This window comes from Rhinoderma darwinii, chromosome 1, assembly GCF_050947455.1.
Source record: "Rhinoderma darwinii isolate aRhiDar2 chromosome 1, aRhiDar2.hap1, whole genome shotgun sequence".
Taxonomy (NCBI): Eukaryota; Metazoa; Chordata; class Amphibia; order Anura; family Rhinodermatidae; genus Rhinoderma; species Rhinoderma darwinii.
In genome coordinates this window covers 301,383,952-301,672,309 of record NC_134687.1, presented here as the reverse complement: position 1 = coordinate 301,672,309, position 288,358 = coordinate 301,383,952, and the positions used below count along the sequence as shown (strand labels likewise).

The window sequence follows — 288,358 nt, the reverse complement described above, 5'->3', positions numbered from 1 at the left end:
TCTGTCAGGTAGTTTTAACCCCTTGAAACGCCTCCATGCAGTAATACATGACCTGACAATATTTCCAAACATTCCCTTGTATGTTTTTATCAGATGCCGCAAAATCCTTAAAATCCACTTTTAAAATGGTGCACACTATATGCTAATTACTCATTAGAGGGTCATGGTGCGGTGCCGCTATCCTGAAGAGTCACATAGTCCGGCCTCCAAACCCACCTTTCTATGTTTGAGTGACATCTCCCTGGCTGATACAACTTTCTCGGATGCGCCATTGCCTTGTGGCAGTATACACAAAGGGGGGCTGTGTGGCACTATACACAAGGGGGAACTGTATGGCACTATTTACAAGGGGGAGGGCTGTGGCTCTATCTACAGGGGGCTGAGTGTGGCGCAATCTACAGGGGTCTGTGTGCTGCACTTTCTACTAAGGGTGGGGCTGTGAGCACTGTATACAAGGGAGTGGGGCTGTGTGGCACTATATACAGTGGGAGCTGTACAGCGCTATATACAGTGGGGGCTTTATGGCGATATCTACAGGAGGGCTGTATGGCACTATCTACAAGGGGAAGGTGGAGGCACTATCTTCAAATGGGGTGTTACACTGTCTGTAGGCGGGGCTATATAGCACTGTCTACAGGGGGCTGTAAGGCACATTCTACAGGGGGCACTATTTATAGGGGGGGCTGCTTGTGGCACCCGGGGGGGGGGGCCTCAGTCAAGAGTTTGCTATGGGGCTCAGTCTTTCCTAGTTACGCCACTGTCTGAATGTAATTATTTGCAATATGTATGTGTAATACTGATGACACATGCGTTATCGCTTGGGGTTTGCCATGGCATATGCCTATTGTGGGGATATATAGCCCCACAATGATACGTGATTTCCGACACGGCAAGCCCTTCCCTCTACTAGGTACTGAATTGGACAGCTCTCAGCTGTGTATACACACGTTAGAGTGCAGCACGTGCATGCGCACCTGTCAGCACTCTGCTGAACCCTGGGGTGCGCCGCAAGCAGCTACTACTTCCAGCTGCCCTCTCTGTCAGCTGGTAGTGATCAAACCACTTAGCGTCCACACAAACTGATTGGTGCCTGGGACACACATAACTCCTCTTCCGACCCCCTGATACCGCCCCCCGGACGAAGGCTTCTCTCGCCGAAACGCATGTCGGGTGTGATGCCAAACAGTGCTACACAATATGGGTAAGCTATTTACATCAAGCATCATGTGTCCTTTCTATTAGTGACCCATGTTAGGTAGGTGCCAAGTGGCACCAATAGTCATAACTTTCCAAACATGACCTGGGACCTTTTATAGCTCTGTGAACAAATACATACTTTTTGATGGTCTTCCAGGTTTTAGTGATTTACTTGCTTATTCATTCATGTACTTTTGTACTATCGACCTCATGAATATGCCATTACATAAGCCCATCATATACAGGTGTCTGGCCTCCATTTATTCCACACTGTGGTAGTCATCCTTGATTTTAATATGTGAGTATTTATATCTATTGTTGTTTTTTCATGTATCAATAGAAATTTTCAATTTTATCCATAATATCTTGGTTTTGACTCTATTTTTAGGTTCTAGGTCCGTAATAAAGTCCATAGCTATATGCTACTAGGGAGCATTGGGCACAGGCAATGGCTGGAGCAGACCAGCAGGTCTGGAGTGAGCGGCCTTGTTGGCTGCACATACAGAACAGGAAGAAACTAAGTCCATAATGTCCTTGGGCAGCGTGGGCCACCAGAAATGATGAGCAATCAAATCCCGGGTCTTACGGCCCGCGTGACCGGCCAGTCTAGAGGAGTGTCCCCAGCAGAGGATTCTTCCCGATCAGCCAGGCGCACAAAAGTCCTCCCTGGAGGAATGTCCCCAACTTGCAGGGGATTGACAGAGATAATGCAAGACGCATCAATAATATTCTGTGGACTCTCCACAGTGTCTTCGGTCTCAAAAGACCTGGACAAGGCATCGGCCCTCACATTCTTGTCAGCCGGGCGATAATGGAGCTCAAACTGGAACCTTGTAAAGAACAGTGACCACCTGGCCTAACCAGGGTTCAGCCGTTGGGCCGTCTGGAGGTAGGTCAGATTCTTGTGGTCTGTAAAAATTAGGATCGGATGAGCTCAGCCCTCTAGTAGATGTCTCCACTCTTCCAGGGCCAATTTGATGGCCAGTAACTCCCGATCCCCAATCGAGTAGTTGCGTTCTGCGGAATAGAAGAGCTTAGAGAAATATCCACATACCCTTGACTTGCCCTTGGGACCTCTCTGGAACAGGAGTGCACCAACACCGACAGAGGATGCGTCCACCTCCAACGAGAACTGCAGAGAGACATCCGGATGATGGAGGATAAAGGCTGACGTGAAGGCACTCTTCAGGCTATTGAATGCGGACTCTGCCTCGGGAGTCCACACCTTGGCGTTCATAACCTTCTTAGTGAGGTTAGAGATGGGAGAAGTCAGTAAGGAGAAGTTTGGAATAAACTGCCTGTAAAAATTAGAGAATCCCAAAAAGCGCTGTATGGCCCTCAAGCCCTGAGGATGTGGCCATTCCAGAACAGACTTTACCTTCTCAGGATCCATTTCGAGACCTCGATTCGAGACAATGTAGCCCAGGAAGGGTAGAGCATCTCTGTCAAACACGCACTTCTCGAACTTGGCATACAGACGATTCTCCCTTAACCGTAGCAGAACATGACGGACATGTCTCTGGTGCGTCATAGGATCTGGAGAAAAAAATCAAGATGTCATGAAGGTAGACTACAACACAAACCTAGAGGAGGTCACGAAAAATGTCATTCACAAACTCCTGGAAGACCGCAGGAGCATTACACAGGCCGAAGGGCATTACTAGATACTCATAGTGTCCATCACCCTGGCGAATCCGGATTAGGTTGTAAGCCCCACGCAGGTCCAGCTTAGAAAAAATCTTGGCACCATGTATACGATCAAACAGTTCAGAGATCAGTGGCAACGGATATTTATTCTTCACCATGATCTGGTTGAGACCTCGGTGGTCGATACAAGGACGAAGAGAGCCATCTTTCTTTTTGACAAAGAAGAACCCGGCTCCTGCCGGGGAGGAAGACTTTCGTATGAAGCCCCTCTCCAAGTTCTCTTTCACATAGGCGAACATGGACATAGTCTCTGGCAGGGAGAGAGGACATACCCTACCACGGGGAAGGGATGCACCAGGAATAAGCTCTATAGGGCCGTCATACGCCCCATGTGGAGGCAAAGTCTCCGCCTCCCTCTTGCTGAAGAAGTCCGACAATGCAGCATAATTACTCGGCAATCCTGCCAATGACCGAGGCAACGAAGGCTGAGCCAAACGAATCTGCACCAAGCAACGGCCTTGACACTCAGGGCCCCACTTGAGAACCTCTCCAGAATTCCAGTCCAGGACTGGGGCATGCAGTCGGAGCCAAAGCAGGCCCAGCAACACAGGGTTAACAGCTTTGGATAGCACATAGAAAGGTAGAAGTTCAGAGTGAAGGGCTCCCACTTGAAGCCTCAGCGGCTTGGTCACAGCTATAACTGGGTCTAGCAGAAGTAGTCCATTTACTGAAGCAACTGTAAACGGGTTCTCCAGAGGGGTGATGGGTTATTGCAGAAGGTCCACCAGGTCTCTACGGATGAAATTAGCAGCGGATTCAGAGTCCAGATATGCAGAGACCTAATGCGTTCTTTCACCGGACACTATGGTCACAGGTATGGACAATCTAGAATAGTAAGATAACTTACACTGGTCCATTATCACCGACTCATTAGGAGGATCGACACCTGAGGACAGCAGGGGTTGCTTCAAAGTATGAGCCAGACTGGGAAGGGCTCCCTCCCGTCAAACCTCTTGGAGGTGTTCTCGGATCCGTATATCAATCCGGGCAGACAGAAGGATGGGGTCATCCAGGGTAGACGGCAGATCCCGAGCGGCAAGTTCGTCCTTAATTTTAGGAGCCAGTCCATGCCAGAATGCAGCCACCAGAGCCTCATTGTACCATAACAGCTCTCCCGCCAGGGTGCGGAAGTGGATGGCGTACTCACTCACGGAGGTGTCTCCTTGGCGTAGGTTAATCAAAGAGGCCGCTGCAGATGAGACCCGTCCAGGCTCCTCAAACACCATGCGAAAAGTCCGGAGGAAGGCTGGGAAGTCACGGGTCTCTGGTCCTTATCTCTCCCAGATAGGGTTCGCCCATGCAAGAGCCTTGCCAGTGAGCAGAGAGATGATAAATGCAACCCTTGCGCCATCAGACGAAAATGTCCTAGCATACAGGCTGAAGTGGATTTGGCACTGATTCAGAAATCCACGACAGGTACTTGCTTCTCCATCATATCGGTCAGGAAGTGGCAAAGAAACACGCGGGTCAACACTGCCAAGTGGTGTAGTCTGAGGATCAACATTGCCAGGAGGTGTAGTAGGAGGAACAGCAGCTTGTGCCTCCTACCGACGTGCAAGAATGTTCCACACCCGGAGGTGTTGGTCCTGTCGAGACCGGAGATCTAGCATATCCGCTCGCATCTCTTGAGACGTCGTCGTATTCTTGAATCGACCAGCGGGGTCCATGGCCTGAGCTTACTATCACGAAGGGTCTGTGGACCCACTGGGCCGTACCACCTTGGCGGTAAGGCAGCTGGCCAACATGGCACAGGTCAATGTCTATAGTTTGTATAGGTACCTGTGGCAGCTCAGACAGCAGCAGGGCAGGCTCGGCTTGGACTAGTCAGCAGGTAGATATCAGGCAAGGTGAAGCAGGTCAGACATGGAATACAGCACGACACGACTTTGGCACAGCACAGTGCTCGACCAGTATGATATGGAATGCAAGGAACAGGAACAGGAACTGGAACAGGTACAGGTACAGGAACAGGAAACAGGAACACACAAGGAGGCCATCACATAGACAAACTAGGAAACATCAACAAGGCTCAGGCATAGAAGCAGGGGGCTGAACCCTTCTTATAGTCCAGGGTACTCATGGCTCAAAGTTCATGAAAGTCCGGTACGCACGCTGCCCCTTTAAGAGCGGGCATGAGCGTGCGCGCGCACCCTACGGGATCCGGCTGAGGTGAGTGGAAGCGGGCGCTGGTGTCTAATGAGGAGGAGGCTGGGGCCAGCGCTTGCCGACTCGTGGCTGCGGCTGTCAGGAGGGGATTGGACATTACATTACAATTGTTGAGACCCCAAGTTATTAACCTTAGAGCTAATGGGGGCTACAGCGTCCTCTAGGTCAGAGATATGATGCTCTGATTCCATGGCTCTTTCTTGGAGGGAATGGACATCCGCTCTAAGAAGGCCCGAGTCCATCTGGAGAGCATCTATTTTTTAGTGAGCATAGTGCGAGGTTCAGTAATAGCCCTAGGACATCCAGCATTGATGGTTCTGCAGATGAGTCTGCAGATGTGGAAGGTGGAGGCGTAGAAGTCTCAAGGGGTCTGGCAGCGTGGGGTCCTGTTGCACCCTCAGACTGTTTGTCCATTTTGTCAGTGACATTGGGCTGTTTGGAGGGAGCCATTGTAATGTTACCAAAAAAAAGGACCGCTGGATACAAAAGCGAAAAATAAGGCTCAGGTCAGTGCAAACAAAAATATATTCAAAGAATCAACATATGAGGAAGTGTGTGTGTGTGTGTGGGGGGGGGGGGGTCCCCCAGCTATCACTTCATAATCCAAGGGCTCAAATTGGAGTACTCAGGGACTCAGATGTTAGAGATCAAGGCCACGACTTCTAAGACCCAGAGGGCTACAGCAGTGGTCACAGGACACAGATATACCCTCAGCAGCCCAGGGCACAGCCACGGGAGTATGTGTGCGTGTGGTGTATCCTTCCCCCGTTTCAACACTACTGCCGAAAAGGGCAATATGGCCTCCAGTATCAGCGGTAATTGTAGATGCAGCAGCCCAGGGATGTCAGGAGTCGAATGGTTGGTCTCCGTACAGAACAGTGTGCAGAAAGAAGGCTAGGGGTCATAAGCCTCGATGGGGGTTCTACCCCTTCTATGGGAGCGCAGGGTTGTCGCTCCGACACACCGCCACCAAATTGAGGCCAGGGTATTCCGGCCGGCGTTATAGGCCGCAACTGACCAGCCCCTCCGATCCGAACAAGGAGGGCACAAAAATGTTCCACAGGAGGCAAGGGGGGCATAGCTGCAATAAGGATGGTGCCTTGGAAGGTACGATGAGGAAGGATGGCTGGGGATTCCTGTTGCAGCCGGAGGAGCTCTCCAATCAGGCGTCCGTCCGTGTGCGTCTTGGCCATGCCCCCCCCTTCAAAGACTTAAATGCAGCATGTCGGGGTGCTTTTTCTTCTTTCATCCTTTGTAAAAATGAAAAAAGTCCATGTTTTGATTGAAAAAAAATATATTTTATTTTCAGGGTCCAATTGAATTCAGAAAAAACCCTGGGGGCTCAAAATGTTCACTATACACCTAGAAGAATTCCATGTGTGGTGTAGTTTCGTAAATGGAGTCACTTTTGGGATGTTTCTACCGTTTTGGTCCCTCAGGGGCATTGAAATAGAGACATGGCACCCAAAAACCATTCCAATTTGAGCTCCAAAAGCTAAATTGCGCTGTAATGAAGGGGTAGGGAGACAGACAGGTGAGCCCTAATCTACCCACCACTCAGTCCCTGCTTACTTGCATGGCCCGTCCTAGGCGACGGCGTACAACTGGGCGACGGTCCCTACGCTCAATATGTGCACGACGGACAAACAGACAAGGGTACACAGAAGCTAAGGGAAATGGGGCAGTTGCCCACGGCAACACCGTGAGCAACAAGAGTAGTGAATGAGCCGAGTCAAACCAGGAGTGTACGAGGTACCAAACGCAGAGCAGGATAGTAGTCAGAAAAGCCAGGGTTAATATGAAGCAGAGGACAATAGTACAAGCAGCAGCAACAGAGCCAGGAAACAGGCAGAATCACAGGCAAAGGAGGAGCAGGTATAAATAGACAGAGGGCGGGAGCTAGCTCCGTCTGGCCAGGCTGTGATAGGCTCTCCCACTCCTCAGCCTCCCAGCCTGAGTGGTAGCAGATCGAGTCACTCTATCAGACTTAGGAGCAGGTGCAGACTGATTAACCACGGGCGTCGACACAGAAGCTGTGTCTGGCAGATCCTTTACAGTACCCCCCCCCTTTTATGGGGGGCCACTGGACCCTTTCTAGGTGGACCTGGCTTATTGGGGAACCGAAGATGGAACCTCCTGAGCAATACCCCAGCGTGAACATCCCGGGCGGGTACCCAAGTCCTCTCCTCAGGCCCGTATCCTCTCCAATGGACCAGGTACTGGAGGGAGCCTTGGACCATCCTGCTGTCCACAATCTTGGCCACCTCGAAATTTACCCCTTCAGGGGTGAGAACAGGGACCGGAGGTTTCCTCGAGGTAGCCAAGGACGGGGAGCAGCATTTCAGGAGAGAGGCATGAAACATGTCGTGTATTCGAAAAGACAGGGGTAACTCCAGTCGGAAGGAGACAGGGTTAAGGACTTCAATGACCTTTTACGGCCCTATATACCAGGGAGCTAAGTTTTTGGATGGGACTTTAAGGCGCAAATATTTTGAAGACAGCCACACCAGATCCCCGACCACAAACAAGGGGTTAGCAGAACGTCTTCTATCTGCCTGAGTCTTTTGTATGCTCTGGGACGCCTCTAGGTTCTTCTGAACCTGGGCCCAGACTGTGCACAGTTCCCGATGAACGACATCTACCTCGGGATTGTTGGAACCACCAGGTGAAACGGAGGAGAACCGTGGATTAAACCCAAAATTACAGAAAAAGAGGGAGACCCCTGACGAGTTACTGACCCGGTTATTAAGGGAAAATTTGGCGAGGGAAATGAAGGAGACCCAATCATATTGACAGTCAGAGATAAAACACCTTAAATATTGATCTAGACTGATTAGTCCTCTCGGTTTGGCCATTAGTTTCAGGATGGAAGGCCGAGGAGAAGGACAGATCAATCTCCAACTTTTTACAGAAAGCTCTCCAAAACAATGAAACAAATTGTACCCCTCTGTCAAAAACAATATTGACAGGAACCCCATGGAGACGCAGGATGTGTTTGACAAACAAGGTAGCTAACGTCTTAGCATTGTGTAGTTTCTTGAGGGGCACAAAGTGGCACATCTTACTGAAGCGGTCTACTACAACCCACACCACCGACTTGCCTTGAGATGGAGGCAGATCGGTGATAAAATCCATAGAGATATGGGTCCAAGGTCTCTGGGGAATGGGCAAAGAACATAGTAAGCCCGCTGGTCGGGACCTTGGAGTCTTGGACCTAGCACAAATTTCACAAGCGGCGACGTAGGCCTTAACGTCTTTAGGCAACCCAGGCCACCAATAGTTTCTGGCAATGAGGTGCTTGGTACCCAGGATGCCTGGATGATCAGATAGTGCAGAGTCATGATTTTCCCTGAGTACCCTTAGCCGGAATTGCAGGGGAACAAACAGCTTGTTCTCAGGAAGATTTCCGGGAGCTGAACCTTGATCAGCCGCAACTTCGGAAACTAAGTCAGAATCAACAGAGGAAATTATTATACCTGGGGACAAAACACAAGCAGGATCTTCCTCCGAAGGACGGCTGGCCATGAAGCTACGCGACAGCGCATCAGCTTTAATATTTTTAGACCCAGCCCTATAGGTGATCAAAAAGTTGAATCTAGTAAAAAACAACACCCATCGAGCTTGTCTCGGGTTTAGCCTCCGCGCAGATTCTAGGAAAACCAGATTCTTGTGGTCGGTAAGGACCATTACCTGGTGCCTAGCCCCCTTCAGGAAGTGGCGCCAGTCATTAAATGCCCATTTAATGGCTAAGAGTTCACGGTCGCCAATGTCATACATAGTTACTCTCAGTGGGCGAGAACTTCCTGGAGAAGTAGGCACAGGGACGGAGATGGGTGAGGGACCTGGTACCCTGGGACAAGACAGCACCCACTCCCACCTCGGAGGCGTCAACCTCCACGATGAATGGCTCCATTTGGTTAGGCTGAATCAGCACTGGGGCCGAGATAAAGAACTTCTTAAGGACCTCAAAAGCCTGGACCGCATCTGGAGGCCAGTGTAGGAGATCAGCACCTTTGCGAGTAAGATCCGTAAGAGGCTTAGCGATGACCGAGAAGTTAGCAATAAATCTCCTGTAATAATTAAAAAACCCCAGGAAGCACTGTAACGCCTTCAGGGAGGAAGGTTGGACCCTTTCAGCCACAGCCTGAACCTTGGCAGGGTCCATGCGGAATTCATGAGGAGTGAGGATTTGACCCAAAAATGGTATCTCCTGCACCCCAAACACAGTTTGTTTTCCCAAAGGGCCTGGAGCACCTTCCTGTTATGCTCAATGTGGGAGGACCAGTCCTTGGAAAACACAAGTATGTCATCAAGGTACACTACAAGAAATACCCCCAGGTAGTCTCTTAAAATCTCATTTATGAAATTCTTGAAGACCACGGGAGCATTACACAATCCAAAGGGCATAATAAGGTATTCGAAATGACCTTCGGGTGTGTTAAACGCAGTCTTCCACTCATCCCCTTCTCTGATGCGGATAAGGTTATAAGCCCCTCGTAGATCAAACTTAGAGAACCATTGGGCCCCCTGAACCTGATTGAAGAGATCAGGAATCAAAGGTAGGGGATACTGGTTCCTTACAGTGACCTTATTCAAGTTTCGGTAATCGATGCACGGCCTAAGACCACCATCCTTCTTCCCTATGAAGAAGAAGCCAGCACCTACTGGAGAAGTAGAGGGGCGAATGTAACACTTGGCCAGGCATTCCTGGATATACTCTCTCATGGCTTCACGTTCGGGACAAGAGAGATTAAATATCCTACCCTTAGGGAGCTTAGCTCCTGGTACCAAATCGATTGCGCAATCGTATTCTCTATGAGGAGGTAACACTTCGGAGGCCTTTTTAGAAAAAACATCAGCGAAGTCCTGAATAAACTCAGGTAGAGTGTTCACCTCCTCAGGGAGAGAAATAAAATTAACAGAAAAACATGACGTCATGCATTCATTACCCCATTTGGTAAGATCCCCAGTATTCCAGTTAAACGTGGGATTATGCATCTGCAACCAGGGAAGGCCTAAAACCAAATCGGACGATAATCCCTGCATCACCAGTACAGAGCACTGCTCCAAATGCATGGAGCCAACAAGGAGTTCAAAAACAGGGGTATGCTGCGTAAAATAACCATTAGCAAGTGGAGTGGAGTCAATACCCACTACCGGGACAGGTTTAGGCAAATCAATCAATGGCATAGCTAGAGACATAGCAAATTCCACAGACATAATATTAGCAGAAGACCCTGAATCCACGAAGGCACTGCCGGTAGCAGACTTACCACCAAAAGAGACCTGAAAGGGAAGCAAGATCTTATTAAGTTTCATATTTACGGGAAATACCTGTGCGCCCAAGTGACCTCCCTGATGGTCACTTAAGCGTGGAATTTCTTCCGGCTGCTTATTCTTACACCTAGGACAGTTGTTCACTTGATGCTTGTCATCCCCACAGTAGAAGCAGAGACCATTCTTCCTGCGGAGCTCTCTACGTTGTTGGGGAGACACGGAGGCCCCGAGTTGCATTGGTTCATCCGAGTTTTCTGTGGAAGAACGAAGCAACGGAACCTCGGGAGCCATCATGGGAGAGCCAGAGGAGAAAGCACAAAAACGTTCAAGTCGTCGTTACCTGAGACGTCGGTCAAGACGTACCGCTAAAGCCATAACCTGATCTAGAGAGTCAGAAGAGGGATAGCTAACTAACAGGTCTTTCAGGGCGTTCGACAGACCCAATCTAAACTTGCACCTCAAGGCAGGGTCATTCCACCGAGAAGCTACACACCACTTCCTAAAGTCAGAACAGTACTCCTCAACGGGTCTCTTACCCTGACGTAAGGTCATCAGCTGACTCTCGGCAAAGGCAGTCTTGTCAGTCTCGTCATATATGAGCCCGAGAGCAGAAAAAAAAATATCAACAGAGGAAAGTTCAGGGGCGTCAGTAGCCAAGGAGAAGGCCCATTCTTGGGGCCCGTCCCGGAGCCGGGACATAATTATACCCACTCGCTGGCTCTCAGAACCTGAGGAGTGGGGCCTTAGACGGAAATAGAGCCTACAACTCTCCCGAAAGGAGAAAAAAGTCTTCCGGTTCCCTGAGAACCGGTCAGGCAACTTGAGGTAGGGTTCAAGAGGTGAGGTGGGGGGCACTACCAGGGTAGCATCATGCTGGTTGTCCCTCTGAGCCAGGGCTTGGACCTGTAGGGAGAGGCCCTGCATTTGCTGAGCCAGGGTCTCAAGGGGGTCCATTGTTGTGTCAGGGACCAGGGTAGAAAAGTTATATGGGCCTGTGATTATGTAATGACGGGGTAGGGAGACAGACAGGTGAGCCCTAATCTACCCGCCACTCAGTCCCTGCCTACTTGCACTGCCTGTCCTAGGTGACAGCGTACAACTGGGCGACGGTCCCTACACTCAATATGTGCATGACGGACAAGCAGACAAGAGTACACAGAAGCTAAGGGAAATGGGGCAGTTGCCCACGGCAAAGCCGTGAGCAACAAGAGTAGTGTTACGAGCCGAGTCAAACCAGGAGTGTACGAGGTACCAAACGCAGAGCAGGACAGTAGTCAGAAAAGCCAGGGTCAATATGAAGCAGAGGACAATAGTACAAGCAGCAGCAGCAGAGCCAGGAAACAGGCAGAATCACAGGCAAAGGAGGAGCAGGTATAAATAAACAGAGGGCGGGAGCTAGCTCCATCTGGCCAGTCTGTGATAGGCTCTCCCACTCCTCAGCCTCCCAGCCTGAGTGGTAGCAGATCGTGTCACTCTATCAGACTTAGGAGCAGGTGCAGACTGATTAACCACGGGCGTCGACACAGACGCTGTGTCTGGCAGATCCTTTACATGCGCTCCTTCCTTTCTAAACCTTGCCGTGCGTCCAAACACACTCGGGAGAAATCGCATTAAAGAGAACCTTTTACCTCCCCAAACATGTGCAGCTTAGTGCAGTATGTTATAGGAAAGGCTTCACAAACCCTGTCTCACGTAAAATTATTTTTCTAACTCCCTTTGTTACTTACATATCGGTGCTATTATATTTGGCGCCCGATATGTAAATAAGCCCCTGAACTGTCAATGGGGCGTTTCTAACTAACTAAAAGGCAAGGGGGCGTGATGTCTTCGCTCTGACACTGATCAGCTGCGGACAGTGTCGGGGCGGCTTGCGCTGTGGCACCAGAAAAACATTCCTTCCATGGAGTGCTTTTTCGCTTTTATTCCTTGTAAAAATAAAAATCAGAAATATTAAGATTTTCATTTTCACTGCCTAATTTAAAAAAATTCAGCAATAGACATGTGGGGTTAAAATGCTCACTATACCCCTAGCTAAATTCTTTGAGGGGTGTAGTTTCCTAAATAGGGTCACTTTTTGGGGTTTCCACTGTTTTGGCACCACAAGACCTCTAAAACCTGACGGTGCGTAAAATACATTCTAATAAAAAGGAGGCCCCAAAATCCACTTGCTCCTTCATTTCTGAGGCTTCAGTCCATTACCACACTGGGGCCACATGTGGGATATTTCTAAGAAACTGAAGCTTTTTGACCCCACAGTTTTTTTGCGGAATTTGGTGGGATTGGATCGTGAAAATGAATATCAAAAATGTTTCCACTAAAATTTTGAATTCTTTCATTTTCACAAAGGATAAATAAGAAAAAGCACCCCAACATTTGTAAAACAATTTATCCTGATTACGGCAATACCCCACATGTTGTCATAAATGTTTTTTCATTAGAAATTAATGAACCCTTTCAGGACTGATCCTTTTTTGCTTTTCCATCTTAGTTTTTTACTGCCCGCCTTCGAAGAGCCGTCACTTTTTTAGTTTTCCGTCAATATGTGTGGGAGCTTATTTTTTGCGGGAGGAGTTGTAGGTTCTACTGACACCATTTAAAGTACAACTTAATGTACTGGGAAACGGAAAATAAAATTCCTTGTGGGCTAAAATTGGAAAAAACTATGATTCCTTCATTGTTTTTTGTTTTTAAGTCTTGCACCATGCGGTAAAAACAACTTATTCTGTGTCTCAATACGATTATGGTGATATCAAATTTATATAGGTTTTATTTATATTTCACTACTTTTACAAAAGAAAAACTATGTGTTAAAACAAAAATATTGTTTTATTTCACCATATTTTGAGAGCCATAACTTTCTATTTTTTGGTCAATTGAGGGCTTATTTTTGGAGGGACAAGCTGTATTTTTATTGATTCCATTTTTGGTGCATACAACTCTTTGATCACTTTTTATAAAAAAAATTTGATAAGATGACCAAAAAACAGCATTTTGGCCTTTATTTTTTCCGGGGTTCACCATGCGCTATAAATTACAATTTTACTTTATTCTGCAGGTCGAAATGATCACGGCGATACCATATATATATATAGTTTTATTATGTTTTGCAGCGATTACTCAATAAAAGCACATTTTTTTATCTAATTATTTATTTTTTGTGTCTTCATATTCTGAGAGCCATTATATTTTGCAGCCAAAAAAGCTGTGTAAGGGCTTGTATTATTTTGGGGTACATATGACTTTTTGATTACTTTCTATTCGATATTTCGGGTGGGGGGGGGTGACTAAAAAAAAATAGAAATTATGGCATGGTCTTTTTCATGTGTTGTTTTGCGGTGTTCACTGTGCGGGAAAAATAACATTATAGTTTTATAGTTTGGGTCGTTACGAACATGGTGATACTAAATATGTGTACTTTTTTTATTTAAAGTTTTCATTTTTTCCCTATAATTAAAGAAGTATAGGAAAAAAGCAGTTTTTGTTTTTGTAACTTGTAACTTTTATTTTGACACTTTTTTTTAAAACATTTTTATTTACCTTTTTTTTGTCCCACTAGGGGACTTGAAGACCCGCAGCTCTGATCGCTGCTAGAATACATTACACTACCTACGTAGTGTAATGTATTCCAACTGTCAGTTTGACACTGACAGTGACGTAATAGGAAGCCTATGAGGACCAGCCGGAGGCTGGAGCAATTCCCAAAATTGCAGCATTGGCATGTAGTAAAGCAACCTCATTGCTTTATGCTGCAAAATTGGAGAAGACACACTCGCTCCTCAAACAATCCCCCCTCCTTTATCCTGGCTAGTGCCAGGAGAAAGGAGGGGGTTGAATGTCCAAACCTCCTACACTGTGTGCTGCCGTTTTTTGAGCGAATGCACAGTGTAGGAGGATTAGATACAGTGGTAATCACAAAGTATAACACGAACATACACACACATCACAAACACAAACATAACTTACATGCTCCTGCCGCCGCCGCTCCTAGCCCTTGCGTCTGACCATATGGCCAAAAGCCGCGACCGGAAGTAGTCATCTTACTGTCTGGCCGCGGCTTCCGGTCCACATGAAAATGGCGCAGGAGTTACTTCCTGGAACTTAACTTCCTCATGGATGGGTATATCCTCTCTCCCTACCCAAAACCCAAGCCATGTCAGCATACATCAAGGAGAACCTAGAGAGGGGGTTTATTAGGAAGTCAACTTCTCTGACCGGAGTCGGATTTTTCTTTGTGGAGAAAAAAGATGGATCCCTCCGGCCTTGAATAGACTATCGTGGTTTGAATAAAATCACAATCAAAGGCAAGTACCCCTTTCCGCTGATCTCTGAGCTTATCGACCGGATTCGCTGAGCCAAGATATTAACTCAGCTGGATCTTTGTGGGGCTTATAACTTGATACGTATCTGTAAAGGTAACGATTGGAAGACTGCATTCAACACCAGAGACGGTCACTATGAGTATGGTGTGATGTCCATCAGGTTATGTAATGATCCAGCTGTGTTCCAGGAATTCGTGAATGATATATTCTAGGATCTATTGTATGTTTGCGTAGTGGTTTGTCTGGATGACATCTTTATCTACTCACCCGATCTGATGACAGAACAGAAGCATGTTCGCCAAGTCCTATCGCGGTTAAGGGGGAACAACCTTTTTGCCAAATTAGAAAAATACACCTTTCAAAATAAATCCTTACTCTTCCTGGGTTATATTGTTTCGGATCATTGACTCCAGATGGATCTAGAAAAAGTAAAGTTCGTTCTTGATTGGCTGCATCATCAAGGTCTCCGTGCTATACAGAGGTTTCTGGGCTTTGCAAATTTCATCCCTAATTTTTCTTCGCTTACTGCTCCCATCTCTGCCCTCACCAAAAAGCGGGCGAATGCAAAGAATTGGACCCCAGAAGCCAAGTCTGCATACACAGAGCTAAAAAGATCCTTCACTTCTGCCTCAATTCTACGTCATCCAGATGTCTCCCGGCAGTTCTCGTTGAAGATTGACTCTAAGGGTAAAGCTGTCCCCTGTGTTTTTTTTCTCCAAACTCTTCTCTCCTGCGGAAAGGAACTATTCCATTGGTGATCGTGAGCTCCCAGCCATCAAGCTGGCTCTAGTAGAGTGGAGACATCTGTTGGAGGTTTCCGTACATCCAGTTATCATTTACACTGACCACAAGAACCTCACCTACTTACAGTCGGCACAGCGTCTGATTTCACGTAAAGCCAGGTGGTCTCTGTTCTTTTCCAGATTAAATTTTCAACTACATTTTCGCCCAGCTGACAAAAATGTCAAGGCAGACACTTTATCCCGTTCATTTGAAACAACCGACCATGAAGAGGATCCTCAGCATATTATTGACCCCTCATGCATAATAGCAGTTCCTCCTCTACAGATCAGAGACATTCCTCCAGGGAAAACTTATGTCCCTCCTGCTGACAGGAAGAAGATTCTCTTCTGGGGCCACAACTGCAAATTGGCAGGCCATTCTGGCATTCGTAAGAGTAGGGACTTCATCACGCGCCACTTTTGGTGGCCCACACTACCCAAAGATGTTCAAGACTATGTCTCTGCATGTATCAAGTGTGCCCAAAACAAAACTGCTCATTCCAAACCTATGGGCCTACTCCAGCCACTGCCGGTCCCTGAAGGTCCTTAGAAGCATGTCGCTATGGATTTTATTACAGATTTTCCTTCCTCTGATGGCTGCACCCCTGTGTGGGTACTTGTTGATCATTTCTCCAAAATGGCACATTTCATTCCTCTGTCTGGCCTTCCCTCAGCTCCTCGCCTGGCAAGTCTTTTTATTCAACATGTGTTTCGTCTGCATGGATTACCTCTCCACATTGTTTCTGACCGTGGTGCCCAGTTCATATCCAAAATTTGGAAAGCTCTGTGCTAACTCCTGGACATAAAACTGGACTTCTAATCTGCGTACCATCTGCAGTCCAATGATCAAGTTGAACTAATTAACCAAGTACTCGAATACTATCTCCGCCATTTTGTATCGGCTCAACATGACTACTGGGCACGTCTACTCCCATGGGCCGAATTTTCATACAATAATAATATGAGTGAATCCACGGCTACTTCACCATTTTTATAGTTTACAGCCAACAACCTTGTGTGCCTATCCCGGTGCCTGCTCCCTCTGAAGCTCCTGCAGCTAATATATGACCGAGAGGAGAAGAAATGCCAACAAACAAGAACATATAGGAAAATAGAAAAATTATTTTAATGAAAATGACACATGAATACATAATAATAAAAAGAATCCATAAACCAACAGGTTAAAAAAGACTAACACGCCATGCAATATACAAGAAAGATAACGTCTGAAATAGACGAGCAATGGTAACAACCAAAATGGTATAATCTAGTGATCAGGGTACGTAAATACATAAATACAAGTAAATATAACTGACTGCAAATGTGTGTCAGATGAAGTAGTTAGAGAGTAGGTATATACTCCAAGGTACAGAGCATAATACCAGAAATAAGTACCATTAGTAAATAAATACAAAACATTGTATAGGAATGAAACACATACCCATTGATCAGCCAGATAAATGCACGGCGATATGTCTGCCCCAACGCGCGTTTCGGCGCAACTGCCTTCGTCTGGGGGTAGCATTTGAATGATGTGTATACCACTATATATAGGGATGGGCCAGCCAATCAAAGAATAATGGGGAAAGAAAACCTGGTATAAACATGTAATAATACATGTATCGCTACATGTTTACTGGTCGCTTACCTCGTGGTGGAGGTGGTGGCCGCACCTACCAGAAACGCCAATCACGAGAGGCCAGGACCGGATGCACGTCATCGCGTCAGAAGACGCGGTCACGTGGGTCCGGAACCCGGCGCGTCATGAGGGCGGAACGGAGGCCGGGCACCCATTCACCAATCAAAGGGAGCGACGTAGCGAGGAGGTAAGTAACCCAGGATACGCCAGTGTATACAAAGTTGGCCGTGAAGTCAGATGATTCAAAGCATCAGTGAATACCATATATGTCAATATAAAACACATGTGAACAGATAAATTTAGATAAAATATAATGCTGTAACAAGAGACAGCATAAGGAAGCATAAGTATAGTGAAGTAATAGTATAATCAGAAAGATTATGCTGAATAGATTGTAATAAATCGTGAGAGAGAACAGATGCACTGAACAACAGTGCCTGAATAATGAAAACAAAAAAAGTAAATGCTGCATGAGTGAAAGAACAATGAAGGTGAAGTGAAATAAATTGAGAATAAGTGAAAATAATGAAACTGAAGAATATGAATAAAGAAATATGTGTGTGTGGATGTGTAAATAAATGATTGAATGTGAAGTGAGTGAGAAAAAGTGACTGTGAATAGAGTGAGTGATACATCCAATAAGTGAACGGTGTACAGTAAAAAAAAGAAAAAAGAAATAAATATAAAATATGTATATGTATACACAACTGAGGATAAGTAATATAAAAAGTGACATGATAAAGTTTAATTTAATTTAACATCTTTTGACAAAATTAGTTAACATTACACTAATTATTGTGTTGACAAAAAAATATATATATAATAGTAATAAATAGTAAACGTGAAATCGAAATGACACACACAAATATAGATGGAGATTGTATGTTGGCTGGTCACTGCGCATCACAAGTGAACGAAATCGATGGAAAAAATATACTGGCATCCCAACAGGTGGAAAACAAGGAATCCGAATAGTGAAAAACAGAATCACATCAAAGATCTAATCTGTAAATAAAATAAAAGATGTTAAAATCATATAAACACACAGGATCCTATATGAAAAATAACAAAAGAACTCCAACACCATTTAAAAGCTGCTGACAGTCAGAGAAATGATGAATAACCTGCGGTCTCATTGAGACCTGCAGGGTACATAGTTTGAAGTCTCCATATCCATTTACACTCACGCTGTAGTAATCGTTTTTTAAGATCACCCCCACGCATACCAAGGTTAATATGGTCGATGCCCCTGATTTTAAGCATCTTGGAATTACAAGCATGGTGTGATCGGAAATGCCTAGGGATTGTCTTGAGCTGTTCGATGTTATCAGCCGTTTTTGCATTCTCGATGTCCCGTACATGTTCTCTTACCCTCAACCGTAGCTCACGGGTAGTCATACCTACATATATCTTCGGACAGGGGCAAAGGGCATAGTATATAACACCCTTAGTTCCACAAGATATAGGCCAACAGATTTTAAAATCATGTTTTCCGCTGGAATCTGTGAATTTTCCTATTCGTTCGATATTAGGACAACTGATACAGTCGCCGCATGGTTTGCAACCCCATTTTGGTCCCTTGGTACCAAACACCTTGCCAGGTTGAGTTGGTGAGAGATAGCTACGTACCATGGCATCACGCAGATTGGGAGCTCTGCGGGGTGCCATGGCAGGATAATGAGGAAGAACCTTCAACAAGATGGGATCAGTCAGCAATATAGGCCAGAATTTGTTCAAGACACTGCGCATTTCTGTCCACCGAGAGTTAAAGGTGGTAATAAATCTCACCTTTGATTCTGTGTCAGACTTCGGAGTAATTTGCAAAAGTTGTTGTCGGTTGATCTTTGACGCTCGGTCCCGAGCTTTACGTATACTGCGTTGACTATAACCCCTCTGAGTGAACCTGTCGCCTAGTTCTTTAAAGCGAAATTTAAGATCTTCATTGGTGGAGCAAATCTTCTTAACACGTAAGAATTGACCCACTGGAATGGCGTCAATGGTATGACGAGGGTGCGATGAAGTGGCATGCAAAAGTGAGTTGGTAGAAGTTTCCTTACGGTATAAGTCCGTCTGTAAAAAACCATTAACATCTTTCTTGATTAATATTTCCAAAAAATCGACACTAGAATAGCTCCATTTATATGTAAGTTTGATGTTAAGCTGGTTACAATTCAGAACTTTAATGAAAGCCGAAAGGTCTTCAGGAGTGCCCTGCCAGATCATGAAAATGTCATCAATGAACCGTGCCCAAAAGGGGACACGACTCATTGATGGCTCATGATCTGACAGAAAGAGATCCCTCTCCCAAAGCCCCAGGAACAAATTGGCATATGAGGGTGCGCATGCCGCCCCCATCGCCGTCCCCTGGAGCTGTAGGAAAAACGATCCATTGAAGGTGAAAAAATTGTGTTTGAGTGTGAAATCCAACAACACCAAAATAAGTTGAGAAATTTCACCCTCAATGTCACTCATGGACAAAAAGCTCTTGACTGCATGTAAGCCATCACTGTGCTGGATGCTGGTGTAAAGAGATTCGACATCACATGTAACTAGTAGATGGTCTGAATCAATGTGAATCCCCTCGATCTTTAATAACAGGTCAGCTGAGTCACGCAAATAAGATGGTAAACACTCAACAAGGGGCTTCAGATGAAAGTCAATCCACCTACATGCTTTTTCCATGAGGCCCCCAGTGCCCGAAATAATAGGCCTACCTGGCGGGTTCTTTGCATCTTTATGAATTTTGGGCAATAAATACATCGTTGGTATAGTGGGTTCTGGTACGAATAAAGACTCGCTCAAAGATTTTGTAATTGTGCCTTTTGCCACAGCGTTTTGCAAAATTCCATGAAATTGTGATCTAAAGGAAGACAAGGGGTTGAAGGTAAGCTTTTGGTAGCAAGTTGTATTCCTTAGTTGGCGGTTGGCTTCATGAATGTACAATTGGCGTGGCCAAAGTACCACATTGCCCCCCTTGTCCGCCGGTTTCACTATAACATCATCCCAAGATTTTATTTTGTTGAGACTTGCTCGCTCAGACCGGTTCAGGTTGTCATGGTCGATACCACTAGGTATGGTACCCCATTCCTTAGAGACGAGTTTGACAAATAAGTCAACTGCTGGACAAATGGACAGAGGGGGAAATTTGGTTGACTTGTTCTTAATGCATGTTGGTATCTTACCTCTAGGTATGCTCTCATCTTGATCAAGTAGTTCCTCCAAAATGCGCAGTGTCTCTTTTTCTTGTACTGTCGTAAAGATGTTATCCTCCTCTCTGAAGTACCATTTTTTAAAAATCAGAGATCTGCCAAAGAGTTGCAGATCCTTCACTGCTGAAAAATGGTCAAAAGAAGAGGCGGGAGAAAAAGTTAACCCCCTTTCCAGAAGAGACATGTCACTGGATGTGAGTGAATGTTGAGACAGGTTAATTACCTTAAGATGTGGAGGACCCAAATTGAGAGTCGGAGTTGAAGTGGGGTGCATTTGTCTGGAGTTGTAATCAGTTCCTCTGTTAGCTCTTCTTTTCGGATATACTGAATTATTATAATTGACTTTGCGTTTTTGTCTGGTATTAATACGTCCCGGGCCTGCATTGCGTGTACTCATATCATATTGATCACTAAGAGATGATACAGATGAAACAGACGGAGAACGACTGGTGTTCAAAATGGGTGTACGGCGATTCCATCTGTACATCCGCTTTTGAGTAAAATCCTCGTGATCACGAATCAGTTTTTTGGTTTTAATTGATTCGATTTCCTTCTCCCAAATGGTGCATTGTTGTTCCAAATGGACGTTAAAAGTCTCAAGACTTTCCCTGGACATTTCCGATTTAAAGCGTGACTGAATGGATTCTAGCTCAACGTCCATTGTATTAATGGATTTGGTGTTAAGATCAATGAGCAAATCCATCATCTTACGGGAACAGGCGTTACAATTGTTTTCCCACGAGGATGTGAAAGACTCATCCTCAATGGGAAACGATGGGAACACCTGGACCCGTAAACCCCTCGGTATAAGATTATACTGCAAATAATTCTGAAGGAAGGCACGATTCCACCATATCTTCATTCTTTTATGCATGAGATTTTTGAAATAATTTTGAGACTCCCTAACATCTCTCTGACTGCCAGCACCTGTGGCCATGGATCCATCTTTAAAAACATTGGAAATTTGAGAAAGCCAGGATTGTTCCCTGGCCCGAAAGTCCATAGTTGGATTGCTGGAAGTATCTGTAAAAAACAGAAGCAAAGCAAATAATATGACCGAAAAGCACAGCATGGATCTAAAATGGTTCACAATTAAGTAAAAAATGCGGCTGTCAGCAAACATATATTCAAATGAGAACCAGATCCGGGGGTGTATACCCCTAAGGCATCCAAAGCATTAAATATGACCGAGAGGAGAAGAAATGCCAACAAACAAGAACATATAGGAAAATAGAAAAATTATTTTAATGAAAATGACACATGAATACATAATAATAAAAAGAATCCATAAACCAACAGGTTAAAAAAGACTAACACGCCATGCAATATACAAGAAAGATAACGTCTGAAATAGACGAGCAATGGTAACAACCAAAATGGTATAATCTAGTGATCAGGGTACGTAAATACATAAATACAAGTAGATTCGCGCAACTGCCTTCGTCTGGGGGTAGCATTTGAATGATGTGTATACCACTATATATAGGGATGGGCCAGCCCTATATATAGTGGTATACACATCATTCAAATGCTACCCCCAGACGAAGGCAGTTGCGCCGAAACGCGCGTTGGGGCAGACATATCGCCGTGCATTTATCTGGCTGATCAATGGGTATGTGTTTCATTCCTATACAATGTTTTGTATTTATTTACTAATGGTACTTATTTCTGGTATTATGCTCTGTACCTTGGAGTATATACCTACTCTCTAACTACTTCATCTGACACACATTTGCAGTCAGTTATATTTACTTGTATTTATGTATTTACGTACCCTGATCACTAGATTATACCATTTTGACCATTTTTCAGCAGTGAAGGATCTGCAACTCTTTGGCAGATCTCTGATTTTTAAAAAATGGTACTTCAGAGAGGAGGATAACATCTTTACGACAGTACAAGAAAAAGAGACACTGCGCATTTTGGAGGAACTACTTGATCAAGATGAGAGCATACCTAGAGGTAAGATACCAACATGCATTAAGAACAAGTCAACCAAATTTCCCCCTCTGTCCATTTGTCCAGCAGTTGACTTATTTGTCAAACTCGTCTCTAAGGAATGGGGTACCATACCTAGTGGTATCGACCATGACAACCTGAACCGGTCTGAGCGAGCAAGTCTCAACAAAATAAAATCTTGGGATGATGTTATAGTGAAACCGGCGGACAAGGGGGGCAATGTGGTACTTTGGCCACGCCAATTGTACATTCATGAAGCCAACCGCCAACTAAGGAATACAACTTGCTACCAAAAGCTTACCTTCAACCCCTTGTCTTCCTTTAGATCACAATTTCATGGAATTTTGCAAAACGCTGTGGCAAAAGGCACAATTACAAAATCTTTGAGCGAGTCTTTATTCGTACCAGAACCCACTATACCAACGATGTATTTATTGCCCAAAATTCATAAAGATGCAAAGAACCCGCCAGGTAGGCCTATTATTTCGGGCACTGGGGGCCTCATGGAAAAAGCATGTAGGTGGATTGACTTTCATCTGAAGCCCCTTGTTGAGTGTTTACCATCTTATTTGCGTGACTCAGCTGACCTGTTATTAAAGATCGAGGGGATTCACATTGATTCAGACCATCTACTAGTTACATGTGATGTCGAATCTCTTTACACCAGCATCCAGCACAGTGATGGCTTACATGCAGTCAAGAGCTTTTTGTCCATGAGTGACATTGAGGGTGAAATTTCTCAACTTATTTTGGTGTTGTTGGATTTCACACTCAAACACAATTTTTTCACCTTCAATGGATCGTTTTTCCTACAGCTCCAGGGGACGGAGATGGGGGCGGCATGCGCACCCTCATATGCCAATTTGTTCCTGGGGCTTTGGGAGAGGGATCTCTTTCTGTCAGATCATGAGCCATCAATGAGTCGTGTCCCCTTTTGGGTACGGTTCATTGATGACATTTTCATGATCTGGCAGGGCACTCCTGAAGACCTTTCGGCTTTCATTAAAGTTCTGAATTGTAACCAGCTTAACATCAAACTTACATATAAATGGAGCTATTCTAGTGTCGATTTTTTGGATATATTAATCAAGAAAGATGTTAATGGTTTTTTACAGACGGACTTATACCGTAAGGAAACTTCTACCAACTCACTTTTGCATGCCACTTCATCGCACCCTCGTCATACCATTGACGCCATTCCAGTGGGTCAATTCTTACGTGTTAAGAAGATTTGCTCCACCAATGAAGATCTTAAATTTCGCTTTAAAGAACTAGGCGACAGGTTCACTCAGAGGGGTTATAGTCAACGCAGTATACGTAAAGCTCGGGACCGAGCGTCAAAGATCAACCGACAACAACTTTTGCAAATTACTCCGAAGTCTGACACAGAATCAAAGGTGAGATTTATTACCACCTTTAACTCTCGGTGGACAGAAATGCGCAGTGTCTTGAACAAATTCTGGCCTATATTGCTGACTGATCCCATCTTGTTGAAGGTTCTTCCTCATTATCCTGCCATGGCACCCCGCAGAGCTCCCAATCTGCGTGATGCCATGGTACGTAGCTATCTCTCACCAACTCAACCTGGCAAGGTGTTTGGTACCAAGGGACCAAAATGGGGTTGCAAACCATGCGGCGACTGTATCAGTTGTCCTAATATCGAACGAATAGGAAAATTCACAGATTCCAGCGGAAAACATGATTTTAAAATCTGTTGGCCTATATCTTGTGGAACTAAGGGTGTTATATACTATGCCCTTTGCCCCTGTCCGAAGATATATGTAGGTATGACTACCCGTGAGCTACGGTTGAGGGTAAGAGAACATGTACGGGACATCGAGAATGCAAAAACGGCTGATAACATCGAACAGCTCAAGACAATCCCTAGGCATTTCCGATCACACCATGCTTGTAATTCCAAGATGCTTAAAATCAGGGGCATCGACCATATTAACCTTGGTATGCGTGGGGGTGATCTTAAAAAACGATTACTACAGCGTGAGTGTAAATGGATATGGAGACTTCAAACTATGTACCCTGCAGGTCTCAATGAGACCGCAGGTTATTCATCATTTCTCTGACTGTCAGCAGCTTTTAAATGGTGTTGGAGTTCTTTTGTTATTTTTCATATAGGATCCTGTGTGTTTATATGATTTTAACATCTTTTATTTTATTTACAGATTAGATCTTTGATGTGATTCTGTTTTTCACTATTCGGATTCCTTGTTTTCCACCTGTTGGGATGCCAGTATATTTTTTCCATCGATTTCGTTCACTTGTGATGCGCAGTGACCAGCCAACATACAATCTCCATCTATATTTGTGTGTGTCATTTCGATTTCACGTTTACTATTTATTACTATTATATATATATTTTTTTGTCAACACAATAATTAGTGTAATGTTAACTAATTTTGTCAAAAGATGTTAAATTAAATTAAACTTTATCATGTCACTTTTTATATTACTTATCCTCAGTTGTGTATACATATACATATTTTATATTTATTTCTTTTTTCTTTTTTTACTGTACACCGTTCACTTATTGGATGTATCACTCACTCTATTCACAGTCACTTTTTCTCACTCACTTCACATTCAATCATTTATTTACTTTCACACATCCACACACACATATTTCTTTATTCATATTCTTCAGTTTCATTATTTTCACTTATTCTCAATTTATTTCACTTCACCTTCATTGTTCTTTCACTCATGCAGCATTTACTTTTTTTGTTTTCATTATTCAGGCACTGTTGTTCAGTGCATCTGTTCTCTCTCACGATTTATTACAATCTATTCAGCATAATCTTTCTGATTATACTATTACTTCACTATACTTATGCTTCCTTATGCTGTCTCTTGTTACAGCATTATATTTTATCTAAATTTATCTGTTCACATGTGTTTTATATTGACATATATGGTATTCACTGATGCTTTGAATCATCTGACTTCACGGCCAACTTTGTATACACTGGCGTATCCTGGGTTACTTACCTCCTCGCTACGTCGCTCCCTTTGATTGGTGAATGGGTGCCCGGCCTCCGTTCCGCCCTCATGACGCGCCGGGTTCCGGACCCACGTGACCGCGTCTTCTGACGCGATGACGTGCATCCGGTCCTGGCCTCTCGTGATTGGCGTTTCTGGTAGGTGCGGCCACCACCTCCACCACGAGGTAAGCGACCAGTAAACATGTAGCGATACATGTATTATTACATGTTTATACCAGGTTTTCTTTCCCCATTATTCTTTGATTGGCTGGCCCATCCCTATATATAGTGGTATACACATCATTCAAATGCTACCCCCAGACGAAGGCAGTTGCGCCGAAACGCGCGTTGGGGCAGACATATCGCCGTGCATTTATCTGGCTGATCAATGGGTATGTGTTTCATTCCTATACAATGTTTTGTATTTATTTACTAATGGTACTTATTTCTGGTATTATGCTCTGTACCTTGGAGTATATACCTACTCTCTAACTACTTCATCTGACACACATTTGCAGTCAGTTATATTTACTTGTATTTATGTATTTACGTACCCTGATCACTAGATTATACCATTTTGGTTGTTACCATTGCTCGTCTATTTCAGACGTTATCTTTCTTGTATATTGCATGGCGTGTTAGTCTTTTTTAACCTGTTGGTTTATGGATTCTTTTTATTATTATGTATTCATGTGTAATTTTCATTAAAATAATTTTTCTATTTTCCTATATGTTCTTGTTTGTTGGCATTTCTTCTCCTCTCGGTCATATTTAATGCTTTGGATGCCTTAGGGGTATACACCCCCGGATCTGGTTCTCATTTGAATATATGTTTGCTGACAGCCGCATTTTTTACTTAATTGTGAACCATTTTAGATCCATGCTGTGCTTTTCGGTCATACTCCTGCAGCTAATGTTTCCTATGGAAGTTTCCTTCAGCTCTGGCAGCAAACCTAGTCAGTGATCTTGCAGGTTGTGGCTTGAATGAAGAAATGCGCTGAAAGGAAGAGAAGGCCATTGTTAGGAATATCATCAGCCATTACCATCTCCAGCCACAAGAGGCCATTATAACCCATTGAACTTGCCCTTTTCCAAGATGGCCAGTTTTACCACGGAAGAATCCATCTTGGTTCCTGTTTCCTGTTTGGGCCTATAAATAGGTACTTCCTGAATATAGCCTTTGCTTGAGTATCTGTTTGCTCTGCTCCTGCTGCCTTGCACTTGCACCTGTTGGAACATTTACCTGCTTGTGTGCCGACCCGGCTTCCTCTGACTACCTGCTTGTGTACCGACCCGGCTTCATCTGATGACCTGCTAGATCTGTATGTTTGCTCTTCAGCTAAAAGGACCCAGCTTAGTATCGTGACAGAATACTCAAGCCAAGAATTGGATCCTGCCGAAGACATACCTGTTAAGCGACGTGTAGCAGGTTTAAGCACTATATTAATTGAATGCCAGAGTGAATTAATATCCCTGAAGAATAGTTTTGCTGCCCATGAGGTACATGTGACTCAGGAGGTTCAAGTCTGTTCGCAAAAGATCAGTGATGCACATAATGGTTTTCAGGAATTTATAACTAAATTATCCCAGCAAGAAAGGTGCATTTCCGATTTGGAGAATCGATCAGTTCCACAATCTGCAGCTTCACCGGGTACTCTCCCTCTTCCTCCAGCCGGTTTCGGAGGAGATCCCCAAAAGTTTAGTGGATTCATTAGTCAGTATCGGATGCATTTTGAATTATATGAGTCTCATTTCAGATCTGAAAGATTACGTTGTATCCTTTTGCTTCTCAAAGATGCAGCTTTGGCATGGGCCTCTCCTTATATTGAATCTAGTAGTCCAATACTGGAGAAACTTGATGACTTCCTCACAGCAATGAGACCAACTTTTGATGATCCAAATCGGAGAGATAATGCCGAAAAGACATTATTGAGGCTACGTCAGGGGAGACGCTCAGTAGCAGAATATACTGCAGATTTTCGAAGATGGGTTCTTGACACCACATGGAATTCTGAAGCACACTATCTGTCTATCGTAAGGGACTTTCTAACCCAATCAAAGATGAATTGGCCAGAGCCGAGACTCCCACAGAACTTGAACCTTTTATTAACCATTGTCTTTGTATTGATGCTCGACTGATTGAGAGAAGACGAGAAAAAAAGGCTTCCACTTGGAGTTACTCCAGTTATCGTGAACCCATGATCTACAATTATTCAGGGAGCTCTCAGGTTAAATCAACTAATGAACTGGAGACTGACTCTATGCAAGTAGATGCAGTTCACAAACAGAGTCTTGATGAAAGAAGAGAGCAACGGCGCCAGGAGAACTTGTGTCTGTATTGTGGCAAACCTGGACATTATGTGTCAAACTGTCTTAAAAAAACTCAAAAGACAGTAGCTACATTGGCAGACGCTGACCTTTATGACCAGGAGTCTATCATTTCCAGTACGTCTCATCATGTGTACGCAGTGATCCCTCGTCTTTCCCCATTAGCAGCAACTGAGAACAAAGAAAACAATAGTTCGCACATCTCCATTCCAATTAGATTCCAAGTTGGGTCTCGTTGGATTTCCACTTCCGCGATGCTGGATTCTGGGGCGAATGGCAATTTTATGGACATTACGTTTGCTCAGAAGAACAATCAAATTAAATTCAGAGAAAAGCTAACACCAGTATTGATGGAAACCGTAGATGGTTCACCTTTGAGCTCAGGTCCGGTTACTCATGAAACTGAACAGTTGAACATAGTAATTGAACCAAATCACTATGAGGCTCTTGCTGCTCTTGCTGTTCTAAAGTGGCAGAACAATTACCTCCTCAATATAAAGAATTCTCTGACGTCTGTGATAAGAAAAATGCTGAACAATTACCACCTCACCGGCCATATGAATGCCCGATGGATTTATTACCTGGAGCAGCCATACCCTTTGGACGTACATACCCATTATCCGAACCTGAATTAAAGGTTCTTAAGGAGTACTTAGAAGAAAACTCTTATTCGTGCTTCTACATCTCCAGCAGGGGCACCTATCTTCTTTGTGAAGAAAAAAGACGGTTCCTTAAGACCTTGCATTGATTACAGAGAATTGAATAAAATCACAATCAAGAACCGCTATCCTCTCCCACTTATCTCTGAATTGTTGGAGAGGCTTTCCTCGGCTAAGATCTTCACCAAATTAGACTTACGAGGTGCGTATAATTTAATCAGAATACGACCAGGTGATGAATGGAAGACTGCTTTTTAAACCAGATATGGACACTATGAATGTTTGGTAATGTCTTTCGGACTGTGCAATGCCCCTGCAACGTTCCAACATTTCATTAATGACATTTTTAGGGATTTACTGGACCAATTTGTTGTCATTTATCTTGATGACATATTAATTTTCTCAAATTCCCTAGAAGAGCATCAAGATCAGGTACGAACTGTGCTAGAGCGTCTTCAGAAACATCAACTATGCATTCACTTGGAAAAGTGTGAATTCCATCTGACACAAGTTCTGTTCCTGGGCTATATAATGTCACCTCAAGGTTTACAAATAGATCCCAGCAAGGTTCAGGCTGTAAAAGAATGGGCAATTCCTAGAAACGTTAAGGAGGTTCAGAGGTTCATAGGATTTGCCAACTTCTATAGACGCTTCATTAAAGACTTTTCCAAGATTGCTTCTCCAATCACTCAATTAACTAAGAAGGGACCATCTTTCATTTGGTCCCCAGAAGCTGAGAAGGCTTTTTCTTGATTTATCCTGATCCAAGGCTCCCTTTTATCATTGAAGCAGATGCCTCCGATTCTGCTGTGGGAGAAATATTGTCGCAGAGAGTGGGAGAAATGTTTTTATTACACCCATGTGCTTTCTTCTCTCATCAAATGACTGCCCCAGAAAGGAACTATGAGGTGGGAAATAAAGAACTGGTGGCCATCATAAGTGCCTTTGCTGAGTGGAGACATCTGTTGGAGGGTGCTGAACATCAAATAATTGTACTGACAGACCATCGGAAATTTAGAATTTGTCAGGTCTAAAAAGAGACTCTGACCCCGACAAGCCAGATGGACTATATTTTTAAATAGTTTATTCCCAGTAATGAATCAACGGGCTGGTTACCGTTATACCTCCCAACTTTGTAACAAATATATTGAGGAAGGGTAAATTTCTAAAATATAACTTTTATTTTTTCCCATGAAAATGGAATAACAATATCGTTGTGTGTGATAATGTATTGCATATACAGCCTGCGTATTTGGCTTGATGAGTATAGGATAGATGTTCCCAGAATAAGTACAGCAGGGTAGTTCAAGATCATAGGGTTGCACAGTGGTATTTTGTCAATCCCCAGTCTAAATTTCTGCCCCTCTGTTGTCAGTGGTATCTGGTACTCGTTCTTACAATGACGACCACGTTGTCTCTGAAGCAAATCCTCAGTTAATTTCATAACTGAGAGTGCTTATAACAGGCTTGATCGGGATCATCGGAGTATACAGTGGTATTCTACCTAGTCCACAATTAGATTCTCAGCCCTCACTGTTGACAACGATATCGGGCACTCGTTCTAAAAAGAACAACCCCGTTGTCTCTGGAGCCTACCCCTAAACTGATATATTGGTTATGCTAGAGGTCATACTCCAAAGCGTTTCCCCATATGTTCTTGTTCATCAGGGAATGTGTGAGCCTCACGGCTTGATAAATCATATGGCAATGGCAGCGAGCACTTGAACGCATGCTCTTTTGTATATGTGTTGGCTTCGCCTCTTCCAGGGGCTCGGTCGTCAGACATCCAATAGGAGAGGAATGCTGTTAACTTATCACATTCCACTCAATATCACATCCTCCCTGCCTCCTAAATAGGCTAGATGCATGTTAGTGTTTAGGGAATTAGTTCAGCCATATGCCCCAAAAGGCTACTATACTTTCCAAGTCAAGGTTACATAAGCGTATAAGTTATTATTTCGTTTTATTGACATTGTTGCCTTTATATAGATATTAGTTAAGTGTTGTGCTACAATAATTATGCGTGGATTTGACAGTCTTATATATCCTGAGCTTAGGGCCCTGATCAGACCATACAGATATTAGACCGTGTTTTGCTACTGTCAAATCATCCGTTAAAAAAAAAATATATATTTTTTTTTTACATATTACATTCTTACATCCATGGTTGTTTTTTGTAACAATATATGGATGTCTAATAGCTCTCTGTTGTATTTGTTTGCACTTATGGACTAACTTTAGCATAGGTTTTTAGAAAGAGATTTTAGAGAAAACATGCACATGAAGGAAGCTCTGGGTGAGAGACCTTTAATCACTTTTCGGAAAAATAAGAGTCTGAGAGACAAATTGGTACAAAGCCACTATAAACCAGTACCTGTCAATGACTGCTGGCTCAATAGAAGACCTATAGGGACCTTCGAATGTGGCAAATGCTTGGCCTGTGACTCCGTAATGACATCAAAGGCTGTAGTGAGTACAACAACTGGTAGAGAATACATCACTAGAGAATTCATTAATTGTTTATCAAAAGGGGTCATTTATATGGCCAAATGCACATGCCCAATGGACTATATAGGTAAAACTAAACGCGAATTCAGGAGACGTATTAGGGACCACTATAATGACATACTAAATAAAAAAGATACACTTATTGCGAGACATGTCTGGGCAATGCATGGAGGTAACCCTAAGGTCATTAAATTTCAGGGAATACAGCACTTTGAACCGAATCCAAGAGGTGGAAACTGAGACAGGGACATCTTACAAGTAGAGAGCCGCTGGATTCACAGAATGAGAACTGTGGCTCCAGAAGGGTTGAATGAAAACCTCAACTATGCATGTTTTCTCTAAAATCTCTTTCTAAAAACCTATGCTAAAGTTAGTCCATAAATGCAAACAAATACAACAGAGATGAATACCTATATAATTATAGACCATTGGCATTCGCCAAAAAATAATGCGTCCACACAGATCGCAAAGCAGAACTCAATACCTATAGAAGACTGTGAAGACAGCTAGTATATCCAGAAAAATAAGCGACACATAGCACTAATTACGTACCATGACAATAAAAAATAACCTTTATTATATTGCACATAACAGCATATTGGCCATCACAGAAATAAAAACGATAATACACACAATTTAAAAGGAGAGTGTGGAGAAACAACGTAAATAGTCCCAGCTATATGTTACCATAGTATAAACATCATGTGATGTGGTATAGTACAGAAATCTCTATCCAAAAGGATATATCATAAGCCAAATAATTAAACTCAAGAACAGAGAGAATTCTAGATGTAATGTACACCTGGCCAGAAAGCACAAAATGGGCTAAGAAAACTGCACAAACCCGTGGATTGCATGATGGACCAAAAAACGGAAGATCTCCACACAGACCAACCCCAACGCGCGTTTCGCCGTCAGCTTTCTCAAGGGGTACAACGTAAATAGTCCCAGTTATATGTTACCATAGTATAAACATGATGCATGATGGACCAAAAAACGGAAGATCTCAACACAGACCGCCCCCAACGCGCGTTTCACCGTCAGCTTTCTCAAGGGGTACAACGTAAATAGTCCCAGTTATATGTTACCATAGTATAAACATCATGTGATGTGGTATAGTACAGAAATCTCTATCCAAAAGGATATATCATAAGCCAAATAATTAAACTCAAGAACAGAGAGAATTCTAGATGTAATGTACACCTGGCCAGAAAGCACAAAATGGGCTAAGAAAACTGCACAAACCCGTGGATTGCATGATGGACCAAAAAACGGAAGATCTCCACACAGACCGCCCCCAACGCGCGTTTCGCCGTCAGCTTTCTCAAGGGGTACCCTTGATTAGATGGCTAATTTTGTTCCCTGTCATGGACTTCCTTCTGAAAAGGAGACCACAGAGTTAATGATTAGGGAGATGTTTAGACTGCATGGCGTTCCTGATAATGTAGTGTCTGATCGGGGAGTGCAATTCACTTCACGCTTTTGGAAGCAATATCTCAATATCCATATTAATTTATCGACTGCTTTCCATCCGCAATCCAATGGTCAAACAGAACGTACTAATCAGTCACTGGAACAATATCTTCGTTGACGTTGTACCAACAGCAGAGTTCTCCTACAATAACTCCCAACACTCATCCACAAGACAAAGTCCTTTCTATGCCAATTTGGGCTATTATCCAAGTCTCCTTCCTAATTTCCCAAGAGATTCTTGCATTCCCGCTGTAACTGATAGATTGGAGTTGCTACAAGATAACCTCACAATACTAAAAGAGACATTACATCATGACCAGGACACATAAAAAGACTGCAGACAAGCATCGTAAAGCTGCACCAGTGTTTAAGGTTGGCGACAAGGTCTGGCTCTCTACACAAAATCTGAAAGTGAGTGTGCCTGTTACGTCCATGGCCGGGGATCGCCGTTCTGACTCACCCCCTGACGATCCCTGCCATGGACGCCTCTCTGCTCGGCGTCCTCCTTCCTCTGGCAGTCGCCGGCGCTGTCTTCCGGGTCCTCGCGCCGCTCCCCGCAGGGCGCGCGCGCCCGCGCGTGCACGGCCTTAAAGGGCCAGTACGCGTCCAGCTGCCTGTAATCAGGTATTAGCCCAATGGCTGCTGGACTATAAAAAGGAGCTCTGCCCACTGGTTCCTTGCCTGAGTGTTGTTGTATTCCCTAGTCTGTCTTGCTAAAGGTCTCCCGGTGCTTTCCAGTTCCCAGTGTTGCCCATTCCTGCTGCCTGTACCCTGTATCCCGTACTATCGTTACCAGCTGTGAAAGCCAAGTCGTGTCTTCCGCCACATCCGCGGCGTCACCTGCTGTGAAAGCCAAGTCGTGTCTTCTGCCGCATCCGCGGTATCACCTGCTGTGAAAGCCAAGTCGTGTCTTCCGCCGCATCCGCGGCATCACCTGCTGTGAAAGCCAAGTCGTGTCTTCCGCCGCATCCGCGGCATCACCCGCTTTGAAAGCCAAGTCGTGTCTTCCGCCGCATCCGCGTCATCACCTGCTGTGAAAGCCAAGTCGTGATCCTGCCACTGTCTACTATTGCCTCAGGTACCCGTTTTGAACTATAGACATTGTTTTGTACCTAGTTGGCCAGCTGCTACCCCGCTACGCGGTACGGCCCAGTGGGTCCACACCCCGCCTCGTAACAGTACACTCAGGCCAAGTCAAGAGTCTGTCATCCTCCCAAGCCATGCAGGCCGACCTGCAGGATCTGCAAGCGCGACAGGATCAACTCATTGTGGCAGTAGACTCCATGGCGCAGCATCTTGGTGCACTAGTTTCTTCCGTCATCGCTCCTAGTGAAACTCCTCCGATCAACCCTCCAGCTACACCTCCTGGCAGCTCCAGTTCGGACTCTTGGTTCTCGCTGCCATTGCCACCACGGTTTCATGGAGATGCAAGTTCGTGCAGGGGGTTCCTGAACCAATGCCAAATCCATTTCACTCTGCACGCCCAAGCATTTTCTTCGGACGGAGCCAGGATCGCCTTTATTGTATCCCTACTCGCCAGTAAGGCCCTGGCGTGGGCGAATCCAATCTGGGAACGACAGGGACCCGTGACCAGAGACTTCCTGGGGTTTGTGCGGATGTTCCGTTCCGTATTTGAGGAGCCGGGACGAGCCTCATCGGCTGCTACCGCTATATTTAACCTACGTCTGGAGGACGCCTCCGTGGGCGAATACTCCATCCAGTTCCGGACTCTGGCAGGAGAATTGTCTTGGAATAATGAGGCCTTGGTAGCAACCTTCTGGCATGGCCTATCGCCTGAGATCAAAGACGAACTGGCTGCTCGAGATCTCCCAGCTGCCCTGGATGATCTGATGCAGCTGGCTAGCCGCGTGGACATAAGGCTCAGAGAGAGATCCCAAGAGATTCTTCAGGAGAGACAACCCTGGGCGCTACTGCACTTGATAGAGAATTCTCGTCCAAGCTGTTCATTCCTGTGACCATTGTCGCTGGCGGGAGACCTCATCCAGTCTCTGCCTACCTGGACTCTGGCTCCGCAGCCAATTTCATCTGTCAAGACCTTGTGGATCTCCTTCAGTTGCCCACTGTTTTGCTGGAGAGACCATTGATCGTTGCCTCGGTAGATGGACTGCCTTTGCCTGACCCAGTATTGTCTGTGACCAAGCCGTTGAGACAGCAGGTGGGAGCTCTTCATTCCGAGCTGATCTCTCTGTATGTCCTGTCCAAGGCCGTCAACCCCGTGCTGCTGGGCTTGCCTTGGCTCCGTCTTCACGCCCCAGTCCTGAATTGGAACTCTGGAGAGGTTCTTCAGTGGGGTCCCAAGTGTCTAGACCGCTGTCTGGGTCATGTCCTTCCATCCCAGCCTTCTTCGCCTCAGTCTTTGTCTGGGCTACCTCCTTATTACTCTCAGTTCGCTGATGTCTTAGACAAAAAGGAGGCAGAGATATTGCCACCACATCGAGAATACGACTGTCCTATCGACTTGGTTCCTGACTCTTCTCCTCCTCGCGGTAGAGTATACCCTCTTTCCTTGCCAGAGACACAGTCTATGTCGGCCTACATTAAAGAGAATCTAGAGAGGGGCTTCATACGAAAGTCTTCATCCCCGGCCGGAGCCGGGTTTTTCTTTGTCAAAAAGAAGGATGGATCCCTTCGACCCTGCATTGACTACCGGGGTCTCAATCAGATCACGGTGAAGAACAGGTACCCCTTGCCGTTGATTTCTGAGCTCTTTGATCGTATACGGGGGGCGAAAAAATTTTCCAAGCTTGACCTGCAGGGGGCCTACAATCTAATCCGGATCCGTCAGGGAGACGAGTGGAAGACTGCCTTTAACACACGTGATGGACACTACGAATATTTGGTCATGCCCTTCGGCCTGTGTAACGCTCCCGCAGTATTTCAAGAATTTGTGAATGACATATTTCGTGACCTCCTCTATGTCTGTGTTGTGGTGTACCTCGATGATATCTTGATTTTTTCCCCAGATCTTGTGACTCATCAGGGCCATGTCCGCCAGGTGTTGCTTAGATTAAGAGAGAATCATCTCTACGCCAAGTTGGAGAAGTGTGTGTTCCAAGAAAAGTCTCTTCCCTTCCTGGGCTACATTATCTCTGATCAGGGTCTCAAGATGGATCCTGAGAAGGTCAAGGCTGTCCTGGAGTGGCCACGTCCCCAAGGCTTAAGGGCCATACAACGCTTCCTGGGATTCGCCAACTTCTACAGACTATTCATCCCCAACTTCTCTTCTCTGACAGCTCCCATCTCCACCCTTACTAAAACGGGTATGAATGCCAAAGTATGGACTCCAGAGGCGGAGATCGCATTTGAAACCTTAAAGAAAGCCTTCACGTCTGCCTCCATTCTGCACCATCCTGATGTGTCTCTGCAGTTTTCGTTAGAGGTGGACGCCTCCTCTATTGGTGCCGGGGCTCTATTGTACCAGAGGGGTTCGAAAGGCAAGACGATGGTATGTGGTTACTACTCCAAGCTGTTTTCTTCTGCAGAGCGCAACTACTCGATTGGGGATCGGGAGTTACTGGCCATCAAGATGGCTCTGCAGGAATGGAGACACCTACTGGAAGGCGCAGCTCATCCTATCCTGGTCTTCACGGACCACAAGAACTTGACCTATCTACAGACGGCTCAACGACTGAATCCTCGTCAAGCCAGATGGTCATTGTTTTTTGCACGGTTCCAGTTCGAACTCCACTACCGACCTGCCGATAAGAATGTGAGGGCCGATGCCTTGTCTAGGTCTTTTGAAACAGAGGACACTGTGGAGCCCCCACAGAATATTATCGATCCCTCCTGCATCTACCCTGTTAACCCTCTGCAGGTTAGAGGCATTCCCCCAGGAAAAACTTTAGTACGGCTGGCAGACAGAGGAAGAATCCTTCGCTGGGGTCACTGTTCCAAGCTTGCAGGACATGCGGGTGTCCGTAAGACCCGAGACCTGATTGCCCGTCAGTTCTGGTGGCCCACGCTGCCCAAAGACATCATAGACTTTGTCTCCTCCTGTACGGTGTGTGCAGCCAACAAGGGTTCTCACTCCAGACCAGCCGGCCTGCTCCAACCACTGCCGGTGCCCGAGGCCCCCTGGCGGCATATTGCTATGGATTTTGTTACGGATCTGCCTCCCTCTGCAGGATGCAGTGTGATCTGGGTGGTGGTGGATTGTTTTTCAAAGATGGCTCATTTTGTTCCCCTGACTGGCCTGCCTTCTGCCGCTCGACTGGCTGACCTCTTCATGCAACACATCTTCCGTCTGCATGGATTACCTCTGCATATTGTCTCGGATCGAGGGGTCCAGTTCACCTCTAAGTTCTGGAGAGCACTCTGTGGCCAACTCGGGGTAAAGTTGGACTTCTCCTCAGCTTATCACCCTCAGTCCAATGGGCAAGTTGAGAGGATTAATCAAATTATGGAGAACTACCTACGGCACTTTGTTTCCAGAAGACATGATGACTGGGTGCAGCTGCTTCCGTGGGTGGAGTTCTCTTATAATAACCATACCAGTGAGTCCACCACTTCCAGTCCGTTCTTTATAGTCTATGGCCAACATCCTCGAATACCCCTGCCCGGCTCTACTATGTCTCAGGTGCCTGCAGCCGATTCTACCTTCAGGAACTTTCTGCAAATATGGCAGCAGACACGGTCTTCTATTCTGCTGGCGGTGGACCGCATGAAGAGAAAGGCAGACACTAGAAGACGAGAACCTCCCCAGTTTCTTCCAGGTACAAAGGTCTGGCTGTCTTCCAGGAATATCCGGCTGAGGGTGCCATCTTGCAAGTTTGCCCCCAGGTTCCTTGGACCCTTCGAGATTCTGCTGCAGATCAATCCTGTGTTGTACAAGCTTCGACTGCCTCCTACCCTCAAGATCCCTAATTCCTTCCACGTCTCCTTGGTAAAACCCGTGGTTCTAAACCGCTACTCCAGGACTCCTAGTTCCGCAGTGGCTCCTGGCAGTTCATCCGGAACTTTTGAAGTGAGGGAGATCCTGGCCACCAAGAAAGTAGGAGGCAGGACATTTTACTTTATGGATTGGAGGGGATTTGGTCCAGAGGAGAGGTCTTGGGAGCCAGAGGAGAATATCGATGCCCCGGTCCTCGTGAAGATATTTCTTTCCCGCTCTGGCCCCAAGAGGAGGGGGCATAAGAGGGGGGATACTGTTACGTCCATGGCCGGGGATCGCCGTTCTGACTCACCCCCTGACGATCCCGGCCATGGACGCCTCTCTGCTCGACGTCCTCCTTCCTCTGGCAGTCGCCGGCGCTGTCTTCCGGGTCCTCGCGCTGCTCCCCGCAGGGCGCGCGCGCCCGCGCGTGCACGGCCTTAAAGGGCCAGTACGTGTCCAGCTGCCTGTAATCAGGTATTAGCCCAATGGCTGCTGGACTATAAAAAGGAGCTCTGCCCACTGGTTCCTTGCCTGAGTGTTGTTGTATTCCCTAGTCTGTCTTGCTAAAGGTCTCCCGGTGTTTTCCAGTTCCCAGTGTTGCCCGTTCCTGCTGCCTGTACCCTGTATCCCGTACTATCGTTACCAGCTGTGAAAGCCAAGTCGTGTCTTCCGCCGCATCCGCGGCGTCACCTGCTGTGAAAGCCAAGTCGTGTCTTCCGCCGCATCCGCGGCATCACCTGCTGTGAAAGCCAAGTCGTGTCTTCCGCCGCATCCGCGGCATCACCTGCTGTGAAAGCCAAGTCGTGTCTTCCGCCGCATCCGCGGCGTCACCTGCTGTGAAAGCCAAGTCGTGTCTTCCGCCGCATCCGCGGCATCACCTGCTGTGAAAGCCAAGTCGTGATCCTGCCACTGTCTACTATTGCCTCAGGTACCCGTTTTGAACTATAGACATTGTTTTGTACCTAGTTGGCCAGCTGCTACCCCGCTACGCGGTACGGCCCAGTGGGTCCACACCCCGCCTCGTAACAGTGCCTAATGCTAAACTAGGTAAAAGATTTGTGGGTCCCTTTAAAATTTTGACACAGGTCAGTCCAGTTGCTTTCCGACTTGAGCTTCCAGACTCCATAAAGGTTCACCCAGTATTCCATGTCTCTCTACTTAAACCAATGATTCCAACTTCATTTCCTGGTCGTATTTCATCTCCGCCTGATTCGGTTCAGGTTAATGAACATGAAGAATTCCTTGTGGAGAAGATTCTGGATTCACGTATCTTTCGAAATCGACTTCAATATTTGATACAATGGCAGGGTTATGGCACAGACGACAATTCATGGGAATCAGAAGAAAACATCCATGCTCCTTGGTTGTTGAGAGAATTCCACGAAAGATACCCTGAGAAACCTAGCCAGGTATCGTTCAAAGGATGTCATTGAGAGGGGCAATACTGTTAGGAATATCATCAGCCATTACCACCTCCAGCCACAAGAGGCCACTATAACCCATTGAACTTGCCATTTTCCAAGATGGCCAGTTTTACCTTGGAAGAATCCATCTTGGTTCCTGTTTCCTGTTTGGGCCTATAAATAGGTACTTTCTGAATATAGCCTTTGCTTGAGTATCTTTTTGCTCTGCTTCTGCTGCCTTGCACTTGCTGCTATTGGAACATTTACCTGCTTGTGTACCGACCCGGCTTCCTCTGACTACGTGCTTGTGTACCGACCTGGCTTCATCTGACGACCTGCTATATCTGTATGTTTGCTCTTCAGCTAAAAGGACCCAGCTTAATACACCAGTATCGTGACAGCCATCTCCTCAATTCTCTCCCGGAGTTAAAGTCTGGTTATCCTCTAAAAATATTCCCCTTAAAAATTCCTTCCTACAAATTTGCTTCCATTTTTCTTGGTCCCTTTGAAATCTTACGACAAATCAATCCCGTGTCTTACAAACTACATCTGCCTCCTATTCTCAAGGTTTCCAACTCCTTCGATGTTTGGCTCCTGAAATCTGTGGTCCTCAACCGGTACAGTAAGTGTTCTAATCCTGCGTCTGCACCCAGAGGTTCTTCAGGTGTATTTGAAGTCAAGGAGATTCTGGACTACAAGAAGGTTGGATGGAAAACTCTCTACCTTGTGGACTGGAAGGGTTTTGGTTCTCAGGAGAAATCTTGGGAGCCTGAAGAGAACATTGATGCTCCTGCGCTCATCAAAAAATTCCTCTTACGCTTGGATCTAATAAGAGGGGGCATAAGGAGGGTACTGTAGCGCTGGTGGCCGCGGGTCTCGCTCACCCTAGTGGCCGCAAGCTTGTTTGTGTGCGTAGCTGGCGTCTCCCTGCCCAGTGACGCCGGCACGCTGTGCTCTCTCCTCCGCTTTCAGCCTATGCCCGCAGGGTGTGTGCGCTCGTCCCAGTTCTTAAAGGGCCAACGCGCACCAGGAATATTGCCCCGAGCCTATCCCAGCAGATCCTGGATGATTTAAGGAACTCTGCCCACTTCCTCAGTGCCTGAGCAATGTTAGTTTTAACCCTGTGTTAGGCTGCAAATGTTCTGAATCTAGTTTCCTGAAACCTGTTTCCATGACTAACCAGTATCCGTGTCTTGTCCTGTATCCCATGTCCAAGGTCCGTGTCAAGTCCAGTGTCCGTGACGACTTCATTATACGTGTCCAGTGTCCGTGTCGAGTCCAGTGTTCGTGACGTCTCTAGTATCTGTGTCCAGTGTCCGTGATAACTCCAGTATTCTTGTACGGTGCCCATGTCGTCCAGTTTCCGTGACGACTCCAGTATCCATGTCCAGTATCCGTGTCAAGTCCAGTGTCCGTGATGACTCCAGTATCCCATGTCCAGTTTCCGTGACAAGTCCGATAATCCAGCACAAGCCAGCTTCCGATAATCCAGCAGAAGTCAGCTTCTGATTATCCAGCACAAGCCAGCTTCCAATTATCCAGCACAAGCCAGCTTCCGATTATCCAGCACAAGCCTAATTCCGATTATCCAGCACAAGCCAGCTTCCAGCTATCCTGCACAAGCCTACCTCCTGTAATCCGGCATCAGCCTGCCATCCAGGTACCATCGACCAGTGACTTGTCTGGCCAGCAGCTACTTCGTTACGACAGAGTAGCACAGTGGGTTCACTTCCCCAGAGATGTTACAACGTTTAAGAGAAATAAAAGGACGTACAAAAAATATAAACTAGTAACTATTTTGTGTGGTATTACTATCTATCTTACAAGCAGATACATTACAATTTAGAAAAATGCTAATTTTTGCTAATTTTCTCTAAATTATGGTGTCTTTCGCAAATAAACCCAATGTATTGACCAAATTTTACCACTAACATAAAGTATAATGTGTCATGAGAAAACTATCTCAGAATCGCTTAGATAAATAAAAGCATTCCAAAGTTATTACCACATAAAGTAACACGTCAGATTTGAAAAAAAATACGCTGTGTCCAGAAGGCCAAAACAGGCTGTGTCCTTCAGGGGTTAATGTACACCGCATTCCAAATTATTATGCAAATGTTATTTTTCGCTGATTTTCCTAAATAGTCGATGCAAATGACAGTCAGTATAATCTTCAAGCCATCAACCGTTGGAGTATAATGCAAAATTTATTGAACAAATCTCCTAATGATAACAGATTTTTTTTTAGAAGTAAAAAACTCAAACTGCACTGTTTCAAATTATTATGCACAACAGAGATCAAAACACTTTAAAGGTTGTAAAGAGAACTAAAATGGTAATTTGTTGAATTTGCAGCATCAGGAGGTCATATTTACAGAAATCAAAAGCTCTTTCAATAAAAAAAAAACTTAACAGGCCAAGTTACATGTTAACATAGGACCCCTTCTTTGATATCACCTTCACAATTCTTGCATCCATTGAATTTGTGAGTATTTGGACAGTTTCTGCTTAAATATCTTTGCAGGATGTCAGAATAGCCTCCCAGAGCTTCTGTTTTGATGTGAACTGCCTCCCACCCTCATAGATATTTTGCTTGAGGATGCTCCAAAGGTTCTCAATAGGGTTGAGGTCAGGGGAACATGGGGGCCACACCATGAGTTTCTCTCCTTTTATGCCTATAGCAGCCAATGACACAGAGGTATTCTTTGCAGCATGAGATGGTGCATTGTCATGCATGAAGATAATTTTGCTACGGAAGGCACGGTTCTTCTTTTTGTACCACGGAAGAAAGTGGTCAGTCATAAACTCTACATACATTTCAGAGGTCATTTTCACACCGTGAGGGGCCCTAAAGGGGCCTACCAGCTCTCTCCCTATGATTCCAGCCCAAAACATGACTCCGCCACCTCCTTTCTGACGTCGCAGCCTTGTTGGGACACGGTGGCCATTCACCAACCATCCACTACTCCATCCATCTGGACCATCCAGGGTTGCACGCCACTCATCAGTAAACAACACGGTTTCAAAATTAGTCTTCATGTATTTCTGAGCCCACTGCAACCGTTTCTGCTTGTGAGCTTTGTTTAGAGGTGGCCGAATAATAGCTTTATGCACACTTGCAAACCTCTGGAGGATCCTACACCTTGAGGTTCGCGGGACTCCAGAGGCACCAACGGCTTCAAATACCGGTTTGCTGGTTTGCAATGGCATTTTAGCAGCTGCTCCCCTAATCCTATTAATTTGTCTGGCAGAAACCTTCCTCATTGTGCCTTTATCTGAACGAAACCGTCTGTGCTCTGAATCAGCCACAAATCTTTTCACAGTACGATGATCACGCCTAAGTTTTCTTGAAATATCCAATGTTTTCATACCTTGTCCAAGGTATTGCACTATTTCACGCTTTTCGGCAGCAGAGAGATCCTTTTTCTTTCCCATATTGCTTGAAACCTGTGGCCTGCTTAATAATGTGGAACGTCCTTCTTAAGTAGTTTTCCTTTGATTGGGCACACCTGGCAAACTAATTATCACAGGTGTCTGAGATTGATTCAATAATGGTGTGTAGTAAAGGCGGATCCAGAACTCAAATTTAAAAGTTCCAAGTTTTATTCAGGTCATGTTAAAACAAAAGTAAAACAAAGAATCCCGGGACCACGCTTACACGTTTCAGACCGCTAGGGTCCTTAATCATAGCTCAGAGCTATGATTAAGGACCGTAGTGGTCTGAAACGCGTAAGCGTGGTCCCGGGATTCTTTGTTTTACTTTTGTTTTAACATGACCTGAATAAAACTTGGAACTTTTAAATTTGAGTGCTGGATCCGCCTTTACTACACACCATTATTGCTTTGATTACCTGCGGTCGACACAGGATAAGTTTAGGAGCATCTACAAGCACCTGCAGCGTTCGGATCAACTATACATCCATTTGCATCAGTCAATCACAATGAAAAACGCATTGGAAACACAACCATAGCGTGGTGGTTATGAGGTCAGCGAAACGTTCAGTAAATCTCTTTTCTATTTTTGCACGTCTGAGATTGATTACAATGATCCAAAAAGCCCTAAGACACAATACCATCCATGAGTTTAATTGAAAAACTAATAATTAAATGTGTATGACACTTAAATCCAATGTGCATAATAATTTGGAACACGGTGTATATAAACCCTCTATTTGTCTACTTGTATTACTATGAAGTCAGCCTGGGACCAGATAACAGTCCCCAGGGCTGTCTCTTGTAAAATCCTGTTAGGGCATTCCAGTGGCATATGCCTATGCACAGTTAAAATATACTTGCATACATAAGTATGTCAGTATATTGCATAAAAAGCAATGATGATGATGATAAATGAAATTCCCTTTATAGGATTAAAAATAATAATAATAATAATAATAATAAAATTAAAGGGGTATTCTGATCCCTGACATTTATGGAATATTCACAGTATATGCCATAAAGGTCCTATAGATGCGGGTCCCACCTCTGGACCCACACCTATCTTTAGATTGGACCCCCTGACTCCCATCTTATCTTCTGCCACTGGGTTCCAGCCACTGAGTTACGAAGAGGCCAGATTTGCCGGGAAACAGCCGAGCTGTTTCTGTAACTTGCATAAATGGAAGTTATGGAAATAGCGTAGTACAGAGATTTACGCTGTTTCCGGAAATCGGGAGCTATGGAAATAGCATGGCTTGCTGCGCTACATTGTTTTTGTAACTCTCGTTCACTTCTATGGGAGTTCCGGAAACAGCGTAGCAAATTGCACTTGGATGTTTCCGGGAAAACCCGTGTCATGCCCATGGCCACCAAGCTCACTCACCTCCTGACGGCCGCAGCCATGGATCTGTGAGCGCTGGCCCCATCTCCTCCTCAGGAGACTCCAGTGCTCACTTCCGCTTCTCCCGGCCGGGTTCCATAGGGTGCGCGTGCACGCTCGTGCCCGCTCTTAAAGGGCCAGCGTGCGCACCTGAGTTAAAGTACAAAATTAGCCCATGAGCAGCCTGGACTATAAGAGGGGCCCAGCCCCTTCCTGCCTTGCCTGAGCTTTGTTTTTGTTACCCTAGTTTGTCTGTGCAACTGGTCTCCTAGTGTCTTCCAGTTCCCAGTGTTTCCCGTTCCTGCTACCTGTAACCTGTATAACGTGCTGTCCTGGTCAAGTACCGTATTGAGTTGTTATACCACACTTGGTATCCGCCTGCTGCCAAAGTCCCTTCCGAGCCTGCCTCGCTACTGTCTTAAGCAACCACAGGTACACCTATACGAACTATAGACTGTTACCTGTGTCCTGTTGGCCAGCTGCCATACCGTTAAGGCGGTACGGCCCAGTGGGTCCACGTACCCAACGTGACAACCCGGCCATCTTGTAACCCAGCAGAAAGTAAGATAGGAGTCAGGGAACTCTTTCTAGAGATAGATGCAGGACCGAGAGGTGAGACACACATCTATTAGACATTTATGGCATATCCTGTGGATATGTCATAAATGTCCAATATGGGAATACCTCTTTAACCCCTTATGGACACAGTCAAATTTAGTTTTTCCGCATTTTTTTTACTCCCCCAAGGGAACTTTACCATGTGATCGTTACATCGCTCATGCAATACACTGCAATACTTATGTATTGCACTGTATTGGCTTTTTCTGTGCTCTACTATTAAGCCTTGCCTTGTGTGAACAAGCCCTAAGACAGATAGTTCTAACGCAGATACGTAGTGCAATCTATTAGAATAGCAATCAGATAGGTGGACCTTCAAGTAGGACTAAAAACAAAAGTGAAAAAAAATAAAACCAAAAGTTTCAAGTAATAAAATAAAAAAATTGCCCTTTTTCCCTTCCATGTCCTTTATTATTGAAAAAAATTAATAAAAATAAACTATACATAAATGGTATGGCCGCATTCGTAACAATAAAAATATTATGTTATTTATCCCACGTGGTGAACGCTGTAAAAAAACAAACTAAAAAATTAATACTAGAATTGCTGTTTTTTGGTCACCTTGCCTTCCAAAAATTGGAATAAAAAGTGATTAAAAAGTCGCATGTATCCAAATATGGCACCAATAAAAACGACAGCATGTTTCACAAAAAACAATCCCTACTATAGCTCCGTTGATCAAAAAATGTAAAAGTTATAGTTCTCAAAACATGGCAACAGAAAAAAAACATTATTTTTACAAAAAAGTAATATTAATGTGCAAAAAGATGTAATACATAAAAAAAACTATATAAATTTAGTATAGCCCGAATTGTATTTACAATTATAAAACACGTTGAACGCTGTATAAAAAAAATTTGAAAAACTATGAGTCGGCCAGTGATGTGTTTTCACTGTGCCGAGCCATGTTAGCCAGGGGCGAGCGCCACTCGCCCCCATTTACAAGCGGACCGACAGGGTTTAAATAGCCCTGTGTCGGTACGCTCAGGAGCAGCCTACCTCCCTCTCCTCTCCACTCCACCGACGAGGAGCAGCTGAGTCCTGCCTCCCACACCACCAACGGAGCTCACCTCTCCAGTGGGACAATGAACAAGGAGGTGCCTTAAATACCTGCTATCGACTCAGGACTTCTCTTCGGATATCTACGAGCACCATCACTTTTCATAACGTGGTCTGGACAAAAACATGGAATAACGCAGTAGAAACACGCGGTGAGCGAACCCTTGTACAGTATATCTTTTTTCTATTTTCTCCAGTGGAACCTCACCCTCCACCAACGACCTGCTCCTGTCTCCTGTTCATGCCTCCTACCTACACGCTTAGGGTATGTTCACACGCACTATTTACGGACGGAATTCAGGCGTTTTACGCCTGGAATTACGGCCGAAAATACTGCTTGAAAGCGTTGGCAAACATCTGCCCATTCATTTGAATGGGTTTTACGATGTACTGTGCAGACGGTCATTTTTTTTACGTAAAAAAGTCGCCCGCGTCAAAGAAGTGCATGTCATTTCTTGGGACGTAATTGAAGCCGTTTTCCATTGACTCCATAAAATAACAGCTCCAATTACGTCCGTAATGGACGCTGCGAAAAACTCCTGCATATGCCATTACGTCTGAAATTCAGGAGCTGTTTTCACCGTAATTTCAGCCGTAACAGACGGTCATGTGTGAACATACCCTAAGTATCAAGTGTAGCCAAGTATCAAGAGAGCTTCTCGCTCCCTGTCATCCCCTGAGTACATCTCTAGTTAACCCTTGCTGCCCCTGGTTAACCCTTGCTGCACCTGAGTTAACCCTTGCTACTCGTGTCCCTAATTAACCCTTGCTGCTCCTGGTTAACCCTTGCTGACCCTGAGTAACCCTTGCTGACTCTAGCGTCCATGGCCATGGGCCGTCGGGTTTACTCACCTCCTGACGCCTGCAGCCATGGATCTGTGAGCGCTGGTCCCCATCTCTTTCCTAGGCGACGCCAGCGCTCGCTTCCGCTCCGGTCCGCTGTGTCCTGTAGGGTGCGCATGCATGCTCGTGCCCACTCTTAAAGGGCCAGCTCGCGCACATGGAAAACAATCATCAGCATCAATCCACATGATTTCCTGGTTATAAGAAGGCCCCAGCCCTTCTGATCCTTGCCTGAGCGTTGTTAGTTTATCCCAAATCTGTCTTGCAAATAATCCCTTAGTGTTTCCCGCTACAGTTAATACCCGTGCCCTGTTACCTGTTCCTGTATCCCGTGCTGTGTTCTTGTTCCTGTGCCTACTAGTGCTGGAGTCGTGTCCTACTGCACCTGCTGTCGTTTGCCACATCCAGTGTCTCCTGCCACGTCCTGTGTCTTATGCCACATCCAGTGACTTCTGCCACATCCAGTGTCTTCTGCCACGTCTCGTACTGCCCGCCACGTCTGGCGCAACCTGCTGCACCGACCACCATCTGGACTAGTTCAGGTACCCGTATGTTACGAACTGCCATTAGACTTTTATATAGACTGAGACCTGGTCAGCTGCCTCTCCGCTACGGCGGAGCGGCCTAGTGGGTGACACTGACCTGCACATCCCCTGGTACATATCCCCTGGTTAACCCTTTACCAACTGCCTGCACATTCCCATTGTTAACCCTTTACCTGACTTCCCTGGTAACCCTTTATCCTCCACCTCTCTTGTTAACCCTTAGTGTGCAGGGACAGTTATTTAGGAGGGAGTGGGACAGAAATAGTGATCGTGTGAGAATTACAACGTAACTTATGTGTATGTATTGTAACGCAACGTATATATATGTTTAGGTAACTGGGTGGTGGTATAGATTAGGATTGTGATACCTTGTTTATACTGTGCCGTGTAGTGTCAGTGTATTCAATACATATTAAGTTGTTATGTGTATTGGGATACACTGATACTTTACTGTGATTAGTTACTGTGTTTGGTGTATTTTATATCTAACTGTGATTACTGTTTATATTAGTAAATATTACCTTTATTTACTTACAATCGTTTTCCCTTACTGAGTAGCAAAGCAATTAAACTAAAGTTAATACAAGAAAAAGGTAGGGGAACTAGGCATAACCCTAGTGACCCTGATATAAAGGAGGTAGTAATAGTGGGCGACACTAGTAGGTTATCCCCGCTATTACACCACCCCTTTTTACATTGGCGAGCCAGGTTGGAGCCTATGTATATATATGTGTATATCCATTTCCAACAAATTTGCCCTGGATATTATTTTGCTGAATTTAGAATTTTTACAACAAGAAATACGGACGGTTCAGGACAACATGCAGGAGGTTGATGTTGCACTGAGGGCGGCTCTGGATAACCAGGAATATGAGAAATTTTCTGAGAGTTTGGTCGCACAAGTACAAAGATTAAAAACCGGACAGGAGGAAATAAAGAGAAGGAAGTGGAACAGGGATGCGGATGATTATCAGAAGGGGAAGGTGTACAATTGGCAAAGAGATGACTACAGGGATGGAACCGTGTCCAAGGATAATCGGAGACGCAGAAGATCGTTGGCACCCAATAAGGTTGGGATGGAAGATTCCTTTCCTTTTTTAGGGGAGACCCCGGACACTTCCATAACGGCAGGAAGCGTACCAGGAGAGGGGGTAGAAGGCACGGTTGGCGGTCTAAACCAGAGAGTGAACAGGCCCAGACAACAGATGAGGAGAGGTCCAATGGAGTTGAGGAAACGATAATTGTCAATATCTCCTCCAAGGTATTGACTGATGCTCAATCTTTTCTTTTAAATAAGGGTCTGTCGTTTTGTCCTGCTGCATACACTGATTGGTTTATGATTGAAAAAGATCTGTTTCGCTTTTTTAGGTCCATAAAATTAAAATGGTGGTTCTCTGAGAAGTTTTTGGATATGCCTATTAGGAGCTCTGAATTGAATCTTAAGTCTTTTCAAAGGGAGTAATTTCACACCTTCATCCAGTATGCCGGCTATTGAGGCATTTATCACTGCAGTTAGGAATGATATTGAAGCTATTAAAATAGGTCCTAGCTCTGATAATAGACATGCACACCCTAATTTGACTACAGTAGAATTTGAGGCACTCAATGAGCTGACTAAAGACACGAGTATCACAATCAAACCAGCTGATAAGGGTGGTGCGGTTGTGGTTATGGATACTACCCTGTACTTGAATGAGATACGGAGACAATTGAGTGACCCCGCTGTGTATAAACGGATCTCACAAGATCCTAAATTTGAGATCAGTAGGGAGATTAAGGCGATACTGGACAAGGCTAAATTGGGAGGGATCATTGATGAGAGTTTGAGTGATTATCTGACCATTGAACATCCTAGAACTCTGGTTCTGTATACGCTCCCTAAAATTCACAAGACATTAATTAATCCCCCAGGTCGGCCTATTGTGTCCGGTACAGACTCCATTTTCTGTCATGTTGCTATATTCCTTGACAAGATTCTCAGACCTTATGCTATAGGGGCCAATTCACATATCAGGGATACTTCTGACTTTTTGAAGAAATTGCAGGAAGTCTCTATACCGAGTGATAGAAATATCATACTTGCTTCATTTGATGTTACCAGCTTATATACCGTTATTGATCATGTTAGAGGCCTGAAGGCTGTGGAGGATTTTTTACAATTGTCCGATTTTTCTCCTGATTGTCGTGTGTTTCTTTTACAGTTGTTAAACATTATATTGAGACGCAACTATTTCTTGTTTGGGGACGACTTCTTCCTACAACTGCGGGGTACTGCAATGGGGTCTAATATCACCCCCACTTATGCCAATATTTATATGCGTACCTTGGAGGAAGCTTTCATCTATGTGTCCCATCACTTTGAACACGTTGTCAAGTGGTGGCGTTACATCGATGACATCTTTTTAATTTGGACCGGAGACCTTACAATGTTAACTGATTTTCACACTTTTCTAAACTCAATTGATGAGGGAGTTAAGTTTACGCTGGTACATTCTGAGTCAGAAATTCAATTTCTAGATGTACTGGTTAGGATTAGAGGTGACCACTTCAGTACTGAGCTTTTCGTTAAATCTACTGATTGCAATAATCTACTCCTGTTCTCTAGTAGTCACCCACGCAAGATGGTGGAAAGCTTACCTACCAGTCAGCTGATGCGCGTTAAGAGAGTTGTTAGTGATACAGGTAGCTCTGACAAGACATTGGATTTGATGATGGATCGCTTCAAGAGACGTAGGTACCCGACGAGACTCCTTAACAAACATAGAACTAGAGTAGATGAATTGGACAGGGTGACACTTATAGAATCTAAGGATTCAACAACGGATTTAGGACGCATTCCCTTTGTCTCGACTTACACGGAAAGGAGTAAGGATATTGCTAGTGTGATTAGACGACATTGGCCCATGCTGGGCAATTGTCTTCCCCGTGTTAATGAATTCACTAACCCACCACTTTTCTCGTATCGCAGACCGCCTAGTCTAAAGGATAGGCTAGTGAGAGCTGATATTGGCCCCATCAGAGCTAAGAAACAGATGTTTCTGTCCAAACCCAGGTTGGGCTGTTATCCATGCTTATGCTGTGTTAACTGCAACCTTATGTATAAGGGGCAAACTTTTGAACACCCTGGTACAGGTAAATAATTCCAGATTAGGCACTATTTGACATGTAATAGTGATTTCGTGATTTATGTACTTCAGTGTCCATGTAAACTTTTATATGTATGTGAGACCACCTTGGACCTGAAGACTAGACTCAACCAACATAGGTATACCATTAGGAAGAAGAAGTTGGATCTTCCAGTATCAAAACACTTCTCCGACTTTGGGCATACCGAACAGCAACTAAGATTTTCAATCATAGACCGCATCCCGTTACCCAGAAGGGGCGGTGACAGGACTAAGCTCCTGAAACTTAGAGAGCTTCAATGGATAGGGAGACTTGATACTCTAAAACCAAGGGGTTTAAATGTGGATTTTGCTTTGGGTGGGCTGATGTAGACCCTCCTTACATTGGGTCTCAGTAGTGGTATGTTCAGACCTCCCGTTCCGTATATTTGACATGAGAATCGACTTTCTATTGAATATATACTAATTTTATTTTTTCTATTTTAGATGAAGATACATCTTTTGGGATATCACTCATGTGGATCGATTGGATCATTGTTTTACATTTTATGTATGGCTGATTACCCTGTTATTATGTTTTATGATACTGTTTCCCCATCAGATTTATGCAGTCTAGGTCCGAATGTGACAGGTGGTGGCTATAGGCATATATGGCTCCATGTGACTATGACCCGTCTTTGACACAAGTGCTCTCCAGTTTTGGTATTTATACACGCCTTACTATGCAAGTGGGGAGGTTTGGGACTGCACTATGTCACATGTGTGTGTTATTTACGCATACATGTGACGGTGCTTTCCCTGTATGTGAGTGACACGGATCTGCTGGTTGCGGATCTGTGACCTCCTGCCGTCCCTTTAGCATTGTTTAGACGTTGTTTCCCCCTCACTGGATTAGAGCTATTTAATGTCGGGGTCCGTGGTATTCTTGGGCTTTCATGTCTGCCACCCTGATCTATCCTCAGTCAATTAACGTCTGTTTTCATTGGGGTTACTGTTTATCTATAGGCATAATGCCTGTAATATTTCCCTTACCTCGCTGTAGCCAGTACCCAAGATGGCGTCCGTATACTCAGATGCGCAGTACGCATGCGCCCATTACGTCACACGCCTGGGTGACCTTTGCTCTCAGCCATACGTCCGCGCATGCGCAGTTGTGCCTCGTGGACGGCGCCATTGCGGCTGCATGATCTGACATCCCCAGGTGATATCCGTTTTAAACTTAACACTGTTTTGATTTCACGATTGTATACACATGTGTATGTATTATTATTGATTTATAATTTACACTGACTGGATGATTTAACCTGTAAGTGTATTCTTTAACACTTTTGCATTATTGTACTCTGTATGCACTTGTACTGATATATCACCATTGAAGATATGTTTCACATTGTACTTACAATTCTTTGCATTGTACCTAGATTTGTATTTGATTGCTGTTATTGATCTGTTGATTGGTACCTTGATTTATACCACTGTTGTTTCACTTGTCATTTGCTTGAGAAAGGCTCTAGTGCAGTGGTTCTTAACCTGGGTTCGATCGAACCCCAAGGGTTCGGTGAGTCAGTCTCAGGGGTTCGGCGGAGGTCAAGACACATATCCGACTCATATGATTCGTGATGACACGCCCTGCTTGGCCATCATTGGCTGCAGGTGATCACGCTACATCGCTTGGCCTATCTGTGCTGCAGGGAATTTGGTGCGCTCAGTAGTCGACTTGTGACTGTCGTGATGGTACGTCGTGTGATTTCTTTCTTAATATTTGAATCCCTTCATACTAACTATGTCAAGCAAAAAAAGAAAGTGGTTCGACGAATATGTACAATATGGATTCACATGTATAACGGAACGTGATGGGAGTCAGCGTCCTAACTGCCTTATTTGCAATGCCAAGTTGAGTAATTCTAGTCTAGCACCTGCAAAACTAAGACAACACTTCCTTAAGCTGCATGGAGATGGAAAATACAAGAATACAACGCTCGCTGAATTCAAGGTGAAGAGAACCAAAGTCGATGAAAAGGCTACTCTGCCTGTTCTTGGCTTTGTACCCATCAACAAACCGATCCTCACAGCATCGTACGAAGTTGCTTACCTGATCGCAAAGCAGGGCAAACCACACACTATTGGTGGAACACTCATAAAAGCAGCTGTGTTGAAGATGGCGAATATCATGCTGGGAAAAGAGGCTGAAGTTAAGTTATCCCAAATTCCTTTTTCAAATGACACCATCAGCGACAGAATAGAGGACATGAGCAAAGACATCTTGACTGAAGTAGTTGCATATCTGATTTCAAGCCCGGCAAAATTCAGCCTTCAACTCTATGAGACCAGAGACGTTTCCAATCTAAGCCAGTTTGCTGTATTCGTGCGCTATGTGAAAGACGACGTGATAAAGGAAGATTTTTTATTTTGTAAGCCTCTTACAATAACAACTAAGGCAGCCGATGTGAAGAAACTTGTGGATGACTTTTTCAAAGACAACAATCTTTCGTGGGATATGGTTTCTGCAGTTTGTTCAGACGGAGCTCCAGTCATGCTGGGAAGAAAGTCTGGTTTTGGTGCGCTAGTGAAAGCCGATGCACCACACATCATTGTTACGCATTGTATTCTGCACAGGCATGCGTTGGCAACAAAAACCTTGCCTCCAAAACTGGCTGAAGTATTCAAAATTGTAGTGGAATGTGTGAACTATGTGCGAAATAGTGCTGTGAGGCACCGCATCTTCAGTGAGCTGTGTAAAGAAATGGGCTCTGAATTTGAGGTACTTCTGTACCATTCTAACGTTCGCTGGTTATCCCGGGGACAGGTGCTGAATCGTGTTTTTGCCGTGCGTGTGCAATTAGCCCTGTTTTTGCAAGAGCACCAACATTGTCATGCAGATTGCTTCAAAAATTCTGAGTTCATTCTCATTTTAGCGTACATGGCTGATATCTTCGCAGCTCTCAATTATCTCAATCAACAGATGCAGGGCGGTGGAGTCAACATCATCGAAGCGGAAGAAAACCTGAAGGCTTTTCAAAAAAAGCTACCGCTATGGAAACGACGAACAGAGAGCGATAAATTCGCAAACTTTCCCCTGCTGGACGACTGTGTAAGTAAGATCGAAGATGTATCTGGAATCGGAGACATTTCTGTACCCGCGGAACTGAAGCAAGCAATTGCCACACACTTAGATGAGCTTGCAAAGTCTCTCGACGGATACTTCCCTACAAGAGAGTCATATCCAGCATGGGTGAGACAGCCGTTCACGTTTAGTGTTGAGACAACAGATGTCAATGATGAATACCTCGATGAAATCATTGAAATTCAGCAACTCTTCAGAACAACAACGCTCTCAACGTTTTGGTGTCAATAAATGGTAACGTACCCTGTTATTGCTAAGAAAGCTCTGGACATTTTCATACCGTTTGTTACAACATATCTTTGCGAGCAATCCTTTTCGAGTATGCTGGACATAAAAAAACGAAGAAAAGGAACAGACTTTGTTGCGAAAATGACATGAGAGTGGCACTTGCCAAGGTGAAGCTGCGCATTTTTGAACTGGTCTCTGAAAGGCAACAGCAGAAGTCACACTGATTTGCAGTAAATATTCATTATTATGTTTTTGTGTGAAAATCATGTTTTGATGGTTTTGTTCTTTGAACACAGTGATGTTGATGCACGGTTCATTTTGTGCACCAGTAAAATATATACCTATGTTTTGAATTTGAAAAAAATCATATTTTATTTTTCCAATTAAGAAGGGTTCGGTGAATGCGCATATGAAACTGGTGGGGTTCAGTAGCTCCAATAAGGTTAAGAACCACTACTCTAGTGGATAGAGCTGAAACGTCGCACTTGGGGTTAATAAAGTACCCTCTTTTTCACTGATTTCTATGGTGTGCTGCCTATTTTTTTGGATCTCTGTTGATACTGAGAGCTTGGTCTGCTCCCTGGGGCCTGCACCCACATCCTTTAACCGGTGCTGCTGGATCTTTTCGTTTATATATATATATATATATATATATATATATATATATATATATATATACAGTGGAGGAAATAAGTATTTGATCCCTTGCTGATTTTGTAAGTTTGCCCACTGTCAAAGTCATGAACAGTCTAGAATTTTTAGGCTAGGTTAATTTTACCAATGAGAGATGGATTATATAAAAAAAAAAAAAGAAAATCACATTGTCAAAATTATATATATTTATTTGCATTGTGCACAGAGAAATAAGTATTTGATCCCCTACCAACCATTAAGAGTTCAGCCTCCTCCAGACCAGTTACACGCTCCAAATCAACTTGGCGCCTGCATTAAAGACAGCTGTCTTACATGGTCACCTGTATAAAAGACTCCTGTCCACAGACTCAATTAATCAGTCTGACTCTAACCTCTACAACATGGGCAAGACCAAAGAGCTTTCTAATGATGTCAGGGACAAGATCATAGACCTGCACAAGGCTGGAATGGGCTACAAAACCATAAGTAAGACGCTGGGTGAGAAGGAGACAACTGTTGGTGCAATAGTAAGAAAATGGAAGACATACAAAATGACTGTCAATCGACATCGATCTGGGGCTCCATGCAAAATCTCACCTCGTGAGGTATCCTTGATCCTGAGGAAGGTGAGAGCTCAGCCAAAAACTACACGGGGGGAACTTGTTAATGATCTCAAGGCAGCTGGGACCACAGTCACCAAGAAAACCATTGGTAACACATTACGCCGTAATGGATTAAAATCCTGCAGTGCCCGCAAGGTCCCCCTGCTCAAGAAGGCACATGTACAGGCCCGTCTGAAGTCTGCAAATGAACATCTGGATGATTCTGAGAGTAATTGGGAGAAGGTGCTGTGGTCAGATGAGACTAAAATTGAGCTCTTTGGCATTAACTCAACTCGCCGTTTTTGGAGGAAGATAAATGCTGCCTATGACCCAAAGAACACCGTGCCCACTGTCAAGCATGGAGGTGGAAACATTATGTTTTGGGGGTGTTTCTCTGCTAAGGGCACAGGACTACTTCACCGCATCAATGGGAGAATGGATGGAGCCACGTACCGTCAAATCCTGAGTGACAACCTCCTTCCCTCCACCAGGACATTAAAAATGGCTCGTGGCTGGGTCTTCCAGCACGACAATGACCCGAAACATACAGCCAAGGCAACAAACGAGTGGCTCAAAAAGAAGCACATTAAGGTCATGGAGTGGCCTAGCCAGTCTCCAGACCTTAATCCCATCAAAAACTTATGGAGGGAGCTGAAGATCCGAGTTGCCAAGCGACAGCCTCGAAATCTTAATGATTTACAGATGATCTGCAAAGAGGAGTGGGCCAAAGTTCCATTGTAAAGGATCTGCCAGGCACTACGTCTGTGGATACTCCCAGGATTAATCAGTCGACACCTGAGGCCAGACCTCTTAGACTGACACCGGCTCCCACCAATCAGGGTGGCAGGCTCAGGAGTGGGAGAGCCTATCGCGGCCTGGTCAGTCGGAGTTAGCTCCGCCCCCTGTCCATTTATACCTGCCGTTTTCTCTTCCTCATTGCTTGTTATTCTTCTTGGATTCCTGGCCCCACTGCTGCCTTGCTCCAGCCTGCTTCTGCCGTGCTTCTGCCTTGCTTCAGTTTCCGCTTATCCTGCTTCGCTCTGCCCCTGGCTTGCTTCCTGCTCCGTGCTCTGCGTTTGTATACTCCACTACATCCTGATCCTGACTGGCTCGTTCACCACTCCGTTTCCTCACGGTGTTCCGTGGGCTACTGCCCCTTCCCTTGCTTGTTCCCTGTTTGTATCCCCTTGCACTTAGTCAGCGTAGGGTCCGCAAACCAAGTTGTACCCCGTCGCCTAGGGCGGGTCATTGCAAGTAGGCAGGGACAGGGCGGTGGGTAGATTAGGGCTCACTTGTTCCCTTCACCTCCTTCCTGCCATAACATAATAACAAGCCCATACCTAGTCTACCATTTCTCCTACGCTATCATGGACCCCCTTGAGACCCTGACCCAGCAGATGCAGGGCCTCTCCCTACAGGGCCAGGCCCTGGCTCAGAGGGTCAACCAGTCTGACGCTGCCATAGTAGTACCCCTCACCTCACCTCTAGAACCCGACCTCAAGTTACCTGACCGGTTCTCAGGGGACCGTAAGACTTTTCTCTCCTTCCGGGAGAGTTGCAGACTTTACTTCCGTCTAAAACCTCACTCCTCAGGTTCCGAGAACCAGCGGGTGGGTATCATTATATCCCGACTCCAGGAAGGGCCCCAAGAGTGGGCCTTCTCCTTGGCTCCTGACGCCCCTGAACTTTCCTCCGTCGATCGTTTATTCGCTGCCCTCGGACTCATTTACGACGAGACTGACAGGACTGCCTTAGCCGAGAGTCAGCTGGTGACCTTACGTCAGGGTAGGAGACCTGTTGAGGAATACTGTTCTGATTTTAGAAAGTGGTGCGTAGCTTCTCGGTGGAACGACCCGGCCCTAAGGTGCCAGTTTAGGTTAGGATTATCTGACGCCCTGAAGGATCTGCTTGTTAGCTACCCCTCTTCTGACTCCCTAGACCAGGTTATGGCCCTAGCAGTACGACTTGACCGACGTCTCAGGGAACGCCAGCTTGAACGTTTCAATGTTTTCCCCTCTGACTTCCCTGCGATTCCCCCCGAAGTCCCGTCTCCTCGCTCTTCCACGGAAGACTCGGAGGTACCTATGCAACTCGGGGCCTCCATGTCCCCTCGACAACGTAGAGAGTTCCGCAGGAAGAATGGTCTCTGCTTCTATTGTGGGGGTGACAAGCATCTACTGAACACCTGTCCCAGGCGCAAGAATAAGCAGCCGGAAAACTTCCGCGCCTAAGTGATCGTCGGGGAGGTCACTTGGGCGCACAGGTATTTCCCGTTAATATGAAACGCAATAAAATTTTGCTTCCCTTTCAGGTCTCGTTTGCTGGCCGGTCTGCCACTGGCAGTGCCTTCGTGGATTCTGGCTCATCTGCTAATATCATGTCTGTGGAATTTGCTATGTCTCTAAAAATGCCTTTTATTGATTTGCCTTATCCTGTCCCGGTAGTGGGTATCGACTCCACTCCTCTTGCTAATGGTTATTTTACTCAGCATACTCCTGTTTTTGAACTCCTTGTTGGCTCCATGCATTTGGAGCAGTGCTCTGTACTGGTGATGCAGGGATTATCGTCCGATCTGGTATTAGGTCTTCCCTGGTTGCAGCTGCATAATCCCACGTTTGATTGGAATACTGGGGATCTCACCAAATGGGGTAGTGAATGCTTGACGTCATGTCTTTCGGTTAACTCTATTTCTCCCCGTGAGGAGGTAAACACGCTAGCTGAGTTTGTTCAGGACTTCGCTGATGTGTTTTCTAAGGAGGCCTCCGAGGTGTTGCCCCCTCATAGAGATTACGATTGCGCCATCGATTTGGTACCTGGTGCTAAGCTTCCTAAGGGTAGGATATTTAATCTTTCATGTCCTGAACGTGAAGCTATGAGGGAGTATATCCAAGAATGCCTGGCCAAGGGTTTCATTCGCCCCTCGACTTCTCCTGTAGGTGCTGGCTTCTTCTTCGTGGGGAAGAAGGATGGTGGTCTTAGGCCGTGCATTGACTATCGGAACTTAAATAAGGTCACAGTAAGGAACCAGTATCCAGTTCCTTTGATTCCGGATCTTTTTAATCAGGTTCAGGGGGCCCAATGGTTCTCTAAGTTCGATCTACGGGGGGCATATAACCTTATCCGCATCAAAGAGGGGGATGAGTGGAAGACTGCGTTCAACACGCCCGAAGGTCATTTCGAATACCTGGTCATGCCCTTTGGGTTGTGTAATGCCCCTGCCGTCTTCCAGAATTTTATTAATGAAATTCTGAGAGATTACCTGGGAAATTTTCTTGTAGTGTACCTTGATGACATACTGGTGTTTTCCAAGGACTGGTCCTCCTACGTGGAGCATGTCAGGAAGGTCCTCCAGGTCCTCCGGGAAAATAATCTGTTTGCGAAAACCGAAAAATGTGTGTTTGGGGTACAGGAGATACCATTTTTGGGTCAAATCCTCACTCCTCATGAATTCCGCATGGACCCTGCCAAGGTTCAGGCTGTGGCGGAATGGGTCCAACCTGCCTCCCTGAAGGCGCTACAGTGTTTTTTGGGGTTCGCTAACTATTACAGGAGATTTATTGCCAACTTCTCGGTCGTCGCTAAGCCTCTTACGGACCTCACTCGCAAGGGTGCGGATGTCCTCCACTGGCCTCCTGAGGCCGTCCAGGCTTTTGAGACCCTCAAGAAGTGCTTTATCTCGGCCCCCGTGCTGGTTCAGCCCAACCAAAGGGAGCCATTTATTGTGGAGGTTGACGCGTCCGAGGTGGGAGTGGGGGCCGTCTTGTCCCAGGGTACCAGCTCCCTCACCCATCTCCGCCCCTGTGCTTACTTCTCTAGGAAGTTTTCGCCCACGGAGAGTAACTATGATATTGGCAACCGCGAACTTTTAGCCATTAAATGGGCTTTTGAAGAGTGGCGTCACTTCCTGGAGGGGGCCAGACACCAGGTAACGGTCCTTACTGACCACAAGAATCTGGTTTTCCTAGAATCTGCCCGGAGGCTTAATCCTAGACAAGCTCGATGGGCGCTATTCTTTACCAGATTTAACTTCTTGGTTACCTATAGGGCTGGGTCCAAAAATATTAAGGCTGACGCACTGTCACGTAGTTTCATGGCCAATCCTCCTTCTGAGGAGGATCCTGCTTGTATTTTACCCCCTGGTTTAATCGTTTCTGCCACTGATTCTGATTTAGCCTCTGACATTGCGGCTGATCAAGGTTCAGCTCCCGGGAACCTCCCTGGGGACAAGCTGTTTGTCCCCCTGCAATACCGGCTAAGGGTACTCAGGGAAAACCATGACTCCGCACTATCTGGTCATCCTGGCATCTTGGGTACCAAACACCTCATTACCAGAAACTATTGGTGGCCTGGGTTGCCTAAAGACGTTAGGGCTTACGTCGCCGCTTGTGAGGTTTGTGCTAGGTCCAAGACCCCTAGGTCCCGACCTGCGGGCTTACTACGTTCTTTGCCCATTCCCCAGAGACCTTAGACCCATATCTCCATGGATTTTATCACCGATTTGCCTCCATCTCAGGGCAAGTCGGTGGTGTAGTAGACCGCTTCAGCAAGATGTGCCACTTTGTGCCCCTTAAGAAACTACCTAACGCCAAGACGTTAGCTTCTTTGTTTGTTAAACACATTTTGCGTCTCCATGGGGCCCCAGTCAATATCGTTTCTGACAGAGGGGTACAATTTGTTTCCTTATTTTGGAGAGCTTTTTGTAAAAAGTTGGAGATTGATCTGTCCTTCTCCTCCGCCTTCCATCCCGAAACTAATGGCCAAACGGAAAGGACTAATCAATCCCTGGAACAATATTTACGGTGCTTCATCTCTGACTGTCAATTTGATTGGGTCTCATTCCTTCCCCTCGCCGAATTTTCCCTTAATAACCGGGTCAGTAACTCGTCAGGGGTCTCCCCGTTTTTCTGTAATTTCGGGTTTAATCCAAGGTTCTCCTCCGTTTCTCCTGGTTGTTCCAATAATCCCGAGGTAGAGGACGTTCATCGGGAACTGTGCACTGTCTGGGCCCAGGTTCAGAAGAACCTAGAGGCGTCCCAGAGCGTACAAAAGATTCAGGCGGATAGAAGACGTTCTGCTAACCCCCGGTTTGTCGTCGGGGATCTGGTGTGGTTGTCGTCTAGGAACTTGCGCCTTAAGGTCCCGTCCAGGAAGTTTGCTCCCCGATTTATTGGGCCTTATAAGGTCATTGAAGTCCTCAACCCTGTATCCTTCCGTCTGGAGCTGCCCCCATCCTTCCACATACACAACGTCTTTCATGCCTCCCTCCTTAAACGCTGCTCCCCGTCCTGGTCCCCCTCGAGGAAACCTCCTGTTCCCGTTCTCACCCCTGAGGGGGTGGAATTCGAGGTGGCCAAGATTGTGGACAGTAGGATGATCCAGGGCTCCCTCCAGTACCTGGTCCATTGGAGAGGATACGGGCCGAAGGAGAGGACTTGGGTACCTGCTCGAGATGTTCACGCTGGGGTATTGGTCAGGAGGTTCCACCTTCTCTTCCCCACTAAACCGGGTCCTCTTAGTAAGGGTCCGGTGGCCCTTCATAAAAGGGGGAGTACTGTAAAGGATCTGCCAGGCACTACGTCTGTGGATACTCCCAGGGTTAATCAGTCGACACCTGAGGCCAGACCTCTTAGACTGACAACGGCTTCCACCAATCAGGGTGGCAGGCTCAGGAGTGGGAGAGCCTATCGCGGCCTGGTCAGTCGGAGTTAGCTCCGCCCCCTGTCCATTTATACCTGCCGTTTTCTCTTCCTCATTGCTTGTTATTCTTCTTGGATTCCTGGCCCCACTGCTGCCTTGCTCCAGCCTGCTTCTGCCGTGCTTCTGCCTTGCTTCAGTTCCCGCTTATCCTGCTTCGCTCTGCCCCTGGCTTGCTTCCTGCTCCGTGCTCTGCGTTTGTATACTCCACTACATCCTGATCCTGACTGGCTCGTTCACCACTCCGTTTCCTCACGGTGTTCCGTGGGCTACTGCCCCTTCCCTTGCTTGTTCCCTGTTTGTATCCCCTTGCACTTAGTCAGCGTAGGGACCGCCGCCAAGTTGTACCCCGTCGCCTAGGGCGGGTCGTTGCAAGTAGGCAGGGACAGGGCGGTGGGTAGATTAGGGCTCACTTGTTCCCTTCACCTCCTTCCTGCCATAACATCCATCTAACATGTGTGCAAACCTCATCATCAACTACAAAAAACATTTGACTGCTGTGCTTGCCAACAAGGGTTTTGCCACCAAGTATTAAGTCTTGTTTGCCAAAGGGATCAAATACTTATTTCTCTGTGCACAATGCAAATAAATATATATAATTTTGACAATGTGATTTTCTGTTTTGTTTTTTTATATAATCGATCTCTCACTGGTAAAATTAAGCTAGCCTAAAAATTCTAGACTGTTCATGTCTTTGACAGTGGGCAAACTTACAAAATCAGCAAGGGATCAAATACTTATTTCCTTCACTGTATATATATATATATATATATATATATATAAGAAAGCATAGAACACAGTGACGGCACCAGGCTTCAAGTCAGGTGAAAGCAAAGTGGAACCTTTCTCAAGCCAAGAATATCCGGTTTCTACGCCATTTTGGAGCATGCACAGTGGAGACGCGTGAACACTACACGCTGGCTACATGGAGAGATCATACAATGTTGAGCGGGTTCTCCCGGATATAAAATGTCATATATGTGGACGTAAGCTGGTGTTTGGGCACGCTGTGGGGCTCAGAAGCGAGGGAACACCATTTGGCTTTTGGAGCGCAGATTTTGCTTGGTAACTGTTCTGTTTGGGGTTTTGCTGGTATTTCAGTTTATGATGTGGGGGTATGTGTAAATTGGGCAGAGTACATCAGGGCATAATAAGAGGGTATAATAATGGGGTACATAAATAATAATTCACAGATATGTGGCCGGTGTCGCACTGATAAATGGCGCCCGATCCTATCCGCTTTTGGAACACTCTGCACATTTTGCATCGCCATATTCTGAGAGCCAGAACTTTTTTATTTTTTCTCCAACGGAGCTGTGTGAGGGCTTATTTGTTGCGGGACAATCTGTACTTTTCATTAGTACCATTTTAGCGTACATGTGATTTTTTTTTATCACTTTTTATTAGATTTTTTTGGAAGCAAAGTGACAAAGAAACAAATTCTGACAAAGTTTTTTGTATTTTTTTTTTTACAGTATTCACCGTGCGGTATGAATGACATTTTACTTTATTCTGCGGGTTGGTACGATTACGACGATACCATATGTATATAGGTTTTTTATGTTTTGTGGCGATTGCGCAATAAAATCACTTTGATAAAATTATTTATTTTTTGTGTCGCCATATTCTGAGAGCCATAATTTTATATTTTTCCGTCAAAAAAGTGGTGTAAGGGCTTGTTTTTTGCGGGACGGGTTGTAGTTTTTATTGGTACTATTTTGGGGTACATGCGACTTTTTGATCACTTTTTATTCTATATTTTGGGAGGGTTGATGACCAAAAAAAAGTGATTCTGACATTGTTTTTTAATTATTTTTTTTGCGGTGTTCAGCGTGCGGGAAAAATAATATTATAGTTTTATAGTTTGGGTCGTTACGAACGCGGTGATACCAAATATGTGTACTTTTTTTAACATTTTCATTTTTTTCCTATAATAAATGACTTATTATAGGAAAAAAAGCATTATTTTTTTTGTAACTTTTATAACTTGTTTTTACACTTTTATAAAACTTTTTTATTACTTTATTTTTTACTTTTTACTTGTTTTACTTGAAGCCTGGCAGCACTGATCGCTGCTATAATACATTACACTACCTAGGTAGTGTAACGTATTATAAACTGTCAGTGTGACGCTGAGAGTCACACTGACAGGAAGCTTATGAGAACCAGCATCCGGCTGGTTCTCATAGGCTGCCGTGCATGGCAGACCCGGGGGCTGTTATATGGCCCCCGGTTCTGCCTTATAACCGACTGCAGCACCTGCAATCGGTCCCCGGGAAAGTTTGTTGTAGTAACAAACTTTCTAGTTTGTTATAGCAACAAACTTTCCAGTTCATTGCTACAACACACTTTCCCTGCGATCACATGACCGGGACCTGAACTAATCAGGTCCCGATCATATCTCCGGGAACAGAGGCAGGTGATAACAGCGCGATCCGGGTGTCAGCGCTACTCTGAGACACCCGGATCGCGCTTTTAACACCCACCGTGAATTCACGTCGGCACTGCACAGAGCCCAGCAAGTGCCGACGTGAATATACAGTGGGCGGTCGGGAAGCGGTTAACAATGTATAGAGTGTATTTCTGATTAATTTAATGTTATCTTCATTGAAAAAAAGTGTGCTTTTCTTTCAAAAATAAGGAAATTTCTAAGTGACCCTAAACTTTTGAACAATAGTGTATATATATAGGCCTTTTACATTGGTGAGTCAGGCCTAACAGTTTTTAATTTATTTCTGTGTTTTGTACGATAAAATTGTATTAAAATGTGACCTGCAGATAGGCGGAGAGGCGTGGACAGGTAACGTACGTACATGGTGTAGTGTTGGGTTATACTATGCACCTTGACCTTTTGAAGTTCAGACGAGTAACACAATTTTATTTAAGGCTTAACCCCTTGGTGACCAACAATACGCCTTTTCACGTGAGCCTAGTCTAAGTCCTGCACGGGTCTCCCGTGCAGGCTGGAGCCGGGGCTCAGCTGTCTGATGACAGCTGAGCTCCTGCTCCGACGCCCGCGATCAAAGTTTACTTCGATCGCGGCCGTTTAACCCGTTAAATGCCGCCGTCAATAGCGACCGCGACATTTAACTTGTTTACAGAGGGAGTGAGCTCCCTCTGTCACCCATCGGCGGCCCGCAAATGCAATCGCAGGTCTCCGATGGGTTGTCATGGCAGCCGGAGGCTTGATAAAAGCCCCCAGGTCTGCACTGGACATATGCCTATTAGGACGCGCCGGAGGCACGTCCTAACAGATTGCCTGTCAGATTTACACTGACAGGCAATAATGCTCTGGTATACAAAGTATACCAAAGCATTATAGCAGCGATCTGAAGATCGCACAGTAAAGTCCCCTAGTGGGACTAATGAAATAAATAATAAATGTGAAATAAAGATTATTAATAAAAATTACAGTAAAAAAATAAATAAAACCATTTTTTTCCATAAAAAATGGTTTTATTTAGTAAAAGTGTAAAAAATAAATAAAAGTACACATATATGGTATCGCCGCGACCGTAATGACTCCATTAATAAAGTTAATATGTAATTTAAACCGCAAGGTGAACACCGTAAAACAAAACCGCAAAAAACAATGGCGAAATTGCTATTTTTTTCCATTGCCCCCAAAAAAGTCATAATAAAAATGAATCAATAAGTCCCATGCACCCCAAAACCAATCAAAACTACATCTCGTGCCGCAGAAAACAAGCCCAAAAAATTACTACATTGATGGAAAAATAAAAAAGTTACGGCTCTTGGAAAGCAACGATGCAAAAACAAATAATTTTAGTTTAAAAGTGTTTTTATTGTGCAAAAGTCGTAAAACATAAAAAACCTCTACATATGTGGTATCGCCATAATCGTACCGACCCAAAGAATAAAGGTAACATGTTATTTACGCCGCACAGTGAACGGTGTCAATTTAAAAACGCATAAAACAATGGTGGAATTTCAGTTTTTTTTATAATCCCCCAAAAAAAGTTAATAATAGTTAATAAAAATATTATATGTACCCTAAAATGGTGCTATTAAAAAGTACAACTAATCCCGCAAAAAACAAGTCCTCATACAGCTATGTACACGAAAAAATAAAAAAGTTAGAGCTCTTTGAATGCGACTATAGAAAAACGAATAAAATAGCTTGATCATTAGGGTCTAAAATGGGCTGGTCACGAAGGGGTTAATACAGAATAGAATTGAAAACAGCGAACCTAATACTACTGTTTTTTTCTAAGTTATTAACGTTTTTTTTATTTTGCTTTGCGGTGTGCAGCTCTACTGCGAGGAATCGTCGGGCGATCGAGCAACGCATAAGAGCATTCAGAAGTATCGACATGTGAAGTCCAGCTGGTCAGGAAAAGGCATTCTGGAGTAAAAGGACCTTTTTCATGCAGCAAGGGACCAGGAGGACAACGCAGACTGAGATGGCTTCTGGAACAGTGAGTATGGATTTCTCCACACTTAAACACCTGGCCAAAAACAGTACATTCAATCCAGTAACACCCACTACATATAGGTCAGCAGGAATGCTGTGGTCCACTTTGCTGGACGAGGCTTATGCACATGACAAGATGTGCATTAGCAAGAAGAGCGTTTTTAATAAAACCTCTAAACGGCTCCACATGCTCGCTAAACTGATCTGTGTTTATGAGGAGACGTGGAAGCCTGATAACTCAGAAATGAAGAGTGAATCCCCAAATTTTCCCTGCCAGTGTTGTGTAAACAATGTGAAGCGGGTTTGTGCTTTGCAGAAACAACTGGCAGAGAATGCCTAATGTATAATGTTAGAAATAAGCAGATTTGCATGCGGGAATCGCAGGTGATAGTTTTGAGAAATCATGGTGATGATATTGATGCACGGCTGACTGAGTCCTATGCTGTGATCAATGCATTTAAGGATAAGACGGCATCTACGGATGCGATCATTGTCAAGTTAAATGATGAGCTTGCCACAATTGGTAACCAGTATGCAAAATATCATAAGGGATTTTTAAAAAATGTTATCGGCTTTGTCTCTTTCACAAAAGTCAAGGCCTAATTCCGCTGTAAGTTTTCCCTCTACAGGATAAAAAGGGGGGAGTAGAAAGAGTGATGGACCAGATGTCCCAAATCGTGATACCACCCAGAAACCTGAAGGTAACAATGTTACAAAAGTGTTACGCAAATGTAAGCATACGATATTTAGAAGTGCGTCCCTAGCCATGCAGAACTTTAAAAGATCATGCACTGCTGACTGCCCTAAGTCCAGCAGAGCATGTACTGTTAAATGTTTTGCATGTGCAAGCCCAGGCCATATTGCGAAGTACTGCGGGTCTTTGTGTACTAAGAAATGTGGTCCTGTTAAATGTTTTAAATGTGGTCAGATGAGACATTGCTAGGAACTGCCACAGCATAAGCAACCATGGAAAGACCAGCAAAATGGCAATAGAAAGTGGCCACGTTACAACAAACAGTGGGTTTAGACAAAATGGTTGCATAAGAGTCTCCTTACAGCCTTATGTGCTCCGCCATATACTCAAGGGTCTAAATGACCAACCACAACTGGGGAGGAGTCTAGGAAGTTGGCCATAAATTATATGTTCAGTCAGGTGTTATGTCTGTACTGTTTGTTTATGGTCTGTTGTGTTTGTCCCAAGTTGTCTGTTTGTTTTCATTCGTGTTTTCATTTTGTGGTTCCTTCACAGATTCTATTGTGGTGTATCCCTGGTTATCAGTAATATGTATTTATACTATATAGGTGTTGCCTGTATTTATAATGCATGATTAGAAAACCACTCAAGGAAAACAACTGGAGAATCAACTATTGGATAGTGTGTGCCCAATGTTTTAATTGCTCTCTATTAGGATAACATTGGAATTGTTATTATACCGAGAACTCAGGTAGAGAGGTGCTGGCAGGTAATATAAGTGTATAGGTTCAGATAGCACCAGATACTGGGTGGAAGTGGTTTTGAACGGATAGGGGCCCAACCCAAATGGTGAGTATAAAAGAAAGTATCCGGCAAACCAATTTGAAAAAAAGGTAATTTCTTTATTTTTTGTTTTTAATGCCAGTGGCAGAGTGCAACGTTTCGGTCAATACGACCCTCTTCAGGCACTGAGCCGTGCTGGGAATACTGCATAGACAAGCGCTTGTTGTGTTAATAGCGGCTTGCCGCTTTGTAATGTCGCTTTTCTTTTATACTCGGCAGATAACAGAGGTTCACGGTGTAGTGTTTTATGTTATACTGTGCACCTAGACCTGGGAGGTTCAGACAGGTAACACGATTTCATCTGAGGCCTGATGTGAGTGCAATTAAATACAGCGAATAAATGTATGGCTGATTCTTTTGTGTTTAACTGGAGTGGTCCTTTAGGAAAGTTTGGACAGGGGGAGGTAACCCTTTCATTACACCCATATCTTGATTTTAAGATAATGGGTTTGGTAAGACAGGGATTTAGTTCCACAAACCTGAGAATTGTGAAGAACCACAAAATGGTGCTTCATCCACAGCTCCCCTCGGATATCCTAACCTATGAGGACAGTCATCCATATCTGTCTGCACAGAAATATGTTGGAAGAAGGAGGATGCTATACTCTGCAAAGGTAATTACGACCGGGTGCTTAGACACCAGTGTTGGGATACCGAGGGGGTCCTGTGAAATGAAGGCCAACCCAAAACCCTCTTCGAACTTAAAATACATGGGTCAAGGGTATTGGTATCAGGTGCAGAATGTTTCATATACCATCCACGCGACTAACTGCACCGAAAGAGGCATACTCCTCCCAGGAGCATATTGTACCGTTAATCCCGTACTAGGCATTGATGTGGCGGCTCAGAAGGGAAGAACTCCGGTGACTCCTGAAAAGAGGCTTGACATCTGTCCAGACACTCCTGTAAGACTCCAGACGATTCCTCTGGGGTTTGGCTCCGAACTGAAAAAAGCTCCTGCTAGACTTCAGTGAGGAAGAGGATGTCGTGGAGAAACTGAAGGATTTCCAATATCGAGTCACCATTCAGCTGGAACGTGACACGACAAAGATTACAGGAATTATGAAGAACCTTGAGACTGACTCGGAAGTGTCTTGGTGGGAGGGCTTGTTCGCATATAGTCACAAGGCCACTTCCTTCTTTAACTTGCTCATCCACCCAGTGATAATCCTTCTCATTCTCGTAGTAATCATGTACTTTGGACTGTTCTTCGTGTACAGACCAATGAAAGGACTGATTGAGAAAGTACAACGAGGTCAAACAGAAAGCCATGAATATATTCGTAGACGAGGTTTAAGAACATAATGATACAGTCCTGCGGCCCGGAATTGTTTATTGTATATATGTATATATATATATATGTTTATTATATATATATATATACAGTGAAGGAAAGTATTTGATCCCTTGCTGATTTTGTAAGTTTGCCCACTGTCAAAGTCATGAACAGTCTAGAATTTTTAGGCTAGGTTAATTTTACCAGTGAGAGATAGATTATATTAAAAAAAAGAAAGAAAATCACATAGTCAAAATTATATATATTTATTTGCATTGTGCACAGAGAAATAAGTATTTGATCCCCTACCAACCATTAAGAGTTCAGCCTCCTCCAGACCAGTTACATGCTCCAAATCAACTTGGTGCCTGCATTAAAGACAGCTGTCTTACATGATCACCTGTATAAAAGACTCCTGTCCACAGACTCAATTAATCAGTCTGACTCTAACCTCTACAACATGGGCAAGACCAAAGAGCTTTCTAATGATGTCAGGGACAAGATCATAGACCTGCACAAGGCTGGAATGGGCTACAAAACCATAAGTAAGACGCTGGGTGAGAAGGAGACAACTGTTGGTGCAATAGTAAGAAAATGGAAGACATACAAAATTACTGTCAATCGATATCGATCTGGGGCTCTATGCAAAATCTCACCTCGTGGGGTATCCTTGATCCTAAAGAAGGTGAGAGCTCAGCCGAAAACTACACGGGGGGAACTTGTTAATGATCTCAAGGCAGCTGGGACCACAGTCACCAAGAAAACCATTGATAACACATTACGCCGTAATGGATTAAAATCCTGCAGTGCCCGCAAGGTCCCCCTGCTCAAGAAGGCACATGTACAGGCCCGTCTGAAATTTGCAAATGAACATCTGGATGATTCTGAGAGTGATTGGGAGAAGGTGCTGTGGTCAGATGAGACTAAAATGGAGCTCTTTGGCATTAACTCAACTCGCCGTTTTTGGAGGAAGAGAAATGCTGCCTATGACCCAAAGAACACCGTCCCCACTGTCAAGCATGGAGGTGGAAACATTATGTTTTGGGGGTGTTTCTCTGCTAAGGGCACAGGACTACTTCACCGCATCAATGGGAGAATGGAAGGAGCCATGTACCGTCAAATCCTGAGTGACAACCTCCTTCCCTCCACCAGGACATTAAAAATGGATCGTGGCTGGGTCTTCCAGCACGACAATGACCCGAAACATACAGCCAAGGCAACAAAGGAGTGGCTCAAAAAGAAGCACATTAAGGTCATGGAGTGGCCTAGCCAGTCTCCAGACCTTAATCCCATCGAAAACTTATGGAGGGAGCTGAAGATCCGAGTTGCCAAGCGACAGCCTCGAAATCTTAATGATTTAAAGATGATCTGCAAAGAGGAGTGGGCCAAAATTCCATCTAACATGTGTGCAAACCTGATCATTAACTAAAAAAAACATCTGACTGCTGTGCTTGCCAACAAGGGTTTTGCCACCAAGTATTAAGTCTTGTTTGCCAAAGGGATCAAATACTTATTTCTCTGTGCACTATGCAAATAAATATATATAATTTTGACAATGTGATTTTCTGTTTTTTTTTTTTAATATAATCTATCTCTCACTGGTAAAATTAACCTAGCCTAAAAATTCTAGACTGTTCATGTCTTTGACAGTGGGCAAACGTACAAAATCAGCAAGGGATCAAATACTTATTTCCTTCACTGTATATATATATATATATATATATATATATATATTTGTAAAGTGTAAATCTGATTCAATGGGTCGTACAAATACTTCCAAAGTGCACATATAGACATTCTGGGTGTAGATACAATACCGTTCAAAAGTTTAGGGTCACTAAATTTCCTTATTTTTGCAAGTAAAGCACCTTTTTTTCAATGAAGATAACATTAAATTAATCAGAAATACACTCTATACATTGTTAATGTGCTAAATGACTATTCTAGCTGCAAACATCTGGTTTTTAATGCAATATCTACATAGGTGTATAGAGGCCCATTTCCAGCAACCATCACTCCAGTGTTCTAATGGTACATTGTGTTTGCTAACTGTGTTAGAAGGCTAATGGATGATTAGAAAACACTTGAAAACCCTTGTGCAATTATGTTAGCACCGCTGTAAACAGTTTTGCTGTTTAGAGGAGCTATAAAACTGACCTTCCTTTGAGCTAGTTGAGAATCTGGAGCATTACATTTGTGGGTTCGATTAAACTCTCAAAATAGCTAGAAAAAGAGAGCTTTCATGTGAAACTCGACAGTCTATTCTTGTTCTTAGAAATTAAGGCTATTCCATGCGAGAAATTGCCAAGAAACTGAAAATTTCCTACAACGGTGTGTACTACTCCCTTCAGAGGACAGCATAAACAGTCTCTAACCAGAGTAGAAAGAGAAGTGGGAGGCCCCGCTGCACAACTGAGCAACAAGACAAGTACATTAGAGTCTCTAGTTTGAGAAATAGACGCCTCACAGGTCCTCAACTGGCAGCTTCATTAAATAGTACCCGCAAAACGCCAGTGTCAATGTCTACAGTGAAGAGGGGACTCCGGGATGCTGGCCTTCAGGGCAGAGTGGCAAAGAAAAAGCCATATCTGAGACTGGCTAATAAAAGGAAAAGATTAATATGGGCAAAAGCACACAGACATTGGACAGTGGAAGATTGGAAAAAAGTGTTATGGACAGACGAATCGAAGTTTGAGGTGTTTGGATCACACAGAAGGACATTTGTGAGACGCAGAACAACTCAAAGGATGCTGGAAGAGTGCCTGACACCATCTGTCAAGCATGGTGGAGGTAATGTGATGGTCTGGGGTTGCTTTGGTGCTGGTAAAGTGGGAGATTTGTACAAGGTAAAAGGGATTTTGAATAAGGAAGGCTATCACTCCATTTTGCAACGCCATGCCATACCTTGTGGACAAATCTTGATTGGAGCCAATTTCATCCTACAACAGGACAATGACCCAAAGCACACCTCCAAATTATGCAAGAACTATTTAGGGAAGAAGCAGGCAACTGTTATTCTATCTGTAATGGAGTGACCAGCGCAGTCACCAGATCTCAACCCCATAGAGCTGTTGTGGGAGCAGCTTGACCGTATGGTACGCAAGAAGTGCCCATCAAGCCAATCCAACTTGTGGGAGGGGCTTCTGGAAGCATGGGGTGAAATTTCTCCCGATTAAGTGAGCAAATTAACAGCTAGAATGCCAAAGGTCTGCAATGCTGTAATTGCTGCAAATGAAGCATTCTTTGACGAAACCAAAGTTTGAAGGAGAAAATTATTATTTCAAATAAAAATCATTATTTCTAACCTTGTCAATGTCTTGACTATATTTTCTAGTCATTTTGCAACTCATTTGATAAATATAAGTGTGAGTTTTCATGGAAAACACAACATTGTCTGGGTGACCCCAAACTTTTGAACGGTAATGTATGTGTCCGCAACACAGGCATACTGAGTGAGGATATGCCCATCCCACAGTGAGTGAGTGTATACGTGTAGGCAGGCATATATTTACAGCCTGTAGTCACCCCATTTACATGTGTACCTTTCACATGTTCATGGAGTAGTGAGAGATGCTGTTTGAGTATGAATCTCTATACGTACATATACCTATGGTTTGAGGGGGAACATTTTTGTATGTTTGGTTATTTTACACTTTGTTTGTATGATTGGGTAGTGTGTAGGAACCCTCAGGGACAGGTAAGGTACACACACACACGCACACACACACACACACACACACACACACACACACACCCTTGTAGGTAATTGCCACCTCAACCTTAGAACTGGTATGGTTCATAAGATGATGGATGGAATGTTAGGTAAAGAGGAAATGGAAGGCGATGCGCCACCCCACAATTAGATTCCTAGGTACCAAGACATCACCTCCTCCTCAGGGATGTTAACCTGTCATGATAGAGACCTGGATATCGGCCCACAAAGATTGTTTCGTTTTCAATCAAAATGCTGGAAAGATTTAGAAAAGTAACAGCTTACATACAAAGGTTGTCGAAAGGCGGTCTAAGCCACTCCAAGGCTGACCATGTGAGGGCACAAGTATCCTTACACGGGTCGGCATGCTAAAATTGGATCGGCTGCTGGAAGGACCTGCTGATGCCGCTAAAGAGGAAAAGATCCATAAAGAAAGATCAAGAAGATCCAGGACTTTGAGCTTTGTTACAGACTTTGAGTTTATATGAACTATGAGGTTTAATTTCAACTTCATTCTATGGACTTTGAGGCTTCGTTCTATGGACTATGAGGTTTTGTTTCAACCTTCTCCTATGGACTTTGAGGCTACATTCTATGGACTAAGAGATTTCATTTCAACTTCATTCTATGGCCTAGGAGGTTCTTTGGACACTAGACTCCTGAGTCTGAGGACTGGCGGGAAGGTGTCCTTGAGGAGATAATTGATGTCGAGTACCTAAGTCCAAAGTATACTTCCTTCCATCTCAGACCATTACAAGCAACCAGGGAGGTTGAGGGGGGGCAAATACATGTCGAGTCCCCAACAGGTGGATTGTAAAGAAAAGTGTCCCCTAATATATATATATATATATATATATATATATATATATATATATATATATATAATGTCTCATGAGCCAGAGCTGTAGACACACAGCCTTGGTCATGAGCAACAGCTTCACAACAAAGCAGAACAATTATTCATTGTCCTGCTTTGTTTGGAAGTGATGGAGACAGGAGATACTGCTTTGATCTTCTGTCTCCATTTTAAACTTCCCACGAGTGCGGGAGATCTCTCATGCGCGCTATCACTGGATTTTGCACGGGCGCTCATTAGTCTGCCGGTTTGTGTTATCACCGCGCTGACCCATGTTAGCCGGGGGTGAGCGCCACACCCCCATTTATGTGCGTACCGACAAGGTTTATATAGCCCTGTGTCGGTACGCTCAGCAGCAGTCTACCTCCTTCACCACTCCACCGACGAGGAGCAGCTGAGTCCTGCCTCCCACACCACAAACGGAGCTCACCTCTCCAGTGGGACCTCACCCTCCACCAACGACCTGCTCCTGCCTACACGCTAAGTATCAAGTGTAGCCACAGCTACACTTTAACTCTCTCTCTCCGTCATCCCCTGAGTACATCCCTAGTTAACCCTTGCTGCCCCTGGTTAACCCTTGCTACCCCTGAGTTAATCCTTGCTACCCCTCAGTCCCTAGTTAACCCTTGCTACCCCTGAGTAACCCTTGCTGACATGCACATCCCCTGGTACATATTCCCTGGTTAACCCTTTACCTACCTGCACATCCCCTGGTACACATCCCTTGGTAACCCTTTCCCACCTGCCTGCACATTCCCATTGTTAACACCTTACCTGACTTCACTGGTAACCCTTTTTCCTCCACCTTTCCTGTTAACCCTTAGTGTACAGGGACAGTTATTTAGAAGGGAGTGGGACAGAAATAGTGAGCGTGTGAGAATTACAACGTAACTTATGTGTATGTATTGTAAAGCAACGTGTATATATATGTATGTTTAGGTAAGTGGGTGGTGGTATAGATTAGGATTGTGATACCTTGTTTATACTGTGCCGTGTAGTGTCAGTGTATTCAATACATATTAAGTTGTTATGTGTATTGGGATACACTGATACTATACTGTGATTATTTACTGTGTTTGGTGTATTTTATATCTAAGTGTGATTACTGTTTGTATTAATAAATATTCCCTTTATTTACTTACAATCATTTTCCCTTACTGAGTAGCAAAGAAATTAGACTAAAGTTAATACAAGAAAAAGGTAGAGGAACTAGGCATAACCCTAGTGACCCTGATATAAATGAGGTAGTAATAGTGGGTGACACTAGTAGGTGAACCCCGCTATTACCCCACCCCCTTTTACATTGCCGAGCCAGGTAGGAGCCTATATATATATGTGTATAAAAAAACGTCCGAAAATGCCTCTCATTGATTTCAATGGGAGGCGGAGGCATTTTTTTCCCACGAGCGGAAAAACCGTCTGGCGGGAAAAAGCGACATGCCCTATCTTCGGGCATTTACATCTCTGACCTCCCATTGACATTTGACATTGGGAGGCAGAGAAAGCATAAATATTACCTTTATTTACTTACAATCGTTTTCCCTTACTGAGTAGCAAAGCAATTAGATTGACGTTGGTATAAGAAAAAGGTTGGGGAACTAGGCATAACCCTAGTGGCCCTGATATAAAGGAGGTAGTAATAGTGGGCGACACTAGTAGGTGAACCCCGCTATTACCCCACCCCATTTTACAATTGTCATACTCGGAAGAAATTGCTTTACAAATTTTGGGGTGATTTTTCTCTTTTATTTGGTGTGAAAATGAAAAATTCTTAGCTTAAAGAGGCTCTGTCAACACATTATAAGTGCCCTATCTTGTACATAATGTGATCGGTACTGTAATGTAGGAGTGTTTTTTATTTAGAAAAACTATCATTTTTGACGGAGTTATGACCTATATCAGCTTTAAGCTAATGACTTTCTTGATGGACAACTGGGCGTGTTTTACTTTTTGACCAAGTGGGCATTGTGAAGAGAAGTGTACGACGATGACAGGACACTTGAGTAACGTTAGTGTGTGTGTGTGTGTGTGTGTGTGTGTGTGTGTGTATGTGGCTGCACATAGTGATCTAGTTAAGATTACTATGTGCTGTGTAAATTAATGGGGAGAAGTGTATGATGCTGATTGGTCAGCATCATACACTTCTCTCCACAACGCCCACTTGGTCAAAAAGTTCCCATTGTACTGGTACCTGGTGCAAAAAGCAACATGGCCCCCAGAAACCAGTCCAACAAAATCTGCGCTCCAAAAGTCAAATTGCGCTCCTTCTCGTCTGAGCCCTACCATTTGCCCAAATAGCAGTTTATGACCACATATGGGGATTTTCCATACTCTGAAGAAATTGCTTTACCAATTTTGGGCTTATTTTATCCTTTATTCCTCATGGAATTTTTTTATGTTTTAGCTAGAAGAACATCTTATTGGAAAAAATTACATTTTTCATTTTCACTGACAAATTCAAATAAAATCTACGAAACACCTGCAGGGTCAAAATGTTCACTACACCCATAAATTAATTCCTCAAGTGGTGTAGCTTCCTAAATGGAGTCACTTTTGGAGAGTTTCCACTGTACTAGTACCTTAGGGACTTAGCAAAAGTGGCATGGTGCCGAGAAACGAATCCAGAAAAATTTGCGCTCCAAAAGCCAAATGGCATTACTTCCATTCTGAACCGTACCGTGTGCCCGAATAGCTGTTTATGACCACATATGGGGTATTTCCGTATTTTGAAGAAATTTCTCTCCAAATGTTGGGGAGCTTTTTCTCCTTTATTCCTTGTGGAATTGAATTTTTTTTAAGCAAAACAACATCTTATTGGAAAAAATTAAATTTTTCATTTTGACTGCCAAATTCTAATAAAATCTATGAAACACCTGTAGGGTCAAAATGCTCACTGCACTAATAGATGAATTCCTTGTCGGTATAGTTTCCAAAATTGGGTCTGTTTTGGGGTAACTTCTGTGCTTTGGCACCACAAGACCTCTTCAAACCTGACATCGTGCCTAAAATATATTCTAATAAAAAGATGGCCCCAAAATCCATTAGGTGCTCCTTTGCTTCTGAGGCCTGTGCTTCAGTCCATTAGCACACTAGGGCCACATATGGGATATTAATCTGGGCAATAAACATTGAGTGGTGTTTCTCTAGTAAAACCTTCTGTGATAAAATGGAATGAAGTGAGTAAAATGGAATTTCTGCAAAAAAAATGTAATTTGTAATCTTCACCTCCACTTTGCTTCAATTCCTGTGAAACGCCTAAAGGGTTAAGAAACGTTCTTAATGCTGTTTTGAATACTTTGAGGGGTTGTTTTTAAAATGGGGTGATTTATGGGGGTTTCTAATGTATGGGCCCCACAAAATAAATAGAAATTTTTGGGAAAATGTGAGAAATATCTGCTAAACATATAAGCCTTGTAACATCCTAGAAAAATAAAAGCATGTTTCAAAAACTTTGCCAACATAAAGTAGACATATGGGAAATGTGAATTAGTAACTATTTTGTGTGGTATAACCATCTGTCTTACAAGCATACATTTAAATTTAGAAAAATGAAAATTTTTGCTGACTTTCTCAACATTTTGTGGTGTTTTTCCACAAATAATCAATGAATGAATCGACCAAATTTTACCCCTGACATAAAGTACAATGTGTCATGAGAAAACCATCTCAAAATTGCCTGATGAGGTTAAAGCATTCCAAAGTTATTACCACATAAAGTGACACGTCAGATTTGAAAAATGAGGCTGTCAGGATGGTCAAAAGTGTCTGCAGTGGGAAGGGGTTAAAGGGGTTGTCTCATGAAGACAACCTCAGGCCATATGCCCTATTAGGGAATATGGACATATTAGAGGGGGGTCTCCCTCCCACAACCCTCCTGTAGGAGCCTGAATGGAGAACCGCTCTGGCGGACTCCTAGCTTGTCCATGTATTACACAGACATCCATTCATCTGAGAAAACTTCCCATGGCAAAGTTAGCTGTTAGCCAGGAGCCGGACTGGTGTCACCATATTCTGAGAGCCATGACTTTTTTATTTCTCCGGCGTTTGAGCGGTGTGAGTGCTTATTTTTTTGCGGGACGAGCTGCAGTTTTTTTGGTACATACAACTTTTTTTTGAGAGCTAAGGTAACCAAAAGCCAGCTATTCTGGGAATTCATTTTTTATTTTTATTTTACGCCATTGACCATGCGAGTTAAATAATATTATATTGTAATAATTTGGACTTTTACAGTTTAAATAGAACGTCTATGTGAGCCGTCTTCAGCTTGACAAGGAGCTCTAATCACAACCGAAGGTGCAGGGTGCTCATCTGCTTTGGTGCAAATGAAAGTGACAACAGGAGAACTGGAGAGACATCAGTAAGACAACCCCCAAAAGGGAATGGTTTGGCAGGTGGTGGCCAATGACATTTCCTCTCTCCTTACACTTCCTGACTGATTCATCTCTAGTTTTGCTAGTGTCCTTGTCACTACTGGTTGCATGAGGCAGTACCTGCAGCCCATTCAGGTTGCAGGTAGTCCAGGTCCTTCAGGATGGCACATTCATACATGCCGTCGCAAGGTTTGCTGTGTCTATGTCACGTTGGGTTCGTGGACCCAATTGGCTGTACCGCCTTGACGGTATGGCAGCTGGCCAACAGGTCGCAGTCTATAGTTCGTATAGTGTACCTGTAGTAGCTCGGACAGTAGCAAGGCAGGCTCGGCTGGGACTAGGCAGTAGGTAGACGTCAGGCGTGGAGTAGCAAGACAGGTGTGGAATACAGCACAGCACGATTACAGCTCAGCATGGCACTTGACCAGGATAGCACAGGATACAGGTACGGGGAACACTGGGAACTGGAAAACACTAGGAGACTATTTGCATAGACAAACTTTGGATATGACAAGCAACGCTTAGGCATAGCAGCGAGGGGCACAGCCCTACTTATAGCCCAGGGTGCTCTGGGAGCAATCAGCTCAATCTCCCACCTGCGTGCGCTTTGGCTTCTTAAGTCTGGACTGAGCTCGCGAGCGCAGCCTGGTGGTCACTGTGGAACAGGATGGCCGTATGTGCAGACATCTTTGGAGAGAAGGGCGTCGACTGGATGGAAGGAGTTCGTGGTCAGCGACCATGGACGTTTCAGTCTACTAGCACATTCTCAAGAGAATGAAGCAGATACCAGGACACGGACCCTTACACATCAGGGCTGTGGAAGGACATCAACCTATCAGCAGGACCAGTATCTGCTCCTTTGTGCATTGAGGAACGGGAGGAGCACTGCCAGAGCAGTGCAAAATTACCTCCAGCGGGCTACTGTTGTGCATGTTTCTGACCAAACCGTCAGACACAGACACCATGTGGGTAGTATGAGGGCCTGAAGTCCTGTCGTGGGTCCTGTGCTCATAGCCCAGAACTGTGCAGTTCAATTGGCATTCGCCAGAAAACACTAGAATTGCCAGGTCTGCCATTGGCGCCTCGTTCTCTTTACAGATGCGAGCAAGTCCACACTGAGCATATGTCACAGACGTGAAAGAGTCTGAAGACGCATTGGTGAACGTTATGCTGCCTGCAACATCATCCAGCATTACTGGTTGAGGGGTGGGATTAATGACGGTTTGGGGAGGCATATCCATGGAGGGTGGCACAAACCTCCATGTGATAGCCAATGGTAACCTGACTGTGTCAGGCACCGGGATTAAATCCTCAGCGCCATAGTCAGACCTTACGCTGGTGTACGACAATGTGTGTAGGCAGTTCATTGATGACGAAGGCATTGATACCATTGACTAGTCCTAATGTCCCCAGACCTGAATCCAATTGAGAACTTCTGGGACATTATGAATCAGTGCATCCAATGCCACCAAATAGTGCCACAGACTGTACAGAAGCCCCTGATATAGTTGATACAGTTTATCTCCATTCAAGTGAATTATTGTTACCATGGCCCGTTGGAGTTGGACTCTTCCCATAGTTGGTCTATCCTAAGAATGTTATATTCTAGAAACCCCTTCGAAGTGGGTGTCCAGTTGTTACTTTAGATCCAGGTCTGGGAGGAGATTGTCATACAGGCACGTGGGGACCATACACACTACTGAATCACACTATGAGTTGCTATGATAAAATTCACGAAAATTAGATCCGCCTGTGATTTCAATTTTATACTTTGATTTTCAGGGTGATTTGGAATCCAGCCCTCAATTGGTTGACGATTTTGGTTTCCATTGACCGTTGATCAATCTGGGAAAATGGCAAAAATATTTATAATACTATGTAAGTGACAAAGGCAACAAAGCTAAAGAGCAGCATACACAGTATACATGGGTATTAAAACATATATACATGTCAGGATATACAACACACAGAAGCTTTCTAGCAGGCCATGATAGGTACAGGCATGCAAGTGTGCTGCCGACAAGATGCAAAATGTATGCGAATGAAGGATCGTATTAAGGATAGTACCTCCCCATACATTCCGACCACTGCTCAATGTAAAGGGCGCTAAATGTGCTATAGAGTCGATCGGCGCTCATGCCGTAAGGAAATTTGGCCACGTAAAACCACCCTTACCTGAAAGAAAAGTTATTTCTGCTCTAACGCAATACAACAAATCCTGCACATTTGCTTTCACGTGCTGGCAGGAATGTGGGAAACAGCACAGTAACATCTCCTGTGGAGGACAACTGGCATGTACACTAACTACACTAAGAACATCTTACGATGACTACTAAGCACTGGTAGGAGGCTCCTTACACAGAGCTTTGGGACGTACCTCCTCCAGTTCTTTATCTACAGTCCTGGCGTTCCTTGTCAGTGAGCAGCTACTCAGTGCTGTGCAAGCTTCTTCTTTTGGTGCCAAATGTGCAGAGGTGGAGCCCGCATTCGGTACTTGGATGCCAGTGCCTGCTTCTGCAGTAGTGATACTACAGAGATTGGGTAAACTGCATGGGTAACTGGGTGTGGGGGCATAAAAACTGGATAACTCCTGGGAAATCCGGGTGAGTTAACATGCCTGCAGCTGGTTCAGTTGCCAAAACAACCCTACCAAATCTAATGCCACTCCTGCAAAGGAGTCAAATTCCTGAAGGAATATCTGCAACAAATTAATGTTATATTTCAAAGCAAATCTTTGACTATACACCGCGTTCCAAATTATTATGCAAATGTTATTTTTCGCTGATTTTCCTAAATAGTCGATGCAAATGACAGTCAGTATAATCTTCAAGCCATCAACCGTTGGAGTATAATGCGAATTTTATTGAACAAATCTCCTAATGATAACAGATTTTTTTTTAGAAGTAAAAAACTCAAAATACACTGTTTCAAATTATTATGCACTACAGAGATCAAAACATTTTAAAGGTTGTAAAGAGAACTAAAATGGTAATTTGTTGAATTTGCAGCATCAGGAGGTCATATTTACAGAAATAAAAAGCTCTTTCAATAAAAAAAAAACTGAACAGGCCAAGTTACATGTTAACATAGGACCCCTTCTTTGATATCACCTTCACAATTCTTGCATCCATTGAATTTGTGAGTATTTGGACAGTTTCTGCTTGAATATCTTTGCAGGATGTCAGAATAGCCTCCCAGAGCTTCTGTTTTGATGTGAACTGCCTCCCACCCTCATAGATATTTTGCTTGAGGATGCTCCAAAGGTTCTCAATAGGGTTGAGGTCAGGGGAACATGGGGGCCACACCATGAATTTCTCTCCTTTTATGCCCATAGCAGCCAATGACACAGAGGTATTCTTTGCAGCATGAGATAGTGCATTGTCATACATGAAGATAAGTTTGCTACGGAAGGCACAGTTCTTCTTTTTGTACCACGGAAGAAAGTGGTCAGTCATAAACTCTACGTACTTTGCAGAGGTCATTTTCACACCGTCAGGGACCCTAAAGGGGCCTACCAGCTCTCTCCCCATGATTCCAGCTCAAAACATGACTCCGCCACCTCCTTGTTGATGTCGCAGCCTTGTTGGGACATGGTGGCCATTTACCAACCATCCACTACTCCATCCATCTGGACCATCCAGGGTTGCACGGCACTCATCAGTAAACAACACGGTTTGAAAATTAGTCTTCATGTATTTCTGAGCCCACTGCAACCATTTCTGCTTGTGAGCATTGTTTAGGGGTGGCCGAATAATAGCTTTATGCACACTTGCAAACCTCTGAAGGATCCTACACCTTGAGGTTCGCGGGACTCCACAGGCACCAGCGGCTTCAAATACCTGTTTGCTACTTTGCAATGGCATTTTAGCAGCTGCTCTCCTAATCCTATTAAGTTGTCTGGTAGAAACCTTCCTCATTATGCCTTTATCTGAACGAACCCGTCTGCGCTCTGAATCAGCCACAAATCTTTTCACAGTACGATGATCACGCTTAAGTTTTCTTGAAATATCCAATGTTTTATACCTTGTCCAAGGTATTGCACTGTTTCACACTTTTTGGCAGCAGAGAGATCCTTTTTCTTTCCCATATTGCTTGAAACCTGTGGCCTGCTTAATAATGTGGAACACGGTGTATAAAAAAAGGGTGGGGCAGTAGATCATGTGTTTTGATAGCGCAGGAATTATGTTTTTTGAAGTGTGGGAGGAAATTGGAGTAATCAGAGGAAATCCATGCAAACCCAGGGAGGACATACAAACTCCATGCAGATGTTAGATTCAAATGCAACACCCCAGTGCTGTGAAGCAACAATGCCAACCACTTAGTCATTGTGCTGCCCCTGCCCAGGGCCGGCGTCAGCACCCGGCAAATCCGGGCAAATGCCGGGGCCCACTCCACTTGGGGGGGCCCCACTCGGCCGCCGGGTGCTGATGCTGCCGTCGTTAAGGCATCACTGTCCATATATGGACAGTGATGTAATAAGGAGAGGAGTCCCAGGCAGAGTGCTAGCGGCTCTGCTCCGGCACTCCGTCTCTGGGAAAGCCCCTGACATCGCTGTCCATATATGGACAGTGAATATGGACAGCGATGCCAGGACCAGAGCAGTGTCCTAGCCTGACCGTGCTGGTCCCGTCTCCAAATGAGCCTGCATCCGCAGGACGCAGATTCAGTTGGGTTTAATGCTGGAGCCTCGCTCCAGCATTCACTGTGCCGTGAGCATCTCGGCACAGGCAGGTGCGATGTAGTGATGTCACTACATCGCGCCTGTCTGCGATGAGTCACTCACAGCACAGTGCAGAGGAGGAGAAGGATCCTCCACACGTCGTGGGAACCGGGGTAAGTAATTATGTTGTTATTTTTCTATTAGGTCCAGGCATTATACTGGGTATGGGGGGGGGCTCTATTGTAGCTGCTGAGGGGGAATTATACTGTATGGGGGGCATTATACTGTATGGGACAGCTGTGGGGGGGCATCATACTGTATGGGACAGCTATGGGGGGCATTATACTGTATGGGGCAGCTATGGGAGGCATTATACTGTATGGTGCAGCTATGGGGGGCATTATAATGTATGGTGCAGCTATGAGGGGCATTATACTGTATGGTGGAGTTATGGGGGGCATTATACTGTATGGGGCAGCTATGGAGGGCATTATACTGTGTGGGGCAGCTACGGGGAGCATTATCCTGTGGTGGTCAGCTATGGGGGGCATTATACTGTGGGGAGGGCAGCTATGGGGGCATTATACTGTATGGGGGGCAGCTATGGGGGCATTATACTGTGCGGTGGATTTATACTTTGGCAGCAGCTAGGGGGGCATTATACTGTGGTGGTCAGCTATGGAGGGCATTATACTGTGTGGCGGGCAGCTATGGGGGCATTATACTGTGTGGGGGGCAGCTATGGGGAGCATTATGCTGTGGTGGCCAGCTATGGGGGTCATTATACTGTGGGGGAGGGCAGCTATGGGGGGGGTAAATATACTTTGGGGGCAGCTATGGGGGCATTATACAGTGGGGGCATTCATGGGGTCTGTCGGGGCAAAGCAGCTGGGCATAGGCGTACGCAGAGGTCTGGTGGTGTTGGGTAGGGGGGCCTAAGCTAAATTCTTGCACCAGGGCCCATGAGCCTTTAGCTACGCCACTCCCAGGCAGAGTGCTAGTAGTGCTCTAACCGGGACTATAGATCTGGGGTTGCCCCTGACAACACTATCCATATATATACAGTGACGTCAGGAGCTGTGTGGCACTACCTGGGAGGAGGGGGCTGTGTGGCACTACCTGGGAGGGGGGGCTGTGTGGCACTATTTACAGGGGGCACTAAATTTATTGGGGTACAAACTGGGGGCCTAACTTCTATATGGGGGCATAAACAGGGCCTAACGTCTATATGGGGGCACAAAGTGACGATTTTTGGCATTTTACTGCCGTCGTGAGTTTCCCCGCAAAGGGGCCCACTAAGTCTGTGTCGCCTAATTACCCACATAAACCTGGAGCCGGCCCTGCCCCTGCCTTCTTTTGCTGCATACTGCACAAATACACTTTCATAGGAATCAACCACTACTTCCACGTTATTTGGTTCCATATACATTTACAGACTGTGCTGTATTCATTGATGCAGGCCAGATTACATAATGGCCACTGGCAAGAAATCTGTCTCCATTTGGCAGTGTGCTGCTTACCAGGTTTGCCAACCATCCGTAAATTCCAGGACAGTCCATAAACACAGGGAACTTGATTCCAGTGTCCATAAAAAAAAAAGAAATAAATAATGCCTCCGTAATTTAATTTAAGTTGGAGGAGCTTGTACATATTATCGGGATGGTACAGTAATCGTTTATGCGAATGTATTCCTATGAGTATTCTAAATGTAAAATTTTTTTTTTTACTAATAATCTCTCTGATTCAATATGGTTTTTCAATTTATCAATAAAAAATGTTGTCCGTCCGCTATTTTTTATGATAAACTGTTCCGAAAAAAGAAAAAATCATGTTGGCAACCTTGCTGCTTAGCCATAATTCAACACATATTCGTTTTGCCCAGGGCCACATGTTGTCTAAATTCTGCCTTGACTACTATAGGCCTCCCAATCGTCCGTGTCCTGATGTCCAACTGTACATGCATCTTTAGGACATAGATATAGTTGAATACAATGGTTTTACAATAACAGAACAAAGCTCACGGCTCCCTGCTCCAGCACTCACTCTCTGACCCCTGCCATCGACGTCTGACATCATCACACCTGCCTGCTCCCAGCCACAGGCCAGGAATGTCTCTGCTCAATTTGGATGATCAGCTCCGTTAGTCGTGGGAACGGGGCTAGGCATTCATTTTATTATTTTAAGGGCCACTATTTCTGTTTGGAGGGGGGACTAAGGGGGCAACGTTACTGTGTGGGTGCACTAAAGGGGCATCCTTACTTTGTGGGGGACTAAGGAGGCATCTTTACGGTGTGTGGGCATCCTGGGGGCATAATCATTGTGGGGGGCACTAAAGAGGCATCATCACTGTGTGGGAGCAGTATTACTGTGTGCCACACAAAGAGGCACTAATACTCGGTGGGCGCACTGTTACTTTAAGGGTGAACTAAGGGAGCATTCTTACTGTGTGTGGGGGTACCAATACTGTGTACTGCACAAAGGAGGGCACTTTGACTGCGTGGTGGATCTATTTCTATATGGGTGGCAGTATTACAGTGTGGGGGCACAAATACTGTGCAGTTTACAAATGGTGGTATTAGTGTATGGGGCACTATTACTGTATTGGGTACAAAGGAGAGGCATTATTAGTTGTGTGGGGCACTAGGAGGACTGTGTGTTTATCTCTATTATAAATAAAATAATAAAATTAAAAAAACGCTGCATGCCTTCAATCCTAAAAATAAAGAGGCTGCCGCGCTGTTTTAACGCCGCATCCCTGTCACAGTTTTTCCTGTAGTGACACTAGAATGGGCGGAATTGGGCGTTCACGGACAGGAATTTGGCAGGATTAGAGGCGAGGCTCAACATAAAAAAAATGGAACACAGCAGTGGCGCACTTCCTGTTTCATCTTTTCATTCTTTGAAACTTGGAAGGTGTTCTACTATGAGCATTGTCTTGTGGGCATGACCAGGAGTGGTTTAAAAGGTGTGCCCAGATTACTCAAGGGTGTCGGTTATAGATATGTGAAAGCACTTGACATGGCACACTGTTTGCAGCACCCTCATGCCCATCTCCAATTTGGAATTATGCAAGTCATTTGTGGTCCAGGTGGTTAAGGACGGTGCTCATTCCTGAAAAACATGCCATTTACCTTCTCCCTGAAATAATTTTTGGAAAAGTAAAGAAACATGGATATTAAAGAAAGTCATACTGACCAGTCTAAAACATGGAAATTATACGAGATAGATATGTAGGTAGATTGACATGTTATTGTTCGAACGTGGAGGATATGCAAGGCCAAACTGCTAGGCCATGATTGCTATGGTAACCGTATAAGTACAGCGCCATCCTTACGCTACCCAGAATTCTCCGCACCCACGCCCCAGAATCTACGGGAAGAGAACAACCAACCCTGACGTGCAGGACGTCCCTCCCAGCCAGAGGACGTGTGACAACCGACTCATTGATTGGCCGGCTCAGCTGCCTTTTACGGAGTGGTTTCTGACAGAGAAGTTAGGTTGTGGCTGCTCCGGGGCCTCAGAAAGCGGAAACCCCGGTCACGGCCAGGCAGGGAGGGGAAGTGTTTGGTGTCCGCCCCCTCCCTCCTCCTGTATCCTCGGCTGGATGCTTAGCGCCCTGTGAGGAGGTTCGGAGACCGGGGCGGTGAGTAAGTTTCCCCCCCGGGTGGGAGAGGCCCCCGGTGCGGGCCGTGGTGCCGGGGGAAGGGATGACTCTGGACTCCATGATGGCCTGCTGTCTGAGTGAGGAGGTAAAGGAATCCAAGAGGATCAACGCTGAGATCGAGAAGAAAATCAAGAGGGATAAGAAGGAGTCTCGGCGAGAGCTGAAGCTGCTGCTGCTAGGTATTGGGGCTGGGGGGCTGGCGGGGGAGGCAGGTGACGAGGGTGGGGGGAGAGAAGGTTAATGGTGACATATGCAGCAGGCAGAGCTGGGTTATGGGCCGTACGTGGGAGCGATGTGGTAGATGGCACAGTAAGGACTGGCATTGCGGTGTATGTTGCTCGTGTACACAGCCCAGTATATGTCTGCCCATTGGAATATATGTATATAATTGATGAACCTCCATGATATAGTCCTGTAGTTCCAGGTATTTTAGTGGAGGGAACTATCGGGTCAGGATTGGAGAATTGTTAGAATAAAAATACGTTATCTGTGGATGTTTAATGGCGCAGTAACGGTCTCTAATCCCTATACAACAGTAATGGTTAACCCTTTACCTCAGAAAACATTCCTAAATGAAGCCCCCTCCTAAGGGACCCCTTCAGTCAGTGACAGCCTTTGCTGCTTCCATCTCTGTGGGAACCCCCAAGCAGGTTCTAGGCTTCTATAGTGCGGTGACGGGCACCCCATGCATTCTGGGTCCTCAGCATTGTCCACACATCTGTACTTATAGATTGCTTCTGTCTGACAGGTTTCTCCATTATCTCCCACTGTTCTTGTGAGTGGAGCAGAGATGGGGGGGGGGGGGGTTGTAGTGACGGTCACCGTTCAGGGACCACAGCGGTGTCACTAGATCTGTGCACCCAGCTAAGAACACCGCGTTGTCCGAACAGGGGTGCTTTTGTTGGTGTGACCACATGCTGTTATTAAGCAGCCGATGTCTGCGGGTGGTTTATCAGCGACTGTGTTGGAGATGCCCTCTTATTGAAAGCATTCTGATAATGGTTATTGACGGCATAGCGTAGAGATCACTCAAGATGAAATGTAAACTGTACCTACAGACAGACCCCTTGCACCCACTAAATACCCCACAACTGATTCAGGGCCTTTCATAAAACCACATAGCCCTCTCTCTGATGGTGAGCCAGTCAAATGATCACACTCAGGGATGCACTGTTTTTAAGACTCTGTTCGCACTTGCCTTAGTTCTTTTCCAGCAGGTTTTTTGACAGGATAGCATTTCAATGTTCTATCCAATAATAAAATAAAAAAAACTGTCAGAATCCTAATGGACACATTATAATTTAATGGTTTTGAAAAACTCAAATCCATCACGCCAGTGTGAACAGTCTTGCGTATAAGAGGAAGATTTCTCATAACTGGTGCAAAGGAAAGTTTGAGTAGTTGCCCATCAGTTTTCAGCTTTTATTTTCTAAAGTACCTCTGCAAAATGAAAGGTGGAATTTGATTGGTTGCTGTGGGCAACTCCACTTAACCTTAATGTTTTAATAAATTTCCCCAATAGTTTGTCAGACCCCAGTTGGGGGCTATTGCACCCTATAGCGGAGTTCTATTACAGCCGAACACATGAGGTGGCTTCTCGTTCGGCCAACAGCAGTCATTACTCCCCCCTTAAATGTACACTTTTGTTGAGCCATGGCAGCACTTACAGATCGAGCATGTTGAAATCCATCATAGGCTTCCCACATACACTTTACATTGACTGGCACATTTTGCTAACCTTTATCTTGTGTGTATGGCTAACCGAACATTCCCTAATACGAAGAGGTCTGTCTGGTGAATGATGCTCTGAAAAATTGCTCTCCCCGCAATAAAAACAGTCATAACATTTGTATGCAGTCTATTATTACTTCTAGTTATTACCCATCATCTACATATCTATTGATCTCCTATCGATAGATCTCAACGGAGCTAACGATCTCATTTTCATTTTTTGCATTGACCGTTTCTTTTCAATCTCCCTATGCTTTCCTGTTGTATGCCATTAAAAAAAAAAAAAAAGGTAGCCTGCATGAATAAAGTGAACCATTTTTTATTTTTCGAGCCATGTTGGATGTCTTCAGCGATAACCCATAATGAATAGATCACTGGAAGTGCTTGCTGTAGTTCTTAATAAAGGATCCTTCCGTGAGAAGCCAAAATCAACACAAAGCTGTCATGTTGTGATGCTGAATTAACGCATAATTGTAGAAAGACGGTGAAGAATATAAATGTGCATTCTGACCATAGATGCTGCGATTGGGTTTTGTGTGCGGAACTGTTGAGTACTCCTGTTTAGAAATGATCGTCCACACGCACAAATTTACCCCCGTGGCCTGACATCTTAAACCTCTAGAGAACAAACCGCCTGAATAATCCGACGTGGCTGAGCAACTTTTCAGAAGTTATATGGCCGGTAAATACCGCACAATGATTGGTAAATGCAAACGCAACCATCCATTGAACTAGTTTTAAATTTGATGTACTATATAATGGCAGCCTTACAGTTATCTTATAGTCTGTTTACACCAGTGGTTCCCAACCTTGTGTTTACCACACACCCCTAGGATATGTTTTATTTAATGTCTGTACCCACTACAAAAGTAATATCGCATTTGAAGAAGAAAATCTCTACGTTTTGAACCACGTACAAGGACGATCAATTTGAACATGAAAAATCAAAGCGTTCTACTCCGTGCATAAAAATCATATATAAATGGAGCAATTTGATTCTAATTTATTCTGAAAAAATTTGCCTGCAGGCACCCTAGATTGGGAATTTACCACTTTCCAAACTACAGAAGAAGGAGCACCTGATGATCTGCAGGAGGAGCGTCATTGTTGCTGATCGAGAGCACTGTGCTAAGCGGCAATTCCTAATGTAAATGTCACTATGAGCGACAGCAGTGTCAATAAGCAATAAAAAAAATGTTTTTATTCATTTACATTGCCCAATTATTAATGTGAGCAAGTTCTTAGCATGTGACTACATTTATTTCTATGGATTGTGCCTGCCTCATGACCATTTTCACTTGGAAAGATTTTTTTTTTTACTATGGCCAATTTAAGACCATCATAATTAGGGTTTGTGACCATACCAGAATTTGGACTTCGATACCGATACTTCGTGTAGTATTGCGATATTCTATACCAAAATGATACTTTGCCAACAACCATAATAATAAAAAAAAGTTCTACCATTTTCTGATGTGAGGCACGTGGTGTGATGAATTTTGAAGCTCCATGTGCCTCACATTAAGGGTATGTTCACACAGTGTTTTCGGGCTGTAAACGGACGAAAAATCGGAAGCAGAACGCCTACAAACATCTGCCCATTGAAATCAATGGGAATAACGGCATTCTGTTCCGATGGGCCGTCTTTTACGCGGCCGTCGTCAAAAAACGGCCGCGAAAAAGTGCAGGACACTTCTTGGGACGTTTTTGGAGCCGTTGTTCATAGACTATTGAGAACCTCAAACGCAGTGAAAAACACTGTGAAAGTCACGAGTTGCTTCAAAAACGTCTGACAATCAGGAGCTGTTTTCCCTTGAAAACAGCTCCGTATTTTCAGAGTTTTTTTGACTCCGCGTGTGAACATACCCTAATAGTGATTAACCCCATAATGTTCCTCCGTCATAATGGACAACATTGGGTTAATGTGTGCGGTACATGATGGAGTTAATTACTATTAATGTGAAGCACATGCAGGTTCAAAATTCATAATACCTCGTGCCTCACATTAATAAGTAAAAAAAGCTGTATTTATTTATTTTAAGTCCTCATGCACACGACCGTAGCCATGTTCACGGCTGTGATTTCCGGGTCGGCCGGCCACGGAGTGACAGCCGCGAGCCGCCCGCAAAACGCGGGCTATGCACATGGCCGCGGTCATTATTTTCAATGAGCCCGGATCGCAGCACACGGCCGTAATAAGGCTTGCCCGTTCTTTCTGCGGTCCGAGCTCCGGGGCCATGCACGGACCGTGAAAACTACGGCCGTGTGCATAACCCCATAGGAATGAATGGGGCCGCAATTCTGTGCATTGGGCCTTACTGCGTAAACATCATAAATGACACTATAAATTTCTTATTACGGTCGTGACGATACTGAATATGTGTAGATTTTATGTATTGAGTCTTTTATTTTATGTTTATTGTTTTTGTTTGTTTTTTACATTTTATGTAACTATTTTTATTTTTAAACTTCGATATATGCCAGTACATTAGCCTGTGTACTGAGAATACACAGGCAGTTGTTAGGACAAACCTCAGTATGCCGTAACAGGAAATATGGTCATAAAGTCCTGGAGTCCTTCAATGGACGCTGGGCTGTCTTTCCGTATATGGTATGTCCCTGGATTGCACCAAAGGGATTCCCTGTGACTCGATCCAGGGGCATCCCCCCCCCCCCTTCTCATTTTCCCCTTGAACGCTGTGGTCAGCTTTGATTGCAGCATTCAGGGGAATATGGAGATGAGAGGTTTCCCTGATCTACGCCATTAGTGGGGCTGCATTTGTGTAATACTACCGCTGCCCCGCTCCTGACCATAAGTGCGCATGCACGGTCAGCATGAGGTGATGCGGCCGTTGCTGCACTAATGATTGGCGGCGCCGGCACTAAAGACAGAACATGGGGGTGTTTTGCAGTGAGCCCGCCATGTTGTCTTCAGTGCCGCAATCATTAGTGCAGCGCTGGTCGCGTGACCTCATACTGACCGTGCGTGCACTTGTCAGGACTTGGGACAATGACTATCACACAACCAGAGCCCCGCTCTAACAACATTCATGTGTTTTCTATACTTAGCTGTGCGGCCGCACTGCTTAGTATCAAAATACATGGAATAACGGTATCGCACAGTATTGAAGTTTCGATGAATCGTGCAGCCCTAATCATAATATGGCCTCCTTTTAGAGTTCTATAGTGATCTATGTTTCGTTCCGAAGAACCACAGGGATCAGAGTGTTAACTGTAATGCAGATACTAATACGCGACTATATTAAAGTCATGTAATGGCCATAAAGACGCACACGTGACAGGACTGCGACAACAGTAGGTTTAGTCCCAGCCCAGACCCATAATGGGAGCAAAGTGAGATTTAAATGCTACTATGGAAGCATTCTAGTTTTGCATATAGTTTGTGCCAAGGGCATTTCTGTGGGTAGCAAGAATCCAGTGTGTGTTTGTAGCCCTTTACGTATCTAGACCTTGTCTTCAGGACATAACTTTACAACCTGGGCTAATTCTACATTCCTGTATGACAGCTATCCTATGTTTGGGCGACACCTATTCCCCCCGTGTTATTCTAATAGGTGGAGGGAGACAAGCGGCTGCCAAACACCTCTGGTATTTGGTGGACCGAAGGCTGGACTCACACGAGCATGTTCGGTCCGTAAAGGATGGAACGTATTCCGGCCGCAAGTCCCGGATGGAACACACTGCAAGGAGCCGGGCTCCTAGCATCATAGTTATGTACGACGCTAGGAGTCCCTGCCTCGCTGCGGGACAACTGTCTCGTACTGTAATCATGTTTTCAGTACGGGACAGTAGTTCCACGGAGAAGCAGGGACTCCTAGCGTCGTACATAACTATGATGCTAGGAGCCCGGCTCCTTGCAGTGTGTTCGATCCGGGACTTGCGGCCTGAATACGTTCCGTCCCTTTACGGACCGAACATGCTCGCGTGAATCCAGCCTTAGAGTATATTCACAAAGTGCGGTTTTTGAAGCCATAACCAGGAGTTGATTCAAAGTAGAAGTTTACTATCCACTCCTGGTTTTGGCTTCAAAAACTGCACTGTGTTAAAAAAAAAAAAAAAAAAAAAAAAAAAAAAGGCCTAACAAAGATACATTTCACATTGGTGTCCTTGTAACTGCTAGATGGCATCTAGCGCCAAAGGGGGAATACGTGTTGAACTCTCGCTATATCCTTTTAAAGCTTTTCAGTCAGCGGTTGTTGTAACCTGTGCAGTAGTAAAGTGATGCAATCCGGGCTGTAATACCTGTGCTTGGTACTACCAAGAATGGAATTGCTGTGTTCCTTTGCTTGGCAGGGTTTAAGGACTACTTTTGACTTGTTTCAGCAGAGCTTGTCCTCCACTGTATGCTGCTTGTAATGAGCTAGATGTTCTTTTATGTGGGCCATTTGTATACCTTGTGTAAGACCCCACTGATCCTGAGAATAAATTGGCCGCAGAGCTGATTTAGCGCTGCATCCCATGCCATAAGTTTTCCTGTATATCGACGCCCCAGCTTTGCAGGGATCTACAAATAAATAAGTGCTGTGACCCCTTCATTCTTAGGAACAATGGCGGGCCCCAGAGGTCGGGCCCCCACTGATCTTCGTGATGGCACATGTCATCACCAAAAATTATAGCTTACCACTGGGACACATTTGAAATTTATGGTGCACAGTGAGGCATATTTATAAAAATAACAATTTACAAAGAGAGCATGAAAAGATTAAGGGGGTGCAAAGCCGGACATACTAGGCACTTGCATCACTAAATGGCTGTCTTGTATGTATAGCAAGTCTAGTGGAACCAATGCATTTAGCTACATTGCTTTGATGCATTTCTTCTTAAACTCTCTACGTGTCGCAGCAAAAGACGTAATTCTTAATTGTTCTGACACTTTTATGTTGCGTTTCATTTGATAATTGTGGTACCAATGACTTCTGTAGCCTTACTTGCTTTTACTATAGAGAAGGAAGAAAGGGCTAGACTAATCAAGAAATCCAAACTGGCTGCATTTCTTGCGATTGTTTTTCTGTGGTTACGGCAACTTTTGGTGCAGGCAGCGCTACACGACAATCGGACTGCATTCGGCCGTGTAGCCCTTGTCTAAATAAAACTTTTTATTGCTGCGTCACTGAAAAGGCTACAGAATGTTATCCATAATATGTTCAAATCTCTCCTGTATTGGACGGTTGCTTCCGTGTGTGTGCCTCAGGTTTCATTGTTGCATAGAACAAGCCTGGACAAATATTAGCCCTATCTATGAGCCAGCTCCAACAGCTAGGAGCCAGCAATGACACACACTTATAGGGAACCTGTCATCCACATTAAGCTATCCTCACAGAGGGCAGCATAATGTAATGACAGACATGCAGATTTCAGCGGTCTGTCACTTATGTGCTAATGTAAACCCTTTTTCGAGTACTTGCATTCAGAGCCTGGGTAGTGCCGCCAGTGTTGAGTCTGGTGTATTCATGAGCTGCCTAAAGGTAAGCTTCCTTTCAGCAAGCTCCGCCCACTCCTAAGTGATTGACCGATGTCTTCCTATTACTGTGCATAGGGAGACCTCTGTCAATTGGTGGAGAGTGGTCGGGATTAGCGGCAGCTCATGAATACCCTGGACTCCTCTCTAGTGGCACTGCCCTGGTTTTGAATGTAAGTTCTCAAAAAAGTTTTCACCTCAGCAGAAAAGGGGCAGACCGCTGCAATGAGCATGTCAGTCACTACATTATGTTGCCCTCAGTGAGGACAGCTTATTGCCAATGACCGGTTCCCTTTAAGACACCATAGAACTGGGTTTACATTAAATGAGCAGCATTTCAGGTGAATTTTGTTTGTGTATTCAAGCCAAACCCCCAAATTCCAACAGTGATGTAACCGACTTTGCAGGGTCCCTGCTCTCCCCTCCAGTAGTCGCAACCAGGCCAACTTTCCCTGACAGTGCCTTAGTAGTCTCCTCGGCCTCTCTCCAGTGCTTTTTTCCTCATTCTCATACCAATCTTTATCATGCAGCCTATTACTAGTTTTTCCATGTAACCTTCTACTAACAGTGTCTCTGCTGGAGGAGCACACAGCTATTGTCATCTGACGGATGCTGTGTACTTTCTACCTGGCAGGAGTGGTCTATACCTTCAGCTTCAGGAACATATAGTGATAGCCTGTCTCCCTGCATTGTGGAATATATTCAGCTCTGGAACATTATACTTACATTGTTTAACCTGAGCGAATCCAAAACTCCCTAATATAATAACAAGAACGGTAGCGGGAATTTGTGACGAGTGGATCCTCTTTGTGCTACTGAGGCCTCTGTTTTCCAGCCAGTGACTTGATATTTCTGGTGATGATTGGAATGATGCCTTAAGGGGTTCATTACTTTAAATGGAGTCTCTTACCAATATAGACCCTTTTAAGTTGAAGCATCTATTAGATTATCAAAGTTAAGACCTCATCAGCTGAACATCGTTCCTAACCCCCATTTGGGGTGCCTATTCACTACGCACTTTGTATGTAAATCAGCGGAGATTCACCAAATCACTGCATCTATGGCACCTACAGAATACATGTGTCCTTTTGTCCGATCGTGTGGTTAAAAAAAGGGCAAGAGCTGCTGTAATTTACATATAGCATGCCTAGAGAATAGGTCCCTCTCAGTTTTATATTAGAGCTTCTAATTGATGAGAAGTCCTGGTTGGTGCAACTGCTTCTCCATGGTTACAGACTACAAACAACCCCTGTATGTAGTCGATTCCTGTACTCCTATATTACTCTTCTATCTTGCTTTTTGCTATCCTACTTCTGACTACTGTAAAGGACTGGTAAGAGCAGGATGGTTTTCTACAAACACAGCAGGTTATATGTGTATGGGTATAGAAAGAGACAGACATAAATGCTAGATCATTGACAGAACAGAAGAGAGCGCATGTTTTGCAGGCAACTCCCACTGTGCTTTGAGCATGCAGCTTCACATGTAGGCACGTCATAAAAAGCAGGATATGACAATATAAGGAGCAATATAGAAATTAGCCAACAACTGTGCACTTTACCCCTCCCCGGTACAAAATATCCACGATAGAGGTGCAGATACCCTTTAAGACTACAGAACCCCATTTAGCATGGAACTGCTGATTAGACAGCCTGTTCCCAGGGTGGTGGTGGTTTCCCAATGAGCTAATCTGCAATTTGAGGCAATCCTATTATGTAAGGCGGGATTATCTAATAGCTGGTGGTCATCGAGGTGTGTAAGTAAAGGGCCTTTTATACCGGCCGGTGCAGCGAGCGCCGATCAACAAGACATCGCTGATCGGCGCCTGTTTGCTCCTGTCACGCGGAGCTATGGATAGGGACGAGCAGTCGTTACTCCGATCGCTCGTAATCATCTTTACACAGGGAGATGTGCTGCCGACAATGATATTTCACTTTTTTTAAACAATCTGATCAGCACATCAACAAGCGTTTGCTCGTTCATCTGCTGATCGTTCCCTTGTTTACACTGGGCAATTATCGGCAACGAGTGTTCTATAAACGCTCGTCTGCCCGATAATCGTCCAGTGGAAAACCCACTTAAAGAGAACCTTTTGCCTCCCCCTACATGTGCAGCATGTAATGGGGAGGGCTGCACAAACCCTGGGGCACTTTACATTTTTTTATTTTTTTTCTACCTCCCTCCGTTATTTAGATATCGGTGCCGTTCTATTTGGCGCCCGATATTTAAGTTCGGCAGAAGACTGATCTTCAAGGCTGAAGCGTGGTCTCTCTCCCTCTCCCTCTCCCTCTCCCTCTCCCTCTCCGATTGGTTGAACGATCACTTGTATGAATGCTCGTTCCTCATCATTACCCTGTGTAAACATGGCAGTGATCAGCTGAATTAGAGCAAGCGCTCATTGATCAGCTGAATGCATCTTTTAGGTGGCAAAATGGCCGTTTGTTGGCAGCACATCTCCCAGGGAATTTGCTGCTGACGGATGAGGACGAACGATTGTATTAACGATCGTTCGTCCACACATATTACGATCATTGCTCATGTTTGACTGACTTTGCTTCAGCATACGTTTTTTCTGTTTTTTTTTTTTTAGGGAGGACAGACTACGCTATTTTGTACTTTTATGGAAATTGTGTACTCGACGTATGCAGGGTTTTATTTTTTTATATAATAGTTAACAGGTGATAAATACAAACGTTATTTACGTTTTGTATATGTTAAATGTATACGTTTTTTGTTTTTTTCGTTTCTTTTTGGCAGAAGAAAAGGGGATTTGTTTTTTTAATTGATTTTTAACGTACACAATAAACGCATCCAAAATTGAACGCAAATGTATACATAAACGTTTAGCATATACGACAACAAGAACGAGACCGAAGCATTAGAATTACATACTTTTGAATAAGTTTGCGTATATGCTAAACGTAGACTGACCTGATGTGAACAGGGCCTTATTGGTTTTGTGATTTGTTCTGATTTGCTGTGGAACGCCTGGCCCCCACCCGCCTTCTGTAAACAGAACACCACCCTTTATACCAATAACACACACCATAGAATATTCGCATCTCCTTAAGGCATTTCATGTCACATACTGGGTGCACAGTAACTTCATAAATTGTTGATGCAGCTACGGTGGCAATGTCTGCACGGTTTCAACTTTTACATCCGGTTTGGCAAGTGTATTATGTGAGGGACACCTATACAATACATCCATGTAGACTTGTTGAACAATAAAACGAAGCTTCACCCTTTATACGTCTTTTGACGCAACAAAAAATGCATTGATGAGGGTATCTGCCCTCTGATCCTGGCAGTTTAAAGGCTATGTACACCTTTTGGAAACTTTTTTTTTTTTTTTTTTTTTTTTTTAAATTAAAAACGTGAATCCATATAATTGCTGCAACTTTCTAATTTTTATGAAAAATTATTCTTACGGTTTGAGATACAGCTGCTCTGTATGCTGTATCTTGCGCTGACAGCTGTATCCGTCAGGTCAGTGGCACTGACGGTTTCAGTGTCAGTGGGTCCTGCGTGTTCCTGTTATCCAGTTATGAATTTAGATGGGATCGGTAACCGCTCGATCCTGTGTGTCAGACACGCAGGACCCGCTGTCACTGTACCAGTCCGTCTGGCTGATCTGACAGATTCAGGTCTCGGCACTAGATAAAGCTGCTCTGTATACAGAATACAAATCCGCTGTATCTCAAAGTGAAAATCATTTTTATTAAAAAGTAATTAGAAAGTTGCAGTAATCACACGGATTCACATTTTTTTTTTAAATTAAAAACATATGGTGTATATGGCCTTTAACCCGTTAGTGACCGCTAATACGCCTTTTAACGGCGGCCACTAACGGGCTTTATTCTGATGCATATGCCTTTTTACGGCACTGCGTCAGGATGAGTAAACAGAGCAGGGAGCGTCAAATCTCCCTGCTCTCGGCTGCTAGAGGAAGCTGAGGGCTGGGGGCGTCCCTGCTCTGCCGTGTGAGATCGATATTAGTATTGATCTCACATGTTTAACCCCTCAGATGCGGTGCGCAATAGCGAGCACTGCATCTGAGTGGTTTTGGAGAGAGGGACGGAGCTCCCTCTCTCTCCCACCGACACCCGGCGATACGATCGCCGAGTGTCAGTGTCTTCTATGGCAGCCGGGGGCCTCTGGCATGACCTAGCAGATGCCTGTCCGTTTTAAACATACAGGCAGTAATACACTGCAATACAAAAGTATTGCAGTGTATTATAATAGCGATCGGAGGAGTGGGACTAGTAAAAAAAAAAGTTTAATAAAGTTAATTAAAAAAAAAATGAAAAACCCAGCTTTTCCCCTTACAAAATGGTTTACTATTAAAAAAACAAAATAAATAAAAAACGTACACATATTTGGTATCGCCGCGTCCGTAACGACCCCGACTATAAATGTATTACATTATTTAACCCGCATGGTGAATGCTGTAAAAAATGTAATAAAAAACTATGGAAAAATTGCTGTTTTCTGTGAATACTGGACTTTAAAAAAAATGTTATAAAAAGTGATCAAAAAGTTGCATCTACTCCAAAATGGTACCAATAAAAACGACAAGTCTTCCCGCAAAAAAAAAAAGCCCTCATACAACTGCATTGGCGAAAAAATAAAAATGTTACGGCTCTTCAAATATGGAGACACAAAAACAAATAATTTTGAAAAGAATGCGTTTTTACTGTGTAAAAGTAGTAAAACATACAAAAACTATACAAATTTGGTATCGTTGCAATCGTAACAACCCGCTGAATAAAGTTATTGTGTTATTTATATCACACGGTAAACGGCGTAGATTTAAGACTCGAAAAAGCGTGGCGACATTTCAGGGTTTTTTCTATTCCCCTCCCCCCCCCCCCCCCCAAAAAAAAACGTTAATAAAAGTTAATCAATAAATAATATGTACCTCAAAATGGTGCTATTAAAAAAATACAACTTGTCCCGCAAAAAACAAGACCTTTATACAGCTATGTCGACGCAAAAATAAGAGTTATAGCTCTTGGAATGCGACGATGGAAAAATTAAAAAAATGGCTTGGTCATTAAGGTTTAAAATAGGCTGGTCATTAAGGGGTTAAAGGGTAACTAAACATTGAACAAACTTCTGACATGGCATAGTGACACGTCAGAAGTTTTGATTGGTGGGGGTCCGAGCACTGAGACCCCCACCAATAGCTAAAACGAAGCGGCAGAAGTGCTTATGTGAGCACTCAGCTGCTTCGTGTCTGTTCGGCTTTTTCCGGAAAGCCAATGTATCGGAGTATGGGCTTGTAGACTTTCTATTGAGCCCGTACACCGCTACATCGATTTCATTGCTCGGATCCCTACCAATCAAAACTGACATGTCGGATGTTTTAAGGGTAACTAAATGTTCAGTCTTTTCACACTGCAAACAATATTGCTCATTGTTCCCTCTAATGGAAGGTGCTCTCTGTTGTAAACCCTGATCTGTGCTGGCTAATGTACTGGTATATAGAATTATGGCAGTATAATAAAGTAAAAAAATAGCCAGATGCAGGGAAGCAAAAACTACAAATTCTTTGTCCTTAAAAGACAACTCTTTTTCCATATGCCCTGTTGGGGCATATAAACCTCATGAACCAGAGTGGAGAGCAACTAACAAAGGGATATGGCAGACCTGGCCCATCGATGTATTACATGGTTGGTCATTCCTTTGAATGACCAACAAGTGACTCTTTCCCCTGGCTTCTGGGGGTTTCTGAAGCAGAAACTGCAGATGATCACCAGGCAGGTTCAATCGGAAAAGGGGTTGTTTTCAGGCCAATATTGTCTGTGCCTTGAATGGGTTAATGGGGCTGGATTGGTCCTGCAGGTAGGCTGAGACAATACATGGTGTCTGTGCAGAGGGTTTATTCTAGGTGTCGCTACATATATTGCCAGGAAAGCGTGCATCGCTGTTGAATTTCTCTAGTGTATGGTGTTTACCTGTGCGTTCTGCCTGAGATCTAAGTTTATGTAGGGCAGTGCATTGCCATGTTGCTGGAGAGTTGTCTACTGACACTATAGGCTTTTGTGTGAGGGCCTCTGCCCTCTATTCTTCTTCACCGTTATTAAATATGCTATTGATTTACAGCCAACATTCCAACATGCCAGTAATGTTTCACACCGTTCCCATTCATTTCTCCAAATTAGGTGTCGTCTTTTTGTGTTGGCGTCTATAATGCATTTTTACATAAAAGAAGCTTCTTAATATCTACATTCCGTTTGGTGGAGTCTAGTGTGGCATATGTCAGAATTTTAAATCAAAATTAGAGCCGTGTTCTAGAGTAAAACTGCTACTCATATAGTGTTCTGAAAAGTGCCCCTGTTCCTCACCACAGAGTACCATGGCATGTTGTCCCCTAATATCCCAGTTTTGCATTGTCTAATGGCTTTGGTGCTATAAGACCGTGAGGATTGTTTGCACTCTTCAGAACTGGTTTGTATCTGTAAAGTGCTGTTCACACTCGCGTTGGCTCTTCTGTCAAGGTTTCCATTGGTGTTTTTTTAATTTTTTTTAAATGTACAGTACCACACTGTACTAAAACTGAAACATGGCTGAAGCCTGATGGACCCATGCAGTTCATTTTAAGTCAATGGAAAAAAAAAATCATAACCGATCCACATAAAAATCCTGTAAAAAGGGACACTGTGGACAGAGCATTAAATGTTGTGGGCCCCACGTAAAAAAAAATTGCTTCCGCATCTCTGTATACAATCTTGCCTAACTACTTGTGGTTCAGAAGAACAACACGTCGTGAGTGAGCAAGCCAGCCGCTATGGTCGATGTGCCACTGCAGCAGTCTGTGATTGGCCGGCCCACTCGTGACCTTCGGCACAAATTGTAAATGGAGATGCGGTGGTGAACATGGACAGTGGTACTGAGGGAAAGAAACTATGGATTGAGAGCAAAACGACCCTTTTCTTCTTGGCTGCCATATACAATTTAGCAGATGCTGCTTTGCATCCTAGTTCAGATGCCCTTGATGTTCATGCCTGGTCTGGTACTGTGCATGTCCATGAACCTCAGTCCAGCAATGAAGTTTGGGTGCACATTCATAAGCATGGGGCACGGTTTAAATAAAAAATAACAAAGAAATGGACTGGTAATTTGCACTATATTGTTGAAAGTCTTTCACCTCTCTGTTCTACAACCTGTAGAAGGATTACGCTAAAGTTTACTATGGAACAACACCATGGTCAGCCATGAGATGAAGAAAGATAAAAGATGTCTAATATCCCAAATATATTACATAGCATTTTGCTCTAAGGCCTCATTCACACGAGCGTATCCGATTCATGTGCATCCGTGTGCGGTGCGTGGTTTTCACGCACCCATTGACTTCAATGGGCGCGTAGGTGCGTGATAACGCACCAATATAGGACATGCAGTGAGTTTCACGCAGCGGACTCTCGCTACGTGAAAAATCACACGTGTGAATGGCCCCATTTAAATCAATGTGTCTGTGTGCTTTGCATTGTTTCAACGCACAGCACATGGACGTGATTCACGCTCGTGTGAATGTGGCCTAACATATACTCCAGCATTGTAATGTACTTAGTTTTAAAATCCTCCATCCCACCAGTCCTTTTTGCCCTCCCCGCATTTCAAGAGCCGTATATGCAGGTCAATATGATTACGGCGATGCCAAATTGATATTGTTCTGTTTTTCTTAAATAAAACGATTTAAAAAAAAAAAAGTAATTGTTCTGTCACCATATTCTAAGACCCATAACTTTAATTTACTGTGGATGAAGTGGTGTGAGCTGTCGTTTTTCTTGGGGTACATATGTTTTTGTTTTTTCCCATTTTAACCCCTTAATAACTAGGCCCGAAAAGGTCTTAATGACCTGCTATATTTTCAGTTTTTACCTCTGCATTTCGGCAGCCATAACTTATTTTTTTTCTTTTCATTGACGTGGCCGTATGAGGCCTTGTTTTATGTGGGAGAAATTGTTTTTTTTTTCATAGTTTGGAGGTAGAAAAAAAATAGTTTTACGGCGTGAATAAAAGAAAAAGCAATTCTCTGCTTTAGGTTTTCCTTTTTTTTTTTTTTTTTTTTTTTTATCCCATTCATGTTTCACGCTAAATAACCAGTTCGATAAATTCTCCAGGTTATTACAGACGTTTAGATTCCTAATGTGTAGGGTTTTTGTTTTTATTTAGTGTAGGGGCAATAAAATATATCTTATGCAAAATAATGGCTTTTTTTTTTTTTTTTTTTATGTTTTTGTCAGTTACTGTTTTTAATCCCATTGAGGCCGGATTCACACGAGCGTGTGCGTTTTGCGCATGCTAAAAATGCGGCGTTTTGCATGCGCAAAAGGCACTGAACAGCCCCGTATGATGCGCGGCTGACACTCTGTTTGTAAACAGAAGCACGTGGTGCTTTTCTGTTTTCATTCATAGTTTTCACTGCTGTTGCGCGAATCGCGCGTGTCCCACGGAATTGCTTCCGTGATTTTCACTCATCCATTGACTTCAATGGGTGCGTGATGCGTAAAATACACACACAGAACGGACATGTTGTGAGTTTTTCGCAGCGGACTTGCGCTGCGTAAAAATCACGCAACTGTCTGCACGGCCCCATAGACTAATATCGGTCCATGCGACGTGCGTGAAAATCACGCGCGTTGCACGGACGTATATCCTGTTCGTCTGATTAAGCCCTAAGGGATAACTTTATTACGTTTATTTTTTACTTATGTGTTCGCATACTCCTGTATGCTAATACATTACACTGTGTCACTATGACACAGGCTGCTGTTAGGGCAGCACATAGTGGGCCCGAACAGCAGGCTTACTGAACAGACAGCCCTGGGGTCCTTTTGTAGGTCTCCAGGGCTGACTGCAGAGGGATTCCCCGGTGTTTGATCACGTCACCGGGTTTTGGATGACTAGATCAAAGCGGGAAGTTCCCTTTGATCTTGTAACGGACTGTGGCGATCAAAGGCTTAAACAGCTGGTGTCTGAATGTTTTCCCCCCCAGCTGTATACAGCAGGCTTCTTAAAGATCAGGAGCTGTTCGTTACAGCTCCTGCTCAGAGGCTGAGCTCACAGGAGCGCTCATCAGCCTGATCTACAGCGACGCTAAAAGACGTCACTGTAAACTAAGCACATGCACCGCATGCCGTCAAAAGACGGTGGGCGGTAATTAAGGTGTTAATGGGGAAGTGAGGTGATCCGGAACAAACAACAATTTTGTGTTTTTCCATGGTGTTCACCGTGTGTGGTAAATAACGTTATGTTATAATAGATATTTACAGACGCGATAACAATTATTATTTTTTGTTTACTTTTATTTTACAATAAAAATGGGAAAAGGGCTCCTTTTTATTTTTTTTGCATAAAAACTTTAAAGGGTAACTAAACTTTCAACAAACTTTTGACATGTAATCGTTACATTTAGGAAGTTTTGATCGGTGGGGGTCCGAGCACTGAGACCCCCACCAATCGCTAGAATGAAGCAGCAGAAGCGCTCTGGTGGACGCTGAGCCTCTGAGTTGCTGATTGCCTTTTCACGGAAAGCCGATGTAGCGGTGTACGGACTCAATAGAAAGTCTATGTTGCTACTTCAGCTTTCCGAAAAAAAGCTGAACAGAAGCTGCTCAGCACTCACCTGTCATTGCAGCACCACCACGGGAAACTAGCCATTCTAAATTGTCCAATCATATTAATGGGTTGTCTGTAATGCAAGACCGGTCCTCCAGAGCAAGAGATGCTCTTTGTAACAGCTCTCCACTCTGGCCCAAAGATGCGTATTCTGAACAGTGGACCTCCCTCTTAACTCTGCATTCCCTAATAGAGGATTGGAAAATGGGTTTCCTAATCTAAACAACACTTTAACTGTATTTAATGTTTATTTTCTAGGTACAGGAGAAAGTGGGAAAAGCACTTTCATTAAACAGATGAGAATAATCCATGGATCTGGCTACTCAGAAGAAGACAAAAAAGGCTTCACCAAGCTTGTGTATCAGAATATCTTTACTGCCATGCAATCTATGATTCGTGCCATGGAAACATTGAAAATCCCCTATAAGTGTGAGCAGAACAAGGTAAGATGTGGGTGAGGTCTTAAACATATAATTGCCAACACTTCAGATAGAACAGATATATTGGGTGTTACTGAATATCGTACCTCCTGTATATAAAGGTTGAGTTCTCTATAATCTGTGTTACATAGGTTGAAAAAAGACCCAGGTTAAACTTGATGGACCTTTCTCAGATCAATTCTATTTCATTCAATACTAAATTATTTATTACCCTCTATGCCATTCGTCATTAGATAGGCATCTAGCCTTTTTAGAATGCGGTCATTGTATCTGCCATTACTACCTCTTGGGGTAGGGCATTCCATAGTTTTGAGTTCTCTAACTGTAAAGAACCCTTTCCTATATTGATTTTTGAAACGTCTTTCACACGCATGAATGTCCCCTGGTCCTTTGTAGAGTCCTTGGAAAGAACAAATTATGTGCTAGTTCTCTGTATTGACCACACATATATTTATACATGTTAATAAGATCACCTCTGAGGCGTTTTTTGTTTTTTTCTCCAAGCTGAACAAGCCCAATTTCTGTAGACTTCCATAGTAAGGGACGCCCACCTAGTTTCCCGCCTCTGAACCCTCTACATTTCTCCTATATACTTTTTATAATGTGGTGCCCAAACTGAACTCCATAATCAAGATGTGGTCTCACAAGGGATTTATAGAGGGGTAAAATCACATTTGAATCACTGGTTTTTATCTTTTTATCCACTCTAAAATCCTATATGCTTTTGCAGCTGCTGCTTGACATGGAGTGCTGCTGCTTAGCTTATTTGTTACCAGAATACCCAGGTCCTTCTCTTGTTCCGTTATCTCCCGTTTTATTTCATTTAATGCATATGGATTAATACAGCTACTGTGGCACCCAGAGCATTACTTCTCCTGTATTAACATTACATTTAATCTGCCACCTTCTTGCCAATGTTGCCAGCTTATCTAGGTCTTTCTGTAATATTTCATTACCATGCTGCGTTTTAAGAATCCAGCAAAGTTTTGTATCAGAAAAAACTGACTATCAATCCCATCCATAAGGCCATTAATGTAATGTTCCATGGGGAGGGCAAGTTCAGGTAACGGACTCCATAGGGATTAAGGGATCTTTCCCTAGTTTCCTTGAGCTCTTCTATAAAAACCCAATGGCCACAATATAGTTTCCACTGTAGAAGTGGACGAGACAGGGCTGCCCCCTTTTACCCCTGCTTTTTAATTTCGCATTAGAGCCATTAGCGAGAGTACTTTAACTCGGAAGGGTTTTTTTCAGGGAATAAATGGAGGAAGGACCCATACCCGACTTCATGTAGCACTAGTTCTTTTCATGGTACTTCCTGACCGAGACCTATCAGGGGTGCTGGCGATTAGTGAGGCATTTGGTATATTCTCTGGTTGTATACGGAAAATTTGAAGTTTTAACATTCGGTTGCGCTACCGCACACCGGGAGAGGATAGACAATGCTAGGCATTCCCTTGGCATAACATTCAATAAAATATTTAGGGCCAGGGTGGGTCACACTTCTGACTCGTTATACAAGCTAAATCCCTTCACGACTGCCATGCGGCCGTATATGTTCTAACTGCCGATACCCTGGAACGGGTTTTATGAGTGCAGTACTGCTTCAGTGTGAGCAGCGCTGCACTCAAGTCTGCCGAAGCTTTGAGAGTCCCGGAATGCACACCCCCCCCCCCTCCCCCACTGTAGATAGTGCCCCCACAACACCCTGTAGGCAGCGCAAAACCCTCTGTATATACCTCCACTTTAGCTCCCTCCAACATTGGAGCATTGGATCCCCCGGCCAGCGCTCTTTTTTTTTTTTTTTTTTTTTTCTCTTCCCCCGGAAAGCCGATGTATCGGAGTACGGGCTCATAGACTTTCTATTGAGTCCGTACTCCAATACATTTATTTCCGGAAACCGCCAAAGCGGCTGAGCGCTCACACGAACACTTCAGCTACTTCGTTCTAGCGATTGGTGGGGGTCTCGGTGCTCGGACCCTCAACAATCCACACTTCTGACATGTCGCTATGACTTGTCAGAAGCTTGTCAAACATTTAGCTACACTTTAATGCCAGGGGCTTTATCAATATTTAAAGGGGTATTTCCAAAGTCCTAAATTATCACCTATACCATGGGTCCCAGCAGTGGGGCCCCCAGCAATCAGAAAATTATAATCTATCCTTTTGGATAGGTGATAATTTATGATCTTGGGAATACGCCCTCAATGTGTGCGTTTGTGTAACCCCCCCCCCCCCTATGGGTATCTTTGCTAACTAGATTTAATTTTTACATTTGCTATTGAGATCTTTGTACGTCTGGAATGCTTCTGCTGAGCTCTCACCCATCAATGTTTTGAATATTCTTTGTTTTTGCCTTATTATTGTCAGTAATTCCCCATTCATCCATATTGGTCTCCTTTTATTCCTAGACATTTTGTTACCAGTGGATATAAACTTACTACATGACTCGTGTAATATATCTTTAAAATCTCCCCGTTTAGCGTCCGCAATCCTATCTACCATTACATGATCCCAGTCAACAAGATCAAGTGTTTCCCTCAGTCAATTGAATTTTGCTTGCCTAAAATTCCATGTTTTTGCTCCCCCCTCGTACTGTTTTATGGATTATATTAACCCCTTCCTGACATTTGACGTATCCTTACGCCAAAGTCCGGTAGGGGACGTATGGAACGGGCTCACGGAGTGAATCGGCTCCATATGATGCCGGTGTCGGCTGTATGTTACAGCCGATACTTCAGAGTAACGAGCGGCATCACGCTCGAGCGCGATCCCGCTCGTTTAACTCGTTAAATGCCGCAGTCAATAGTGACCGCAGCCCCCCCGCAACGCGATCGCGGGGGCGCGATGGCTGCCTGGGGGCCTAATGAAGGCCCCCAGGTCCTTCCGGCAGGGCTTAATAGATGAGATCAGAATCACGATATACTGTATTACATCAGTGTTGCAGTATATTGTGCAAGCGATCTAACGATCGCTGGTTTAAGTCCACTAGGGGGACTAATAAAAAAATAAAAAAAATAGACATGTAAAAATGAATAAAATAAATTTTTTTTTTTTTTTTTTTTTTTTTCTTTATGTAAAAAAAAAAAATTTCAAACCCCCCCCATTTCCCATTTTCCACCTAGAGCATAGTAAAATAAATAAATAAACATAATTGGTATCGCCGTGTCCGTAAAAGTCTGAACTATTACACTATATCATTATTTAACCCGCATGGTGAACGCCGTAAAAATTGTAAACACCAGAATCTCAATTTTTTTTGGTCACCTCCTCTCCCACAAAAAATGAAATAAGTGATCAAAATGTCGCATGTACCCCAAAATGGTAACATTAGAAACTACAGCTTATCCCGCAAAAAAATAAGCTCTCATACCACGTAATCAATGGAAAAATAACGTTATGGCTCTCGGAATTTGGCGACACAAAATAAATTTGATTTTTTACACTTCGGTTTTTACTTGTAAAAGATAGAAAAAACAATATATATTTGGCATCGCCGTAATCGTATTGACCCACAGAATAAAGATAACATGTTGTTTTAATTGCACAGTGAATTCCGTAAAAACGAAGTGCAAAAAACAATGGTGGAATCGTTTTGTTTTTTTTTCATGGTCTACCCAACGAATAATTATTTTTTTTCCCCATTTCCTAGTACATTATATGGCACAATAAATGGCGCTACGAAAAACTACAACTTGTCCCACAAAAATCAAGCCCTCCTAGTACTAGATCGACGGAAAAATAAAAAAGTTACGGCTTTTGAAATGTGGGGAGAAAAAACCGAAAATGAAAAAGGGCTGCGGTGGGAAGGGGTTAAAACTTACCTTCTTATGATTACTATTGCCCAAGTGCTGCCAGACCTCCACATCTGATGTTCTATCTGGTCTATTCGATGAGACCACACAGTGAAATACTTGTCTTGAATTGTGGATACAAACTTCCAGCTTTTAGCACATCCAGCGGCCTCTGTGTCAATTAATGTCAGGATAGTTACAATCCCCTATTCTTTGCTGCAGGATTTAAATTCAGTCTGTTCTGCAGTAGTTTACCGTAAGTAACGAAACTTTTGATTTCTCCCAGCTTCTACAAAGGCAGCAATAAGTTCCTTTTGGACAAGACAAACTACTTGTGTATTCCTAACCGTTGTATAGAAGCCGTGCTCATGAGTTAGTGTACCGGTAGAAGCATACTGCGGAGTCCTGGGTGTTCACCTCCTCCACACACTTTCTTTTCTCTCCAGGCTAACGGGCTCATTGTACGAGAAGTGGATGTGGAAAGGGTCTGCACTTTTGAACAGCCATATATCAATGCAATCAAGAGCCTGTGGAATGACCCGGGTATCCAGGAATGCTATGATCGGCGACGGGAATACCAGCTGTCAGATTCAGCCAAATAGTAGGTTCTTGTGGGATTTATCTTTTGAATGTTGACATGCTTCCTTATACCAATTTTGATCTGCGTATTCTACTGGAACATCTATTTCCCAATTTTATCCTTTGCGCGCAGATATTCTTAGGAGTATAAAGGTATATTCTCATTCGACAGATTTGTTGCAGACCCCAAATCTGCAGCATGTACGTGGATTTCTGCAAGCTCCGTTCAGATGGGACAGTCCTAGAAATTTCTGCAATAAATCTACCACCTGTGAATATACCCTTAAGTGTTTTAAATGAAGGTTCCCCACCCCCCTCCTGCTGGTTGTGTTGGACACACAGGCCTGTTGAATGAATGAATGGTTGGTCAAGTTGGTAGTGTAATTCTCATCTGAGGGGATTTGAGTACAAAGTTGCCAGACTACACCTAATCTCTGTTCATTACAGTTTTCATGTAAATGGGTTCTGATTTAAAGACCACAGAAAGGAGATCCCTAAAACTTACTGTCTAATATTTAAACAGCGTAAACTTAGACCAGGCTATTTGAAGATGCGTCAAATTTATCAGTGATGCATGCTTTATGATAAATTTGCCACCTTTTTAGACATTTTAGAAACTTTTTTTCTCATTTTGTCTTGCTTAGTTTACGCAAGATTTTTGCACCCAAACTTTAGTGCAAATATGTTCATTTTTAAGCCATACCCCTTTCCACGAATCCAATCTCCTTTTGTAGACCCTGTCTAGTGACGAGCCAACATCTGTAACTTTTGGCGCAAATTAATAATTTGTCTAAATTGTATTGCGGTCAAAAAAGTCGGTCAGGTTTCTGGCAAGAACAATATTAAATCTGCCCCACTGTGTACATGTGTTAACAATCCATAGATTTCAATGATCGCTGTGGAATGCTGAGTTTTCCCTGCATCCCTGAAGGGAACATGATTATTTGGCAAACCGTTCCCATGTAGATAACAGATCATACTAATGGTCTCCACAGCAGGACACCTTGTCATCTGTTGATCGCCAGGACCTGATGAAAGATCAGAGATTGTCCCAAGTGGGGAACTCCTTCTTACCAAATATCCACATTATTTAGCATTTGTGACTTTGCAAGTATAGTTACAATTTAGTTCAATATGTTTTAGCCAGACCTTGTTCTGATTTGAGGTGTGGTCATGAACATTATAGAAGTTTCACCAGTTCTGTTGCCGTTAAAAGGGAATATACAAGACCCTGAACCGGTGACAGGGTCCTGGGTGCCCGAGACTCTGATGCGTGTCTTGTCCGAACCCACATAACTGCTACCGTAGCACCAATTGCTAAAAAGTTAATTCTGGCTATGGTATAAAGGTGTCAGAACACACAATGCATCACTGCTTTTTGTGTAGCCGCAGAGCAGTCAGTGTGCCTATGCTGACCCCTGTCTACCACTGAAAGCACCTACAATGGGCAGATGAGCAGCAGAACTGGAGCATGGAGCAATGGAAAAAGGTGGCCTGGTCTGATTGATAATTTTTAGTTTTACATCACGTTTGGGTGTGTGTATTGCTTATCTGTGGAAGAGATGGGGCCAGGATGCACTATGGGACACCGTTTGATTCTCCAGGCTATGTTCAGCTGGGAGACCTTGGGTCCTGGCATTCATGTTACCTTGACATGTACCACCTAAACGTTGTAGAGGACCAAGCACACTCTTTTATGGCAACCGTATTCCCTAATCGAGGTGGCCTCTTTTAGCAGGATATTAAGTCCTGCCACACTGAAACTCTCTCCAGAAAGGTTTGAGGAACATGACCGAGTTGAAGATGCTGACTTGGCCTCCAAATTCCCCAGATCTCAATCCAATAGAGAATCTGAGGGATGTGCTGGAAAAACCAGTTCGATTCATGGCCACCCCACCTTGCAACATACAAAATTTAAAGCGTACTCTGTCACCACATTATAAGTGCCCTATCTCCTATATAAGGAGATGGGCGCTGTATGTAGGTGACAGATAGTTTTTTTTAAAATAAAAAGCATTACTATTTTCACAACGTTAGGAGCGATTTTGGTTTATGCTAATGAGCTTTCTTAATGCCCAAGTGGGCGTATTTTTACTTTCGACCAAGTGGGCGTTGTACAGAGGAGTGTATGACGCTGACCAATCAGCATCATGCACTCCTCTCCATTCATTTACACTGCACTAGCGATCTAGTTATATCACTATGTGCAGCCACATACACAAGCCCTAACATTACTAGTGTCCTGATAATGAATACACATGACCATCCAGCCTGGACGTCATGTGTACTCAGAATCCTGACACTTCTGACACTTTTTTTGTGAGATTCCGGCAAGTGAAACGAAATCTCGCGAGACTACGGAGCTAAACAAGATTTCGTTTCACTTGCTGGAATCTCACAAAAAAGAGTCAGAAGTGTCAGGATTCTGAGTACACATGACGTCCAGGCTGGATGGTCATGTGTATTCATTATCAGGACACTAGTAATGTTAGGGCTTGTGTATGTGGCTGCACATAGTGATATAACTATATCGCTAGTGCAGTGTAAATGAATGGAGAGGAGTGCATGATGCTGATTGGTCAGCGTCATACACTCCTCTGTACAACGCCCACTTGGTCGAAAGTAAAAATACGCCCACTTGGGCATTAAGAAAGCTCATTAGCATAAACCAAAATCGCTCCTAATGTTGTGAAAATCAGTTTTTTTAAATAAAAAGCATTACTGTCACCTACATTACAGCGCCGATCTCCTTATATAGGAGACAGGGCACTTATAATGTGGTGACAGAGCCTCTAAGTGTTCAGGTGACTTTTCAGAATAATCTGTCATGTGTACTTTAAGGAATTACCCTATTTCTGGCCATTTAAAGAGGCTCTGTCACCAGATTATAAGTGTCCTTTCTCCTGCATAATGTGATCGGCGCTGTAATGTAGATAACAGTGTTTTTTATTTTGAAAAACGATCATTTTTGAGCAAGTTATGAGCAATTTTAGATTTATGCTAATTCGTTTCTTAATAGACGATTGGACGTGTTTTTACTTTTTACCAAATGGGCATTGTACAGAGGAGTGTATGACGCTGACCAATCAGCGTCGTACACTTCTCGTTGTTCCAGCCCACAATGAGAAGTGTATGACACTGATTAATCACTGATTTGGTCAGCGTCATACACTTCTTTACAACGCCCAGTTGGTAAAAAGTAAAAACACGCCCAGTTGTCTATTAAGAAACTGATTAGCATAAATCTAAAATTGTTCATAACTTAAAATAAAATAAAAACCACTGCTGTTATCTACATTACAGCGCCAATCAGATTATGTAGGAGATAGGGCATTTATAATCTGGTGACAAAGCCTCTTTAAATGCCATTATTTAGCAGTTTTTCCCCTCTGCAGGCGCTAGCTCTAATTCTCCGGGTCCTCTGAGCTAGTTGGCTGAGCCTAATGGCTCATTTCTTCTATACACTGCACAGAGAGAAGAGAATCTTGCTCTCCTATATGTATGTATGTCAGCATCCAGGAAAATATACATCCGTAATAAGCAGTGTAGCTGAGAATCCAGCACCTGTAGGAGATAAAACACTAAAGCTACTGCAGCGTCTGTGTCTCTATGGCTGGGTTCACACGACCTATTTTCAGGCGTAAACGAGGCGTATTATGCCTCGTTTTACGCCTGAAAATAGTGCTACAATACGTCGGCAAACATCTGCCCATTCATTTGAATGGGTTTGCCGACGTACTGTGCAGACGACCTGTAATTTACGCGTCGTCGTTTGACAGCTGTCAAACGACGACGCGTAAATTGACTGCCTCGGCAAAGAAGTGCAGGACACTTCTTTGCCACGTAATTTGAGCTGTTCTTCATTGAAGTCAATGAAGCACAGCTCAAGATTTACGAGCGTCACAGACGCCTCGTAAATTACGAGGAGGAGCATTTACGTGTGAAACGAGGCAGCTGTAAACAGTCTGTCTTTTCACACGTAAATTCCTCTCCGCGTGTGAACATACCCTATCTCTTTCTACCATATACTTCTATGGGCAGCTGTAACCTGATCCCTCCGTCTTGTCCTGGGGGAGACTAATTTAGCAGTAAATTCAGAGTGAGTGAACAGTTAGGAAGGGGGGGGGGGGCTTCATAAGTTGCGAAAGATCGGACTTTATGGTGTGTGTATGTATGTATAATATATATATATATATATATATATATATATATATATCTCTTTTTAGATTTGTTTGTACTATTATCTTATGCAAAATTTTGTTGAAAAGTTAGTGACCATTTAAAGGATCTTTGGTGAATGTCTAGGTGCCAGATGCCACAGGACACCTTCAGAGGTTTTGTGGGGTCCATGCCTCGACGGTTTAGAGTTGTATTAGCGGCACAAGGGGGAGCTGCTCAATAATAGGCAGGTGTTATTAATGTTTTTGCTGAACTGTGTGTGTGTGTGTGTGTGTGTGTGTGTGTGTATATTGTCTGTCGCTCTCTCTATGCCTCGGTCTCTCTTCAAGGGGTTAGTAAAAATATGACCGCACATGGATCTGCTGCAGTGTAGAGAAACACTTAAAATTGGAAAGTCATGCTACAAAGGAATTGGCACTTGGAAATGTTAGTATTTATTTTTTTTAAAAACTTATAGTTCTGTCTTCTTCCAGTTACTTGACAGATGTGGATCGCATTTCCAAGCCAGGCTACCTGCCCACCCAACAAGATGTTCTGCGAGTCAGAGTGCCAACTACTGGTATCATAGAGTACCCTTTTGACTTGGAAAACATTATTTTTAGGTGAGTGCAATATTGCCTTATTGAATATTGAGCTTGTAATTCAAGATACAATTGTGTGTATTAAGTGTCCATTTACAGTATAAACCCACTTCTTAAAAAATCAAATCTACTTGATGGGCCCCATTCAGATGTTTCAGTCAGTTGGATCCACGCCGGATGAGTGTTCTGCACAAATTTTTCTATTGCTGCCTTGTGGATACAGGTGTACAATGAAGTAACTGATACATTCAAACCTAGAAAAATGTATTGCCTAAAATGAATACGTCCTTAGATGAGTAGATATAAAAAATGCAAAAAAAAATTATCTTCTGGCCAAAAATGTTAATTCTTTTGATTTTATGCTGGGTATATGTACACTGAATGTTTTCTGGTCTAGCTTCCTACGGTCTTGACCTTGGCACTATCGGCCCTTTCTATGCTTTTCAGTCTCTTCTTGGTGTTTGCTGTAGATTTATTCACTACTGAAACTGGAGCTGTGCCTGTTAGAATTTCCTGGAGTTTCTGATAGTGTATTTGTACAACATGTTCAAAGCCTCACTCCACCCAAGTCATACAGCAGTCCAGGAAGCTGAGATCTCTTACGCTCTTTGCAGAATTCTTGCACTGCGTGTGTTGATAAGCCTTAGGAACTGATATAGAGACCACTACATGAACATTGGTGATATTTTCTTTTTTTTTTTTTTATCCCTATCAAATGGTGGCTTTTTCTTTGCTACTTAATTAAAATATTCAACCCCTGCATTTTAAGATATCCAATTGGGAAGCTACATCAGTTTTAACCCTTGGCTCTACCGCCATTTTTCATATTTTTTTTTCCTTCCCGCATTCCAAAAGCTATGTTTTCTTATTTTTTTTCCACATCGACAAACCCATATGAGGGCTTATTTTGCGTGCGGTGAGTTGTCGTTTTTCTCACACCTGTTTATGGTGTCTGATAATGCCATAGTGAAATAAAAAGCTTTTTTTGTTGTTGGTGGAATTTGTTTTTTTTCCCCCAATCTTCCATTACTTTTTGGGTTTTGTTGTTACAACATTCATCGTGCGGTAAAGACCACTTATCTTTATTCTGTGGGTCAATACTATTACGACGACTCCATCAGCGAGCCTGAGAAGCTGGCAGCCAATTTTACATAAATTAAGAGGGACAGTGAATGGGACAAACCGCGGCAGCAACATAAAAAAGAATGGCAGCAGATCTGTACGGTCGGCATGTAAAGTGACATTTTTGCTTTAAACAGGAGGGTCACTTTGAAGCCTCTTCTTTTCTGAAATTAACTTTTTTGGTTTCTTAGCCTGACAGCCATATGTTTTTAGTCATCTTTTTTGTTTTTTTTTCCCCCCTCTGATTCCTTGATCAGTAATTCCTGCTTCCGTTTCTTAGTTGGTACTGTAATAAAGGGGTTAATATGGCGGTCCCCTTGCGAGAAGGAGCAGTAAATTATTTCTGATCTCAGAGCTTTAAAGGGATTTTCCAGTTTTGTACAAATAAAACCTTATCTCTATATAAATAAAAGTTCGCCAATTGTTCCCGGGATCCTTGTCTGAACCACTGTTCTAGCCAGCTGTTCATATGACCGGCCAGACAAGGCTTTCCTTGGCAAAATCATTTGCCAGGTTCCCAACCTGGTAATCGGTTGATTGCGCTGCTACTTTCTGAAAGGATAAACCTGTCTTAAAGAGGTGGCGTCCAAAAGTGGGCCTAGCCTAAAGAAACGGCTTTGGATTTTTGCAGATGGGCTGATTATTTTAATTTGTGTAGTACTAGCAGTATTCAAACTTTGTTGAAAATGTCCAGTATTCTTGTAAGTGCTTGAACTTTTTAACCTGATTGATTTTATTTTTGTTAACAGAATGGTGGATGTTGGAGGGCAGAGATCGGAGAGGAGGAAGTGGATACACTGCTTTGAGAATGTCACATCCATCATGTTCCTTGTAGCTCTGAGTGAATATGACCAAGTCCTTGTGGAGTCTGATAATGAGGTATGTATTCCTATACCTCCCCTGCTATTTTATTTGTTTTTGTTTTCTGTATCTAGCAGTGAAACCTGTATCTGACTGGTTCAGTGACAGCGTGTCCTGCATTTCTCGGACACGCAGGATCGAGCGGTTATCGATCACATCTAAGTTCATAACTTCGATGCGATCAATAACCGGGGAATCCTGCGTGTCCGAGAAATGCAGGACCCGCTGTTACTGAAAAAATACCAAAAAAATAAAGTTTGAAATTGATTTGTTTATTGGTTCTCATAGTGGACATGAATCGCACAAATCGCAGAATGTTTACTGCGGAGCAAACGCACACCTTGCTGTGCTCCAGCAGTTTGGGTAGCAAAGCGGAGACTGTCAGAGGCTGAACTTAATTCGGAAAGTGACACAAGTCCTGCTTCTGCCACTGGACCCCCCACCCTACGGTGGTGGACACAGCTGTCACAGTTGAACAGTCAGGCGCAGGGCCTAGTAATGCAGTCCTTCCCGCAAAGTGGGTTCCTGCAGTTCCCCCCCCCAGGTCCTGGAATTTAATTGTCCAGCAGACAAATTTATATGCCAGGCATTTGATAAAATCCCAGGTCTTGTCATGCCAGAGCATGGATCCCCACAACGGTCTCTGAAATAAAAAATTTTTTGGGGGGGAATTACCCTAAACATGGGGTTGGTAACAAAACAAACATCGATCCGGTCCTACTGGGCTACCAGTGCTATCCACAGCACCCCTGTATTTGCAGCTGCTGTGGCCCAAACGTGCTATAAAACCATAATGCGTTTCTGATAACTCACAAATCACCCCCCCCAAAGAAGTGACTCGGGCTATTATCGGCTTAGCAAGTAGAGACCCCTTATCGCCCTCCTAAGAGGGTCATTGTTACATTTATGGACCCCCTTACCAAAATATCTTGGTAAGTTGTTTTTTTTTTTTGTTTTTTTTCTTTGCTATGTACGAAAAGCTCTTATGAAAGTGACAAATTTGAGGAAAAATAAATTGTCATTTAGATTTTTCACACTAGATTTGCATTAATGATTGGGTCCGAATATATACTAGATTCCTAGTGCCTTAAGGGGTGTAGTTTTCAAATTGGGATCACTTATCTGGGGTTTATATCCATCTAACAGCTCAATGCCTTTACCAGTGTGGAATGGGGCCTTGAATTCATTAATTTGTGCACCAAAAGCAAAAGGGTGCTCCCTCTCTCTGCGGCTCAGCCACACGTCTAGTAAGCAGATGAAGGCCACAATGGGGATGTTTCTGAACACAGGAGAAACTGGGTGATGCATTTTAGGGTGTTTTATGTTATCTTTACAAAGAAATCTGTCTTTAAAATGACACATTTGTGGAAAAAGTGAAATGTTATATTTTTTTCACCTGCTTTGATTAAATTAAGCAAAAAAAACAAACTGGGGTCAAAATACTCACTACACTCCTAGATAAATACTTTTTTTTTTTTAAGGTGTGTACTTTTCAAAATGCGGTCATTTATGGGGGGTTTCATCATTCTGACACCTATGAGCCTCTGATAACTTAGCGTGGAGCAGGTAAACAAAATGTACTTCATGTCGTAGGTATAGTTGGTTAGCGCCAGGTAGTTAGGGAAGTTTAGTTTATTTTATATGGTTAAAAAATTAAAAATATCGAACTACCTGGCGCTAACAAACTACCTACGACATGTACAGTCTGGTCACGTTATTATGGCCACCTCCCACTTTCGATGCCAGCAGCGCGCGTAGCCCATAAAGGAAGTCCTGTGTCGTGGGCAGGCTTGGTGGGTATATAAGGTTTGCGATAGGCTGTCTGATCGCCCCTTTTATCCATGTGATATGTGTTCAGAGTTGCAAAAATTATTATTAAGATTATTGGTTTTCGGCCAAGGTTGGCAGTATTTCAAACTGCGCAGTTTGTGAACTGTTCGTGTGCTGCTGTGGTGAAAGTGTATCGTGATTGGACAAATAGCGCCATTGAGAATAATAGACATGGAAACTGTGGAGCACCATGTGCCATTGATGGGAGAGGTGAATGTCAGCTAGGAAGGTGCGCCAGGGCACGCTCCAGTGGAGCAGCTCACAGTGAAAATCAACCAGGGGCTACCAGACGTGTGTCTAAAAAAGTTCAGCGAACCCTACTGCGTATGGGGCTCCGAAGCAGACGGATGGTCACTTCTCCTATGCTAACAATGGTACATCGGAAAAAAAGGCTGTAATTTGCACGGCAGTATGGGAATTAGACCAACGATGATTGGCAAAGGGTTGCCTTTTTTCTGCTTCATTGAACGGATGGACGTTGGCGTGTCAGGCGAGAAACTGAGAAAAAACACCCTGCAACCATTGCTGGAAGAACACAAGCTGGTGGCGGCAGCCTTATGGTCTGGGGAATTATTTATGGGACTCTGGGCCCACTCACCCTTGTGGAAGACAGTCTGAACCGCACACGTGTAATAATAAAAAAAAATAATAGTTGACCCATAGGTTTTATTTGGCAGAGGAGACGAACACCCTCCTTGCCTCCAACACGGACAGTATGGTACCCCATTGCTCCTCTAATCCTTCTTCTCCTCCAGTGAGAAGGGAGGTACCTTGAGAATGCACCCTAGAATGATGGCAGAGGCAGCCCAGAAGATTAGTCACCCCATATAGAACTCACACCCTGAGAATTATGAGCCCCAGATTTGTGCGTTCTCATGAATAGAGTTTGAGATGGCAGGGCTTAGTGAAATTGATAGTTTTTTTTTTTTGTTTTGTTTGTTTTTCTCTGACTTCATTAATTAACCCCTTAGTGACCAGCCCATTTTAGGCCTTAATGACCAAGCTATTTTATTAGTTTTTCTATAGTCGCATTCAAAGAGCTATAACCTTTTTATTTTTTCGTCTACATAGCTGTATGAGGACTTGTTTTTTGCGGGATTAGTTGTGCTTTTTAATAGCACCATTTTTGGGTACATATAATTTTTATATTAACTTTTATTAACCTTTTTGGGGGGGATTATAAAAAAAAAAACAAATTCCGCCATTGTTCTATGCGTTTTTAAATTGACGCCGTTCACTGTGCGACGTAATTAACATGTGACCTTTATTCTATGGGTCGGTACGATTACGGCGATACCACATATGTAGAGTTTTTATGTTTTACGACTTTTGCACAATAAAAACACTTTTGAACTAAAATTATTTGGTTTTTTTCATCGTCGCTTTCCAAGAGCCGTAATTTTTTTATTTTTCCATCAATGTAGTGATTTTTTGGGCTTGTTTTCTGCGGGACGAGACGTAGTTTTGAATGGTACTGTTTTGAGGTGCATGGGACTTATTGATTCATTTTTATTATGACTTTTTTGGGGGGCAATGGAAAAAAATTGCAATTTCGCCATAGTTTTTTGCGTTTTTTTTTACGGTGTTCACTTTGCGGTTTAAATTACATATTAACTTTATTAATGGAGTCATTACGGTCGCGGCGATACCACATGTGTACTTTTTTTTTTTTTTTTACACTTTTACTAAATAAAACCACTTTTTATGGAAAAAAATGGTTTTATTTATTTTTTTACTGTACTTTTTATTAATAATCTTTATTTCACTTTGATGACTTATTTTATTAGTCCCACTAGGGGACTTTACTGTGCGATGTTCCGATCGCTACTATAATGCTTTGGTATACTTCGTATACCAGAGCATTATTGCCTGTCAGTGTAAATCTGACAGGCAATCTGTTAGGACGTGCCTCCGGCGCGTCCTAACAGGCATATGTCCAGGGCAGACCTGGGGGCTTTTATCAGTCCCCCGGCTGCCATGACACCCCATCGGAGACCCGCGATTGCATTCGCGGGCCGCCGATGGGTGACAGAGGGAGCGCACTCCCTCTGTAAACAAAGTTAAATGCCGCGGTCGCTATTGACGGCGGCATTTAACGGGTTAAACGGCCGCGATCGAAGTAAACTTTGATCGCGGGCGTTGGAGCAGGAGCTCAGCTGTCATCAGACAGCAGAGCCCCGGCTCCTGCCTGCACGGGAGACCCGTGCAGGACTTAGACTAGGCTGACGTGAAAAGGCGTCAGCCTAGCCTAAAGCCATTAGTGAATCACGTAAAAAGGCGTATTAGTGGTCACTAAGGGGTTAAATGGTTGTCCAGACTTGTGCTAGGTTCAAACTGCATTTGTGTCCTCAGTGTAACGTAGTAGGGGCTACTTGTATAAAAAATATTGTGAAACACTTGTGTATATAATATGTGCAAAATGTGTGGCCTCATATCTGGTTCCTAGACTCCTACTTTTTGTCTATTTATGAAGTAATAAATTCCCCAATATAGCTAGACTAACTTGCACTTCAGGTTCCTGGAGAAGCTGGGTAACAGCCAGCAGCAATGGTGACCACAGACTGTTACCCTGATGCCATATGATGCACACAATGAATCAGTGCAGTAAAAGCACTACAAAGTTATTACCACGTAATGTGACACCAATTTGAAAAATAGGGACGCACCCCGAAGGCCAAAACAGGCGCTGTGCTTAACGAGGCTCTGTCACCAGATTTTGCAACCCCTATCTGCTATTGCAGCAGATCGGCGCTGCAATGTAGATTACAGTAACTTTTTTTTATTTTTAAAAAAAACGAGCATTTTTGGCCAAGTTATGACCATTTTTGTATTTATGCAAATGAGGCTTGCTAAAGTCCAAGTGGGCGTGTATTATGTGTTACATCGGGGCGTGTTTACTTCTTTTACTAGCTGGGCGTTCTGACGAGAAGTATCCACTTCTCTTCAGAACGCCCAGCTTCTGGCAGTGCAGACACACAGCGTGTTCTCGAGAGATCACGCTGTGTCGTCACTCACTTCCTGCCCCAGGTCCTGCATCGTGTTGGACGAGCGAGGACACATTGGCACCAGAGGCTACAGTTGATTCTGCAGCAGCATCCGCTTTTGCAGGTAAGTCGATGTAGCTACTTACCTGCAAACGCTGATGCTGCTGCAGAATCAACTGTAGCCTCTGATGCCGATGTGGCCGACACGATGCAGGACCTGGGGCAGGAGGTGAGTGACGTCACAGCGTGATCTCTCGAGAACACGCTGTGTCTGCACTGCCAGAAGCTGGGCGTTCTGAAGAGAAGTGGATACTTCTCGTCAGAACGCCCAGCTAGTAAAAGAAGTAAAAACGCCCCGATGTAACACACATAATACACGCCCAGTTGGACTTTAGCAAGCCTCATTTGCATAAATACAAAAATGGTCATAACTTGGCCAAAAATGCTAGTTTTTTTAAAAATAAAAAAAAGTTACTGTAATCTACATTGCAGCGCCGATCTGCTGCAATAGCAGATAGGGGTTGCAAAATCTGGTGACAGCCTCTTTAAAAGGTTAATAAATCCTATGCATTAAGCTCCCCCTAGTGGTGGCTGCAGCCAGCCAGAATTTTAACATTTAACAATATGGACTTGTGAAGAGACACAGAGGTTTGGATCTTTGCAACTAAAAAACACAGATTTGATCCCCAATAAAGATATATTGAATTTATTTATATTATTAAAAGAGCTAATTCTCAGGTACTTCAATTGTTCATTGAATTCCTGTTCTAAACTAGTGTAACCAGAACAATTCTTGGTTATTGACGTGGTGATTTATTTATTTTGGTAGAATCGGATGGAGGAGAGTAAGGCTCTTTTTAGAACTATAATTACCTACCCGTGGTTCCAAAATTCCTCCGTCATCCTTTTTCTAAACAAGAAGGACCTTCTTGAAGACAAGATAATGTACTCTCACCTTGTAGATTACTTCCCGGAGTTTGATGGTAAGTACAGGAGCTGTGGACTAATTCTCAAAAATGATGGTGACATTTCAGACACAACGTTTCTGATGTAAAATATAACGTCCGATCGATTTTATTGTTAGTGTGTTCATCAACTCACTATATGGAAAAAAGAACTTCCCAAGAAATGTTATGCTAACTGCAACCTCCTTTTATTTCTCCCATGGTCTCGTATTAGTCTCCGATCCTTTATTGCATATACATTCCGATGCACTTGCTTTCGATTTCTAACATTTTTTCATAGTAAAATGCAAGTATATTTCCTTACTCCTCCTTTGACAGCCCCTTTTTATAGTGGGGGAGGCCACATGATACTTCATATTCCCGGTAGCGATGCTGCACAGCAAGCCATCAGTTGCCATTGTATAACAGAGGAGTATCAGGGTTTCCGGCATTGGGACCTGCCACCTTTTTGCTGTAATTTAGGGAACCTGTACGTACATAACAGGTACAAAGAACCTTGTTTAGCATAGCATTCTCCTACAGTGATGAAAGCTAGGCAGATTGTCTCCTAATTCCAGGCTCTGTGCTGAAATTCCGCTGTGTTGACCGTAGCAGCAAAGTGGATGAGACTTAGAAATAAAAAATAAAAAAACGCAGCGAAAACGTTAATAAATTGACCTGCGATGCAGAATTTAAATCCACAGAATGTCAATTTATGCTGCGTTTTTGTTGCTTTTCTGTTGCAGGTTTTCCCCATTGAATTCAGTGAGGATGTAAAACCCGCAACAAAGTCAAATGTGACATTTGTGGCAGAATTGCAGCGATTCCGCCCCATTGAACTCCATAGGGAAGAAGAAATTCACAAGCAAAGTTTATTATTGCGGATGCCCTGCGTATCTGTAGCAAAATCCACAAAACCAGCTACGTTTAAAACAGTGAAAACTTTACTCACCTCCTTTGGTGCTCCCAAGGCAATGCTTCCCTGGTCCCCCGCTATTCTCTGTACACCCGGCTTTCAGTGATGTGTCGACACATGACCATTGGAGACTGGATGTACAGAGACTAGTGAGGGTCCTGGGAAGCGTTGCCTTGGGAGCAACAGCAGAGATCAGTTTAGTGGGTTTGGGTTTTCTTAGTGGACGCTAAAATCTGCACAATTTGCTGCTGCAGTATTTATTTATTTTTTTCTGCAGCTTCCTTTCAGGTTTGCTGCAGAAATAGGCTACGTGTTGACTTAACGTTCGTGTTTAACATTAATTTCAATGTGTAGCTGAAAACCATCACTTTGGGTGATTTGATATACAGCGATTTATAGCTAAAATTAAATCCCACAGAAATTTGTTTTATGTAACCGATGGGCATAGTCTCATTATTGATCTGAACGATCTTACAATCCGTAATAAGATTTGGTAATAAAAGGGGGCAGATCTCTATCAGTTGGAAGTGCTCAATCAGTCAAGTGACCTCATTTCCCTCAATATGTATTTTTTTTTTTTTTTTTTTTTTAAACCGCTTATTTCATAGGAAATCTCTAAAACCCCTTTCTCAACTGTAATTTTTCTCATCCTATTCTCGTCTGGTTTTTTTTTTTGTTTTTCTTTCTGCATTCTAGGACCTCAGCGAGATGCAACGACCGCTCGGGAATTCATTCTGAAAATGTTTGTGGATCTGAACCCCGATAGTGATAAGATAATCTACTCCCATTTCACCTGTGCCACAGACACAGAGAACATCCGCTTTGTTTTTGCTGCTGTCAAAGACACCATCCTACAGCTAAACCTGAAAGAGTATAACCTGGTGTGACCTGACCCTACAGCCACCTAGTAACCCCTTTGAAACACCTGTGTAAATGAGGAGGAGGAGAAGCCTCCAATTTGACTTTTTTTGTTTTTTGTTTTTATTCATTTATTTTTTTTTTGTTTGCCAAATTAGTGAAAATGCAGCATAATGCTGTAAGTCTGCCTTTGATAGAAGTCGTAAAATTCAATTGATTTTTATTATTTTTATATGTATATATACATATATGTATTTTAAATTGTTTCTACAGAAATATCTTCATCTTTTACAACGAATGAGGTGAGCAGAGGCAATGGGGCAGTTTCCTCTAGTCTAAATGTACCTGTTTATACCTGCCCTCACAGCTGCAGTTCTCTCGCCTCTACGTTTATTTTACTAGTTTGCTCCTGCAATCATTCCTCACTGAAATTCCTTTTATGCGGTCAATGCTATTAAATTGCATTGCAGGTTTTAACTGATAATACAAATGACAGGGCTAACATATGTATTCTTTCTTTCTAGGGATGATTAAATCGGTTGTGTTTGTGTGTTTTGTATATCTTCCCCCATGTAAACTGATATTTTCCCAGTAATTCTCAATTTCACTCTTGCATTTTCCACAAAGTTACAGTCCGCCATGCTCCGTTTTAGTGGAAGTAAAGGTCGTAATTCTTCCCACTATATTGATAGATTTACAAAAACTTGTGCCAAGGAAGAGTTGAGGTGTTTTCCATAGCAGTAATTTCCAATCTGCCTTAGGCCTCCTGCATGTGGCCCTATTACAGCTCCATACAACCGATGTTGCACAGAGACGTAATATAATGGACATAGAAGTGTGTGCCTAGATTACGGGAATTTGTTAATTTTCTTTCCGATTCTGCATAAACGTACAGCCCTGTGTGTGTGTGTGTGTGTGTGTATATGTGTATGTATATATATATATATATATATATATATATATATATACACATACATGCGCACTACAAATCCTAAAGTGATCCATCTCTGATTAGCCTTGGCTCTGTAGTCGGCAAATTTAAAATCTGTCCCCTTTCTAAATAAGCACGCTGCTGTTGACATCTGGGAACCATCAACAAGCTGCTGATGGCTCAACTGTTATTTGTAAGTGTCTGTTTATTAGGATATGGTAATTAAAGGTGGTACTTAATTTTTAGGAATTACATACTAAGAAATTACTCGCGATTTCTATCAACAACATTATCATTGTCGTACCATTGTCCCGCTTCTAACTTCATGATCTTAAAGAGGACCTGCCCCCTCTCCTGATGTCTAAGTATTCCCCGTGGAGCACTTTTTTCTTAGAACTTTACGTTGTCATTCCTCTGTTACTGCTCTTAGAAATGTATAAAAAAGTAATTGACAACTAAGCAGTTACCAGTTGTGGGCGTGTCCCTACAGAGACTGACACTGTCCAATCAGTGCTGGCAGAGTAAGACTGTAGGGACACACCACTTTGACTAGGGGAATGGTAAAGCCCAGTTGTCAATTTATGTATTCATGTCTATAAGGAATTACAGAGGAGTGGCGCAATGTACAGTTCTAAGAAAAAAAATGTTCCAGAATTATTATTTCATGGGGATACAAGTATTTACTAAACATGGGCATGACTGGAGAGGTGACAGGTCCTCTTTGAGATTTTAGATATCAGTGGCTTAAACTGCGCGTGGTGTGGATGTTGGCCGTTAAATTAGCAATCCCCCTTTTGTATTCGAGACCTACAGGATGTTTATTTACAGATCCTCTCGAATTTTTCTGAACATTAATCTTGATATTGGGAAGAAGAATGTATACTATTAGCACTCTCTGCTTATGGCAGGGTTTTTATAGATACTAAATTTATAAAGGACATACTGTTCTCATTAAGTTGCCAATGCATTCCATGACATGTAAAAGCACAACACCATAGATGACTTTTGATACATTTTAATTCTTTGTAGTGATGTGCACATTATTTCTTAAAGGGTAACCTGATCTACAGATGTAGCAGAGTTCAATTGGTCATTGAGTTCTTATGTGTAATGTGATTGCTGAATGACTATGAGATCGCGATGAGTTGTGATCAATGGACAAAGATGTAACCGAGCTGAATCGGTCAATGAGGCAGAGCAGAGTTTCACATTTATGTATACCAATGTTCTACACCTATTCCAGGCCCACCCCTCACCAACTGCTGATGTGGTGGTCTTGTAATCTCTAGACTGCGTATGCCAGCCTGTAGTCTTTGATGGATCAGTGATCTGTCCTATTCTTGGTTCTGGCCTCATGGCGGCATTTCCTGTGTGCCATTAAACCGGCTGTATCGTAGAGCACAGAGCTTGCAGAAAAGCTAAAAATACCTAAAAAGCTGAATACATAATGGACTATATGCACTTTCTTACCATTTACAGTAACACTATGGGGCAATGTCCATAGAACGCACTACAATGTCAAACTGCAACACTACATTCAGTATAATATAAATCCAGAAGTGTTCTCCTTTTTGTCGTCTACCTTGTATGTGTAACAGTTGCTGGGCTGAATTTTTAACTTTAACATTCGCAAAGACTTTATATGCACTAAATAGAAATGTATGAGCGAGCTTAGAGGAGTGTGGTGTCCCTATAGCTCATTTAAAGGGGTGGGGGCTGCAGAAATGGAACTCCCTCTAAGTCGTTCTACTTAATAAGAAAGCCGCTAGCTCTGTGGTTCCGACCTGCCTCACTTCTTACATGGAATAATGGAGACCTGCATATACCCAATGGACTCCAGTTCACTAATTCAAATGGTTTCCATTCTAATTAAGTTACTATATTGTATATTCCATCTAGAACTGACCTTTCTCTAATAAGTTGATGATTTGCTGCTGAATTTGGTCAAGAGACTGTTCTGCAATTTCTCAACTACATTATTGCTTTCTGCAAGGTTTTAATGTGCCTTATGAATATAATTGGAAAGTCGTATTCCCTAGAAGTGTCACTTTGTGTTTAACACTTAAAGGGCAGGTGATGCCAGTTCTGCTCTAAAATATGTTCCCATGTCAAAACTGGTATCTACCATACAGTATAGTACTTATGAAGTCTAGTTTTCTTTTGCTGTTCTGTATTGCTCAGTATTTCAGAAAGTTCAGTGTGACTGCCCAATTAGGTGTTCATTTGGATAGCCAGTATTATGAAATCTTTGTACCAGTCAACCTTCTGCATTTCTGTTCTGTGCCGATTAACATCTAAAGAGGTGGTCTCCAATCTGTGGCTCCAGTTATTGTGCATACTGCGAAATTGTGGCTCTCCTGCTGTTGTAAAGCTACAAATTGGAGATCACCGATCTAAGGCATCTACCCTTAGGCTGTGGTACCACTCCCTTCCTGGAGCACAGCCAGTACCCATTTAGATACAATATACTTAGGGTTACCATCGTTCTCGTACTTTTGATCTGAGCTTTTATATCCAGAAGAGTCTAAAAGCAGAAGACTAGATGTCCTTGCCCATTTATTTTATGCCTGTAATGTCCTTTCTTTTTTCGGTGTTATTTTGAAGCCATTCCTTCCAGACAATTTACAGTATTCTGTATTTATCCATTTTCGAGAATCTTTTAACGTGTATTTTGTGGCCAATGATACATTGTGATCAGTTTTGCTGTGAAGCCGTCACGCTTTAATTCTTGCTCCCTGTTAAGGGTTAGGGACATGGTAATGTTGAAACACTAACAATGTCTCCAATTTTGATCACTATGTTCACAAGTTTTTTAAAGTATTTTTAGAACTTGCCTCTCTGCCCATTTGCACTGTTTGGGCTTTTGACATCACATTTTGTCTTATAAGTTTTCTGTTTCGCAGCTGTTTTATATGATGTACATTATATATAAATATGTGTGTGTGCGTGTGTTTTTTTAATATGCACTTGTAATTGTGAAATGCCCCCCCTCCCTTCCCCCACATTGCGGTTTCATGTTGCACTGTGTAAAGAAATTATAAAATTAATAAATACAGTACCCAGTCTTCATCGCTGTTTGTGCACGGGAGTGGTGTCTGTTGTATTCGGTTCAAATGCTGAAAGGCAAAGCTTCTATGGAATGTTTTTATTTTCCTGGCTCTTCATCTGCTATTTACATAGATTCCCTCACTCCTAACTTTTTTTATTTTGCTCTTCTATCTTTTTACTTCAGTAAAGTGCCAAAGTTGTGGTAATCCTGGGCTTTACCACCCAACGTAAAGTTCATATTTATTTTTTTTTATTTTTTTTGCGTTTTGTGTCTTTTTAAAAAAAATCAACTTTTATGTTTTGGAAGGCACAAACACTGGTAAATGTATTGCTGCTCTGCTATGTTAAGGAATGTGATGTAATAATACTTGTATTAATTCAAATTGTTATTGTGAATCCATGTTACAAGATGTGTGAGAATGAAAGAGGTCAATGAGGGCTTCTGTATATGCCCCTAAATATTCCTCCTTATCGAAATTCCAACTTTCCTATTGTGCTTTAGCGGCCTATTCATGCAACCCCTATTTAAGCTGACTTTCCGATCCTAAAGGCGACCACTCTAGCCTATATCCCTACTGAGATATCTTGTTAGATCTTAATTTGGTTCTGGCTGGGCTTTTTATTTTTCCCCCTTTTGGGGGGGGGGGGGCTTGGTTTAAACTGTTAAGATTTTTGTTAAAGTTGTGGAAATATCTGTGGAGACCATTTTTCTTCACCTATCTGGACCTAAATTCTATGTTTCTGGGCTGATAGTTTGTGGAAGGTAGGGGTCTTCCATATGGAGAAGTTTGGGCCGTCTCTGAATAAAATAAGTTACATTATGGAAACTATTAGTGGAGTGCTGTTGCAGGTAACCTAGGGGTACCGAGGCTGACTAGTCAATTCAACCCAGGGTGCAGTCTTGGGGTTTGTGCAGTATAAATATGTGATACGGGTCACTTGTTAAATCTGCAACAGAATGGATGCGGTTTCCATTTAAAGATGGTCAGAACCTCCACACTTAATTTTGGCGTTCCGTAACCTACAAAACTAGACAAAAGACTTCTGGGCATGAACTTTCACAAATGTATTACTTTTGCGTATTAAACAATTGAATTTTGCAGCTTGTGTAAACTAACGCATTCAGATTTTCTTTGTTAGCCACTTGATAAAACTAATTATTTTCCCCCCCACCACCTTGTTTTCTCTTTCCTAAATGCTTTGGCTTGTGTCCCTTGTTCTCCCCTATTGCTCAGATGCACACTGGAATTTGATTTTCATACTGTGCTCCTTTAAAATAAATTGTTTGAAATTCGGAATCTATTTATTCCAATAGTGTTGTGTGAGGTTTTCTTCTTTTTTTTTTTTTTTTTTTTTTTTAAAACCATATAAAAATAAAAGGCATATTTTAAGCAAAACTGGTAGACCATGCAAAATGGCTATCCTCAAGAAAAGAAATTGTATCTCTAATGCCCCCCCCAACACATGGATTATCAGCCAAACCAGAGACACCCAGCTATAGACAGTATTGTTTCCCAGTTGTTGTGCCTAGTCACACATGATGGGGGTTCTGATTAACGGTAACTGTATTCACCCATTAGAAAACCCATTTCCATACACCATATTATGTAATTCTGTGTAAACAGGGGTCCTCTTTACAGGATCCTCATCTCTGGGCCACGGGAGAGTGGTTACAAAGAGTGTCACTCTGGAATACCTGTCCTTTCCTGCATTACTCAGATGTAATACTTAATATCGCCTGTGGTGGCGCTAGATGGAAACTGAACACTGCCAAATTTCCTGACCGATTACAGCTGATCACTGTGGGGTTTCATCAAGACAAATTGATCTAATGTTAAAAGACACAGCAGTCAAGCAGGGATTGGCCAAAGCAGAGAACCCTTTTTAAATAATTTTTTCTGAAACCGTAGTCTGAAAAGGGAGCACAGTGATGGCTCGCCTCCATGTTCCATTACAGCAACTTGCACAGTATTTTACTCAGGAGAAAAGCAGTTCTCAGCATGAAAAAGAAAAGAAGTTATATATTCAGGAACTGCTCTCTTCAGTGTGCCTAGAATTCCTTTTTAATACAGATTGTACACCTCTGACATAAGGTGGGTCTGGGGGGGGGGGGGGGTAGAAGGTTGGCCAACTCGGGCATTTGCCTTGTAAGCAAAGTGCCAATAGGCATTCTGAAGACCCACACACCAAATATTTTAGGCGCTGCCCTGTGGTAGAATACAAAGTGTTGGGGTATGTTCACACGCTTAATAAAAAAAAAAACGCCTGAAAATACCGAGCTGTTTTCAAAGTAAAACCGCTCCAGATTTTCAGCTGTTTTTTAAGCAACTTGTTTTTCACTGCTTTTTTTTTTTTAAGCTGTTTTTCTATAGTCCATGAAAAACGGCTCAAGAAGTGACATGCACTTTTTCGCGGGTGTTTTTTTTTTGTGCGTCCATTTTTCAAAACCGGTGTGTAAAAAAAAAAATGCCATGTCGGAACAGAACGCTGTTTTGCCCATTGAACGCAATGGGCAGATGTTTGGAGTCGTTCTGCTTCAGATTTATTTTTGTCTGTTTACGGCCTGAAAAATGGCCGAAAATAAGCCGTGTGAGCTTACCCTTTGTTGTAGCATTTGTGAAGAAATTCTGCCCCCAGCAGTTCTATAAGCTACTTATATGTGCTAGCAATCAATATACAGAAGAAGATGTGATAAGTTTTAGGTTTAAAGTTTGGCCATATGCTAAGCCGCTAATAATGTTTTGCTTTTCTAAATGCATTACAATTGATGGCCTCTATTTTACAATTGGAGAATGAAGAGCCTTGGTTTCACGCACCCAGTCATTGACCACAATCTACTCTAGTTTTCTTTTGCCAGGGAAGCTGTTTTTCTACGGAAATGAATGAGATTTCAGCAGTTTAGACACCTAAGGCCTGCTCTCTTGGATGCATTTCTGGTTTTGGCTTAAAGGGTAACTAAACGTTCAACAAACTTCTGACATGTTATAGTGAAGTCACCAATCGCTAAAACGAAGCGCTCGCGTGTGCAGCGTTTACAGTAGCAGCAAAGTGAATGTGATTTAGAAAAATTTCATCCCAACGCTGCAGGAAAAAATCACAGCGAAAACATTTATATATTGACCTGCGGTGCGAATTTTAAATCCCAAGCATGTCAATTAATGATGCATTTTCGTTATGGGATTTCCCTATTACATTCAATGGGGATGTAAAACCAGCAACTAATAGCCTGTTGTGATGGTTTTGTTTTTTTGTTGTTTTTTTTTTTACAGGCGTGCATTTATGCCATGTTTTTTTTTTTTCTTTTGTGTGTTTTGTGGTTTCCCCAACACAAACAGCTCATGTAAATGCAGTGCACACTTCAGTTTTTTCCTTCAGGGTGCTAGCCATTTTTCTGACGGCTAACACCCTGACCCATTCATTTCAATGAGCCGTACACACTTCAGGTTTTTTTTTGGACGGTCCCGTTGCTCCGTTCCGACAAAAGTAGAGCATGTCCTACTTTGGTCCGAGATTTCGTGGCCGTGAGGCCCATGCAAGTCAATGGGGCTGTCAAAAAAACTGAAATCACACGGAGGGCATCAGTGTGCCATCCGTGTGTGACTGAGCCGTTGCCTAGCAAAGGGCGGGCAGAAGTACATTACAGATATATTACACTAATCGGCAGCCACTTCTCTCTATCCATCACTGATAGAGAGAAGAGGCTGCTGATAAAAATAAAATAAAAAGCAGTTCGTACGTACCCCGGTCGTTCTCTTAGTAACGAGTCCCTCTTCTAACTCCAGTCCGTCCTTGCTGTATGACGCGGCAGTCCATGTGGCCGCTGCAGCCTGTGATTGGCTGCAGAGGTGGTCACGTGGGATGAAGCGTCATCCCTGGAGGCCGGACTTCTGACGTCATCCAGTCTTGTGTGACCGCCACTACAGCCTGTGTTTGGCTGCAGCGGTGACATGGGATGAAACGTCATCCCAGGAGGCCGGACAGGAGGAAAATGCAGGGAGTTCTGGGTAAGTATGAAATTATTTTTTTATTTAATTAAAATAGTATTTTGCGAGAGCCGAGCATGGTCATTCTTCAGCGCTAGTCACTGTCCAGGGTGCTGAAAGAGTTACCGCCGATCAGTGCAGCCCATTAACTCTTTCAGCACCCTGGACAGTACCATGCTCGGAAACGGAAACACGGAGTGCACACGGAAATAGTGGGTAGGCTAGGAAAGCTCCTGACGTACACGCTAAACGTGTCAATAGGTCTCCATTAGCCTGACGGACGCCAAGAGAAATTCCTTTTGACCTCTGTTGGGTCGGTATATCGTTCTTTTTGTTTTTTGGGAGGATGGAATAGCATAGTAAATGCTTTTTCACCCAGAGGGACTCTGCATCAAAAAGTATACCGCACGGTATACATTTTTTTTGACATGGAAACCTAAGAATGATGTGCCACTGAATGGCATACATCACTGGTATACATTTATACCAGTATATAAGTATACGTTATGGGCTTTTCAATGGCCTTTCAGGACATATACGTGAAACTGATACCATTATAGTCTATGGACAACGTATGTGTTAGTGATTCCCAATAGTGGCATCAGTCACCCATAGACTGTAATGGTATCCATTTATCATATGTCATGAGCAGGGTCATAAGAGTTCATGACATATACATTTAACATATACCATTAAACTCTGGTAGCGCATGCCTCTGTTAAGGTATCCGTCACAGCCTTTGTTAAACGTATAGGTCAGGGCCTTTTTCCAGTTTATAAGTAGGCCAATAATGTGATATGCACAGAGCCTACTACAGAAACTTAAAGTGCCAAACTTTAAAAAAAAATGTTTGACCTGTCATAGTGACATGCCAGAAGTTTTGATCGGTGGGGGTCCGAGCACTGAGACACCCACCGATCGATAAAATGAACCTGCAGAAGCGCTCGCTAACGTTTTTTAAAAGTTTAGTTACCCTTTTAAAACAGATGGTCTTATGACAAGCTCCGTGCCATTGCCGTGGTGAGTTTTGCTGAGAAACATGCAGGAGAATCGCCAAGCAAATGCCTCAGAGCTGACACAGCTATGGAAAGCCAAACTTGGAGTGTTTGTTTTATGGCATACAGTAAAATGTAACCTACATAGAAGTAGAATGTATGGTTGTCATCCAAGGTGGAGCCACTGCTAAAGCTGGCCAAGTTAGTGATCGGCCGTAATGTGGCCGACTAATTGTCCGTGGAAGGGTTCATACCAACAATCCCACCATCAACATAAAAGACAGAATTGGCCGATCAGGTACTCCGTTTTATAAAAAAAATGACCTTCTGTGACTTGCGCACAATGGCACAAATCGACCAAATTTGGTTGTTCATGCCATACACAAGTCGTTTCGGCATACTATGGATGACCTTTTCCAACCTGGCTGATCACATTTTCGTCAGGCGGAAGACTGCCGACTATTATGTTTATGCCACAGCATAAGAAAGCTTGCTTGGCTTGTCACAGCTTTTGCCAGCGCTGAACTGGAGTGACGGTTTCATCACACACAGTAAGACACATCCTGCACAGAAATGGAATGTGTGGTTATCCACGCAGGAAGACACTGCTAGCACAAGAGAGCCATTTAGCTTTTTCAAAGGCCCATAGTGTTAAAGGTCAAGACTTTTAAGAATCCATACTCTGGTCTGATGAGACAAAAGTTAATCTTTAGGGTATGTGCACACACACTAATTACGTCCGTAATTGACGGACGTATTTCGGCCGAAAGTCCCGGACCGAACACACTGCAGGGAGCCGGGCTCCTAGCATCATAGTTATATACGATGCTAGGAGTCCCTGCCTCTCTGCAGGACAACTGTCCCGTACTGTAATCATGTACATCATGTACATAATCATGTAATACATAAGTATGATGCTAGGCCGAAATACGTCCGTCAATTACGGACGTAATTAGTGTGTGTGCACATACCCTTATTGGATCAGATGGCATCCTAAGGGTCTGTTCACACTATTCAGGTGTGGATGAAAAAACTGTTGCTGAATCTTTCAAAATCAGCCTGTTTTCCAGGCTGATTTTAAAATGCAAGCTGTTTTAGGCGCTTTCTTGTGCACAAAACAGCGCCCAATGAGTGTATTGTGGTGCTCGTTCCGTGCTAAGATTGGTCAGCTGGCGAAGTGTCAGAATCCATGCAAAAAACGCCACGTGAACCTGGTCGAAATTGATGGCATCACAAGGGGGAGAAGTACGGTGAGAAGTGCATGGCTCCCACAGTGAAGTACGGCGGTGGTTAAGTACTTCTAGGGGGAATCCTGAGTGCTAAAAGTTGGAGAATTGTACTTAATCGATAGCATCGTGAATTCTCAGTTGAACTGCAAAATCTTAAGGCTACGTTCACACGGAGTATTTTGACGAGTTTTTTGACGCGGAAACCGCGCCAAAAAGCTTGTCAAAAACGGCCCGAAAATGCCTCCCGTCGATTTCAATGGGAGGCGGGGGCGGTAAAACCGAGCAGTAAAACCGGCTCGCGGGAGAAAGAAGCGACATGCCCTATCTTCCGGCGTTTCCGCCTCTGACCTCCCATTGACTTCAATGGGAGGCAGAGAAAGCGTATTTCGCGGCGTTTATGCCCGCAGCGTCCAGCTGGTCCTCATACGCTTCCTGGCAGTGTGACTCTCAGCGTTACACTGACCGTTTATGACCTAGGTAGTGTAATGTATTATAGCAGCTATCAGTGCTGCAGGTCTTCAAGTAAAGAAAGTAAAAAGTTTAAAAAAAAGTTCATAGAAATGTTTTATAAAAGTGTAAAAATAAGATATAAGTTCCAAAAACAAAAAATGCTTTTTTTCCAATAAGTCTTTTATTATAGGAAAAAAATAAAACTGCTAAAAAAAGTGCACTTATTTGATATCACCGCGATTGTAACGACCCAAACTATAAAAATATTATATTATTTTTCCCGCATGGTGAGCACCGCAAAAAAAATAATTAAAAAACAATGCCAGAAGAACAATTTTTTTGGTCACTACCCCTGTCAAAATATGGAATAAAAAAAAATAAAAAAGTCGCACGTACCCCAAAATAGTACCAATAAAAACTAACACCCGTCCTGCAAAAAACAAGTCCTTACACAGCTTTTTTGACTGAAGAATAAAAAACTTACGGCTCTCCAAATATGGTAAATGAACAAGAACTCGGCACTCAAGTTTGCGGTGAAATAATAAGAATATTTTATTTTGCAATCCACTTATTATAAATGTTTCCGGCCCACATAGGCCTTCATCAGATAATTCTATACAAAGCAAAAAGAATATAATAGTACAGTCACATCCATAATATCAAGTGAAAAGACAGATAAGCATAATATGAGGACTATTTAGGCAAAAACAAGGATCGAGTATATTCAGGTAAATATCACCATAATACGTTAACAATAGTCTTACTATATAATACATATATATGAAATGCTTAAGTTATATACAATAGTAGTATGCTGACAGTAATAACTGTGATATATATCCTCACTATATCAAGAGTAATGGCCAAACTAAATTCTCTCAAAATTCATAAAGTAAAGTTACATATACATGCAAACAATGGAGAAATTTAGTCACGAAAGATGTCCCACAATATATGTTACAAAGAAAAGAAAAACATCTTACCGGATTGCTCGGGAACAAAGTGTACAAAACAAACATGTAAGGCCTTATTCACACGAACGTGTTTAACGTCCGTGATACGCGCGTGAAAATCACGCACGTCGCACGGACCTATGTTAGGCAATGGGGCTGTTCAGACAGTCCGTGATTTTCACGCAGCGTATATCCGCTGCGTAAAACTCACGACATGTCCTATACTTGGCCGTTTTTCGCGCATCACGCACCCATTGAAGTCAATGGGTGCGTGAAAATCGCGCACGGCACACTGAAGCACCTCTGTGTGTCGAGCGTGATTCGCGCAACAGTAGATAAAGAAATGAAGGAAAAAATAAAAGCACTTCCTTCATTTCTTTTTCTAAACATCAAAACCGCGTGTCATAAGATTGGCATATGCGTGAAAATCACGCAGCCACGCACCATTCACTGATGACACACGGAACTGCAACGCGCTGCGTTTTTTTGCGCATGCAAAACTCACACGTTCGTGTGAATAAGGCCTAAGACTGTGTATCGCTCTCTTACGCAACATCCGTTGCTGTAGTAAATGGCGCCAAGTCAAGATGTTTTAAGTGTATTTAAGGATATTTCACCTAATGTGATCCTTGACGTTGCTGACATGCAGCGTCATGACGTGGACTCATCATGTCAAAGGGAGGCATGGATAGATATATAGGACAACTGTGCCTGGTAGGTCACGTGATGAAACAAGATGTAGATACGTAGCTAACACTAACATTCTAAATGTAATAAGACAAAATTATTGACGTTCCAGACAGTGTGGCAAGATGATGTGGGCATCCTCCCAGATTTATTGTAAAAAAAAGTCCTTAGTGTGCCTGTTGAATATATAAAAAAGGCATCATATTACAGAACAGCAGATATGTCATACAAAATATTTATGATCAATCCATTAATCGGTTAATCCATCAAAATGACCGTTATAAAAGTTATGAACTCTGTAGGAGCTGCAGTTCACAGAACCAAGATCAACACCATTTAGATAAAGCTATGTAGATCATATTCTCTATTTAAACCTCTGGGTTCTAAAGACTACATTGTATGGATCCAAAAGTCTTCTCTCAATTTACATTTCTTCCTGTGGTCGCCACCTCTCCTAGGAACAGTTACTTGTTCCAATATTTGGAATTTGAATTGGGATACATTGTGACCAAATTTATGAAAATTTTGAGGCAATGGTAGCAACAAGTTTTTACATCTGATAGTTGATTTGTGTTGTCAAATGCGGTCCCGTATATGGGTAGTCTACACGAGACCGCAAGGGCACTTCACAACATAAACCACGTAGGTGGAATCACATGTGAAGTAACCTTTAATGGGATACCCTTTCCCTGAAGGTGGGTGAAACACCTTCTCACCCTTTACAACATTTGTGCATTGTGCACAGTGTAAGCACGGGAAAGTGCCCATTTCTTGGGATTTCAAGAATTGTTGGCGAGATATCAGTTTTAGAGCCCTCATCCGCACGCACTAATTTGTCTCGTAAGTTTTGAAGAAGTCGAAAGCAAGGTAAGAAGGGTTGTCTTAAGGCTTCTACCGTGGGATAACCTTTCTGTAGAATAGGCCAATGTTGGCGAATCATTTTGTATATTTTATAAGCAAAAGGATGAAAAGAATGAACAAAAGGTATCCTCACATTGCTCTTTATGGATCTAACATCTCTGGGACGCCTACATTCTTCTAAAACCTTCTGTGGATATCCTCTGGTTCTTAATTTTTCATAAATTTCATCAAAACTTAATATTTTGGTGTCATTAGCCATAACTATAAGGTCAATGCGTTGAAACTGCGAAATAGGAAGAGATTTCTTAGTAGCTGAAGGATGACAGCTCTTAAAATGTAACAAGTTGATTCTATCTGTTGGTTTCACAAATAAATCTATAGAGAAAGACCCATTGTCATCGTTAATGACAGCTGTATCCGAAAAAAATCTATTTTTAATGCGTCATGGTGTACTGTGAACTGCAGCTCCGGTCAGACACTATTAAGATAAGTGTGAAAGGCAAGAAGGGAGTCCAATGAGCCCCACCATATGCAAAAAACATCATCGATATACCTCTTCCAGACAACGAATCGGTTTGAAACAAATTGTTAGGATAATTGGAATCCTCTTCAATGTTGGCCATATAGCAATTTACATATGGGGGGCACATTGGACCCCATTGCTGTACCCTGTATTTGCAAGAAAAATGAATCCTGAAACTGGAAATAATTCTCCTTCAGAACAATACAATACAGGGTATACAAACAATTGTATAAGAATCCAATACAGGATATTGCTATTAAAATTAGAACATTATTGGACATGTATCTTGGACAACACGTGATCGATAATAAAATGTATGATTTTTTAATAAAAAAATGAACGGTGAACACTGAAAAAAAAAGGACAAAAAACATTGTCAGAATTTTTTTTTTTGACACCTTGCTTGCCAAAAAATCGAATAAAAGGTGATCAAAAAATCCCATGTACCCCAAAATGGTAACAATGAAAACTACAGATTGTCCCGCAACAAATAAGCCCTCACTCAGCTCCAGTGCTGAAAAAATAAAAAATTTCGGGGTCTCAGAATATAGCGACAAAAACTGTGCAGAGCGTTCCAAAAGCGGATAAGATCGGGTGCCATTAATCAGTGCAACACTGGCCACATATCTATGAATTATCATTTATTTACCGCATTATTATACCCTCTTATTATGCCCTGATGTACTCTGCCCAGCTTACATATGCCCCCACATTATAAACTGAAATACCAGCAAAACCCCAAACAGAACTATTACCAAGCAAAAAGCCAAATGGCACTCCCTTGCTTCTGAGCCCTACAGCGTGTTCAAACAACAGCTTACGTCCACATACATGACATTTTATCCCCGGGACAACCCGCTTAAAATTGTAGAGGTATTTGTCTTTAGTGGCACAAACTGGGCACAACATATTGTGCATTAAAATGGCATATCAGCAGAAAATTGCAATTTTCACTCGCGCACCTTCGCGCACCACGACTTTGCGCACAACCTAATCCCTTCGCTCACCACGACTTAATAGCATGTCGTGGTGCAGGGGGTTATATATGGAGTGGACTCATGCGCTGAGCCCACTCCATATGCTGCAGGTGTCAGCTGTGCCAAAATTGGTATCGCTGCATCCGTAAAAGTCAGAATTGTTACAATATACCATTATTTAACTTGCACGATGAACGCCGTAAAAAAATAAAGAATTTAAAACGCCAAAATCACGGTTTATTGGTCACCTTTTAAAAAAATGTTTTTTAATAAAAAGTGATTAAAAAGTCGTATGTACCAAAAAATTGTACCAATAAAAACTACAGCTCGTCCCGCAAAAAATAAGCCCTCACGCCACTCAACCAAAAAATAAAAAAAGTTATGGCTCTCGGAATGTGGCAAAACAAAACGTTGTTTTTTTTAACAAATAGTTTTTACTTTGTAAAAGTAGTAAAATATAAAGAAAACTGTATAAATTTGGTATTAATCGTATTAAGTCTCAGAAAAAATTTAAATTGTCGTTTTTACCGCACGGTGAAAGCCATAAAAGCGAAACCCAAAAAACTGTGGAGGAATCGCAGCTTTTTCCAATTTCAGACTGCAAAGAACTTAATTTCCATTTTCCCAGTACATTAAATGGTACTTTAAATGGAGTCACTAGAAACTACAACTCCTCCCGCAAGAAATAAGCCCTCACACCACTCTACTGACGGAAAAATAAAAGAAGTTATGGCTCTTGGAAAGCCGGAAGGGAAAAACTAATATGAGAAAGCAAACTAATGATCAGTCCTGAAAGGGTTAATTAATTTCTAATAAAAAAACATTTATGACCACGTGGGATATTGCCGTAATCGGGGATATTTGCTGTACAAATGTTGAGGTGCTTTTCCTCCTTTATCCTTTGTAAAAATGCAACATTATTGTGGGAAAAACATATTCATTTTCACGGCCTAATTCTAATAAATTCTGCAAAAGACCTGTGGGGTCTAAATGCTCACTATACCCCTAGATAGATTCCTTAAGGGGTATAGTTTCCCAAATGGGGTCACTTTTGATGGGTTTCTACTGTTTTGCAAAAAATAGGGATGACCCTGATAGCTGGCGGGCAACAAAAAGCACCTAAGCACTGGTGTGACTGACCAGCGGCAGTCGTACGTTATGCCGTGGACTCTAAGGGTATGTGCACACGCTAGCTTGCTTTTACGTCTGAAAAGACAGACTGTTTTCAGGAGAAAACTGCTGCATCGTTTCAGACGTAAAAGCTCCTCCTCGCATTATGCGAGGCGTCTTTGACGCTCGTAAATCTTTAGCTGTTCTTCATTGACTTCAATGAAGAACGGCTCAAATTACGTTGCAAAGAAGTGTCCTGCACTTCTTTGCCGAGGCAGTCATTTTACGCGTCGTCGTTTGACAGCTGTCAAACGACGACGTGTAAATGACAGGTTGTCTGCACAGTACGTCGGCAAACCTATTCAAATGAATGGGCAGATGTTTGCCGACGTATTGTAGCCCTATTTTCAGACGTAAAACGAGGCAAAATACGCCTCGTTTACGTCTGAAAATAGGTCGTGTGAACCCAGCCTTACAGTATCATTGCTGGCCCAACTCTGAATTAAAATTAGCACAGAAGCCCCCTCGTCATGTTTCAGTACGAACGTAGCGTCCTCAGGAGTATAATGGGGCTAATGATAGCGTGCACTAAATTTCCTTCTCTTTAAAACCTCGGAGATGATGTACGTGGGGGTGTGGTGTGGCCCGGGCCAATGAAGATGCCTAGAAAGCGTCACACCCACAGTCTCTGTGATGGACGTGCATGCCATCCAATCAGAGGGTGGGACTCACGGCCAATCACAATAGCCGAATGACGCATGCGTATAGCATCAAAAGCGGCTGTCAGAAGGAATAGGTATTGGAGTGTCTGCGCATGACATTGCACTTAGAGAATAAACAGCAAAAGAGACTGAACGTTGAGCTAATCGTGGTAAGTATATTGCCAAATCAATTAGCTATCATGATGTCAAGGAATGTCAAAAAGCGCATCCCTGATCGTGAAGAGAGACACTCATAAGATATAGCTATAAGGACAGTGAAATTGGTGATAACTATACGGTTTCACTTTAATAGTAGTGCCAGATGTGGTGCTGGTTGTAGGTCACTAAAGACTGTATGATGGAAATAAAAATTATTCATCTAGGATGGTAGGGCCAATAGTATACATATTGCCAAATCTTGATTAATGGGCCACATAGAGAGGGAAAAAGTGTGTATATCCACACTTCATACCCTCCATCATTATGGTCTGACTCACACTCATATATAAGTCTCTAATTTAAGAGATTCAATGGTTTACCTATTATACATATTAGTAGTAGGAATTCTATTCTGGGATATAGACAGTAGGATTATAGGTTGGACTTGATGGACCTGTGTCTTTTTTACAGTACAACACTCTACCAGTTCCCCATGGTGAAGCATGGCCATAACAGCTATGGGGATATTTCAGTGGCAGGAACTGGGAGACTAGTAAGGATCGAAGGAAAGATGGACGGATCGAAGAGCAGAGAGATCCTTGATGACAATCTGCTCCTGAGCAATCTGGACCACAGAACGGTGACCTTTAAACAGTACAATGACTCTAAACACAAAGCCAAGACAACGAAGGAGATGCTTCAGGACAAGTTTATGAACGTCTTAGCTAGTGCCTGGCCTCTAACCCGATTGAACATCTCTGGAGAGACCTAAACTCAGGTGTGCATTGACTCCCTATCTGACCTGACAAAGCTTGAGAAAATCTGCAGAGAAGAATAATAGAAAATCCGAAAGCTTTTAGCGTCATACCAAAGAAGTCTTGAGACTATAAATGCTGTAAAAGATGCCTGATAAAAGTACTGGTGAAAGTATTTGTGAAATCAAATAGTGTTGATGAGAAAAAAAAGTATTACCCATCCTAGAGTAAGGCTGCAACGTAACAAAATGTAGAAAAAATAGTCGCTCTAAATACTTTCTGAATGCACTGTAACTTAAAAAAAATGATGGGATTTCTACTACTCAAAGCAGTTTTGCAGCTTGACCGGCAACTACAAAACAGCAGGAGAGGGATCTATGCACAAGAGAGGTACAGTTGTGATATTTTAAATGGGGACATTTCCGTAATATTTCATTTTCTGTGTGTCACCACTAGATGTCTCAGTTGTAAAGTTAATACCCTTTTTGTTCTGTCATATGCCTATATGAGGCATTTGTATAAAGATTTTTTTTATATATGTGTCCTATACTGTACATTTTTAGGGGTTCATATTGTTTAACAAATGACATCTAAAAAAAGTTTTTTTATTTCATTGTTTGCTAAAATGCAGCATGCCCTATAATTGAAAACATGTAAGAATTGCACATTTCCTAGAACTGCTAATCCAAACCGCAAATGCAACCAAACCAAATTATATTCTACACAAGGAATCACAGCGCTAGGGGTCATCAGAGTGAAACTTTTGACATAATGGATGCTTTCCATTTCAATCAAAAATATTAGATAATCAAATGGTAAAACAGTTATTTGGAATAAATATAAATCATAAAGAACAAAAATATCTAGATATAACAGTAAATTCCTAATAAATGGACCTGAAGAACAATGGTGAGCCAACCCTCGACAGATCCAGACATGAAATACAACAGACCCATGTGAAGTCTCAGTAATAAGTGCATTAGCTGTATTCTCTCCCACATAAACCATAAACACGTGATAACTAACTACATTCATACATCAGTCACACCTATTTACAGCTTAGGCTGGGTTTACAAGAAACAATAAAAACTCATTGTAGAGATGGGAATAGGAAATTTGTTCCCATCCTAGTATTGTTAACTATTTACAAGGCGAAATATGTAAGCAGCCAAGATAATGTCAGCTCTGATAGAACTGAAACATATAGCACAAAGTTGGTCAGCACATCCTAACAAAATGACATAAATGTGCAGGTGCACGTCCGCTGTGACTGCAAACAATACAAACCCAAAAAACAATGCAACAGCAAACTGTGAGTGCCAAGATTACCAAAACCTAGATATAGATTATTTTAATTAAAACTACAGTTACTGTACTTACAAATTTGAGATTCTTAGCACACATTTTGATCAAATTGTGTGAGCCCACTTTCCACGACAAGGCAACCTCTTTTAAGTGGGTCCCTAAACTAAAGAGACAATATTCTCCTGGGCCTAAGCCTGCAGAATGACGATAGGGTAGTTAAGAACCAGCGTTACTCTAATTAAAAACACCAAAAATAGAGGCAGTCACAACCCCTAAATGTAATACAAAACGCTGCCTCCAATTTGGTCGTGTACTCCTCCCATCCCACCCAATGGTGTTTTCAATTAGAATGCAGCTAATGCACTTGGGGGTCTTGGTGCTCACGGAATGCTGATGCCATGGTTTTTTGTTTTAGATCTGAAACTTATAGTCATTTACATGTAGAAATTATTGCTTCTGTCCGACATTCCTCATTGGATCTTAGCAATAATTGCAAACCAAGCTTTGGTCTAATGGAAATTTGGATCCCCTCAATCATTGCAGAACAGAAACATTGAATCTCCCCAAAAGATTTGTCTTTTAGAGCTTTAGTTGTAATGTTGTCAAAGGGAACGTATCAACAGAAAATGACCTATTGTTTAAAGGGTTATTCCCATCTAAGGTACATATGTCATATATACACGGAACCCGCACCTATGTTGAGAACAGGCGTCCCTCAACCCCCATCCAGCCTGATGAGTCAGCGTTCGCATTAAAGCAGAGAATGAATCGAGATGTGGCCGCACATGTGCAATGTTCTATGGGAGTCATTGGGATTACAATGAAAGATAAAAAATTTATTACAAGGATATGTTCACACGTACAATAAAAAACGTCTGAAAATGACGGAGTTATTTTCAAGGAAAAACAGCCTCTGATTTCCAGGTGTTTTTGCAGCAGAAAATGATTTTGAAGCGTTTTATGGGACGTTTTTGGAGGCGTCTTTTGTAGTGTAAATGGACAAACAGCTCCAAAAACGGCTGAAGAAGTGACATGCTCCTTCTTTTAACGCGGTGTCTTTTTATGTGCCGTTTTTTAAAAACAGCGGTGTAAAAATATGCCTCGTTTGAACTAAACGCCTTATTTTTCATTGATTCCAATGGGAAGCTGTTTGAAGGTCTTTTCGCTAGTGTTTTTCAAGGCGTATTTCGAGGCGTTTACGCTCTGAAATATGCCTGATAACACTGCGTGTGAACATACCCTAAAGCTGGAGGCAGATAACATCAGTGGCAGTAAATGCAGACAGCCAAGTGCCTCCTCCTTACACAGCGACCTCTGCACAAAGCATGCCCACAACACTCTCCCACAGAAATCAAAAGGTCCTTTTCTTATATCCAGGTGCCTGCTGTAAAACAAATCTCTGCAACTGCTGTTCACAGATCATATAAGCTGCTCCGGAAAGATGGCTGCTCCATAATCACATAAAGAAAATAAAAAATATTAAAAAAGTATGTTTCAGCACTATATATATTTTTTTAATTTGCAAAAAAAAACAAAAACAAGGTGATTGATTAATTAATCCATTCATTAAAGATTTCACTATGCCTATGCCCGTAAAGGCCAGCAGCAATATTGTAATATTTCTATGCATACATTAGTCCTCATGCGGAAACTGCATAATGTCTGAATTCTACTGGGTAGCTATACATTATAATGACTACCTGCATTACTTGCCAAGCATTGTATTCCTTGCATTGAAAAGGATGATTCTAACAGGGCAATGTGCCAGTCAACAAAGCATATATTGTCTTTTGAGAGCACACGTAATGAGGTAGAAGACGCTATTCATAGCATTACATAAGACGTTATAATCTGTAACACCCACATTAGGCCATAACACTTAGGGTATGTTCACACGGCCAAATTTCAGACGTATACGAGGCGTATTATGCCTCGTTTTACGTCTGAAAATATGGCTACAATACGTCGGCAAACATCTGCCCATTCATTTGAATGGGTTTGCCGACGTACTGTGCAGACGACCTGTTATTTACGAGTCGTCGTTTGACAGCTGTCAAACGACGACCCGTAAATTTACTGCCTCGGCAAAGAAGTGCAGGGCACTTCTTTGCCACGTAATTTGAGCCGTTCTTCATTGAAATCAATGAAGCACGGCTCAAGGTTTACGAGCGTCTCAGACGCCTCGTAAATTACGAGGAGGAGCTTTTACGTGTGAAACGAGGCAGCTGTTAACAGTCTGTCTTTTCACACGTAACTGCCTCTCAGCGTGTGAACATACCCTAACAAACACAAATATTATTTCCAAAACTGGCTAGAATCCATCACTGCTAGCTGTATTCTGGATGCTATGGTGGCAAAGGGAGGATCTACTGTTTATGTGATGGGTAAATAAAGGAATAAGCTGTTAGTATACATATAAATAATTGAATAGCTTTTTTAAGTGGTGAAAATATTTATAGGTTTAGAAAGTATAGTTTGTAATTGGATTGAGAATTGGCTCAAGGACCGTTATGGTCAATGATTCCTACTCTGAATGGTCAACGGTTATAAATGGTGTACCCCAGGGTTCCATGCTGGGACCGCTATTATTCAACTTATTTATTAATGATATAGAGCAGGGGTCTCAAACTCGGCCGGGTAAATGGGCCGCATATAGAAAAAATGGGAAGTTGACGGGCCGCATTACTTTCAAATTTGATACAATAGAAAATTATTGTTAATCAATTAGTTATTTGAACTACTATAACACTATATTACTATAATAATAATACTACATTACTATAATAATACCGCTAGGTTTAAAATTTGAGATATTTCTCCACGTGCTTATTTCAACAATCCAGCTTTCCAGTTTAAGTGTCGCCAAACGCAGTCCGGCGGCTCAGTTAGCACACATGTCAAGATTGGGCAGCCCCTTTTTAGATAGTGCCGCAGTGCCCTCTGTGGATGCTGCCGCAGTGCCCTCTGTAGATAAGGCCACAGTGCCCTCTGTAGATATGGCCACAGTGCCCTCTGTAGATAAGGCCACAGTGCCCTCTGTAGATAAGGCCACAGTGCCCTCTGTAGATAAGGCCACAGTGCCCTCTGTAGATAAGGCCACAGTGCCCTCTGTAGATAAGGCCACTGTGCCCTCTGTAGATAATGCAACACACCCCTAGATAATGCCAGTGTCCTCTTCAGATACTGTAACACACCCACTTGTAGATAACACCACAGTGCCCTCTGTAGAGGCTGCCAAAGTGCCCTCTGTAGAGGCTGCCAAAGTGCCCTCTGTAGAGGCTGCCCCAGTGCCCTCTGTAGAGGCTGCCCCAGTGCCCTCTGTAGAGGCTGCCCCAGTGCCCTCTGTAGAGGCTGCCCCAGTGATGTCAGGGGCTTGCCCAGAGCTGGAGTCCCAGGCAGAGCGCTAGTAGGCTCTTCCTGGGACTCCAGCTGTGCTCCTGACATCACTGGGACTCCTGCTCTGGGGAAGCCCCTGACATCATTGTCGATGTATGGACAGCGATGTCAGAGGCTTCCCCAGAGTCCCGGAGCAGAGCCGATAATAGCGCTCTGCCCGGGACTCCGCTCTATATATGGGCAGATATGTCGGGGAATTCCGCAGCGTCCCGAAGCAGAGCATATACTAGCGCTCTGCCCGGGACTCCGCTATGGGGAAGCCCCAGACATCGCTGTTCATATGTGGACAGCGATGTCAGGGAATTTCACAGAGTCCAGGAGCATAGCCGACACCAGCGCTCTGCTTCGCTCTGGGCAAGACCCTGACACACTGTCCATATATGGGCAGCGATGACAGGGAATTCCACAGAGTCACAGAGCAGAGCCTGTACTAGCGCTCTGCCCGGAACTCCGGCTCTGGGGAAGCCCCAGACATCGCTGTTCATATGTGGACAGCGATGTCAGGGAATTCCACAGAGTCCAGGAGCAGAGCCGACACCAGCGCTCTGCTCCGCTCTGGGCAAGGCCCTGACACACTGTCCATATATGGGCAGCGATGTCAGGGAATTCCACAGAGTCACGGAGCAGAGCCTGTACTAGCGCTCTGCCCGAGACTCCGGCTCTGGGGAAGCCCCAGACATCGCTGTTCATATGTGGACAGCGATGTCAGGGAATTCCACAGAGTCCCGGAGCAGAGCCGACACCAGCGCTCTGCTTGGGACTCCGGCTCTGGGGAAGCCCCAGACATCGCTGTTCATATGTGGACAGCGATGTCAGGGAATTCCACAGAGTCCAGGAGCAGAGCCGACACCAGCGCTCTGCTCCGCTCTGGGCAAGACCCTGACACACTGTCCATATATGGGCAGCGATGTCAGGGAATTCCACAGAGTCCCAGAGCAGAGCCGACACCAGCGCTCTGCTCGGGACTCCGGCTCTGGGGAAGCCCCAGACATCGCTGTTCATATGTGGACAGCGATGTCAGGGAATTCCACAGAGTCCCGGAGCAGAGCCGACACCAGCGCTCTGCTCGGGACTCCGGCTCTGGGGAAGCCCCAGACATCGCTGTTCATATGTGGACAGCGATGTCAGGGAATTCCAGAGTCTCGGAGAAGAGCCGATACTAGCGGCTCTGTGTCCCGCGGGCCGCAGATGACAGCCCCAGGGGCCGCATGCGGCCCGCGGGCCACGTGCTTGAGACCCCTGATATATAGAGGATGGGATAACAGCACTATTTCTATTTTTGCAGATGACACCAAGCTATGTAGTATTGTTCAGTCTATGGAAGATGTTCGTGAATTGCAAGCCTATTTAAACAAACTAAGGCCGGATTTACACGAGCGTGTGCTTTTTGCGCGCGCAAAAAACGCGGCGCTTTGCTCGTGCAAAACTGACTTAACAGCTCCGTGTGTCAGCAGCGTATGATGCGTGGCTGCGTGATTTTCGCTCAGCCGCCATCATTATGACCCTCTGTTTGTATGTTTGTAAACAGAAAAGCACGTGGTGCTTTTCTGTTTTCACTCATACTTTTTACTGCTGTTGCGCGAATCACGTGCGTCACACGGAAGTGCTTCCGTGTGCTGCGTGGGATTTTCACACACCCATTGACTTCAATGGGTGCGTGATGCGCGAACAACGCACAAATATCGGACATGTCGTGAGTTTTACGCAGCGGACACACGCTGCGTAAAAATGACGGACTGTCTGAACTGCCCCATTGACTAACATAGGTCCGTGCGGGGCGCGTGAAAATCACGCGCGTTGCACGGACGTATTACACGTTCGTCTAAATAAGCCCTAAGTGTTTGGGCATCCACTTGGCAAATGAGGTTTAATGTAGATAAATGTAAAGTTATGCATCTGGGTACCAACAACCGGAATGCATCATATGTCCTAGGAGGAGCTACACTGGGGGAGTCACTTGTTGAGAAGGATCTGGGTGTACTTGTAAATCGTAAACTAAATAACAGCATGCAATGTCAAACAGCTGCTTCTAAGGCCAGCAAGATATTGTCGTGTATTAAAAGAGGCATAGTCTCACGGGACAGGGATATAATATTACCACTTTACAAAGCAATAGTGAGGCCTCATCTAAAATATGCAGTTCAGTTCTGAGCTCCAATTCATAGAAAGGATGCCCTGGAGTTGGAGAAAAATACAAAGAAGAGCAATAAAGCTGATAAGGGGCATGGAGAATCTAAGTTATGAGGAAAGATTAAAAGAATTAAACCTATTTAGCCTTTAAAAAAGATGACTAAGGGGGGACATGATTAACTTATATAAATATATGAATGGCCCATACAAAAAATATGGTGAAATCCTGTTGCATGTAAAACCCCCTCAAAAGACAAGGGGGCACTCCCTCCGTCTGGAAAAAGAACGGTTGAACTGTGTTTACTGTGAGAACTGTGAATCTATGGAATAGTCTACCGTAGGAGCTGGTCACAGCAGGGACAGTAGATGGCTTTAAAAAAGGCTTAGATAAGGTCCTAGAACAAAAAAATATCTCCTATGTGTAGAAATGTTTCCCTTCCCTTTTCCCATCCCTTGGTTGAACTTAATGGACATGTGTCTTTTTTCAACCGTACTAACTATGTAACTATGTAAATCCAATTTCTGGGTACGTCCACACAGTGTAAACACAGCGGGATTTTCCAATGCGTAAATTCTGCAGCATTCTCGCAAGAGAAATGGACATCCTGCAGATTGAGAATCTATCCCGTACATGTTTTCTGCTCAAATCTCATCTTCGCTGCTACTGTAATATGCTGCAGGATTTCAGACGGAAATTGCGCAGTTTTTACGCTATGTGTGGACACACCCTTTAAATCAGTGGTTCCAAAACTTTCTGAGGCCGGGACCCACTTTTGGCCAAGTTTTGGACCCCCCACTACATTACTTAGCCCATTTAGTCTGCCATATGTCAACATCATTAATAGTTAGATGTCGGTACTTAGGTCCTTTTTAAAAATAAGTCCCAGAAAGATCGAAAACAATGGCAATTGTGTGGGCAGGGGATGGGGCAGGCTCAATGTATGCTGCTGCTGTGTGTCGCTGAGGCCCGACTATGGCTGCTGATGGTGGGTCATGTGACCCAACCCGTCCATCACTGGCCATCAGAGGTGTAGCTAGGGGTTTAGCACAGGGAGGTGAAACACATTTGAGTGGGCCCCAACACAGTGGGCCTCCCACACAGTATAATGACCCTATAGTGCCTCCCCACACAGTATAATGCGCCCATAACCTTTCCTCTTAGCTGCCCCCACACAGAATAATGGCCATATTGCTGCCCCACACCATATAATGCCCCCCTAGTGCCTCCCCACACAGTATAATGCATCCATAGCTGTCCCTACACAGTATAATGCCCCGTTATTGCCCCCATACTGTATAAGGCTCCTATAGCTGACCCCACAGAGTATAATGTCCTTTAGATGCCACCATACAGTATAATGCCCCCATAACCACCACCATAGCTGCCCTCCATACAGTATAAAGCCCCCCATAGCTGCCACCTCACATTATAATGCCCCACAGCAGCCCTCACATAGTATAATGCCCTCATACAGTATAACGCGAATACAATTGATTACTATTGTGCTGGCGAGATGGCAACTATCAGTTCCCACCTCGACATTCGGCACTTAACAATGGCGTGGTTGGCGTGATGACGTCATCACGCCGACTGCGCCGTTACCCCCAGATGATGCTGCCTGGTTACTGACCAGTGTATTGTCGCTGGAGTATGGTGCAGAAACGGGCACAGGTCAGAATGTTTTTTTTTTGTCTTCTGTGGGCAGCGTTGGGGGCAATATCTACAGGGGCACTATCTACACTGGGCAATATCTACAGGGTGCAATGTGGCTAGCATTATCTACACAGGGCATTGAGACTGGCACTATCTACAGGGGGCATTGTGACTGGCATTATGTACAGGGGGCATTATGACTGGAATTATCTACAGGGAGCAGTGTGACTGGCATTATCTAGAGAGGGCAGTGTGACTGGCATTATCTACAGAGGGCAGTGTGACTGGCATTATCTACAGAGGGCAGTGTGACTGGCATTATCTACAGGGGGCATTGTGACTGGCATTATCTACAAAGGGCAGTGTGACTGGCATTGTCTACAGAGGGGATTATGACTGGCATTATCTTCAGATGGCATTGTGACTGGCGCTATGTACAGGTTGCATTGTTAGTGTGTGTGGTGTTTTACTTTACAGTGTTTGACACAATTTAATTCATGGGGACAGAGTATGGTACTATTATATTTAGGGGCACAGTGTGTAACACTATTAAATTTAGCGGCGTAGTGTGTGATACTATTATACTTAGGGCGTAGTATGTGGCACCATGAGAATTTTATCTTAGTTTATAGGAAATGTTGGAAAAGTGAAGAGCCGAAGACATCTGTGCGGCAAACTCCACAGAAATGGGCTGTGGCCGGGAGAATTCATCATAGAGGTCTGGACCGGTTGGAGAAGAAAAGATAAAAAGAACTAAAAAGAATCTGAAGCGTCACCTATGAGTCACTCAATATAAATGTTTATTCTCCCTGTGACTGATCAGTACTGTAGTAACTGTATGATCTTCAGCGAGATGATGGGTGTATTGTTAATTTTTGTGAAACAACAACTCCCAGCATATCCTAACCATTGTTCAGGCTATACTGGGAGCTGTTGTTTTATGTCATACAAACTTATATGGCAGGGGTTAAACTGAATTTGCAAATGATCGCTGTATGGAGCTGTATTTGTGCTGGTGTTGTATTTATGTACTAAGCTTAGTTCTGATGCTGTATATATGTAATGAGCTTTGTTCTGGGTCTATATATATTGTAACGTCCGTGGTCGCTGACCACGAACTCCTTCCATCCAGTCGACGCCATTCTTTCAAGAGATGTCTGCACATATGGCCGTCCTGCTCCACAGTGACCACCAAGGTGCACTCACAAGCTCAGTCCAGACTTAAGAAGCCAGAGCGCACGCATGTTGGGGATTGAGCTAATTGCTCCAGAGCACCCTGGGCTATAAGAAGGTCCCAGCCCCATCCTCCCAAGCCTGAGCTTTGTTGTTGTATTCCAAGTCTGTCTTGCAAATGGTCCCCTAGTGTTTCCTGCTCCCAGTGTTCCCTGTTCCTGTATCCTGTATCCTGATCTAGTGCCGTGCTTAGCTGTAGCCGTGCTGTGCTGTATACCACGCCTGTCCTGCTTCTCCACGCTTGACGTCTACCTGCTGCCTAGTTCCTTCCAAGCCTGCCTTGCTACTGTCCGAGCTGCCACGGGTACCCTATATAAACTATAGAGTCTGACCCGCGCCCCATTGGCCAGCTGCCATACCGCCAAGGCGGTAAGGCCCAGTGGGTCCACGAACCCTACGTGACATATATATGTACTGAGCTTGGTTCTGGTGCTCTGTATATGTACCGAGCTTTGTTCTGGGACTGCATATACAGTGAAGGAAATAAGTATTTGATCCCTTGCTGATTTTGTAAGTTTGCCCACTGTCAAAGACATGAACAGTCTAGAATTTTTAGGCTAAGTTAATTTTACCAGTGAGAGATAGATTATATTAAAAAAAAACAGAAAATCACATTGTCAAAATTATATATATTTATTTGCATTGTACACAGAGAAATAAGTATTTGATCCCCTACCAACCATTAAGAGTTCAGCCTCCTCCAGACCAGTTACACGCTCCAAATCAACTTGGTGCCTGCATTAAAGACAGCTCTTATATGGTCACCTGTATAAAAGACTCCTGTCTGCTGACTCAATTAATCAGTCTGACTCTAACCTCTACAACATGGGCAAGACCAACAAGCTTTCTAAGGATGTCAGGGACAAGATCATAGACCTGCACAAGGCTGGAATGGGCTACAAAACCATAAGTAAGACGCTGGGTGAGAAGGAGACAACTGTTGGTGCAATAGTAAGAAAATGGAAGACATACAAAATGACTGTCAATAGACATCGATCTGGGGCTCCATGCAAAATCTCACCTCGTGGGGTATCCTTGATCCTGAGGAATGTGAGAGCTCAGCCAAAAACTTCACGTGGGGAACTTGTTAATGATCTCAACGCAGCTGGGACCACAGTCACCAAGAAAACCATTGGTAACACATTACGCCGTAATGGATTAAAATCCTGCAGTGCCCGCAAGGTCCCCCTGCTCAAGAAGGCACATGTACAGGCCCGTCTGAAGTTTGCAAATGAACATCTGCATGATTCTGAGAGTGATTGGGAGAAGGTGCTGTGGTCAGATGAGACTAAAATTGAGCTCTTTGGCATTAACTCAACTCGCCGTGTTTGGAGGAAGAGAAATGCTGCCTATGATCCAAAGAACACCGTCCCCACTGTCAAGCATGGAGGTGGAAACATTATGTTTTGGGGGTGTTTCTCTGCTAAGGGCACAGGACTACTTCACCGCATCAATGGGAGAATAGATGGAGCCATGTTCCGTCAAATCCTGAGTGACAACCTCCTTCCCTCCACCATTACATTAAAAATGGCTCGACAATGACCCGAAACATACAGCAAAGGCAACAAAGGAGTGGCTCAAAAAGAAGCACATTAAGGTCATGGAGTGGCCTAGCCAGTCTCCAAACCTTAATCCCATCGAAAACTTATGGAGGGAGCTGAAGATCCGAGTTGCCAAGCGACAGCTTCGAAATCTTAATAATTTACAGATGATCTGCAAAGAGGAGTGGGCCAAAATTCCATCTAACATGTGTGCAAACCTCATCATCAAAGGGATCAAATACTTATTTCTCTGTGCACAATGCAAATAAATATATATAATTGTGACAATGTGATTTTCTTTTTTTTTTTTTATATAATCTATCTCTCACTGGTAAAATTAACCTAGCCTAAAAATTCTAGACTGTTCATGTCTTTGACAGTGGGCAAACTTACAAAATCAGCAAGGGATCAAATACTTATTTCCTTCACTGTATGTACTGAGCTTGGTTCTGGTGCTGTTTATATGTAGAGAGCTTGGTTCTGGGGCTGTATATATGTACTGAGCTTTGTTCTGGTGCTGTATATATGTAGAGAGCTTTGTTCTGGTGCTGTATTTATGTGCTGAGCTTGGTTCTGGAGCTGTAGATATGTATTGAGCTTAGTTCTAGTGCTGTATTCATGTACCAAGCTTTATTCTGATACTGTATATATGTACTGAGCTTGGTTCTGGTGCTGTATATATGTACTGAGCTTGGTTCTGGGGCTGTATATTTTTACTGCGCTTGGTTCTGGGGCTGCATATATTTACCTTATCTTAAGGTAAAAGTAGATGTTAAATATATACAGTAAAATCTAAACCCAAAAAACCATGGAGGAATCTCAGTTTTTTCCAATTCAACCATTATATGGTACTTTAAGTGGTGCCAATAAAAACTACAACGCCTCCCTCAAAAAACACCACTCCATTGACGTAAAAATAAAAAAGTTATCGCTCTATGAAGGCGGAGAGTGAAAAATGGCTTGGACTTTAAGGGGTTAAACAACAGAGACAGGTTCTTTAAGGTTAAATTCACGCACAGCAGATGTTTTTCTGGAAACCATAAACAATATAAAGCTCCTGACTCTTTAGGGTCTAAAAGTATTCTGCTTTCTCTCTTCTGTATGGCTCATTCTGCTTTTACAGCAAATTAAAAACCGTGCCAGATCAGTGGCTGCCTAAACTGAAATCTGCAAATGAAAACCAAATAAAGTAACCCTTTATAAAGTGGTTCGTGTAACACAACAAGTGGAAAACCAATTGAGAACAAAACACGACCTTTAGATATGAAATTTAAAAGTCGTTTTTATTATATGAATGTGTTAAAATATACAAGCATGTATAGAGTAAAACAAAACATGAAACCATTACAAAAAACAAAGAAAGAAAGACATGCGGTAGGTGTAATAGGGTAAAGACTGTGTCAGCGTCCTAAACAAAGACGCAAATAAATATGTACTCAATAACAGTATTTGAAACCTAAACTGTTCCAAGCATCAGAAAAATCAAAACAGAAAGAAATCATCATCATGGTAAATGACTGATATAGTTCATAAATACAAAAGATGTCAGGCAAAACAAGTAAACATAAGTGGTTATTGTCTGCTGATGGTAAAATATATACACAATGCAAAGAGCTGGAACAGATGACAACATCCAGGTAGGACCGGTCCCACACCACCGCTGCACTCCCGCCATGCGTTTCTCCATAGCTTCGTCAGGGAAATCTGCAAATATATACGGTACAGTGTCATCAGAGTTCTGTCTTCAGAGTCTGAAACTCTTTGTTTTATTAGAAAAATAGAAAAACATAACAACATAACTAATACATAACATAAATTACAACAATATATACAATATATACACAAAATACATTACTGCATTTTTTTTCCCATCCCTGGTCTTGGCCAATTTCCTCATCCATTTGCACTCATCCACATTCAACCTTTATCATATTCCCCCCTCCTCCCACCAGAATCCACTCACCCCCACTCACTCCCTTCTGTACTCATTTGAAACAATCAGCCGGAAATGTGTCAAACCCCCGGCATACATACCTATATACATGGTGAAACACCATACACCGCACACATTATATACACCCTAAAAAAAAAAAAATTTTTTTTTTATATATTTTTTTTTTATATATAGATTTTTAAAATTTTAATTTTATATTAATATACTGACCCTAACTCTATCTAAACTAACCCATCACCACACCAGGCCAACACCCCGCCCCATGTCCTCTCATGTCCGCTTAGTCCTGGCGTTGGCCTCCACCACCTCACCCTAAACCTCCCACTCAGACCCTCGCCCCATGTCTTCTCATGTTCTGCATAGTCCGGGCCTGAGCGGGAAAATAAACTTTAACCACACCCCTCCCCACTCCCCCCAATTCCCCCACCCAACCTATTTAAACCCCTTTCACTATCCCTCACATATTCATAGCAACGAAACAACAAAACCACAACCCGAAAGCACCAAGTTCAGTTCCTGTAAGCCTTTATACTGCCTTTACGTATCAAAAAACAAAAACCTGAAGTGCACTAAACCAGCCTACCACCAGAAGGAAGGAGAAAAGAGACCCACCCAACCCCCCCAAGGCCAGGTCCCACCCACGCCGACACTTTCCCTATCGCTTCCCCTATCGCTTTCCCCTATTGCTGTCCCTTCTCTTACCCTATGTTTAATCTAGCCCTAAACTTACCCTCCTTTCCCTATTTTTCTCCCTATCGCTTCGTTTTATGTGCCGGAATGAGGGCGAACCCCCCCCAGACGAGCCGGATGAGCCCCCCCCCTGAAGGCCGATACCCTAAGGCACCCTAAATTAAAAGCCCCTCCATAAGCGAGAGGTCTATCGACCTCCAAAGAACGCACCTTCACCAAGTCACCGATGATATTCCCTACGACCTCATCAGCCCGGAGGATTTTGCTCTGCGTAGATACTAAACACCGTGCATTCCAAGTAAAGTGCCTAACCACTATGCTAACTAAAAAGGAAGTGTTACGGTCCCTACCACCTAGGTCTCTGAACATCCCATAAGCCCACCCGGCATAGGAGAGGTTGGCTAAGCCGGGCCAGCCGATGGAGGTACCCACCCTTTTATATACCTCTGCATTAAAGGGGCAATGAAGCAGGAAATGCTCCATACTCTCCAGTGTATTGCTACACTCCTCCCGAGGACATCCTCTGTCATCAGTGTTTCTGTACTTCAGATTGCCCCTTACGTACAGTCTCCCATGGAAGTAGCGCCAAGCCAGATCCCAAAACTTCTGGGGAATCCTCACTGAATTTAAACGTTTTAATCCCTCCCCGAGGTCACTACTTGGGCAGTCTTTGAGTGCCAGGGGATTCTGGAAGTGGGTCATCAGAACCCTTCTGTCGAGAAATTTTCTCGGCATGGTCCTGATCTCCCACACCTCCAGACCCCACCGGCGCACCACCTTCAAAACCAGGGCGGCATAAGCCGGGAGATGCCCGTGGGGTGTACGCAGGTCTTTCACTTGGCCTCCTCTCTCCCATTCCTGGAAGAAGGGCTGAAACCACTCCCTGCAGGAGAGAATACACCAAGGAGCCCTCTCTTGTCCGAGGTTTGCTAGATTAATCTTAATAAAAGTGTTCACTAGGAACACCACTGGGTTAACCATACCTAACCCTCCTAGTCTCCTTGGTAGATACGTGACTTCTCTCTTAATTAGGTTAAGCCTGCTCCCCCACAACAGTTGGAAGAACAGGCTATAGACCCGAGCCCAGAGAGGTTCTGGCAAGATGCACACACTGCCAAGGTAGAGCAACATGGGCATCAGGTAAGCTTTGGCCAAATGAACCCTTTCTCTAAGGGTTAAGGACCAACCCTTCCATTGGCCGACCTTCTGGGCAACTAAGTTTAGCCTGCCATCCCAGTTTTTCTTGTGATAATCACCTGGGCCAAATTCCACTCCTAAGATCTTTGCAGACCCCTGAGGCTCAGGAAGGGTGTCCAGGAGACCAAAACTAGGATCTCCTCCTCCCAGCCAGAGACTCTCACACTTGTCACGGTTAATCTTGGACCCAGATGCCCGCGAGTAACATTCCACTTCTGACATCACCCACTCTGCCTCCCCTTGCGAGGAGACGAAGATGGAGACGTCATCCGCGTATGCAACTGCCCTCTGAGTGGCTTCTGGCCCTTCCAAGCCGATCCCGATCCCCACCAATGGTCCACGGTCAACCCTTCTAAGAAAAGGGTCAATCGCGAACACATATAGCAAGGGACTCAGAGGACAGCCCTGGCGGACACCAGACCCAACCTCAAAGGGGGTTCCAACCCAACCGTTAACCAGTGCAAAAGTCTCTGCCCCAGCGTATAAGGTCTGGAGCCAATTGACAAACCCACCCGGCAGTCCATACCTCAGAAGGACCGACCATAGATACTCATGATTCACCCGGTCAAACGCTTTGGCCTGGTCCAAGGACAGGACGTACCCCTTCCACTGGCCAGAATTTCCCCGCTCCACTGCCTCTCTGACACTGAGGACAGCACTAAATGTGCTGCGGCCTGGAACGGAACAATGCTGGACAGGTGAAAGGAGCCGGGGTGCAAATTTCACCAACCGATTAAACAGCACCTTGGCGAGAACCTTTCTGTCCGTATTGAGGAGCGCTATGGGACGCCAATTCTCAATACGAGTCGAATCCTTACCCTTTGATAGAACAATCAAAGCTGACCTCCTCATTGACCTCGGCAGAGTGCCCGAGGATAGACACTCATTAAACACTGATGTCATGAGGGGAACTAGGGTTCCTTTAAAGGTCTTATAGAATTCGGATGTTAAGCCATCCGGCCCTGGCGATTTTTTCAGACCTAGCCCGTCAATCGCCAGCATTACTTCCTCTTCTTTGATTGGATCTATCAAAACATTAAGAGAGGAATCCTCTCCTGGCTCGGGAACAGTTTCAGCCAGGAAAGCCGACATCTCCTTTCGGTCTGGATCCTGCTTACCCAAAAGGTGAGAGTAGAAGGATCTAACGATCTCCAGAATCCCTGACTTGGATCTCCTCAGGGACCCTGTACTGTCTATTAGTCCAATCACTATTTTACGACTCACTGACATCTTACAGTTCCTGTAGGGGTCGGGCGAGCGGTACCTCCCGAAATCCCTCTCAAGAACCAAAGATGCGTGCCTATCATACTGACACCTCTTGAGCAACGCTTTCACCCCGGAGATCTCCACCTGGCTACCTCCGGCCCAGACCAGATGTTCGAGTTTCCTCCTCAGTTCCTGATACAGGCGGTACCTGCTCATGGACTTGAGGCCTGAAAGCCGGCGGAAAAATCCTGCCACCCGATGTTTGAACAACTCCCACCACTCTGACTTAGTGCCACCTAGATCCAACAAAGGTACCTGGTCCTGAAGAAAATCCTCAAAGGCCTGTCTTATCTCTGCTTCTTCCAGGAGAGTGGAATTCAGCCTCCATATACCTCGTCCCATCCGGAGGGATTCTGCAATGTCCAGAGAAAACAAAATCATATAGTGGTCGGAGAATTCCACCTCAACAACGGACACTAGTGAAGAGATGGCTTCCTCCTTCAAAAAAAAAACCTGTCTATCCTAGACCTACAACTACCTCTTTGATATGTGAACCCGGGGTGACCTGGGGTATGCCTAATGTGGACATCCACCAGGCGAGCCTCGCTAGTTATGCTATTTAAGGCCACGCTATCATAGCCCAGTCTATCTTTGGAACCTCCTCTATCACGGGGTCTAACGACAGTGTTAAAATCTCCTCCAAAGATGACCTGCCGACTGGAAAAAAGGAAAGGCTTAATCCTCATAAAGAGACTTTTTCGGTCCCACTTTGTTTGGGGACCATAGATGTTAATTAGCCTTAATTCTTGTCCCTTCATGAGAACATCTAAAATCAGGCACCTCCCCATTTCTAATTCTATCATCCGTCGGCATTTTACCGGTGCGGTGAAAAGAACCGCCACACCGCTATATGGCTCAGCCGCAAGAGACCAGTAGGAGGGTCCACATCGCCAATCCCTCCTGGCTTTTACGACATCTGCCAAAAGTGACAGTCTGGTTTCTTGCAAAAACAAAATTTCAGCTTCAACTCGTCTGAGAAAATCAAAGGCTGCAAATTTAGCCATATCTGACTTAATGCTGGCGACATTAATGGAAGCCAGCGTCAACGGTGCGGGTACCGCCATCCTGGATGATAAAATTAGACGGCTTTCTTCTTCCCTCCCCTGTCGTGATCTGAAGAGGACCCTCCAGACCCTTTCTCTTTAGTTCTTTTTTTGGATGTAGTGGAGTCCATCTCCTCCTGGCGGACCTCCCCCCCTCACTCACACTCCCATCCTCGTCCCCTTGTCCCAGGTTGACCCCTGCCCCAGGGGCCTTTGTACCTCTCGGGGGAAGGGGCCCAGCACCCCCTGAGACCCCTACCTCACCCTCCTCCTCACTTTGCTGAGGAGCTGGAAGATCCATGAGGGCTTGGTAGCGGTTGGGGGAGAGCACCAGAGGGGTGCAAATTTTTCCTTCCGTTGCCGGGGCTTGGCCAGATGACTTTGGCCCCCTCAAGATCTTATCCTGTGTCCCAGATGTTTTTTTAGGCTGTACCCTCTCTTCCTCACCAACACTTTCATATTGGGAGGATTGAGAGTCCTCAGCCGCTTGCTCCCTCTGGATCCTCCTGACCTCCTCAACCAGTTCAGCGTCCCCAAGGGCATCCGTCTCCAGGGCAGGCTCCGGGTTCAGGCCAGAGGTCTCCCCAGTTACCTGGGCTTCCCTCAGCTCCCTCTCCTTTTGCCTCTTCTCCAGCCTTCGATGGTAGGAAGGCTGGAGCTCTTTCCTTGATGTCTTCACTTGCCCTTTTGCCCCGCCATCTCTGCATGCCTCCTCACCCACAGGAGCCACCCCACTCTCTTCTCCTGCAGGCTGGAGACAGCATTGACCACGGAGCGAGGACACCTACTGAATGGGTGACCTAAGTCACCACACAGATGACACCTAATCTGGCCACACGATGTAGCTAGATGACCTACCTCCCCACAATGAGCGCATTTCTGCACCGTGCAGGCCGCGCTTAAGTGCGAGGGGTCGCCACACCGGTGACACAGCCTCGGCTGTCCCTGGTAGAAGACCAGGATGTGATCCCTCCCAAGTAAAGCAGAGGATGGAATGTGGGACACAGTTTGCCCCAGACGCTTAAGTTTCACCATAAACGTCCAGGTCCCCGACCAGATGCCAAACTCATCCAGATTTTTCCTGGGCATCTCCAAACTGACTTAACCAGGTCATGATGTCAACACAAGAAAGTGACTCGTTACGGGTGAGAACGTTCACCTTCTTGAGACCATTCTGGCGGGATATTGCTTGTGCAGCAAAATCCCGCCAGCCGGGCTCGTCCTTCACCAGCTCATAATTCCCCCAGAAGACCTCCAGGCCTCCTGGTTGAACAAAGCTGATGTCAAACTCAGCTGAGCCATGAGGGTGTATCAGGGCAAAGATGTCACATGCCCTGAAGCCCATCCCCAGCAACAGCTCCACCACCGTCTTTCTGGCGGAACAGATCTCATTGCCGCGCCACCGGAGACGGACTACATTCCTCCTGACCACAGCCTGCCCGGTTGTCGGGAGTGACCACTGATCCCCTCTTTTCTCTCGGAAGGCCTCCAACCCGTACCTATCTATACAGAAAGATAGGTCCCTCTGCACACCCCCTACAGTTAGGGACTGCTTCCCCTCCCTTAAGGCCTGCAGGAGGCGCTGTTGCAAGTGACCTTCCCTAGGGCCAGAGGACGAGGATGGGTGGGCTGGTGGTCCTCCCCCACTACCCCAGCATAAGTCCTGCTTGGGGCACTGGGAAGAGGAGCACCAGGCCCCCCCCACATCACTGGCTGATACCAAGCCAGGTTCTTTATTTTTTTGCTTTTCTGTTACCTTTCCTGCCCTGACCCCAACCCCCACCTCTGCATCATCAGGTGCAGCTATGGAGGGGCCGCCAGCTGACATAAGCGGCACCTCCACGCGACCCTCCGCGTCATCGGTGTCCATATCACTTGCTAGGGCAGGAAAAGACACTCCTTTATCAGCAGAAACATTCATTAACTTTATCAGCGATTTTTCCTTTTTCAGGGCTGTTTTGCAGCGGCTGTTCTGCGCTTATTCTTGCCAGGCCACTCCCCTCCTCCGCTTCGGAGTGGCTGGCTCCGCCCCTCACATAGGCTCTGACTCCGCCCTTATCCGAGGCATTGGGTGCCTGCAGACCTATCACGCTGGCCGGTCCCGGTGTGACAGGACCGGCCACGTTACAGGCACCCGACCCACGGGACCGCGCTGCAGCCGACTTCCGGTCCGCCCTCTCCTCCGATGCATGGCTCACACCGCTCACCGGTCTCCGGGGCTCGCCGTCAGCCGGGTCTGGCACCACGCCCCCTGCTGCGCTCCGGCTGCCAGCGCCGCCCACTTCACAGTAAGCAACGTCCTGCGCCATTTTGCCCGTCCTCGTTTCAATCTTCCCGCTTTCCCGCCCCGACTCCACTGCAGAGGCCGGGGCTGGGGGGCTTGCGGGACCTGCACTCTGGACCAGAATCTCTTCTGACCCGGAATGCAGGGGAGACCCATGAACATATACGAGCCTCACCTCTTGTTTTAGCCGTCTCTCCTCCCTCTGCTTCTGTCTCAGCTTCTTCCTTCTGCGCTTCTCTGCTGCTGCACTCCGTGCTTCCTCCTCCGGGGGCAGATCCGAGCCAAAGCTGAAATTCTCCAAAGACACGGGGGACTCCTGATCCCGGATCTGTGTTAGTATCCCGGGGGGATGCTCTCCCTCCGACCCGGAACTGGACTCTGGCAGGCGCGCCATGTTGGGATAGATCTCCTCCCTCACCGTGAGCTCCCCTGACTCACGCGGTGCCCCAGAGTCAGGGGTTTCTCCCACGGCGATCTCCATGCTGGTCTCCATGCTGGTCTCAGCTGCCTCCTCTTGCTGCTTCCCCCCTCTCTGGCTTGCGTCAGCCATTGCCTGGAATCTGTCTTAGTTTTTCAGTTTTTCAGCGAAGACTCCCCCTCCGGTCATTATCGTTCCCCTCCGCTCCTCCACCTCCTTCACTTCCCTTAGCAGGGCATGGACCTGTGCAGCGAATTTCGCCCGCTTGCTGCCCGATGACTTGGCCGCCCTCTGCCGGGCCACGGTCAGGTCACCGCGGATTCGCTGCAGGGATCTCCCCAGGTCTTTATACTCCTCCATGTGTGCCACCAGGTGGGAGCCAAACGTGGTGGCGTCTTCTCCTGGCCTCATTGACCCCCACTCACTCGGACGGGTCCCTGCAGCCTTGTTGATCCATTCCCAGTTTTCATTCTCCTCAGTGGCGTAACTACCGCCATAGCAGCCGTAGCAACTGCTACGGGGCCCGCGGCATGAGGGGGCCCGTGTCGCCTGCCTGCACGGGCCCCCACCATGGCCGCAGGCTCCGCTAGCAGCCGCTATGGCTACTACAGCGGGACGCCACTGAACACTACGGCAGAGCAGGGAGGTATCTCCCCGCTCTGCCATTAAACAAAAGACATGTATCCCCTATCCACAGAATAGGGGATACATGTGTGATCGATGGCAGCGATAGGGAGAACGGGGGACTGAAAGTCCCCTGAAGTTCTCCATCACAAACCTCGGACTTCCGGGGTCTGTGTCGGCAGCTCCGTAGAAATTAATGGAGCGCCGGTCGCGCTTGTGTGCATGCGTGACCAGCGCTCCTTTAATTTTTATTGAGCAGCGCAGACGCCGGAAGTCAGAGGTTAGTTATGGCCTTTTTCGGTGGTTTTGTATATGTCCCCTTGTTTTTATCGGTTCTGTCTGTACATCAGGAACATTCTGTTCCATTTAAGGAGTTAGGGACTCGCAAGTCTGGGGATCCTTGTCGTGGTTTGCGAGCTTGCGTCCTTTTGGCCAAAATGATTTCTAATACCCCAGGTATTTTTCATTACTACGTATATTCCCTTCTCTTGGACACAGCCGGGTCTTTGATGCTGGGAGAGCATGGTGTGTTGTTGTTTGGCATAGCAAGCAGGGTAGCCCGCTCTATGAACTATCAAGGCGTCACAAATAGGCTTCTACCTGGCTATACACTTTGTGCCTCATGACGTACACACTATCCCTCCATGTTTCACACACTTGCACCCCATTATCCATTTATTTCTATTGAGGCACTTCACTCATTACTGCCACCTATATTTCACTTATAGTATTACACTTGCACACACACTATTCATTTATTATTTCTTACTACACATCCCATGCACCACACACACCACTCCCCTCAAGCCCAGTGGGAGTGGCTATTATTATTTAAAGCACCTGCTCACTCCTTCATCAGCGTTTCTGACCTGGCTGTGTCCATTTGTAAGTATGGCCTTTTTCGGTGGTTTTGTATATGTCCCCTTGTTTTTATCGGTTCTGTCAGAACTTCAGGGGACTTTCAGTCCCCCATTCTCCATATCAATGCAGCGATCACACATGTATCCCCTATCCTGTGGATAGGGGATGCATGTTATTTGTAGGACACACTATAGGTCACATTTTTTTTGGGGGGGGCGCTGTATGGCGTTCCCTGCAGGCGGGGGCGCTGTATGGTGTTCCCTGCAGGCGGGGGCGCTGTATGGCGTTCCCTGCAGGGGGGGCTGTATGGCGTTCTCTACAGTGGGGGCTGTATGGCGTTAGCGCCATACAGCCCCCTCTGTAAATAACGCCATACAGTCCCCCTGTAGATAACGCCATACAGTCCCCCTGTAGATAACGCCATACAGTCCCCCCTGTAGATAACGCCATACAGTCCCCCTCTGTAGATAACGCCATACAGTTCCCCTCTGTAGATAACGCCATACAGTCCCCCCTGTAGATAACGCCACACAGTCCCCCTGTAGATAACGCCACACAGTCACCCTGTAGATAACACCACACAGTCCCCCCTGTAGATAACGCCACACAGTCCCCCCCGTAGATAACGCCACACAGTCCCCCTGTAGATAACGCCACACAGCCCCCCCTGTGGATAACGCCACACAGTCCCCCTGTAGATAACGCCACACAGTCCCCCCTGTAGATAACGCCACACAGTCCCCCTGTAGATAACGCCACACAGTCCCCCCTGTAGATAACGCCACACAGTCCCCCCTGTAGATAACGCCACACAGTCCCCCCTGTAGATAACGCCACACAGTCCCCCCTGTAGATAACTCCACACAGTCCCCCCTGTAGATAACACCACGCAGTCCCGCCTGTAGATAACGCCACACAGTCCCCCCTGTAGATAACGCCACACAGTCCCCTCTGTAGATAACGCCATACAGTCTACAGGCGGGGCTGTATGGCGTTATCTACAGGGGGGACTGTATGGCGTTATCTACAGGGGGGGCTGTAAAAAAGGCACTATCTACAAGGGGGGGGGTTGTGTGACACCCAGGGGAGGGGGGGCCCCAGTCAAAAATTTGCTATGGGGCCCAGTCTTTCCTAGTTACGCCCCTGCTTCTCCTCTCCTCCTCTCCTCACGGCATGCTGCGATGCCCCAACCCTGGGAGAGGACGAGGCCACGCTGTTACTGCCTCGAGATGTCCTTCTCTCCCCCAGGGCTGGCTCCACTTTCCCAGCCGGCTGGGATGTCCCTCCACCCCCCACCGGCCTTCTCCGGAGGGTGGAGGACCGGGACTCCATCTCCAGATGGAGCCCCCCCTCGGGGCACTCTGCTAGCCCAGGCAGGTGTAATAAACCTGGGCAGATGAAAAGGCAGGGTCCCCGGGAAGGTATATGCTCCAAGCACAGTGCACCACACCCAAAACACTCCTCTCTCCTCAGAGATCAAGCTCGTTCTGGCACCTGTCTCAGCCTGAAACCACCGCTACTGTCTACATTGTATTGTACCTGTTTGGCCAGCTGCTATCCCGTTACGCGGTACGGCCCAGTGGGTCCACACCCTGTGCCGTGACAGTGGGGCGGACTTGATAAAATTTCCTGGGGCCCATGGTACCCTTAATCCACCCCTGCCTGTAGGTCTCTTAATACAATTCTGGGGTTCTAAGAGACTCCTTTTAGCAGCTTGCATTCTGCTTTTAGATTGACTTTTCTGGGATTCCTGAGGTCCAAATAAGACAGATTCCTCTAAGTCCCTCTCTTACGTATATTCATATGTGCTGTATTTATGCAATACAGCAAAACCGCACCCAGTTTACATCGAATGACCATGATTATACAATGTGGTTTTTGGTCAAGCAACTTTTATGGAATGAAACACATTAAAAAAATATATATTATCTGTTAAAACATGATTTTTCACCACACGACACACTACCAGCTCATGTGAATACACACTTAGGGCTTATTCAGACAAACGTATAAGGCTGGGTTCACACGAGCATGTTACGTCCGTAATGGACGGAACGTATTTCGGCCGCAAGTCCTGGACCGAACACACTGCAGGGAGCCGGGCTTCTAGCATCATAGTTATGTACGATGCTAAGAGTCCCTGCCTCGCTGCAGGACAACTGTCCCGTACTGTAATCATGTTTTCAGTACGGGACAGTAGTTCCACGGAGAGGCAGGGACTCCTAGCATCGTACATAACTATGATGCTAGGAGCCCGGCTCCCTGCAGTGTGTTCGGTCCGAAACGTGCGGCCGAAATACGTTCCGTCCATTACGGATGTAACATGCTCGTGTGAACCCAGCCTTATACGTCTGTGCTACGCGCGTGATTTTCACGCGAGTCGCAGGGACCTATGTTAATGAATGGGGCCGTTCAGAATGTCAGTGAATTTCCCGCAGCGTATTTGCGCTGCGTGAAACTCATGACATGTCTTATATTTTGCCGTGTTTCGCACTGCACGTACCCATTGAAGTCAATGGGTGCGTGGAAATCGCGCTCGGCACACGGAAGCACTTCCAGGTGCTGCGTGTGATTTGCGCAACAGTAGTAAAATGAATGAATGAAAACAGAAAATCACCACGTGCTTTTCTGTTTACAAACATAAAAACAGAGTGTTATAATGATGCCGGCTGCGCGAAAATCACGCAGCCACGCATCATATGCTGATGACACACGGACCTTTTGCGGACCTTTTGCGCGCGCAAAACGCCGCATTTTTTGCGCCTTCAAAACGCACACGCTCGTGTGAATCCGGCAGTAAGATGTTCAAATAATATGCACCTGATTCTAATGTAAGTAATGTAATGTACTTGCCTTCTCCACAGGAAAAAAAATAGCCTATATGTGAATATTTTGTTAAATTACTGCTGTCAATTTGTTATTTTTTTTTTTTCAATTACAGTACATGACATTTATGTATTAATTAAATAAAGATAAACTAAACTATTGATATGTCCAGATATGTAAAAAAAAATTATACACTACCGTTCAAAAGTTTGGGGTCACCCAGACAATTTTGTGTTTTCCATGAAAACTCACACTTATATTTATCAAATGAGTTGCAAAATAACTAGAAAATATAGTCAAGACATTGACAAGGTTAGAAATAATGATTTTTATTTCAAATAATAATTTTCTCCTTCAAACTTTGCTTTCGTTAAAGAATGCTCCATTTGCAGCAATTACAGCATTGCAGACCTTTGGCATTCTAGCTGTTAATTTGCTGAGGTAATAGGGAGAAATTTCACCACATGCTTCCAGAAGGCCCTCCCACAAGTTGGATTGGCTTGATGGGCACTTCTTGCGAACCATACGGTCAAGCTGCTCCCACAACTACTCTATGGGGTTGAGATCTGGTGACTGCGCTGGCCACTCCATTACAGATAGAATACCAGCTGCCTGCTTCTTCCCTAAATAGTTCTTGCATAATTTGGAGGTGTGCTTTGGGTCATTGTCCTGTTGTAGGATGAAATTGGCTCCAATCAAGCGCTGTCCACAGGGTATGGCATGGCGTTGCAAAATGGAGTGATAGCCTTCCTTAATCAAAATCCCTTTTACCTTGCACAAATCTCCTACTTTACCAGCACCAAAGCAACCCCAGACCATCACATTACCTCCACCATGCTTGACAGATGGCGTCAGGCACTCTTCCAGCATCTTTTCAGTTGTTCTGCGTCTCACAAATGTTCTTCTGTGTGGTCCAAACACCTCAAACTTCGATTCGTCTGTCCATAACACTTTTTTCCAATCTTCCTCTGTCCAATGTCTGTGTGCTTTTGCCAATATTAATCTATTCCTTTTATTTGCCAGTCTCAGATATGGCTTTTTCTTTGCCACTCTGCCCTGAAGGCCAGCATCCCGGAATCGCCTCTTCACTGTAGACGTTGACACTGGCGTTTTGCGGGTACTATTTAATGAAGCTGCCAGTTGAGGACCTGTGAGGCATCTACTTTTCAAACTAGAGACTCTAATGTACTTGTCTTGTTGCTCAGTTGTGCAGCGGGGCCTCCCACTTCTCTTTCTACTCTGGTTAGAGCCTGTATGTGCTGTCCTCTGAAGGGAGAAGTACACACCATTGTAGGAAATCTTCAGTTTCTTGGCAATTTCTCGCATGGAATAGCCTTCATTTCTAAGAACAAGAATAGACTGTCGAGTTTCACATCAAAGCTCTCTTTTTCTAGCCATTTTGAGAGTTTAATCGAACCCACAAATGTAATGCTCCAGATTCTCAACTAGCTCAAAGGAAGGTCAGTTTTATAGCTCCTCTAAACAGCAAAACTGTTTACAGTGGTGCCAACATAATTGCACAAGGGTTTTCAAATGTTTTCTAATCATCCATTAGCCTTCTAACACAGTTAGCAAACACAATGTACCATTAGAACACTGGAGTGATGGTTGCTGGAAATGGGCCTCTATACACCTATGTAGATATTGCATTAAAAACCAGACATTTGCAGCTAGAATAGTCATTTAGCACATTAACAATGTATAGAGTGTATTTCTGATTAATTTAATGTTATCTTCATTGAAAAAAAACTGTGCTTTTCTTTAAAAAATAAGGAAATTTCTAAGTGACCCTAAACTTTTGAACGGTAGTGTATATATCTTACATGGAGTGTCCTTACTTTTCCACATGACTGTATGGATGAATAATACAGAAGTAAAAAATGAATTTGTATTTTTCAGGCTCCAGTGACTACTATTGGGAGCAAACAAACCGAATGTGTGTAACCAGGAAGAATGGATCAGATGGAAGAAAGTATGACTGCAGGATGAGACTACACAGGGTTTGTTTGGAGTCCGTTACCGTGGAGAAACATAGGTCTGTGTAGGAGCTGTAGACACAAAAACATTAAGATATTTCTAATCAAACTATTTGCAAAATTGCTTTATTTTTCATTTCAGATACATTAAAGTAATTTTAAAAAAATGGTAAAGGTCAACATAGCCTGACTATATTTACCATTTGTTAAGGGCAACTGTAAGAAAAGTTAATGCGTCAGATGAGAAAACGTTGTTTGTATCATCATTCTTAGGTCATGCATGTTTTGTGTTGAATGCAACACCTTGCCTAAGAGAAACTACCCATGTAATTATACTGTGTATTGTCATCAGTATCACATGTGCTGGAGGAGAAAACTCCCAAATCTTCTCCCCGTTTCTTCTTTTTTTTACTCTATTTGTAATAATATCTCAGTCTACCAGCAGGGAGGCAGGCAGTTATGTGCTCATAACCTGTTTGGCTGGCTTATATGAAGGGGAATACATAGCACAGGTGCGGTCGAGAACTGTCAGCTCGAAAAACTTGTTTCCTTATCCAGTCTCCATTTGGGTCTGTCTACAGTCTCTAAAGCACTTCAAGTATCTCTCATGCAGTCGGCAAACTGGTCGTAAGAAGAGGTGTAAGTGGATTACTCGGCAAACAGTAACTCTACCTTTTCTGAACTATGCAACCATCCTTTCATACTTGTGTACCTGAGCCTTTCTGAGAAAACATCAGCTCTGTATTCATCTCTGCAACACCTAAACTGGACAGCAGTCCTATATATCTATTCTAAACACAGGATTTATTCACTTTTTTTCTGTGAGAGAAGATATGTAAGCCATGCCATACTGGCTGTGGAAACCTAATTTGGACCATATATGTCAGATAAGATTAATTCACGCCAACTGATCAAAGAAAACCTGAAATCTTGAAGGTGAAATAGAGGTATCAGACAACTAACTTTACCCAGTTAGCTAGAGAAATGGACAAGTCATGAGGTTGACTGTGCCTTGAAGAAGAAATCTGGGATAGGTATCTATAAGTGTCCCCCCCTGGTGTTACCATTGATATGCCGTGGTGGTGTGGCTGGTGTTTTTGCCCTCCGTGCTTGTCTGAGGATGATAAAACGGCATTGGCCGTCAGCAAAGAGATTGATAGAATGCTTCAAATACACAAAAGGACGGACAGGAGTGAACTGAAACTCCTGCTTTTGGGTAAGTGTTACTGGTGATGATAATTATTTGCCCTTAGCACAAACATGCACACATTATTTTTGTCTTTGCAGCAATTTACTATAGCGGGCAGAACTATTTTCTATAATTTTTTTCTTTGCAAAACCTCAATTACGACAAAAGTGCAATAAAACCTACATATATTCATATACCCTAATTATGTTAAAATTAAATCTGTGGTATACTTTTGCCGTATATGCCAGGACTGCTAACAAAATACAAGCTGAACTTATCCATAGCCTAGATAGGGCCTCATGTGTGCCAAAAGAGTGTCCTAGTGGCATATGTTTTGGGGGTATTGAAAAAAAAGTAGTCAACAACGCTTTGCAATACAGGGGATCCTACAAAAGAAAGCCTTGAAAAAGCGCGTGTTAACGAGAAACGGCCGTAGGCTTGCTCCATCACCAGCGATTGCCTCGATTTTTCTACCTTTTTAAATTTTATACTCAACGTGCTGTACTTGACGAAGAGCACCCCTGTGGGCAATCATATAGCCGACTCCATATATGACCACATGTCAGTAGAAATCTCTATGTAGGAAGATCGCTTTGTCTGAATTGGGCAGTGCCAGCCTCCTTTCTTTCTTCTCCCCTTGCAAAAGAAGGTATGTCTTAAAGGTAAAGCATTACCTACACTCCAAAAAAAACAAAAACACGAAGCTGAAAAGTAATATAGTGGGATGTTGTGCTTTGTTACCATCCAAAATACAAAGATAAATGTTATAATATAAATGTAGAACCGATTATCTCTAGGGGTCCGTGAACCACATTGGACTACTATGTCTTGAGAAGCAAAGCTCGAGATCCTCAGGATATAAAGGTCCTGTGTAACAGTAGCATGTGGCAAGCTTCTTTCAAAAAACATCAGATGTGTCAGCCAGCCATGTGGAATTTATGGCGTTACGTTTTCAGTGTTTTCAGTGTCTTGAAAAGACCTCACTTGATCCCACTAACATGCCTACTAACCGTTCCCTAGAGGAACATAGCCTAAAGCTAGTCTTATATTGGTCTGAGGACAAGCAACAGGATAATTATCCAATTTGCTATTTCTGTGAATGGCCAATTCATTTGAAATTGAATGCAACTGTCCTTCTCCTCGGGGCGATTGGTCAGATAATTGCTAGTTCCGTAGTTGTTTATTTGTGCAATATAAAGATGACCTCATACTAAGGGTCCTTTTACACGTGAAGATAAATTGATAAATATGAGCACCGATCGACATTATATTGAATCAGTAACGTACATGCATTTATATATAACAATATTCATATGTTTTATTGGAATTTCAATCACTTTTGAGGTCGCTTACTTTGCTTCTTTGAGCATTCACTATGCCTACATTTCCACACCTCCTGTTTTGTCTTCTAACAACTTGAAGTTGCCTATTTACACAAGGAGATGTAATGCCGACAAACTATCATTTTTGGACATCATAAAAGATTTGATTAATGATGAACAACTTCTAATCGTACAAATAAAATATTTACACCGGCCAATGATTGCAAACTTTTAGTCGATATTACAAAATTTCACACCATAATCACCCCGTGTAAAGGCTCTGTCACCACATTATAAGTGCCCTATCTCCTATATAAGGAGATGGGCGCTATAATGTAGGTGACAGTAATGCTTTTTATTTAGAAAAACGATCTATTTTAAACTACTTTATGAGCGATTTTTAGCTTTATGCTAATGAGTTTCTTAATGCCCAAATGGGCGTGTTTTTATGTTAGACCAAGTGGGCGTTGTACAGAGGAGTGTATGACGCTGACCAATCAGCGTCATGCACTTCTCTCCATTCATTTACACTGCACTAGCGATATAGCTATATCGCTATGTGCAGCTACATACACAAACACTAACATTACTGTAGTGTCCTGATAATGAATATACATCACTACCAGCCTTAGGATTCTTTGTTCCCACGAGAGATAACCACTGCTTGCCTCTATTGAAATAAACATGCACACTCAGCTGAGCCAAGCGGGCATGTTTATAGGGTCAACCGAAATAGCTCAATAGTTGTTTTCACTCAAGCGATCATGCTGTTTTTTCCGTGGCTTATTATTACATAAGGTGCTATTGAGATGTCATCACGCCCTGCAGGATCTGAACAGTGTCATATTAATACATAAAAAGAGAAGGATGAGCAATGTCTCAAATTTTTCTCAATTGTTACTGGTAAACATTTTTGAAATAAAAAAAAATGACTTGTACAGCAATAATCAGAAAAAGCACGAACACTGCTACATTACAGCATTCATAGAAAGTTTCCAGTTTCAACTACTATGCAGAGAACAGTTCTCATATTTTCATATAATCATGGGATCTAAAGAAAAACATATTTTTCATTTTTTTTTCTAAAAAGCTATGTGCATTTAAAAAAAATAATAATAATTATTGCCCAAATGCATCTAAAACAAAAAAAATACATATGACATAAACCTATGTGTCTCCATAGCTACAGGCTACAGTGCCCTTTAGTGACCAGAATTTTTTGTGCCTTAATGACAAACCGATATTTTCTATTTTTTTCAAAACCCATAACTTTTTTAATTTTCCGTAGACATAGCTGTGTGAGGGCTTGTTTTTTTTGCAAAACGAGTTGTATTTTTTAATGGTACTATTTTGGGGTACATGTAATTTATCGATTAACTTTTATTAACTTTTTTTGGGGTAGTGAAAAAAACAGAAACTCCGCCATTAATTTTTCATCTTAAATTTACGTTGTTTACCGTGTGGTATAAATCATATAATAACTTTATTCTGCGGGTCATTTCGGTTATGGCGATACCAAATCTATTACTCCTTTTGCACAATAAAAACACTTTAATAAAAAAAATAAAAAAAAAGATTTGTTTTTTGTGTCTTTATTCTAAGGGTATGTTCACACGAGGGCGTCCGTTACAGCTGAAATTACGGGGATGTTTCAGCCTGAAAACATCCCCGTAATTTCAGCCGTAACGGCATGTGCAGGCGCTTGAACGCCGCGTCCATTACGGCCGTAATTAGCGCTGCTATTCATTGGAGTCAATGAATAACGGCTCCAATTACGGCCAAAGAAGTGACAGGTCACTTCTTTGACGCGGGCGTCTATTTACACGCCATGTTTTGACAGCGGCGCGTAAATTACGCCTCGTGTGAACAGACAAACGTCTGCCCATTGCTTTCAATGGGCAGATGTTTGTCAACGCTATTGAGGCGCTATTTTCAGACGTAATTCGGGGCAAAAACGCCCGAATTACGTCCGTAAATAGGTAGTGTGAACATACCCTAAGAGCCATTACATATACATTTTTCCGCCGATGTAGCTGTATAGGGACTTTTTTTGCAGGACCACTTTTTTAACCCCTTCACGACCAGCCCACGTAGATTAACGGGCTGCCGTGCTGGGCTTTTCTCCTGCAGCCCGTTAATTCACGTGGTGCCAGAACAGAGTGCACAGCGCTCTCCCTGTGCTCTGAATCTCTCAGCACACGCTGCTACTAGCAGCCTAAGTGCTGAGAGAAGACATCAGGACCGGATTGGTGTCGGTCCTGATGACGTGATCACCATGATAAATCTATCATGGTGTTCACAGCAAAGTTTGTTGCAGCAGCAAAGTTTGTTGCAGCAACAAACTTTCGTGCTGTTTGTTAGGGGAGATTCACACGAACGTTGCGTTTTTGCGCGCGCAAACAACGCAGCGTTTTGCGAGCGCAAAAACCATTTGACAGCTGCGTGTGTCATGCGTGTCTGATGCGCGGCTGCGTGATTTTCGCGCAGCCGGCATCATAGAGATGAGGCTTGTCAACGCCCGTCACTGTCCAAGGTGCTGAAAGAGCTAAATCTTTCAGCACCCTCGACAGTGAATGCCGAACACAACAGCGAAAAACCTGTAAAAAAAAAAGATAAAGTTCCTACTTACCGAGAACTTCCCGGCCGTTGCCTTGGTGACGCGTCCTTGGTGACGCGTCCTTGGTGACGCGCCTCTCTTGACATCGGGCCCCACCTCCCTGGATGACGCAGCAGTCCAAGTGACCGCTGCAGCCTGTGATTGGCTGCAGCCTGTGCTTGGCCTGTGATTGGCTGGAGCTGTCACTTGAACTGAAGTGTCATCCCGGGAGGTCGGACTGCAGGAAGGAGACAGGAGTAATCGGTAAGTTAGAACTTCGGTTTTTTTTACAGGTTAATGTATTTTGGGATCGCAAGTCACTGTCCATGGTGCTGAAACAGTTTAACTCTTTCAGCACCATGGACAGTGACTATCTCCTGACGTCGCGTACCGATAATTTTTTTGCCGGGATCGGCCAAAACGACTTTGGCCGAACCCGGTGAAGTTCGGTACGCTTGTCCGGCTTCGCTAATCGCAAAGACACTCCGTTTGGATGTTCGGAAACAGAAAAGCACGTGGTGCTTTTCGGTTTTCATTCATCCTTTTCACTGCTGTTGCGCGAATCACGCTCGTCCCTCGGAAGTGCTTCCGTGTGGTGCGCGTGATTTTCACGCACCCATTGACTTCAATGGGTGCGTGATGCGCGAAATACGCAGCGTTATTGAACCTGTCGCGCTTTTTGCGCAGCAGACAAACGCTGCGCAAAAAGCACGGACTGTCTGTACTGCCCCATAGACTTGTATTGGTCCATGCGTGCCGCGTGAAAACCACGCGGCCCGCACGGACCGAATACACGCTCGTGTGAATCCCCCCTTACACTGTTTCTCCTCCCTCCCTGTCAGATCGTTCTGAGACAGTGGGGGAGAAGAAGCTGTGCCGAGCAGCTGCTGTGTGTCTCATATAAAGACACAACGACTGTGAAAAACACACATAAATAACACCTCCACATAGTTTAGTGTAGTGTAGGCAGCTAGCTATAGTTTAGGTAGAAAGTACTCAGACTAGGACAATTAATTAGTTAATTAATAATCAATTAGGGCTTATAATATGTGTGTGTGTGTGTGTGTGTATATATATATATATATATATATATATATATATATATATATATATATACACACACACATTATATAAATATATATATATATCTGTCTCTCTATATATTTACATCTATAAAATTATATAGATATATATTTATATACTGTGTATGTGTGTGTATATATATATATATATACATATATATATATATATATATATATATACACACACACACACACGTAATATATATTATATATAGACATATATTTTAAATTTGTTAACACTAAAATTTAATAATTAGGGATGTTATATATCTATATCATCATATAGATATATACGTACATGTAATATATACGTATACACACATATACTTATATAAATCTCTTCATATATTTTACACGTCTGTAAATTCTAAATACATTGATTCATTGTTAGGCTGTGTTCACACTGAATTTTTTGCAGGAGGAAAATTCCTCCTGCAAAAACTGCTCAGGACGTTTTTTGCACAGTGGTTTGCCAAAAACTCGTCAAAACACTCGTCGAGGTGTTTTTTTTACCCTTCTGACTGATTGAAATGGGGTTTTGGAGGCGGAAACCGCCTCAAGATAGGTCATGTCGCTTATTTTTACCGCGATGCGTTTTTTTTTGCTCACGGTAAAAAAGCTCATCCAACTCCCATTGAAATCAATGGGAGACATTTTCGGGCGGTTTTTGACGAGTTTTGCGGAGCGGTTTCCGCGCCGAAAAACTTGTAAAAAAACCTCTGTGTGAACAGGGCCTTAGGGTTGTTCATAAATTTATTGATCAATGGATTAGTGGACTTTTTCTTTGTTACTTTTATTAAAACGGTTACAAAAAATAAGTTAAAAAAAAAATACGTAAAAAATGGCACGCAAGTTATATACCACTTAAGAGGCATTTGCTCTCTTGGATCCTGATAGTGAATTGGGTCACTTTTGGGGGGTTTCTGCTGTTTTCGTCCCTCCAGGGCGTTGCAAATGGGACATGGCACCGAAAACCATTATAGTAAAATTTGAGCTCCAAAACCCAAATTGCGCCCCTTCCCTTCTGAGGGCTGTAATGTGTTCAAATATAAGTTTATGACCACATATGGGGTATTGCCGTAATCAGGATAAATTTCTTTACAAATGTTGGGGTGCTTTTTCTCCTTTATTCCTTGCAAAAATTAAAAAATTTCTATGTTTCTTCAGAAGAAATGTAGATTTTAATTTTCACAGACTAACGCCAATAAATTCAGCAAAAAACCTGTGGGGTTAAAATGCTCACTATACAACTAGATAAATTCCTTGAGGGGTCTAGTTTCCAAAATGGGGTAACTTTTTGGGGGTTTCCACTGTTTAGGCACCACAAGACCTCTTCAAACCAGACATGGAGCCTAAAATATATTGTAATAAAAAGGAGGCCTCAAAATCCACTAGGTGCTCCTTTGCTTCTGAGGCCGGTGTTTTAGTCCATTATGACACTAGGGCCACATGTGGGATATTTCTAAAAACTGCAGAATCTGGGCAATAAATATTAAGTTGCATTTCTCTGGTAAAACCTTCTGTGTTACAGAATTTTTTCTATTACAAATGAATTTCTGCAAAAAAAATTACATTTGTAAATTTCACCTCTACTTTGCTTTAGTTCCTGTGTAATGTCTAAAGGGTTAAGAAATTTCCTGAATGCTGTTTTGAATACTTTGAGGGGTGAAGTTTTTAAAATGGGGTGAATTATGGGGAGTTTCTACTATATAAGGCCCTCAAAGTCACTTCAGAAGTGAACTGGTCCCTAAAAAAATAGGTTTTGGAAATTTCTTGAAAATGTGAGAAATTGCTGCTAAAGTTCTAAGCCGTGTAACATCCTAGAAAAATAAAAGGATGTTCAAAAAACGATGCAAACATAAATTAGACATATGGAAAATGTTAACTCTTAAATATTGTGTGTGGTATTAATATCTGTTTTGCAAGCAGATACATTACAATTTAGAAAAATGCAATTTTTTGCAAATTTTCTATAAATTTTTGTGTTTTTCACAAATAAATATTGAATTTATCTACCAAATTTTTTTTACAGACGTAAAGTACAATATGTCACGAGAAAACAATCTCAGAATCGCTTGGATAAGTAAAAGCATTCCGGAGTTATTACCACATAAAGTGACACGTCAGATTAGAAAAAATCGCCTGCGTCCACAAGGCCAAAACAGGCTATGTCCTGAAGGGGTTAAACTTGTTTATATAAAAACATTTTCAAATTTACAAAAGGGTAGAGGAGTTATCAAGAACAATATGAAAAAAAACAAAAAACAATTGGCTGGTTACAAATTAAATAATATGTGAGTAGGACCACTTGTAGTTTTATTGGTACAAATTTGGTGTACATACAACTTTTTTGTCGCTTTTTATTATGTTTTTTGGAAGTCAGAATGAACGGAAAACTGCATTTCCGGCATTGTTTTAAAGTTTTTTTTTACGGCGTTCACTGTTTGGGTCAAATAACGTAATAGTTTTATTGTTTTTATAAAAAATATTTTTTCATTATAAAGCATGTTGTAAGGAGGGAAAATGCAGTTTTCATTTTTTTTCCTTGGGATTTTTTATTATAAACTGTATTGATCTATTTTTTACTTTACTTTTAGTCCCACTATGCGACTTCACTATGTGATAGTTTCATTGCTTTGATAATACACTGCAATACTTCCGTATTTCAGTGTACTATGCCTGTCAGTGTAAAACTAGCAGTTATTCCGGTATTTCCTGCTGCCATGGAAACCATCAGCACCCCGCGATCGCATCATGAAGGAGTCCCCTCCCTCTCAAACCACTTAAATGCCATGGTCGCTATTGCCCTCGGCATCTGAGGGGTTAAATAGCCGGGATCGGAGGTAACTCCGATCCTGGCCGTTAGAGCAGGAGCCGGCTGTCTTTAGACTGTCTGGCATCTGCTTTAGCCGGTGCGAAACACATGTGCCAGGCGTATGAGACAGCGGCATGAAAAGGCGGTGCTGTTGCATAAGTATCCTTAATGACCACTGTAAAAAGGCATATGGGCAGTCATTAAGGGGTTAAACCCCTCCCTATGCCTCCGCTTTTTGCTAAGCTACAGTCAGTAGAAGAGGGGACAGATGAGTAAAGTAAGACATGGCTGCAGGATCAGACTATACACAGGGTTTGTTTGTAGTCTGTAACCACGGAGACATGCGAAAGTCTGCAAAACAGCTGTACGCACAAAGCAGTGGGATATTCCAATGAAGACTATTTGCAAAGTTGCTTCATTTTTTATTTTAGGTGGAATAGAGTGTACATGGCCTTTGATCCAATATGATAAGAATTGAGCTTAGATTCCCATTCAGCAGAAGACAGAAGGGTGTTGGAGACTGAGCCGACAGTGAGCCCGGTTGTTGGGATCAACACTGAACGGCATCGAGCAGCTTGCAATGTATTGTAATGCATGAAAGCTGCAGAAGCAAAACGGTGCAACATTTTTAAATAAAGTCCATTACAAAAATGTTTTTTCCCCCCACATTTGCAAAGGCGTCCATAGCTTAAAGAGACCCTATTTGTCTTTAAAGAAGAGGTGTCCGGTAAAGGTGGCCATACACATTAGATGTATGTGGGCTAAACCCACAGATTTCGGCGGAACCAGCTGACCATATAATGTGTATGGCGGCATCCCATCTCTCCCCCGATGGCAGATGTTGGGGGAGAGAAGGGTTGGGCATGTTGAACCCTAACATGCCGTATCCTTTTGTTAGATATTAGATAAGCCACTGCCAGAAGAGTCTGGCAGCAGCTTTCTCCCTGAGAACACATGCACGCCTGGCCGAGCCGAGCTGTTTGTGTATGGAGAAGTCGGGTGGAATTTCTGACGGCTGCACCGTTAGGGCTTGTCCAGACACAATGGAATTGCTGCAGAAAATTTCTGCAGCAATTCCGTTGAAAAACGCAGACCTTCCGTTGCGGCAAAAACACTCAACTTCATATTTTGCTCCGTTTTTCACAATATTAGAAGATTTAGACATCATCTCTGAAAAACGCAGCAATTCTGGCCGCTTTCTGCAGCAGGAAATTGACATGCTGCGGCCCGAAAAAAAAACACTGCAGGTCAGTTTCTGGTTGGATGCTGCTACTGTATTGTCCTGCATATTTCCTTCCGAAAAAAACACTGCAATTCAGCAGTGTGTGGACGAGCCGTAACAAGTGCAGGAGCGGCCTGCAGAAAGATACCCATGTGTCTCTGGCTTAATGGGGACTAGCTAGTATAACTTTGGGGTGCGGGTGACTCCACTTCAGACATAAGCTAAATTTTCAGTTTTTGACCAGAGCTTCACTTTAGGTGAAAAAATAGCTAGCATTTTAGTGCCCATTTTATGACTGCAAGTCCTGGTCCCAATCCATATGATGCTGTTAGTTCGGGTCATTAGACTCACGGCTGGGACTTGTGGGCCATAATGTGCCATAAAAAAAGTGCCTGTTTCATTCTTGTGTGAATCTGGCCTCATCCTGACTTTTTTACACGACAGACTCACAATATTGGTTTTCATCAGTCTAGGGTGATATATGGTTGTGTTATTAATAAATACAAATAACAAATACACAAACAACTTATTGTAATTCAGTTAAGTAAAGTTGTGGTTATACCCTTTACATTTTCTTACCTCTCCTGCCATCATATCTTATTGGCAATAGGGAAGTGCCATTGAGGATGATTCAGTGACAGGTGAGAAACTGACAATAGCGGAAATCTTGTAGAACAAGACAAGTAGGGAGTGTCACAGCGCGGGCTGTGGACCCACTTGGCTCAGTAAATACGATAGCACGGGATACAGGGTATAGGCAGCAGGAACGGGTAACACTGGGAACTGGAAAACACTGGGAGGCCATTTGCAAGACAAACTTTAGGTATACAACAATGCTTAGGCAAGGATCAAGTGGGCAGAGCCCTTTTTATAGTCCAGCAGCATTCTGGGCTAATTATTGAATAATGACAGCATGACACGTACTGGCCCTTCAAGGCCGTGCACGCACGGGCCTGCGCACCCTGTGGGAAACAGTCCCAGAACCCGGAAGTGAGTGCCGGCATCTCCCTGGAGGGAGATGTCGCCGAGAGCACAGATGTCCATGGCCGGGGCCATAAGAGGGTAAGTCTGAACGACGGCCCTCGGCCATAGATGTTACAGTATCCCCCCTCTTACGTCCCCTCTTCTTGGGGCCAGAGCGGGAGAGAAATCTCTTCACGAGGACAGGGGCATCGATGTTCTTCTCTGGCTCCCAAGACCTCTCCTCTGGACCAAATCCCCTCCAATCCACCAAATAAAACATCCTTCCTCCCACGTTCTTGATTTCCTAAATAGTCGATGCAAATGACAGTCAGTATAATCTTCAAGCCATCAACCGTTCGAGTATAATGTGAATTTTATTGAACAAATCTCCTAATGATAACAGATTTTTTTTTAGACGTAAAAAACTCAAAATGCACTGTTTCAAATTATTATGCACAACAGAGATCAAAGCATTTTAAAGGTTGTAAAGAGAACTAAAATGGTAATTTGTTGCATTTGCAACATCAAGAGGTCATATTTACAGAAATCAAAAGCTCTTTCAATAAAAAAAAAACTTAGCAGGCCAAGTTACATGCTAACATAGGACCCCTTTTTTGATATTACCTTCACAATTCTTGCATCCATTGAATTTGTGAGTATTTGGACAGTTTCTGCTTGAATATCTTTGCAGGATGTCAGAAAAGCCTCCCAGAGCTTCTGTTTTGATGTGAACTGCCTCCCTACCTCATAGATATTTTGCTTGAGGATGCTCCAAAGGTTCTCAATAGGTTTGAGGTCAGGGGAACATGGGGGCCACACCATGAGTTTCTCTCCTGTTATGCCCATAGCAGCCAATGACACAGAGCTATTCTGTGCAGCATGAGATGGTGCATTGTCATGCATGAAGATAAGTTTGCTACGGAAGGCACGGTTCTTCTTTTTGTACCACGGAAGAAAGTGGTCAGTCATAAACTCTACGTACTTTGCAGAGGTCATTTTCACACCGTCAGGGACCCTAAAGGGGCCTACCAGCTCTCTCCCCATGATTCCAGCCCAAAACATGACTCCGCCACCTCCTTGCTGACGTCGCAGCCTTGTTGGGACATGGTGGCCATTCACCAACCCTCCACTACTCCATCCATCTGGACCATCCAGGGTTGCACGGCACTCATCAGTAAACAACACGGTTTGAAAATTAGTCTTCATGTATTTCTGAGCCCACTGCAACCGTTTCTGCTTGTGAGCATTTAGGGGTGGCCGAATAATAGCTTTATGCACACTTGCAAACCTCTGGAGGATCCTACACCTTGAGGTTCGCGGGACTCCAGAGGCACCAGCAGCTTCAAATACCTGTTTGCTGCTTTGCAATGGCATTTTAGCAGCTGCTCTCCTAATCCTATTAATTTGTCTGGCAGAAACCTTCCTCATTATGCCTTTATCTGAACGAACCCGTCTGTGCTCTGAATCAGCCACAATTCTTTTCACAGTATGATGATCACGGTTAATTTTCCTTGAAATATCCAATGTTTTCATACCTTGTCCAAGGTATTGCACTATTTCACGCTTTTCTGCAGCAGAGAGATCCTTTTTCTTTCCCATATTGTTTGAAACCTGTGGCCTGCTTAATAATGTGGAACGTCCTTCTTAAGTAGTATTCATTTGATTGGGCACACCTGGCAAACTAATTATCACAGGTGTCTGAGATTGATTACAATGCTCCAAATGGCCCTAAGACACAATACCATCCATGAGTTTAATTGAAAAACTAATAATTAAATGTTTATGACACTTAAATCCAATGTGCATAATAATTTGGAACACAGTGTAGGAGTCTTGGAGTAGCGGTTCAGGACCACGGGTTTCAGCAAGGAGACATGGAAGGAGTTAGGGATCTTGAGGGTAGGAGGCAGCCGAAGCTCGTACGACACAGGATTGATTTGTAGCAGAATCTCAAAGGGTCCGAGGAACCTGGGAGCAAACTTGCAAGACGGCACCCTCAGCCGGATATTCCTGGAAGACAGCCAGACCTTCGTACCTGGAAGAAACTGGGGAGGTTCTCGTCTTCTAGTGTCTGCCTTTCTCTTCATGTGGTCCACCGCCAGCAGAATAGAAGATTGTGTCTTTTGCCATATCTGCAGAAAGTCCCTAAAGGTAGAGTCAGCTGAGACACCTGGGACATAGTAGAGACAGGAGGAGGTATACGAAGATGTTGGCCGTAGATGATGAAGAACGGACTGGAGGTGGTGGACACACTAGTATAATTATTATAGGAGAACTCAGCCAACGGGATCAGCTGCACCTAGTCATCATGCCGTCTGGAGACAAAGTGCCGCAGATAGTTCTCCAGAATTTGGTTAACCCTTTCGACTTGTCCATTGGACTGAGGATGATAAGCTGAGGAGAAGTCCAACTTTACACCGAGAAGGCCGCAGAGTGCTCTCCAGGAACTTCGAGGTGAACTGGACCCCTCGATCCGAGACAATATGCAGAGGCAAGCCGTGCAGACAGAAGATGTGTTGAACGAAGAGGTCAGCAAGTCGAGCAGCAGGAGGCAGACCAGTCAGGGGAACAAAATGAGCCATTTTAGAAAATCGATCCACCACCACCCAGAACACACTGCATCCAGCAGAGATAGGCAGATCTGGGACAAAGTCCATAGCAACATGTTGCCAGGGGGCATCAGGCACAGGCAGTGGTTGGAGCAGACCGGCTGGTCTAGAGTGGGCAACTTTGTTTGCTGCACACACCGTACAGGAGGGACAAAGTCCATGACGTCTTTGGGCAGCGTGGGTCACCAGAACTGACGGGCAATTAGGTCTCGGGTCTTACGGGCACCCGCGTGACTTGCCAGCTTGGAACTGTGACCCCCAGCGAAGGATTCTTCCTCTGTCTGCCAGATGTACAAAAGTCCTTCCCAGAGGAATGTCTCTATCTTGCAGAGGGTTAACAGAAAAGATGCAGGAAGGGTCGATAATATTCTGTGGGGACTCCACAGTGTCCTCTGTTTCAAATGACCTAGACAAGGCATCGGCCCTCACATTCTTGTTGGCAGGTCGGTAGTGGAGTTCGAACCGGAAGCGAGCAAAGAACAACGACCACCTAGCTTGACGAGGATTCAGCCGGTGAGCCATCTGTAGATAGGTCAGGTTCTTGTGGTCTGTGAAGACCAGGATAGGATGAGCTGCGCTTTTCAGTAGGTGTCTCCACTCCTGCAGGGCAAGCTTGATGGCCAGTAACTACCAATACCCAATCGAGCAGTTGCACTCTGCGGGAGAAAACCGCTTAGAATAGTAGCCACATACCACAGTCTTGCCTTTCGAACCTCTCTGGAACAAAAGTGCACCGACACCAACAGAGGAAGCGTCCACCTCTAATGAAAACTGTAGGGATACATCAGGGTGATGAAGAATAGAGGCTGATGTGAAGGCCTTTTTTAACGTTTTAAATGCGACTTCAGCTTATGGAGTCCATACCTTGGCATTCATACCCTTTTTAGTGAGGGTGGAGATGAAAGCTGTCAAAGAAGAGAAGTTGGGAATGAACAGCCGGTAGAACTTGGCGAATCCCAGGAAGCGTTGTATGGCCCTTAAGCCTTGGGGGCGTGGCCATTCCAGGACAGTCTTTACCTTCTCAGGGTCCATTTTGAGACCCTGATCAGACATGATATAGCCCAGGAAGAGTAGAGACTTATTTTCCAACACGCACTTCTCCTGCTTGGCATAAAGATGATTCTCCCTTAATCTGGCGGACATGACCCTGATGAGTCACAAGATCTGGGGGAAAAAAATCAAAATGTCATCGAGATACACCACAACACAGATATAGAGGATTTCATGAAAAATTTCATTGACAAATTCTTGAAACACAGCGGGGGGCGTTACACAGGCCGAAGGGCATGACCAGATATTCGTAGTGTCAATCACGTGTATTAAATGCAGTCTTCCACTCGTCACCCTGACGAATCCGGATTAGATTGTAAACCCCCCGCAGGTCTAGCTTGGAAAAAAATTTTGCCCCCCATATGCGATCAAACAGTTCTGAAATAAAAGGCGATGGGTACCTGTTCTTCACCGTGATCTGGTTGAGGCCTCGGTAGTCAATGCAGGGTCGGAGGGATCCATCATTCTTCTTAACAAAGAAAAATCCGGCTCCGGCCGGGGATGAGGATTTTCATATAAAGCCCCTCTCCAGATTCTCCTTAATGTAGGCCGACATAGACTGGGTCTCAGGCAAGGACAGAAGGTATACTCTACCGTGAGGAGGGGACGAATCAGGATCCAAGTCGATAGGGCAATCATATGCTCGATGTGGTGGCAATGTCTCTGCTTCCTTCTTGTTGAAGACATCTGCAAACTGAGAATAACAAGAAGGCAACCCTGCCAGTGACTGATTCGGAGGAGACTGAGGCAGATGTACATGCACCAGACAGCGGTCGAGACACTTGGGGCCCCACTGGAGAACCTCTCCAGAATTCCAATCCGGGACTGGGGCCAAGGCAAACCCAGCAGCACAGGGTTGACGGCCTCGAGCAGGACAAACAGGGAGATGAGTTCAGAGTGAAGAACTCCCACTTGGAGTCTTAACGGCTTGGTCACAGACAAAACTGGGTCAGGCAAAGGCAGTCCATCTACCGAGGCAACGATCAACAGCCTTTCCAGCAGAATAGTGGGCAACTGAAGAAGATCCACAAGGTCTTGGCAGATGAAATTGGCTACAGAGCCAAAGTCCAGGTAGGCAGAGACTGGATGAGGACTCTCGCCAGCAACGATGGTTACAGGAATGAACAGTTTGAAGGAGAGTTCTATATTAAATGCAGTATCGCTCAGGGATGTCTCTCCAACCAATCCTAGGCATTGGTTTTTTTTGGCTGCTTGGGACACAGATGGACGACATGGCCAGCGAGGCCGCAATATAAACAGAGTCCAGAGGTGCGCCTCCGCTGTTTCTCTTGAACAGACAGTTTAAGCCGATCCACCTGCATCGGAACCTCGGGCGGGGCAGAAGAAGAAGGCAAGAGGGGTTGCTGGAAGTTGGGCACCAGTCTAGGAAGCCATCTCTCCTGTCGAACTTCTTGAGATCTCTCTCTGAGCCTTATGTCCACCCGAGTAGCAAGTAGAATCAGGTCGTCCAAGGCAGCTGGGAGATCTCAAGCAGCTAGTTCGTCCTTGATATCGGGCAATAGGCCATACCAGAAGGATGCTACCAAGGCCTCATTGTTCCAGGACAATTCTCCTGCCAGGGTCCGGAAATGGATGGTGTATTCGCCCACGGAGGCGTACTCCTGGCGAAGGTTAAAAATAGCACTGGCTGGCAACGAGACTTGTCCAGGCTCTTCGAATATGGTATGGAACAACCGCACGAACTACTGGAAGTCTCGGGTCCCTGTCGTTCCCAGATAGGATTTGCCCACGCCAGGGCCTTGCCGGCAAGTAGAGACATAATGAAGGTGATCCTGGCTCTGTCCGAAGGAAATGCTCGGGTGTGCAGAGTGAAGTGGATATGGCATTGGTTCAGAAACCCCCTGCACGAACTTGCGTCTCCATGGAACCGAAGTGGCAATGGCTAAGAGAACCGAGGATCCGAACCGGAGCTGCCAGGAGGTGTAGCAGGAGGGTCCATCGGAGGAGCTTATATAGGAGCAGAGAAGGAAGTAGACAGCGTCCCTAACTGCTGTGCCATGGAGTCTACTGCCACAAGAAGTTGATCCTGTCGTGCTCGCAGATCCTACAGGTATGCCTGCATGGCTTGAGAGGGTGACATGCCCTTGAATTGCCAGCGGGGTCCATGGCCTGAGGGAACTGTCACGGAACGGGGTGTGGACCCACTGGGCCGGACCGCGTAGTGGGATAGCAGCTGGCCAACTAGGTACAAAACATTGTCTATAGTCCAGACACGACTTGACTTTCTGTAATGATGGGGGAGGAAAACAGACAAGTGAGCCCTAATCTACCCACCACTCAGTCCCTGCCTACTTGCAACGACCTGCCGTAGGCGACGGGGTACAACTGGGCGACGGTCCCTACGCTCAATAAGTGCACGACAGACAAACAGACAAGGGTACACAGAAGTTAAGGGAAATGGGGCAGTTGCCCACGGCAACACCGTGAGCAACAAGAGTGGTGAACGAGCCGAGTCAAACCAGGAGTGTACGAGGTACCATACGCAGAGCAGGAGAGTCGTCAACAAGCCGAGTCAAACCAGTAGTGTACGAGGTACCAAACGCAGAGCAGGAGAGTAGTCAGTAAGCCAGGGTCAATATGAAGCAGGGACAAATAGTTCAAGAAGCTGCAGCAGGGCCAGGAAACCAAACGAGAAGAATCACAAGCAAGGAGGAACAGGAAAGGCAGGTATAAATAGACAGAGGGCGGGAGCTAGCTCCATCTGGCCAGGCTGTGATAGGCTCTCCCACTTCTAAGCCTGCCATCCTGAGTGGTGGAAGATGGAGTCAGTCTCACAGACATAGAAGCAGGTGCAGACTGATTACCTATGGGCGTTGACACAGAAGCTGTGCCTGGCAGATCCTTTACAGTACCCCCCCTTTTATGAGGGGCCACCGGACCCTTTCTAGGTGGACCTGGTTTATTGGGGAAACGAAGGTGGAACCTCCTGAGCAATACCCCAGCGTGAACATCCCGGGCGGGTACCCAAGTCCTCTCCTCAGGCCCGTATCCTCTCCAATGGACCAGGTACTGGAGGGAGCCTTGGACCATCTTGCTGTCCACAATCTTGGTCACCTCGAATTCTACCCCCTCAGGGGTGAGAACGGGGACAGGAGGTTTCCTCAAGGGAGCCAAGGACGGGGAGCAGCGTTTAAGGAGGGAGGCATGAAACACGTCGTGTACTCGAAAATATGGGGGCAACTCCAGTCGGAAGGAGACAGGATTGAGGACTTCAATGACCTTGTATGGCCCTATAAACCGGGGAGCAAACTTCTTGGACGGGACTTTAAGGCGCAAGTTCTTTGACAATAGCCACACCAGATCCCCGACCATAAACAAGGAGTTAGCAGAACGTCTTCTATCTGCCTGAGTTTTTTGTATGCTCTGGGACGCCTTTAGGTTCTTCTGAACCTGGGCCCAGACTGTGCACAGTTCCCGATGAACGACCTCTACCTCGGGATTGTTGGAACTACCAGGTGAAATGGAGGAGAACCGTGGATTAAACCCAAAATTACAGAAAAAGGGGGAGACCCCTGACAAGTTACTGACCCGGTTATTAAGGGAAAATTCGGCGAGGGGAATGAATGAGACCCAATCATATTGACAGTCAGAGATAAAACACCTTAAATATTGTTCTAGAGACTGATTAGTCCTCTCCGTTTGGCCATTAGTTTCAGGATAGAAGGCAGAGGAGAAGGACAGATCAATCTCCAACTTTTTACAGAAGGCTCTCCAAAACAATGAAACAAATTGTACCCCTCTGTCCGAAACAATATTGACAGGGACCCCATGGAGACACAGGATGTGTTTGACAAACAAGTTAGCTAACATCTTAGCATTGGGTAGTTTCTTGAGGGGCACAAAGTGGCACATCTTACTGAAGCGGTCTACTACAACCCACACCACCGACTTGCCTTGAGATGGAGGCAAATCGGTGATAAAATCCATGGAGATATGGGTCAAAGGTCTCTGGGGAATGGGCAAAGAACGTAGTAAGCCCGCTGGTCGGGACCTGGGAGTCTTGGACCTAGCACAAACTTCACAAGCGGCGACGTAGGCCTTAACGTCTTTAGGCAACCCAGGCCACCAATAGTTTCTGGCAATGAGGTGCTTTGTACCCAGGATGCCTGGATGACAAGATAGTGCGGAGTCATGATTTTCCCTAAGTACCCCTAGCCGGAATTGCAGGGGAACAAACAGCTTGTTCTCAGGAAGGTTCCCGGGAGCTGAACCGTGATCAGCCGCATTTTCAGAGACTAAATCAGAATCAATAGAGGAAATGATTATACCTGGAGGCAAAATACAAGCAGGATCTTCCTCCGAAGGAGGGCTGGCCATGAAGCTACGCGACAGTGCATCAGCCTTAATATTTTTAGACCCAGCCCTATAGGTAACCAAAAAGTTGAATCTGGTAAAAAATATTGCCCATCGAGCTTGTCTCGGGTTTAGCCTCCGGGCAGATTCTAGGAAAACCAGATTCTTGTGGTCGGTAAGGACCGTTACCTGGTGCCTAGCCCCCTCCAGGAAGTGGCGTCATTCTTCAAATGTGTGATGGCAGGAAGGAGGTGAAGGGAAAGTGAGCCCTAATCTACCCACCGCCCTGTCCCTGCCTACTTGCAACGACCCGCCCTAGGCGACGAGGTACAACTGGGCGGCGGTCCCTACGCTGTCTAAGTGCACAGGAAAACAAACAGGGAACACGCAAGGGAAGGGGCAGTAGCCACGGAACGCCACGAGGAAACGGAGCGGCGAACGAACAGTCAGGACCAGGACGAAGTGAGTAACCCGAGCGGGCACGGAGACAGAAGCAAGCCAGGGGAAAAGCAAAGCAAGACAAGGGGAACTGCAGCAAGGCAGAAGCACGGCAGAAGCAGGCTGGAGCAAGCAGCAGTGGGGCCAGGAATCCAAAAGAATAACAAGCAATGAGGAAGAGAAAACTGCAGGTATAAATGGACAGGGGGCGGAGCTAACTCTGACTGACCAGGCCGCGATAGGCTCTCCCACTCCTGAGCCTGCCACCCTGATTGGTGGGAGCCGGTGTCAGTCTAAGAGGTCTGGCCTCAGGTGTCGACTGATTAACCCTGGGAGTCTCCACAGACGTAGTGCCTGGCAGATCCATTACAGTACTCCCCCTTTTATGAGGGGCCACCGGACCCTTACTAAGAGGACCCGGTTTAGTGGGGAAGAGAAGGTGGAACCTCCTGACCAATACCCCAGCGTGAACATCTCGAGCAGGTACCCAAGTCCTCTCCTCCGGCCCGTATCCTCTCCAATGGACCAGGTACTGGAGGGAGCCCTGGATCATCCTACTGTCCACAATCTTGGCCACCTCGAATTCCACCCCCTCAGGGGTGAGAACGGGAACAGGAGGTTTCCTAGAGGGGGACCAGGACGGGGAGCAGCGTTTAAGGAGGGAGGCATGAAAGACGTCGTGTATGCGGAAGGATGGGGGCAGCTCCAGACGGAAGGATACAGGGTTGAGGACTTCAATGACCTTATAAGGCCCAATAAATCGGGGAGCAAACTTCCTGGACGAGACCTTAAGGCGCAAGTTCCTGGACGACAACCAGACCAAATCCCCGACGACAAACCGGGGGTTAGCAGAACGTCTACTATCTGCCTGAATCTTTTGTGCGCTCTGGGACGCCTCTAGGTTCTTCTGAACCTGGGCCCAGACAGTGCACAGTTCCCGATGAACATCCTCTACCTCAGGATTATTGGAACAACCAGGGGAGACGGAGGAGAACCTTGGGTTAAACCCGAAATTACAGAAAAACGGGGAGACCCCTGACGAGTTACTGACCCGGTTATTCAGGGAAAATTCAGCAAGGGGAAGGAATGAGACCCAATCGAATTGACAGTCAGAGATGAAACACCTTAAATATTGTTCCAGGGATTGGTTGGTCCTTTCCGTTTGGCCGTTAGTTTCGGGATGGAAGGCGGAGGAGAAGGACAGATCAATCTCCAACTTTTTACAAAAGGCTCTCCAAAATAAGGAAACAAATTGTACCCCTCTGTCCGAAACGATATTGACTGGGGCCCCATGGAGACGCAGGATGTGCTTCACAAACAAAGAAGCTAACGTCTTGGCGTTAGGTAGCTTCTTAAGGGGCACAAAGTGGCACATCTTGCTGAAGCGGTCGACTACCACCCACACCACCGACTTGCCCTGAGATGGAGGCAAATCGGTGATAAAATCCATGGAGATATGGGTCCAAGGTCTCTGGGGAATGGGCAAGGGACGTAGTAGGCCCGCAGGTCGGGACCTAGGGGTTTTGGACCTAGCGCAAACCTCACAAGCGGCGACGTAAGCCCTAACATCTTTAGGCAACCCAGGCCACCAATAGTTTCTGGTAATGAGGTGTTTGGTGCCCAAGATGCCAGGATGACCAGATAGAGCGGAGTCATGGTTTTCCCTGAGTACCCTCAGCCGGTATTGCAGGGGAACAAACTGTTTGTCCCCAGGGGCGTTCCCGGGAGCTGCACCCTGATCAGCCGCGATATCAGAAGCTAAATCAGAATCCGTGGCAGAGACGATTATACCAGGGGGTAAAATACAAGCGGGATCCTTCTCGGAAGGAGGATTGGCCATGAAACTACGTGACAGAGCATCAGCCTTAATATTCTTGGACCCAGCCCTATAGGTAACCAAGAAATTAAATCTGGTAAAGAATAGTGCCCACCGAGCTTGTCTAGGATTAAGCCTCCGGGCCGATTCTAGGAAAACCAGATTCTTGTGATCCGTAAGGACCGTTACCTGGTGTCTGGCCCCCTCCAGGAAGTGCCGCCACTCCTCAAAAGCCCATTTAATGGCTAGAAGTTCGCGGTTGCCAATATCATAGTTACTCTCCGTGGGCGAAAACTTCCTAGAGAAGTAAGCACAGGGGCGGAGATGGGTGAGGGAGCTGGTACCCTGGGACAAGACGGCCCCCACTCCCACCTCGGAAGCGTCAACCTCCACAATAAATGGCTCCTCTTGGTTGGGCTGAATCAGCACGGGGGCCGAGATAAAGCACTTCTTGAGAGTCTGGACGGCCTCAGGGGGCCAATGGAGGACATCAGCACCCTTGCGGGTAAGGTCCGTAAGAGGCTTAGCGACGACCGAGAAGTTGGCAATAAATCTCCTGTAATAGTTGGCAAACCCTAAAAAACACTGTAACGCCTTAAGGGAGGCAGGTTGGACCCATTCCGCCACAGCTTGAACCTTGGCAGGGTCCATGCGGAATTCATGAGGAGTGAGGATTTGCCCTAAAAATGGTATCTCCTGTACCCCAAAGACACATTTTTCAGTCTTAGCAAACAGATTATTCTCCCGAAGGACCTGGAGCACCTTCCTGACATGCTCCACGTGAGAGGACCAGTCCTTGGAAAACACCAGTATGTCATCAAGGTACACAACAAGAAAATTACCCAGGTACTCTCTCAGGATTTCATTAATAAAATTCTGGAAGACAGCAGGGGCGTTACACAACCCAAAGGGCATGACCAGGTATTCGAAATGACCCTCGGGTGTGTTGAACGCAGTTTTCCACTCATCCCCCTCTTTGATGCGGATAAGGTTATATGCCCCCCGTAGATCGAACTTAGAAAACCATTGGGCTCCCTGAACCTGATTAAAAAGATCCGGAATCAAAGGAAGTGGGTACTGGTTCCTTACAGTGACCTTATTCAGGTTACGATAATCAATGCACGGCCTAAGACCACCATCCTTCTTCCCCACGAAGAAGAAGCCAGCACCTACAGGAGAAGTCGAGGGGCGAATGAAACCCTTGGCCAGGCATTCCTGGATATACACCCTCATGGCTTCACGTTCAGGACATGAAAGATTAAATATCCTACCCTTAGGAAGCTTGGCACCAGGCACCAAATCGATAGCGCAATCGTAATCTCTATGGGGGGGCAACACCTCGGAGGCCTCCTTAGAAAACACATCGGCGAAGTCCTGAACAAACTCAGGAAGCGTGTTTACCTCCTCCCGGGGAGAAATAGAGTTAACAGAGAGACATGACGTAAGACATTCATTACCCCATTTGGTGAGATCCCCAGTATTCCAATCAAACGTGGGATTATGCAACTGCAACCAGGGAAGACCTAATACCAGATCAGACGATAATCCCTGCATCACCAGTACAGAGCACTGCTCCAAATGCATGGAGCCAACAAGGAGTTCAAAAACAGGAGTATGCTGAGTAAAATAACCATTAGCAAGGGGAGTCGAGTCGATACCTACTACAGGGATAGGATAAGGTAAATCAATACAAGGCATCTTTAGAGACATAGCAAATTCCACAGACATGATATTAGCAGATGAACCAGAATCCACGAAAGCACTGCCCGTGGCAGACCGGCCAGCAAACGAGACCTGAAAGGGAAGCAAAATTTTATTGCGTTTCACATTAACGGGAAATACCTGTGCGCCCAAGTGACCTCCCCGATGATCACTTAGGCGCGGAAGGTTTTCCGGCTTCTTATTCTTGCGCCTGGGACAGGTGTTCAGTAGATGCTTGTCGTCCCCACAGTAGAAGCAGAGACCGTTCATTCTGCGAAACTCCCTACGTTGTCGAGGGGACATGGAGGCCCCGAGTTGCATGGGTACCTCCGAGTCCTCCGTGGAGGGGCGAGGAGGCGGGACCTCGGGGGGGATCGCAGAAAAGTCAGAGGGGAGCACACTGAAGCGTTCTAGCTGACGTTCCCTGAGACGTCGGTCAAGTCGTACTGCTAGGGCCATAACCTGGTCAAGGGAGTCAGACGAGGGGTAACTAACCAGCAGATCCTTCAGGGCGTCAGATAATCCTAACCTAAACTGGCACCTTAGGGCCGGATCGTTCCACTGAGAAGCTACGCACCACTTCCTAAAATCAGAACAGTATTCCTCAACCGGTCTCCTACCCTGACGTAAGGTCACCAGCTGACTCTCGGCTAAAGCAGTCCTGTCAGTCTCGTCGTAAATGAGTCCGAGGGCAGAGAAAAAACGATCAACAGAGGAAAGTTCAGGGGCGTCAGGAGCCAAGGAGAAGGCCCACTCTTGGGGCCCTTCCTGGAGTCGGGATATGATGATACCCACCCGCTGGTTCTCGGAACCTGAGGAGTGGGGCTTAAGGCGGAAATATAGTCTGCAACTCTCCCGGAAGGAGAGAAACGTCTTACGGTCCCCTGAAAACCGGTCAGGTAACTTGAGGTCGGGTTCTAGAGGTGAGGTGGTGCGCCCAACCCCTTGGGCCAGGGCCTGGACCTGTAGGGAGAGGCCCTGCATCTGCTGGGTCAGGGTCTCAAGGGGGTCCATGATAGCGACAGCGTAGGAGAAATGGTAGACTAGGTAAGGGCTTGTTATTCTGTGATGGCAGGAAGGAGGTGAAGGGAAAGTGAGCCCTAATCTACCCACCGCCCTGTCCCTGCCTACTTGCAACGACCCGCCCTAGGCGACGAGGTACAACTGGGCGGCGGTCCCTACGCTGTCTAAGTGCACAGGAAAACAAACAGGGAACACGCAAGGGAAGGGGCAGTAGCCACGGAACGCCACGAGGAAACGGAGCGGCGAACGAACAGTCAGGACCAGGACGAAGTGAGTAACCCGAGCGGGCACGGAGACAGAAGCAAGCCAGGGGAAAAGCAAAGCAAGACAAGGGGAACTGCAGCAAGGCAGAAGCACGGCAGAAGCAGGCTGGAGCAAGCAGCAGTGGGGCCAGGAATCCAAAAGAATAACAAGCAATGAGGAAGAGAAAACTGCAGGTATAAATGGACAGGGGGCGGAGCTAACTCTGACTGACCAGGCCGCGATAGGCTCTCCCACTCCTGAGCCTGCCACCCTGATTGGTGGGAGCCGGTGTCAGTCTAAGAGGTCTGGCCTCAGGTGTCGACTGATTAACCCTGGGAGTCTCCACAGACGTAGTGCCTGGCAGATCCATTACAAAATGCCCATTTAATGGCTAAGAGTTCGCGGTTGCCAATATCATAGTTACTCTCAGTGGGCGAAAACTTCCTGGAGAAGTAGGCACAGGGACGGAGATGGATGAGGGACCTGGTACCCTGGGACAAGACAGCCCCCACTCCCACCTCGGACGCGTCAACCTCCACGATAAATGGCTCCATTTGGTTGGGCTGAACCAGCACCGGGGCCGAGATAAAGCACTTTTTAAGGATCTCAAAAGCCTGGACAGCCTCAGGAGGCCAGTGGAGGAGATCAGCACCTTTGCGAGTGAGATCCGTAAGAGGCTTAGCAATGACCGAGAAGTTAGCGATAAATCTCCTGTAATAATTAGCGAACCCCAAGAAGCACTGTAACGCCTTCAGGGAGGCAGGTTGGACCCATTCCGCCACAGCCTGGACCTTGGCGGGGTCCATGCGGAATTCATGAGGAGTGAGGATTTGACCCAAAAATGGTATCTCCTGCACCCCAAGCACACATTTTTCGGTCTTCGCAAACAGTTTGTTTTCCCGAAGGACCTGGAGCACCTTTCTGACATGCTCAACGTGGGAGGACCAGTCCTTGGAAAACACAAGTATGTCATCAAGGTACACTACAAGAAATACCCCCAGGTAGTCTCTTAAAATCTAATTTATGAAATTCTGGAAGACCGCGGGAGCATTACACAACCCAAAGGGCATGACGAGGTATTCGAAATGACCTTCGGGCGTGTTAAACGCAGTCTTCCACTCATCCCACTCTTTAATGTGGATAAGGTTATACGCCCCCCGTAGATCAAACTTAGAGAACCATTGGGCCACCTGAACCTGATTAAAGAGATCAGGAATCAAAGGAAGGGGATACTGGTTCCTTACAGTGACCTTATTCAAGTTACGGTAGTCAATGCATGGCCTAAGACCACCATCCTTCTTCCCTACAAAGAAGAAGCCAGCACCTACCGGAGAAGTAGAGGGGCGAATGTAACCCTTGGCCAGGCATTCCTGGATATGCTCTCTCATGGCTTCACTTTCGGGACAAGAGACATTAAATATCTTACCCTTAGGGAGCTTAGCTCCTGGTACCAAATCGATAGCGCAATCGTATTCTCTATGAGGAGGTAACACTTCGGAGGCCTCCTTAGAGAAAACATCAGCGAAGTCCTGAACAAACTCAGGTAGCGTGTTGACCTCCTCAGGGGGAGAAATAGAATTAACAGAAAAACATAACGTCAAGCATTCATTACCCCATTTGGTAAGATCCCCAGTATTCCAGTTAAACGTGGGATTATGCAACTGCAACCAGGGAAGGCCTAAAACCAAATCGGACGATAATCCCTGCATCAACAGTACAGAGCACTGCTCCAAATGCATGGAGCCAACAAGGAGTTCAAAAACAGGGGTATGCTGTGTAAAATAACCATTAGCAAGAGGAGTGGAGTCGATACCCACTACCGGGACAAGTTTAGGCAAATCAATCAAAGGCATAGCTAGAGACAATGCAAATTCCACAGACATGATATTAGCAGAAGACCCTGAATACACGAAGGCACTGCCGGTAGCAGACCTACCACCAAAAGAGACCTGAAAGGGAAGCAAGATTTTATTACGTTTCATATTTACGGGAAATACCTGTGCGCCGATGATCACTTAGGCGCGGAAGTTTTCCGGCTGCTTATTCCTACGCCTTGGACAGTTGTTCACTTGATGCTTGTCATCCCCACAATAGAAGCAGAGACCATTCTTGCTGCGGAACTCTCTACGGTGTTGGGGGGACACGGAGGCCCCGAGTTGCATAGGTACCTCCGAGTCTTCCGTGGAAGAACGAAGCAACGGAACCTCGGGAGGCATCATGGGGGAGTCAGAGGAGAAACACAAAAACGTTCAAGTTGTCGTTCCCTGAGACGTCGGTCAAGTCGTACCGCTAAAGCCATAACCTGGTCTAGGGAGTAAGAAGAGGGATAGCTAACTAGCAGGTCTTTCAGGGCGTTCGACAGACCCAACCTAAACTGGTACCTTAAGGCAGGGTCATTCCACCAAGAAGCTACGCACCACTTCCTAAAGTCAGAACAATACTCCTCAACAGGTCTCTTACCCTGACGTAAGGTCACCAGCTGACTCTCGGCAAAGGCTGTCTTGTCAGTCTCGTCATAAATGAGTCAGAGAGCAGAAAAGAAAAGATCAACGGAGGAAAGTTCAGGGGCGTCAGGAGCCAAGGAGAAGGCCAATTCTTGGGGCCCTTCCTGGAGCCGGGACATAATTATACCCACCCGCTGGCTCTCAGAACCTGAGGAGTGGGGCTTTAAGCGAAAATAGAGCCTACAACTCTCGCGAAAGGAGAGAAAAGTCTTATGGTCCCCTGAGAACCGGTCAGGCAACTTGAGGTGGGGTTCAAGAGGTGAGGTGAGGGGCACTACCATGGTAGCATCAGGCTGGTTGACCCTCTGAGCCAGGGCCTGGACCTGTAGGGAGAGACCCTGCATTTGCTGAGCCAGGGTCTCAAGGGGGTCCATAGTAGTGTAAGGGACCAGGGTAGACTAGGTATGAGGGCTTGTGATTATATAATGATGGGGGAGGAAAACAGACAAGTGAGCCATAATCTACCCGCCACTCAGTCCCTGCCTACTAGGCGACGGGGTACAACTGGGCGACGGTCCCTACGCTCAATAAGTGCACGACAGACAAACAGACAAGGGTACACAGAAGCTAAGGGAAATGGGGCAGTTGCCCACGGCAACACCGTGAGCAACAAGAGTTGTGAACGAGTCGAGTCAAACCAGGAGTGTACGAGGTACCAAACGCAGAGCAGGAGAGTAGTGAACAAGCCGAGTCAAACCAGGAGTGTACGAGGTACCAAACGCAGAGCAGGAGAGTAGTCACTAAGCCAGGGTCAATATGAAGCAGGGACAAATAGTTCAAGAAGCTGCAGCAGGGCCAGGAAACCAAACGAGAAGAATCACAAGCAAGGAGGAACAGGAAATGCAGGTATAAATAGACAGAGGGCGGGAGCTAGCTCAGTCTGGCCAGGCTGTGATAGGCTCTCCCACTCCTAAGCCTGCCATCCTGAGTGGTGGAAGATGGAGTCAGTCTCACAGACATAGAAGCAGGTGCAGACTGATTACCTATGGGCGTTGATACAGAAGCTGTGCCTGGCAGATCCTTTACACTTTCACCGTAGATGGCACAGTGGATGCAGCGGAAGACACGACTTGACTTTCACTGTAGATGGCTCAGTAGATACGATAGCACGGGATACAGGGTACAGGTAGCAGGAACGGGTAACACTGGGAACTGGAAAACACTGGGAGACAATTTGCAAGACAAATTTTAGGTATACAACAACGTTAAGGCAAGGATCAAGTGGGCAGAGACATTTTTATAGTCCAGCAGCAAATTCTGGGATAATAATTGAATAATGACAGCTGGACGCGTACTGGCCCTTTAAGGCCGTGCACGCGCGCGCGTACGTGCGGGCGCGCGCGCCCTGCGGGAAACAGTCCCAGAACCCGGAAGTGAGTACTGGCGTCTCCCTGGAGGGAGATGTCGCCGAAAACACAGATGTTCATGGCCGGGGCCGTCAGAGGGTAAGTCTGAACGACGGCCCTCGGCCATAGACATTACAGGGAGTTTTGTATATGAGGTGATGAAGAGATGAAATTGTGTTACAATATGTCAGTGTAGGCAACAGCAAGCTATACACTGTACTAAGCCCAGCAGCTTGTAAAATCTGACTATATGTTATAGGACCAATGGCAGATACAGCGGGCTCTAGTACAAGTATGTGGGCCCTTAATCACACAGGTTCTCCTTTGTGGCTCCCTACAACCCAAACTGTTCCCAGTCTGCGGAGTCCATCTGGTCTCTGGTGTCCAGCAACTTGTCGCCGCAGGCCTTTTCTAGTACTTAGGCCTTATTCAGACGAACGGGAAATACGTCCGTGCAACGCGCGTGATTTTCACGCGCGTTTCACGGACCTATATTAGTCTATGGGGCCGTGCAGACATGTCCGTGATTTTTACTCAGCGTGAGTCCGCTGAAAAAAAGTCACGACATGTTTGTTCTTTGGGCGTTTTTCGCGCATCACGCACCCATTGAAGTCAATAGGTGTGTGAAAACCACGCATGTCGCACGGAAGCACTTCCGTGCGAACAGCGTGATTCGCGCATCAGCTGTCAAAAGAATGAATGAAAACAGGAAAGCACCACGTGCTTTTCTGTTTACAAACATCCAAACGGAGTGTCATAATGATTGCGGCTGCGCGAAAAGCACGCAGCCGCGCATCATATGCTGATGCCCCACGGAGCTGTTAAGTGCCTTTTGCGCAGGCGAAACGCCACGTTTTTTGCCTGCGCAAAAACGGCACGCTCGTGTGAATCCAGCCTTAATGTGTTAGGCTAATAACATTTACTTACCTTATCATGCATTGATCTCTGTGAACACAAGAACATTAAAACAATGAAGTAAGTAGTAAACAGGAAGTAATTTCCCTCTTTGTGCTTGACAGTGGCACTTCGTCGACGCTAGAGGCGGCGACATACATGTTTGTTGATATTGAGTTGATATTCTAGAAAAAAAGCAAAGGATTGGAGCAGCACTGTGAACAAATGCCCGACTAGGCTGGTGCAATACTTAAAAAATAAAGGAGTGACCTCTCCTTATGTGTTGGATATCCAAAAAAAGAGACCGTGAAGCAGCACTCAAATAAAGTGAATTTATTCATCCAACATGGAACCACAACGTTTCACCTCCTCTATGAAGGCATTTTGAAGTAGTGTGTGTTAGGAATACATACGTATATATAAGGGGTACAACCCAAAACAATCAGTGCAATCAATCAGTATACAATAATACAATAAAATGATTTTTTGTCATCATACAATGATATAAAGTGACTAGTGACATAAGTATCAATGGTGCAAAAGATAAAACATGATATAACATATTGCTTTTCATAGAGTGTAATATCCTCGTGTTACAAAAAGCGTTAAAAAGTTAATTAAGTATAAGCAATGTAATTATTAAAAACATCAACAGCTAGCACTCACCAATCTAGAAAGAGAAGAATCATTGTAGCCGGACTCCTATGTATTCTACATCCTCCATTAACAGCATGTAGAGTCTAAGGGCTTATTCAGACGAACGGGATATACGTCCGTGATTTTCATGCGCGTCGCATGGACCTATATTAGTCTATGGGGCCGTGCAGACAGGTGCGTGATTTTTACGCAGCGTGAGTCCGCTGCGAAAAACTAACGACATGTCCGTTCTTTGCGCGTATTTCGTGCATCACGCACCCATTGAAGTCAATGGGTGCATGAAAATCACGCACACCACACGGAAGCACTTCCGTGGGACGCGCGTGATTCGCGCAACAGCAGTGAAAAGGATGAATGAAAACAGAAAAGCACCACGTGCTTTTCTGTTTACAAACATCCAAACGGAGTGTCATAATAATGGCGGCTGCGCGAAAATCACGCAGCTGCGCATCATACGGGGCTGACACACGGAGCTGTTAAGTGCCTTTTGCACACACAAAACACTGCGTTTTTTGCGTGCGCAAAACCCACACGCTCGTGTAAATAAGGCCTTAGACTGAGCATGCCTCTAACTAACCCACCAATTGGGTCAAAATGCACATGTGATCAATAGTCGTCAAGGGAACAAGGAAACAACATCAGACGACACAGCATGAGTCATCCATCGCAATGGACGTGACTGCGTATATACGTCACTGCCCATTCGGGTGTGAAGACGCCATCTTTAAGAAGGGAAGGCAATAAGGTAAATGGGATTCGAGATTACAATCAAGTTTAAGGCCTGATTTACACGAGCGTGTGCGTTTTGCGCGCGCAAAAAACGCTGCGTTTTTCGCGCGCAAAAGGCACTTGACAGCTCCGTGTGTCATCCGTGTATGATGCGCGGCTGCGTGATTTTCGCGCAGCCGCCATCATAGAGATGAGGCTAGTCGACGCCCGTCACTGTGCAAGGTGCTGAAAGAGCTAACTGATCGGCAGTAACTCTTTCAGCACCCTCGACAGTGAATGCCGATCACAATATACACCAACCTGTGAATAAAAAAAGACGTTCAAACTTACCATGAACTGCCTGCTTCCTCCAGTCCGGTCTCCCGGCCGTTGCCTTGGTGACGCGTCCCTCTTTTGTCATCCGGCCCCACCTCCCAGGATGACGCGGCAGTCCATGAGACTGCTGCAGCCTGTGATTGGCTGCAGCCTGTGCTTGGCCTGTGATTGGCTGCAGCTGTCACTTGGACTGAATTGTCATCCCGGGAGGTCGGACTGGAGGAAGGAGCCGGGACTTATCGGTAAGTCCGAACTTCTGTTTTTTTTTTACACGTATATGTATATTGTGATCGAAAGTCACTGTCCATGGTGCTGAAACAGTTTAAGTCTTTCAGCACCGTGGGCAGTGACTGTCTCCTGACGTCGCGTACCCGAACATTTTTTGCCGGGTTCGGTCAAAACGAGTTCGGCCGAACCCGGTGAAGTTCGGTGCGCTCATCTCTAATTTGACACTCCGTTTGGATGTTTGTAAACAGAAAAGCACGTGGTTTTACGCAACGCACTCACGCTGCGCAAAATTCAGCATCGTCTAAACTGCCCCATAGAGTAATATAGGTGCGTACGACACGCGTGAAAAGCACGCGCGTCGCACGCGCGTATATTACGCTCGTGTAAATGAGGCCTAAGGCTATGTTCACACGGAGTATTTTGGGGGAGGAATATCTGCCTCAAAGCTCCAAACGGAATTTTGAGGCAGATATTCCTCCCCCAAAATACTCCGTGTGAATAGCAATGATCGCGCCGTTTTTCGCCCGCGGCCATTGAGCGCCGCGGGCAGAAAACACGCTTTCTCCTGCCTCCCATTGAAGTCAATGGGAGGTCGGAGGCGGAAGCGCCCGAAGATAGGGCATGTCGCTTCTTTTTCCCGCGAGGCAGTTTTACTGCTCGCGGGAAAAAGACGCCGACGCCTCCCATTGAAATCAATGGGAGGCGTTCTCGGGCCGTTTCTGCCGAGTTTTGCGACGCGGTTTCCGCGTCAAAAAACTCGGCAAAAGACCCCGTGTGAACATAGCCTAAAAGCGGAAAAAACTCTCAGTTTTTATTACTTAGTCCCTCATCACACCTAGGGATATTAACGGTCAATTAGCCAATATAGCGAAAAACGTTTATGTAGATAGCTTGTGTAGGTACAAATAAAAAGAACATTCTGTCCCTAGACACTGACTGTAAACCTCATATCCATAAGGGAACAATAAATGTTAAAAAGTATCTACCATATCGTCAGGTGATGGTTCCCCACCCCGGACAGATTATGATGGACACAATTAATTTAGGGATCCATTGGTTGCATATATATTATCTGTAAAAAAAAAATATATATATATATCTTTTTTTGGACCTTCATCAAAATACTTATGTCACTAGTCACTTCATTTCATTTTATGATGACAAAAAATCCTTTTATTGTATTATTGTATACTGATTGATTGCACTGATTGTTTTGGGTTGTACCCCTTATATATACGTATGTATTCCTAACACACACTACTTGAAAATGCCTTCATAGAGGAGGTAAAACGTTGTGGCTCCATGTTGGATGAGTTGATATTCTATTTATTTCTACTCTATGCCACGGCATATCATCCAACCTTTATACATGTTTATATATATATATATATATTGTAGCAGTGCAGCTACTGGACAGTGCAGAAACTCAGGTTTTAAGCAACCAGGGAGCATGTACAGCAGAGAGGGTTTTCTCTGCTATTGCTTGGGTGTAAAGCCTGGCTTCCACTCCATACAGACAATCCATGTCTTGAGCTGTCTGATGAGCTTAGTTAGGCTTCACCTGAGACGGCACTTTAATACAGGTGTGTACAGTTCACACAGGGCTCTCAGTCTGGGGAAGACAGGCATGCTAGCCTGTGAGAGTCCCCACCGTGTGAGGTAAAGCTGTGAAGGTTTTGAGGTGTTGGGCACAAGGCTCAGTGTCTCGTAGTGAGGGACACTGAATGTGTTAGTTAGAGGCTGGACGGCCTAGGGTTTATTTTGTATGTTTATTGTTGTACCACTGATTGCTGTTGTGAAGACAATAAAGCTAGCTGCGGCTGGTTTAAACCTTTTACTCAAGGAGTTGGAGTGAACTTTCTATGTGTGCCAACCATCTCACCTGGGAGATGGCGATCCCATGAGCTAAGTGGTCCCCAGGTTGTCACATATGGCGGAGAATTGCTTTGGGCAATAAAATGGCACAAGCAGTGTGCAGTGAAATTTAAAGGGCCAGAAGCCCAATTAAAGAGACTGTTTTTCCATTGCAATGGGTCTTATTGAGGAACTCCTCAAAAAGATAGTGCAAACGAATGCGGAGCTGCAAGAAGCAAATGCCAAGCAGAGGGAGGATAACCAGAGGTTCCTGGCACAGTTGGAAGCAAATGGAGAGTCTTTAAGGGCACAAGTACTGTCCAAGGATACACAGCCTTCCAAGCCAAGTAAATGCTTTTCAACCCCAGCTACATTGATGCCGGGTACTCCTGACATGTTGCAGACAGTTTGCAGAAAAGAGCAAAGAGCATGCATACCTGTGATACAAGCTGTGAGGACCGTTGCTAAGGGCAACCACCTAGGACCCATGGTGGGAATTTTTGCAAGCGGACTATTGTCTGGATGGAAAAGGTGTTCCCAAGCAATGTTGGGCAGCTGTTAAAAAGACAAGTGTGCTGAATCGCACAGATGTGGTTGCTAGGAGCAACCAACCCCGCCAGCATGTGGCGGCTGTTCAACAAAAGGAGCGCTGTTGGAGATGCCATCGAGCAGATGGATGTGCACCTGATTGTTCTCTGGTCAGGAGGCCAGAGAGAGCGCAAGAGAAGACACGTGAAGTGTTGGTTGGTGGGATTCCGCTACTGGTCCGTCTGGATCTTCGCCAAGAGGTCTCGAGGGTGCATCCGGACATTTTGCTGTTCGTGAAGAAGGATCCTGAGATGGGTGAGACCGTTCTGATTGACTTTGAAACTGATTTTGGGACTGTGCAGCACAGACTTAGAAAATGTGAGGAACTTGATGAGGAGTTTGTGCTGGGAAGGGATTTCCCTCATTTTTGGCAGTTGTGGGAGAAAGGCAATATCTCCTATAAGCATTACAGGGAAAAGTCCTCTGCAGGGTTTGATGCTCCACTGCCAAAAAGGGAAAATGCCCCAAGTTGTAATGATGTCAAGTGATAATTTGATTCAAGAAATGCCTGCTAAAAATTACGCACATGTATTTGATGCACAGCGTTTATGTGATGACACTAGTGAAATGTCCAAAATTGTGCCTAACATGTCTTTAAGCCATGAGTATGTCACACAGCCTGAGCAGGTTAATGCATTGTATGAACAGGCTGTTAAAGAAACAGCTGCCGAGACAGAAGAGGCTTACCTGCAAACGCCGATGCTGCTGCAGAATCAACTGTAGCCTCTGTCGCCTGGTGCCGATGTGTCCTCGCTCGTCCGACACGATGCAGGACCTGGGGCAGGAAGTGACGTCACAGCGTGATCTCTCGAGAACACGCTGTGTGTCTGTGCACTGCCAGAAGCTGGGTGTTAACGAAGAGAAGTGGATGATGCTGATTCGTCAGCATCATACACTTCTATTCACAACGCCCAGCTAGTAAAACAAGAAAAAACGCCAAGATGTACACACACAATACACGCCCACTTGGACATAACGTTAAACACGCCCAGTTGTAAAAAAAAAAACGTTACTGTAATCTACATTGCAGCGCCGATCTGCTGCAATACGAGATAGGGGTTTGAAAATCTGGTGACAGAGCCTCTTTAAGGGGTTAAATACACCAATTGTGTATTCCTAGCCCTGGCTGATCTACAGATTGCTACAAATGTGACTGGTAATCTGTCAAAATAGAACATCCTTTCTTCTTTTTGGGGGGATCCGTACAAACCCCCTCCCTTTGAGAGCAATGTCACTCAACATGGCTGTATTAGATGATCACTATACAGACGTCATAAGATATTTGCTCTTGATATACCGAAATCGGAACGAAGTGTGCTTTGGCTAAGTGTTCGTATAGGCCGATGTCCTAATGGATTTATCACTTATAGGTTTATTGAACGTGGTGATACTGTTTTCTCTGTCTTTCTGCAATACTTGCCTGCTGTGTTTATCCTAACATGTGTATATATCCGGTTTGTGATCCCCAGGGTTACTAAGGACGCTTTGTCATCTGGGTGCCTCTGATTGGCTAGCAAAATGGAGGCTCGCCGCCATCCGGGACGTCAGAAGTGACGTGTCGATTTTGGATTGGCGGCCGGCCGAGTTGACGTCAACAGAGTAGGAGGGCTGAAGCCTTTATATGGCCGGCGTCTCGCCGCCGCGTGTGCGGCCATTACATTTGGGTCGTGCACGCACCGGGAGGTTTCAATTAGCGCAAAAACAGTGCTAACCGGCATCAATACTTAATCCCTGATGATGTCGCTAAAACTTGTGATACTGAAACGTGTAGGATTATTTGCAGCAAGTGGTTTCAGTGCATCAATTACATAAAGGTGAGATTGTGGTCTGTGAGTGGATTCAAATCACCCACAGACATCTCTCATTTCTCAGACCACTTGCTTGTGCCTGTATATGTTAGAATTGGGCTTTGATAGCCATTTTTAGAAATTAAACAATAAAAATACTTTTAATCGTTCTTTTCAGGCGATGACTTTAGAATTTATATGAACGGAATTTACTATCCGTGATGACAGTGACTCATGCGACAGAGTATCCTAACAGATCCTCCATCGCAGATGGGAACAGTACCTAATATGTGTGTATATACAGGTGTATATGTATATATATATAAATATAGTGTGACAACTTGGCGTAAGTTAGCTCACAGGATCGCCATCTCCAGGGTGAGATAGTTGGCACACTTAAGAAGTTTCACTCCAACACAGTGGATTCAGTATGAAACTGGCCGCAAACAGCTTTATTGTCTTCATACAGGTAAAGCAGTTTTACAAAACAGTTAAAAAATAAACCAACTAAACATACAGCTTCCCTATCTATCGGGGTGAAAGGCCTTCTGCCCAGCACCTCACAACAAACATATGTTCTCACCAGAACCTCTGACACCCACAGGCTGGCAATACCTGTCTTCCTCAGACTGGGAGCCTTGTGTGAATAGATCACACCTTTCTTAAAGGAGCCTTAACATCTGGCAGCTAATGAGACTCTTAGGGTATGTTCACACGTAGTCTACAAAAACGTCTGAAAATTCAAGGGAAAACAGACCCTGCTTTTCAGACGTTTTTTTACCAACTCGCATTTTTCGCGGCGTTTTTCGCGCCGTTTTTTACGTCCGTTTTTGGAGCTGTTTTCATTGGAGTCTATGAGAAAACAGCTCCAAAAACGTCCAAAGAAGTGTCCTGCACTTCTTTTGACGAGGCTGTATTTTTACGCGTCGTCGTTTGACAGCTGTCAAACGACGACGCGTAAATAACAGGTCGTCTGCACAGTACGTCGGCAAACCCATTCAAATGAATGGGCAGATGTTTGCCGACGTATTGTAGCCCTATTTTCAGACGTAAAACGAGGCAAAATACGCCTCGTATACGTCTGAAATTTGGCCGTGTGAACATACCCTTAAAGGAACAGTGTCATCACAATTTTTTTTTTAATATGTTAAAGATGTTAGTGCTTTATTAAAAACGTTTATATTTATTTGTGTGTTTGTGTTTAACTTTTTCTTATTTTTACACTTTTTCTTCCCTATGGGGGCTGCCATTTTTTATTCCATTTCTGTATGTGTCGATTAACGACACATACAGACATGGAATACGGCAGCCACAGTCCCATAGGGACTGTGAACGGGTCCCGTCCCATCCACTTCTGTGTACGCCGTCTGTGTGGGAACTGCGCATGCGCCGCTCCCACACAGTCCAATTTGAAATGCGCGCCATCCGGCGCAATTTTCCTGTGGACCGGAAGTCGCGGCCGGACAGTAAGATTACTACTTCCGGTCGCGGCTTCCGGACTTGTGCACTTGGACCAGCGGCAGCAGACGGAGCGGACGGGCCGGAGGGAGCCGCAGCGGCAGGAGCAGGTAAGAGATTTCTATGTATGTTCGTGTTTGTGTGTGTTTACTACTGTATGTAAACCTACTACACTGTGTGTTAGCTCAAAAAATGGCGACACACAGTGTAGGAGGTTAGACCGTTCAAACCCCTCGTTTATCCCGGCACTAGCCAGGATAAAGGAGGGGGGGATTCTCAGAGCTCACTAGAGCGAGTGCTTTTTTCCCAATTTTGCAGCAAAAAGCAATGTGGTTGCTTTACCACATGCAATGCTGCAATTTTGGGGAATAGCTCCATCTAGTGACCAGCAATGGGAAATATTATAAATTAGAATCTAATTTATAATATTTCCTGACTCGTGAAAAAAAGAAAAAAAATTTGAACAATGTTTAATCACCTACACACTAAATGTTTAATTTAAAAAAAAAAAACATGTTTTGCTGGCAACACATTCCCTTTAAGGCAGCCCAAAACCTTGACTGTCCTGAAGACTGAGTGGAACCTCCACTCTTCTCTTCCACTCCAGCCTCCTCCAGGTTTCCTGCCTAACAAATCAGGAGAAAGGACATTTTCTCTTGAAACATTCCTTTTAAATATATAACTCTGGGCCCGAATCCTGCCCCTTAGTAGCTGCACCGCTACAATATATATATATATCTTTATATATAGATACACATGTATACAGAGAGATATATACATCTATCTATCTATCTATCTATATATAAATAATGTGTATATAGTGTATCTACCTGTCTATACACACACAGTATATATATATATATATATACACACACACTACCGTTCAAAAGTTTAGGGTCACTTAGAAATTTCCTTATTTTTGAAAGAAAAGCACAGTTTTTTTCAATGAAGATAACATTAAATTAATCAGAAATAAGCTCTATACATTGTTAATGTGCTAAATGACTATTCTAGCTGCAAATGTCTGGTTTTTAATGCAATATCTACATAGGTGTATAGAGGCCTTTCCAGCAACCATCACTCCAGTGTTCTAATGGTACATTGTGTTTGCTAACTGTGTTAGAAGGCTAATGGATGATTAGAAAACACTTGAAACCCCTTGTGCAATTATGTTAGCACCGCTGTAAACAGTTTTGCTGTTTAGAGGAGCTATAAAACTGACCTTCCTTTGAGCTAGTTGAGAATCTGGAGCATTACATTTGTGGGTTCGATTAAACTCTCAAAATGGCTAGAAAAAGAGAGCTTTCATGTGAAATTCGACAGTCTATTCTGGTTCTTAGAAATTAAGTGTAAAGGATCTGCCAGGCACAACTTCTGTGTATACGCCCATAGGTAATCAGTCTGCACCTGAGTCTATGTCTCTGAGACTGACTCCATCTTCCACCACTCAGGATGGCAGGCTTAGGAGTGGGAGAGCCTATCGCAGCCTGGCCAGACGAAGCTAGCTCCCGCCCTCTGTCTATTTATACCTGCCTTTGCTTGTGATTCTTGTCGTGTGGTTTCCTGGCCCAGCTACAGCTCCTGACTATTTGATCCTGCTCCATACTGACCCTGGCTTACTGACTACTCTCCTGCTCTGCGTTTGGTACCTCGTGCACTCCTGGTTTGACTCGGCTCGTTCACCACTCTTGTAGCTCACGGTGTTGCCGTGGGCAACTGCCCCCATTTCCCTTAGCTTTGTGTACCCTTGTCTGTTTGTCTCGTGCACTTACTGAGCGTAGGGACCGCCGCCCAGTTGTACCCCGTCGCCTAGGGCGGGTCGTTGCAAGTAGGCAGGGACAGAGTGGCGGGTAGATTAGGGCTCACTTGTCCGTTTCCCTACCCCCATCATTACATTAAGGCTATTCCATGCGAGAAATTGCCAAGAAACTGAAGATTTCCTACAACGGTGTTTACTACTCCCTTCAGAGGACAGCACACACAGGCTCTAACCAGAGTAGAAAGAGAAGTGGGAGGCCCCGCTGCACAACTGAGCAACAAGACCAGTACATTAGAGTCTCTAGTTTGAGAAATAGACGCCTCACAGGTCCTCAACTGGCAGCTTCATTAAATAGTACCCGCAAAATGCCAGTGTCAACGTCTACAGTGAAGAGGCACTTCAGGGCAGAGTGGCAAAGAAAAAGCCATATCTGAGACTGGCTAATAAAAGGAAAAGATTAATATGGGCAAAAGCACACAGACATTGGACAGAGGAAGATTGGAAAAAAGTGTTATGGACAGACGAATCGAAGTTTGAGGTGTTTGGATCACACAGAAGAACATTTGTGAGATGCAGAACAACTGAAAAGATGCTGGAAGAGTGCCTGACACCATCTGTCAAGCATGGTGGAGGTAATGTGATGGTCTGGGGTTGCTTTGGTGCTGGTAAAGTGGGAGATTTGTACAAGGTAAAAGGGATTTTGAATAAGGAAGGCTTTCACTCCATTTTGCAACGCCATGCCATACCCTGTGGACAATGCTTGATTGGAGCCAATTTCATCCTACAACAGGACAATGACCCAAAGCACACCTCCAAATTATGCAAGAACTATTTAGGGAAGATGCAGGCAGCTGGTATTCTATCTGTAATGGAGTGGCCAGCGCAGTCACCAGATCTCAACCCCATAGAGCTGTTGTGGGAGCAGCTTGACCGTATGGTATGCCCATCAAGCCAATCCAACTTGCGGCAGGGCCTTCTGGAAGCATGGTGTGAAATTTCTCCCGATTACCTCAGTAAATTAATAGCTAGAATGCCAAAGGTCTGCAATGCTGTAATTGCTGCAAATGGAGCATTCTTTGACAAAAGCAAAGTTTGAAGGAGAAAATTATTATTTCAAATAAAAATCATTATTTCTAACCTTGTCAATGTCTTGACTATATTTTCTAGTCAACTCATTTGATAAATATAAGTGTGAGTTTTCATGGAAAACACAAAATTGTCTGGGTAACCCCAAACTTTTGAACGGTAGTGTATATGTATATAGAAATCTTAAATGTAGTTTTGTAGTAGATATATTATTAGTAGTGTTATGTTATTTATTAGTGATAACTCATAATGCTGCATATATCATTTTCAAGATCACTAATCTTTCATATGACTTCTTCATCACCAAGCTTCTCACTTCAAATATTAACAATAGTTTGTATTCAAGATTAGCCTGACAAAAACCAGACAATGGATGACAACCCCCAACGATTAACAGTCCCTCTATTCCCGGTCACCTGACAACCGCTTCTTTCTCTGTGGTCTACAGGATTGCGGTATGAAGTTTCTTGCTGATCGCATTGTCATGTACCTCCTTAGGTAGGGGAATTAGTCATGCCCAGTGAGTGACTGCTTTCCTGCCCCAGCCCTTGCATTGTTGAACACTCCCAGCATTTTCTGACCATGCAGTGGCATGCAGACGTCACTCAAATTTTCATCATACTTCTTGTAATATAGTCATAAAGAAATAAAATACATAAGGTAACATAAATATGCCATTCAAATTATTACTTAAAGGAGTTGTTCCATCAGGGTAACCTTTGTCCATATGCCCTATTATGGCTTAAGAACATCCAAGAAGGGGGATCCTCGCACTGGACCCTCCTATATTAGCCAGAGCAAAGACCTACTGCAAAGAACAGCTCTCAGTGTGGAGAACCCTATGTAATCATAGATTACATGGTCGGGCTTTCACTTGAACATCAAGTAATGGACAGGTGGGCAACCCCACTCATAATCACAGGATAAATGATCTGAGATTGAAAAAAAACAAAAACCTATCGAGTTATCTAAGATTAGAAAAAAGTGTTTACTCTATATAAATCACCGCTCTTATCCATGTATAGCCTGTGTCTGATATTGCAACTCAGCCCCATGAAAGTGAATGAGCATGGGCTGCAATACCAGTCATAGGACAAATGTGGCGCTGTTTATGGAAGAGAAGCAGACTCTTTTTTTTTTTTTTTCTAATCCTGGACAACCCCTTTAAGTAAGATATCAATGCCATAAATACAAGTAGTTTGTCGCAATTGGTTTACTAAACTGTTTAATATATATCATTAAACACACAAGCACTCTACACGCACAATCCAGAAAGTTTTGGGAATTCCCCTTTGGAGTGGACCTCACCCATTTTCTAAGTGTACAAGGAAGTGCCTCTGGGGATGACTTAGTGTGACATAAGATAAGATTGTGGGGGGATGTAATTCTTGTAATAAACTAAATAGATGAGATTATGGCTAATTTAAGAAATTTAATAAGAAAATATTGTAGATCTCTGACTATATGTTGCTGAATGTTTTACCTGATGGAATTATTTGCTTGAGAAATTCCTACATTTGGCACCATTAAATAAAATAAATATAATTCTTCAGCTATTGCTTAAAACAGGGCTTCTCAACCTTTTTCTACTAGGACTTCACCAGCCAGAGCATGGTGATCCATGGATTTCACCATTAGGCTGGGTTCACACGACCTATTTTCAGACGTAAACGAGGCGTATTATGCCTCGTTTTACGTCTGAAAATAAGGCTACAATACGTCGGCAAACATCTGCCCATTCATTTGAATGGGTTTGCCGACGTACTGTGCAGACGACCTGTCATTTACGTGTCGTCGTTTGACAGCTGTCAAATGACGACGCGTAAAAATACAGCCTCGTCAAAAGAAGTGCAGGACACTTCTTTGGACGTTTTTGGAGCTGTTTTCTCATAGACTCCAATGAAAACAGCTCCAAAAACGGACGTAAAAAACGCCGCAAAAACGCAGCGTATTTTCAGACGTTTTTGGTCACTACGTGTGCACATACCCTTACTCTATGACAAAATGAAAAAAAAACTTCGGTTTATCTTTGTTCTATACTTTTTACTGCTCATATCTTCATATGCCCCATGCGCACGACCGTAATTTTCATCTGTATTTACAGAATCCATAATTACAGATGAAATTGCAGAGTCATTCCTTTCTATTGGCCACGGACACATTTTCCTTTATTTACGGATGTGTGTCCGGGCCATAGAAATGTTTTGCAATCCGCAAAATATAGAACATTTCCTATTCTTGTCTGCAAATGCGTTACGGACTCGCCCATAGAAGTCTATGGGTGCTTTTGCAATTGCGGACGGCTACGGATGTGTATCCATAGCCATCAGATACGTATTTGCAGAGCGTAAAAACCCTTACGGTCATGTACATGAGGCCCATCAATTACATTTCTACATTAATCGCTATAATATAAGATCAGTGCAGGGTAGGTCTGGGCTATTTTGCCCAAAAAAAGAATACATTTTTTTTAACTTTCTGGACGATTTTAAATTGCAATCCCGATTATTTTTTCTCTTGCTAAATATAAAAAACATATTAGTCACATTAAGCAGATTTTTTTTACAGAAATTTCTGCGACTGAAAATCAGTTGCATTCATCTGAATGTGCTTGTTCTTCAGCAGATGAATGTTTTTTTACAAGTTCCATTCAGATGAATGGAACTGATTTTTCGTTGCAGAAATTTCTGCAACAAAATCTCCTTCATGTGACTGCACCCTAAAGGGGGTTTTACACTGGGCGATTATCGGGCAGACGAGTGTTCATAGAATGCTCGTTGCCGATAATTGCCTTGTTTTTTGTAAACAGGGCAGCGATCAGCAAATGAGCAGGCAAACGCTCCTTCATCTGCTGGTCATATCATTTAAAAAAAGTTAAATATTGTTGTTGGCAGCACATGTCCCTTTGTAAACAGGGAGACGTGCTGCCGACATGATAATAAGGTATGGGGACGAGCGATCAGCGTAACGACCGCTCTTCCCCATCCCGGAGGCGTAGCTGGGTTCTCCACCACCCAGGGCAAAGATTCAGTTTGGCGCCCCACCCCAAACATCTTCTTCCCCCTCGCCATGTTTGTTTTCCCTAACAATCAATGAGGTTTCATTGTTTTTTTATGTAACTCAAGCATAAAGCCATTTGTACATATTACAAGCAATATAGTTCTATATACAACACCAGAACCAAGCTCATTACATATATAGAACAAGAGAACCAAGCTCATTACATATATACAGCTCCAGAACCAATCTCATTACATATATTCAGAACCAAAACCAAGCTCATTACATATATATTACACCAGGACCAAGCTCATTACATATATACAACACCAGAACTAAGCTCAGTGCATATATACAGGGCCAGAACAAAGCTCAGTGCATATATACAACACAAGAACAAAGCTCATTACATATATACAGCACCCAAACCAAGCTCAGTAGATATATACAGCACCAGAACCAAGATCAGTACATATATACAGCACCAGAACCAAGATCAGTACATATATACAGCACCAGAACAAAGCTCAGTACATATATACAGTGCCAGAACAAAACTCCGTACATAAATACAACACCAGCACAAATACAGTTCAATTTAGTGCAACCCCTGCCATATAGGTTTGCACTAGATTGTATACAGCTCCCAGCATGGCCCAAACAATGATAAGTATATGCTGGGAGCAGCTGTTTCACAAAAAAAATCATACCACCCATCATCTCGCAGCAGATCATACAGTGACTACAGTACTGATTAGAGGCAGAATAAAAATTTACATTAAGTGACTTACCAGTGACGATCTCAGATTCTAGTTGTTCTTTTTCTTTTTTTTTCTCCATCCGGTCCAGGCCTCTATGATGACTTCTTCTGGCCACAGCCCATTTCTGCAGTTTGTAACTCAGATGTCATCAGCTTCTTACTGTTCAAACATTTCTGTACCTATAAACAACGATAAAGTTATCATGGTGCCAGACACTGCACACCTAAATATATTAGCACCATACACTGCACCTCTAATTATAATAGCACCATACACTGTCCCTGATTATAATAGCACCATACGCTGCACCTCTAATTATAATAGCACCATACACTGTGTCCCACACAAACCCACCGTCCCACCTGTAGATAGTGCCCCCCATAAAGCCCCCTGTAGATAGTGACCTACATAGATACCCTATAGATAGTGACTCCCATAGAACCCCTGTAGATAGTGCCACACATACAGGCCCCTGTAGATAGTGCCCCACATATTGCCACCTCTGTAGATATTGCCCACATATAGCCACCCCTGTAGATAGTGCCCCACATATAGCCCCCTCTGAAAATAATGCCGCACATGTAGCCCCCCTGTAGATAGTGCTCCACATATAGCCCACCCCTGTATATAGTGTCCAACATATAGCTCATCCCTGTAGATACTGCCCTACATATATCTCCCCCTATAAATAGTGCTCCACATATAGCCCACCCCTGTATATAGTGCCTCACATATAGCTCCCCTATAGTGCTCCATATATAGCCTAGCCCTGTATATAGCCCCCTGTAGATATAGCCCACCCCTGTATATAGTGTCCAACATATAGCCGACCCCTGTAGATAGTGCCCTGCATATATCTTCCCGTATAAATAGTGCTGCACATATAGCCAACCCCTGTATATAGTGCCTCACATATAGCTCCCCCTATGGTGCTTCACATATAGCCCACCCCTGTATATAGTGCCTCACTAATGGCTCCTCCTAAAGTGCTCCACATATAGCCCACCCCTGTATATAGCCCACCCCTGTATATAGTGCCTCACATATATCTCCCCCTATAGTGCTCCACATATAGCCCACCCCTGTATATACCCCTCATAGATAGAGCCGACCTCTGTATACAGCCCCCCTGTAGATAGAGATGACCTCTGTAGAAAGAGCGCCCCTGTAGATACCTTATCCAAAGACTGGATTCTTCTTTCTTGTCCCCCCCTGTAGATAATGTCACTCACATTTTTATTAGTATTTAAAAAAACAACAACTTTGCATACTCACCTTAATGCCGTTCCCACGCCGTCCGGTGGCAATGCAAACTTGCTCTCTTCTGAACAGGTCTGCTGGGGTTAAACAATGCAAGTGGCGCGATGACGTCCTCGCACCGCAGAAAGGCGCTGATTGACAGGGCAAGTCATTCTGCCCTGCCAATCAGCGCCTTTCATAGATGCAAACGGCGCGTTGCCATCATCGGTGCTGCCTACTCGTTGCGGGTTTTCCCCATTGAATTCAATGGAGTAGTAAATCCCGCAACAAATAGCAGTTTTTGTGGTTTTTGCGGCAAGTTTGCATCGATTCCGCTGCAAAAAACGCATCTCAGGAAAAAAAAAAGATCTCATATTTCCCCAGAAGTCTGTGTTCCTCCCTTCAGCGCAGCCTCCTGAGATGACGTTTTATCCCATGTGACCGCTGCAGCCAATCACAGGCTGTAGCGGCGGTCACATGGAATGAAACATCATCCAAGGAGGCCGGCCTGGATGACTTCAGGGGGCCGGCCTCCTGGGATGACGCTTTATCCCATGTGACCACCGTTGCAGCCAATCACAGGCTTCTGCAGTCTCCTGGGATGAAACTATTTTGCGGGGAAAAAACGCTGCGTAAACGTTAATAAATTGACCTGCGGTGCGGAATTTAATTCCGCAGCATGTCAGTTTATACTGCGTTTTTGTTGATTTTCTGTTGCAGGTTTTCCCCATTAAATGCAAAAAACGCAACAAAGCCAAGATTTGCAACATTTGCGGCGTAATCACAGCGATTAAGCTGCAAAAATCGCAACTCCGGAAAAAAAAGAATGTATACTTACCCAGAACGCCCTTCTTTTTCCTGCAGTCCGGCCTCCCGGGATGAAGATTCATCCCATGTGACCATTGCAGCCAATCACATGCTGCAGCATCACATGGCCTGCAACGTCATTGTAGGGGGCTGGAGATGTCAAAGTATGAGCGCTTTTTTACGCAGCGGAAATTCAGCCCGAAAAACCGCACCTGTGGTGCAATTTTTCAGACGGAAGGTGCTGCGGATTCCAGGTCGGATACGCTGCGTGATTTTTACGCACCGTACCTGACCTGTGGGAACCCGGCCTAAGGGTATGTTCACACGCAGTGTTTTCAGGCATATTTCAGGGCATAAACGACTCGAAATACGCCTTGAAAAACGCTAGTAAAGCGCAGACAAACAGCTTCCCATTGTAATCAATGGGAAAAACAGCGTTTAGTTCAGACGGGGCGATTTTTTTACGCCGCTGTTTTAAAAAACCGTTCCAAAGACGTATATAAAAAAAAAAAGCTTCAAAAAATGTTTTCTGCTTCAAAAAGACTGAAAATCAGAGGTTGTTTTCCCTTGAAAACAGCTGTATTTTACAGCCGTTTTTCGTTTTGCGTGTGAACATACCCTAACAGTTCATGCTGCCTTACATAAATGCACCCTCACTACAGACAGGCTGTAATGACCAGCAGGTTTGTGAACCCACTGGGCTACTTCGTCGGATTGGCGTAGGGTCACCTCTAAGGCTATGTTAACACGCTAAAGTAAAAACAACTGTAAAATATGGGAAAAGGGAAAACAGCCTCTGATTTTCAGCCGTTTTTAAGCCATGAAAGGGTTTTTGATGCACTTATTTATACAAACGGCCGCGTAAAAAAAAACTCCCCCTTGGAACGAAATGTCGTTTTTACCATTGAAATCAATGGGAAGATGTTTGGAGGCGTTCAGCTTCTGTTTTTTGAGGCGTTTACACCACGAAAAACGCCTGAAAACACTGCGTGTGAACATACCCTAAGGCCGGGTTCCTACGTAGCGTAAACGCTTCCGAATTTCCGCAACGGAATTCTGTGTGGAAATTCCGCAGTATTTACAGTAGCTGCAAAGTGAATGAATTTTAGAAAATCTCATGCACACGCTGCGTAAAAAGTCGCAGCGTACTTGTTAATAAATTGACCTGCAGTGCGGAATTTAAATCCACAGCATGTCTGTGTTTTCGTTGATTTTCTGCTTCGGAATTCAGTGGGGATGCAAAACCCGCAACAGAAGGCAAAAATCGCATCGCCGGAAAAAAAAATATCATACTTACCGATAATTCTCTCCTTCTTGCAGTCCGGGCTCCTGGCATGACGTGGCATTCCATGTGACCAATGCAGCCAATCACAGGCTGCAGCGCCACATGGCCTGCAACGTTATCCCAGGAGGCCGGACTATGCGCAGAGAAGAGGGTAAGTTTGGATGTTTATTTTTCTCTCAGCACTGCATTCTGTTCGAAATGTGGTACGGTTGTGGTACGGTTTTTCAGACAGAAGGTGCACAGTTTTTACGCAGCGTATCTGACCTGTGGGAACCCGGCCTGAGGGCGTTGTTTAAGCAGCCACTCTGGTCTTCACCCTTTAACCCCTATACAGGGATCTGGTCTTCGCTGCGGGAAGGCTCCAGGTCGCTACCTCTTGAGGTGGTCCCAGCGGAGTAGCTGCTGGCCAGACAGGTGCTAGGCAGACACAAGCAGATTGTACCATGGTGGTAGCAAGATACAGGCTAGTGCCAGAAACTGGAAGCAGGGCCCCATTCTTGGCACTAGCCTGTATCTTGCTACCACCAGAGACTAGAAGCAGAGCCCCGTTCTAGAGATAGGTGCGGGTCCCAGAGGTGGGACCGCATCTATCTGACATTTATGACATATCCTGTGGATATCCAAAAAATAAAGTGTTTGAAGCAGCACAAATCCCGATATCAGGAGCGGTGTCACGCTGTAAAATCAGACAAACCCAGTCTGACGTGATGTAATCCTCGGAAAAAGCGTGGTTGAACAGCAGCACACGTCTCCCAAATTTTAATCAATATATTCTTTTATTGGTCAAACATCCAGTAAAAAGTGGCAACGTTTCGTCCCGTGACAAGTGGAGGGTCTTTAGAAAGATGTCCTTCATGGGAAATCCCCTTTAAGGAGTTAATATGCTTGCCATATGGTAAAAATTAATGAGGCTGTTTGAGATTAGAAAACAGGGTTTGTTTGTTTTCAAGATACAGCGCCACTTTTGAACATCCTGTAAACAGGTGAAGAGAAGTGACACATCTCAGGGAATCAGCAATACCTAAAGAGCCTATGCTGATACATCAACACTTTACAAAGAACTGTGTCTTTGTCTATTAGGCTTTGTTCACATGTGCATCAGGGCTCCTTTCAGGGGTTCTTGTGGGAGGGTTTTTTTGTGGGTGATGAGGTGACCAAAAAATAGTGATTCTTGCGTTTACATTTTTTTTTACGGCGTACACTGTGCGGGTTAAATAATCACATATTGTAATAGTTCAGCCTTTTACAGATGCGGTGATACCAATTATATTTATTTATTTATTTACAATGCTCTAGGGGGAACATGAGAAAAGGTTTTTTGTTTTTTTGACTTTTAATATTTATTTATTTTACAAATTTGTACTTTTTCTATTAGTCCCCCTAGGGGACTTCAACCAGTGATTGTTAGATCGCTTGCACTATATACTGCAATACTAATGTATCGCTGCCATAGAATCCATCGCCACCCCGCGATGGCATTGCTGGGGGCCGGATGAACTTCTAGAGGGGGTCGCCCCCTCTTTATAACGATTTAAATACCGCGGTTGCTATTGACCGCTGCATTTAACGGGTTAAACAAGCGGGATCGCGCTGGAGTGTGATCCCACTCGTTACTGTGAAGCGTCGGCTGTAACATACAGACGACACAGGCATTGTATGGTGCCCACTCCATACTTCCCCTACCCAGCTATGATGTAGAAATACGTCAAATGTCGGGAAGGGGTTAAGATTTTTTTTAAGAATTTTGAGTGTTTTTTTTTTTCATATTCTTTGTCATTATCTATATTAAAAATGTTTTCACTCTGGCCACAGATCCTCACAATAGACTGAAAGTTTCTGTTTCAATGGAGATCACATCTGACAGGGTTACAATGTCCTGTACATTGTATACATTGTATATATCTATATATTTTTTTTCAAGTCTGTGGTAGATATAGATGTTTTTTTTACATTTTACTATTGTAGTTGTTTGGCATCTATGCTTCAGCTTAATTAAGAGCACCAACCAAATTCCTACAGTTGATAGAAGGAGGGTCTGTTCACACTACCGTCATGGCTTTAGTCCTTGAGCGTTGACAGGTATGATGGATTATTTTTCAAGTGTAAATCTTACAAATCCTATTGACTTATAATGAGGTCCATTCAGTTTCTGTTCCGTTTCAAGTATTCTTTGACAAGAAAAATACTGTAACCCCGATGAAACGGAACCCAGTGAAAGTGTAAACTTTCAGGTTTATAATATATAAAGTGAGCGTATTTAACACATTTGTGTCTATCCTAACAGGAACAGGAGAGAGTGGAAAGAGCACGTTTATCAAGCAGATGAGAATCATCCATGGATCTGGTTTCTCAGAGCAAGACCGTAAAATTTATGCAAAGCTAATACATCAAAATATCATGACCTGTGCCCAGTCCCTGCTGGGGGCTATGGAGACCCTGAGGGTGCCTTATGTCTGTGAAGAAAATAAGGTAAGAGCGCTTTTGAGTAGTTGAAAACTAATTTGAAAGCGATTAAACTATTGTGTACGTTTCACCCTTTTTCTTAACTATGACAAGGTATTGTTCAAAGTAAAGTTTTCACTGTGCCCAGGTCACGGGTTATCTCAGCCATTTCACAGTGAAACCTGTTATGTCATATTGTGACACGAAAGAAAAGCACATACTCTACATTTTAACCTTTCACACTGCGTAACATGGTTGTCATACATAAGTAGTCCAAAAGTCAATCAGGGAAAAAAAAACAAACCAAGACTGATGCATTTTCTTTCCTTTGTGTCCACTTTTCGGTTTGGTTCCACAAACCTGAGCCAAAAACTGCCACAATAACTGCATCTACACTGTGTGTGATCCTGGCCTTATACATAAATGATTAGTGGATTGAAATATAAGGTTCAACCCTCCATTCTAAAACAGCCTATTCATCCAATATAGAGAAAACTGTTAACAATACATTAAATAGCTGGAAATAACATTCTTTTTTTTTTTTCAGCCATTATATTATCTCTTATACTCTGTCTTGTATGGTCCATTAAGGGCACTACACTTTAAAAAAACACAAAATGTTTTGTGATCGCACCCGGGGCAAAGATTCAGTTTGGTGCCCCCTCCCAACCTCTTTCCCGACATCTCCTACCCCCTCGCCGTGTTTGTTTTCTCTGCCAATCGACATGTCATTTCTTTTTATGTAACGCGAGCATAAAAACATTTGTACATTTTACAAGCAATATGGTTTTATACACAACACCAGAACCAAGCTCGGTACATATATACAGCCCCAGAACAAATACAGCTCAATTTAGTGCAAGCCCTGCCGTATAGGTGTGTACGGCGTAAAACTACAGCTCCCAGCATGGCCCGAACAATGATAAGGATATGCTGGGAGATGTATTTTCACAAAAAATAAATCATATTATAATCACACCACCCATCATCTCACTGCAGATCGTACAGTGACTACATTACTGATTAGAGGCAGAATAAACATTTACATTAAGTGACTCACCGGTGACGTCTCAGATTCTAGTTATTTTTCTCCATCCGGTCCAGACCTCTATGACGACTTCTCCCGGGGACAGACCATTTCTGCAGTTTGCCGCTCACATGTCTTCAGCTTCTCACTTTACCAACATTTCTGCACCTATAAATAAATATAAAGTTATCATTATACCACAAACTACGCCCCTAAATATAATAGCACCATACACTGCACCTCTAATTATAATAGCACCATACACCGTGTCCCACACACACACACTGTGCCCCCTGTAGATAGTGCCCCCCATATAGCCCACCCCTGTATATAGTGTCCCACAAATAGCTCCCCCTATAGTGCTCTACAGATAGCCCCCCCTGTATATAGTGCCCCACAAATAACTCCCCCTATAGTGCTCTACAGATAGCCCGCCTCTGTATATAGTGCTCTACAGATAGCTCACCCCTGTATATAGCCCCCCTGTAGATATAGCCTACCCCTGTATATAGTGCTCCACATATAGTCCACCCCTGTATATAGTGCTCCACTAGATTATACAGGGGTGGGCTATCTGTGGAGCACTATATACAGGGGTGGACTATATGTACAAGGGGGCTATATACAGGGGTGGGCTTTCTATGGAGCACTATAGGGGGAGCTATTTGTGGGATACTATATACAGGGGTGGGCTATATCTACAGGGGGACCATATCTACAGGGTGACCATATCTACAGGGGGACCATATCTACAGGGGGACCATATCTACAGGGGGACCATATCTACAGGGCTGGGCTATATACAGGGCTGGGCTATATCTACAGGGCTGGGCTATATCTACATGGCTGGGCTATATCTACAGGGGGGCTATATCTACAGGGGGGCTATCTATGGAGCACCATATACAGGGGTGGGCTATATCTACAGGGGGCTATATACTATATAGCCCCCCTGTAGCTATAGCCCACCCCTGTATATGGTGATCCATAGATAGCCCCCCCTGTAGATATAGCCCCACTGTAGATATAGTCCCCCTGTAGATATAGCCCCCTTGTAGATATAGCCCAGCCCTGTATATAGCCCAGCCCTGTATATAGCCCACCCCTGTAGATATGGTCCCCCTGTAGATATAGTCCCCCTGTATATAGCCCAACCCCTGTAGATATAGTCCCCCTGTATATAGCCCACCCCTGTAGATATGGTCCCCCTGTAGATATGGTCCCCCTGTATATAGCCCACCCCCTGTAGATATAGTCCCCCTGTATATAGCCCCCCCCTGTAGATATGGCCCCCCTGTATATAGCCCACCCCCTGTAGATATAGTCCCCCTGTAGATAGACACCCCCCCCCCGTAGATAAAGCCCCCCGCGAGTAGACAAAGTCCCCCCCCCGCAGATACAGCCACACTTTTATTACAATTGAAAAAATAAAACTATTCAAACTCACCTTATTCCCGCTCCCACGCCGTCCGGCAGCCATGGAGACCTGCTCTCTTCTGCGCAGGTCTCCAGGGGGTTGAACACAGCGTCTATGAAAGGCGCTGATTGGCTTGGCAGGATGACTTTCCCTGCCAGTCAGTCAGCGCCTTTCATCGACGGAAGCGTCACTGGTACAAAAGGTACCAGTCGCTTCATTTGTGGAAAGGCGCTGAATGGCCGGGCACGGACCGTGCCCGGTCATTCATTGCTTCTAATTGTACCTGTGTCCTTGCGACACAGGTACAATTATAGTGCAGGAGGAGGTGGCGGTGGCGGTGGCGCTGGCGCCCCCCTCTAAGCTGCACCCGGGGCACATGCCCCGCCTGCCCCCCCATAGCTACGCCCCTGTATATATATATATGTATGTGTATATATATATATAGGACAATTCAATCTCCGCTGGCTAGCACTGGAGGTAGTGCATTCCGCAAAAGTGCTACCTACGCTTTAAAAGTGGTGGGGAGCATCTGCATGCCCCCTATGTCTCCTGAGATGGCGGGAGATTGAATTGTCCTATATATACAGGATCTCAATCACAGAACATTTTGTGTTTATTTTAAAGTGTAGGCCAAGTGCCTTTAATAAAGGATGTAATCTTTTAAAAGTCTAAGATTACTAATAAATAAATCTAGTCAATCAAGTTTAGTAGAGCAGGAAATAGGGTTTAGGCAAATTATGTTTGGAGCCTAGACTCCATGGTCACTGAGAAAAGAAATGATGTCAGATGATTGACAGATGCAGAAAAAGAGGACTTTATTCAGGGCTCAAGGGGGCAATTACTTAAAGAGGCTCTGTCACCAGATGATGAGTGCCCTATCTCCTACATAATCTGATCGGCGCTGTAATGTAGATAACAACAGTGGCTTTTATTTTTATCAACGATTAATTTTGAGCAATTAGCAAGTTATGAGCAATTTTAGATTTATGCTAATTAGTTTCTTACTAGACAACTGGGAGTGTTTTTACTTTTTTACCAACTGGGCGTTGTTAAGAGAAGTTTATGATGCTGACCAATCAGTGACCAATCAGCTTCATACACTTCTCTCCATTCATTTTTAGCAGTCAACACAGCGTGATCTTGCGAGATCACGCTGTGCAGTCACATACTCCCACATGAACTTTACCGAAGTGTCGGGAGTGTGAATAGACATCGTATCCTGGCTCTAGGCAATGTTTATTCACTCTCAAGACACTTCGGTAAAGTTCATGTGGGAGTATGTGACAGCACAGCGTGATCTCGCGAGATCAAGCTGTGTTGCGAGTACTGCTAAAAATGAATGGAGAGAAGTGATTGGTTAGCGTCATACACTTCTCTTTACAACGCCCAGTTGGTAAAAAAAAGAAAAACACGCCCAGTTGTCTATTAGGAAACTAATTAGCATAAATCAAAAATTGTGCATAACTTGCTCAAAAATTATAGTTTTTTAAAATAAAAACCACTGTTATCTACATTACAGCGCCAATCACATTATGTAGGAGATAGGACACTTATAATCTGGTGACAGAGCCTCTTTAATATGGCTTGGTTCTATTACATAAATCACATGTTGTTTTGTTACTAAACTTTGTTTTTTAATATATGGTCTGGTTTGCCTTATAGGAGACATGGTTAGGTACTTTAACCCCTTAAGGACCGCCTATATGTGTTTTCACGGCCACCATTTAGGGTAATTATGCCAGAGCGCTGCTTTTCACGGCAGCGCTTTGGCATAAGATAGCACCCGGGGAGGCGCTTAAACTCCATATACTCAGCTACGGAGGTAGCTGAGGCCTCTGAGCACAGACCGAGGACCATTTTGCACGGTCCCCAGTCACGTGATCGCCGTTATTCACCCAATAACGGCGATCACTGTCAAAACAGCGGCGGTTAGTTCTCTCTCTTCTCTCACAGAATATATTCTGTGAGAGAAGAGAGAAATAGTAAAAATAAGGGCCAGCACTTGCTATCAGCCCCCCTGATACCCTCCATCCCTGATAATCAAAATGGCGCACGCATGCGCCGTTTGCATATTTTCAATGCTGCTGGTGGCAGCATATGACAAATAGTAACAGCCATGGACCGATCTGAGTGGTCCCTGCTGAAAGCTGACATGGTCACTGTGATATACCTATCACAGTGATCTATGTCTCCCCTCAATGTAGTTGATCTGTGAGAGGAGAGAGAGACACTATAACCAAATCCTGAGCTGTATAAAGTGAAGTGAAGAAAAAATTCCACAAACTTTTCAAGTCTGTGCCCCCTAATCACCCCATTTGTGCCCCCTGATCACCCTGTTTGTGCCCCCTGATCCCCTGTGTGAGCACAAGTGACAGTACGTTTTCTGGTAGGGTCAGGTTATTTCCTGTTAGCCAGTTTTACGTAATTTTTTTTTGTGCTGGTTTTAGGAATTTATTTATTTACCAAGTCATATGCAGGGTATCTTTTTTTTTTCTTAGGCCTCACGCACACGACCGTAGTGGTGTGCACGGGCCGTGATTTGCGGAATGTCACCCGCAGCCGCCTGAATATCATGGGCTGTGCACATTGCCGTGTGCATTAATTTCAAAGAGCCTGGACCGCAAAATGCGGCTGTAAAGAGACATGTCCTATCTTTTTGTGGTCCAGGCTCCTGGGCAATGCATGGACCGTGGAAACCACGGTCGTGTGCACGGGCCCATAGAAATGAATGAGACTACAATTCACCAGCAGATTTGCGGGTGAATTGGGGCCACAAAAATACGTTCGTGTGCATGGTGCCTTAGTTTGAAGAAAAAATAAAATAAAATACATAAAATGTTCATTTTTTTTAAAAAAACCTTTAAAAAAGTTAGTAGCCGAACGGTTTCACTTCTACCTAAATAATGGCTCAGAGAATGTTTACTGCAGAGCAAGCGTACACCTTGATATGCTCCGGCAGTTCAGGTAGTGACACAGACTCTGCTTCAGAGGTAGAACTTTTTGAAGACAGTGACGAGTTCTACTTCTAGCTCTGGACCCCATAGCTCTATGGTGGTGGCATCAGTCGTCGCTGTCGAATCCCCAGGTGCAGGGCCTGGTGGTGCAGGGCCTAGTGGGGCAGTCCCTCCCGTGTTCTGGGATCCCGCAATTTAATTTTCCCTCCAGGTCCCGCAACTGTCAGCAACGCCAGGAATAAAAGTGGATGATGCTAATTATACCCCTTTGGACTTCTTCCACATATTTGTCAGTGACCTAGTCCTGGAGTTAATTGTCCAACAGACAAATATCTATGCAAGACAATTTATTGCACAGAAACCCACAACCGTCTACTCATCATGGACCTCCACTAGTGTCCCTGAGCTTAAATTTTTTTTGGGCCTAATTCTAAATATGGGGTTGGTCAAAAAAACAACTATTCGCTTCTACTGGGCATCAAGAGCTGTCCACGCTACCCCTGTATTTGCAGCAGTTATGCCCCGACAGAGATATGAATCCATAATGCACTTCATGCATTTTACAGATAACTCCCAAGTCCCCCAAAGAAATGACCCAGGCTACGGTCGCCATAATAAATTGAGACCTTTAATTTCCCTCCTACAAGAATTCTTAAATCCTACACCCCAGATCAAAACTTATCGGTGGATGAATCCCTGATGAGCTACAAAGGCCATCTTTCCTTCCGGCAGTTCATCCCCTCCAAACGTGCCAAATATGGCGTTAAATTATATAAAGTGTGAGAGAGCACAACAGGGTACACCTGCGGTTTCTTAATTTATGAATGCAAAGACTGCCAAACTAATCCCCCAGGCTGCCCAGAGACAACTGGCACATCCGGCAAAATTGTGTGGGACCTAATGGTGCCATTCCTGCACCAAGGGTACCATGTCTACACTGATAATTTTTATAGCAGTGTCCCCCTTTTTAAATCCCTCCATGCTGCAAATACAGGGGCCTGAGGGACAGTCCGTACAGGGTGGGACTCCCAAAGCAATTGGAGTCCAGACGTGTGGAAAGGGGGACGTCATTTGCACTGGCAAGCAAGCAGTTACTTGCAGTAAAGTGAAATGACAAGAAGGACGTCTATATGTTGTCCACTCTGCATCAGTGGCGTAGCTATAGGGGTCACAGCGGTCGCAATTGCGACCAGGCCCCCGCACCACAACAATAAAAAGTTACTATAGTAACTCGGGCCGCGGGCCCCTGTTACTATAGTAACTGACAGTACTTACCTTCCTGGTTCCGGAGCGTAGCGGAGGTCCTGACGGCACAGCACTGTGCGCAGCGCATGACGTCACAACGCTATGCGCCGCGCACAACATCGTGATCCCGGATAGAGTCAGGACAGAACTTCCGCCGCGGCTGAAGAGGAGGGTAAGATTAATATCCCTGTCTGCTGAAGCTGATTGGCGGGGTCCGACTCCCGAGAGCCGGCCAATCAGCTGTTTTGAATGGGACGCAGCACTCGTACGAGAGCAGCTTCCCCTTCAATACGGTCACTTCATTCCGGTCACTTGCTCACACTGCGAATCCGTGTCGGCGATTCACAGCGTGAGCGAGTAAGGGAAATGAAGGGGAAGGAGCTCTTGTACTAGTGCTGCGGGCCCTTCAAAACAGCTGATTGGCCGGCTTCCGGTAGACGGCCCCCGACACATCAGCTATTGATGGCCTATCCTGAGGATAGGCCATCAATGTTTAGGGACTCGACAACCCCTTTAAGCCTACAATGTAGCAGGCTTAGAGGGCCCATGAGACAGGATCACAGATTGTGTGATGCTGTCTGCTGGGCCTTGTATCTAAGCCAATCACATGGTAGGCTTAGATACATGGCCCATGTGTGATCCTGTCTGATGGGCCCTGTATATAAGCTTACCACACGGTAGGTTTAGATACAGGGCCCCAGCACACAGTAATCTTATACTGTATAAGATTACTGTCTGCTGGACCCTGTATATAAGCCTACCTTGTGGTAGGCTTAGATCCAGGGTCACACAGACAGTATCACACATGGGCCCTGTATCTAAGCCTAACACGTGTTACTAATTGTTTTTTTGAGTGTTTTCTTACAGGTTCGGTCGTTGGACTACGTCGGATTCCAGGACTACTTAGATGACGGCTTTTTTTATTATCAATAAAATGGTAAATGAGGGTTGTGTGGGTTTCTTTTTATTTCAATGAAATATTTTTTCTATGTCTGTGTTTTTTTAAACTATATTACTACCGCTTTAGTAATGGCCGCCCACTAATCGACCCCCATTATTACCCCGGTACCCACCGCCACCAGGGGTGCTGGGAAGAGCCGGATATGATTCAGTACTTGATCATCTGTAGTGATGGTAGGCCACCGGGGCGGCCGCAGGCTGGCATCATCAGGCAGGGACAGGCCAGAAACAGTGGCCTTTCCCACCCTGGTGATGCTAGGCTGCTGCTGCTTTATTGTATCTGGCTGGTTATGAAAAATGGGGGGACCCCACGTCATTTAAAAAAAATAAAATAAAAAATAATTGGATAGAACGATGTAGGGTCCCCCCCAATTTTCAAAACCAGACAGATACAACACAGCAGCAGCAGCCTAGCATTACCAGGGTGGGAAGGGCCACTGTTTTTGGCCTTCCCCAGCCTAATACTACCAGCCTGTGGCCGCCCCGGTGCCTGACCGTCACTACAGATGGTCGGGTACTGGTTCGTACCCGGCTTTTCCCAGTACCCCTGGTGGCGGTGGGTACCGGGGTAATAATGGGGGTTAGTGATAGCCCCTGCACCTGCTAACATTAATCCCCGCCTTAGTAATGGAGGTTATCAATCAGCCAGCGGCAATTACTAAGGCTGTAATAATAAAGTTTAAAAAAATACAAGCACATTGAAAATTTTTTTTATTGAAATAAAAAAACACCCCCATTAACCATTTTATTGAGAATAAAAAAACGCTGTCATTGAAGTAGTCCAACAACCAAACTTGTAAAAAAACACAAACACACAAAAATAATTAGTAACACATAAAGAAGCAAAATTATTATTCTTACCTTTCCTGGGTCCAGCGCTGGAGCCGCAATGTCAGCGAGCTGGGCCCTATATCTGATCCAATCATGTGTGATACTGTCTGCTGAGCCAATGTATCTAATACAATCATGTGTGATTCTGTCTGCTGGGCCCTATATCTAATCCAATCATGTGTGATACTGTCTGCTGAGCTACTGTATCTAATCCCATCATGTGTGATACTGTCTGCTGAGCAAATGTATCTAATACAATCATGTGTGATTCTGTCTGCTGGGCCCTATATCTAATCCAATCATGTGTGATACTGTCTGCTGAGCTACTGTATCTAATCCCATCATGTGTGATACTGTCAGGCACCGGGGCGGCCGCAGGCTGGTAGTATTAGGCTGGGGAAGGCCAAAAACAGTGGCCCTTCCCACCCTGGTAATGCTAGGCTGCTGCTGCTGGGCCCTATCTCTATTCCTATCCTGTGTAATACTGACTGCTGAGCCAATGTATCTAATCCTATGTGTGATACTGTCTGCTGAGCTGTGTATCTAATCCCATCATGTGTGAAACTGTCTGCTGGGCCTTATATCTAATCCTATCATGTGTGTTACTGTCTGCTGAGCCGCTGTATCTAATCCTATCATGTGTGATACTGTCTGCTGGGCCACTGTATCTAATCCTATCATGTGGGATACTGTCTGCTGAGCCAATGTATCTAATCCTATCCATAGTTGATAGGGTCATAGTGCTATAGATATGCTGTCTCCTATACACACATAAAAAAAATTTGGACGGACACATATGTATTGGGGCTATTTCCCCTGACATTTTAAGTCCTTAGTGATGCCCCTGGCTGCTATTGCTGCATTGTTGGGTCACTTAGGAGACCCAGCGATGCAGCTGAAAGCTGCGGACCGTCGGCCCTGAGAAGTTTGTGGGGGGGGGGGGGCAGGCCAATAAGAACTTTTGCATCGCTGCCCATGAGCCTTTAGCTACGCCCCTGCTCTGCATCCAGACACCACGGTGGCAGTTAGAGTAAGGGGGGCCACTGTGGAAAAGTGTAAGCCTGTCTGTGTGACAGACTACAATAAATTCATGGGGGGTATAGATTTGTCGGACCAGGTGCATCAACCTTATTTGTGACCTTAGTGACACGTAATGGAAGCGCACAGGTGTATAACCGATGAGCCTGGGACTGTAAGGGGTTAATGGTAGGGCGAGTCTCCCTCCCCTCCCCCTTCCCTGGGGGGATGAGTCAGTAGGTGGGGGCGTTAGGGCAGGAAAGGGGGTGTGTTTATGGTAATAGAATAGGGTATATAGGGCCTCTTACCTTGTGGTGCGGCCTCTTTGCCGGAAATTCCCTCCCTCCCTCCCTCCCTGATGTACTGTTGATTATTTCTGTATAATTTGGTCGGTTGTGTACTGTTTTTTAAAAAAAAAAAAAAAAAAAATTAAATATATAAATAAATAAAATTTAAAAAAAAACAACGAACATATATATATAGATACGAACAAAAAGAGAGAGAGATTGGTTACTGTGTTGTTATGGCACGATGGTGTCTTGTTGATGTATTTTGTATTATGGTTGTTTTATGTCACAGAGGGCGGTTTTAGAAGGGGGTTTTACCTACATATCCTTGGGATAGGCAGGCATACGGATTGGTTATTGAACTGTTAAGGTCATTTAGAGTTATAATTTTTGGAAAATGTTATTTAATTTTATATTGTATTAATAAAGCTGTGGCCGACCCCCCCCGGGTCAACCCCACTTTCAAAGAGATTTATGTGTCGGTGATTAATTTATTTAGAGATAATGGGGAGGAGACTAGTAGGGGTACATAGGTTGCTATATGCATACAGTCAGACGAGGGCATGGTACAAAAAGGTAGCAATCTACCTAATTCAGATTGCTACCTATAATGGGTTTGTGCTTTATAAAAAAAAACAAGGAACGCTCAACCTTTATCCAGTTCCAGGAGGAGGTTATTGAGCGTCTCCTATTTGACTCCAATGCCCCTGCACAACCCTACGAGTCTGAGGATGTGTGAAGACTTTCAGAGCGCCACTTTCTTCACCCCGTCCCTTCTACCAAGACCAGGGGCGTAACTAGGAAAGACTGGGCCCCATAGCAAACTTTTGACTGGGGCCCCCCCCTCCCCTGGGTGTCACACAACCCCCCCCCCTTGTAGATAGTGCCTTTTTTACAGCCCCCTCCCCTGTAGATATCTACAAAGGGGGCTGTATGGCGTTCTCTACAGGGGGGGCTGTATGGCGTTCTCTACGGGGGGGGGGGGGCTGTATGGCGTAATCTACATGGGGGCTGTATGGCGTTATCTACAGGGGGGCTGTATGGCGTTATCTACAGGGGGGCTGTATGGCGTTATCTACAGGGGGGCTGTATTGCGTTATCTACAGGGGGGGCTGTATGGCGTTATCTACAGGGGGCTGTATGGCGTTATCTACAGAGGGGGCTGTATGGCGTTATCTACAGGGGGGCTGTATGGCGTTATCTACAGGGGGGCTGTATGGCGTTATCTACGGGGGGCTGTATGGCGTTCTCTATGGGGGAGGCTGTATGGCGTTCCCTACAGGGGGGGCTGTATGGCGTTCCCTACAGGGGGGGCTGTATGGCGTACTCTACAGGGGGGCTGTAGGGGGTCTAGTTTTCAAAATGGGGTCATTTATGAGGAGTTTCTATCGTTCTGGCAGCTCAAAGCCTCTCCAAACGTGCTGTGGGGCCTAAAACATTTTCAAGTCTTGAAAGCCTCCGGGTGCTCCCTACGTTTTGGACCCTGCCGTGTGTTCAGGCAGTGCATTAGGGCCACAATGGGTGTATTTTTGAAAACAGGAGAGTGATAGATTTTGGGGTGTGTTTTTTCATTCTCATGTTCGCTTTACAAAGAAATCTGTTTTTGCAATGACACATTTGTGAAAAAAGTGGAATTATTTTTTTTCACCTGCATTGCATGAATTCTTACAAAAAAACTGTGGGGTCAAAATACTCACTACACCGCTAGATAAATACCTTAAGAGGTATAGTTTTCAAAATGGGGTCATTTGTGGGGCTTTCCATCATTCCGACAGCTATGAGGCCCTGAAAACCTGACTGTGCAGGAAAACAAAATGTATTTCAAAATGTATACAATTATTATTAAATTTGTAAGTCTTCTAAATTGCTTCTAAATTGCTCAAAATGTATTTTATTTTTTCAAAAGTGCATCCAAAATAGAGTAAAGAGATGGGAATATATATTTAATAAAAAAAAGTGTACAGTATGTATGTACATATGTGAAATATTGCAGTTCAAAATAAGGAAAAATGTAAATTTTTGTATTTTTGAATTAATTTACGCAAATCATATCCATCTACTTTTACCACTAAAATAAAGTAGAACATGTGACGAAAAAAAAAATCTGAATTACTTGGATAGTTATTCTCTGATAAAGTCAGACATACCAAATTTGACAAATCTGGCTTGGTCATTAAGATCAAAACAAGCTTGGTCATTAAGGGGATAGGGAGATCCCATATCCCATCCCATCATGCTTTGGAGGGTTGATACTTTCCCTGAAAACAATGAATATAATGGGCACTGCCCATTATTTTTTCTGCATTGTCACTGAAGGGAAACTGAGAACAAATGGCCTCAACACTGGGAACCTGAGCATTTAGTGAAGGGTTTGTTCAAAATATACAACCCCTAAAAATACATGTTGGTTCTAGATGTCGTGATGTGCATTGAACTAGGGTTATGACCCTCAGATGTTTTGATACATCTTAATAATTCACATATCATATGCAACTTTGGCTTTGGGTTCCTTCATTTCACCAGAGGAAATTACCAACTTTACATCTATAAAGAACATGTGCATGTCCACTTTTAATTGCATTGTAAACTTTGTTATTATTGCACACACAAGATATATCATAAATAAGATCGAATAGGTAAGAAATAGAATCTGGAAAAAAGAAAAATGATCCAGGAATATAGATAGGCACTCTTGGGTTAAGTAAAATTCAATATAGTATTTTATTTTTTAATCCAGATAATACCGGCAATATACATTTTAACAACAACAAAAGTATATTTTTAAAAAAGAACCTCCTGGCCAGGAAAAAGGACATACAATGGCACCCTTAATAGATTAGAGATATTACCAGATGAATATACAACGTACTCTATATGTACAGAACAGTTTTGAAAAGATAAGAAATTCCAAATGAAAAACCGCTGGGTTGTGTTCACACTTGCGGTTTTCAACCATATCTGTTATTTTAATCACAAAATGGTCAGAGTTCCTATTGGGAATGACTGGTAATGATGTTTTTGAAGAAATTCTTTTGATACGCATATAATTGAATATAACTCTAAAAATAGGAAGGTAGCCCCATGTATTAAGGGGATGTGGTTTGCAGCGTGCTTTTTTCCTATCATAAGTGGATCCTTGGTTCTAATTTGAATCTTGTGGTGATAGGAAGTCTTTTCACAGACCCTTAGGGTCAAATGTGTAGCCCTCGTAATCTTGAGCTTTAATACAAGGCACTCATAACTTGTATAGGATTTTTACCTTTAACATCCAGCGAGTGCCGAGAGGCCAGCTGTAGAGGTGGTCAGCCCAAGGATGGAAAATAGTAGATCTCCACAGAAGCAGAGTTCATCTGTATGGCCACACATTTAATTCAAAGCCTCCAAATCTCCACCATCACATCAATTGACGATCTCCTCCCTTGATCCATGCGGGTATTTCACCACTGCACTCAAAGAGATACGGACCTGAGAGGGCAGGATCGCATGCCGGCATCAAGGTGGATTAGGAGCACTCCGAGAGACACAGACCCGACAGGGTAGGATCGCACGCCGGCAACCAGGTGAGTTGAAAATCCAAAGTAAGTTTCCTTCCACGTGGTATCTCCAACATTTGGACAGGGATTCTCAGGGCAAGGTTAAGACGTCACTACCTGCCCTGTTGATTAGAACAGCTGACGTGTTTCATCTGACTCCTCCCATATGTGGCTGATCACATGACTGTGACATCATCAAAGGTCCTGAAACTACACAGCAACCACAGAGCAACAGCTCCAGAACCAATGAATGAACTTGGGACACTATAAATACATTGTGCTTGGCAGCACCTGTCAAACTGCTCTGAAGAAATCCCGTTCAGGGATGAAACGCGTCCCGTGCAGTGGTGAAATACCCGCATGGATCAAGGGAGGAGATCATCAATTGATGTGATGGTGGAGATTTGGAGGCTTTGAATTAAATGTGTGGCCATACAGATGAACTCTGCTTCTGTGGAGATCTACTATTTTCCATCCTTGGGCTGACCACCTCTACAGCTGGCCTCTCGGCACTCGCTGGATGTTAAAGGTAAAAATCCTATACAAGTTATAAGAGTGCCTTGTATTAAAGCTCAAGATTACGAGGGCTACACATTTGACCCTAAGGGTCTGTGAAAAGACTTCCTATCACCACAAGATTCAAATTAGAACCAAGGATCCACTTATGAGAGGAAAAAAGCACGCTGTAAACTACATCCCCTTAATACATGGGGCTACCTTCCTATTTTTAGAGTTATATTCAATTATATGCGTATCAAAAGAATTTCTTCAAAAACATCATTACCAGTCATTCCCAATAGGAACTCTGACCATTTTGTGATTAAAATAACAGATATGGTTGAAAACCGCAAGTGAGAACACAACCCAGCGGTTTTTCATTTGGAATTTCTTATCTTTTCAAAACTGTTCTGTACATATATAGTGCGTTGTATATTCATCTGGTAATATCTCTAATGTATTAAGGGTGCCATTGTATGTCCTTTTTCCTGGCCAGGAGGTTCTTTTTTAAAAATATACTTTTGTTGTTGTTAAAATTTATATTGCCGGTATTATCTGGATTAAAAAATAAAATACTATATTGAATTTTACTTAACCCAAGAGTGCCTATCTATATTCCTGGATCATTTTTCTTTTTTCTTTTTTCCATAATCTTTATCAGGAATGGCACCGTGCTATATTATATTGCAATTTTGGGTTTGTTAGGTATGGTTTGGTTATAACCACATCTTTTTTCTTTACAAGAAATAGAATCTAGTTACAAGTGATTAGCTCCAAAGTCACCTACAAATGGGGTTATCTTCTGCTGGACCTTTGCGGCCCAATATTGTCTCAGAGCCTGGGTACTCTTGTGGGCCAGTCCAATTCTGATCATATGAAGCATAATCCTGGCTGTTAGTCATATTAAATCTTATATATAAGGCTATGTTCACACGCTTAGCAAAATACGTCTGAAAACACGGAGCTGTTTTCAAGGGAAAACAGCTCCTGATTTTCAGCCATTTTTTAAGCAAACTCGCGTTTTTCACAGTGTTTTTTATGGCTGTTTTTGGAGTTTTTTTTTCTATAGAGTCAATGAAAAACGTCTCCAAAAACGGCTCAAAAAGTGACATGCACTTCTTTTTCGGGGCCGTTTTTTTACACGGCCGTTTTTCAAAATGGATGAGTAGAAAAAACTGCCTGTCAGAACAGAACGCCGTTTTTCCCATTTAAATCAATGGGCAGATGTTTGGAGGTGTTCTGCTTCCAATTTTTCGGCCGTTTTTCGGCCATTTACAGCCCGAAAGACGGCCAAAAATAAGCCGTGTGAACATACCCTAATCGGCAAGAACATGGTGTCCGAGGCACAGTTGAGAGGACACCACGTGATGTCCGGACATCACATCCTCGCTCAATATATATAAGAAAGACCGGCGGAGACACTCACCGATGTTTCCCTCTATGGAGAGCTTCTTGCTGAGATTGTGAGAGCTCAGGCCGGGGCTGTAGCAAGTCATCTTCGGCGGAGTGTCCATGACTGGCAGCTGTATTCTGCCATCCAATGTACAAGCAGCAGGACCGGGACTAAGACCCGCAGTCAATCAGAGCGAACCTGGCGCCATTCTCCCAGCAGCACGGCTCCCATAGAACTCTATGGGGACGTGTAAAGCACGGCTGTCACTCGGATCTGACCCGAGTGACGGCCGTGCATTCTGCCGCTGGCTCGCTCTCTTCTCCTCCTCACAGTGTGAAGTGCATGTGAGGAGGGGGAGGAGGGTATTTTGTTGCTCCCGTTAGGAGCATAATCCCTAATCCCCTGCCACAGCTTTGGCCGAAGCTGTGGCCGGGGATTCCACTCCAAGAGAAGTCTCTGACTTCACTGTGCATATATGAGCAGGGCACATTCTAGCAGCATCATTATTGTGTGTCAAGTATAAGGACAAGAGAGATGTCCTTGTATTGACAACAATACATGGCCACACCAGTACCCATGTACCAGTACGAGGTACCACTACAGAGACCCCCAAACCAGATTGCATCCTGGACTACAATAGGTACATAGGAGGGGTGGACTTGTCAGATCAAGTCCTGAAGCCCTACAGCGCCATGTGGAAATCGAGGGTGTGGTATAAGAAACTGGCCGTACACATCATACAGATGGCATTGTACAATGCGTACGTGCTACGTCGATGTGCAGGCCAGAGGGGAACTTTCTTGGAATTTCAAGAGATAGTTATCAAGAACCTAATTTTTAGGGACCAGGAAGGGGGGGCACCCAGTACTTCTGGAAGCCAGGCCACACGCATAGTACCAGGGTGACACTTTCCAGGAGAAGTTCTGCAAACTGGTGAGAAGGGAAAGAGAGTCAAAAGAGGTGCAGAGTCTGCTATAAGAGGGGGATAAGGAAGGATACAACACATCAATTTGACGTGTCCTGAAAAACCAGCGCTCTGTATGAACGATTGTTTTAAACCCTCCTTGCATATAATCCCTCATAGCACCCTCAGTAGTTATTACACTGCAAGGGGGGGGGGGGGTTCAGTGTGATTGGTGCAACTTTCGAATTACTTTTTAATTACAGCTGCTCTGTATACAGGATACAAAGCAGCCATATCTCAAAAAGTAACAATAATTTTCAATAAAAAGCAATTAAAACTTGCACCAATCACATTGATCATTGATAGATAATATATATGTATGTGTATATATATATATATATATATATATATATATATACATATATATATTTATATATATAATACGTTTTAAAGGTGTACGTAGCCTTTAAACTGTGACTAAACTTTTATCATGTCAGAAGTTTTCATCGGTGGGGCACTGATATCCCCACCGATCGCTAAAACGAAGCAGCAGCAGTGATCGGGTGAGTTCTGTGTCGCTTTATTTATGAACGACTTTCAGCCGCGTGAACGGTGTACGGACTCATAGACTCTCTATTGAGCCTGTACACTGCTCCAAGGAAAGCCAAACAGAATCGAAGCGGCACACCGCTCACCCGAGCACTTCTGCTGCTTCGTTTTAGTGACTAGTGGGGGGGGGGGGGTTCTCAGTGCTCGGACCCCACTAATCAAAACTTCTGGCATGTCAAAAGTTTTTTTAAAAAGTTGTTATACTTTTAAAGAGAACCTTTCACCTGCCCATAGATGTGCATTTGAGTGCAGCATGTAATGGGCAGGGCTGCACGAACTCTGGGGCACTTAAATTTTTTTCTCCTACCCTCCTTCCTTATTTAGATATCGGTACCATAAAATTTGGCGCCCGATATTTAAATAACCCCATGAACTGTCAATAGGGCGGTAATTGGCATGTAACATCGCTGTGAAACTGTCCAATCAGCTATGGACAGTGTCAACAGCAAGAGCTGGAGAGCGAAGAGACTGTGCGCGCGCTCTCACTCTTCAGCTCTCAGCAGGCAAGTACAAGACTGTGATCTCTTGCGAGAGATCAGTCTTGTCTTCCTTGTCTGCCAAGAGCTAAAGAGTGAGAGTGTGCACGTGCACAGCTCTGATAACATGGAACAGAAGAAGAGTTCACACTCTTCTTCTCCTCTTCTGTTCCGTAATGGTGGCAGAGCTGCGCGTGCACGCTCTCTAGCTCCTGCTGTTGACACTGTCCGTAGCTGATTGGACAATGTCACAGTGATGTTACACGCCCCCTTGTCAATTACCTCCCCATTGACAGTTCATGGGGTTATTTAAATATTGGGCGCCAAATATTACAGTACCGATATCTAAATAACGAAGGAGGCTAGGAAAAAAATGTAAAGTGCCCGAGAGTTTGTGCAGCCCTGCCCATTACATGCTGCACTCAGCTGCACATGTATGGGGAGGTGAAAGGTTCTCTATAAAGGAAAGGTGTTATAATTTCTTCTTTTTTATTTTTATTTTATATGTTTTACTTTATGGGCCTATTGTTTCTAGTTATTTTAACCAGTTTCAGGACCGGGCTATTTTGAGCCTTCAGGACCAGACACCGTTTAGCCCTTTTTAGCACGCGTTAGTTAAATCGCTATCATTTTTTATTTGTTGGGCTAACGACGTGATTTTTGCGATGTTTTTTCCGTAGACAATGCAGGTTTCTTTTTTTATAATATACATCCTTTTTGTTATTTTAGAATTTTTATTCTTAAAGTTTGAAAATAATTGTAAAAAAATTACCTTTTTTACGTTTCAGCTATTTTTTGGGTAATAACATAGTTTTACCCTAAAATAGACCTTTTATTTGTGATCGTCATTGTCTACCGTAAATTGTCAGCCGCCCCAGTTACAGGGGAAATCAGCCCTCTCATAGTGACGATTGTCACTAATAGGGCTGTGCTGGGTCTAGTAAGACCCAGCGGCAGTCTGTCACTAACGGCACCCAGCGATCATGTGACCAGTCACATGAACACCGGGAGTAATAGAGACAGCGGCGCGGCCGCTGCCTCTATTCTTATACACAGCGTTCATTGAGCGCTGTGTAAAAGAGATCGGAGAAGACAGAAGCAACGAAAGCTGCTTCTATCCTCTCCTCAGGGTCCCTGGCAGTCATTGACAGCCGGAGACCCGACATTCAGCTGCCCGATCGCTCGGGCAGCAAGTTAAAACCCAAGCTGTAAAAAGTCTATGGCTCGGGTTTTAAGGACCCTGACCGCTGGCCGTAAAAACACAGCCAGCAGTCAGGAACCAGTTAATATGTTCCCTAAAGTAACTATTTATTCATATGTTTGTACTTCTGTGGGGCAGCCATCTTTATTTTTAATACTGCTAATTTTTGTTTTTCAGTATCCGCTGGACCATTTGGACTACATAGTAGATTCGTTGGACTACTTCGCTGATTTAAGCTTTTTTTCTTTTTTTAATAAAATGATGGATTGTGTGGAAGAGTTGTTATTTCAATAAAACAATATTTTTTTTTATGTCTGATTGGGAGCGTCCATTACTAAGAAGGGGCTTAGTGTTAACCAGTAATAAGGCTAGCACTAACCCCCTAATATTACCCCGGTACCCACCGCCACCAGGAGTACTGGGAAGAGTTGGGTACGATCCAGCACCCGACCGTCTGAAGTGGGGTGGCCGCAGGCTGGTAATATCAGGCTGGGAATGGCCAAAAACCATGGCCCTTCCCACCCTAGTAATGTTAGGCTGCTGCTTTATTGTATCTGGCTGGTTATGAAAAATGGAGGGGATCACACGTAATTTTTTTTCAATTATTTATTTTTTAAAAATGACGTGTGGTTCCCGACATTTTTCATGACCAGCCAGATACAATAAAGAAGCTGCAGCCTAGCATTACCAGGGTGGGGAGGGCCACGGTTTTTGTCCCTTCCCAGCCTGCTAAAACCAGCCTGCGGCCGCACTGCTGCCCTACCGTCGCTTCAGATGGTCGGGTACTGGATCGTACTCCCCTCGCGGCAGTGAGAACCGGGGTAATAATAGTGGTTAGTGGTAGCCTTTTTACTGGCTAACACTAAACACTAAGCCCCTTCTTAGTGATGGAGGTTCTCAATCAGACAGCAGCCATTACTAAGGCCATAATAAAGTATTAAAAAAAACACATAATTTTTTTTATTGAAATCTAAACTCCCCCATGCAACCCTCTTTCACCATTTTTTTTTTTTTTTAAAAGTAGATAATTGAAGTAGTCCAATGAATCTACGATTTAGTCCAAACGGTCCGGCGGAACCTACCAAAAAAAAGTTAGCAGTATAAAAATTTTAAAAACTTAAATTTGCCACAATAGAAACTTCATGTAACTTCTTCCTGTCAACTGAAAAGTCATCCGCCAGAGGAAAAAATGTTTTCCCATGGCGAAGTACAAGAAAGTCTAATTCCTAGGTCAGGCTTTCTTGTACTCCGCCATCAAGAAACATTTTTCCTCCTGGCGGATGATTTTTCCGTTAACAGGTAGCAGAGTTCTTCGGCAGCGGTGTTAGGGGTTGCCCAGTGCCCCCAGAATGGGCTGCTACTCTTGGGCCAGGGCCGTGTGCTTGCCCCGCAGACTAAAATTTGCCAGCCAACCCCTGGCCTTTGGCTCCCTGCTCCGCCATTTGCTCTTGTAGGCCACAGCCTGGTTTAGACCTGAGGTCTACAAGAGATCGGGAGCACGCTGATGACGTCAACTGCCCGGCACGATAACGTCACTGCATCATGCCGTCCAAGTCGGGCCACTGAATTCAGTTAAAATTCATAAGTCTATTAGGTAATAAAAAGCGAGCATAAAAAAGTGCCATACAAAAGGGGGCATCCTTATTTTGCATAAAGCAGGCATTTTTATTGAGTGGAGGTATAAAGAGGCAAAATTACTGTGGGGACATTATTACTGAGTGTGGCAGAGAAAGTGGCATTAGTACTGAATGGGGACATATAAGGTCGCATTACTACTGAGTGGAGACATTATTTCTGTGGGGACATAAAGGGGGTATTAGTACTGAGTGGGAATTCTATTACTGGGTGAGGGCCCTAAAAGTAGCTCTATCACTGAGTAAGGTAGTAAGGGGACACTAACACTGTGTAGGGGAACATAAGTAGCACTTACTGTGTGGGGCCTTTGGGGGAACAAAAGGGTGTGTGTACTATTACTGTGTGGGGCAACTAGTATAGTATGTATGGGGAGTTTGTGTAGAGGTAGGCAATAGTTAGGGAGTGCTCTAGAAAAGCAAGGAGCCAAAGATATCTGTGTCATATTCTGCAGGGCTTAGGAAATCGTGTCCGGGAGAAGTTGTCATTGCAGTCTTGGCTGGATGAAGAAGACAAGGTGAAAGTGAGCGACGTCAATCTGAGAAGACGTCACCTGTGAGTCACTCAATCTAACTATACTGTAATCACTTACATGGTCTGCAGATATCTTGTGTATAACTGGCATCTACCTCTATAAGGTCATTGTATGGTGGTAATATTGGTCTATATATAGTGTGTTTTATTCACTAACAGTATGGTGGGTTTTTTCTGACACTATGTCGTAGTAATATGTGATCTTGGTTTGGTAGTTTTATTCAGTAACAGTATGGAGGTATTATTCAGTAACAGTATAAAGGTATTATTCAGTAACCGTATGGAGGTATTATTCAGTAACAGTATGGAGGTATTATTCAGTAACAGTATGGAGGTATTATTCAGTAACAGTATAAAGGTATTATTCAGTAACAGTATGGAGGTATTATTCAGAAACAGTATAAAGGTATTATTCAGTAACAGTATAGAGGTATAATTCAGTAACATTATGGTGGTATTATTCAGTAACAGTATAAAGGTATTATTCACTAACAGTATGGAGGTATTAATCAGTAACAGTATGGAGGTATTATTCAGTAACAGTATGGGGGTATTATTCAGTAACAGTATAAAAGGTATTATTCAGTAACAGTATAAAGGTATTATTCAGTATGGAGGTATTATTCAGTAACAGTATGGAGGTGTTATTCAGGTACAGTATAAAGGTATTATTCAGTATGGAGGTGTTATACAGTAACAGTATGGAGGTGTTATACAGTAACAGTATGGGGGTATTATTCAGTAACAGCATGGAGGTATTATTCATTAATCGTATGGCGGTATTATTTGTAATGTTGGTCTTACAATCTATGTAAATTACTGTGGTGGGTACTGTGGGGAAGTGTGAGTGTGGCAGCAGATGATCAGGCTAAGAGACAGTCTGCAGAGTGGCATGTGATGTACTTTGACATGTAGGTGAGACTTACGTGTAGGATGTGGGCCCATAACTTGTGTACAGCCCAGTGGATCATATTAATCCACCACTGGCATCGAGCCAGCACAGGCAGACCACTACAATACAGCAGGTAGAACAAAGAAACCAGCCCAGGTTGGCCGATTCAAAACAGGCCTTGAAATTTCACTTGCCAAGAAGATGTGTTAAACCATTTTCAGTGGTAATGCTGCATTGTTGATCTATGATACTAAAGTAAGAAGAATTCTTGAAATCTTTTCTATACTTCAAACAGGACTTTACAAATAAACAACAAATGTTTTCCTATTTTAAAAAAAGGAATATATTGCGTGTTTGTTGTGTAAAGCTAGTAATGCGAAAACTCTGATAGATTGGGGGGGGGGTGTCTTTTTATAGTTTACCTCAGGCAGCAGGGAGGCTGGGTTCACCCCTGATTCTGATCCCTCCCATGGGCCCAAACGGCAATTTATTACCACAAATGGGGTATTGCCGCACTCAGGAGAAATTGGGCAACAAAATGGGGTATTTTGTTCCCTGTGAAAATAAGAAATTTTGATAAAAAATGACATGTTATTGAAAAACATTTCATTTTTTTTAAATTTCACAGCCCAATTCAAATACGTGCTGTGAAGAAGCTATGGGGTCAAAATGGTCATAACAACCATAAATTAATTCCTTGAGGGGTGTAGTTTCGAAAATGGTGTCTCTTTTGGGGGATTCCTACTGTTTTGGCACCTCATCAAACCTGGCATGCTGCCTAAAATATATTCTAATAAAGAAAAAAAAGAGGCCCCAAAATGCACTAGGTGCTTCTTTGCTTCTGAGGCCTGTATTTTAGTCCACGGGTACACTAGAGCCACATGGAGGGATATTTCTAAACACGGCAGAATCTGGACAATATATATTTAGCAGTGTTTCTCTGGTAAAATCTGTGTTAAAGAAAAAAATATAATAAGATTGAATTTCTGCAAGAAAAATGAAATTTGCAAATTTCACCTCCACTTTGCTTTAATTCCTGTGAAACACCTAAAGGGTTAAGAAGCTTTCTAAATGCTGTTTTGAATACTTTGAGGGGTCTAGTTTTTAAAATGGGGTGTTTTATGGGTGTTTCTAACACATAGGCCCCTCAAAGCCACTTCAGAACTGAACAGGTACCTTAAAAAAAAGGCTTTTTAAATTTTCTTAAAAATATGAGAAATTGCTGTAAATGTTCTAAGCCTTGTAATGTCCAAGAAAAAGAAAAGAATGTTCAAAAAATGATGTACCCATATGTCTTTACCAATCTAAAGAAAATGTATGGGAAATGTTAATTAGTAACTATGATGTGTGGTATAACCAGCAGCCTTACAAGCATATACATTTAAATTCTGGAAAATGTAAATTTTTCTACATTTTCTATAAATTTTGCTATTTTTCACAAATAAACATTAAATGTATCGACCACATTTTACCACTACCATACAGCCCAATGTGTCACGAGAAAAAAAGCTCTGATTCGCTTAAATAGGTTTAAGCATTCCGAAGTTATTACCACATATGTCAGATATGAAACATGGGCTCCGAGCCTTAAGGCCCAAACTAGGCTGCGTCCTTAAGGGGTTAAAAACCTTGGGTATAAACTGTATTATTGGTATAATTCTACTATCTACGACTATCTTACTTACTGTGTGCCTTCCTTTAAGGTGAATGGGAAAATGATCAGAGCCCTCGATGTATATAGCATACAGCAATTAGAAAAACATCATGCTTTAGCCATCAAGAAATTATGGAGTGATCCTGGGATTCGCAAATGTTATGAGAAGAGAAGAGAATTCCATCTCCTTGACTCGGCCTTCTAGTAAGTGTATGAAAAACGAATATAATATTTCACATTTCCTATACATAGTGATCTTAGAAGTCTTTGAACAAATGTCTCTACGATAACATTCCTTTCTTCCAAATCAGCAAGGGATCACAACTATAACACAAATTGGGCCATCCACAGAACACCAGACCTGGGCTAGTTGCCAGATGAATGTTAGTTACGCAAGCTACAGACCTCCTACATGTGAAAGCAGGAGTCCAGTATAGTAACTAAATATTATATAATCATATCAAAACTCAGGTGTACAATACTGTAGCAACTACTTTACCAATACTGAGGGTAAGGTAGGGCCTCTGAAATTTGACAATCTTGGATAATCTGAATGTCAAAAGACTTAGACAGCAGCAAATAGGTTCCTCCTGGTACAGCTTTATGCTTCTCCATATTCTGAAATGCAATTAAATGTTTCATTCCCCAGACCTCAACATCATTCCCCGACAGTGTTAAAATGTCTTTAACAAGCTTGATACCTATTAGAGTTCGTCAAAAAGTCAAGACTCTCCCAAATAAATACAACAACCCAACCATTTCGGTATTCCCAGACGTTAAAGTCCTTGTGTGTTTGGACATCCACTTTTCATACTCATACTTTCACTTTTCATACTCATGTCTCCCAAGGAGAAATAATGATCTCAGTGCGCTTAGTGTCGGGAATCGGCCTATATTTTTGAGGAACCACTTCGTCAGCATTTCTATTTACATACATGGTCATTCGTTTTCTTTAGGTGGACACCTGTAGTAAATGATAGTAACAAGAATGTTCTAAATATGTTCTAGGATAAAATAAGTATTCTTTATGGGATATTATTACTGCAGACAGTCTTGATTTGCTATGTGAAAACCCGTTATTATACGTATTTCCTATAATGGAACAATTGGGGATGAATTCACATGATATAATAATTAAGACATTAAAAGATAATGTGTAACGTGCAAATATTTATTTCTTGCAAAAACATTAGATTACTTTTTGGATCAATTTTTATTTGGAGCAATATTTATTTTTAATGCTATTATCTATTTTGTGCAAAACAAGCCACCGAGCTTTCAATATCTTAGATCTCGAAGAAGAACAAAAGTTGGGGTACAGCAGATGTCCCATTTTGCGCAAATGCTCTTTGGTTTCCTCTTAAGGCTACAGATATAGAGAAAGTAGCAGCATTGTATATAGAAGATTGCATTAGATATGGGCTATGTGTGTAGACAATGTTTTTTTACACATAATCACCAAGGTAAAATGGGGCACATAAAGATTTGCACTGTTGGAAAAAGTTGCAGACAATTTTCATATATGTATTGGTAGCTTAAAGGGAATGTGTCGCTAGAAATTTTTTTTTTTTTTAGTTAAACAGTTAGTTTTTACATTTTTTCACAAGTCAGGAAATATTATAAATTAGATTCTAATTTATAACATTTCCCTGTGCTGGTCACTAGAGGAAGAAATTCCCAAAATTGCAGCATTGGCATGTGGTAAAGCAACCACATTGCTTTATGCTGAAAATTTAGTGTAAACGCACACGCTCTAGTGAGCTCACAGAATCCCCCCTCCCTTATCCTGGCTAGTGCCAGGAGAAAGGAGGGGATTGAATGTTCAAGCCTCCTACACTGTGTGCCGCCATTTTTGGAGCGAATACACAGTGTAGTAGGCTTACATACAGTGGTTATAACACAAAACATACATAAACATGACTTACCTGCTCCTGCCGCCGCCTCTCCCTCCGGTCCGTCTGCTCCCTCCGCTTGCTTCTGAACACATGCCCGGAAGCCGCAACCGAAGGTAGTCATCTTACTGTCCGGCCGCGCCTTCCGGTCCACAACAAAATGGCGCCGGATGTCGCTCGGCCGAAGACCTTCCATTTGGACTGTGTGGGAGCGGTGCATGCGCCGTTCCCACACAGACGGCGTACAGCATAGTGAATGGAACGGCTCCCGTTCGCATTCTCTATGGGGCGGTATGTGCCGTATTCCATGTCTGTATGTGTCGTTAATCGACACATACAGGGATGAAAAAAAAAATGTCAGCCCCCATAGAGAAGAAAAAGTTTGAAAAAAAAAAAAAAAGTAAAACACAAACACACAAATAAAGAAACTTTTTTTTAATAAAACATTAAAAGCAAAATTATCTAAAATTTTTTTTTTCGCAACACCCTTCCTTTGAGAAATAGCAGAAAAGAATTTTGAAGAACTTGACAGAGAAGCTGAAAATTAAAGTTCCTGAATTTCTTTGGGATTTTTTATAAAATGTAGGTGTTATTTGAATATGACAGCGGTCGATGAAGTGAGATTATTTATTTTAGCACTACGGTTGTTGCACAGTGGAGCACTATGATTCCAGATTAAATATTAAATTTCCTTTTCTCTGCTGACAATGCTTTCCTTTCTTGCAGTTATTTGACCAATCTAGAGAGGATCACTCAAGATGGTTATCAGCCCACAAATGAGGACATTGTGAGGATTCGTATGCCAACTACAGGAATCAATGAGTATTCTTTCACAGTGGAGAGATGTAACCTTAGGTGAAATATGATCCCACATTTCTTTTTACCTTATAACAAAGCTACTCTATGTATGTACTCCCAGGTACTGAAGGTGATGTGGTATAAAATAAGACCAAGAATGGAATACAACAAAATTAACAAAAAAACAATTTATAAATAATATATTTCACAGAATAAAGTTTAAATAGCATCTGTATGGAATTCCTCTTTATATACTAGTCCTTCTCAATGAATTAGAATATCATCAAAAAGTTAATTTATTTTAGTAATTCAATTAAAAAAGTGAAACTCATATATTATATAGATTCATTACACACAAAGTGATCTATTTCCAGCATTTTTTATTCTTTTAATGTTGATAATTATGGCTAACAGTTAATGAAAACCCAAAATTGAGTCTCTCAGAAAATTAGAATATTGGTAAAAGTTGAAGATTGTAGACTCATGGTGTCACACTCTAATCAGCAAACCAACACAAAACACCTGCAAAGGTTTCCTAAGCCTTTAAAAGGACTGGTCTATTGCTCAGTGGTCCAAAATCCTGTTTTCAGATGAAAGTCAATTTTTCATTTTGTTTGGAAATCAAGGTGCCAGAGTCTGGAGGAAGAGTGGAGAGACACTCAATCCAAGTTGCTTGTGGTCCAGTGTGAAGTTTCCACAGTCAGTGATGGTTCAGGGAGCCATGTCATCTGCTGGTGTTGGTCCACTGTGTTATATCAAGTCCAGAGTCAGCGCAGCCGGCTAGCAGGGAATTTTCCAGCACTTCATGCTTCCCTCCGCTTACAAGCTTTATGGAGATGCTGATTTCATTTTCCAGCAGGACTTGGCACCTGCCCACACTGCCAAAAGTACCAATACCTGGTTTAGTAACCACAGTATCACTGCGCTTGATTGGCCAGCAAACTCACCTGACCTAAACCCCATAGACAATCTATGGAATATTGTCAAGAGGAAGATGAGACACCATACCCAACAATACAGACGAGCTGAAGGCTGCTATCAAAGCAGCCTGGGCTTCCATAACACCTCAGCAGTGCCACAGGCTTATCACCTCCTTGCCATGCCACATTGATGCAGTAATTCATGCAAAAGGAGCCCCGACCAAGTATTGAGTGCATATACTGTACATGCTTTTCAGTAGGCCTACATTTTGGTATTAAAAATCATTTTTGAAATTGGGCTTATTTAATATTCTAATTTTCTGAGATACTAAATTTTGGGTTTTCATTAACTGTTAGCCATAATCTTCAACATTAAAATAAAAAAAATGCTGGAAATAGATCACTCTGTGTGGAATGAATCTATAGAATATATGAGTTTCACTTTTTGAATTGAATTACTGAAATAAATTAACTTGATGATATTCTAAATCATTGATAAGTACTAGTATGTATGTATATATATATATATATATATATATATATATATAAACTTAGGTCCAGAATTATTTGGACAGTGACACAAGTTCTGGCATTTTAGCTGTTTACCAAAACATATTGAATATACAGTTCTATAACCAATCTGGGCTTAAAGTGCAGACTCTCAGCTTTAATTTGAGGGTATTCACATCCTAATTTAAGAAGGGTTTAGGAATTACAGCCCTTTAATATGTAACTGCCTCTTTTTCAAGGGACCAAAGGTAATTGGACAATTATCTCAAAAGCTAACTAATGGGCTGCATGGGATATTCCCTTGTCAATCCATCATCAATTAAGCAGGTAAAAGGTCTGTAGTTGATTCCAGGTGGAGCAGTTGCATGTGGAAGCTTCTGTTGTGAACCCACAACATGAGGTCAAAGGAGCTCTCAATGCAAGTGAAACAGACCATCGTTAGGCTGAAAAAAATGAAGAAATCCATCAGACTGATAGCACAAATGTTAGGAGTGGCCAAATCAACAGTTTGGTACATTCTTGAAAAAAAAAGAGCGCAGTGGTGATCTCGTGAACTCCAAAAGGCCTGGACGTCCACGGTAGACAACAGTGGTGGATGATCAGAGAATCCTTTCCATGGAGAAGAAAAAACACTTCACAACATCTACCCAAGTGAAGAACACTCTCATGGAAGTAGGTGTATCAATATCTAAGTCTACCATAAAGAGAAGACTTCATGAGAGCAAATACAGAGGGTTCACCACAATGTGCAAACCATTAATCAGCCTCAATAACAGAAAGGCCAAATTAGACTTTGCCAAACAACATGTAAAGAAGCCAGCCAAGTTCTGGAACAGCATTCTTTGGACAGATGAAACTAAGATCAACCTGTACCAGAATGATGGGGGGAAGAAAGTATGGAGAAGGCTTGGAACGGCTCATGATCCAAAGCACACCACATCCTCTGTAAAACATGGTGGAGGCAGTGTGTTGACATGGGCATGCATGGCTGCCAAAGGCACAGGGTCACTGGTGTTTATTGATGATGTGACAGAAGACAGAAGCAGCCGGATGAATTCTGAAGTGTTCAGGGATATACTTTCTGCTCAGATGCAACCAAATGCAGCAAGGTTGATTGGACGTCGCTTCACAGTACAGATGGACAATGACCCAAAACATACTGCGAAAGCAACCGAGGAGTTTTTTAAGGCAAAGAAGTGGAATATTCTGCAATGGCCAAGTCAATCACCAGATCTCAACCCAATCAAGCATGCATTTCACTTGCTTAAGACAAAACTTAAGGCAGAAAGACCCACAAACAAGCAACAACTGAAGACAGCTGCATTAAAGGCCGGGCAAAGCATCACAAAGGAGGAAACCCAGCGTTTGATGTCCATGGGTTCTAGACTTCAGGCACTCTTTGCCTGCAAAGGATTCTCTACAAAGTATTAAAAAAAACAAAACATTTTATTTATGGTAATGTTAATTTGTCCAATTACTTTTGAGCCCCTGAAATGAGGAGGCTGTGTAGAAAAATGGTTGCATTTCCTAAATATTTCACAGGATAATCTTGTTCAACCCCTTGAATTAAACCTGAAAGTCTACACTTCAATTAACTCTGAGTTGTTCCATTTCAAATCCAATGTGGTGGCATGCAGAGCCCAAATCATGAAGATTGTGTCACTGACCAAATAATTCTGGACCTAACTGTATGTGTATATATATATATGTACAAAAGCCTTCTGGCTTAGGGCAAATATTCAAAAGATGGGACATTGTCATAATCTAAAATGGTCAGGGTGGTATCAAGCCATTGACAGACATGTTGGAAAGCTTTGATCACATTGGTACAGCTCAATGTTCCATGACATAATAATCCTAAATATGATCTATGTAGGCTGGTGGATGTTGGAGGTCAGAAATCCGAGAGGAAGAAGTGGATACATTGCTTTGAGAATGTGAATTGTCTTATCTATTTGGCTTCACTCAGTGAATATGATCAACAGCTAGAGGAAAATAGAGAAGAGGTAAGAAAATAACCAGTAGAGTAATACAGGCGTTACGGAGATATTGTGCTTGGCAGCGAATATACCTGTACTTTTGATAGGTCAGATGTCTTATTATTGACATGAGATTGAATGCCGTCTGCATCTCTGCTTAAAGTTACTTTTCATTTAAAGAGGCTCTGTCACCAGATTTTGCAACCCCTATCTGCTATTGCAGCAGATCGGCGCTGCAATGTAGATAAGAGTAGCGTTTTTATTTTTAAAAAAACGAGCATTTTTGGCCAAGTTATGACCATTTTTGTATTTATGCAAATGAGGCTTGCTAAAGTCCAACTGGGCGTGTTTAAAGTAAAAGTCCAACTGGGCGTGTATTATGTGCGTACATCGGGACGTTTTTACTTCTTTTACTAGCTGGGCGTTCTGACGAGAAGTATCATCCACTTCTCTTCAGAACGCCCAGCTTCTGGCAGTGCAGACACAGCGTGTTCTCGAGAGATCACGCTGTGACGTCACTCACTTCCTGCCCCAGGTCCTGCATCGTGTCGGACGAGCGAGGACACATCGGCACCAGAGGCTACATTTGATTCTGCAGCAGCATCGGCGTTTGCAGGTAAGTCGATGTAGCTACTTACCTGCAAACGCTGATGCTGCTGCAGAATCAACTGTAGCCTCTGGTGCCGATGTGGCCGACACGATGCAGGACCTGGGACAGGAAGTGAGTGACGTCACAGCGTGATCTCTCGAGAACACGCTGTGTGTCTGTGCACTGCCAGAAGCTGGGTGTTAACGAACAGAAGTGGATGATGCTGATTCGTCAGCATCATACACTCCCATTCCTAACGCCCAGCTAGTAAAAGAAGTAAAAACGCCCCGATGTACGCACAAAATACACGCCCAGTTGTACTTTTACTGTAAACACGCCCAGTTGTACTTTTGCAATCCTCATTTGCATAAATACAAAAATGGTCATAACTTGGCCAAAAATGATAGTTTTTTAAACATAAAAACGTTGCTGCAATAGCAGATAGGGGTTGCAAAATCTGGTGACAGAGCCTCTTTAAGCAATGAAGAACTGTTCCCTTCACAACCAAAAATGAAACCCTGGAACTACAAGTACAAAACAAAAGTGCATTCTCTTCATTCTGGTGACATGGAAATTTTCAAAAATTGTCCTCATGGGAGGATGCACATAGTCATAATCCAAATGCATTTTATCGTCTGTGTTACGAATGCAACACTGCACTCCCATTGTTGTACTGAACTGCTCAGATCAAATTATCATAGGGTTCTATAGTGATCTAAGCTTGGTTCCGTAACAGTAAGTGGTCCTAGCAGACAGTTGAAGTTTAAACTGAGATGTCAAGTATTTTGAGGGCCGGCTTCTGGATTTACTGTTTTCTTTATGTTTAATAAATATCAGTACAGTTCTGGGTAATCTGTAAAATCTGTTGCTAATCCATCAAGTGTATACTTTGCATCCTATGCATACAGGAATGGGATTCATTGCTAAAGGTTTTGTTGACTTGTGCCTGTTTACCTAATCATGAAGATGTCCATACACATAGAACTTTAAACAGACAGAATGCGGTCGATCGTCAGTGGGATCATTCGTACGTACGAACGATTCCTTTAGCAACATAACTGAGTAAACTGACTGTTTAGGGAGTAAATTTTTTGGAAAAAAACGTACTCCCTGGGGTCAACGCAAAGTGGCAAATAATCAGCTAAATTCGTCAGATTATGCCATACACTTGTAGTTTCAGCCAAAATTTTCAAACCTGGCCGATTACATTTTTGGCGGACCAAAGCCTTCCGTCGGCCATCTTGGAAGATTATTTGTGTTAAATTTACAAATGATGCTAGGCCGAAAATTGTTGACTTTGGCCATTTCAGATGACTTTAATCTCATGTGTATGGCCAGTTTAAGTATCTGTTTCTATAATAATTTTTCAATGTATATAAGACCTTTTGAAGCTGCTGGGTAAGATTCCTATCCCCCGTCCGAGCGTTTGTTGACAGCTCTGTGTATGGATGGTTATAGACTGGAGTGCTTGCTGCTCACTCGTCACATTCTTTAACACGTCCCATAATGGATATTTGGATTTTGGGTCATTATTTTTTACAACACATATGCTGAAAAAGTGTTTTTTAATGCAATATTGTAAAGTGTATTATATTGTGTAAGTGTATAGCAGTGCATATACACTCTTAGGCAGTTCAGACATGCAATGCAATGCAGTTCAGACATATTGTTTTTTACTGCATAATGCCCAAAAAAAAATAAATACAAAAAAAGCCTATATTTCAAGAAAAGAAAGAAGTAGGTATAAATACAGCTAACTTGTGGGATGTACAGATGTGTGGGGCAACACCTCATAGTTTGCAAGAAAAGTATGCTACTGGTGGTCTATAACCTGGATCATGTTGCCATTGATTTCCATTGTAAAAAAAAAAAAAAAGCCCTAAAAGCAGTTTACCGTTTTATAACTGTCCTGTCAAAAATCAGATTGCATACTGTCTTGTGTTATTTATGTGTATCTTTACCATTTGTCTGTCATTCTCTTTCTTTTTGGCATAGAATCGTATGCGGGAAAGTTTGGCTCTTTTTAAGGGTATAATGGAGCTACCCTGGTTTAGGAACTCCCCAATTATTCTGTTCCTTAATAAGACTGACCTGCTAGCTGAAAAAATCTGCTTCTCTGACTTGGCTACGTACTTCCCCAAGTTTAAAGGTTAGTAGGTAATTTTTGATACCAAAATACATGAACGAAAGGACATCTAACAAGAGTAGCATGCTTTTCCATAAACCAGTGCACATAGAGAGGAAAAGGTCTGCACAATGTGTACATTTTTTTTTACAGCTTCTTATACAACTTCTTTCAATACTAGTTGGATAATGCTATTTTTGATAACTAAGGAACCTTTAGACTATAGGAATTAGCTGGCTAAATATGAGTTCCAAATATTAACCAACAATTTACAACATACCATTTATACCAAATATTGCAAAAAAAACAAAACTTTTTGCCCTGAGATGTTGCTGTTCAGACATAGATTTTTTAAAGTTACTAGAATAATTTTGATAAAAAGCATTAGCAGTTTGTTGGTGTATGTGCAGCAGTTATTTGTGGAAGATTTGTTGGATTATAAACTTAATCTGACACAAGAGGGTATATTTCATTTTTGTACAGAGGATTATTACACAAATATCTATTAAAAGAACCCCAACCTTAAGGTATTACACTTGGCACATTTGTTGCAAAAAATGTGCAAAAATTTCTGCAAATGAAAATCAAATCTATACATTTGAATAGAGTTGTTTCTAAAGCATGTGCATAGAGTATTACATTTAAACGTATGGAAACAAATCTGCCACATGTAAACATAAGTGTAAAATGTGCAAAGTCGATTTGTCAGACTCATTGGGCTTCCATCCTGCAGGCACTTCCCCAGGTGCCTCTGGGACCTCTCAGAGGCTGTCTCAAATTTGTAGGCAGCAGTTACTTAAATGGACCAAAGGACCTCAGAGCTATGCCCTAAATGTCATCTGTGTTCTTTGGCGCTGCCCTAAATTATACCGCTATTGGTTGGATGTTCTCAATACCCTGAGTATAGTATTTCTATTTCAACTGCCCTGAGATTCCCATTTTTGTGTGCTGGATTTAGTGGAGGATACACCGGGTGAGGAGAGATGCCAAATACGTAGAATCTTGTTCTTGGCTCATCAATGTACTGCCTCCAAGTGGATGTCCCTTAATCCCCATTACATTTTCTGAATGGATACATTAAATGAACAGCACAATTAAAGATTTTGTTCACACCACAAAGTTTCATACATTCTGGGGAAGGTGGTTGAACACCTGCATATGCGGTTGCTGACCTTTTACAGCACCATCTCATAAGGTGGTGACTCAGTTATAAAACCCTAATACGATGATCATTACTTTAAATTCTTATTTCTTCACCTCAAATAGGTTTAAAAGTTTGTATTGATTAATTTCCTAATATATCTTTATAGCGGTCTAAGCTCCATTTTTCCGATACAGAGCTCCAAATCCGGCAGACACCACTAGAGACAGTAGAGGAGCTGACTGCATACTGTCATATGCTGAACACAGCTCCTAAGCTCCCTCTAGTGGTGGTGGCAGGCTGCCAGCATACTATATTTTAAATCTGTGCATGTCTATACAAGGCATTTGGAGCTCTGTATAAGAAAACTGGAATTTAGACAACTATAAAGATATATTAAGAAATTATTCATCACAAAAGTTTGGACCTAAAAACATGTGATGATAAAAGGTAGATATTCACTTTAAGCATGTTTTTTGAATGTAGGAGGAAACACATACAAACATTAGGAATACATAGGAATTAGATTATGGATCTCATTTGGAACAGGGATTAATATGCATGCATTGTCTATGGAAAGCATGCTCAAAGCATGCACTATATGCTTTGACCAAGAGACACCACTTGATCATTCATACAGCACTTGTTGGCACAAAGGAGCTGGAGTGGCAAATACATGGGACTCTCGACCATTCAGGCTTAAAAAGCATACGGCTCAACCTAAAATGCTTTTTTATTAAAAGGAGGCTGTCTGGTGATGGACTCTCTTTAATATTCACTCAGCCTTGTTCTGTTTTTGTGTGAGATTTTAACATTTTAGATGTCGAGATAGTTTAAAACCAGAGTTTCACTTTAAGGAACAAGTTTCATGAGCAAAGGAACAACTAGATAGTGAGATATCAATCAGAATTTGCTTAACGGCATATACTAACTGGCCATTATTTTAGATCAGCAGTTCATTATAATCAGATATTTATCTGCTAACAGAAGTCAGTAAAGGATGATTAATATCCTTTTTGCACTTTAGATATGCATTTTTACCACAAAATTGTCTGGATGTAATGAGTGCAATTTACTGTATGTGTATTTAAAGCTGAATAGCTCTTAAAGGGGTTGTCCGACAACAGAAAATGGTTAGGAAACGTAAAATGGAGACACTTACTAATATACTTTCCCTTTCAAGGATGTCTAGATTTTCCTGCCCTGTCATGTGATCCCGGAAGTGGAGCTTCTCCCTTTAGCTGTGACGTTCCGACACAGCCTCAGGATGCAGGGAGCTCCCCGCCTCTCTGGGTGTTGGTGACGTGATGAAGGGGTTGACTGCCTGGTTCAGTTAATTAGCTATGCCAGCCCCCTCCTCTGTCATGTCTAATAGACAGTAGCTATATGTCCAGTCTGCAAGTGTTCCTTCTACTCCTGCTTTCCTTATTATATCTGTTGTCTCACTTCTTCCCCTTGACTGTCAGCACGGAGCTATGTGCTTTCAATATGAGCAGTCTTTATTATTATTATTGCTCTGTACGACTCCCACTAAAAGCCAGCTCTGTGCTGACAGTCAAGACATCCGCACAAAAACTGTGCCCTGGTGGTTTCCATGGCCGAGCAGCTGTATGCAAGCCTTAAATCAAGAAGCACAATGCCAAGCGTCAGATGGAGTGGTGTAAAGCACGCAACCACTGGACTCTGAAGTAGTGGAACCGTGTTCTGTGGATTGATGAATCACGCTTCTCTATCTGGCAGTCTGGTGGATGAGTCTGAGTTTGTTGAATGTAATGAGAATGTTACCTGTCTCACTGTATTGTGCCAACTATAAAGTTTGGTGGAGGAGGGCTAATGCTATGGGGCTGTTTTTCATGGGTTGGTCTAGGCCCCTTCATTCCAGTTAAGGGAAATCTTGATGCTTCAGCATACCAAGACATTTTGTACAATTGTATGCTTCTAAATTTGTGGAAACAGTTTGGGGAAGGTCCTTTTCTGTTCCAGCATGACTGTGCCCCAGTGCATAAATGCATGGTTGGGTGAGCTTGGTTTTGGAGAACTTGATTGATCCGAGCAGGGACCTGACCTCAACTCCATCGAACACCTTTGGAGTAAACTAGAATGGAGCTTGCGGGCCAGGTCCAACAACAGTGTCCGTCCTCACAAAAGCTCTTCTGGGTGAATGGGGAAAAATTCCCACAGAAACACTCCAAAATCTTGTAGAAAGTCTTCCCAGAAAAGTGGAAGCTATTTTAACTGCAAAGGGGAAACCAACTCCACATTAACACCTATAGATTTAGAATGGGCTGTTATAAAACCTCCTGTATGTGTAATGTGTAGGTGTCCAAATACTTTTTTTTCCATATATTGTTTATAATATATATGTTAGGTCCAGAGTTATTTGGACAGTGGCACAATCTTCATGATTTGGGCTCTGCTTGCCACCACATTGGATTTGAAATGAAACAACTGAGATGCAATTGAAGTGTAGACTTTCAGGTTTAATTCAAGGGGTTGAACAAAAATATCCTGTGAAGCGTTTAGGAATTGCAGCCATTTTTCTACACAGCCTCCTCATTTCAGGGGCTCAAAAAGAGTTAACATTAGCATAAATAAATAAAAAAATTTTTTAAATATTTTGTAGAGAATCCTTTGCAGGCAATGACTGTCTGGAGTCTGGAACCCATGGACATCACCAAACAGCTGTCTTCAGTTGTTGCTTGTTTGTGGGTCTTTCTGCCTTATGTTTCTGCCTTAAGCAAGTGAAATGCAGCTCGATCGGGTTGAGATCTGGTGATTGACTTGGCCAATGCAGAATATTCCACTTCTTTGCCTTAAAAAACTCCTGGGTTGCTTTCGCAGTATGTTTTGGGTCATTGACCATCTGCACTATGAAGCGACGTCCAATCAACCTTGCTGCATTTGGTTGCATTTGAGCAGAAAGTATATCCCTGAACACTTCAGAATTCATCCGGCTGCTTCTGTCTTCTGTCACATCATCAATAAACACTAGTGACCCAATGCCTTTGGCAGCCAGGCATGCCCATGCCATCACACTGCCCCCACCATGCCATCACACTGCCTCCACCATGTTTTACAGAGGATGTGGTGTGCTTTAGATCATGAGCCGTTCCAAGCCTTCGCCATACTTTCTTCCTCCCATCATATTCTGGTACAGGTTGATATTAATTTCATCTGGCCAAAGAATGCTTTTCCAGAACTGGGCTGACTTCTTTAGATGTTGTTTGGCAAAGTCTAATCTGGCCTTCCTATTTTTTGAGGCTGATTAATGGTTTGCACCTTGTGGTGAACCCTCTGTATTTGCTCTCATGAAGTCTTCTCTTTATGGTAGACTTATATACTGATACACCTACCACCAGGATTTTTTTTTCACTTGGGCAAATGTTGTGAAGAGGTTTTTCTTCACAATGGAAAGGATTCTGCGATCATCCACCACTATTGTCTTTTGTGGACAATTCCTAAACCCTTCCTCAAATTAGGATGCGAATACCTTCAAATCAAAGCTGAGAGTCTGCACTTTAAGGCCATATTGATTATACAACTGTATATCCAATATGATTTGGTAAACAGTTAAAATGATCAAAAGTTTTGATGGAATCAATAGCGCAGTCGACTGCAGTCCTATGTAACATCACAGATAACACAGTGATAACTCTCTGAGTACAAATAATGTAGTATTTGTAAACACACACAGATGCATATATATATATATATATATATATATATACACAGTGCAGATAATGTAGTAGATGTTACCTGCAGTCCTATGTAACACCACAGATAACACACTCTGATAACTATACCACAGGCACATATACACACACAGATGCATATACTGTATATATAAAATAACAACAGTATATATATATATATTAAGCAGTGCACCTCCAAACTGGAGTTACACTTTTAAAAAGATTATTTCCATAGATTACCATACTGTATATGAAAATTTGTTTTTTCCATTAAGAGGCAGCGGGGTATATAGGGAAAGCAGAGTATATAGGGGCAGCACAGTATATAAGGGACAGCAGAGTATATAGGGGCAGCAGAGTTTATATGGGACAGCATAGTATATAGGGCAGCAGAGTATATAAGAGGCAGCTGTCATGAAGCGGGTTAGTGGACCCACTAGGCCGTACCGCCGTAGCGGGAAGGCAGCTGGCCAAACCACAGGAAACCCCAGAAATACAATGTCCCGCACAAGGGTACCTGAATAGTCCAGATGGTGGCCGCAGCTCTGGCACAGATGAGATGGGTGCAGCAGATGGCGCCAAACGTGGCGGATGACACAAGAGCCGCAAGTTGCGCCAGACGTGGCGGATTCCTCAGGGCGTGGCGGATTCCTCAGGACGTGGCGGATTCCTCAGGACGTGGCGGATTCCTCAGGACGTGGCGGATGACACAGGACGTGGCAGATTCCTCTGGATGTGGCAGATGTCGCAGGACGTGGCACGACTTGATACTAAGGCAAAGCACGGGAAACAGGAACGGGGAACAAGGCACGGGTAACAACAGGAACGGGAAACACTAAGGGACCATTTGCAAGACAGACTGGGAAAACTAACAACGCTCAGGCAAGGATTAGAAGGCCAGGGGCCTTCTTATAGACCAGGAAATCGTGGCAGTTGATGATGATGATTTCCTTATTGAGCACGCTGGCACTTTAAGGCCGGGCGCGAGCGTGCGCGCGCACCCTACGGGACACAGCCGAACGGAGCGGAAGTAAGCTCTGGCGTCTCCTAGGAGAGCCATGGCCGTGGGCGTCGGGAGGTGAGTGAACCCGACGGCCCACGGCCATGGACGCTACAGCAGCAAAGTATATAAGAGACATCAGGGTATATAGGGGGCAGCAGAGTATATAAGGAGCAGGAGAGTATATAAGAGGCAGCAGAGTATATAGGGGGCAGCAGGGTATATAGGAGGCAGCAGGTATATAGGGGCAGCAGGGTATATATTGGGCAGCAGAGTATATAGGGGCAACAGAGTATATAAGAGGCAGCAGGGTATATAGGGGGCAGCAGGGTATATAGGAGGCAGCAGGGTATATAGGAGGCAGCAGGGTATAGAGGTGGCAGCAGGGTATATAGGGGCAGAAGCGTATATAGGGTGCAGCAGGGTATATAGGGGCATCATAGTATATAGGGGCATCATAGTATACAGGGTCAGCAGGCTATATAGGGGCAGCAGAGTATATAATGGGCAGCAGAGTATATAATGGGCAGCAGAGTATATAGGGGCAGCAGAGTATATAGGGGCAGCACAGATATCTTCATTTTATCTGTTCTTCTTGAACACACACACAAAGAAACATAAACACATGCAGACATATATATAGACACACACACACACACACACACACACACACACACACACACACACACACACACACATACTGTAACCTATACACCTTCAAACATACTTATATACACACACATATACACACAGAGACATATAGACACACACAGGAACTTACCATCTCTCCTTGCTGACAGGATCACAGGTTTCTTGCAGGATGGTCTGTGGGCGGAGCTTCCTCCTCTGCTCCTCGGCTCTTGTTTACTCCGTGTGTGTAACTAAGAGCAGAGGACAGAGCAGAGGCAAAGTCCAGTGGGAGGGTGCACTTGCACAGCTCGCAAACCCCTAAGGCCGGCCCTGCCACCACATAGTGACTGGGGGGCCCAGGACAGGCAGGCCGTCTTCCTCTCCTGGCCTGGTCGTGGTTTCACCCCTTGTAACCACAGTGGTTATGTCCCTGCGTACAGTGCTCAAATTAAACAACCATGCAAAGCTGGTATTTTATCCAAGATTCAGTGAGAACTCGACACAATTTTAATCTCTATAAATACTATGTGGCCCAGTGAAAAAGCAGTCTGATTTGGAGCAATTCAGAGGTATTTTTTGTGTCACCAGCAGGGCCAGAGCAGCTGTTATGTGGTCTAAATTTATTTTGATGTCTGGTCTGTGGTCTGAATTATTTTGACATCTGATCTGAGATCTGAATTTTGGGGTCTGGAGTCTGAATTAATTTAGGGGTCTGAATTTTCATAGGGGTCTGGTCTGGGGACTTGTCTGCACAGTATATCAAGCACATATAGAAACATTGCATGTCTTTGGCGGAATGTGAGTGGCACAATATATCTCTGGGACACAGTAGTCTGATAATGGTCAGGTATGCCTATTTGTGCCCTCTCCCTAACTTTCATAGAAGGCTGGTACATGCTCTCGGATGGGGGGCATTCAAAAGTTTGCTATGGGGCCCACCAGTCAAGGACTGGCCAATTCAGAGTCCAGTGGCTGAAACATTTAGGCAGGAGGGTGCAAACAGCAGGAGTAATCAAGTAACAGTCCATGTTTGGTATGCAGGTAAACGGCAATTGGTAGTAACGTGAGGGAGAAAGGAAATAGACTGCAACCAGTAAGCTCAATAGTCTGGCCATAGAGGTAGTGCAAAGTCCAGGTTTACAGTGAAAGAAATAAGTACTTGATCCCTTGCTGATTTTGTAAGTTTGCCCACTGTCAAAGACATGAACAGTCTAGAATTTTTAGGCTAGGTTAATTTTACCAGTGAGAGATAGATTATATTTAAAAAAAAACAGAAAATCACATTGTCAAAATTATATATATTTATTTGCATTGTGCACAGAGAAATACGGATTTGATCCCTTTGGCAAACAAGACTTAATACTTGGTGGCAAAACCCTTGTTGGCAAGCACAGCAGTCAGATGTTTTTTTGTAGTTGATGATGAGGTTTGCACACATGTTAGATGGAATTTCGGCCCACTCCTCTTTGCAGATCATCTGTAAATCATTAAGATTTCGAGGCTGTCGCTTGGCAACTCGAATCTTCAGCTCCCTCCATAAGTTTTCGATGGGATTAAGGTCTGGAGACTGGCTAGGCCACTCCATGACCTTAATGTGCTTCTTTTTGAGCCACTCCTTTGTTGCCTTGGCTGTATGTTTCGGGTCATTGTCATGCTGTTAGACCCAGCCACGAGCCATTTTTAATGTCCTGGTGGAGGGAAGGAGGTTGTCACTCAGGATTTGACGGTACATGGCTCCATCCATTCTCCCATTGATGCGGTGAAGTAGTCCTGTGCCCTTAGCAGAGAAACACCCCCAAAACATAATGTTTCCACCTCCATGCTTGACAGTGGGGATGGTGTTCTTTGGGTCATAGGCAGCATTTCTCTTCCTCCAAACACGGCGAGTTGAGTTAATGCCAAAGAGCTAAATTTTAGTCTCATCTGACCACAGCACCTTCTCCCAATCACTCTCAGAATCATCCAGATGTTCATTTGCAAACTTCAGACGGGCCTGTACATGTGCCTTCTTGAGCAGGGGGACCTTGCGGGCACTGCAGGATTTTAATCCATTACGGCGTAATGTGTTACCAATGGTTTTCTTGGTGACTGTGGTCCCAGCTGCCTTGAGATCATTAACAAGTTCCCCCGTGTAGTTTTCGGCTGAGCTCTCACCTTCCTCAGGATCAAGGATACCCCACGAGGTGAGATTTTGTATGTCTTCCATTTTCTTACTATTGCACCAACAGTTGTCTCCTTCTCACCCAACGTCTTACTTATGGTTTTGTAGCCCATTCCAGCCTTGTGCAGGTCTATGATCTCGTCCCTGACATCCTTAGAAAGCTCTTTGGTCTTGCCCATGTTGTAGAGGTTAGAGTCGGACTGATTAATTGAGTCTGTGGACAGGAGTCTTTTTTCCAAGTGACCATTTAAGACAGCTGTCATTAATGCAGGCACCAAGTTGATTTGAGCGTGTAACTGGTCTGGAGGAGGCTGAACTCTTAATGGTTGGTAGGGGATCAAATACTTATTTCTCTGTGCACAATGCAAATAAATATATATAATTTTGACTATGTGATTTTTTTTATTTTTTTTTAATATAATCTATCTCTCACTGGTAAAATTAACCTAGCCTAAAAATTCTAGACTGTTCATGACTATGACAGTGGGCAAACTTACAAAATCAGCAAGGGATCAAATACTTATTTCCTTCACTGTATATAGGAGACAAAATTGTGAAACCAATCAAAGCAAGGAATCCAGAGAGGCCAGAAACAAGAGAAGCTAGACATTAAAGGGGACCTGTCATGTACCCGGAAAGGTAATCTGCCACCATGCCTGTACTGCTGCCCTGCCCCTTAGTCCAGGGCCATTTATCTTATGTTGCTAGGTTCCCTTTGTGCCCCTGCAATTAGCCTCCATTCCCCGAGCAATCAGCCCATTCAGGCACCTAGCAACATATATAAACGGCGGTGTAATCAGAATCAAGGCAGAAGTACAGGCATAGAGTCAGATTACCTTTTCTGTGGACATGACAGGTCATCTTTTAATCCAGCACGAGAGTGGTCCACAGCACCAGTGGTTAAACAAGAAGAGCTGCTAGTGCCTGGGGCACAAGAATTTCCCGGTTTGAAATCTGACTCATAGACAATCATGACATATTGCTAGCATATACAGTATGATCCCTACTGATCCTTGAAATGAAGGCGCCACTACCTCTTCAGAATTTTTCAAGGCTATACTTTAACAAAGTGTTAAGTATATTGCCAGTTTTAAAGGAACATATGAAGTAGGGCCATAAAACTCAAAGCAGTTAAAAAAAGTAAGCTAAGGTTGGGACCTATAACTGTGGAGAGCGAGTACTGGTTCTGGTGCCACCTCGAAAAGCTAATTTATTGCTCAGTGGCAGTGCCACTATGAGCTAATGGTGAAAGTGGGTGACATAAATTGCAATATATATCAACCAGGGAAAAGAAAACCTGTGCAGTGATGTCAGCTGTAAGTTATGGAAAGATGGAGAAACACTTGATGCTGTGAGCTCTCTTAGCAGTGGTATACTTATTTGGGTCTCGAAAAGTAACCCTGAAGGGAAATAGGAATGTAAACCGTTATTGCAAGAGTTCTTTTTTTTCTGAATTCTCCCATAACCATTAGACTGTCATACATGTAGGCAGTGGCGTAACTACCGCCGTAGCAGCCGTAGCGACTACTATGGGGCCCGCGGCATGAGGGGGCCCGTGTCGCCCGGCACGGGCCCCCACCATGGCCGGAGGCTCCGCTAGCAGCCGCGATGGCTGCTACAGCGGGACGCCACTGAACACTACGGCAGAGCAGGGAGGTATCTCCCCGCTCTGCCATTAAACAAAAGACATGTATCCCCTATCCACAGGACAGGGGATACATGTGTGATCGCTGGCAGCGATAGGGAGAACGGGGGACTGAAAGTCCCCCAAGTTCTCCATCACAAACCTCGGACTTCCGGGGTCTGTGTCGTCAGCTCAGTAGAAATGAATGGAGCGCCGGTCGCGCAGAAGTCAGAGGTTAGTCATGGAGAACTTGGGGGACTTTCGGTCCCCCGTTTTCCCTATCGCTGCCAGCGATCAGACATGTATCCCCTATCCTGTGGATAGGGGATGCATGTTATTTGTAGGACACACTATAGGTCGCATTTTTTTTTGGGGGGGGGGGCTGTATGGCGTTCCCTACAGGGGGGGCTGTATGGCGTTCCCTACAGGGGGGGCTGTATGGCATTCCCTGCAGGGGGGGGCTGTATGGCATTCCCTGCAGGGGGGGGCTGTATGGCGTTCCCTGCAGGGGGGACGCTGTATGGCGTTCCCTGCAGGGGGGGTGCTGTATGGCGTTCCCTGCAGGGGGGGCGCTGTATGGCGTTCCCTGCAGGGGGGGGCGCTGCATGGCGTTCCCTGCAGGGGGAGGCGCTGCATGGCGTTCCCTGCAGGGGGGCGCTGTATGGCGTTCCCTACAGGGGGGTGCTGTATGGCTTTCTCTACAGGGGGGCTGTATGGCGTTAGCGCCATACAGCCCCCTCTGTAGATAACGCCACACAGTCCCCCTGTAGATAACGCCACACAGTCCCCCTCTGTAGATAACGCCACACAGACCCCCTGTAGATAACGCCACACAGCCCCCCCTGTAGATAACGCCACACAGTCCCCCCTGTAGATAACGCCACACAGTCCCCCCTGTAGATAACGCCACACAGTCCCCCCTGTAGATAACGCCACACAGTCCCCCCTGTAGATAACGCCACACAGTCCCCCCTGTAGATAACGCCATAGAGTCCCCCCTGTAGATAACGCCATACAGTCTACAGGGCTGGGCTGTAAAAAAGGCACTATCTACAAGGGGGGGGGGGGGGGTTGTGTGACACCCAGGGGAGGGGGGCCCCAGTCAAAAGTTTGCTATGGGGCCCAGTCTTTCCTAGTTACGCCCCTGCATGTAGGAGAATGTTCTGGGTGGAAAATACCTCCAGCACTTTTCCAGTCACAATGTATACATAGAAATCAACTAGAATTGAGGCTGTAGGGATTGGGGAGTTAAAGAAAGCAAAGAAAAAAAGTGAGCGAATAAACAATAACGAGAGGTTTAGAGGTTTTAGATCTTATTATGCAGTAAGAAAATAGTAAGAAAATAAACATCAAGAACAGATGGTTAACACCAGGAACTGCCCTTGGAACATTTATCAACTACGGTAGTGTCGAAGACTTATCTTTTATTCATTTATTGAAAATTTTCATATTCCTTTTTGTTATCTAGGTCCTCGCCAGGATGCTAAAGCTGCTAAAGATTTCATTGGATCAGCCTATAAGGAAATCTTTGAGAAGACAAACGTCCGAGATATTTTGGAGCAAGAGAAACAGAAAGCGGATCGTATCCTTTATCCCCATGAGACGTGTGCCACAGATACAGAAAACGTCCGTAAAGTATTTAATGACATAAAGGATCATGTACTCAGGAAGTTTCTAATAGACTTTGGAATTGTATGACGGATGTCCTTGATCATTAACTCTTCTCTTCTGCATAGTCTGAACAGTGCAATCAGTCAATAAGTGTTATCTACAATGCAAAATCAAAGGGACAACTAAATGGACATTCTAAAGCCAATCTCTTGGCACTTGAATGCGGGGTTCATATTCATGTGCATTCACCACAAACTGCAAAATTGCTCACATATGGACGCACTCCTTAAATGAGAAAAGAAAGTTGCTGGATGATCAAAATGTAGGTATTTAATGGTATGTTAACAACTTCATAAACCAAGTGGTTGTTTACACAAGGGGTTGTCCAGGATTTTTTTTTAAAAAAGGGTCCGTTTTTTTCCAGAAACAGTGCCACTACTGTCCATGGGCTGTGTCTGGTTTTGCAGCAAATATCTATTTTTCTAATCATGACAGTCCCTTTAAGTTTAAAGGTGTAGCCTCACAACATACACGTAACGTTTATACAACCCCCTAGGTCAGTTAAGGATTCCTGTAGGCTCAATCTGTTTTTAGAAATGCCTCTGTAATGACATAAATAACCACCAAGCTCCTGTGGCAGTCCTGTAGTTTCTTATGCTTTCCTATGGATAAGTCCACCAGTGGTTCATCCTTAGCAGGACATGTATGCGCACTGATCCCTCCCTGTCCTCTTATGCCCGTCCGGTATACTCTGAAGCGCATTGTTCTGTCATGCATATTAGCTTCCTTCCCTTTCAGCCCTGTTCAGGGACAGAGAAGACAGATCTTGGTCTGGGCAGATGAGCACAATAAGAATTTATTAGGGAAGCAAATTGAGGGAACAGGGAAAAAGTTTTCAGGTGAGGCCACACATCACAGTTACGCTGTAAGGTTTTACTGCAGCTTTCACGAAAACTCTTAGCCCGACCCCAAAGCAGGAAGTTCAACAGAGCGAAGAGGGATCAAGCAGGTATGAAATGGCAGCTTGGTGAGGGATGAAAAATAAAATAAAAACTAAAAAATTGTTATAAATAGCCCTTACCTAACCTTAGCGCACCAAAATGCCTGTGATGGAGTAACCCCTTTAAAGTTATTAGGTTAAAGCTGATCTGTCACCTCAATATGCTGCGCTATGTAAGGGAAGCATATTACAAGGATAGGTTCATTCCCGTATTTGGCAAAATTGCACAAAAAAATATTGTGTCGTTTGGCTAATAAGGGCGATCAAAAAAAATACACGACCCATAGTTATGAGTCCAGTGTATTCATGATAAGCACTCTCACCCTCCTCACAGTTATTGACCGGCAGCTGCCGTCAATCACTGTAAGTAGGGCCGGGGGTAAACAGGGGGAGCGCTTTCCTCATAAATACACCGGACTTATAACTATGAATCCAACGTATTTATTCTTTTTTTTGTACCGTTTGACCAGTAGGAAAACGGACCTGTAATATGCTGCCCTTATCTAGTAGCAACATATTGATGTGACAGATGCGTTTTAAGACTGCTTTGATACATCTGTAATTCTGCTCTGTATGGAAGTCGTATATTTTGTGCCAAGGAGAGACTCACTTCCATCAGAACAAAGCAGGGAAACTGTTCCATCCATCTTAAAATGGTGCATATATGGCATGTGTATACCTCTAGCATGTGCACAATATGTTCAATACAATATGTACATAAAAATTGTGTTACCAATTGAACCAAATGATGAAGCATTTCAAAATCGGTACAGACACAGATGTTAGTTTATCAATAAGATGTCCCCTTAGCACCAGCCATAAAAATTAGAGAAAAATTGGGCAGACAATTTTTATAAAATTGTCACCGTTATGTCAACCTGTAACCTAGCAGCAACAAACACAGGCACTGCATATGCCTTATAGTTTTGAAATGAGGTACCAGGAGCTTCCAGAAAGTGTCAGCAGTACTGCTAGAAATCGGCAACATCTTGTATGTAGTGTGCAGGCTCCAGGTCATGGAAAAGACCCTTCACTACTCCTACTACTCCTCTCTTGGTCATTCTACATTCTAGGCCCTGCATTAACACATTGCACCAGTTTTGACCAAAGTGCTAAAATTCGTAGAGCTAGCAGTATGAGTTCAGCCATTGTCTACATTGCATAGTCCATCAGCTATGCCAGTCACTTAAAATACCATATGATATTTAAATGCTACTGTAAACCAGGACTAATATGCATTTATTCCTAAAAATAAAATGAAGGTACAATCCAGTCAAACTAAATATTTTAAATATGTCCGTGTCAGGCTATGTCAACATTTACAAATATTAAATTATTTTTTTTATTTAATTTCTCCAATGCATCTCAAATAAAAAATAATGAAGCGACTTTGCAAATAGTCTTGATTGCAATTACAGCTCCTATGGAGACCCATGTATCTCCATGGTTATAGACCACAATCAAAGCCAGTATAGTCTGATCCTGCAGTATAGTCCCTTCCATCTGTCTCTACTTCTTGCATTCGGTATGCTAGCAAAAAGCAGGGGACAGTAAGAAGGGTGTTTGACTTAGGAATCAAACCAAACAGGGTTAGTATGTAGTCTGTAACCCTGGAGATACATGGATCACCATGGGAGCTGTAGACACAAAGTGTACACCGAGTAGTGTAAAGCACATCGCCACTGGACTCTGGAGCAGTGGAAACGTGTTCTCTGGAGTGAAAAATCACGTTTTACTATCTGGCAGTCTGATGGATGAGTTTGGATTTGGCAGATGCCAGTAGAACGGAACCTACCAGAATAGATAGTGCCTACTATAAAATTTGTGGAGGAGGGATTATGGTCTTGGGCTGTTTTTTCAGGCTTTGGGCCCGTTATATCCAGTGAAGGGTTATGTTAATGCTAAAGCATACATAGACATTTTAGACAATTGTATGCTTCTAACTTCTTGGCAACCCACATAGGCCCTTTCCTGTTCCAGCATTACTGTGTCTCTGTGCCCAAAGAAGTTTGGTGCAGAGTAACTTGAATTGAATGCGCAGAGGTCTAAACTCAACCACATCAAACACCATTGGGATAATTTAGAATATCGCTTGCTAGCCAGACCTTCTCTAAGGTCCAACATCAGTGTCTGACCTCACAAAGGCTCTTTTGGCTAAAATTTCCACAGACGCACTCTAAAATCTTGTGAAAAGCCTTCCCAGAAGAGGAAAGGCTGTTATAGTCACAAAAGGGGGAACAACTCTCTATTAACGACCAGGGTTTTGGAATGAGATATCCAACAAGTTCATATAGGTATGATAGTCAGGTGTCCACATACTTTTGGCTATATAGTTTACTTGATGAATGGCTTTTGCATATTTCCAAATATATTGCAGCATTAAACCCCATGCTGTATGCTGGACATAAACTGTATAATTCTAGACACAGTGCATGCTCTGTCTTCCATGGTATGAAGCAGTACCATGCGTATGAGGCCTTACTTTGTGTATAAATCCTTTGCCGCTTAGAACTGTATAATCATATAGTTGGGTTTTGTCTTTTACTATTTATTATCATACATTAGATCACATAATAAACTGTGCAGTAGCTCACCACAGACAGATAGGGCAGTTACCGAAACAAATTATATTTTCTAATAGAAATATATTAATTGCTTTTAATGGTAAGTTAAAAGTGAATCTACAATTGAATCGATTATACAGGTACAGAGAATTATCTGTCAGGTGATTCTGTTCCATCAGTCAGAAACAGTTACCACTGACACAAAGATTACTGCAAAATGGGTTCATTATAAGACTTTGGGATTGAATTAAGGCCCCATTCACACGAACGTGTTTTCGCGGCCGCAATTCCCCTGAAAATCCACGGGAGAATTGCGGCCCCATTCATTTCTATGGGGCCATGCACACGACCGTAGTTTTTACGGTCCGTGCATGGCCCGGGAGCCCGCACCGCAGAAAGAACGGACCTGTCTTATTACGGCCATGTGCTGCGGTCCGGGCTCATTGAAAATAATGGCCGCGGCCCTGTGCATTGCCCGTGATTTGCGGGCGGCTCGCGGCTGACAGTCCGCAGCCGGCCGACCAGAAAATCACGGCTGTGCACACGGCTACGGTCGTGTGCATGAGGCCTTAATCTGTGAACATCTATTGTAAATTCACCTCTAATTTCTATACACATATTTATTAACGTCAACTCAACAACGATTTAGCAAATGTGTCAATGGAGGTGGAGCAATAAATCTACTTGTAGATCAGCACCTTGGCAATAGGTTAAAATCAGATTTCAATAAACATGTAAAAGTCATTTCGGAACTAATACCTGAATATTTCTTTTTTTGGAAGCTGCAGGAGATAGCCAAGTATCCCCAGAATATGTCATACTAAATGTTGCTTAGTTTTTATAATGACTTTAAGAACCAAAAGGTAAAGGCACGTAACAATTTATACATTTAACTTTTATACATTATTGCATATGCAAATTTCACTGTAAAAGTAATAACTATATAATAGGCTAGACGAACATGAGGTTTGATAACAGTGCCCTCTCATAACATAAATGTGCGAGTATTAGATATCTATGGTGTCATATTGGGAAATGGTTTGTTTGATCCATTCCAAGTATTTCCCAACTCTTGCATAGACACCAGGAGGGTGATGGTATCCGAATGACACGATGCCTTCTAAAGCCCCATTACACACAAGGGGTCCACCTGAGTCTCCCTATAAACACAAGAGGAAACAAAAATACAGTTAACTTTTTGAGGAGTCAGCAGTGTATCCCCATTGTACCGACAATAGCAGGAATGCTGAAGTTTTGTGCATAGAATGGGATCTGATCTTATCAGAACAAAGCAAGAAAACTTGGTATTGTTTAGGAAATGTTTCCCTGCTGATGGGATCTGATCCAGTTCTTGGCATAAAATACATAGCGCCTGTGCGACCTTAAAGTGGCCTATCAGTTTGCATAGTACTTTACCTGGCTGGAGTCTGTGATTCTGTTGTGACTCCCTGCACAGATCATCCCATCACTGAGTCCAGGGTAGTAACGGCGGCACAACCTGCGGCTCGTAATAGTTACATTAGTCTCAAATAATTTATTTGTGGCATGTGTCTGGTCAATAAGTCCCCAGCCTGCAACACTGCAGGGCGTATCTTTTGGAAGGTCACTGGTGCTGGTAGGAAGTGGAATTGTCTCTACATATTCATTTATCTCAGCCCGGGATGAAAGCTAGTAGGAGCAAAAATATAAAGGGCATTAAAACAAATGTCCTGGGTTATAAGCTTATACGTACAATTCAGGAAGATGAAAGCGTTACCTTTTAGTACATTGGTAATTGTAGTTGCATATCCTTGTACACTTTAAAGCTGACTTTTGGAAATAAAGCAGCCCCTTCATAGCTTACTAGGCACAGCGACGAACACATTCGTAGAAGCTGTGCCTTAGATTGTAGTTCCGGTCCCATTCAAGTGACAGATGTGTGCGGCACTTTGCCTGGTAAAAATGTAAGCTGATTGGTGGGGGTGCAGGGATTCAGACCCCCACGATCTGATATTGATGGCCTATACTTAGGACAGCCCATCAATATAAAATGCACGGAGAACCCTTTTAACCACTTTTGTGGATAAAATGTTTGAAGGTTTTCTAAGAGATGCTATCCTGAAGTATCTCAATGAGAATAAAGGTATAACTCCGTATCAGCATGGGTTCATGAGGGATCAATCCTTTAAAACTAATCTGATCAGCTTCCATAAGGAGGTATGTTCTAGACTGGACTCGGGTGAGTCATAGGATGTCATAGATCTTGATTTTTTTTCAACGCATTTGATACTGTGCCACATAAAAAGTTGGTACATAAAATGGGAATGCTGGGACTGGGGGAAAATATGTGTAAGTGGGTAAGTAACTGGCTCAGTAATAGAAAACAGCGATAGGTTATTAACGATTCACGATTGAGTCACTGTTACTAGTTTGGTAACACAGGGGTCAGTATTTGGCCCTATACTATATAAGAGGTTTATGAATAACCTTATAGAGGGATTGCACAGTATAATATCCATTTTTGCAGATGATACCAAATTGTGTAAAGTAAGTGACACAAAGGAGGACAGTGTTCTATTACAAATGTATAAATAGATCAAATTTCATACGGAGATCTTTCTCAGGATCTATTTATATCCTGGACTGTAACGATCACAAGGAGGAATCCACTACATTTAAGAAGGTTTTTACACAAACATAGAAGGGGATTCTTTACTGTAAGAGCAGTGAGACTATGGACCTCATTTCTAGAGGAAGTTATGGTGAATTCACTGAAAGAGTTCAAGAGAGGACTGGATGCCGTTCTTGAGTGTAAGAATATTACAAGTCAAGTTTACTAGATTACTGATGATGGGTTGCTGATCTAAGGATTTACTTTGATATATTTGCCATATTTGGAGTCAGGAGGGAATTTTACCTCATGGGGATATTTGCCTTTAACTGAATCAACCTTGCGGGAGAATAGGCCGAACTGGATGTTACTTTGTATGTTATTATGTTACCAATAGCTAGAATGAACTACGCTTCCCATCAATTTCTCTTGGCTTCATTTGAGAGAAGAGATAACGAGTCAAAAATTGCAATACATGTTTTCTATGTGTATTATGTACTGGATGTGCACCTTAAATATGTAAGTAACGTAATCCGAGTGCAAGGTGCTCTGAACAGTAACTAAGAAGACAGAGAAGAAACTCTGTAAAGATTTACACAGCCTACAAGAAGACAGCAGGACGATCTGCCAGTTGGGGCATCCATGTTCTGCTTTTTTCTATGAGACACATTTTGCTTACTGCCAGTCTGCTGTTAGTATATACTCTAATTTCTTGTGTATATTTTTGACTGTATGAACTCATTAATCTTACCTTCAACAACAAGACATCATTAAAAGGCAAGGATGTTTCATAATCGTATTCTGGATGCAGGTGATAGCTCTCAACCCCGAGAATCTGCTGTGTTTCCTCTGGCTGAGTCACATCATGAGCCCCAAGGATGACAACAATGTCCCTGTAAAGACATCATTTGCTTGGGATCATATAATGTTGTATATCTTGTTTGCTGGTCTAAATCAGAAAAATCACTGGAAAATCCCATGTTTCAGTGGATATATACTGGAAATACTTTGAAGCTATAAACCTAAAATTTCAAAAATGATCATATGCCTATCCTATATGAAGCAAAAAATGAAAAGTTATTCGAGCTGATTATACTAACGACAAAACGGACTGAAAACTTTTTACAATTATATATACATTTGCTTTATTGGAGGACACCCAGCATGCATCCAGTACAATTGGCACATTTAACACTGCTAGTTTACTACTAATGAACTTATTTCAATTAAGATATTAGGTTATTAATATATGGTCATTTAGAGAATTAGAACCTAGTGGTTAGACACAACTTTATTAGGAATAATCATAACATTCAAGCACATAAAATCAAGAAGTACCTCTTTAGTGTTGCACACCTTTTTGGTGAAACTTTTCTGTTTTTGCGCACTTTGTAAGAACTCTATTTTCTAAGCAGGATGTCTCATCAAGACAGGCAGACAATTAGGTCAGACAAGGCCCAAACATATATTACATGGTCGCCTATTCATTGAAAAAGGCCGACAAGTGAGCGGCTGCTGCAGGGGAATTGTATGGCTAGCAGCTACTTCTGAAGGCTACAGCAAATCATTGGGCTAGCTTTGATTTGAAAAAGGTTAGTCTTCATGGGACACCCTCCTTAAAAAGTTTTTAATTTAAACCTATCTAACTTTGTATAGATGAGTGGTTGTCTCATTTAGGCAGGACAATTACTGCTTTCTCTACAGCCTGCCCAGTGTTAATGTATTTAAAATGTCCATACTTATTGTTATAGATACAAAAAATAACACTTTAAATGTTATATACACTGGCGTAGCTATAGGGGTCGCAGCGGTCACAATTGCGACCGGGCCCCTGAGCCAGGGGGGCCCACAGCCCCCCGCACCACATCAATAAAAAGTTACTATAGTAACTCGGGCCGCGGGCCCCTGTTACTATAGTAACAGACTGTACTTACCTTCCTGGTTCCGGATCGCAGCGGAGGTCCTAACGTCAAGCGCTGTGCGCAGCGCATGACGTCACAGCGCTATGCGCCGCGCACAACATCGAGAGGACTCCCGGGACCCGCCAATCAGCTGTTTTGAGGGGGCTGCAGCACTCGTACGAGAGCTGCTTCCCCTTCATTCCGGTCACACTGTGAATCCGTGTCGGCGATTCACAGTGTGAGCGAGTAGTGAAATTAACGGGAAGCAGCTCTCGTACGAGTGCTGCGGCCCCTTCAAAACAGCTGATTGGTGGGTCCCGGGAGACCCCGACACATCAGCTATTGATGGCCTATCCTGAGGATAGGCCATCAATGTTTAGGGACTGCACAACCCCTTTAAGCCTACGATGTAGCAGGCTTAGAGAGCCCATTAGACAGGATCACAGATTGTGTGATCCTGTCTGCTGGGCCCTGTATCTAAGCCAATCACATGGTAGGCTTAGATACATGGCCCATGTGTGATCCTGTCTGATGGGCCCTGTATATAAGCCTACCACACTGTAGGCTTAGATACAGGGCCCCAGCACACAGTAATCTTATACTGTATAAGATTACTGTCTGCTGGACCCTGTATCTAAGCCTACCTTGTGGTAGGCTTAGATACAGGGTCCCACAGACAGTATCCCACATGGGCGCTGTATCTAAGCCTAACACATGTGTTACTAACAGGTTTTTTTGTGTGTTTTCTTACAGGTTTGGTCGTTGGACTACGTCGGATTCCAGGAGTACTTCGATGACGGCTTTTTTTTTATTATCAATAAAATGGTTAATGAGTGTTTTTTTTTTATTGCAATAAATTATTTTTTCTATATCTTTGTGTTTTTTTTTAAAACTATATTACTACCGCCTTAGTAATAGCCGCTGGCTGATTGACAGCATCCATTGCTAAGGTGGGGCTTAGTGTTAGCCGGTGCAGAGGCCAACACTAACCCCCTTTATTACCCCGGTACCCACCACCACCAGGGGTGCTGGGAAGAGCCGGGTACCATCCAGTACTTGACCATCTGTAGTGATGGTCAGCCACTGGGGTGGCCGCAGGCTGGTATTATCAGGAGGGGAAAGGCCAAAAACAGTGGCCCTTCCCACCCTGGTAATGCTAGGCTGCTGCTGCTTTATTGTATCTGGCTGGTTATGAAAAATGCGGGGGAACCCACGTCATTTAAAAAAAAAATAATAAAAAATAATTGGAAAGAACGATGTCGGGTCCCCCCCCAATTTTCATAACCAGCCAGATACAACACAGCAGCAGCAGGCAGCATTACCAGGGTGGTAGGTGCCACTGTTTTTGGCCTTCCCCAGCCTAATACTACCAGCCTGCGGCCGCCCCGGTGCCTACCCGTCACTACAGATGGTCGGGTACTGGTTCATTCCCGGCTCTTCCCAGTACCCCTGGTGGTGGTGGGTACCGGGGTAATAATGGGGGTTAGTGTTGGCCTCTGCACCTGCTAACATTAAGCCCCGCCTTAGTAATGGAGGTTCTCAATCAGCCGGCGGCCATTACTAAAGCAGTGATAATAAAGTTTAAAAAGATACAAGCACATAGAAAAAATATTTTATTGAAATAAAAAAACACAACCCCCATTCACCATTTTATTGAGAATAAAAAAACGCCGTCATTGAAGTCCTCGTATCCGAAGTCCAACAACCGAACCTGTAAAAAAACCACAAACACACAAAAATAATCAGTAACACATAAAGAAGCAAAATTATTATTCTTACCTTTCCTGGGTCCAGCGCTGGAGCCGCAATGTCAGCGAGCTGAGTCCTGTATCTAATCCGATCATGTGTGATACTGTCTGCTGGGCCCTATATCTAATCCAATCATGTGTGATACTGTCTGCTGAGCCGCTGTATCTAATCCTATCATGTGTGATACTGCCTTCTGAGCCACTGTATCTAATCCTATCATGTGTGATACTGTCTGCTGAGCCACTGTATCTTATCCTATCATGTGTGATACTGTCTGCTGAGCCACTGTATCTAATCCTATCATGTGTGATACTGTCTGCTGAGCCACTGTATCGAATCCTATCATGTGTGATACTGTCTGCTGGGCTCTATATCTAATCCAATCATGTGTGATACTGTCTGCTGAGCCGCTGTATCTAATTCAATCATGTGTGATACTGTCTGCTGGGCCCTTAGTGACGCCCCTGGCTGCTAGTGCTGCATTGTTAGGTCACTTAGGAGACCCAGCAATGCAGCTGAAAGCTGCGGACCGTCGGCCATGAGAAGTTTGCGGGGGGAGGGGGGCCCAATAAGAACTTTTGCATCGGGGTGCATGAGCCTTTAGCTACGCCCCTGGTTATATAAATAGGGTAGCCACCAGGCCAGTAAGAAATGTAAAGTATTTTGCCCAAAAACACCCATGTACTGGGAGCCCTACCACTGAGAACACAACTGATCATGGGGAGGAGGGACCCGAACCCAATGTTCCTCCTAACTGCACCATCCACAGAGAGGAGGAGCTTGAATGGAGCGGTGGTTGAGCATGAGCCCGCCTCAAATTAAATGTCTATGGGACTTATGGAAAAAGACGAACTTGGTACTCGGCTGTTTCGGTCACTCTCATAGACTTTAAATGGATCGGCGGAGCGAATGCTGAAGCATTGCTCGATTCAATGTCCTCCTCAGTGTGGTCGAGCAGTAAGGAGAAACAGGGGTTCGTGACCTACGTTCTCACGATTGGTGGGAGTGATAGGTGATAATTGTCAATTCTGGGAATACCACTTAAATGGAGTATTTCGAGAATCGACATTTGTCACCTATCCCAGTATAGGTGATAAGTGTCTTATCGTTGGGTGCCCCAATGCTGGGAACCCAACTGATCCCTAAAACAAAGGTTCTGAGCCCCCCAGGCCTCCTCACTCCACAACCACAATGAGGAGAACTTTGAATGGAACGGCAGATGATCATGCTTGGAGCAGCTACATTCAAAGTCTATGGGACTGACAAGGACAGCCGAGAACAGCTCTCGACTGTTTCCGTCAGCCCCATAGGCATTTAATGGATTGAGAGGGCACATGCTCGACCTCCGCTCCATTCAAGCTCTTTACTGTGCTGGGTGCAGAGAGAAGGAGAGGGGCTTGGGACACCATTCTCGCGATCTATTCGGGTCCCAGCGGACACTTCTCACCTATCCAGTGGGTAAGTGATAAATGTCGGTTCTGGGAATATTCATTTAATATTATTATTGCTGTATATAGTTTGTTGAAAAATGGGACAACCCAATATATATAAAGGGGAAAAAAAGGTTATTTTGCATGAACTTACCCATAACAATGAGCAGCAGATAAGACCCAGCCTGGGGTAATAAGAGAACCACCACAAAAAAAGTCATCAATTTTCAAGTACGTCATGTAAGGTCTTGAATGTGGTTCGGCTTCGTCCCCTCCAATAATCTCATGACGAAACTTTTCTATAATAAACATTACATTTATTAGGACAGTACAATTTTGTATTCTGTAAGAGCAACACATTAGAAACCTTCTTTTGTCTACAGCGATAACTACAAAATTAAAAAAATGTAAAAAAAAAAAACATATCTGAAATATCTGACATCTTTTCCTTACAGCAAACAGGCCACAGAATATTTTTTTTTTACATTTTTATGGTTTTAAAAATATTTTTAACATTATATAAACCCACAGAAAGCCTTGTAGATACCAGAGTCATCAAAAGCCCCATACATAGCAGGGGCAAACACAGGACTTTTTAAGGAGGGTTTCCAAATGTGTTGGTGCCCAGAGCAGAGATTGGAAAATTCTCCCCATTAGACTTTGGCGCGTTCTGCATGTACTGAATTACTGATTGTGAATATTCCTGGTGATCTTAAGAATGGTTTAGTTGCTAATACCCAGTATCTGTAGTGATCCAGGTGATGAATCATGTTCATGTTATGTATTTAATCCCCCCTGTGTTTCATATGTACAGAAAGTATTTTATCATTTAACTTTATGGCTTGTTCACAATGATTTGGAAGTTTCCAGGTACTAAGTCTCCTAAGTGCACCCTTTCATATAGTGTAGAATGGCCAAACAATTCAGCAGCAAGCGCATGCAAACAATGCTTCCCTGTAGTCACAGTCCTTGAGAATAGCTTCTGGGGATGCAATCTTACTAGAAGATGATTGAACAGTTGTAACATGTTAAAGAAGAAAAGTCCCTTTTGTATCTATTATAGATTTGGATGGCCTATACACTTTTTCAATTCTGTAGTAATCTTGTGTTGACTGACATGTAAAATACGAAAAATCAGAGGCATAACATTTGTTGCAAAATTTCCCAATAGCACCAGTTCACATTCATATCAATGGGTTGTCTGAGTAATGCAGGATGGGACCTCCAGAGTGAGAAATGCTCTTTGTAACCTCTCTCAACTCTTGCCAAGAGATGAGGATACTAAACAGGGGACCCCCTCTATTAACTCCCTAATTGGTTATATGAAAAGGAGCTTTGTAAACTGGACAACCCCTTTAATAATATTGCACATAGACAATAAATATGTCAATAAAAAATTCTTCTTATCCAACTGTGGTACCGGAGATCAGCGTTTAGCGTTTAGGGGAGAAACGTTAACAGCATGCATTAGAAAGTAAGTGTTATGGCAGGAAGGAGGTGAAGGGAACAAGTGAGCCCTAATCTACCCACCGCCCTGTCCCTGCCTACTTGCAACGACCCGCCCTAGGCGACGGGGTACAACTTGGCGGCGGTCCCTACGCTGTCTAAGTGCAAGGGAATACAAACAGGGAACAAGCAAGGGAAGGGGCAGTAGCCCACGGAACGCCGCGAGGAAACGGAGCGGTGAATGAGCCAGTCAGGATCAGGATGTAGTGGAGTATACAACCGGGAGCACGGAGCAGGAAGCAAGCCAGGGGCAGAGCGAAGCAGGATAAACGGAACTGAAGCAAGGCAGAAGCACGGCAGAAGCAGGCTGGAGCAAGGCAGCAGTGGGGCCAGGAATCCAAGAAGAATAACAAGCAAAGAGGAAGAGAAAACGGCAGGTATAAATGGACAGGGGGCGGAGCTAACTCCGACTGACCAGGCCGCGATAGGCTCTCCCACTCCTGAGCCTGCCACCCTGATTGGTGGGAGCCGGTGTCAGTCTCAGAGGTCTGGCCTCAGGTGTCGACTGATTAATCCTGGGAGTATACCCAGACGTAGTGCCTGGCAGATCTTTTACAGTACTCCCCCTTTTATGAGGGGCCACCGGACCCTTACTAAGAGGACCCGGTTTAGTGGGGAAGAGAAGGTGGAACCTCCTGATCAATACCCCAGCGTGAACATCTCGAGCAGGTACCCAAGTCCTCTCCTCCGGCCCGTATCCTCTCCAATGGACGAGGTACTGGAGGGAGCCCTGGATCATCCTACTGTCCACAATCTTGGCCACCTCGAATTCCACCCCCTCAGGGGTGAGAACGGGAACAGGAGGTTTCCTCGAGGGGGACCAGGACGGGGAGCAGCGTTTAAGGAGGGAGGCATGGAAGACGTTGTGTATGCGAAAGGATGGGGGCAGCTCCAGACGGAAGGATACAGGGTTGAGGACTTCAATGACCTTATAAGGTCCAATAAATCGGGGAGCAAACTTCCTGGACGGGACCTTAAGGCGCAAGTTCCTCGACGACAACCACACCAGATCCCCGACGACAAACCGGGGGTTAGCAGAACGTCTACAATCAGCCTGAATCTTTTGTACGCTCTGGGACGCCTCTAGGTTCTTCTGAACCAGGGCCCAGACTGTGCACAGTTCCCGATGAACGTCCTCTACCTCGGGATTATTGGAACAACCAGGGGAAACGGAGGAGAACCTTGGATTAAACCCGAAATTACAGAAAAACGGGGAGACCCCTGACGAGTTACTGACCCGGTTATTCAGGGAAAATTCGGCGAGGGGAAGGAATGAGACCCAATCAAATTGACAGTCAGAGATGAAACACCTTAAATATTGTTCCAGGGATTGCTTAGTCCTTTCCGTTTGGCCATTAGTTTCGGGATGGAAGGCGGAGGAGAAGGACAGATCAATCTCCAACTTTTTACAAAAAGCTCTCCAAAATAAGGAAACAAATTGTACCCCTCTGTCAGAAACTATATTGACTGGGGCCCCATGGAGACGCAGAATGTGTTTAACAAACAAGGAAGCTAACGTCTTGGCGTTAGGTAGTTTCTTAAGGGGCACAAAGTGGCACATCTTGCTGAAGCGGTCTACTACCACCCACACCACCGACTTGCCCTGAGATGGAGGCAAATCGGTGATAAAATCCATGGAGGTATGGGTCCAAGGTCTCTGGGGAATGGGCAAGGAACGTAGTAAGCCCGCAGGTCGGGACCTAGGGGTCTTGGACCTAGCACAGACCTCACAAGCGGCGACGTAAGCCCTAACGTCTTTAGGCAACCCAGGCCACCAATAGTTTCTGGTAATGAGGAGTTTGGTACCCAAGATGCCAGGATGACCAGATAGTGCGGAGTCATGGTTTTCCCTGAGTACCCTTAGACGGAATTGCAGGGGGACAAACAGTTTGTCCCCAGGGAGGTTCCCGGGAGCTGAACCTTGATCAGCCGCGATGTCAGAGGCTAAATCAGAATCAGTGGCAGAAACAATTATACCAGGGGGTAAAATACAAGCAGGATCCTTCTCAGAAGGAGGATTGGCCATGAAACTATGTGACAGTGCATCAGCCTTAATATTTTTGGACCCAGCCCTATAGGTAACCAAGAAATTAAATCTGGTAAAGAATAGTGCCCAACGAGCTTGTCTAGGATTAAGCCTCCGGGCCGATTCTAGGAAAACCAGATTCTTGTGGTCAGTAAGGACCGTTACCTGGTGTCTGGCCCCCTCCAGGAAGTGACGCCACTCTTCAAAAGCCCATTTAATGGCTAAAAGTTTGCGGTTGCCAATATCATAGTTACTCTCCGTGGGCGAAAACTTCCTAGAGAAGTAAGCACAGGGGCGGAGATGGGTGAGGGAGCTGGTACCCTGGGACAAGACGGCCCCCACTCCCACCTCGGACGCGTCAACCTCCACAATAAATGGCTCCCTTTCGTTGGGCTGAACTAGCACGGGGGCCGAGATAAAGCACTTCTTGAGGGTCTCAAAAGCCTGGACGGCCTCAGGGGGCCAATGGAGGACATCAGCACCCTTGCGAGTGAGGTCCGTAAGAGGCTTAGCGACGACCGAGAAGTTGGCAATAAATTTCCTGTAATAGTTAGCGAACCCCAAAAAACACTGTAGCGCCTTCAGGGAGGCAGGTTGGACCCATTCCGCCACAGCCTGAACCTTGGCAGGGTCCATGCGGAATTCATGAGGAGTGAGGATTTGACCTAAAAATGGTATCTCCTGTACCCCAAACACACATTTTTCGGTCTTCGCAAACAGATTATTTTCCCGGAGGACCTTCCTGACATGCTCCACGTGGGAGGACCAGTCCTTGGAAAATACCAGTATGTCATCAAGGTACACTACAAGAAAATTACCCAGGTAATCTCTCAGAATTTCATTAATAAAATTCTGGAAGACGGCAGGGGCATTACACAACCCAAAGGGCATGACTAGGTATTCGAAATGACCTTCGGGCGTGTTGAACGCAGTTTTCCACTCATCCCCCTCTTTGATGCGGATAAGGTTATATGCCCCCCGTAGATAGAACTTAGAGAACCATTGGGCCCCCTGAACCTGATTAAAAAGATCCGGAATCAAAGGAATGGGATACTGGTTCCTTACTGTGACCTTATTCAAGTTCCGATAATCAATGCACGGCCTAAGACCACCATCCTTCTTCCCCACGAAGAAGAAGCCAGCACCTACAGGAGAAGTCGAGGGGCGAATGAAACCCTTGGCCAGGCATTCTTGGATATACTCCCTCATAGCTTTACGTTCAGGACATGAAAGATTAAATATCCTCCCCTTAGGAAGCTTGGCACCAGGCACCAAATCGATGGCGCAATCGTAATCTCTATGAGGGGGCAACACCTCGGAGGCCTCCTTAGAAAACACATCAGCGAAGTCCTGAACAAACTCAGGAAGCGTGTTTACCTCCTCCCGGGGAGAAATAGAGTTAACCGAAAGACATGACATCAGGCAATCACTACCCCGTTTGGTGAGATCCCCAGTATTCCAATCAAACGTGGGATTATGCAGCTGCAACCAGGGAAGACCTAATACCAGATCGGACGATAATCCCTGCATCACCAGTACAGAGCACTGCTCCAAATGCATGGAGCCAACAAGGAGTTCAAAAACAGGAGTATGCTGAGTAAAATAACCATTAGCAAGAGGAGTGGAGTCGATACCCACTACCGGGATAGGATAAGGTAAATCAATAAAATAAATTTTTAGAGACATAGCAAATTCCACAGACATGATATTAGCAGATGAGCCAGAATCCACGAAGGCACTGCCAGTGGCAGGGCCGGGTCGTTCCACCGAGAAGCTACGCACCACTTTCTAAAATCAGAACAGTATTCCTCAACAGGTCTCCTACCCTGACGTAAGGTCACCAGCTGACTCTCGGCTAAGGCAGTCCTGTCAGTCTCGTCGTAAATGAGTCCGAGGGCAGAGAAAAAACGATCAACGGAGGAAAGTTCAGGGGCGTCAGGAGCCAAGGAGAAGGCCCACTCTTGGGGCCCTTCCTAGAGTCGGGATATAATGATACCCACCCGCTGGTTCTCGGAACCTGAGGAGTGAGGTCTTAGGCGGAAATAAAGTCTGCAACTCTCCCGGAAGTAGAGAAAAGTCTTACGGTCCCCTGAGAACCAGTCAGGTAACTTGAGGTCGGGTTCTAGAGGTGAGGTGAGGGGTACTACTAAGGCAGCGTCAGACTGGTTGACCCTCTGAGCCAGGGCCTGGACCTGTTATGGAGAGGCCCTGCATCTGCTGGGTCAGGGTCTCAAGGGGGTCCATGATAGCGTCAGCGTAGAAGAAATGGTAGACTAGGTATGGGCTTGTTATTATGTTATGGCAGGAAGGAGGTGAAGGGAACAAGTGAGCCCTAATCTACCCACCGCCCTGTCCCTGCCTACTTGCAACGACCCGCCCTAGGCGACGGGGTACAACTTGGCGGCGGTCCCTACGCTGTCTAAGTGCAAGGGAATACAAACAGGGAACAAGCAAGGGAAGGGGCAGTAGCCCACGGAACGCCGCGAGGAAACGGAGCGGTGAATGAGCCAGTCAGGATCAGGATGTAGTGGAGTATACAACCGGGAGCACGGAGCAGGAAGCAAGCCAGGGGCAGAGCGAAGTAGGATAAACGGAACTGAAGCAAGGCAGAAGCACGGCAGAAGCAGGCTGGAGCAAGGCAGCAGTGGGGCCAGGAATCCAAGAAGAATAACAAGCAAAGAGGAAGAGAAAACGGCAGGTATAAATGGACAGGGGGCGGAGCTAACTCCGACTGACCAGGCCGCGATAGGCTCTCCCACTCCTGAGCCTGCCACCCTGATTGGTGGGAGCCGGTGTCAGTCTCAGAGGTCTGGCCTCAGGTGTCGACTGATTAATCCTGGGAGTATACCCAGACGTAGTGCCTGGCAGATCCTTTACAGTAAGAGCATTGTACATGCTCTGATATATATATTTTTTGAATCAAGTACATTTTTATTTTTATTTTCAGCAAAAATTCTCTGATATTTTATGTGTGTTGTTTTTTTTTTAGTAAAAATTGTAGAACCCCTTAATGTGTGCAATTTAACAAATATGATAAAGATGTTACAAATGTATACAGTTAAGTCTCTGTTCACATCAAGTTATGGGAACACATTCGGCATATACATCAGGAAAGCCTCCCGGTCGAATAAGCCAAATGTAGCCCATAGCTCCATGGGCCCCCATTCACCTTTAAGCTTGCATTGGAGTGGAATGTATTGGCGTACCTTGTTTTTTTAATGTATAGGAAAACGCAGTAAACGGCACTTTCCTATACAGTGGGCCATCGCTAAAAACTTACACTGAGCAGTATACTTTTTTTTAAAACATTACTATACAGTGGCATACGTCAGAGCCATACGTCCGGAAATACTCCAGACATTTACCACCGAAGTATTACTCTGATGGGATGTGAACAGAGCCTAATATGGAAGACAATGTAATTACTTAATTTTGCTATACACGGTAATAATGCATTACGACAAAAAGGGCTTTAGTCCTTTACTCTACTGAATACTGGAAAACTGACCTGCACATGGGGTTGATATGAAGAAGGTAGAAGATAAAAAGATCACAAGGACGACCTCAATGTGTTCCATCTCACTCTGCTTTCAAGGCTTCTACAAACTCTCTGCTTCTATTTCCTCTTTATGATCTTGTCACCATTGATAATATCTGTAGTCACACCCTAATAGTGTATTGGCAATAGTTTTGTAGTCACGGAAATCGAGGATAAGTTTGCACAAGAAAAGATTATTATACATGAGTATCATTCATCACATAATAACATATTTAATATGAGTTATTTGTAAGTTTTATTTATAATACAACTCTCTCCCGTTCTTTCCCCTGCCCATACATCAAAACCGTACTGGAGATGTATTGCAATTACATCATCAATACGTCCTACCCATGCTTCTCAAGATCAGTGGGGCACCAGGCTGATCTCCATATTAGCATAGAGATCCAGCATAGTTGACCAATATATTCAGGTGCTTCCTAGGAAATAAAGGGTCATTTTTGTCATTCAAGGACTGTTCCCTTTCGTGGCCCTATGGTGGCTTGCAGCTCCGAAACTTCAAGTCCCATGGAGTTGACATACTGAGAGTCAGTGGCGGATTAAGTAGACCATGGGCCCTGGGCTGTTACCCAAACTTGGGCCCCCCTTCCTCACCGCCGCCCTGCAACTATTTTTGACACTACTTTTTTGGGCAAGCATTAACAGTGTTACGGTTTCCCTTGTCACAGGGCTGTGTCCCTACATACTGAGAGTATCACACTGTGCAGGGACACAACCTCCTGACAAGGGGAATTGTCTATCAGTCCTGGACTAAAGAAAGACTTTTTGTGAAATACAAGGATTCCTATAATAAACATGTCAGGAGAGGTGACAGATTCTCTATAAATCTAGTGACTCACAGGTGACGACGTCTCACATTCTAGTAGTTTTTTTCCTCTTTTCTTCTCCATCCGGTCCAGCGCTCATGACGACTTCTCCCGGCCATGACTCATTTCTGCAGAATTTGCCACTCAGACGTCTCCTCACTTTTCCAACATTTCCACACCTATAAACGAAAATAAAGTTATCATGGTGCCACATACTGTGCCCCTAAATATAATAGCACCAAACACTGCGTGCCTGAATATAATAATACCACACACTGTAAAACACCACATACACACAGCCCCCTGTACATAGTGCCACACACAGCCCCTGTAGATATTACACACCCCCATAGATATCGCCATACACAGCCCCCTCTATATATCACACATCCCCCCCGTAGAGAGCGTTACACACAGCCCCATATAGATAGTGCCTTACAGCCCCCTGTAGAGAGCGCCACACAGCCCTCCCCCTCTTGTAAATAGCACCAAAAAGCCCCCCCTATAAAGAGCGCCACACACATACCACTGTGGATAGCACTACACAGCCCCCCTTGTATATAGTGGCACACAGCGCTCCCCCTTGTATATAGTGGCACACAGCGCTCCCCCTTGTATATAGTGGCACACAGCGCTCCCCCTTGTATATAGTGGCACACAGCGCTCCCCCTTGTATATAGTGCCACACAGCGCTCCCCCTTGTATATAGTGGCACACAGCGCTCCCCCTTGTATATAGTGGCACACAACGCTCCCCCTTGTATATAGTGCCACACAGCGCTCCCCCTTGTATATAGTGCCACAAGGTTATGTACACATTTAAAAACTTAATATCATAATTATATATATATATATATATATATATATATATATATATATTACCCAATTACACTAATATAGACATGTAATATATTACAATTTACGGTAAACAATGACCATTACAAATAAAAGGTCTATTTTAGGGTAAAACTATGTTATTACCAAAAAAAATAGCTGAAACGTAAAAAAGCTTATTTGTTTACTATTATTTTCAAACTTTATGAATAAAAATTGTAAAATAGCAAAAAAGGTGTGTATAAAAACGATAAAAAACGAAACCTGCATTGTCTACGGAAAAAACGTCGCAAAAATCACGTTGTTTTTATTTATTTTTTATAAAAATGTGTGTTTGGTGCAACTTTGTAATTCCGTTTTATTAAAAAATATTTTTACTTTTTGAGATACAGCTGCTTTGTATCCTGTATCCGTCAGGTCAGCAGGACTGACAGGATCAGTGACACGCAGGATCCACCTCAAATCTATCACATCTAAGATTATAATTTAGCGCAGGGCCCGTTTCACTGATCCAGTCAGTCCTGCTGACCTGACGGATACAGGATACAAAGCAGCTGTATCTCAAAAAGTGAAAATATTTTTTAATAAAACGTAATTACAAAGTTGCACCAAACACACATTTTTATAAAAAATAAATAAAAACGACGTGATTTTTGCGACGTTTTTTCCGTAGACAATGCAGGTTTCTTTTTTTTTTATCGTTTTTATACACACCTTTTTTGCTATTTTAGAATTTTTATTCATAAAGTTTGAAAATAATAGTAAAAAAATAAGCTTTTTTAAGTTTCAGCTATTTTTTTGGTAATAACATAGTTTTACCCTAAAATAGACCTTTTATTTGTAATCGTCATTGTTTACCGTAAATGTTATTATATTACATGTCTATATTAGGGTAATTGGGTCAGCGCTAGCGTTACAACAATGATTGGCGGGGGGGGCGACGACGGTTTTTATACGGCTTTACTTTCCTATTTTTTTATTACTGTGGTCTGTTCATCAAAGGTCAAAAAAGACCTTTGGGGAACTTTATATATATTTTTTCTTTCTTTTACACCATGTTTTTCCCCTGTAACTGGAGCTGCACAGCAGCCCCAGTTACAGGGGAAATCAGCCCTCTCATAGTGACGATTGTCACTAATAGGGCTGTGCTGGGTCTAGTAAGACCCAGCAACAGTCTGCCACTAACGGCACCCGGCGATCATGTGACCAGTCACATGATCACCGGGAGGAATAGAGACAGCGCCGCTGCTGCTGTCTCTATTCCTATACACAGCGTTCATTGAACGCTGTGTAAGAAGACATCGGAGAAGACAGAAGCAGCGAAAGCTGCTTCTGTCTTCTCCTCAGGGTCCCCGGCAGTCACTGACAGCCGGAGACCCGACATTCAGCTGCCCGATCGCGCGGGCAGCAAGTTAAAACCCGAGCCGTAGAAAGTCTATGGCTCGGGTTTTAAGGACCCGTCCCTGACCGCTGGCCGTAAAAATACAGCCAGCGGTCGGGAACCAGTTGGGCAGGAGAATAAGCCTGCTGTACTGACCTCAGCGCCGGTGACCGACCGCCCGGCTCTTGTCTTGCAGATTCGGAGTAACAGAACAGCCGTCCGTCGCTGTTCTGTTACTCAATGGCGGTGGCCCGCACTTGTCAGGGAGGCGTGTACTACCCCTTTCCCGGCCAATTCCCTGCTCCTCCCCATCTCATCTTCGTTAGTTAGCAGCGCTAGCGCGCTGAATAGGTACCTTTGCAAGATGATGTGCGGTTCGGGCTGCCATGGGCCCCCTGGGAGCCTCGGGCCCCGGGCGGCCGCCCGAATCGCCCATATGATAATCCGCCACTGCTGAGAGTGCAGAAGGAGACATTTAGTAATTGTTTTCAGGCTTCTCACACCTCTTGGTCATATACTGTATACAATGCCAGGTATCTTGAATGTATTTGTCACCCTTCAGCAGCAGAGCATACCTCAAGATTCATGGTTTAGATTCAGCAGTTTCTGACTGCTCTAACAACAGCACTGGTAGGCACACAGAGGGCAGAAAATCTGAGATATATTTCTAGTAGAAGGACCAAGCTCATAATTGTATTTTTATTTTATTTCTGGCTTTATGGCCGCTTTAAGATTAGTGTAATATGGGCCTTTTTTGGCGCCAGGTAGTATGGCGGCAACACCTGGACCTGAGGCGCGTTCCTATTGCATCCGCAATACGGATCTAAATCTCATGGTTTTCTTTGTTAGGGCAAATCGGTATCCAATGGTGCATGCAGCATTTTAGTTTTTTTTACGGCGTCCGACTTTGCATGTGTCCATGCAGAAAATCGGTCATGTGTATTAAATCATTGATTATTATAGGGTCAGTGTGCAAACAGTATTGCGCTCATTGTAGACTAGGATACCACACGGAGATAGCAAACGGTCAGGTGAATTAGGTCTTAGGGTCAGTTCACACGTTGTGTAAATACTGCAGTTTTTCCACAACAGAATTTGTTGTAGCAGCAAAGTGGATGAAATAAAACAAATCTCATCCGCATGCTGCGTAAATACTGAGCGGAAAAAACGCTCAGAAATTGACCTGCGGTGCAGAATTTTATTCCGCAGCATGTCAATTGTATTTGTGTAAACGCTGCCTATTTGTTGCGTTTTTTTACGGCGGGTTCGCAGCAAATCCGACGCAAAGAATGCAACTCACAAAAAAAACTCTCATACTTACTCAGAAGTCTGTGTTCCCCCCTCCAGCACGGCCTCCTGGGATGAAGTTTCATCCCATGTGACCGCTGCAGCTAATCACAGACTGTAGCGGCGGTCACATGGGATGAAACATCATTCCAGGAGGCTGGCCTGGATGATGTCAGAGGGCTGGCCCTCCTGGTATGACACTTCATCCCATGTGATCACCGCTGCAGCCAATCACAGACTGCAGCGGTCGCCTGGGATGAAACATTCTGCAGTTTTCCGCAGCGGACATTCCGAGCGAAAAACTGCAACACAGTTTGGTGTGCTTTTTCGGACAGAATTCCTTGTGGCGCACAGGGCGGATTTACTGCATGCTTTTACGCAGCGTATCCGCCCCGTGTGAACTCGGCATTAGTCTGTTTTATATATGTTGTAATAGTAAGCTTATGAATAAATAGCTGCTATTGGTTAAACCATCCTGTTGACATTGTTAACCTGCAACTAAAAGGGATCAACTGACCAGCTGCAGAGGCGGACCCAAACTGACGACCGTAAGATGAGACGTCCATAACTAGCCCTTCAAGTGCGACCAGCGCTGATTTGTCTAGTAGATGTGAGTACATGTAACCTAATGTTTTTTACATTATAAACATTATTTTGTTACATACTACGCTATACTGTGGGGGTTTTCTGGCGTCTTTTCTTTATAAGAAATAAGCTAGATGCCTAGATCTACACTATAAACGCATTATCCTTGTTGAGTTGTATTAAGATACAATAAAATAGTATAAGTCCTCCTGCACACGGGACGTCAGTGCTCCATATTACAGTAGCAGCAAAGTGGATGAGATTGGAACAAACATCATCCGAACGCGGCAAAAACAATCTGCAAAAATCTGCAGAAAGTGAGCTGTGGTGCGGATTCTCAATCTGCAAAATGTCAATATATCTTGTATAAGCGCTGAGGAATTTCTGCATGGAAATTCCGGACAGAAACTCCGTAGCATTTCTGTCCCATGCCCAACCCTCCAGGTTCATGGAAGGCTGCTGTAAACGGCAAAAAATTGCCGCTATTGCATTACTTAAAGGCTATGTCCACATTTCCAACCAATCTACAAAGTGTCTTAATTAAAGATCTCTTACGATTTTGGGTCTACAGCTCCTATGGAGCCCTATGTATCTTTATGGTGACAGAAAACTCTTTATGGATTGATCCTGCAGGCATGCTCCTTTTCATCTGACCCCTGATTTTTGCGGACCTACCAAATGTATGTTAGTAAAAATTATGGGACAGATGGTAGGCCGCAGTATCAGACTACAGTATCAGACTACAGAGGGTATGTTTGTAATCAGTTACCATGGAGTCACATAGGTCTGCATAGGAGCTGCTATTTTTAATTTTATAAACATAAAAAAAATTAGGCAGGTGGGCTCACACAATTTGATCAAAATGTGCGGCTAAGAACCTCACTTTTGTAAGTAAAAGTAGCAGTATTGCAAATTTATCTATATACAGTGAATTAGGTATTCTGAGCGTTTGCAGAGTGCTGTTGTAATGTTTTTTACTTTTTACATACAAAAAAAAAAATTCCACTGGTGGCTGAATAATAGTAAATGATTTCAAAATGCACTCCACACAATCAGAACCATATATCATAGCTGTGGAACCAGGGGCGTATTGGGAACGTAAAGAGGCCCTGGATAAAATGTAACAGTGGCCCAATGTTGTGGGTGGCTCTAAATTGGCAGCAAGCGGGGCTAACCCCAGTTCTCGCGATAGGTGGAGGTCCCAGTTGTGGAACCCCCATCAATCAAACAATTATCAACTATGCTGTTGATAGGTGATTATTGATGATTGTGGGAAACGCCTTTAATACTATGATTTACATAAAATAGCCAGGTGGAAATCCTCTGAGGCATTACTACGCTGAGAAGGGGAGTCACTTTTTGAGAAGGATCTGGGTGTACTTGTAGATCATAAACTAAATAACAGCATGCACTGTCAATCAGCTGCTTCAAAGGCCAGCAAGATATTGTCGTGTATTAAAAGAGGCTTGGACTCGCGGGACAGGGATGTAATATTATCACTTTACAAAGCATTAGTGCAGTCTCATCTAGAATATGCAGTTCAGATCTGGGCTCCAGTTCATAGAAAGGCTGCCCTGGAGTTGGAAAAAATACAAAGAAGAGCAACGAAGCTAATAAGGCGCATGGAGAATCTAAGTTATGAGGAAAGATTAAAAGAATTAAACCTCTTTACCCTTGAAAAGAGACGACTAAGGGGGGACATGATTAACTTAAAGAAATATATTAATGGCACATACAAAAAATATGAAATCCTGTTAGATGTAAAACCCCCTCAAAAAACAAGGGGGCACTCCCTCCGTCTGGAAAAAGAAAGGTTCAACCTGCAAAGGCGACAAGCCTTCTTTACTGTGAGAACGGTGAATCTATGGAATAGTCTACCGCAGGAGCTGGTCACAGCAGGAACAGTAAATGGCTTTAAAAAAGGCTTAGATAATTTCTTAGAACAAAAAAATATTAGCTCCTATGAGTAGAAAGGTTTTACTTCCCCTTTCCCATTCCTTGGTTGAACTTGATGGACATGTGTCTTTTTTCAACCGTAATAACTATGTAACTACTGAGTAGACAAGGTGGGAACGCACCACTGTAGTAGGTGGTCCTTGCCTACTACAATGGTAAATGCCTGCTTTGCCTCTCTTGTTTTAAAGAATTCTAAATTTATTATATTCATTATGCCCCCACTGTTCCACGCCTCAGTAGTCCTTACCATTGGGAACTTTCCTGTGAATGAAAGGCGCAATCTAACCGTTTCCCATCTCGGAGTACCGTTCTGCAGCGGGTTCTGTGACTGTGAAATATATGGGACGAAAATCAGTCATAATCGGTTTGATCAGATTTCATTCTGTTTTTTGGTAGGCAAGATGACAAAAAAACACATATACGGTGATACCAATTATTTGTAGTTCTTTTTGGCATTTGGTTAGGGACTTGGAGATGACATCGTTTGATCGCGGTGTATTGTGCCTGTCAGTGTAAAGCTGTCAGGCATCCTATTAGGGCAGTTAGACTAGAGAGCCGTAAAAATGAATGTTGTAACCTATGACCAGCCTGTTTTGGCCTTAAAAGTGTCCCTCCAAAGTTACCCTCCTGCCCGATCTGACATAGAGCGTAGAGAGTCAGTAACTGTATGCTGGGCGGTACAGTTGCCGAGGCAAACGTACGTCCCCCTGTGAGTATTGTGCACAGGTCCTAATAATTAAAATATGACACGAGCACGATACTCGCTGGGCGTCGTACGGTTGCCTCGGTAACTGCTCTCCACACCCGATGTCAGATCATGCGGGCGTTGTAACTTTGAAGGGACACTTTAATCACCAAGCAGTTTTTTCATTATCACATTCATAACTTTTTTATATTTCCGTCAACATAGCTGTATGAAGACTTATTTTTTGGGGGATGAGTTGTATTTTTTAATGGAACCATTTTGACATGTATATATTTTATTGATTAACTTTTATACATTTTTGGGAGGGGAGAAAAAAAAAAAGCAATTTCACAATTATTTTTTGCATTTTAAATCTACACCGTTCACAGTGCGGTGCAAATAACATGTTACCTTTATTCTATGGTTCGATACGATTACGGTGATATCAATTATTAATTAACTTTTATCCCATTTTTTGTGGAAGGGGGATGGAAAAAAAGCTATTTTAACATATACGTGACGCATGTGTGATCGCTAGGGACCCCCAGCTACGAGGAGAATGGGGGACCAAAATTCCCCTGAAGTGCTCGATGAGATTGTAGTGCTGATGCGCTTCATTTATTTCTATTGAGCTTACAGAGACAGCGGTCTCAGAAGACCCATAAAAATCAATGGAGCTCTGGTCCATTCTCATTGAGCACTTAAAGGGGTTGTCCACTACTGATCACCTATCCACCGAGTTCTATATCTGAAAAAAAAAACACTCCAATGGCTATAAAGACATATAAATAAAAAACAAAAAACATTGGGTCTCATTTATCAAAACGGTTTAATAGAAATGCTGGCCTTGTTGCCCATAGCAACCAATAAGTGCCAAGCTTTAATTTCTTAAACTGCTATGGAAAAATGGAAGCTGCACTGTGATTGGTTGCTATAGGCAGCAAGGACAGTTTTTCGGTTAGACAGTTTTTATAAATGAGGCCCTTGTTTTAAAAGTTAGACCTTTACTTTAAAGTTCTATAAAAGTTTATGTATAATAAAACTGCTGCTTAGTCTCAATGTCAATTGATACAGCATTCATGAAAAGAGAGGATTAAGGTCCCATGCACAAGACCGTAGATTTTATCCGTAATTACGGTTCGTAATCATGGACCGTATTTTCGGACTCATTAATTTCTATGGCCGACGGACACCTTCCCGTATATTTACAAGAAGGTGGCCGAGCCGTATAAATGCTCCGTAAAAAATAGGACATGTCCTATTTTTTTGTTTAACGGACCGTGCTCCCATACTTTATAATGGGAGCACAGCCCACAGGCACGATCGTATGCATGAGGACGAAGAGAACTGAAAATGAGTAATTTTGTGCAATTTTATGATACTGATTCAAGCTCATCCCCTCCCACACTTAATAATCTGAGTAGAAAAATTGTATAAAAAATTGCTGTTCTGTCATAATTGCTGGATACTTATTGAGACTACATTTAGTTGAATCTAAGGTTTAAAATAATGGGGATTGGGTTTACCGAAAACTACTTGTTTTATCTCCACTTTATTATTGTTCTATGTCTCTATTTTTATATCATATGTTAGTAGACTCATATAAAATGATACTAGATTAATTGTAATCCCATACACCTAAAATGATTACAATGTTTATTACAAATGTTCCAAAAAAATTCTCAATAATTAGACACTGAATTTGTGTTTTTACACAAATCAATGATAATGTAAATTTTTCTTTGTCTGCCACAGCTTTTCTAGTTGTATATTGTTAGATAAGTATTAATCTGTTTTGGACAAAGTCATGCATGGGGAGATAAGCCTCTGATCTGATTTTCCGTTGGAAAAGATAAAAATCTGTAATTTTGCACAGTAAATTTAATCTCGGATTTCTAGTGTATAGTATCAGAGAATTGCAATACTAAGCGTTTTAATAGCTTTTTTTTATGCGTTTTTAGTGCGGCCAGATGTTACAATAAAGTCTATAGTGCAATATAAAAAGCACTACAGACATCTTTGAAGCAATTTTAGGGTCAGAGGTTTTTTTTTCCCAAACGCTGCATGCTCTGGGTATGGTGTTTTTTCAGACTTTTCTCACATAGGCTTCTCTGTAAAGCTGCATTCACACGAGCATGTCCGATTTCGGTGTGTAAAAAACGCAGCGTATTTCTTACATTTCATGTCCGTATGCATTGTGTATGGCATCAGTGTGCTTTGCGTGTGGCATGCGTTTTTCACGCCCATGCAAGCGCTTTTAAATTTCTGCATTTGATGCGTGAAACACGGACAGCACACAGATGTTGTCCGTGTGCTGTCCGTGTTTTTCACGCACCCAAAGACCTCAATGGGTCGACAAGGTGCGCAAAACCGCATCAATATAGGACATACAGTGAGTTTCACGCAACGCACACTCGCAGTGTGAAAACTCATTCATGTCTAAATAGGCCCATTGAAATTAATGGGTCCATGTGCTTTCCGTTATTTCAACGGACAGCACACGGATGCAGAACACGCTCATCTGAATGAGCCCTAAGGCTTCAAAAATGCCAGAAAAAAGAATGCACAAAATGTCACTGAATGAAAAACTCAAACCGAAGACTCCATAAAACACTCTGTTCCATTTTTCAAAATGGTGGCGTTTAAACAGGCCTAACAGACTAACTGAGCCATGTGAATGGTGTTCCTGCAGCTCCAAACGACATAACCTTGGCACTTAGGGTATGTTCACGCGGCCGCGTCCGCGTCCGTAACGGCCGAAATTACGGGGCTGTTTCTAGGAGAAAACAGCCCCATCATTTCAGCCGTAGCGGCATGTGCAGGCGCTTGAACGCCGCGTCCATTACGGACGTAATTGGCGCTGCTTTTCATTGGAGTCAATGAATAACGGCTCCAATTACGCCCCAAGAAGTGACAGGTCACTTCTTTGAAGCGGGCGTCTATTTACGCGCCGTCTTTTGACAGCGGCGCGTAAATAAACGCCTCGTGTGAACAGACAAACGTCAGCCCATTGCTTTCAATGGGCAGATGTTTGTCAACGCATTCAAGCCGTAATTTTGGACGTAATTCGGGGGTTAATACGCCCGATTTACGTCCGTAATTAGTGTGTGTGAACATACCCTAAGTGTGCTGACATATGGTGATCGGTCTCTTGCGGTATTTATGGGCTTTTTCTACCCTAGAAGCACTGCTGAGAATACCTTTGTTAGGGTCTGTTCACACATAGCGTATTTTGTTCCGGAAAATCCGCAGCATAATACAGTAGCAGCAAAGAGGAAATCCGGTATATCCGCAGCATAATACTGTAGCAGCAAAGAGGAAATCCGGTATATCCGCAGCATAATACAGTAGCAGCAAAGAGGAAATCCGGTAAATCCGCAGCATAATACAGTAGCAGCAAAGAGGAAATCCGGTAAATCCGCAGCATAATACAGTAGCGGCAAAGTGGAAATCCGGTAAATCCGCAGCATAATACAGTAGCAGCAAAGAGGCAATCCGGTAAATCCGCAGCATAATACAGTAGCAGCAAAGCGGAAATCCGGTAAATCCGCAGCATAATACAGTAGCAACAAAGCGGAAATCCGGTATATCCGCAGCATAATACAGTAGCAGCAAAGAGGAAATCCGGTAAATCGCAGCATAATACAGTAGCAGCAAAGAGAAAATCCGGTAAATCCGCAGCATAATACAGTAGCAGCAAAGAGAAAATCCGGTATATCCACAGCATAATACAGTAGCAGCATAGAGGCAATCCGGTAAATCCGCAGCATAATACAGTAGCAGCAAAGAGGAAATCCGGTATATCCGCAGCATAATACAGTAGCAGCAAAGAGGCAATCCGGTAAATCCGCAGCATAATACAGTAGCAGCAAAGAGGAAATCCGGTATATCCGCAGCATAATACAGTAGCAGCAAAGAGGCAATCCGGTAAATCCGCAGCATAATACAGTAGCAGCAAAGAGGCAATCCGGTAAATCCGCAGCATAAAACAGTAGCAGCAAAGAGGAAATCTGGTATATCCGCAGCATAATACAGTAGCAGCAAAGAGGCAATCCGGTAAATCCGCAGCATAATACAGTAGCAGCAAAGAGGCAATCCGGTAAATCCGCAGCATAATACAGTAGCAGCAAAGAGGAAATCCGGTATATCCGCAGCATAATACAGTAGGAGCAAAGAGGCAATCCGGTAAATGCGCAGCATAATACAGTAGCAGCAAAGAGGCAATCCGGTAAATCCGCAGCATAATACAGTAGCAGCAAAGAGGAAATCCGGTATATCCGCAGCATAATACAGTAGCAGCAAAGTGGATGAGATTTGAACAAGTTTCATCCACATGCTGCGTAATTGCTGAGCAGAAAAAAGGCTCCGAAATTTACACGCGGTGCGGTTTTTCAATCTGCACCATGTCAATTGTATTTGCGTAAACGCTGCTTATTTGTTGCGGGTTTTCCCCATTGAATTCAATAGGGAGGTAAATCCCACTACAAACAGCAGATGTTGCGGGTTTTTTTGCAGCGGAATCGCAGCTATTCCGATGCAAAGAAACGCAATTCAGAAAAAAAGTCTTATTGTTACCGAGAAGTCTGTGATTCTTCCTCCAGGCCAGCCTCCTGGGATGACGTTTCATCCCATGTGACCTTTGCAGCCAATCACAGGCTGCAGCGGTCACATGGGATGAAACGTCATCCCAGGGATGCAGAGCGTCATGACGTCGCCATTGTAAGCATCTTATTTTTTCTCTGTGCAGTTTTCCAAGCGGACAATACGTCCGGAAAACTGCACCGCAATTTGGTGCGGTTTTTCGGTCGGAATTTCCTGCGGCACACAGGGCGGATACGCTGTGTGCTTTTTTGAGCTTGAGGCTGGATTCACACACATTGTTTTTTGGCGTTTTCGTTGGCATTTTTATACTACGTTGGTTTTAGGTCAAAAACTGCGGCCAGTCTATATTTAAAGTGCAATATAGAAAACACGACAAACAAAACGTTTTGACTTGTGCCATTTTTGGGGTCAGTGGCAATTTTTTTTAAAACGCCGCATGCTCCTGGTATGATGTTTTTTCTGGCGTGTTTCCCATAAGTTTCGCTATTGTACTTAAAAAAAGTCAGAAAAAAAATGCATGTTCAAAATTTTGACCATAGTCGTGTAAAAACAGCAAACAAACGTATATTGGAATACGGTTGTTTTTCCATACTTGTCCGCATTTTCAAAATCACAACATGCCCTATCGCGTGGTGTATTACGGAACTTTACACCCCACTGAAGTCAATGGGATGTGTGTAAAATATGTGACATATTTGATTGATTTGAGCACATTTTAAATGCATTTTTGATGGCGTCCTGGATTTGGATAAAATAAGTGGCATATTTGTTGTCCGTATTGTACTTTGTTTTACTTCCGTATTTAAATACTGTATGATGCAATATTGATGAAATACTGATGACATACTGATGCAAAATTATTGGTAATACGTCCGTATTCTGGAGCCGTATTACGGACTTCTAGCAATATGTTAGTGTACAAGAGGCCTATGACTCCTTATTAAATAAGAGGAATATGGATGTACAGCAGAAGTCTCTGGGTGCCCTATTACAGCTCCAAACAAATTAATGTCTCAAAATAAAATTGCATTTATATTTATAT

The 288,358-nt window shown here is 44.0% G+C and overlaps 5 protein-coding genes across 6 annotated transcripts; 4 read left to right on the top strand and 1 right to left on the bottom strand.

Moving 5' to 3' along the window:
• The first annotated feature begins 32,531 nt into the window (after positions 1-32,531).
• On the top strand, positions 32,532-39,374 carry LOC142746912 (uncharacterized). The gene is made up of 4 exons (XM_075854951.1): positions 32,532-32,630; positions 34,627-35,370; positions 38,199-38,522; positions 38,880-39,374. Exons 1-4 carry the CDS (start codon positions 32,532-32,534, stop codon positions 39,372-39,374), a joined length of 1,662 nt encoding a protein of 553 aa, XP_075711066.1.
• An 11,931-nt stretch (positions 39,375-51,305) lies between these two features.
• Positions 51,306-52,877, top strand: LOC142746753 (protein FAM200C-like). The gene has a single exon (XM_075854942.1). It carries the CDS (start codon positions 51,306-51,308, stop codon positions 52,875-52,877), a length of 1,572 nt encoding a protein of 523 aa, XP_075711057.1.
• A 31,130-nt stretch (positions 52,878-84,007) lies between these two features.
• LOC142648339 (guanine nucleotide-binding protein subunit alpha-11) lies at positions 84,008-138,079 on the top strand. 2 transcript variants are annotated; one of them, XM_075825441.1, is made up of 7 exons: positions 84,008-84,492; positions 101,409-101,593; positions 105,831-105,985; positions 110,616-110,744; positions 112,595-112,724; positions 118,350-118,503; positions 137,317-138,079. In XM_075825441.1, exons 1-7 carry the CDS (start codon positions 84,357-84,359, stop codon positions 137,343-137,345), a joined length of 918 nt encoding a protein of 305 aa, XP_075681556.1. In that variant the 5' UTR covers positions 84,008-84,356; the 3' UTR covers positions 137,346-138,079. The 2 variants fall into 2 exon arrangements, with proteins under 2 accessions (XP_075681556.1, XP_075681554.1); XM_075825439.1 differs by lacking the exon at positions 137,317-138,079 and adding an exon at positions 120,077-121,137 and having other exon boundaries at positions 84,010-84,492.
• A 26,990-nt stretch (positions 138,080-165,069) lies between these two features.
• Positions 165,070-256,943, top strand: LOC142741759 (guanine nucleotide-binding protein subunit alpha-15-like). The gene is made up of 7 exons (XM_075851096.1): positions 165,070-165,214; positions 212,963-213,147; positions 236,234-236,388; positions 238,803-238,931; positions 242,181-242,310; positions 244,868-245,021; positions 256,714-256,943. The coding sequence occupies exons 1-7, from the start codon at positions 165,070-165,072 to the stop codon at positions 256,941-256,943; spliced, it is 1,128 nt and encodes a 375-aa protein (XP_075707211.1).
• Positions 256,944-260,466: 3,523 nt separating this feature from the next.
• LOC142741755 (mast cell protease 1A-like) lies at positions 260,467-275,209 on the bottom strand. Its single transcript, XM_075851092.1, has 5 exons — positions 275,131-275,209; positions 268,245-268,389; positions 263,762-263,903; positions 261,837-262,088; positions 260,467-261,580 (listed from the first exon to the last, which is right to left on the bottom strand). Exons 1-5 carry the CDS (start codon positions 275,198-275,200, stop codon positions 261,428-261,430), a joined length of 762 nt encoding a protein of 253 aa, XP_075707207.1. The 5' UTR covers positions 275,201-275,209; the 3' UTR covers positions 260,467-261,427.
• Between the last annotated feature and the right edge of the window lie 13,149 nt (positions 275,210-288,358).

Coding starts and splice junctions, on each gene's coding strand:
- LOC142648339 (XM_075825439.1), top strand. CDS start 84,357: ATGACTCTGGACTCCATGATGGCCTGCTGTCTGAGTGAGGAGGTAAAG. Junction 84,493..101,408: donor GCTGAAGCTGCTGCTGCTAG/GTATTGGGGCTG, acceptor TTTATTTTCTAG/GTACAGGAGAAAGTGGGAAA. Junction 101,594..105,830: donor ATAAGTGTGAGCAGAACAAG/GTAAGATGTGGG, acceptor TTTTCTCTCCAG/GCTAACGGGCTCATTGTACG.
- LOC142746753 (XM_075854942.1), top strand. CDS start 51,306: ATGTCAAGCAAAAAAAGAAAGTGGTTCGACGAATATGTACAATATGGA.
- LOC142746912 (XM_075854951.1), top strand. CDS start 32,532: ATGACCAGGACACATAAAAAGACTGCAGACAAGCATCGTAAAGCTGCA. Junction 32,631..34,626: donor TCTCTACACAAAATCTGAAA/GTGAGTGTGCCT, acceptor TATTACTCTCAG/TTCGCTGATGTCTTAGACAA. Junction 35,371..38,198: donor ATCCTGAGAAGGTCAAGGCT/GTCCTGGAGTGG, acceptor ATTTTGACACAG/GTCAGTCCAGTTGCTTTCCG.
- LOC142741759 (XM_075851096.1), top strand. CDS start 165,070: ATGCCGTGGTGGTGTGGCTGGTGTTTTTGCCCTCCGTGCTTGTCTGAG. Junction 213,148..236,233: donor ATGTCTGTGAAGAAAATAAG/GTAAGAGCGCTT, acceptor CCTTCCTTTAAG/GTGAATGGGAAAATGATCAG. Junction 242,311..244,867: donor TAGAGGAAAATAGAGAAGAG/GTAAGAAAATAA, acceptor TTTTTGGCATAG/AATCGTATGCGGGAAAGTTT.
- LOC142741755 (XM_075851092.1), bottom strand. CDS start 275,200: ATGGAACACATTGAGGTCGTCCTTGTGATCTTTTTATCTTCTACCTTC. Junction 268,390..275,130: donor CATATCAACCCCATGTGCAG/GTCAGTTTTCCA, acceptor TGTTTATTATAG/AAAAGTTTCGTCATGAGATT. Junction 263,904..268,244: donor TCTGCTGCTCATTGTTATGG/GTAAGTTCATGC, acceptor ATGTCTTTACAG/GGACATTGTTGTCATCCTTG.